The 243,793-nt window shown below is 48.8% G+C and overlaps 3 protein-coding genes and 1 long non-coding RNA gene across 20 annotated transcripts; 2 read left to right on the top strand and 2 right to left on the bottom strand.

Moving 5' to 3' along the window:
• Positions 1 to 98,708: 98,708 nt before the first annotated feature.
• On the bottom strand, positions 98,709 to 172,942 carry Ptpru (protein tyrosine phosphatase, receptor type, U). 11 transcript variants are annotated; one of them, XM_063287071.1, is made up of 33 exons: positions 168,957 to 171,489; positions 158,546 to 158,677; positions 156,029 to 156,082; positions 155,357 to 155,628; positions 154,838 to 154,919; positions 154,617 to 154,732; positions 154,177 to 154,351; positions 153,452 to 153,745; positions 141,462 to 141,770; positions 137,079 to 137,188; positions 136,616 to 136,817; positions 136,204 to 136,306; positions 133,588 to 133,861; positions 132,947 to 132,983; positions 132,034 to 132,172; positions 129,136 to 129,165; positions 127,731 to 127,888; positions 118,040 to 118,230; positions 117,404 to 117,479; positions 116,974 to 117,050; positions 115,479 to 115,496; positions 110,502 to 110,538; positions 109,811 to 109,908; positions 109,606 to 109,722; positions 108,748 to 108,902; positions 106,823 to 106,958; positions 106,260 to 106,409; positions 104,160 to 104,333; positions 102,468 to 102,608; positions 101,410 to 101,535; positions 101,153 to 101,310; positions 100,036 to 100,171; positions 98,713 to 99,845 (listed from the first exon to the last, which is right to left on the bottom strand). In XM_063287071.1, exons 3-33 carry the CDS (start codon positions 156,033 to 156,035, stop codon positions 99,783 to 99,785), a joined length of 4,161 nt encoding a protein of 1,386 aa, XP_063143141.1. In that variant the 5' UTR covers positions 156,036 to 156,082; positions 158,546 to 158,677; positions 168,957 to 171,489; the 3' UTR covers positions 98,713 to 99,782. The 11 variants fall into 11 exon arrangements, with proteins under 11 accessions (NP_001178504.1, NP_001401978.1, XP_063143141.1 ...); XM_017593121.3 differs by lacking the exons at positions 156,029 to 156,082; positions 168,957 to 171,489 and adding an exon at positions 172,723 to 172,942 and having other exon boundaries at positions 109,820 to 109,908; XM_017593120.3 differs by lacking the exons at positions 156,029 to 156,082; positions 168,957 to 171,489 and adding an exon at positions 172,723 to 172,942.
• Positions 172,943 to 174,632: 1,690 nt separating this feature from the next.
• LOC134486998 (uncharacterized) lies at positions 174,633 to 177,847 on the bottom strand. The gene is made up of 3 exons (XR_010066655.1): positions 177,231 to 177,847; positions 175,393 to 175,489; positions 174,633 to 174,865 (listed from the first exon to the last, which is right to left on the bottom strand). It is a non-coding gene; the product is annotated as an uncharacterized LOC134486998 (long non-coding RNA).
• A 2-nt stretch (positions 177,848 to 177,849) lies between these two features.
• Mecr (mitochondrial trans-2-enoyl-CoA reductase) lies at positions 177,850 to 204,049 on the top strand. 7 transcript variants are annotated; one of them, XM_063287260.1, is made up of 11 exons: positions 177,850 to 178,073; positions 188,934 to 189,045; positions 189,710 to 189,800; positions 190,586 to 190,717; positions 193,572 to 193,715; positions 196,271 to 196,373; positions 197,319 to 197,421; positions 198,487 to 198,560; positions 200,928 to 200,988; positions 201,134 to 201,206; positions 203,355 to 204,049. In XM_063287260.1, the coding sequence occupies exons 1-11, from the start codon at positions 177,898 to 177,900 to the stop codon at positions 203,510 to 203,512; spliced, it is 1,227 nt and encodes a 408-aa protein (XP_063143330.1). In that variant the 5' UTR covers positions 177,850 to 177,897; the 3' UTR covers positions 203,513 to 204,049.
• A 5,573-nt stretch (positions 204,050 to 209,622) lies between these two features.
• Srsf4 (serine and arginine rich splicing factor 4) lies at positions 209,623 to 237,394 on the top strand. Its single transcript, NM_001108685.2, has 6 exons — positions 209,623 to 209,840; positions 227,145 to 227,287; positions 228,048 to 228,160; positions 233,426 to 233,640; positions 235,711 to 235,800; positions 235,965 to 237,394. The coding sequence occupies exons 1-6, from the start codon at positions 209,734 to 209,736 to the stop codon at positions 236,761 to 236,763; spliced, it is 1,467 nt and encodes a 488-aa protein (NP_001102155.1). The 5' UTR covers positions 209,623 to 209,733; the 3' UTR covers positions 236,764 to 237,394.
• The last annotated feature ends 6,399 nt before the right edge of the window (positions 237,395 to 243,793 follow it).

Raw genomic sequence — 243,793 nt, forward strand, 5'->3', positions numbered from 1 at the left:
ACAGACAGCACAACCCCTGGTGGGTGCGATGGCCCTGCCAAATCTCTCACACAGCTGCCCAGAAAGGCCTAGAAACTGGGCTGTGAGTTCCTAGCCTCAGCTTTGGGGAAATTTCTTAGTCCTGATCTCAGACAACTGAGATTCGTCTCTGTCCACAGCCTGTGCTCCATTCTCAACAGGTTTGATTCCAGTCACAGGGTGCAAGCTGAGTAGACCCCGGCTAGTCAGGCCAGACCGGGACTCAACTCCCTTTCATTACTACTGCCCCGTCACTGTTGGGAAAGATAGTTCCTGTGTGTGGCTCAGTGAGAGGCAGAAATTTGCTGCTAATTTGCCCCTCCTTTCCATTACCAGAAGATTAGAGTCGGTTGGAAAGTTCCAGAACCTCTAGGTTCTCTGAGTAATGATGATGTTTATTGAAAGCTGACCCTGTGCCATGCAAACAGCCATCGTCTCCCTCACCAGACTTAACCCTCAAAGCAGCCCCGTGGGTATGTTGTTATCCTCACTCATCGATGTGGAAACTGAGGCAGAAGTTCAGCTTTGCCCACAAGGTAAAAGGTGGGGTCTGATCCTCCTACCCCAGGTCTGGTTCTGCCCAGCCCCATAGCCACAGGCCCCTGGCAGCGACCTCTGACAGGGCTAGGCTAAGAGTGAGCCCAGGCTGTGCTATGAGTGAGCCCAGGCTGTGCTAAGAGTGAGCCCGGGAAGGGGAATCTAGTCATGTCCAGCACAAACCTGCCTGCAGTGTGGGCGCCAGTCCGTAGATGCCCAGCTCTGAAGGAGCCAATCACTAATCAGAGCCACTCGTCCTGTGGGAACCCCGCAGTGCGCTCTAAAGATCGTGGAGTGCCCACTCTTTGCTCTGTAAATCATCAAGGGGCCTTTGGCCAAAGCAATAACATTCCGACCCGAAAAGTTAAAAGGACTTTAAAATTATAAGCCCCGAGCCTGGCTCGGGCCCTGTGTGAGGACAAGAGACCACGGTCATCGCTGAGCAAAAAATACAGAGAGGGGAGCCAAGCAATTTCCCTTCCACCACAGCCTCAGGATTCCATTAACCTGCCTGCCCAGAGCCTGACTCTGAGAAGGAGCAGGTGGGAGGGGCTTCACGGACTCCAGGGTCACCGTGCCCTTGCTGAGTTCCTGCTTCTCCCAGCAGTGTCTCCGATAGTGCAGGAGCCCAGGGGTGGCCGACAGCCCTGCTTAAGTTAAAATGATTCTCACTCTTTGGTGTTCAGAGTACACTGGAATTTTGGATGGCACACTCAAAGATATTCGGAGACTCGGCACCTGATCCATGCTGTCAAGACTCAGATCTCAAAGGGCAAACAAAGCCTACATTACCGGGAAACCTTCACGGGAGGAGTCCCCAGCATGGAGAGGAGAGTTGGAGGGTCTTTGCTGACCTGGCAGATTAGAGTTGGCAATGGGAAAGTAGTAAGCCAGGCACAAAGGTCAGGGGAATCTCGCAGCTGACTTGGGAGCAATCAGGCCGCTTCTGTGGCTCTGACTGACTAGCAACCGGGTGCTTATTTCCACAAGTTTCACAGAACAAAGACAGACTATCTAAGTGGTTCAGAATGTGTTTGACTTTTCATTATCCGTCCAGGCTTCCAAGTTCAGTCACAATTAGCAAATACAAACAGAGCAGACTATCCTTACTGTTATTAGTCCTATAACTCCAATTTAAAGAGTCTAAAAGAGCGTCACCTCCACAGCAAACACATTTAATATCTAACAGCCTGCTTTAGGCTGGCAATGGATGTTGTGTTGTTTGAAAGCATTCCAGACAAACAGAAAACGTCTGAGCTAGTCTTTTTATGACTGGTTCATACTAATATTAATACCTAACTTCTTTTCCTATGTTTAATCATCTATGCAATAAAGAAGAAAAAGTTTATTTTAGTCAATCTATCTTACTGAGTTTTACTCTTCCAGGGGTACACCCTATTTGACTCCCTTTCTTCAAACTACAATTTTAGAGGCCTCTAAGTCTGTAGGAAAGCAAAACATTTAATCTGTGACCTATTCCCCTGGCCAGACTTTTTCAATTGTCTCTGTTTACCCTGCACCGATTATACTATTTGAGTTAGCTCAGGAGCAGATACTCCAAGAAGATTCCAGGAGCGATGGCCTCATCTAACTATGGGCTTATCGGTGCTTAACGATCTCCAGGGCATAAGGAAGACTTCCAAGTAGTGCCAGATAATGTTAATTTTAGGGTTTTCCTAAAGAGACTCAGATGTCATTGTTTCTCTGGAGAAGGCATAAGATGAATCATAATGGAGAAAGTTCCCAGGAATGCAACACGCAGAGAACAAAACCCCAAAGTCAGAGACAGAAGGACAGTGGCCATAGCAATCGCCCAGCTTTGCTGGAACCGGGTCAAGCCGCTGTGCTGGCCTCCTGACTCTCGCTGTTTCTAGTGGACTTGGCTGTGCTGCTAGATGCATGTGTCCATCTTGTTCCAGGTAGGCTTGAACAGAACAGAGGGTCATCTGCGCCTGGCCACAGCAGGGAAGGGGAAAGGCAAAACGTGGGAGCCATGGGACTAAGCTGGCAGCCCGGAGCCCAACTTACCCAGCCAGCAGGTTGTGGACTGAGGTGGGAATGAGGAATGGGGTCCTTGCGTGTATCTCCACATCCAGCACCACATGGCAGTGTGCTAGCTGGCTTTCTGTCACCGTGACACAAGCTAAAGTCATCTGAGAGGAAGGAGTCTCAACTAAGAAAATTCCTCCACAAGATTGGTTTGTAGATGGGTCCTGAAGTACCTTAGTGATTGATGGGGGAAGCCCGCCCATTGGGGGTGGGGCATCCCTGGGTTGGTGGCCCTGGGCTCTGTAAGAAAGCAGCCTCTGTGTATATATTACAGCTATCGGCTTAGTGTTTGTACGGGACTCTGACTAGGGGAATGAGCGGGACTCCGACTGTTCTCCCTGCTCTTGGTGCTCTTTCCCTCCTACTGGGTGTCCATGCCCAACTCCAATATGAAAGTTTTTTGCTTCATCTTGTATTTTATTTTGTCAGGTTCGGTTGTTATCTCTCAGAAATCCACTCTTTAAAACGGAGGAGGAAGAGGAGAAAAGAAAGGAAGGAAGGATGGGAGGAAGGAGAGAAGGGAGGAAGGGAGGAAAAAAAGAAAGAGGCTCTGAGCAAGTCATGAGGAACAAGCCAGTAAGCAGTACCCTCCATGGCCTCTACATCAGCTCCTGCCTCCAGGTTCCTGCCCTGTTTGGGTTTCTGTCCTCACTTCCTTCAAAGATGAACAGTGCTGTGGAAGCCAAATACTAAACCCTTTCCTCCCCGATTATCTTTTTTTTTTTTTGTCACGTTCTTTCATCATAGTAAGAGTAGCCCTAGGACAGCCAGGGTCAGAAGTGGAAGAGAAAGGTGTGTGTGGCCTCTGGCTTTGTGGCACAGTGACTTCAGAACACAGTGCCATTGTCAGTCACCCACAGGGACTCCATTGCCCCTCCCCTCCCCCACCATGCCCTGTCAATCTCATACATCAGCAGATCCATCTGCATCCCTCAGCAACTCTAGCCCGGACCACTGCCCTTGACCTTCCCTCTCCAGCTTCCCTAACCTGCCAGCCAGGAAAACAGGCAGGCCAGGCCAGCACAGATGAGGCCCAGAGGCCAACCCCCTAGACGCCCAGCCTGCCGGTAGACAACTGTGTCTCAGTGCTCCCTAGCTGCCACATCCACAGCCTGTCCAGGAGTGAGGCTCAAGCCTTTCTCGCCGCCTGGTCTCAGGTAGCCTCACCTAGCAGCTGGCAGGAGAGATGTGTGACAGCAGATCGAAGGGCTCAGGCCAGCTCTGTGGCCCACAGCAGGGGCTTCAGCAGAGATGTCACTCCAGCAGACATCAGGTCTTTGCCTCCCTAGTCCCCCTAGCTTCTTTAAACCATAACCCTGATGCAGAAAGATCAGCCTTCCCCTCACCGCAGACTAGGGCCAGGCTGTCAAGGCGGCACAGAAACTTAGCCATGATCTGCAATGAAGCCCTTGCTGGGGGCTGGAGAGATGGCTTAGGGCAGTGGTTAGGAGTGTGTACTGCTCTTGCAGAGGACCTAAATTAGGTTCCCAGTACCCATACCTATTGGTTCCCAGTTGCCTGAAATTCAAGTCCTATGGAGAATCCAGGGCCTCTAGTGCGCGCGCACACACAGAAATGCACAGTCACACATACACAGACACACTCTCGCACACACAGATACAGACACAACACAGTCACAAACACACACCGTCTCTCTCATACACACACTTCAATAAAACTAAAACGAGATTAGAAGAAGAAGAAGGAGAAGGAGAAGGAGAAGGAGAAGGAGAAGGAGAAGGAGAAGAAGAAGAAGAAGAAGAAGAAGAAGAAGAAGAAGAAGAAGAAGAAGAAGAAGAAGAAGAAGAAGAAGAAGAAGAAGAAGAAGCAGCACTGGCTGGGGGTGACTAGAGAATAAAACACATGCTCTCTGCCTCTGAAACTGAACCCAAGGGGACAAAGAAGCTCTCTCAGACATCTTCCACCTCAGTGTCTAAGGGCACTGCATTGTTTGAGCCTTGATCAAGCCATCCCTGAAACCATACTCTCTGTTAGTTTGGTGTGGATTTTCTTCCCACCATCTGTATGTAACTAGAAATACTAGCAGGTAGGCATCATGACACAGACATCATGACATTGCTCATGTCCCCTTGGGCCTCAGTTTACCATCTTCACTGATAGGTATTTTCTCTCCCTCGGTGATTCAGATATAGACTCGATTAGATCAGATTAAAAACAGATAAAGGCAAGTTGTATTAGGAGGAAGCTCTCGGGCAGGCTCACCGACCTCACAGGTAGTGGTCAGGGGAGTTGAGCATCCAGGCTCAAGCTAGGAGGTTTTATAGAGCTTAGGTGAGGAGTGATGACATGCCAGCTAGGAGTTGTGATTGTGCCCATATGTGGTCAAAACTGAGCCTCTGGGTGGGCACTATTGGGTGGGTTGCCAGAAATGAGGGAATTCTCTCCATGGAGGCAGGATATAGAGAGAAAAGAGCAGACTGAGCTTCCTGGCTTGTGCAGGGTACAGCAGGGGTTCCGGCCTAACATTCACAGCACAGCGAAAGGATCGAACCAAACCGATGCCCTAAAGTCTCGCTCTCACAGCCAGGGTCAGGCCCCGCAGTCTCTAAAGCAGAATGGAGGTTTTTTGCCCAGAACTGGGAGATGCTGAAGCACGGAACTAGAACTGTGGAAGGAATACGGAGAGAAGCCCATTAATTATCAAAGCTGCTCCTTACCTGAGGGGAATTTAATGGAGAGAGAAGGCGCCAGAGGAGGGGGTGAACATTTCCAGCTTTGCTCAGACTGCTCAAGAAAAGGAGGCTCTCGGCACACAACGACACCGGAATCTTTCTCCTCTCTGCAAAATCTGTCTGTCTACCTGATTCTGGTGGCTACAGGCAGAAAGCGGAGTCAGGAGCCGAGGACAGCTCAGAAAAGGCAAGTGATTCAGTTAAGGTCACACGGTCATTACAGAGCTGAACCCATCTCCAGTTGCTCAGGCCCCCAAGTCCCCACAAGCCGGGTTTCCCCAGTGTAAAAACAAGGTTGGGAAAGATGCTCAGGGCCTTGGTCTTTGATACAAAGTCCAACCCCCCAACTGGGAAGCTTTTGTGCCCTTAAGCCAGAAACCCAACCTCTCCGTTAGGCTGAGAGCAAGAGGATATTAGGGAAGTGTCAGCAAGCCGGGGCTGGGTGATGAAACTGAATCAGCAGAGAAATGTGAGAAAAGCCAGGTGGGATGGGCGGAGTCAAGTGGCAGGAAAGAGCCTGGTGGAATAGGAGGAGCCACTTGAGGGAGGAGAAATCAGATGGGTAGGAGGAGCCAAGCAGGTGGGAGAAGCCAAGTGGTATAGAAGTCCGGGTGAGTAGGAGGAGCCAGGCGGGGGGAGGAGCCTCACTTCCATGGGTAGCAATAACTCAGACCCAAAAGGGCACCTAGAGAAGCTGTATCAGTCCATGTCCCGTCACAGCTAGTCTAGCAGAGATGGAAGTGGGGACCGCTGATGGAGGGCGGGCATGGATGGACCACTTTCATGCTCGGAACTGAAAGGACACACTGTTGTGAATGGAGATTGCCTCTCACGCCTCCTAGCTCAGCTGTGCCCACTGTTCTGAGCTAATCCCTGCTATCCCAGGGGCTTCTGAGGAGGCCATGGCTGCTACAGCAGACACTGTTGAAAACTGAGCATTTCAGGAAGTGCCTGAGCCATGGAACAGGAGTGCAGAGATGCTAATGGCAGAAGCAGACAGAACCATGACCACCTCACCAGAGGGGCGAACCTGAGCACACAACGACAGACGGCTTCTGCTCCCATCCCTATGTGACCTGGAGACTGGAGGTGAGATGCTAGGCAGGGTTTCAGGGAGTCGATCCACTGTCTTCTCAGACTGCAGTGCTCTGAACAAAGTGCAGGTTAAAGATTCAATCCACTGCTGGGCAGTGGTGGTGCACACCTTTAATCCTCAAGGGACAAAGGCAGGTGGATCCCTTGAGTTCAAAGCCAGCTGGTCTTCGGGGCAAATTCCAGGGGAGCCTAGGGCTACACAGAGGAACCCTGTCTCAAGAGAGCAAAACAACAACAACAATAACAACAACAACTTCAATCCTTCATTGACCACTGGCGAATGAATGACAGGGAACCATACACTCCGGTATTCAGCTGTATGAGTCCTGGTTCCCCAGGCAACACTGCAGATCCTAACCTACACCTTAAGCATTGACTATCAGCTGGCAGCACCCAGAATACCTCATCTCAGCCTTTCTCCCTGTGCCTTTTAGTTTCAGAGAATGAGCTCAAGACCACCATGACAGGGAGCCCTGCAACAGGCAGGCCGGCATGGTGCTGGAGCAGTAGCTAAGAGCTCACATCTTGAGACGCCAACCACAAGTCAGAGACAGGGCTTTTGTTTCCAATACTGTTGGCACACCTCTTCCAACAAAGCCACACTTCCCAACCCTTCCCAAACAGTGCCACCACCTGGGACCAAGATTTCAAACACGAGTCTATGCCAGCCGTTCCCATTCAAACCCCACATACTCTTACCTTTCTCTACCTTTTTGTTGTTGTTGTTACATTTTATATACTTAGTTCATGTGTGTATGGACATGTATGTGCATGTGCATATGTGTGTGTTTTCGTGTGTCTGTGTGTGTGTGTGTGTGTGTGTGTGTCAAAATGGCATGACACGTGAGTGGCAATCAGAAGACAAGGTTCAGGTATTGGTTCTCTTCTCCTACCTTGTTTGTCCTGGGCCTCAAATCCAGTTCCTGCCTCTTGGCAGCAAGCACCTTCAGCCGATGAGCCATCTTGCCAGACTTTCCCCTGTGTCCTGTGCAAAGATATCTCCCAACATCCCGTTCTGTCAAACACCAACTTTGATTTTCCTGAACCAGGAACAGCCTGACCAAAATTTTTTGAAAAGAATAAATGTTGACATTATAAAAATGCAAAAGTAAAGTGTAAACTATTCAAACAGCAATAATTACCCCCAAAAGTCACTCTGCACGTGTACAGGAGGAAATAGATTTAAAAAAATGAAATTACACACGCCATTCCTCATTTTAAACTACAAGATATAATTTACTCCACTCGACGTAACAAATGAAAATTGAGGTGAAACAAATATTAACTTCAGATAAACAATATTTCATAGAAGTTTTTTTTCCTAAAAATACCTTCACAATAAGGAAGACAGATAATTAATCTAGCCGTGGGAGCACATGTCTACAATCCCGGGATCCTGGGGGCTCTCATAAGGAATTTCAAGCCAGCCTTGGAATACAGACAGCCTGGGGCCCGCCAGGTATAACTAGCCAAACGCTGTCGCCAAAAAAACTCAAAACAAAGCCAAATGTACTTGTGATATCTACTCTTAGTTGTCAATTTGACGGGATCTGGAATCAACCAAGAGGCAAGCCACCGAGCACACCCATCGGGTTGATTGAAGTGGGAAGACCCCACCCTGAAAGAGAGCATCCACTTCCGGTGGCAGCACAGGTAGGATTTAGTTTAGGAGAAAGCTTTCGCGTTTTCCCTGCTTGCCTTACATCTCTCCTGGGAGTTAATCTACCCTGCTGCTGCTGCTCTTCTCCACTGCATCCAAAACCAGCTTCTTTGACTTTCCGATGTGAACTGAAGACCAGCAGCTCTCCAGGAAGCCTCCAGATCTTCGGCACCAAACTGGGGCAGCTGAGGCATCCAGCCTCGGGGGCAGAGCAAGCTACTGTGTGGGAACCGGGACCAGGAAGGGGAGGATAAATGGAGACGGAGACCATGATGCCCCGGATTCAGACTCCCGAGATCAACATCAGAGTGCAGACCTAAATTTATTGTTTATTACAGAAGCTTATATATCACTTTTTAGCCAATTGGAGTATGTTAATACAGTCAAGGGCAAATCGAGGTGCAACCAGTGTTGTTTAGCAGAATCTGACTTGCCTGTTCCGGAGTATGTATGGGAGGGGACAATTCCCTGTGGAGAAAGCGGAAGCAGCCCTGGCCTCGGGTCTTTTGTGTTGTCTCACCCATAAGCCGCGAGCCAAGTCAGAGCAGACGCTGTGTACAGTGATTCAAGACTCTTCAAGGAGTCGCAGGAGCTTGTGGTGCCTCGCTCTCTCCCAGTTTCTTCCTCCACCAAGTTCATCTCTATATTCCCCCCCACTACTGGTCCTCATGTTCTCCAACGTGAAAATGGCGGTTGTTAGATCACCCACATGGTACCATATAATTCAACCAAATTAGACCATATAAAAAAATATAGGTTTAACAGCTTTTCTGAGAGCAGCCATCCTAAACTGACACACAAAGCCATCTTATCGCGATTTCAGGTCCCTTGAGAGCCGGTGATGCTACCGATCCCTCCATGAGTGTACTGCTATAACTTCTTAAAAAGAAAAACATGTCACTATTCCTCTCACTCTCACTCTTCTTCCTCACTCTCACTCTTCCCTCCGCTCTCCATTTCCTCTCTCTCTCTCTCTCTCTCTCTCTCTCTCTCTCTCTCTCTCTCTCTCTCTCTCTCTTCCTCTCTTCCTCTCTTCCTTTCCTGGCTTGACACGATAACCCGTGCGTGTGTGTGTGTGTGTGTGTGTGTGTGTGTGTGTGTGTGTGTGTGTGTGTGTGTGTGTGTTTCTTTCATCCCGTAGGCTTTCGCCCGATTCTCGGTACCAGGTCGGTGCTGGCGCCGACAAATGGAGGTCCCACCGAGATCGGAGAAGAAAGGGGGTACCACCTACGGGACGTCCCTGGAGCCCGGCCGGCATAGGAGAAGGGACGGATTGGACGTAAGATGGGTCAGGAAAGGCCTGGATGATTTGGGCTAGCCTGAGTAAAACTTGTCATAAAAAAGGGACAAGGTAATGGTAAAGTGTTTTTGCATATGTGTTCTGTTAGAGTTATATTTTAGTCTTTGGACCCTGGCTAGAGATAGTTTACACCCTAGACATGAGAGAGAACGGGTTGGGGAAAAACAGTCCTCCCGGACTCTCCGAGGTTGCTTTGGAGAAAGAAAAACCTTTTCAGAGCTCTCCTAGGAACAGAGGGAAAGCGGGAGACGTCCTGCCTCTCTGCTGGCTCCTATTGGAGAAATGCTTATTTCTGGTTCTGGGTTCCATAGGTAGGATATGTGGGTCCCTTTGGTGGGACACCATCTAGTTTTTCCCTCTATGTCTATTGTCTGTCCTTGGTGCACCAAGCTGTCCATGTCTGTCAGCTTATGTCTGTGGTTTTTGTTTCTCGTTGTTTAAATGTTTTATGTTTCATGTTCAAAAGAAAAAATGGTAAAAACTTTATCTGTCAATCGTTCACATCTTGATTTGGTTTTAACTCGTTTCAAAAAGGAACAAATGAATAAAAAGCAGTTTCAATCGGCCTTTAGAGCCCTGCACCTGTAGCTAGGAGCATAGGTCAGCTGGAGAAGCTGCCCGGGGATGAGCATCTACATGAGCTGATCTTAAAGGCACCAACAGCTCCTCAGCTTCTATGTTAAGGGAGCGGATGGTTGTTTCTTTTAGAAAAATCCCTGACTTATTATTTGACTTAGCAGGTGACAAGGTGCTTCTCTTAATATTACAGCTAGAAAAAGTAAAAATGGTGCTTGGTCTAAATATTAAAGAAAGGTGTAGCTACTTCAATTTTGTTTCTGATTGGTTTTAAATGTATAAATATGCTCTACATGCCTTGGTTATGGACTATTGGCTTTTACGTTATTGGATATGGTTAAAAAGGTATATTATTGGTAACAGAAAGTTGACATAAAGCTGGTAATTTAGATGGAGTCATTCTGGACAACATGTGGCATGAGCCAACCTAGGGAAACAGGTCTAAATTGAGATAATATTTTTATGGAATTCGTACTCTAGAAACCAGGCTTCTAAAAGAATTTAGGGCAATGTCTCTTTGTTGAGGTATTAGAGACCGCACCATTGTGCGTTCATATGTAGGAATTGGCAGTCAAACTTTGTAGCATGAAGGATAGACTCGATGTTTTGGAGACTGGATTTTGGAGACTAGATTGTTAGAGGTTAAGTTTTGCTTTCCAAAGTTGTGGTTTGCCCTGAAGTTATCTGTATTTTAATGCTAATTCCACTGCCCCAAGGACAGCTGCCTAGTCACTACTCAGAACTCAGGTGACCTTGTGGTTGTGCTCTGATGTTACAAGGAGAATTTAAGGATTGTGATTAAGGATTGCCAGTGTTACATTGAGTAACTCAAACTTATTTATAATTGAGAAAAAATCAAACAGGTAGAGATTGTTACAAGATTTACGAAGGATTGATGAGGTTTTAGAACTTGTGAGAGCATTATAGCCTGTTTGCTTACTTCAACCGCCATTTCAAGACAGATTTAGAGGATTGTTTTTATGTTTGTTTACGTCCTGGTGATTGTAAGTTTTCATTTTGTGAGCTTGCTTATAATTTTAGAGAACCCATGAAGTGATATCATTAAAATTTTTTACAAAAGAATGGCTAATAGCCTTATTATGTAATTTTGTTGCTTCTTCAATGTAAGAAGTTAGAACTCTGAATCTTTCAGTGTATATGGAAATTTTTACTACAAATCTTTGCTCTCAAAATGAGCTTTAATATTTGGGGAGTAGCTGTTACACTACTCCAGAAAAGAATATTTGAAACTAATTTTAAGCTTCTAAGGATATGTTAATTGGCTAAGTACCTCACCTTACCAGAGGACTTAAGTCTTTGTTATCCTCATTGGAGATAAAGCTTCAGTTTTGTTAATACAGAATTGTAGGCTAGAGTCATGGAAGTATTTTAAAAAGAAACCTGGTGAAACATACCTTATTCCAAACAACAATCAAATTGGTTATTACAAAATACTGATATTTGGCCTATTACATGCAAAATTGATAATTTTACTCTTTGCCTGCTTTTGTATTTCCTGTAAATTTGTGCATGCAACCCATAGAAAATGTGCTTACTGTATTTATAGGTGGTTCATCTAATGAAAAGGCTACATGTATGATTGGATCACTTGTTTATTCTCTTGAGTTTCCCCTGCTTCAACACAGACTATTAAATTAAAAAAAAGAAAAAAGAAAAAAGAAAAACATATTCGGAGTCCTTGCCGGTTTTAAAATTAAATTGTCTTTTCATTGAGTTCTTATAATTTTCTATATATTCAGTTAAAATATAAAATAGATAGGAGAGAAAACATTTAAAATTGAAGGGGTGTGTGTGTGTCCTTTATAAGATTTGTTTTTATTTTATGTGCCTGAGTGTTTTGCCTGCATGCATGTCTGTACAGCATTTGTCTAATACCAACGGAGACCAAAAGAAGGGGTCAGATCCCCAGGAACCGGAGTTACAGATGGTATGAGCTGCCATTAGGTGCTGGGAATTGAACCTAGGTCCTCTGCAAAAGGAGGACCTCTGTGTTCTTCACCGCCAAGCCACCTCTCCTGTGCCTGGTAAGTCTCCCTTTTAATGTGTAAGCATCTAGCGTTCTGTTTGTCTGGAGAGCCCTGACAGTACAATACCGACTCCCTGGAAATAAAGCTGAGATGTTAGACAAACGCTGCCCCTTCTAGCCTTGTTTTTACGGTGTCCGGGCTGGAGGCATTCCCTAGTGGCCTGGAAACACAAACATAAGGGCAATTCAGAGCAGATGCTGCAGTTACACAGAAATGATCTCAGCCACCCCCTGCCGTCCTCTCAGTCTCCCTCCTCAGTTTCCTTCTGTCTTCTGCTAAGACATGAAGATGTTTGGATGGGTGCACCTAACTTTTTCCATGTGGTGGCTTGTGTGTGTGTGTGTGTGTGATACACAAGTCCATGTGTGTGCAAAGCATATGAAACTAGAGATTAACCATGGGTCATTTTAAGGAGCCATCCACCTTGGGTTTCTGTTTGGGCTTTTTTTTTCCCCCTCTCACCAGTGATTTAACCAACCTCGTGACTGCCACTGTTTTTTTTTTTTTTATTTGTGTGAGCATGTGTATTCATACACACATGAGTACACATGCCATCACACATGTGTGAAGGGCAGGGAACTTGTCGAGGTTGGTTCTACCCATTCTGTAATGAGAGTTCTGTGGATCGAATTCTGGTCCTCAGGCTTGACGGCAAGCACCTCTTACCCTCTGAACTTCTCACTAGCTGCTTGGTGCTTTGCTTTGCTTTGATTTGCTTTGGTTTGCTTTGAGACAGGGTCTCTCCTTGAGCTGGAATTCACCAGAAAGATTAGACTGGCTAGGATCCTTCCGTCTGCAACCCACAAGCTGGGGTTACAAGGACCAACATGGGACAGGCATATCAGATGGGAAGAGCAAATGTCAGAAAGGCAGCAGCACCAAGATCCCCCAAAACTGAGCCACATGGAGACTGCGGTACAGTCCTTCGCTTTGGTATTGATCACCATATGATGCATCCTGGGGGGGGGGGGATTTTAATATTTGTACAACATTGGGATATTGGGATGACGGGAAATTTCTTATGAATCATTTATGCGTGTTCCCAGGACTGCTGCTTCTAAGCTTCCCCAAGAAAGTCCTGAGCATACGACCCCAACTGCTTTTAGGACAATATTATCTGGTCCTCCTTGAAGGTCTCTTTGTGCCCTGGAGGTTGGGACTCATATGAAAATGCCGGCGATCTCCTTATGAGGTTCCTGTTCCAAGATACTCTTGGAGCATCTGCCCCAGTGCTTACTCAGGAATAAGATAATCGGAACAAAGTAAGCTTTAGAAGGTAAACAAGATTCAGTGGGCTATAAGGGGTTGCCAGCAGCTCAGGTCACAAGCCTCTTCCTACTCTAAGCTCAGGCGATTGTATGGAGTATAAGATTGGAGACCACATGTGGTTTGCCCCTCGAGGAAAAGATAGAGCCACAAGGTGAATTGACTGGAGTTATCACTGCCGTACATGGGGGCCTATACTAATGGACAAAGAGTGGTGTGGAGAAATGATAAAGGAACGAGGTGTCAGGGCCTCCCTCAGAAAAGTTAGCTCACACAGGGCCACTGTAGTGTCGTACGACCAAGAATGCCAAGATTAGACATACAGATAAATTGTACAAAGATAGAAAATGTCAACGTTGTTTTATGCCAGAGATTGAGTAATAATTGCGACAGCTTTGGCCTGAAGATTTTTCTTCAGCCTAATGACAATTAGCACTCTGACCATTAAAAGTTGATAATACACTACTCGGGACGTGGCAAACTTCCCAGGCTGGCTTGGAAATTTCCTTCCCGTCTAGTGCCCTTGAAACCTCAAGATTCTTAAAGTTGGGTCATAGGGTTCACAAGGGAAATGAGTATGAAACAATAAAGCTGTCTTGTCATGGTTCATCAATGATGACTTAAACTTATGACCAAGAAGTTAAAACACATGTCCAGAGACAAAAATGATATGATCTATGTTTTGGAACAATGTGAATTCATCCCTGCCTCCTGTGTTCAGTATAAATAAGAAGCACTTTGACAGCCAGTCAGTCAGACTGCAAGATTCTCCTGACCACCATGCCTGACTCACTCCTCCCTCACCAGCTCTTTACCTCCTCTGTGGAACCTAGCCATAACCAAGGCTGACCCCTGTCACCACTGTGCTTGGCTTTTTCCATGTGGCCTTTAGGAATTAAACTCTAGCGGTACTCATAGGGCAAGCATATAACCAATTGAACTCTGTGATACTTTTTTTTTAACCTAGATCATCAGACATATTTTAGTTTAATTATTTCTTTCCTTTTGTAATGCTGAGGATTAAGCCTGCGACCTGTAAATATTAAGGTGACCCCTCTCCCTTAGCCCTATTTTATGTTTCAATTTCTTCCAGCCTTGTCTTAGACTGCCCTACACGCGCGCGCGCGTGTACACACACACACACACACACACACACACACACACACACACAAATTGCATGCATTCTTTTATCCACAGATCCATGTCTTTATTTAAAACTTTTCTTTTAGTATATCTTTTAGTATTTTTACACCTCAGGTTTCCTGGAATGTTTATCTACTATCCATCTCAAGCGTCCTAATTTTGAGACCCATTAACACACTTCCTCAGGTTGTGGTGACCCCCAACCATATAATTATTTTGTTGCTACTTCAGAACTGTAATTTTGCTACTGTTGTAAATTGTAACATACATATCCAATACACAGGCCCCATGGGGTGGGGCATGACCCACAGGTTGAGAATCACTGATTTGTTGTTCAACAACTTTGACAGATCTATTGTATAACATTGTCTGATGTATTGTATAACTCTGGTTGGGTTTTTGTTTTTGTTGTTGTTGTTGTTGTTGTTGTTGTTGTTGTTGTTGTTTGGGGTTTTTTGTTTGTTTTGCCTCTCATTTGTCATCTTTGACCAAATACTTGAAAAGCAACATTCTTTTCTATTTCATATCAGGTAACAGCCTATAGCTCTTCCAGACTTGCCCCTCAATATAGCTGCATCTGTTTTGTTCCCTGTTTTTTGTTTTGTTTTTTGAAGTCTTGAGGATTGAATCTGGGGCCTCAGGCATGCTAGACAAACCCTCTACCTGTGAACTACATCACCAGCCCTTCCTTATTAACTTTGATAACAGCCCTCACTAAGTTCCCCGGACTGGCTCTAAATTTACTCTGTGGTCCAGGCAAACCTTGAATTTTTAATCCACTCACCTCATCGTCTTGAGTAGCTAGGATGGCATGCCTGTGCTACTCAGGCCCAGCTTGGTGGTGGTGTATTTTATGTAGTCTGAATTGTTTCTCTTCCCTCCTCCTCCCCCAGTCTGCTTCAGTTTCACTCCTAAGAACAACCCTTGAACACCCACTGTGTGCTGTGATTTTAGACTCATTTTCCATCCCCATATCTCCTGAACACCCACTATGTGCTGCGGTTTTAGACTCATTTTCTATCCCCATATCTCCTGATTCTATTTATTTATTATTTGTTTTCATTCTGGTTTTGATTTTAGATTACTTGAGACATCTCACTTGTATCTCTAAACCAGCCTCAAACTCGTGAACCCCCTCCCTCAGCCTCCTGTCTGCTGGGATGACAGACACAAACCACAGTGCCTAGTTTCTTGGGCCTTTTTGAGGAGTTGTGTGGACTGACATCAATAGAGCCTGTGAAAACACTACTCCCCTGAGTCCTCAGGAACTTCCTGTGTTTGCCATGTCTCCTTCCTCTGCCAGAGTACCTGCATGCTTCCTTTGGACATCTTTGTTAACCAGGCAACTCCTTGAAGGAGAACTGGGAGGCGGGGAGGGAACACCCTTGGGCAGTGGACAGCTCACATCTGGCTTTTGTTGCCCTGCTAATTAAGTCCAGCATTGTCCAGATAGCCTTCTGAGCTCTGCACAAAATGGCGGACTCCCTTTACCAGCAGGGCTTCTCCATCTCTAACCTTGTCTGGGGAGTGGAAACTCACATACCCTCCACCTGTGGAATGTCCCATTAGCCTTGGTGGGATTAGGTTCAGCTTCTCAGCAAGCACCTGAGATTCTCTGGAGTGCCCTCCCCTATGCTAATGAGGTATCTCAGTTCCTAAGCCCTCAGCCAATGACCTTTGCCCACCCTAGATATCCCTACTCCCATCCCCTAAACCATCTAACCTAACCATCTTGATTCACCCTGAGTAAAGTTGATCTGTCTCCCCAGTAAGAACCCAATGTGTGGTTCTTACTGTTCTTACTCACAGGCTGTCTGAAACCCCGTTGATCAACTAGTGGCCAACCGCAACGGAGAGAAGGGAGACTCACAGCCTTGTGGGTCCTTCTGGGACCTTCTCTCACAGCTCAAAGTGCAAGGTTTGCTGTCCCTATAGCAAGAGGGCCCAGCAGTTCATCTGGGAAGGACAGGTGGGTCCCAGAGCTGTGAGCAGAGGATTATCAGATGAAGTCTTCAGGTCCAGGGTATCTACTTTGGTCTATATTTGTAAAATCTCAGCTTTCCTATATGGAGAACATCTTGGGATGTCTGTCTGCATGGATTTAATTTCCTCTGGTTCTGGTCTACATTCCATCATTTGGGGAGGAAACCTTCAGGGTCTGTGGTTTGGAGCTGTACTCATTTCTGTTTTCAATAAAAATGAAGGGGGAAAAACACAAAACAAAACTCCCTGTTATGTTCTGTTTCTTGTCATTACCACATTTAGTTAATTTCAGAGAACAGAATCCAAGCAGTCAATGCCATCATTCTTAATCAGGACATAAATGCGCTCTCATGGCCTCTCAAACTTTTCCTAAGTGAGCTAGGCTATCATGGGGACAGGACAAGGGTGGGAGCATGGCTGACTAGACACAGCACCTAAGCACAATGTAGGCAACCTTGTTGGCACCCTCCTGTACCTCAGAGACAAATCCTGATATATTGCCAAAAATCCTCTCTGACTTTGAACTTTGGTGTTTTCAAGATGTACCTGCTAAATGCATAGCACACAGCTCACACCACCATGTCTGCAGCACCACCAGTGTCAGACATCACTAATCAATCACAGGATTGCATCTTTCAGTATTATATTGTGAGACAACTTAAGCAATTCAATCCATCATTTCAGTATTAAAGATTCTTTGATTATATCAGATCTTCACAGAGGAGTGAGAAAAGCTTGAGTTGAACTTTAGATCTTTGGTTATAGGCAGGGTAACTTCAGTCAAGACTCCAGAGTCTCAACCCAACCTCTAAAAACAGGGATTGTTGCTAATGCATAAAGTTATTGAAGGGAAAACACACAAGGGACAGGGTGGATTAGCCAGGCCTGCTGTATAATACTCCAAAACACAGCAGCATCAGGCAATAAATAATTACCTATGAGTGCCCTGGTCTAGACAGGCTGCTCTCAGACAAACATGCTCTTCAATCTGTGAGGAGCTGGAGCTGCTGGTCTTAAATAGTGTTCCAGTTTTGTTTCTGTTGCTGCCACGAAATACCTTGACACAGAGCAACTTAGGAGAGAACGGATTTTAGATCATAATTCCATATTACTGTCCATCATTGGAAAGAAGTCACAGGGGCAGGAGCCTGGGACAACTGGTCACAGTCACATGCACATTCAAGAGCCGGGAAGAATAAACTCATGCATGCTCACTCACTTACTTGCTTACTTGCTCAGCTCAATTTTCCTAGGCTTATACAGGTCAGAACCTTCTGCCTAGGGAATGATGCCACCCACAGTGGACCGGTCTTCCAAAGGCAATTGACTTAAGACACTCCACAGTGTCATAGACATGCCTCACAATGCAACCCAATGTAGACTCCTTGAGACTGCCTTCCCAGGTGACTCTAGTCTGTGTCAAGTTAAACTAAACTAAAGCTAACCATCACAGATGGCCTTAGGCAGTGGAAGAGTGGCTACTCGGTTTCATCTGGGGTGAGGGTATCCTCTCGCTCTCTGTATGTTACCTCAGGCTTGTTTCCACAACAACAGGGGGATTCAAAGAGAGTAGATGGGAGAATGCATGGTCTTTGGGGGCTCAGAGCCTGAGTTACCACATTGTCTATCTCATCCTGCTGGCTAAAATGAGTCCCTAGCTGGCTGGTAAGATAGGGGAAGAAACTCAAGGATTGGTGAAAGGGACTCCAAAGGATTGGTCTATGGGGAGACATACAGACCACTCTGTACTAGGTCTAGCATAATATGTGGCACACTAATAGTTATGGTGGGCGCACAGGGGTGCATCTTAGAAAAACAGAAAATGCCAAAGAGCCTCTTTCTGTTCTTGTGGATAAAGTTTAAAGATTTGTTTTTATTTCTCGCCTGTGCAAATGTCTGTGTGTGTATGTATGTCTCTCTCTCTCTCTCTCTCTCTCTCTCTCTCTCTGTCTCTCTCTCTTTCTCTCTCTCTGTCTCTCTTTCTGTGTGCGTGTGTGTGCGCGCGCGTGCCTGCACATGCACCCATGTGCAAGAGTACTCACCTGCGCATACTTGAGTGCACACCATGAAGACCAGAAGAGACAGTTAGACCCTTGCAGCTGTGTTACAAGTAGTTGTGAGCTGCCCGGCATAGGGGCTGGGAACCAAACTTGAGTCCTCTGGGAGAGCGGTACCCACGTGCATCCACTGGGTCATCCATTCAGCCCTGTGGATGGAGTTTGTACAGTCTGGGTAGGGCAGGGTTTCGACTTGTGCATTATCTGGAGTACTGAGCAAAGGTTTGAGGCCTGAGATGCTCCAGTCAGCCCTTCCAGTCACTGCACGGGATGGGAGGGAGTGACTCAGGTGATGTGCATGAGGATTCGCACGCATTGCTGACGGTGAGGTCAGAGCTCCACCCAACTCACCCTGATATTTTTTGTGGTCACACAGGTATCCAGGAAGAAGGCTCTTTTCTTTGACATTTTCTGTCCACCTGACGACCGTTTGGTAGCCCACCCTTTGTCACCAAGTCTGATAGGATCAAGATTAATCGGTGCTCCATGAATGCCACTGGGCATAGCATCCATGTGACCTTGGGCATATGTCTTGCTTCCTGGGGATGGAGTGATGAGGGAGGATTGTGTCTAAGTTTGAAATTAAAGTTAGTCAGTGAACTCTGAGATGTAGAACGGAGTTCTTCAGACAGTTTGCCAAAAAGTCACCACACTGACACCTCCTTACCCTCTCCACTCTTCCCAGTCCCCACAGCCAACCTTCTAGAAGGTCACTGATTCCATGACGCTCACAGGCTGCCTCTGCTGCTCATACGGCTGCCTTATTGTTCAGGGAGTTTCTGTTTCTTTGAGCTTCTGAATGGCACGGTAAACCTTGTTCCCAGTCTCATTTCTAATCCTGCAATTTCCACGGTGCCAACAGTTATGGCACTAGAATAAAACACGGGTATTCTGCAAATTACACGCAGCAGAGCATACTGGGTTTATCTTGTGGGTACTGGGGAGGACAGACTGGCTGCAGCTCCAGGCAGCAGAGCAGGGTGGGAAGGAGAGTCCCCAGGTAGCAAGACTGTACTCTGGGAAGAAGTGCTCCCAAAGGATCAGGGAGAGGCTATGGGGTTCAGGGTGATGCCAGACAGGCACAGGCCTGCTGAGGTGGCTTTCAGGGTGGGACAAGCAAAGACTTTGGGTTCTACTTGAGTTCCTGGGGATTCAGGTGAGTGGGTTAACTTTTGAATGCCTCAGTTTCCCTCGGCTAGGATGATGATCCCCATGTGTGGTCCTGTTTCTCTTCTTTATTTAGAGTGCAGGGAATGCACCCCAATTCCTAGCTTCCCTAGAGGAGTCTCCAGACACTTCTCCCCCACAAAGGTGCCAGTCCCAGGAACAGCAAGGCACACTACCACTGTCCCCTCACGATGGAGCCTAGGTACAGCACAGCTGCCCTCTACCCTACCCTTCTCCTGCAGAGCACATAGCAGCCTCCACTCCTGCTATAGCAAAGCTCTTAGGAGCGCTCCCTGTCCAGTCCTGAGGTGCACAGGGGCCACACTCTCCCAGACATTAGCGTGCCTATCCATCCATCAAGAACCTCGGCTCCACCAGTAAGGAAAGGAGTGTGGCTCTCTGTCCCTGCATCCAAATCCTGCATTTGGGCTTGGGAAGAAAAAACAGGGGTCTGTTAAGCCCCAGGCATCAGTGCTATTGTTTCGGAGTTTGACCAGTATCAGGCCACAGGGGGAAGAAGGAGTCCCAGGCCTGTGGTATAAAATGGGGAGGAGCATGAACAGCCTCCCAGGCTCTTGCTGATGTCCTTGGAGCCAGGTGGCTGTGGGGGACTGAGCTGGCACAAAAGCAGGGTTCAGAGGGAAAGACAGGGGACAAAGGTGAAGGACAGAACAGCTCGGGCACAGAGACAATAGAGGTACAAACTCAGTACCACTCAGCCCAGGTGTCATTCTGGATCCGTCCCTCGAAAGCCACCGGCCTGGAATACACCTCTCAAACTCCACTGTCCATGTCTGGAAATGATACAGAGTTGAGCGTGCCATCTGGTTTTGATGGTATATCTTGACCACAGTGCTCCAAGTGGAGCCACCTTGTTCAAGTGGGCACGTGCTGTTGACCGCTGCTGTGCCTGCAGGTTCCACTTTGACCTCAGTGCCCAGTTAGGTCCTCCTGCCCTGCCTATCCATAGCACTGCCTCCTGCCTCAGTCCAAACGTACTGCCCCATGTCTGCCCACACCTCAGAGGAAGCAGAGATATGTGCTTCTCTCTTCTCTCCCAGGGTCTCTATCACTTGGCCGTAGGATAGGTGCTTGATAAACATTGTACTGTGGAATAACTGAATCGCCAAACCACATGAGAGATGTCATGACGTGAACCACATTCTTCCCCCATTGCACAAGCTCAAGTCCCAGTGTCCAGGAACCCAGAATATTCCCACATCCTGAGATAAGTTCTTAAAAGGTGATTAAGTTAGAAGACAGACTTTACAGGAGAATGAGACGCTTTGTTGTAAGAAGAGGAAAATCAGGAGCTAGGAATGTTGGTAGAGCACTTGCCTAGCATACACAGCACCCTAGGTTCAATTCCAAGCACTACTTATAACTAGATGTGGTGGGACACGACTGTAATCTCGGCCAATGAAAAGTGAAAGCAGGAAGATCAGGAGTTTAAGGCCAACATCAGCTACATTGCAAGTTCAAGGCCAGCCTGGACTACATAAGATGTTGTCACAAACAACCAACAAAAGGGAAAGAAAAAAGGGAAAGAGGACATTCAAACACAGACAGGTGGGGTAGAGGGCAGACAGTAAGGACCGGTAGAGGCCTTGGAGGAAAGCAACCCCATTGGTCCTGAATTTCTAGCCTTCAGACCTGTGAGATTTCACAGCACCCAGTCTGCAGGGTTTTGTTATGACAGCACACTTAGAGGAATTCCTATCGTTGTGACTTGGGGTAGGAGTCCAGGTAGAGTGACAGAGAGAGGAGGAGAAATCAAGTCTGGGAGCACCAGAAGGTGGGGGCTAATCAGAGGCTAACCTGGGGAAAGGTTTCCAATGGCAGGTCGGACAGACTAGCCTGGCAGCTCTTAGTCTGGATCACTCTGTTTAAACTGTCCCCTGTAGTCTTTCTGGAAGCTGGAAGGGAGGAGGCATCATCATCTACATGAAACTGGACCACAGAGAGGTTAAAGCCAAAGTCGAGGGACTGAGGGATGGGAGAAGGATTTGAACCATCAACACCTGGGGACTGTGTTCACAGCCACAGTGCTACCAGGACAGTCAGGCCGGATCCTGAAAGGCTCTTCTAGTAGCCAACCTAGAAGACTGAACTGGGAACACAGCTAAAGCTCCATGACAGGTTTGGAAGCACACAGCCTGGTAGGAAAGGGGACAGCGCCACAGGACCATGGCCAAGGTTTCGGAGCCCCAGTGCAGGCAGAGTGGAAAGACAGTCCTGCAGAGGACGCCACCTTCATGAGCCTACCTCTCCCTGAGCTGACAGATAGCTGGATACCCACCTTTCTCTGACTATGACAGGAAGGGCAAATTGGGACAGACCATAGTTGGGGAGGGGAGGTTGGAGTCCTGAGGCAGCCTCATTAGAGGGAAGGAGCCAGGTGTGAGCCCTGAGGGGGGTGAATGATGGCAGGGATGCCAGGCAAGGAGCCACATTCAGTGTGACAACAGAGAAGCCTTGCCTCTCCTCTCCTGAGGGATGCCATGTCTCGGGGTGACCAGGGTCACCTTCCCAGGGGGATTCAGGTGCCAAGAGACCGAAGGCAGAGTCCTGAGCCAGGGAAGGACCTTGACTGGAGCAGCCCAGCTCCTATTTAACCAGTCTGGTTTCACATTCCAATGTCACCGTGCTTCTCAGAACCTGTGTATGCTGGAACGGGGAAGAAGGTGGCAGTGTCCTGAGTGTGGTGAGAAAGCCCAGCCACAAAGGGGGCCGTGCTTGGTCTGAGGTCACACAGCTGGGGTGTGGAGGGTGGGAATGTTCTCCACAGCTCTCTTCACTCTGCCCATCTCCAGACAGCCAGAGAAGCAAAGACAGGACACTGAAGGCAGTCAGTGATGACTGCTCTCCACCCTCAAGAGACACTGTTCTGCAGTGACACGCAGAGTTTCTCCTGACGCTCTGTTGAGTGGCAAGGGCAGCAGTCACCCCATCCACAGTTTGTCACTCAGACTTGTGTCCACTGGGTTCAGCAGAGGCTCTACCAGTGTGCTGGGCTGTAAGGGAGCCAGGCAATGACACGGCCACACCCTGGAGCAGTTGATGTCACTGCCCTGGATGGACAGAGAACTCGGGGTCTCACAGCAATCAACGTTCCAGCTCAGCAATGGCAAACAGGAAGTCCATCCTACCTTGGCAGAAACAGGAATAGGACCAGCAGCCCTCAGGACTCCCTCCAGGACTTCCACAGGCTAACAGGTCACAAAGCCTGGGGGTTGGGGAGACACAACTGGCAGGGAAGAAAAAGATAACACATTTCATATTGACAGATCCACGGGTTCCTCCATTAGGGTCAGTAATACACGCAGGTATCTGTGTGGCTGTGTGTATATGACACACACACATGAATACAGAACCCACTACACATACACACGGAGCGTGCATAAGCGTGTTGTCTAACTCACGCGTTACAACAAATGTCTGTGGTGGATGCCATTGCCCTGTTTCCAGCACGATTTGCAGAGCATCTTTACCCATCAGGCTGTGCTCCGGACACCAGGGAGGAACCTCATATGGTGACAGGTGGTAACACACACAGAGACGTGTCGGAGCAATGCACACATCACCAAGAGTCAGCACGTAAGGAGATCCACAGGCGGGAGTGTGCCGGGCCCTCGGTGGGGGCCTCTGAGGGCGGAATCTGTGAGGCTGAGGTGCACAGGCCTGTGGTCGGATGAGGGAGAAGTCCTGTGTGGGAAGAGCTGAGGGGGTCACTGTAGTAAGACACAGCAGAAGCACAAAGGCAGAGAGGAGGTCACAGAAAAAAGAAGCTGGCCATGCCAAGGTCTCGCAGCCTTTAGTGAGGCCTTGGGGTTCATCTGGGGGGGAGTGACCTGGGGGGCTGAGTGGGCAGTGGGGTGACCTGGAGGGCTGAGTGGGGAGTGGGGTGACCTGGAGGGCTGAGTGGGGAGTGGGGTGACCTGGAGGGCTGAGTGGGGAGTGGGGTGACCTGGAGGGCTGACTGGGCAGTGGGGTGACCTGGAGGGCTGACTGGGCAGTGGGGTGACCTGGAGGGCTGAGTGGGCAGTGGGGTGACCTGGAGGGCTGAGTGGGCAGTGGGGTGACCTGGAGGGCTGAGTGGGGAGTGGGGTGACCTGGAGGGCTGAGTGGGGAGTGGGGTGACCTGGAGGGCTGAGTGGGCAGTGGGGTGACCTGGAGGGCTGAGTGGGCAGTGGGGTGACCTGGAGGGCTGAGTGGGCAGTGGGGTGACCTGGAGGGCTGAGTGGGCAGTGGGGTGACCTGGAGGGCTGAGTGGGCAGTGGGGTGACCTGGAGGGCTGAGTGGGGAGTGGGGTAACCTGGAGGGCTGAGTGGGGAGTGGGGTGACCTGGAGGGCTGAGTGGGCAGTGGGGTGACCTGGAGCGCTGAGTGGGGAGTGGGGTGACCTGGAGGGCTGAGTGGGGAGTGGGGTGACCTGGAGGGCTGACTGGAGAGTGGGGTGACCTGGAGGGCTGAGTGGGCAGTGGGGTGACCTGGAGGGCTGAGTGGGCAGTGGGGTGACCTGGAGGGCTGAGTGGGCAGTAGGGTGACCTGGAGGGCTGACTGGGCAGTGGGGTGACCTGGAGGGCTGACTGGGGAGTGGGGTGACCTGGAGGGCTGAGTGGGGAGTGGGGTGACCTGGAGGGCTGAGTGGGCAGTGGGGTGACCTGGAGGGCTGAGTGGGCAGTGGGGTAACCTGGAGGGCTGACTGGAGAGTGGGGTGACCTGGAGGGCTGAGTGGGCAGTGGGGTGACCTGGAGGGCTGAGTGGGCAGTGGGGTGACCTGGAGGGCTGAGTGGGCAGTGGGGTGACCTGGAGGGCTGAGTGGGCAGTGGGGTGACCTGGAGGGCTGAGTGGGGAGTGGGGTGACCTGGAGGGATGAGTGGGCAGTGGGGTGACCTGGAGGGCTGAGTGGGCAGTGGGGTGACCTGGAGGGCTGAGTGGGCAGTGGGGTGACCTGGAGGGCTGACTGGAGAGTGGGGTGACCTGGAGGGCTGAGTGGGGAGTGGGGTGACCTGGAGGGCTGAGTGGGCAGTGGGGTGACCTGGAGGGTTGACCTGGGCCTGGGATGACTTCATCTTGCTGCCAGGAAGTTTCTCCTCATATCTAGTTCTGTCCCTCAGCAAGCAGGTACAGTCAAACAGGTGACTTCTACTCTGCGCCTCAGTTCCCTCGCCCTCGGGGAAGCTGCACCTTCCAGCGAAGACAAAGATGCTCAGCCCAGGCCCAGCGCACAGTAGGTTCTCAGGTCAGGACACCACAGGGCAACCTCTCCAGACCCACTGTGTGCTTCCTGGCCTTCTCCTCACACTCCTGTCTGCAGAACGATCCTTATGCTGGCTCCAGGAGGTGCCACACACTGGGAACGTTCAGCCTGGTACAGACCAGGAAGCCTGAGGCCCAGGGCTGCAACACAACAGCCCAGGCAGTGTCAGGTGCACGTGCCTGACCACCCACCCCTACCTTACTGTGCTACTCACAGCCTGTGGTGGCCAGGCGGCTCTGGAGAGCAGCACATGTCTGCTGCAAAATACTAGAGAAAAAAGAGAAGAGCCGGAGTCTGCTGCCGATGCTGTGTGTACGTGGACCCGGGAAGCAAGCGCTGAGTCTGCTCAGAGCAACAGTGCCAGGGAAGGGTCTCCAGGACTTGCTGGGACAGCAGAGCAGGAGAGAAACTACAGTGGGCATTTAATAGTGGTGTGAATTGCACACTGAGCCACACTGCCCCTCTCCCAGCTCCATGCGCCATACAGAATGTAAAAAGGTAACTTCCGAGCCACACCCCTGACCTGTAGTCTCTCTTTGGATTGCTTAGTGTTTGAATCTCACTCTTGCTACTTTGTGTGGGTGTGCTCTTGTGTGTTCAGGTATTCACACGTGGTGTGTGTGTGTGTGTGTGTGTGTGTGTGTGTGTGTGTGTGTGTGTGTGTATGTGTGCGTGCGCGCGCGCGCGCGCGCATACGTGTATGTGAAAGGAAGACAGAGGACCACCTTAAGCATCATTCCTCAGATGTCACCTGCCATTTTCTAAGATGAGCTTCTTACAAGCCTACAGCTTGTGCAGTGAGCTAGCCAGCAAGCCCCAGGGACGCTCCTCTCTCATCCTCTTCAGTACCGGGATTACAAGAGTTTACCACCATGCCCAGAGTGTTTACATGGGCCCTGGGGCTCAAACTCGGGTCTTTAAGCGTGGTAAACACTTACAGACTAAGCCGTCACCGACGCCCTCTAGTGGTCTGCGCGGAAAGCTACAAGAGACGCAAACAGACCAAGGTCCAGATGTGATTGGTACATTCTTAATCACTTGCTGGGTCCATCTAATTTGAGATACCCAAACCGCCAAAATCTCGGCAATTTCTTGGAATTCTCACCGTTCACCTCCCAAGACAGTTCTCTTATCGGGATTAGCAGGGCAAGGCCTGAGCAAGAAACAAGGTACAGAAGGTAACTTTTGTCCCTCTGGCTCCCAGAGAGCAGGCTCTCAGCCACCACTAGGGCTGTCCGGTGGGCTTCGGAGCCCACCACTCCAATCAAACCTAACAAAGTCATCTTCTCCAGAGCAGCGGCAAAGTGTGATTAGCAATCTCCACTGGAGGGAAAATGGTCTTCTTCCCAGCATCCCCCAGGACGCTAGCCTGGAAGTCACTGGAACCTATAAAAGTATGTCGAGGTCTATACATGCTGCGGGACTCACTGCCAATTACAGCCATGCCCCACTCTGTGAGTGACCTTTCAGACTCACCTTTGCTCATGGGTCGAAGGTCAAAGGTCCAGATAAAGAATAGACCATGCCGGGCTTGGGGATTTAGCTCAGTGGTAGAGCGCTTGCCTAGCAAGCGCAAGGCCCTGGGTTCGGTCCTCAGCTCCGAAAAAAAGAAAAAAAAAAAAGAATAGACCATGCCTGGTAACCTGTAGCATGATCTGTCGACTCTTCTTCACAGTGATCTCCTTGAAGGTAGGACATGTGTCAGGGCCAGTAGACAAGAGAAACTGACGATGTTCACGTCAAAACATTAAATAAATAAAAACTAACTAATTGATCTTGGTGGGACACAACTGCAATCCTAGCACTCAGGACCTGGAGGCAGATAGGACCAGAAGTTTAAGGCCATCCTTAGCTATACATTAGTTTCAAGGCTAGCCTGAGTTACATGAGACCCCGATTCAAAAAATAAAAATTATTAGAAACCCTCACTCCCCAGGTATGAGGTGAACTGAGGCAGAGAGCACAGCCCATGTATAGTCTGGCTTTTGGAACAGCTTCTACCAGTCATAGAGTAACCATGTATCCCAGCTCCCCAAGACCAAACAATCAGAGCCTACCATTCTGAGGAAGCCACCAGAAGTGCCTCTCTCTGGTGTCTGCGTGGACAATAATTCCAGGGTCACCTAGGAGTGTGGGATCTGGAAAGGAGAGGTGGAGTTAAATACCAGAAGCTTGCTTTGATTTGCCCTGCGCAGTCACCTACAACCTTCATGGCCTCCCCACTCCGCAGGCAGTGAGATGCTCACAGAGACTTTAGAACAGTGCCCTCAACCTTCCCAATGCTGCACGGCCCCTTAATACAGTTAGTTCCTTGTGTTGTGGTGACCCCTCAACCATAAAATTATTTCATTGCTACTTCATAACTGCAACCTTGTTACTGTTATGAATCATAATGTAAATATCTGATATGCAGGAGATCTGATATGTAACCCTCGGGAAAAGGTCAGTCAACGCAAAAGGTTGAGAACCAGTGCTCCAGGAGAAAGACACCTCATAATGGTCAAGGAAGACGGAATTGGTGCAGGATGACTCTTCAAAGCATTTATCTTAAGTTTGTTCTTCTACTAACCAGGTAGTTTACACCACCTCTGAGCCTTGATGCGCTAACGGGATGCTGGAGGGGTGGGGCGGAGACTCCACACAGAATTTTATAACACTACAGAGGGGAAGAAGCTCAGAATAGATGGCTTCGGCTCAGTCAAGCGAGGCAGATGTTTTGATTATGTAAACACAAGTCCTAAGCTCAGTGTGGGGGTGGCTGGAGCTGAGGAGAACAGCGCAGCCACGAAGAGGTGATGGGTAAAATTGAACAGGAAATCAAAACCACAGGGAGCAGGAGCCCTCCCCACCTCACCCCCAAGCCTGGGAATCTCTGATCTCTAGGCTGGTTGTTCGCTGGGCGTTTGACAGTGTGTGAGAAGAAACTGCAACAGGTTTACAAGGCACTAAAGGAGAAGGCGATGATATAGACCCGAGGGCTCTTGACAGCCCTGCTGAAGCCTCTGAGGGCGGAGTGTTCTGAGATCAGTTCTGAGTTTGCAGCGCGTTCCCACCCCTCACTCCATTGCCTGCTCTACCACGTGACCTTGCAACTGGGTTCTGTGCAGCTGATGATACACTTGGCTACAAAACCTGCCTCAACCAATGCGAGGTGGGGAGAAGCAACACTTAGGCCTGGGGCGGCAGAGGAGACCTTGGGAGCCAGGGAGTGGCAGTAAGAACTGGGCTGAAAAGCCTGTGAGTGAAGACCTGAGTCCACCGTCAAGCTGCGCACAGGAGCAGCCTGACAGAGGACAGGGGCTTGGAGCGCTGAATCACAGCACAGCGTGTCTGGGACACACTTTACGATTCCGCAGTGTTACCACCAAGACCCTGAACACTGAGCAGAAACGAAAGCCTCAGCCTACACTGGCCGGGTCAGAGCTCAAAGCCTAGACATTACAGGTCGGATGCTTGCTGGGGGAGAGGGGGGAGCAAGAGCATTCTTTACAAAATATTAATAGAACCCAACATTTCAAAATGTCCAAAGTAGAATCCAAAATTGTTCAATATGCAAAGAACCAGGAAATGTCAACATGTGACGGAAAAGATAACCAGATACCAGAAGCATTGAGATTGTCAAAAAAAAAAATTAATGTTCCAAGAGATAAAGGCAAATGTTCTTAAAACAAGTAGAAATTTTCAACAAAGCAACACATGTCGTTAGCAAAGAAACAAATGAAAGTGGAGAACTGAGCTAAAAAAAAAAATTCTGAAATTTAAATTTTCACCACATAGACTCAGTCAAGAACCACACAACAGAGGGATGAGTCAGAGAGCTCAGAGATAAATAGAAATTATCCAATCTGAACAAGAGATGAAAAAAAAAATACAGGGGGAGCTCAGGAGACTGTGGACAGCATCGGAAAATCTAGCTTTGGGCCTGGAGAGATGGCTCAGGGTTAAGAATGCTTGCTGGTTTTGCAGAGGACCAGAGTTCAGTTCTCAAGACCCACATGGCAACTCACAGCTGCCTGTAACTCCAGATCCAGGTGAGGTAATGTCCCCTTCTGACCTCCATAGACACACACATGCACATGTGCACACACACACACACACACACATACACACATACACACACACATACACACACATACATACACACACACACACACACACACACACAGTGTCTAACATTGTCCCACTCATGGCGGTACATATCTGCCATCTCCCCAACTCAGAACACCGAGGCAGGAGGTTTTATAGTTTATTTAATGAGTTCAAACCCAGCCTAGGACGCATACCACAACCTTGTCTCAAACAAACAAAAAGAATAAGCCTTCTCTTTGTGCTTCAGGGACTCTGGGAGGATAACAGATAGATGCAAAAGCTTATTTGAAGACTCAGGAGCTAAAAACTCCCCAAATTTGGGGAAAGATGTCATTTTAGGGATTTGAAAGCTAAGCAACTCTGGCCTAAATTCGAAGAAAATCATTGCTGGACATATTATGATCAAAGTGCTTAAGATCAAACGTGGTTTTTTTTATTTTTTAATCTTTAAAACAGCCAAAGAAAAGAACGGCATGTTCCATTCACTGGGGAAAGGATTGTGAAATTCTAACCAGAATCCAGAACCCAGAGAGCCAGAAGACAGCGGAAGATTTTTAAGACATCGAAAGAAAATAACTGTCAGCACAGAATGTCTAGAATAATTTGTTCCTGAAGGGTGAAAAGCATTCTTCGGGAGTGAAGGCAAAATAAACACAGGCTCAGGAGGAGCTCGGAGGGAGCTCGTCACAGAACTCCTTAAAACAAGTGCCAGGGGGAGCTCTTCAGCCTGGAGGGAAACTGTAGCAATGAAACTCAGACCCTGGAGGTTATATGTCTGTTTTTCATCACTCCAACGAACTACTCGAGACAAGGAAACTTTATAAACAAAATGGGTATGTTCAGCTGACAGTTTTAGAAGTTGAAAGTTCATGGAAGATGGTCATACTGAGAACATGTGACAGGCAGAAACAGGAAAGCCAGGGCGGGACTCAAGGGCCAGCTTTAAGCATGGGGGAACTTACTCCAGAAGACAAGTATTCCTTTCCCAACATAATGGGAAGTCCCAGTGACTTAGGGACTCCTTACTAGTAGGCTGTGCCTCTTTAAGATCCCCTCAACAGCTGGTTATTATGGCCATGCCAGTTAACCCGGCATTCGTGAAGCTGAGGCAGGAGGATTGCAAGATCCAATATAACTGAGCTCCAAGATGAGACCCTTTCCCAAAATAAGAACCCCACGGCCTCCTTTATGGCCAATGGGACCAGCACACCCACCTTTGAGGTGATATCCAAAGTGTCTCCAAACCACAGCAGGAAAGAAGAGAGACAGACAAACGGCTGTGTGGAAATCATGAGCACTTTAAACATAGGTAAGAGTTCAAAGTAAAAGTTCGAATCCAGCGGATTGTCAACATACAAATCTATAAATCACTTGACAGCAGTACCACAGAGGAAGGAAGGGAAAGAATCCATCGTAAAGCTTTCAAGTTTAAATTGAGGAATAAAATACTGGTTTTAAATAGACTGGTGATAGTTTATATATGTATCGCCTGGAATAAACTCTTCCTTTTCTCCATGCCTTCTAGAAGATACTTTGTCACACTGGTGAGAAAATTAACTAATCCAATAGTCTTAAATCCAGTTATATCGATTATTAAATTAAGTTCAAAGAGCCTAAACACATCGTTTAAAAGACAGATTTGGACTGGAAAGATGGCTCAGTGGTTAAGAGTACTCGTTGATCTCCCAGAGGATGCTGGTTCAATTCCCAGCACCTACATGGCAGTTCACAATTATCTGTAGCTCCAGGTCCATCTTCTGACTTCATGAACACTTCCATACACATGGTGCATAGCTACAAATGTAGGCAAAAAAACTCATACAGATAAAATAATAAAAGAAAGATAAAAACAGACTAGTTTGTATTTTCTTTAAAAAATAAAAGAGCCCTGGGTTTATAGGTACACACCTTTAATGCCAGCACTTCGGAGGCAAGAGGCTGGAGAATTTTGTGAGTTTGAGGCTAGCTACATCTACATAGTGAGTTGCAGGACAGCCAGGCTATGCAGAAAGACCCTGCCTCGATCAATAAACAAACAAACAAACAAATAAAAACGAGCCAATTATATTTTGCCTACAAGAAATGTATTTTTATAGTGGTATGTTGAGGTTTCTTATTTGGTAAAAAGATACACTGTACACAAAATAATCAAAAGAAAGGCTGGGGATAGGCTTGGTGCCCATGCCTTTGATCCCAGCATTTGGCATGCAGAGACAGGAGGATTTCTGTGAGTTTGAGCCAGCTGAAGTGCCATAGTTGAGAACTTATCTCAAATTTAAAAAGAAAAATGGGAAAGAGAAAAGTAAGTTAGAGGGTGCCGTTCATATCAGCAAAAGAAAATGTCAGAAAAAAACAAGATACCAGAGAGAAAGGAAAGTGCTAAAATACTGAGGAGAGGGCTGGTTTACCAAGAAGACATGACAGCCTTGGATGTGTGGGACCAACACAGGGCTTCAAATAGATGAGACAGATTTCTAGAACTGTAGGGGAAATCAACACCTCAGAACTAGAGACCTCAGCACTCCTCTTTCTCTAATTGACAAAGCAAGCAAAGAAAAAAAATCTTCAAAGATAAACCTCTCCACCCACCAGCAGGACCTATCACTGGGCAGAGTAATACTGTGTCCAATAATGGCTGGAAGTGTCACTTTAAATGCACAAGGAATGTTTGTCAGGAGACACTGTATCACAGTGTATCCTGGATCACAAAGCAAAGGAGCAAAGGTGACATAAGAGAAAGCATACAGAGTAGGTTCTTTGACCATCATAGAACTAAACAATGAATCAGCAATGCAGACATATGTGCACAGGATAGGGAGAGGACTCAGTGGGAGGGAGTGCTTGCTACAGAAGCATGGGGACCTATTTAAATACTCACCATTGGCATATAAAGCCAAGCATGGCTACCTGCAATGACCTCGGTGCTATGGTAGACAGAGGTTCTCTGAGCTTCCGGTTCTGTTTTCAGTGAGATGCCTTGCCCCAAGGGAATAAAGCCTCTCACTTTTGAGGTATACATGCACGCACACACACACAAACGCACGCGCACACACACACACACACACACATCAATAAAACCTAAGAGACTAGAGGGATAACACAGTAGTTAAGAGCCCTGTCAGAGGTCTCAGTTTTGACTCCCAGCATCCACATAACAACTGACAACGGTGTAATTCCAGGTATGGGGACCTGACTTCCTATTCCAACCTTCACAGGCACTGCACACACATGGTGCACATACATACATTTAGATACACACACACACACACACACACACACACACACACACACAAAATGGAATTAATTCTTTAAATAAAAATTCAAATGAGGACCCATGTATCCTGCAGATCCAAAGCTTCAGGATCTCTATGACACAGGACAACAACAGGATATCCAAGAGAAGTCCCAGAGAGGATCCAGTATTGATAATATAGCAGAAGCCAGAGGCCTCAAACCAATGACTCATCACAATGAACATTTGCAAGTAAAGCTGTTTGGACAAGGCAGTATATACTGTGTGACACACTGTGCTATATCACAGCTTCCATGATGAGATGTTTTGTTTTTGGGTTTTTTTTTCCGGAGCTGGGGACCGAACCCAGGGCCTTGTGCTTGCTAGGCAAGCGCTTTACCACCGAGCTAAATCCCCAACCCCTTTGTTTTGTTTTTTTATTCCATCTTTTGTTTTCTTTTGGGGAGGATGTCATAAAGGTACAGGGTAACTATGAAGGGATAAGAAAATGAATGGGACTGGGGTGCCTGATGTGAAAATTCACAAAGAATCAATTAAAAGTTAAAAAAAAGAAAGAAAGAAAGAAAAGGGAGCCCATGAGATGGCTCAGTTAGTGTGGTGGTTTAAATGAGAATGATCCCTATGAGTTTATATGTGTTAATGTTTGGTTCCTAGTTAGTGGAACTGCTCGGGAAGGATTATGAGGTGTGGCCTTGTTGGAGGAGGTATGTTACAGGGGCAGCTTTAAGGTTTAAGAAACCCGTTCTAATCTCTCTCTCTCTCTCTCTCTCTCTCTCTCTCTCTCTCTCCCTCACTCCCTCTCTTCCTCCCTTTCCCTCTCTCCCTCTACTTCTCCTTCTCCCTCTCTCCTTCTCCCTCTTCCTCTCTCTCTCTGAAACCCAAGGATCAAATGTGACATCTCAGCTACTTTTCCAGCCAATACCTGTCTGCTTGCCTGCCACCATGTTCCCCACCATAATGATCATGAACTAACTGTATGAAACTGTAAACAGTGACCCCAATTATATTACCCCATTTCTTCTAAATGTTGCCTTGGCTGTCTTGCTCCTTCACAGCACTAAACAGTAACTGTGACATAAATTAGTACCAGGAGTGGGGTTTTTGCTATAAGAGGCCTGACCATGCTTATTGAAAAAATATGAGAAACTTGGGGGCCTTGGACTAGAAAAGTGATTAAATGCTTGAGCAGGGTTTAGTGGACCAACCTAGTAGAAGCATGAAAGACAGTAATGCTGACAGCAATGTGGACTGGCTCAAGAGGTTTTAGAGAAGGAGAATATTGGAGACTCTTCTTGTGACATTTTAGAAAAGAATGTGGCTGCTTTCTGCCTTTCTCCTAAAAACCTACCTGAGACTAAATTGAAGAGCTTTGAGTTAATGTTGTTAGCTGAGGAGATTTCAGAACAGAATAGTATTGGCTGTCATGTGGTTATCGGCAAACACTCCTATGCAGATGTATAATGGAGATGGGCAAGCAGGGCAAAAAGAAATACAAAGTGTACAATTTGAGGAGAAAAGAGCACTGGGAAAGACATGTTGGAGCCAAGTCTCAAGGAGAGGGGAAGTTTAAAGAAAAGCCTGATGCTAAATGGAATGAAGAGAGTGGTACCCTCCATGTAAAGCCTCACCCAGCCAATCCTGCACTTGTACAAAGGAAAGCTTATGCAGTTAAGGAAACCAACAAGCCAAAGCTGATGTGAACTTCAGTCTTGGAGGGGACCAGTTTCCACCCTCAGCAGATAGCAGAGCTTGGCAACTTTGCCACATGGCTCTGGCTTTAGAGTCAAGAAAGGGGTTGTGAAATGTTCTCCATGGTAAGGGGAGCCACTAAGGTCAGGTATATGGCAAGAGGTCCTTGCATGGAGAGGTCATTGTGTGAAGTTGTGAAAGATGAAGCCTGGATTGTGGTGGAGACCCTAAGATGTTGGAAATGCCGGAGGCTTGGGATACCTAACCAGAGAGAGAAGCACACAAGGAGTGGGAACAGACCGAGGGAGAAGAGTGTTGCAGCCGACAAAGCTGGAGGGAACTGAAGATTAGAAGAGCCATCTAAGAGAGAATTTAGAGTTTGTCCTGCTGGGTTTCAGTCTTCCTTAGCATGCTTTCTTTTCTCACTTTTGAAATGGTAATATATATTCTGTGCCATTGTATGTTGGAAGTATGGGATCTGCTCTTTTATGGTATAGGGAGTTACAGATGAGAGGTTGCCATGAGTCTCAGAAAAGAGTTCGGGCTTTTAAACAAGTTTGACACTCCACATAGCCTACGGGGACTTCTGAAGTTGGACTGAATGCATTCTGCATCATGATGTGGCTACAAGCCTATGATGGGGCCATGGAGTGGAATGTGGTTGTTTGAATGAAAATGAACAGTATACACTCATGTGTTTGAATGCTTGGTCCCCAGTGGAACTGTTTGGGAAGGATTAAAGGGTACGGCCTTATTGGAGGAGGCATGTCATTGGGTGGGGGGGAGTTAAGATTTTAAAAGCCAATACCATACCCAGTCTCTCTCTGCCTATAATAACTTATAGCTCCTTCTCCAGTCCCTGCCTGCCACCACGGGCCACCGAAACACCCCACACTCCCAACCACCATAATGCACTAACCCTCTAAAACTGTAACCAAGCCTCCAGTAAAATGGTCTCTTTTATAAGATATCTTGGTCACGGTATCTCCTCAGAACATAGAACAGTAACTAAGACAGCAGGTAAAGGTGTTTACTGCCAAGCCTGAGGACCTGAGTTCAGTCCCTAGGATTCACATGGTGGAAAGGGAGAGCCGACTCCCACCAACTGTCCTGTGACCGCCATAAGGAAGCCATGACATGGCAGACGCGGAAGCGCACGCGCGCGCACGCGCGCGCACACACACACACACACACACACACACACACAAACGTGCATGCTCACATGCACACGCATAAATAAATGCAATTTTAATTAAAAATATATGATGAGTTTCAAATATTGGGAAGGTTTACCACATAGCTCTTAGCCTACAGATCACTGAGGGCTCCTAGCTGGGCACAGTGGTGCATGCCTCCAATCCTGGCTTTCTGGAAGCAGAGGCAGGAGGAGAATCCATTAGCTCCAGCTTAGTCTCGGCCTTCATAATGAGATGCTGTCTCAAAAAACAATGTATAAAAGACAAGTTTTTAGAACAGTTTTTAATTTAACAAAAGTAAAATTAATACCAGGGATGCTCTCTGTCTCTCTCTGTCTCTGTCTCTCTGTGTCTCTGTCTCTCTCTCTCTCACACACACACACGTACATGCATGCACGCACGTGCACACACACACACACACACACACACACACACGTACATGCACACACACACACCTGTGGTCCTAGCACTCAGGAGATTGAGGCAGGAGGAGGATTGCAAGGTCAAGACCAGCCTAGGCTACATAGCAAGCAAGGCCTTGTCTCAGAAAAACCAAAGTTTTAAGATAAAGTAAAATCAAGCACAGAATGTAATAAGCTGTGTATGTAGAGTATGCTGCGTTATGGGGGGAAAGGTCTCAAACCAAAATTCTAACGTTTTGCACAAGAAAGCTGAAAACAGAAGACAAAATAAGGGCCAGTGAGTTCAGGAGGATGGAGATGGTAAAGATAAGAGATGAAAATGGAAACACAAAAACCACAAGGGAAAAAAAACACCAAACCAAGACCTTGCACATTGAAGGTATCGATAAAATTGATACACCTCAGCCCAGACTAACCAAGAAAAGGAGTCAACAGAGTCAACACCATCATCGATGAAGCCTCGCTTGGCCCCGCAGATACTAAATGAGAACAAATGTGTACTACGAAAAATTCCAAACCCATAAATCTGACAACTTCAATAAAATTGACCGAGTCCTTCAAAGACACAAAGTACCCAAGTTCACTCAAGAAGAAATTGATGACCCGAGTAGCCCTATAGCTATTAAGAAATTAAATTTAGAGCTGAAAAAAAGGCCTCCCCCCAAAAGAAATTTCCAGGAACAGTTTTACTGGCAAATTCTACCAACATTGAAGGAACAGAATAGTACCAATTCCAGAATTTAGAAGGGAGTAAAGACTTCCTGGCATGCTTTATGGGGTCACTGTTACCATGAAGAAAAGAAAAACCAAGAAAAGTATATAAAGCCACACTAGGCATGGAGGTACATGTCTCTAATCCCAGTACCCAGTACTCAGAAAGCTGAGACAGGAGGCTTGTGAATCCAAGGCTAACCTGGGCTACATGGCAATAACATATGATATATATATATATAAACAAAAAGATCCAAATATTAATATTCTCTGTGAACATTTTGTGAACATATATATAAATTCTCAACACTAAATGCAAGATCATATACTCATGGATACAGAAAAGACATTTGACAATATTTTCCAGGGCTGGGCTGTAGACCAGTAGTAGACAGTTTGACTCGTATGCACAAAGCCCAATCTAATACCCAGCTCCAAAACTCTGGAACAATACTATTAATTTATTAAATACTTGCTCATAATTACTTTTAAAATTCTCAACAAACTACGAATGAGCTTGGTGAAAAGCAAGAAACTCAGAGCTGTGGCCTGCAAGGTGACAGGTGAAGGTTCTTGCTGCCGGTCCTAACAACCTGAGTTCCATCAAAATGACTCAGACTGCAGGAGAGAACCAACTGTTTCAGGTTGTACAGACACACACACACACACACACACACACACACACAAACACACACACACACGCGCGCACGCATATGCGTGTATGTGTGCATGCATACATGTATATGTGCATGTATGTGTGTGCATGTTGTGTGTGCGTGTGTATGCATATATGCATGCATGTGTGTGTGTGTGTGTGTGTTTCTTCAGTGTTTTAAAGTTGCTATTACAAAGGTCTTTCGATCTTCAGTTAGATTTATTCCAAGGTATTTCTTAGACTATTATGAATTGGAACATTCCCCTGATTTCTTTTTCCTAGGAAGGCACAAAAAGATGGAAAGATCTCCCGTTCCCCTGAGTAGCAGAATCAATATTGCAAAAACAGCCGTCTTCAGATTTTATTGCAGTTCCAATCAAAATCTCAGGGACAGTCTTCACAGAAATAGAAAAAAAATCTTAAAATTCATATGGAGGCACAAAAGCTCTTGGTGGCAAAACCAATAAAAGTTGCACTGAGTAAATAAACTGCCCTTACAGCCAGGCGCCATAATTATCCATCCAGGAAATGCCAATCCGTCTATGAAAATAGAAGTTCTTGCAGAGTCTAGGCGACAGGCTCATCATACAGAACCCTCTGAGGACTACCACAACCACCTGGAAGTCAGAATTTTCAAAAACAAGACAGATAGATTAGACTATCTCTAAAAGTTAGAAACCCTTAGGCATTGATCTTTTTTCAATGCGTACAGGATCTACAATGCAAGCACCACAACAAAAATAATGAAAGAAATCAAAGACCTGGCCCAGAAGAAAGCCATACCATGTTCATGGATTAGGAGAGCCAATGAGAATAAAGGTAATTTCCCCACATTGGTCTACAGGCTGAACGCAACCCTGGAAGAAGAAATTAACAAGGACCAGGGGTTTTAGCTGCTGTGGTAGTAGAGATGGAAATAAACCCTCCTTAGCTCGTGCCTCCAGAACTTTCTCTTACGCTAATTCTTTCTTCTCCAGAGACTGAATAGAGGGGGCAAAATACCAATGAGTCTGAGGCAAGTGAAAAGCCGCCTGAACGTTAGTGTCTGTCTTTACAATTCATGTGACCTTGTGAGATAAAAGTGCTGGAGATTATAGATTGTTGGGGTCCAAGAATCACTGAAGGAAGGCTCCAGACTCAAATAATATGCAAAGGCAAAGAGTTTATTTGCAGAAATGATCAGCCTGCAGGGGTCAGCCATTCATCAAAATGGCCACCCCAGAGAAAGGCACTCAAGCCTTTTATAGGAAACTAGAGGAATTTTAGCAAAGGTTAGGTAATCTACAACCACAATGGTGGGTGCCTGGGAAGTTACTTGGGTTGGTTTCTGATTGGCCGCTATGATCATTTCACTATATTTGGTGGGGCCGGCCGTGAGAAGATTCCAGGAACCGACTCAGCTCTGAGTTTATCCTCCTTTGGTCAGAACCATTAATGATCACAGCCCAGTGTCCGTTGTTCCTTCTGAGGAGCCCAATCTGCTTCTCTGGGAAACCAAAACTTTTCCATTCCCAAGGTTTTTAGTTCTTAGGCGACCTCTCAAGATAAAGATGATAGAAGAGAAAAAGCTATAGACAATATAGATATAAATTATAGATGATAGAGAAACAGATAAGATATACAGATATATAGTTATAAATAGATCTTGGATCAATAAAATTCTTTATATTTGCCATGGGGAAGGACAACGGTATTATCTACTTGTCACAGTGCAGATCCCAGGGGTAAGCTTTCCCTGGACTGAGAGTCCCCGAATACCTCATACCACCTTTGGGGATGAGGGGAGACATTGCCAGAGGGCAGAGGTGATGCTGATGGCCCTGTTGTTGGAGGTTCTGGAGAATTCAAGTTGAGGAAAGAGACGTTGTCCCGAAGCCAAGCACAATAGGGACCTAGCACAGAATTCAACCTAGAAATTCAAAGAATACAGGCTAGGTCTATGGTGCTTCTATTTATAGATGGGGAAACAGAGGCACAGGGAGGAAAGGTGCTGTGCCCAGTAGGGCTGACAAGTGGGAAGCTGAATCTGGACACAATCTGGCCTCCTTATGCTTAGTCTGAGAATCTCCCTTCCCTGGAATCCGGTGTGCAGAGGTCACCATCCTCTTCCCTCCATCTCCCTGGGAGGCCTTGGTACTCTTGCTGATAAGAAGAGTGACCCGAAGTGGGCAGTTATGAGCTCTGCTCCCCCAAGAACTCACAGGTCAGGAGTAATGGGGAAGAGGTAGAGACAATGGCTGCCCCTCAAGCTCTGCTCAGCCCCTCCCTCCCGTCTGACAAAGGGCAGCACCAGCCTTTCTGAGCCTGGGTCCCATTAGCTCAGAAAGAGACAGCCATGTCTGATGACAGACAATGAGGAGAGCCAGATGTGTGTCACTCCGCATGGGTCACCCACATCTTACATGCGATTTTACGTGGGCCTGCACAAAGCTTTAGAACCCACAAGACCTCATCTGGCTGATGCCCACTTTATGAAGGAGGCTACTTCTTTGGCCTTGACAAGAAAGGCTTTACTCTTCAATGTGGCACAGTGGGCTGGACACAGCCAGCAAAGAGGCCACTGTGTCCCGGGGTTGAGCCAGTCCTTGTCACATGTGGACTATATCTCTGCTACTTACACGAGGAAACTGAAGACAGAGAGGGGAAGTCTCTATTTTATACAACTGAGCATAAGTCGGCTTGCCTCTTGCTTGTGGTTCTCCAGTGAGAAATCCTAAATTTTCTCTATTCTCAGAAACTGCAAGCAGGCAGCATGAGGGAGAGCCTTGCTTCTGTGTGCAATATTTGACACCTAGAGAGCAATAAAACTTAGAAGTTGAATCAAAAAGACTTAGTTTCTATTAGAAAAGCAGAAAATAGAGGCTATGTATGCTAAACGAGCAACAAAGTAACAGTTGCCCGGAATCCAGTTCATCTTCAAAAACAACACGGACTTTGAAACCAGATGCCTGGGTGACCTCAGCCAGTGACATCACCCCACTGGCTCCTAACATCCCACAGGGTTAGCCTGGCACTGAAGGAACTTAGTGTGTATAAGGTGCTTCCATTTCTGCTGATGTGACAAGATGCCTTGACAAAAGCAACTGAAGAGAGAAAGAGGTTTATTTATTTCAACTCACAATCCATCATTGTAGGGAACTTCAACATCTGGCCCCATCACAACTACGCCAAGACCAAGACCAGAGAGAAATCAATACATTCATGCTCTCTCCTGTGCTTGTTTTCTTGTTCTTAGTTACATTTCCCTACTCTTATATAGCTCAAGGATCCCTGTCTAGGGAATGGTACCTCCCACAGTAGGGTGGATCTTCACACATCAATTGACTTAATTAAGGCAATCCCCTCAGACACGCCCAGACCACAATCCAATGTGGACAATTCCTGCAAGTGATTCTTGTTCATGCCAACTTGATAATTAAAGGTATACACGGCTGTGTAACTCAGAGCAAGGATGTCATCATGCTTGCTCTCCCGCTCCTTAAAGTGACCAGCACCCTACAATTGCCCAGGTCCTTCCTCTGTCTTTCACTTCATTGCCTATCCAAATGACCGGCTCATCCCTCCCCAGCCACTACAATAAGTGATTCCCAGGGCCACTTATTAACTTGACCCCAGGCTAAAAAGAGCCAGGGCTCAGATGGGAACAGAAATGTACAAGCCAGAATGTTCTCAGCCTGAGTTCTAAGATAGCTTCTACTTAGATCTATCTGAAACCACACATCTACAAACCAATGCTCTCCCATAACCGCAGTCTATTCACAGGCAGCAGGGAGCGCCCCAGCTTTGATTCCAAAGAAAAGAGAATGGTGTGAGGGGGCAGAGGTCCTAAGAGGACCTACCCATGCCCTGAAACAGCATCAGTGTGGTCCGGAGAATCACTTCCTGCAGCCTTGCAGGCTATCTGGCTATGCCCCGTCCCCTCGGCCACTCTCTCCCCCAGGCCCGTGGAAGAAGCCCCTAGCCTCACCTCCATGCCAGAAAGCTTGTATAAGCAACAGCCAGATTGTGGGAGCCGTCCAGCAGTGCCCACGGATGTTTTCAACCCATATGAACAGTGAGGCTGGGGAACTTGGAAAAAAAAGAGAAAGATTGATCTTCCGATTATCTCCCAATCTATACTTGTCAAGCAAGAAAAAAGACCTAAAGAATCATGAAATTGGGGCAAATGAGTTTCGGGATGCTGATCCCCTGTGGAGCTTCCCTCTCCCACCCCTAGGGAAAGGGTTATGGAGGAGATCTTCACGTTCGATCCCCTACTCCCTGCCCCAGCGTGTGCATGTGCACATCCACCCCTCCCTCCACCAGGGCAGGCAGACCAGACGTCTGTGAACAGTTCCTATTCTGGACAGGATCCCAGGATTCCACTCTTTTCTCAACCCAGGGTCTCTCCTGATCAGGTCAGTCCTGATACAGAAGCAGAGAGGAGCGGAGCCCAGAGGTGGGAGTCTCAGCCTCAGCAAAACAGGTTCCTTGCCCATCCTCACTTTCCTCATTCGCAAAATGGGATGATGGAAGTTACCTGGAGGGGTAGACCAATGAGAGAGAGGAGCAGCATACCCGTGGACCAATGAGAGAGGGGAGCAGCATACCCGTGGACCAATGAGAGAGGGGAGCAGCATACCCGTGGACCAATGAGAGAGGGGAGCAGCATACCCGGTTCATTATGGTTCAGAGCAAAGGGACCCTGGCAGACTTCAGATGCTGACCGAGGTACATAGTGCCAGATGCCGTGATGTGGTGATGTGTGCATGTGTGCACACGTGTGGTCGCGTGTGCATAGGTGATTGCGTGTGTGCATGTGCACGTGTGTGAGTGTGTGTACACGCCCGCGTGTTTACATGTGTGAGTGCGTGTGTGTGTGATGTAAAAACACCTGACCAAAAAGTGAGGAAAGGACCTAGTCGACTGTACTCCCTCTACTCTGCTTTTGCAACCAAATTATACTTTGGATGCCGATTGGCTAAGAACTCACTATACAGCCTGTGCTGGCCTCTTTCCTAGGTCCCCCATGTGCTGGGATAACAAGTGAGAAGCGAAGACACCTGGGTGAAAGATGACATTTTAGAGATGGGAGCCAGCTTCCTTGAAGCTCTTACAGTTGAGCCAAGATCTGGAGTGCACCAGACAAAATGAGTTCTTTTCTCTTGCAACTTCAGGGTCCAGTGCTTAGCTAGAACCCCTGACCATGGTATACTCTGGTCCCTGCAATCCTGCAGGCCCAGACCAAAACCCTAGCTCCATCCTACTTTGGGCATTGTCCTGGCATAATGGCCTCCCCTTTCACATCAGTGTTCATCTGTACATGGGCCTCCCTGCCCGCCCTTCAGAGGCGCCCTTAGTGAATCGATGTGAGCCCAAGCTGAGCACAGCAGTGGTGATGGAGACGCAGAGACCCTCAGATCAAGCAGCCCCCAGGCAGCACATATTCAAGGCAATTTTCCAGAGGAGGAATGTGCGGGCTGCCCAGAAACACAGTTATTTTGCCCTTTCCAGGAAACTCCTCTCTAGAGACCCAAGCTCTTAGTACTGGAGTCAAACTGCCCTGCAAAGGCCCCACCGATTTTTCTTCCCAGCCCCCAGGCAAGTTTGAAAGGCCAGTACCAGCAAGCAGGAGGAGGCCTCCAAGAGGTCTGGCTATACTGGGTGGCCTTTGGGGCACAGAGGAGCCAGGAGCCAGCCAGCGCATAAGTCTGAATCCTTTATAGCTTATATTCATCAAGCATTACTGACATCGGGGGCAATGATGGAGGCAGATTTTCTAAGACTTGGCCCATCTCCTCTGACATCGCTCTCCGGTCTCCACCCCAGGTGGCAGCTACAGCCCCACAGCTAGAAACTTCTGGAACCATGAGGGAAGGACTTAGAGCTTCAGAGGCAGAGTGTAGTGATTATGAACTTGGGCTTGGAAGCTAGCGGGACCTGGCTGGCCACAGCCCTGCCTCTCTCTGATTGAGTGCTCCCAGGAACAGAACATAGCTTGTGTTGAATACTTATTTTCCACTGAGCAATACAGTTGACTCTCGGGGTGTCTGGTTCCAAGTATTTTTGATACATGTATTCATTTGTGATAACCATCAAAGGCTAAAGAACAATTCTATGGCCCCAGCAAAGCCCATTCCTGGCTGTCCCTTGCTGTTCCTGCTGTCCCTTCTACTTATAGCTTCTCCCACACCAAACTTCTAGTGCCTGCTCATCTGCTTCTACCCAATTTTGTTTCATCTTTTCAAAAACGAACTCTAAAATGTATCAGGTGAGTCCAGCCAGGCAGTGCAGCTCTAACCCCCTCACCAAAGAAACCCTTTTTGAAGCAGATGGAGACTATTCCAGAGACCCAGGATTAGACAAAACGCAGAGTAAGTGACTGTGGACCAGCCCGTATATTAACAATGAGGCCACTACACCTAAGGCTCAGGAGCAACCTGGAAGAGGAAGACAGAAAGACTGTGAGAAGCGGAGGGCCAGGATACCTGCTGTTAGATCTCTGTGTCCTCGAGACGTGACAGGGAAAGGTAACAATAGGAGATCTGCATAATGGACACCCCAGGCAACATGTGTATGTCGATGGGTGATACTACACCACCCACCCAAGGACCCATCCAAGATGAAGAGCTATGTGAAATCAGTGGGTGCTGAGAGAGAGAATCAGCTATCTCCAGAGACCAGTCTCATAATAGGCTATGCAGTACCAAGCAGCCAGCCTTAAATTCACGTAAGCAACATTAAATGGACTCTCTCTGTGTCTCTCTCTGTCTCTCTGTCTCTGTCTCTGTGTGTGTGAGTATGTGTGTGTGTTTGTGTGTATATGTGTGTATGTGTGTTTGTGTATGTGTGTGTTTTTGTGTATATGTGTGTGTTTGTGTGTGTGAGTGTGTGTGTTTGTGTATGTGTTTGTGTATGTGTGAGAGTGTTGTGAATGTGAATGTGTATGTGTGTGTGTATATGTGTGTGTGTGACAATAATAGAGAATAAGAGATCATGAATTTGAGGGGTACATGGGAGGAGTTGGGAGGAAGGATGAAAATGATGTTCTCAAAACAATCTTAAAAAAACAAAACTTTTAAGGAATCACATAACAACACTTTGAAACCAGGTCTTGTGTTAAACCTCAAACCTGTAACTCTTGTCTGCCTGTAACTCGGATCAACCTTGCTTCTCGACTGCTTTCTTGTGTGCTTGACCTCATCCCTGTCAGATCCTAGGCATGAGAATTTTAGCGCCCTATGCCCTAAAATGCTTGGCCTCCACATGCACAAGACCTGATTCTTGGCCAAGCATCGGAGCTCAAGCTCCCCTAAAAGACCACCTCGGTGTTTAAGAATCTGTAGTTGTGACTGTCATGTAACCTCTTCCACAGTGGAATGTGTGACTTGGGCCACCAACCCTTGTTCCCAGCCCGTAGACAGTCATATTTACCTCAGAACAAACTGCGTCTTCTTCCTTTTGTGAGAAAAAAAAATGCACAAATAACATGTTTCCTTAGATTACAGAGTAGCATGCCCTTGTATTGTTACTTGTTTCTTAGCACAAGCCTTTGAATTCAAGGCACTTGAGGTGATTTTAACAGCTAAGAATGGAGCTTGAGGTCTGGAGGTCTGTGGTAGACTACACCTTTCCTCCCAGCACTCAGGAGGCAGAAGCAAGTGGGTCTCTGTGAGTATGAGGCCAGCCTGATCTACATAGCAAGTGCTAGACTATCCAGAGCTACACAGTGAGACCTGAGACTCTGCCTCGAAAAGCTAAAAGTAAATAAAAAAAGAGGTGACACTTCAGTAGCATTCAAAGGTGAAGTTGCTGGCTGCTGCAATGAGAGTATGTTTAACACATAAGGAGTGGCCAAAGTGTGCTGCAGAATGACTGTCCCCTCTCCCTCCCCCCTCCACAATGACTGAGAGTGGCCCATACATCCCTGACAGTTGCTCCACGTCCTTGATGGCACATGTTATTGTCAGGAAGTCTTATTTAGCCATTCTGACTGGCACCCATCGCACAGTTGTTCCATGTCCTTGACAGCACATATTATTGTCAGGAGCTCTTATTTAGCCATTCTGACCCGCATCCCTTGCAGTTTTAACACTCCCGTCCCTGTTGCCAGTGGCGAAAGCAGCTTTTTATTTACCATTTACCTGCCACTCTTTTATATTCCTCTGTGTCTCTTTGAGTCCATATTTTCAAGTTACATCTTTTTCCCTACTGTTTTTTTTAAATCTCTTTGCATATTTTAGACAGAAATCCTTTACTGGATATGTAATCTCAGATATTTTATCCCGGTCCTTCACTTATCTCCGTGTTCTCTTAATAATGCTTTCTGTGCAGAAAAAAATCATTTTGAAATATAATTTATCATTGTTTTATTTCATTTGTTTCATGGATCTTGTTTGCTTGGTGCCGCATGTAAAAATCTCTGTCTAAACCCAAGTCAGGAGAGGAGCTCTCTCTCTCCTGCATGTGCTTTTCAAAGTCATCACCATCCCTGTCACATCCAGATCTGTGAGCAGTCTTGTTCGACTTTTGCATAAAGGCTGACATTTAGATTTATATGGAGAGTCAGTCCCTTTTTGCCTGTGGACATTTGACAGTTCTGGCACCACTTTCCAATAAAAAAAAAAAAAAAACACTTGAAGTGTTTCTCTTCTCCGAGCCTCTGTCTCCTCTTCTCGAGGATGGGTTAATAACCACTGCCCTTCCCTCCTGTCTTGGAAAGGAGTAGGAGTTGGATGTCAGTTTTTCGTTTTCTCCCTGTTGGTTGCTTTCCTTATTGCTGTAATCAAACACCTGACAAGAAGCAGGTCCGGGGGGGAAGTGCTCATTTTGCCTGGCAGTTTGAGCAGGGTTCATTGCGGTGAGGAAGGATGGGATGTCCAGTGTGGCAGCAGGAGTGTACATCTGTACAGACCTGGGACAGGAAATGGAGCTCAGCTAACCGTAAGTCCTGCCCTCCAGTGACTCGCTTTCTCCAATGGGGCCTCACCTCCCGAAAGTTCCACAACCTCCCAAACCGTACCACCAGCCAGGAGCCAAGTGTTCAAACAGTGGGGGCCATTCACATGCAAACCAGAATGGCCACTGTCTACCCCACAGCAAGTGCAGATCAGCCTACCTTCCCACTGGTAGAACGGAGAGGATAGAAGCTCCTTCGTGCAGTGTCGGGGACAGGACCTGATGTACAGTGTGTATGTGACCTGTGCCCACGGTCATTTATGATGGCTGCATATGTTCCCAGACACTGGGCCCCAGCCTCCTACCTGGGGAAGCCAGCCTCAGTTCCCACCCATTCTTCGCTCTTAGGTGAGGCAAACGTTGGTGGAATAGCATGAGGGGACTCAGAGCTTAAACTTACCTGAGATGTGACACCTGTTAAACCACACACATGGCAGTGTGAATGTGCGTGTGTGCATGCATATGTGCATGCATATGTGTGTGCATGTGTGCGTGCAAACAGACACTGTTTCCCTGGCAGTACTTGGGCAAATCTCCCTGCTGCCGTGCAGCATTGAATAACCACAGGTCAGCACACCCACCCCATGGGCACCACAATGGGCAAGGGGAACTTTGTGGCCATATCTCTGTCTGTCACCCACCGAATCCAGACACTTGTAGCACGCTCCTCAGGAGTGTCCCCAACAGCCTCTCCCTTGATTCCACCTCCCTGCTTGACGGCTCTGTATTGCTCTTTGATATTTGACCTGTGTTCACTTAGGGGCAGATATGTATGCATGCAAAGTCGTATGTGTGAAACGCAGAGGACAACTTGCAGGAGCCTCTCTTCTCCTTCCCCTGTGTGGATTCTGGTGACAGAATCAACCATCAGCCATAACACAAGCCCTTACCCATTGAGCTATCTCCCTGGCCTGCTGTACATGTCTTAAAGCTGCCCCTGACCCCAACCAGAGAATTGTAAGGACATCCCATGACTTCTAACACCGACCATCCCAGCAGAAGTTTGACATTTAATGAAGATCTTCAAAGGCACTTTTGCCAGTTTAGATGACAGCCAGACAGATGGATGGGCTGATGGACGAACAGACAGATGGTTGGATGGGCTGACTGATGGACAGCAGACAGACAGGAAGAGACAGATAGGACGTGGTTTACAGTAGTGTGCACAGAAGGCACCGTGGCAGGAAGTGGACCACAGTACTTCAGGAATTATCCCTAAGCCTCAGGAATGACAGCCAACGAACCTTTACAGTTTCACCGTTTTCCACAAGAGGCACACATTGCTTTCAGAACGATCTCACTGGGCAAAAGCTGACTGCGTTTGAGACGGTGGCAGCGGACACCTCTAACCCAGCGCTCAGGAGGCTGAGGCAGAAAGATCACAGGGTTGATCTTGGCATGACATTGTACCCCTCTAAACCTCATCACTCCCAGCATTACCAGCTCCATGCTCACGGGAGTCGGGACACCAGCAGCTTTGTGTCACATGAGCAGGAGCAGAGCCCACATCCAGCCTCCAGCCAAAGTGAGCCTAGTCCTTATCTTATAGTCAAAGGACATAGCCTGGGCTACATAGTGAATTTGAGGCCAGCCTGCTCTACACTGAATTCCTTCACCAAGTCATGTGCTCTGCAGCCTGTGGCAGCACTTGAAGTGACAGTTCCTTGTCTCAGCTCCTTGTCCTGTTGCCTTGGGCCGGGAAAAGGAAGACATTAGAGGTCACCTCTGAGAGCCAGTGCTGGCACCAGAATCATCCGTGAGTCTTAGAGGTCCCAATATGTCTCAGAAACTAGGACAGGGCAATATCATAATAATTTAACACTTCTGTGGGGACAGAAGTCCATGGACCACATGGCATGACATTCGTACCCCCTAAACCTCATCATTACCAGCATTAACAATGTCATCTTAACAAGAAAGGAGCCAAGGCCCAGAGGGAGTTGGAACGCTGGCTTTCTTGTGTCACATGAACATTTGTCCTCCAGTCAAGGTGAGTCTAGTGCCCCTCCTAGGGCCAAAGGACACCAGCAACCACTGTCATAGTCATGTTCTTGCAGTCCTGGGAGTTGGGAACCACTCAGGAAAGGAAGGGCACTACCAGGCTTTAGGAGGCCTATGTCTGGTCCTCAAGCTTGCTGGCTTTCTGAATTGGATCCCAGCACCCTTCAAAACAAAACATTTTCCCTAAGCTGGGCTCATGGTTCAGGCTGCAGAGGAATCCCCCGGGAGTGGAAAGAGGCAAGAAGGTATCTGCCAAAAGTTTAAGTTCCCACTCAAGATTCTGACAGTTCTCACTCAGGGGATCTGGGAGGAGCCTGGAGTTTGTTTGGGGGGCCTGGGGATGGAACCCAAGCCCCTGTTCATGCCAGGCAAGCCCTCCACCACTGAGCTGCATCCCCAGCCTTCTTTTTAAAAGACAGTGCATAGCACAGGCTGGGATTGAATTCTTGGTCATCCTGCTTCAAGCTCCAGACTGGTAGGATTATAAGTGTGGACCACCATGCCTAGTCTAAGAACCTGCATTTTAAACAAGTGATTCAGGCAGACTGTATGCCTGGAGGAACACCAATTTGGGGAGGACCAGGCCCACCCAGGCACTACGTGGACATTTTATAGCCTAATGTTTAAGACCAAACTTCTATATCCATCTGTTCTTGTCGGCGCCAGCACCGACACGGTACCGAGAATCGGGCGAAAGCCTGTGGGATGAAAGAAGCACACACACACAGGTTATTCGTGTCAAGCCAGAAGAGGAAGAGAGCGCTTCTGGTTTCTTTATTGACCAAACTATATATCCAAAGAACACCACTTAGCAGGTATCTGTCAAGCACAGTGGGGAACCCTGGCTGAGACTTCGGTAATAAAGGACCGACTAAGTGGCCTGAATAAATTAGGGAAATAACCAGGAAGGCCAGCCTAATTCTGACTCAGGTGAGAAGTACCTGGCCAGACTGTTCCCAGTTGGGGACAAAAGGCTTCCACATGCAAGGGCAGGGCTCAGCAGGGGTCAAACCTTGTTGGAGACCCAGAAGGGTCTTGTTCAGGCTGACAACATTCTGTGAATGTTAACTTCTTGTGCCACACAGTGACAAAGCAACCAGGCCCAAATCCAATACAGCTCCCACATGTTCTAGAGCCAAGGAGCAGCCCTTCCACTCCGTCCCCAAGAAAGGAACCCAACTGTTCTGTGCCCAGGGTCATCATCCCTTAAACAGTAACTCATGGCAGCTCTCAAACCTCGGGCCTTCCCAAGGGCCATCAAACCCAGCACTTTGAGACCTGCGTGATTTGAGGCCTCACGATGGCAGATGCCTAAACAGACCGACAACCTACAGATACCCCTCCACAGAGAAGGATCGTGACACAGAGGTAAAGTGTTCAGGTTTGATCTGTTGTTACTTATTGCTAAATTCTATACCCAGAGGTCTAGGCCTACGAGTGACTTCTCAGGCTTACAAGCTTTTGTTGTACAAACCTTGTTCCTTGATTTAAAACTATTGGTTAAATAAAATTGGCCACAGCCAATTACTGGAGGGATTAGAGGTGTGTGGGTTAGGAGTGACCTGGTTGGAGGAGGAGAGATGAGAAGAGGAAGGAGAGAAGAGGAAGAGGGGGAGAAAGGGGAGGAAGAGGAGAAAGGGGAGGAAGAGGAGGAGGAGGAAGAGAAGGAGGAAGAGGAGGAGGAGGAGGAGGAGGAGGAGGAGGAGGAGGAGGAGGAGGAGGAGGAGGAGGAGGAAGCCGCCATGAATGGAGAGGAACCATGAGCACATGACCAGGAGAAACTGCAAGTATACTGGGGAGGTAGCCAGGCCAGCAGTTAGAAGAGTTGATTAGGGGTGACCCACGGTCATTGTCAAAGCCAAATAAAATAGCAGTAGTCTGAGTCCCATTTATTTGTAATCTAGTCAGACTTAAACTTAAATAGTTCCTACTACAGTAAAGAAAGTGTCTAAGGACGTGCAGCTAGTGAGTCTCCGCCCATGTAGAACTCAGTTCCCCTAACCTCTAGGCTATCCGCACAACATAACTCCCGCCCCTGCCTTCTGCCCCTGCCCCTGCAGGATTGTGCAGACACAGGAGGGAGTCAGGAGAGATCCCCCAGACGCTGGCCATGTTTTAACTACAAGAACATTTTCACTGGTTCTGCCGTCGGGGTTAGCCTGTGGCTCCAAGCGGCGCCCCTTTCTGCCCCGGGACACTTCGAGCATCATTGGCTCCACCGCATCCTAAGGCCAAGGAAGAGGCAGAGAGATTGGGCTTCAATCTGGAAGTAATACACAGGCTTTGCTTCTGTTCTCCACTCAAACCTGGTGGAGTTATGGACGCGCTGTTGGCAAACAGAAGCAGGGGGCGCAAAGGTGCTGTGACGTCATCTCCGGTCCAAAATGCCGCTGCAGCGTGAGAGGCAGCGGATAATCTACCAGTCTACCTACTGGGGACATGTCCACAAATTGCTGGCTCTCAGAGCCCAGAAATGTCGCTGAGGCAGTGGGCTCTTGGGTGAGTGGAAGGATTACCGCCCACCCCTTAGGTAGTTATTTTCTTCTTACCCAATCCAATCCATACAAGGTCTAGACCTCCAACGTCTCCAGTCTGCATGTGTGCTGCTTGTGAGAGATGGTGGGAAGAGACCTGTCACTCGGCCTGAGGGTGAGCGTGCGTGCGTGCGTGCGTGCGTGCGTGCGTGTGTGCGCACACACAGGTAGGTAGGTAGGTAGGTAGGTAGGTAGGTAGGTAGGTAGGTAGGTAGGTATAGGTAGGTAGGTAGGTAGGTAGGTATAGGTAGGTAGGTAGGTAGGTAGGTAGGTAGGTAGGTAGGTAGGTAGGTATAGGTGTCAGGAGAGGACAGAGGACAATGTCAGCTGTGGTTCAGGCAAATCCACCTGAATTTTGGGAGACAGGGTCTCTCACTGACCTGTATCATATTAATCAGGATAACCAGCCAGCAGTCCCAGGAATCCACATTGATGAGTTACAAGCACATGCTTCACGCACCCCAATTATTTTATGCAAGTGCTGGGGATCAAACTCTGTCCCTCATGGTTGTAACTCGAGCACTTTACTGAGCCATCTCCCCAGACCTGCTAGGTGACATTCTGACAGGGCATTATTGACCCTCCCAGACAGAAGCAAACTGCCTCCGATCTATCCCTCTTATAAAACAGCATAAGAGACACTAGCAATTCAGCAGTTGTGTGCAGGATGCCTGGGGCCAACAAGATTGTCCCAAGTATGTCTGCGACAGGAGCCATGGGAGCAAGTGCCTGCTCAAGTTTCCAGCAGTCCTCCGGACCCTTGACCTCTCCGTTGGTCAGATTGGTGAGCGTGCCTTTTCAGAAGCTCCCAGCCGCTTTGAATTTTGAGGTCACCATTCATCGTTACAAACTCCCCTTGCCCTGGGAGCATTACCTAATCTACTATGTTCGTGGGAACAGGAAGAAAGTGTGGGGATACCTACTCAGCCATCCTACCACTGCGCCATCACCCCACAGACCGTCAAGCCCCAGTGAGGCCCCAGTTCTGTGTTTGTCCTGTTTTCAGAAAGTCAGAGCATCACTTCCTTGGCCTTCAGTGTGATGAATGTGAACCGAGACTCCATCTGCCACCTGGCCATTTTATCCCCACACTGACAAGAAGCCACATATTGTGCTGGATCAACCCACAGTCCCACGCAGCCATCTCTGAGAAGCCCAGTGCTCATTTCCTTCTCTCTGGCAGTAACTCCTCTCCAGGAGTTGGCAAGCGATGGCTGCTGAGACAAACCGGGCCCAGGGCTTTTATTTTTGCATGTCCTAAGAGCTATTGAGCGTGGTTTTTATACTTAAAAGAAAAAAAGTCTTTCTAGGCACAGTTGGGCGTGCCTATAATCCCAGCTCTGAGGAGGCTGAGGGTGAGGGGAGGGGGGATGCAAAGGCAACCTGGACAGCGTGGTAAGATCCCGTCTCAACGGTAACAACAGCAGAACCGTCCACACCTCTGCTGAGCTCTCCCTTGGACCAATACCAATGTTGTTGTGTGTGGTTGGCTGGTGGATTGTCTGTTGATACTTTTGTTTATTTATTTATTTATTTCCACGGAGTCTCATGGTGTAGCCAAGGCTGGCCTCAAGCTCCTAATCCCTCTGCCTCAGGTCTCTTGAGTGCTAGGATTACTGGCATGCATACCTGGCCACCACACAAGTTCTGTGTCTATCAGGATATAGTCAGAGGACTGGCTCACACGGCAATTTTATCGAAGCAAGTTTAATATAAAGGGTTATTAACTACTAATGGGATTAATTACTACAGACTAAAGAGAATCCTAAATGAAACTGAAATGGGCAAATATATGGAGTGGAGGCAAAGCACCCAAGGGAAAAACAAATTTAAAAGACTCCCCCTCCCTCCCGCCGCCCCCATGGCAGCCCGTGCTGCGATTCAGGCCTCCCTGCCAAAGTGGTGAATACAGTGGTGAAGCTAGTTGCTGCCTCACAGGCTGGGGTTAGCCTGGAGAAAGCAGCCCCTGCTGTGCAAGCAAGTGTGCCACTTTCTGCTCCTGAGGGAGCCGGACTCCTGCTGAGTGATCCCCCTCCGTGCTTCGAGAAAGCAATAGACTAGGGTACTTTTAAGAGTTAACCAGTTCCAGCGTACAAATGGGGTTTTTCTATTGTGCCGATGTGGAGATCGGACCTGACTGTGGCTACTCGCTTGCTCCTTTTCTTTATCACTATTACCTGCAGGTTCTCATGGGAGGAAACCAAGTTAGAGACACGAGACTAAAACTGAGATCTCAGCCTCTCCTGGGTCCATGCCTCCGTGGGGTGGTACCAAGATGCCCTTTCTACTTGTATGAAGCAAGAAGCCACGTCTTCTGACTCTCCATCGTATACACTGGGAAACTGGACCAGAGACATACCTGGGGTCACACAGCAAGAGGGACAAAAGCTAGTCCAGGTCTCCCGAGCAGCCTTCTCCCGGCAGAAGCCTGGTATGGATGGGAGCCGTAGTCATCATGGTCGTACAAACAAAGGGACTCTTCATGACAACACATCCTGCAGCTCCTCACTCTGTCTCTTTCCTCCCCCTGGTCTGAGGCTGCTGTGACCTGTGCTTTTATGATTAATCATTTCACAGTAAATCTCTACTTACTCTCCCACTGGTTCACCCAAGCTGGCTCCTTATTGTTAAGTAAATAATGCAGGTACCTTGTGCCACTCTGTGGCCAGCTCTGAGGACCCGGGCAGTGGGAGGAGCAGCTGGAGGAACCCAGGGAGCCACAGACTCTGTATACAGAAAATAATCGCAAGCCGACAGGTGTGTGGGCACGGCTCCTTGAGAGCGGGACGACTAATGAAATCAGCTTTTCTTCCAAAGCTCTACGTGAGATTTTAAATGAACAGGATAAACTTGGGGGCTGTGCCTGGGCTCAGGGACAAGAACTTAACTTAATCTTCCCACTACTGCTTGACAATGAGACCACAGTCCACAGCCCACCAGGCGCTCCTTAATGTTGACCCAGGCTAATCTAGCCATCTGGTTGATGAGGTCTGGAAGTGCTGTGCAGAGATGCCTGGGTGATGGCCCCAGAGAAGCTTGGGAAGATTTCACCTGCCTCCAGCTTCCTTCTCCTCTGGCTGTCTAGAAGGGAATGAGTAGTGCGCAAGAAACTAGGAGATGGGATGTTCAGCCCAGTGTCGACAGGGTTTTCTGTATGACCTTGCAAGGTCCTCCCCTTCCAAGATCTTGTCTTTAAACACGGGGATGTCGAATGCCAATACTTGGTTCCTTTGTTCCTAGAACTCTGTTCCCTCCCATCTATGGTATGACTGGAAAGTGTGGAGTTCGGAAGGACGTCTCTGGTCAGATGTCCCACTTCCTCCTCCCCCAGCCTGTACCCTCAGTCTCTCGCCGCCCAGACCCTTCCAGGCATCTCTGCAAGACACAGACACCTGAGTCACCACCTCCAGATGGCGGTGCCCTCTCCTGCGTCAAACCTTAAGCATGCCAAAGACAGGAAGGCCAAAGCTCCAACCACTCCCCCAACCCATGTCATCCTGCAATTTGGGGTTTGAAAAGGCATGCCAGATAGTGACAGTGGCCACCATATGCTTGGTTTCTGAATTGTCCTCATCTATATCCCAGACACCAATCCCCATCTAAGTGCCAGGACAAAGTCCACAGGGATCACACCACGTACTGCTCACAGGGAGCCAAAGAGATAGAAACTACGAGGGATCCTTGACTTACAGTGGGATAACTTCCTGATCTGTCTATCGTGTATGGAGAACACTGCAAGGCTAAGCATCGTAACCTGGAAACGAACTGTATCATCCTCCTTTCACAATGGGGAAACCAAGGCACGAATGAGGTCAGGTGTCTAAGAGCCACCGCGCTCGAGGACTAGACTGAGTCCTTAGAGTGGCCTCCATTCTGAGCTTCCTATACCTCTTATGGGCTTCGTCCAGGGAAGCTGTGGTGACCAGATCCTGCTTGCAAGGAGAGAAAGATTTGCTTCCATTGACCCTTTCTCGAAGTCCCTAGAGGGTCCCCAGAGTTGTCCCCGCAGACTAAACCAATCGAGTGAGGAGCACAGGGCCAGAGCGCTGCCACACAAGGGAGAGAGGGCCTGTGAACAGCCAATACATATGAGGAGGGACCTGGAGCCACTTGAAGACTTCAGGACCTGAGAAAGAAAGCCACCAAGATTAATGGTTTGTCACAGAGGGAACAGCCAAGGCTTTCCAGGTCAGAGAAAGTTCTGGAGTTTGGACTCCCTCCTGGAGGGAGGTCAGATGCCAATTCCTTATCTTATTTCCCATGAGTTTTGTCCAGCTCAGTGCAGGCCAGCAGGTTCCTTCCTGGCATTCAGATTGTCACTGCCTGACAGATGAAGCACACAGTTGATTTTAGAGTCCCTCAGACCAAAAGCCCCCAAAGAGGCTGGGTCCCCAGGTCAGGACTCCTCGGAAACTTTTGGCCACAGACAATTCCCTTGCAGCCTCTGAGACTTTCTTGGTTGCCAGTGGCAACAGTGACCAAGTTCACAGGTATTTGAAGCACGTCCCCTCTGCCCGTCACTCTCTTTGCTCTCAGTGCGGTGAACACTGGTGACCTGGATGGGAGGGGATACCAGCCAGTGAGAAGGAAGAGGGAACGTTTCAAAGTCAAACATTCAGCAGGCCTTGGCTTGAAACCACCTCGGGTTCAGGTCCAGGTCAGGCAGCTCCTGCTGAGCCTAGGCTCTCCAAGCCCCCTCTCCTCCCTTGCAGCCCCACCTTAGCTCCTGAACCTGGGCCAGGGCACAGCAGAAACCTGGAACCTGGCCAGGGTGCTCGGTAGGGAGTGGGGGTGGGGCATCCAGACAGTAGGAAGCTCTCTGTGTGTGTGTGTGTGTGTGTGTGTGTGTGTGTGTGTGTGTGTGTACACATGCATGTGTGCATTCTGGGGCCATGCAGACAGATAAACACACAATGTTGACCTAGCCTGTCGTCTCTTCAGACCCACCGTCTCCTATTTCCACATAAGGCCTTGGCCACACCCTAAACCTCCAGTTTCCTCCCCTGGAATAGACTCGTGCCCCTGTCCTGGGGAGTGCTGAAGATTTGAGAGAAGAGGCCTGGGAAGGGACTTTTGACTGCCTGACTTAAGCCAGCCTCCTTCTTCCCTACCCCAACCAACATGGAGTCGCTCGACACAAGCCGACTCTGTCTTAGGAGCAAGCTGACCCCTGCCCTTCCCCCTGCCACCCCAGAGTCACCGTTCTGGATCCAGATGGCCAGGATGTGGGGCTGCCAGTCCGTTCACTTATCTTTGTGTCTTGTCTCCACGAACGGTCAGGAGGACAGGAAGGCACTCTTCCCCAGACCGTTCGAAGTCATCTCAGGACCAGTGGCAAGCCCACCTGACACAAGACTTTAAATTCTAGGCCTGTATGTTACAATTCTTAACAGCAGTGAGATTGTAGTTAGGAGGTAGCAACAAAATAATTGTATGGTCAGGGAGTCACCACAACAAGAGGAACTGGTTTAAAGGGTCCCAACATCAGGAAGGTGGAGAACCGCTGCTCTAGACCAAAATCTGCTCAAGGTACTGACATCACGGTCTATTGAACTCCTGACTGCCTCCAGCCACAGGGGGGCAGTGTGGGTCTTGGTTCATCCCCCTATTTACTGTGACCCAAACTGGTCACAGTAAATGGCTTCGTTTCATCCTTAAAACAGCCTCCCTCACTAGTGAGGAAACAGGTTCAGAGAGGTTAAGCAACTTGGCCAAGGTCACACAGGAAGCAGAAGCAGGATTTGTGCTCTGCTGACCTACTGCTGCCTCCAGCGTTTTTCCCCGTTTGAGTCTGGACAAGGTGACTCAGCCCCCGCCCCCCTTTGAGTCTGCAGCATGCTCCTTCCTGAGATCCAACTGGGAGCCGCCTGCTGCCCCCAAACTGGCATATGCTTCTTTGGAACCAGAGGCCCCAGTCTGAGTTGCCAGATGTCCATGTTGGTGCCAGCAGCAAAGACGAGGAAGGGGAACAGCAAGTGAGAGAAAGATTGATTAATTCACTGAGAAATGGAGACAGAGCCATGGGGATGGGTTTGTGCACACCCTAAGTCGGAGGCGCGTCACTCACATGCTCGGGCAAACACACATGCACATGCGTGCACATGTGTGCACATGCGTGTGCACACGCACGCATGCAAACACACATGCTCTCACATGGAAGGAAAGAATACACAAATGGTGAAAGATTTGGGGTGGTTTGGAAATGAGCTACCTAGTAAAGAGGAAGACAGGAGAGAGGAGGGAAAAGAAAAAGAGACAGACAAGGAAAACAAGGGATACCTGAAGAGAGACGAAAATAGAAAATATGAACACAGATTGAAAGAGAGGGGGAGAGATGAGAGAGAGCTTATAGGAGATAAAATTAGAGAGAGGAACAGTCTGCGGAAAGAGAGACTAACAGCCCATCACCCCATCCCCACAGAGATGGAGACAAACACGGGGAGACACAGGCACACTATGGCATGCAGAAGGATAGAGGAGCAGGACAGGGATATGAGAGAGGCTACTGGGGAACAGAGATAGAGGTGGGAGTGCTCCCGAGATAAAGAGAAACAGGGATGGGGGCAGGAGAAAGCAGAGGTGGAGGCAGAAGGGAGGCGACCCCCACAGTGCTCCAGGCTGCTCCTCCTCCTTAGCTCACTATACTCCCAAGAAGCTAACTCCACCAGCCAGCAACCAGACATGCTCTGTGTCCCATCCGAGTCCCCACAAGAACAAAGGTGGGAATCTACCTGTGGGCAGCCCAGGGCTCTTCTCAGTCCTGGCTGTGAACCAGGCACATTCAGAGACAGCGCTTCTCCAGGCTGCCAATCCTGGAGCCACAAGGTCCCACCTGCAGGTTCCTAGCTAAAGACTTCTGGGGAGCAGAACATCCAAGCCCTGTCAGCTCAGCAAATGCCTACCAGGATGAGGTCCAGCCTCTGTCCACAGAGTCCCAACATGGGGGACATCAGGTCTGGGTTCATATGTGGCTGCAACAGGCCTGGCATCAGTCACTTGGCCTGCTGCACACCTCGGTGACAAGAATACTCACATCCTCCCTCCTCCTCAGGCTGGTGAGGGAACCAAATGCATATGTCAGTATTGCACAAAATCTGTCTCACCAGGAAAACCTGGAAAACTCAGTGATAAAGGTAGAAGATGACAGGCAGCCTAGAGGAGTGTCCCAGAGTGTGCGGTCCTGGGAAGGGAGAGGCCGTTGTTGCCATTCTGACAATGTTCGAAGAAGGCTTCAGAATGTAGAGAGCTTGCATAACTGCTGTGGCCACCGGTGGGAATAGGCGCAGGGTGGGAGCAATGGTGTAGAACAAGACCATCTTCAGAGCAGAGTCCATCGGAGTTGGGATACACTCATTGACGAGTGTCACAGATGGGGAAACTGAGGCCGAGAAATGAATCAGCCTGTCCAAACTCACTCAGTTGGCAAGAGTTCAACTTGGCGTTTGAATCCAGGTCTGAGAGCCCCGGGCACCCCCTCTGTGCCCAGCTGTAGGTCAGTGCCTTAAAGGTAAATGCAGAGTTTCAGGTGGGCAAGAGAACCTTGGATCATCAAAGTTTGTTTTTCTGACAGCTGACATCCCGGAACAAAGCCCCAGCAGGAGAGTAAGGAGCTGTAGTCTCCTAACTGGCCTTGGAGTTCAAAGGCAGGGGTCTGGTCCCAAATGTGAAGTCCTTTACTGATGAGATACAAAAGGATCTCCCTTGAGCCTTCAGGACTTTTCTGGCCTCAGGTTGGAAGGAGGATCACTGATCTGTGTTTTATGAATAAAGGGTGACACTTGGTGTCTTAGTTAGGGTTACTATTGCTATGATGAAATACCATGACCACAAGCAACTGGAGAGGAAAAGGGTTTATTTCATCCACAGTTCCATGTAACAGGTCATCGTCAAAGGCAGTGAGGGCAGGAACCCAACCAGGACAGAAACCCGGAGGCAGGAGCTGACTCAGAGGCCATAGAGGGGTGCTGCTTACTGGCTTGCTCTTCATAGCTTGCTCAGTCGGATTCCTTATAGAACCCAGGACTGTCACCTAGGGATGGCCACAGCCACAATGGGCCGGGCCCTCCCCCACCTATCATTAATTAAGAAAATGTCCTCTAGCTGAGCATTGGTGGCACACACCTTTAATCCCAGCACTCGGGCGACAGGGGCAGGTGGATCGATGTAAGTTCAAGTCCAGCCTGGTCTAGAGAGAGATTTTTCAGGACAGCCAGGGCTACACAGAGAAACCCTGTCTTGAAAAACTGAAAAGAAAGAACAAAAAGACAGATAGGAAGAAAGGAGAGAATGAGAGAATGAGAGAATGAGAGAGAGAGAGAGAGAGAGAGAGAGAGAGAGAGAGAGAGAGACCTACAGGCTTGCCTATAGTCTTGCCTTATTGAGCATCTTCTCAACTGAGGCTCCCTCCTCTCCAGTGACTCTACTTAGTGCCAAGTTGATGTAGAACTAGCCAGTATACTCAGGGAGACCAAACATGAAATTTGGCGTCAGGGGGAGGGGTAAATGCTACAGGCACATGCGCACATGAGCGATGCCTACTGATCATTGCAATTCAATTCCCACACACCTCTGAGGAGGGAGGACTTCCCACCGAGGCTATTCACTCTTTTGGGCATCTGACTGTGTTTAGATATACTAGTGTAGGAGTAAAGAACTGGCACTTCCAAAGGCCACCAGCAAAGGGACAGAGGGAAAGGCAATGTGACCAAGGGGACTGCCACACTATCACCAATCAGTCACAGAGTGTGGAAGGAGTCGTGCTAAAATGTACATGATTCCTAGATCTGAGAAATGAGAGATGCAGACAACACAGAGACAGATGGACAGACAGACAGCAACAAGGATAGTAGCCCAGTGGTTCTATGCATTTTCCTGGAGAGAAGATCTGTGGTTTCCACCAGATTATCAAGAAGGTCTATTTTAGTTTCACTGGGCTAGCATCCTACTGTGCTTACAAACAGCCCCAAATCTCACTGGCTGTGACTTCCTGTCGCTGTGCCCCACAAGCTGCAATATGAATCAGGCAACTCTGTTGCTGCAGTCCTCTGTGTGAGACCTTGGGATCCAGACCACTCTGATCTTGAGCCACAGTTGTCTCAGCTTGCTACCTTCAAAATCAACAAGGAGCTTTAGAGATAGCTCAGTAGGTAAAATGCTTGCCACACAAGCATGGGGATCTAAACTGAGATACCCAGAACTCATGCAAAGCTAAGCTTGGCACTGTGCATCTATAATCCTGGTGACCCTGCAGCAAGTGCACACACTGCATGCACACACACATGCAAGATAATTAGATGAAAGACGGATGGATGGATGGTGAGATGAACGATAGACGATAATAGGGAAAAGACAGATAGACAGATGGGTGGATGGACGGATGACAGATAGACAGACAGACAGATAGATAGATAGATGATGGTAGCTAGATGATATTGATAGATAGATGAGATAGATAGACTGACAGATGATAATAGATAGATAGATAGATAGATAGATAGATAGATAGATAGATAGATAGACAGACAGATAGACAGACGATCTCAAACAAATTAGAAGAAGCTAGACAACCCAGAAGAGATAGTATTTCTGCCCAACAACTCTCCATTGGTCCACATAACTGCAAGGGAAAGTGGGAAAGATAGACTTTCATGCAACCAGGAAAGAGAACAGTCTATTGTCAAGCACTCCTCACGTCTGCAACATTTCTCCAAAAAGGAGGCAGGACATTAGAGCTGCAGGGTGAATTCCAACTCTGCTTTGCAGACTGACTTTGCCAGACTGCCCCAGAGTCTCTGGGGAAAGTCAGATGCCTCAATCACCCACCTGCAGAGTTGTCATCTGTAGTCCAGGAAGTCTGCAATTTTGTGTCTCAAAATGTCCTGAGCAACTTGCTAGAGGAAGGAGCCCTCTGGTCATAGAACTTCCTCTGCAATCACCCTGGCCTCTCCTGCCTCTGTTGACATACTGTCAAATGTAATCACAACGCTTCCACCAAGGTTAGATGGTGTCACCACCCATCTTACTGATAGAACAACTGAGGCACAGAAGGCCACACTGGATCTGGGATGAATTGTCACCCACCCCAGACAGTGTGCAACATACACCCAGCTGTGACACCCCAAAAGACACCCCCCCAAGGAGACCTGGATTTCTGGTGTTCTCCAGATCTGTGGATCTTTACAGCACAAGACATTAAAAAGTCCCTCAAACACATGTGGGCAGCTCTCTCTTCTACCGTTGTTCAGCTCCTGCTGGGAAGCAAGGCTGGAAAGACAATGCTAATTTAATTTGCCAGAATGAGTAAGCATAAGACTGTAATGGAGGGTGATGAAGTGCCGTGAACCCTTAATTCACATCCCGACATCCCGGCTTTTCCATCAGAAACTCCTTCCCCACCTCAGGCTGATTAAGCCGGAACGATGACAGTTAATTATCATCCTCTGTCACGGAGGAAGGCTGGCTTCCTCAGCCAGGCGGCGGCCCCGGGGTGGGGGTGGGGGGTGTCGTATAAGGGGCAGATGAAACAGTGGAGGGAAGAGGCTGCCAGCCCTCAGGGGCACATGGAGGGCATGTGTGTGAGTGGGGAGGTGGTCAGTCTGCCATCAACAAAGCACACATCTGAGATGGATCCACTTACAGAACGGGAACATTTGCTTTGGCTCCTGGAGATGGAGATCTTGGCTCTCAGTTAACCATATCCAGTGCTTTGGGCTGGTAGACCTTGAGGTGGGAATGCAGAAAGAAGCGAAACCTCTCACCTCAGCAGGAAATAGATGAGGGAGAAAGGAAGGAGCTGGGAGGCCTTTTCTACTCCCTACAGGGACACATCCCTGATGTCTGGAAGTCCTCCCACCAGGACCCACCACTTGAAGGCGTTGCCCGCTCCCGGCACTGTCTCTCTCTCGGGAGCACACCTGTAACACGGTGCCTCTGGGGTACATCCCAGGTCCAAGCTGTACTCACAAAGGCTCCACAGCCAGCAATATCGTCTGTGGAAGGGGTCCTGGAAGATGCCTATGGTTATTTCCGAGTGTAAGGTCTAACATTGATGAGCCCACACAGGGGTTCTAGCCAGGACAACACAGAGAAGCATCTGGAGCATGGACAGATTCAGTGTTGCCAGCACTCACAGGACAACCTTGTGCACAGAAGGCCACTGCTTATCAGCGAAGTAAGGGTTTCCCTGGAACATGATGAAACCTCACTGCTATGAGGGCCCTGGTTCGGCACACACATGGTATCCGGCAGTTAGAAATACCCAAAGTCCAATGCCCTGGGGATCCATCACTGCCCCAGTGACGACTAGTGCATGAGGCTTCCCTATGGGATTGCAGTGGACACCTTCATCAGCTCCACGGAAAACTAAGACCCAGAGTGAAGAATTGTTCCACTACTCTGCCTGGACCCAAGGAAGAGCTAAGTGCCAGTGAGCTTTGTTCAGTTTATGGCAATGATCACGTGGCCTCCCTGGCTGACTCACACAGAGCGGTGCAGATGCATCTGCAGTCACAGGGAGGGGCCTTCCTGTCATACTCAAGGTGCCACCCCATCTTCCTTTGAGGCTCAGACAATGGACCTTAGCACCTGGCTCCCGGGGAGAGAAAACCGAGACAAGGCAAGGCCTGGAAAGGCCTGAGGATCTGACTTTATTCAGAGCCCCAGAACTACTTCACTGAAACTGAAAGCAATTTGCAGCCTCACAAAAGGATGCATTAGGGAGAGAGCTCAGCGGAGGGCAACTGGAGGCTGAGGAGAGACAAGGAGAGACAAGAGGAACTGGCCTGGGGAAGAACAATTTGAAGACAGCCAAAGCAGGGCCTGGGTTCCCTTTGGATAGCAGGACCCAGGAGGTGGGCAGCTGGCCCTGCTGATGAAGAAGGACAGGCTCATCCCTGCAGGTGCTGGCTAGGTGGACTGGCTTTTCTGTTTGTTTGGTGACATCTGGAATGAGCCACGTGTGGTACTTGGGCCTGGGATGGAGGAGGCGGGCTCTGGACAGATATAATCTGGATTTTCTCTAGAGGTGGGGAAGCCAGAATCCCAACAACAAAGAAGATTGAGACTATAGTGGTTGTGCCAATCAGTTTGGGAGTGGACTTGTCTATAAGTGACAGTCTGGGGGACGGAAAGGACTGAAGCTTGGGGGGAAGCTGTTGGTGTTTAAATCTTAGCCCACGAGGGACAGAACACACCAAGTCAACATGGTTCCATGTGGAAAGGTTTAATGAGAGAAGAAGAGTAGAGGACGGAAATGCAGGCCGGCCATGGGCTTGTGGAGGGAAGGGGGATAAAAAGAAGGGACAGGGGAGGGGGCAAGAACAGAGAAGAACAAAGAGCAAAAGGGAGAGGAGGGGGCAAGCAGCCCCCTTTATCATCAGGCACAGTTGGCTGTTGCCAGGCAACTGTGGGGTGGAGCATACCTGGCTGTTCCCAGGTAGCTGTGGGGGTGGAGCTTAGACAGAACACCAACAGAAGCCCCAAGGGGAAGGCTCTGAACTGGAGCAAGAGACAGACACAGGCCTGTGAAGGCATAAGAGCTTGAATCTTAATGCCCAACCCAGACCCAACTCCTGGTGGAGTTCCTGGGTCTCCAGGCCCCAGGGCAGACTTGGAACGACCCTAGTCATGGGGTGGGGAAACAGAATTGGGGTGGGAAGTACTTGGATGTAACTCAGTCCCATAACCATGCCCAAATAATCCCAAGATGAGCTGCCCAAAGGGCCCAGACCATGTGACCTCTTTTTCCAAAGACTCTTCCTACCACTGCCCTCAAAGCTTTTCCTTTGGACTCCACCTTTGGCCAGGTGATGCACGTGGGACAAGAGTCCATGGATACACACAAGGGCTGCTCATTCTAGGTTATGTCCTCAAGCAGCAGGCAGCACAGCCCTCTGGGCTATACAGCTCTTGGTGCTGACACCATTGTAGCTGGGGAAATCACATCATTTGGAGTGTGTGCTGCACAGAGGGTGAGACTATATCAGACAGAATGGCCCTGACCAACCACAGACCTGCTGGCGAGGAAGAGGAATGCAAGAAACTGCATGCTTAGTGGCTTGTGGTGGCATTTGTCACAGCACTGGGAGGACCAGACAATGGCTGCAGACATAGCTGCACAGCTGGTCCAGGACTGTAGTAGTTTGGATGTGACTTGTCTGTCCCCCGAAAGTTAAAAAAGTGTATGAGGCGGGGTTCTCTAGAGGATAGGGCTGACAGAATGGGAATATATAAAAGGAAGGTTTGTTACACAGTAATGAAGTGGTTAATCAGAGTGTCCCAACAATGGCTGCTGTCTCATACCAAGAACGTCAAGAACCCAGTACTTGCTCGGTCCGCAAAGCTGATGGGACTGAAGACCCAAAGGATTCCTGAAGAACCTCTGGCCTTCACCATCTTGGAAGAGGCTGGTTCTAGTGTCAATGAAGGAAGCAACAGCAGCAGCAACACCTCAATTAGTTCTTCAAAATATCCTTATAAAAGAGTAAACCTGGGGTTGGGGATTTGGCTCAGTGGTAGAGCACTTGCCTAGGAAGAACAAGGTCCTGGGTTCAATCCCCAGCCCCGAAAAAAAAAAAAAAGAGTAAACCTGACCTGTGTTCTGCCTTCCTGTCTTGTCCTGGGATCTCTTCATCCAAAACACACCCCTGCTACTCCTCACAGGGCAAGGCTGGTGCTGGTGCCATGCCCTCCAGCCTCCGAAACTGGGAGCTAAATAGATACCTTTTTCCTTCATAAACTACACAGCCTTAGGTATTTTGTTATAGTAGCAGAAAGTGAACTAAGCTAGATTCAATTCCAGGCAAGCCACAGAGAACAAAACAACAAGAAGAAAACAAACAAACAAACAAACAAAACCCAACTCTTTCCCTGTGGGACCATAATGGCCCAGCATTTAGGAGGAAGGGTTGAGGGCATTTCAACCTCAGATACCTCAGATGAGGACTTTAAGGAGTTGGCTGCCCCCTCTCTCCCAACCTAGCACCAAAAAGTCAACTCTCCCACCGTCAACCCTAATAACACTGTATTACCCTGACAGTTATTAGGACTCACTCCTTGTTTGACCTTGTAAGGTTTCCCTCACCCAACTCTACAGCCCTAGAGCTTGCAGATGAAACATCTTCACCCCTGCCCTGAATAATGGTTCACAGCCACACAAACCTTCCCCCAGAGACCCTGGCCACCACCACCCCCGGGACATAAATATCCTCCTTCCCCCTCAGTAAATTGAACCAATTCTCTGGAGCTGTTATCAGCTTTGTTCTTTGTCTGAGCACTCATTGCCAACCAACAGACTGCATTGCACCTACCTGTGCCTGGCTAAGCTTCCCTCCCTCCAGTGCTCTCCTGAGGGGGGAGAAGAGAACACAGGCAAATTTCCCTAGCACCAAATCTACCCACCAGCACTCACACAAAGGCAGCACTGTCTACGGACATTACAACAGACGCACAATTCCTAAGAATCTCTGTTTAGACATTCTAGGAGAGTGTAGTGTCCCAGGAAAACCCTAGTTGAGGCTCACGCTGCAGGGAAGGGATTTTTCTGGCCCCAGCTCCATCTCAAGCTAGTCAGAAACCCTGTGGTGGGAGGTGACAGGCGAGACCAGCAGGGGCTAGGAAGTACCACGGAGCCCAGGAGGAAGTTGAGGATGAGGGACAGGTACATGGTAGGCACTGCAACGTGAGGACCACTCCTGTAACAATGGGCTCTGGAGACGTATAGTGAGCAGAGCTCATTGAACCTGCTTCACACACAGGCCCGTCACCTCAGTGCTCTGAGCCCGGGAACAGGCTCAGTACCCCCTGTCCTTCGCTGCAGTGGGGAAGTACCATAAACTGATAGACAGGGCCTCTCCCCGACTCTCACTGGCCAGAATACCCCAGGGACCATGGGTATGAGTCCCACAGTCACACATCGAAGACTTGTTTTTGCTGTATGTCCCTGGAATGGGGAGGGAACTATACTCCTCCACACACCTCAGTTTCTTCATCTGTAAAGTGGGGGAGTAGTAGGAGCTCTTCCCCTCTTGAGTTTTATCTAGGACCCTGAGCACTGAGCCTGGCACAGAGGGCCATCCTCCACCTTAGACAGCAGGTCTGCACCCAGGGTTCACAGTGATGCTGGCCGTTTTCACAGCTCTCAATTGTACCCTGAGTCCATTCTAGAATACTGTATGGGGTCCACAGGCATCCCCTCCCCCCTCCAATACCTTCTCCCTCCTAACTTTGACAGGGCTGGGTTGGTTCTGGGTGAAAATGGATTTTCTGTCCCCATAAAAATCTCATAGAAAATGATCATATCTTCTATCGGATGAATGATGAAAGCAAAAAATCCATCCGCAGTGTATGGTGAGGCTCTTCTGAGCAAGCAGGCTGCCTGCATACCTGAGAGGCTCATTAAGAGCTGTTTGGGAAATGTGCTCTCCCCACCATTAAGCCACATTGTGTTAAAAGCAGTTTCCACTCCACTGCCTGCTAAGTTTTCTCCTTTTCCCTCCTTTCAAACCGGAGGAGCAGCCCTGCTCGTTGCTACAGCCCTCCAAATTGATACATTACAGCGGCAGCTGTAATTCCCCAGGTAATGGTATTAGCTACTTTTCTTGTTGCTTTTGACAGAGTAGCTAACAAAAGCAACTTCAGGAGGCCAAGGTCTATTTGGGCTTATGGTTTAAGAAGGGATACAGCCCATCCCGGCTGAGGAGGGTGGGGCAGCGGAAGGAAAGTCTGGAAGCAGAGAGAAAGGAATGCTAATGCTCAACTCCACTTTCTCTTTGGTCCCCACCTTGTGGGATGATGCCACCTGCATCTAGGGTCTTTCCTCATCAGTTAAAGCTCTCTAGGAACAACTTCACAGGCATGCCCTGGGGTTGTCTTCTGTCTGATTCCAATCCAATCAAGCTGACAGTGAAGGTTGGCTATTTGTGCTACTCACGTTTGAAATGGGGGTGGGGCTAATTGGTTGTATATCAGGTCATGAAGATGAGGCCCCATTGCAGGATCAAAGTTCAAGCCCTCCAAATTATGAGAAAAAAAATAACATGTGGTCATTTAAGCCAATGTCAGGCAATGGCCTTTCGTTAGGCTGCGGCATTTATTCTTGGGAAAGACATGTTCGGGGAGAAGGACCCAAAACCTCCTGGAAAGGTGTGATTGGCTTTAAAAATGCTACATGGCTTCAAATGAGGCTGAGTGTGAGTGTGAGAGCATGTCCAGCAGGCCACTAGGGAGAGAAATGAGCGGGGATTTTTTTTTATTTGGGTTGGTGCGTGTGTGCGTGCAATCGCATATGTGAGTGTGTGCATGCGTGCACATGTGTTCGAATGTATAGAGAAGCCAAAAGCCAAGATCTGGTGTCTTACTCTGTAACTTCCAACCTTATTTTTAAAAATGGGATCTTACTGAACTCGGGGCTCCTACTGGATTGGCTAGCCAGCAAGCTCCAGGAATCCCCCTGTCTCAATTTCCCCACAGCGAAGCTGACACTCATGATCCAGCAGGGCTGGCTTTTTACCAAGGATTCCAGGGATCAAGCCCAGGTTCTCACATCTGTGTGGCAGTCACTTTGTGAACTGAGCCACCTCCTAACTAGTTCCACGGTGACTGCTTTCCTCACAACATTCAGAGAAATGGTGGAGATCTGGTTATTTCTCTCTGCTCTGCTCCAGTCCTGCAAAGCAGCTACCTAGCTTCCCTCTCACCTGCATGGCTTTCTAGAGCCCAGACTCCCTCTCTATCGAGCTCCACCTTGGGCCTCCACATCCTTAAGCTCAGTGCAACCTCAGGATCTTCGTTTTGGCCTTAGTGCTGGGTCCATGGAGTCTCGATCTCCCCAAGAACTTAGTCCTCTTGCATCCAGGGACCGTCCTGAGGCATAACTGAGCATGCATGCTGGAAAGTGGAGTAGGGCTGCATTTGGCCCTTTGTTACTAGAGACGGGCTCTTTTGGCGCAGCAATGGGAGAAAGGATACGGAGATAAAACTGTACACATGCAGGCCAAGACTTCACTGAGACGTCAGCTCAGCACCAAAAGAGAGACACTGGCTGAGAGAGAGCAGTCGGGTTCCAGAGCAAAAGGGCAAGCTTGTTGGGGAAGGGAAAGGCCTGGTAGTGTCCATTGCCAAGAGGATGTTTTCAAACGATGTTTTCCTTTTTATGTCTGTGTAGCCTGTGGCTAACAGGGCCTCAACTTGTCTCAGGAATGGCTGAGTTACTCTCAAAGTAAACAGTGTTATCCTGTGCAAACTCTCTGGCCTTGAGGCTCAGGCTGGGACTGGTGGGGACACTGAAGGGCAGTAGGGGTTTGGGGTATGAATGCTCCAGAAATGCCCCAGAGGCTAGGAGGTGGCCAGAATGTTCATCTCAGCATTCAGGAGGAAAAGCTGGCTGATCTCTCGAAGTTCAAAGCCAGCTTACAAGTTTGAAATAACTTACATAGTAAGTTCCAGGCCAGCTAAGGCTACACAATGAAACCCTATCTCAATAAAATAAAGTAAAATAAAATAAAAACTAATAAAGGCACTAAGCACACAGAAGAGAATGTCTACATCTACAGGCAGAGCTGGGCAGATCTAACTCAAAGGTTAGGGCAGCCAAGGGATAAATAATATGAAGATGAAGGACAAACTGTGTGTCACTTTCTGGTCGCCCAGCAGACATAAGTAGGTGAAGGGGCAACGAGAATCCGTCTTACTGCAGTCAGAATGGCAGTCACTAAGAAAATCGAGCAAACCCAGTGATGGTGGTGGCTGCAGTGAGTGCCTTCAATCTCAGCATGTCGGAGGCAGAGGCAGGCAGATCTTTGAGTTCTGGGCTAACCTGGTCTACAGGGTTGGTTTCAGGAGAGCCAGGGTTATACAGAAAAACTGTCTAAAAAAGAAAGAAAAGAAAAAGAAAGAGGAAAAGGAAAGGAACAAAGAAAGAAAAAAAGAAAGAGAGAGAGAGAGAGAGAGAGAGAGAGAGAGAGAGAGAGAACAAAGGTTGGTGTGGAAGTAGCCAAAGAAGAATGTTACAAGGATGTGAACTGACAGTTCCATAGTCCAGACACTGTGGAAGTCAGTGTGGAGTTTCTCAAAAAACTTAAAACAAATCTTTCAGGGCTGCAGAGAAGAGACAGCTCAAAATGTAAAAGCACTTGCTGCCTGACTTGAGGACTGACGTTTGAATTTCCAGCAATGGTGTACAAAAACAGGCATGGCCACATAGATACCTGTGACTCCAGCACTGTGTCAGGTGACACAAGGACATCCACAGCCTCCTGGCTGCCAGCCTAGCTCCAGGCTCAGTGAGAGACTCTGTCTCAAGAGAATAGAGTGAGAGAGGACACCTGACATGCTCCTCTGACCTTTGTATGCATGCATTTGCAGGCTCACCCTCACACACGGGCATGCACACACACACTTGCACATACATGTGCATACACAACACACTTGCACTTGCACACACACATGTGCATATACCACACACACATGTGCATACACAACACACTTGCACTTGCACACACACATGTGCATATACCACACACACACACACACACACACACACACACGCATGCTCTAGCACATGCACATGTGCATACATGGACACACATACACTAGATTGTCCATGGCCAGGTTAGATTACTGGTGAGTATTCACCCAGGGGACTCCAAGTCAACACACCAAAGAGATACTCGCACATCAGTGTGTGCTATGATGTGGAAGCAACCCTAGTGTCTAATAACACAGGAACGCACAAGGGAAATGTGGTATATATGCACAGTGGTATTTTGTTTGTTTGTTTATTTGTTTTTGTTGTTGTTGTTGTTGTTGTTGTTGTTGTTGTTCAAGAAAGACATGGTCTCGCTATGTAGCCCTGGCTGTTCTGGAACTCATTCTGTAGGCCAGGACTGTAGTAGACCAGGATGGCCTTGAACTCACAAGATCCACCTGCCTCTGCCTCCTGAGTGCTGGGATTAAAGGTGTGGAGCACTACACATGGCCACAGTAGAATTCCCTTGCTTGCTCCCTTGCTTGCTTTGGCTTTTCGAAACAGGGTTTCTCTGTATAACACAGCCCCAGCTGTCCTGGACTCTCTTTGTAGACCATGTTTGCCTTGAACTCACAGAAATCTACCCACCCCTGCTTCCTGAGTGCTGCGATCAAAGGCATGCAACACCACACCAGGCTTATGGTGGAATTTTTATTTTTTTTTTTTTATTCTTTTTTTCGGAGCTGGGGACCGAACCCAGGGCCTTGCGCTTGCTAGGCAAGCACTCTACCACTGAGCTAAATCCCCAACCCCACGGTGGAATTTTTAAAAAAAATTTTATTTTTTTATTTTTTACGTATATGGGTGTTTTGCTTGCTTGTGTGTTCCTGGTACTCAGAGAGACCGGAAGAAGGCACCAGAGCCTCTGGAACCGGAGTCACAAATGATTGTGAGCTACCACGTGGATGCTGGGAACCAGACCTGGGTCCCCTGCAATATCAGTATCTTAATAGCCGAGCCATCTCTCTAGCTGGCACAGTGGAATTTTTAAAAATCTTAAGTGAACTAAGCCAGGCCCTAGAGTGCATGCAGACACATAAAATCATCTGTGTACACACGACCCATGTAGACGTGAAAGTCTCGTGTGATAGCGGGGACTCAGGGGATCAAGAGGGAGAAAAGGGAGGAAACAGAAACAATAGTAACTACTTTTTCTTTTTTCTTTTTTCTTTTTTTCGGAGCTGGGGACCGAACCCAGGGCCTTGTGCTCGCTAGGCAAGCACTCTTCTGCTGAGCTAAATCCCCAACCCCATAACTACTTTTTAAATGTCTGGTGCTGTCAGTCACAGCAGCCCTCAGATCACTATAGTGTAACCTAGGTAACCTGTTACCACAGCCCAGACATCTGCTGCATAGCTGGCTGGAACCTATTGCTGGGTTACCTGGCCGTGTGGTCCTGAAAACTAGTGACTATTTTGTCCACTAAAACCAAGTGAAGGCGGAAGATTTATTTCATCTTTCCTGCAGTGACACTCAGGTTTAGGTCTAAGACTTAAAGGATCCTACAAGGCTGCTCCTCCAGCCACGCCCAACTGTCACAACAAGAAGCTGTGGGTATGAACCAGTCTGAAACCAACTTTCAAATTGCTTTTTATTCTATGTGCATGAATACTGTGTGTGTGTGTGTGTGTGTGTGTGTGTGTGTGTGTGTGTGTGTGTTGCACCATAGGTATGCACAGTACCCACAGATGTCAGAAGAAGCATCAGACTCCCTAGAACTGGAGTTACAGATGGTTGTGAGCTACCATGTGGTTGCTAGGAATTGAACTCAGGACCCATGGAAGAGCAGTCAGTGCTCTTAACCTCTGAGCCATCTCTCCAGCCCCAGTTCTCACATTTCAACAGTGGTTTAGATACCTGAGACCCTAAAATCCCCTGCCAAGAACCTGGGACCCTAAAATCCCCTGCTGAGAAACCCAGAACCCTACTGTGTAAACCTGAGTGAGCTCTTCACCAGGTGCAGCCCCCAAGCGTGGAGCGAATATGAGTGAGCACAGGTCTAGGGGGCAGAGGTGCCCCAAAAGCAGCCGCTTAGAGGTTGGAACTCTGCTCTGTGGTGACAGTGTGGCCGGGAGGCTGTCAATGAGGCAAAGATTGGTGTCGTGACAATTTCGGTTTCTTTAAAAACCCGGTTATGTTATGTGATTATGTCTCTGTTTTACTCCCAGGTGTGGGATCAGCGGCCGCTTCACAGCAGGTGAGTATGATTTGTCTCGTGTTCTGGGAGGGGCGCGATTTTTGCCCAGCTGCAGATAATTTACACTTGGAATTCTGGGAACTTTTCAGAGGGTATAGATGCTGGTGCTCCGAGGCAGCTGCTGTTGGCTGCTGTTGTTACGGTTTGTTATATGGTCATGAGCAAAAGAGTCAAAAAGAAGAATTCAGGTCTCCTGATGAAGATTGTCCCCCAAGGAACTCAACATCTCTAATCAGCAGGAAGCAGTCTAAAGAGGTCTATGCTCCTTTCCCCTCTAACCTTCTTTCTCTCCTACCTAGCGTTGGGGGTTGGAAGGGTGTAGATATAAGAACCCAATACATTAGTAACCAAAATAGTAGCGCCCACAGACAGGGAGACCAGGGGTTCCATCGGGGGCTGACTAAGGTTGGTTGTGTGCCTAGGGTGGGGCACCAGGAGACCTGAGAACATTAAAATAAAAGCTGGTCTCCTAGAGTGTGGCAAAGTTGTTGAAGAAGAAAAGTTTAAAGTAAAAAGTAATGTGTGTGTCCGTGTATGTGTGTGTACCTATGTGTGTAATGTACATATCTATGTGTGTGTATGTCGTATATATGTGTATCTATATGTATGTATCAATATGTGTGTCTGTGTGTATCTATATGTGTGTCTATGTGTGTGCATTGTGTGTATCTACAGGTGTGTGTCTGTGTGTATCTATGTGTGTGTGTGTGTGTGTGTTGATTTTAAATATTTTGTAATATGGGTGTCCACTGTACTTTACATACGTGAAGGACATGCTGGCCCAGATCCGCTGAGAGGAAACCTTCAGCCGTCATCCCACAGGTATTCCTTGTCTCCCTCCCCACATTACTAGGAATGGGGATGTCAGAAGAACCTATCTGGTATGGCTTGGTCAGGGACATTTGAAGCTATCACCTGCAGGACCAACCATTGCCCACCTTGTCCCTGGTGAATCAGTGTCCCCAGGGTGCGCTCTGAACATGGTCAGTGATGAGTCTAAGGAGAACGGGACTTTAAGGACCTGTTCTGGGGAAATGGTGGAGACCTGTGGCTACGGCTCTGGGGTTCTGTCCTCTGCCTCTGGTCTCTTCTGCTCCTCACGCTGTGTCTGTCCCACTTGTAGGTAAGAGCAGCTGCCCCAGGCCAAGCAATCAGTTCTGCACCTCCACTCTCTCACGGTCACACCAGACCTTGTTGGGAAGTCGTCAGAGCACACAGAGTGTATACCAAGGGCAAGCTCCACCTCTGGGGCTTCTGGGAACCTTGGGGTCAGCTGAGAGGACTTCACACCCATTCCCATGCCCTGGAACTTTAACATCCAGCATAGGATGCAGCACAAAGCAAACATTCCCTAAGGCTGTGGTGCATGCTGGGATAACAAAGTGACGGGAGCAGAATGGGGGTACTTCCCCAGCACCCCTCAGCCTGACCCAGCCTGCCTCCCCAGCTTATCCAGGTACAACTTCCATACACTGTTCCCTCTGCCTTCTAGCCTTTAGGGTCTTCTCTCCCAGAATGCACCAGCTCCCACCTACCACAGGACATTTATTCACGTCCCCTCTGTGCCTAGATCAACCCCTGGTAGGTATGGTGCCTCCTCACATCCTTGGAACAGGTCTAGTCTCCATATGACTACTGGGTGCTATCTTGTCAAAGTGACAGAACTGCTGCCTGCACAGCCTTGCCTCAGTTGTGATAAAGTCTGTGTGCCCAGCAATGTGCTCTTCTGGTGGGAACCCCTCAAAGGAATCTGTGGGGCGGGCTTGGTCACTCTCCTTCGGTCCTATTCGAGCCACTGCAAACAAGATGGCATGGCACACTGAGTGACTGAAGGGTTAGAATCTTGATGAAACCCAATCTCCTTACATTTTTCTCCACTATGACAAGAGACAGCACCGGCAAACTTAGGACTGCTCTCCAGTGGTCAGATGACTATAGCCTTGGTTGAATCTGAGAGGTAATGGTAGAATAATGGCTTTTAGCGCAAGTCCATCCCCTTGAGGTCTGACATCTTAAAATTCATAGATTCGCAGCATCTCGGGGCTGCAGGGATTTTCCTAGGCACTTACTGATAGCCTGCCTGCCGGGAATGGATTTACGACCGTGCGTGTGCTTGCAACCACGCACGCACACACTCATTCACTCATTCCTATAGGAGACTTTATCTTTCTCCTCTCGGCTTCTCCCCTTCCCTGTCCTCTAAATGAGAATGTTATCTTTGCAATATGATCTTGGGTTTCTGGCGTGTGCATGCACACTCTCGATGCTGAACCAGGAGATTCAGCCATAAAAGAAAATCAGAGAAGAGACCAGAAAGAAAGGAGCTGATCTTTCCATGAAGTGAAGGTGGGGAGGGAGTCAAGAGAAAGAGAGAATGACTCTACAAACTTTGTCTGGGAGATAGTTCAGGGCAGGCGCAGCAGTTCTGGGAGGAGGAGGAGGAGGAGGAGGAGGAGGAGGAGGAGGAGGAGGAGGAGGAGGAGGAGGAGAAACACAGCACTCATGCATTATGGGGTACAAGTCACACCCCTATGGCTATACCAAAGAGAAGTGGGACTCACAGACCCCACTGTGACCCCAACACGAGTACGCCAAAGTCGAATTAGGGTTGTATTCCAAGTTCCCACGCCCAGTAGCCTTGCAGAGGGGACTCCTGGTTAATAAACCGCCCAACCTGTGAAAACCATCCATCAACCCAAGGTCCAGATTGCATCTCAAAAAGGGGAAGAGGTAGTTTATTCTGAAGCTAAATACAGTGACTGTAGCCCAGGGACACAGATTTGGGTTAGCGTAAACACCACAAAGCATTGTTGGTAACAGTTTCAGGGTTTGTTTTGGGTTTTTTTTGTTTTTTTTGTTTGTTTTCTTTTTGTTTGTTTGTTTTTATTGTAACAGAACAAAGAGAGCCATAAATTAAGGTACCGTTCAAATACACTGGTGGGAACATCAGGTCATTGGGTCACGTCAGAGTGGGGAAGTCTCCACTACAGCCCTCAGACGTTATCTGTGACTCTCTTGGCCTTTGGGATGGTGGAGGGTAGAGATCTATTTGTGCATCCCCAAGAGGATTTTACAAGAATGTTAGGTCAGGCAGAGGCGAGAAATAAATAACTACTAAGGGGCTAAAGATAGTGCCAGATAATTTGGCTTCGGACCTGTGCCATTCCAGGCCTTCCCAGTCACAAGTGTTCTGATCAGTCCTTAGGCCATGCAGGATCATTAACAAAGGTATGGGCTCTCCTCTTTTCTGGAAGATCAAGTTCATGGTACAGAGCAGAGTCCTTACCTCTGGGACCTCACTTCACAGTGAGTCATGAGTAACAAGACTGTCCTCAAAGAGGGACAGTCAGATCCAGTGAGCCCTTACTGAAAGCTGGGCCCCCGCAGCCTGACATAGATGGTCATAGATGTGGAAATGGACTCAGAGAGGGCCCAGGACGAGCCTAATTTGCACAGCCAGGCAAATCCCTCTGCTGGCTTTCCTTTCATGCTCTCTGTGTTCTTTCCACTCCCTGGAGCAAAGGAGGGAGAAGCAACAAACAACTCTTGGGACCTGGATAGGAGTCAGGGATAAGTAGGCCTTGAGCTGGACTTTCGATGCTACATACATAATATTTCAACAGATACAGGTGACGGGCCCAGGGCCGAGGGAAGGGAGTGTGCTCCAGGGCATCTTTCTGTCACTGGAACAAAATACCTGAGACAATTAATCTTTGAAGGTGTGCCTACCTCTTGATCCCACACCTTTTCAGGCCTGTGGCAAGGCACTGTGCTTGAGGAAGCTGCCACCTCATAGCAGCCAGGGAATGAAATGGAGAAAAGAGAAGAGTTTCCAATAATCCTCTTTGAGGGTCCCCCACCCACCCAGTGACTTAAAACTTCCCAGTAGGCCCCGCCTCTTAAAGGTTCTATTACCTCCCAACAGTGCCTCACTGAGGATCAAGCTTTAAATATGTGAGCTTTGGGGAACATTCCAGGCCCACAGGACAAGTGACAGAGGTAACTGCTTCCTCTGGAAGCAGCAAAAAGCACAGAAGCCTGGGCATCATTCACAGTGGAGGTAGAATTTGGAGGTGTAAAAGTACCTTCAAGGGCAGTGTGGGGCTTGACCGGGAAACAAGGTCCTGGCTTCTGTTTTCCAAACCAGGAGTCAAGTGCATAGACTTGGTGTGGCAGTGAATTCCTCAACCTCTCACTCAGTCCCTCAGTCTCCCGGTTGCTTCCCCTGCTCTACCAGAAGCCAGCCCCCAGATGACTTGAGGCCCATATAACTCCTGTGGGTCCTGGATCTGCACAGCAGGTTCTAGAGGCTCCTCAGACTCCACCTGCTGGACCTGAGCCCACCCCTTTTCCTGTATCTTCAGGCTATTTTGTGTTAGAGTAAGCCCACAGAGGGAGCCTGTCCTGGGGATCATTTAGTCCAGGGGAGGAGGGGCCACAAATAAGCAGACTGTGATTCACAACCAGGATGGTTATCGTGAAAGAGGGAGAGAGAAAAAAAACTCAGTCCTGGAAATGTGGGGAGGGTTTTCTGATACAAACCCAGACCTTGGTGCAGAGGAGCCAGTCAGGCAAGATGGGAAGGAAAGGTATTTCCTATAAAGAGAACAACCTGAGCCAAGTTCCCCGAGGCAGGAGGGCACTAAGACAAACTCGAAACGGAGGCCCAAACCCTGTGGGCTATGGCAAGGATGAGGGGTGAGTTCAATGAGCAGCTGAGACTAGTACGTTCAGGGCTTTCTCTCTTCAGTGTGGAGAGCGGCCTGGGGTCAGGGGAGAGGCAGAGAGAGAAGCCAGGGTCTGGCCAAAAGTCAGAGATTGCCCAGGTCCTTCCACGAACAGGTGACCAGAGCAGCAAGCAAAAGGGTGGATGTTAGACGGCTAAGGGGAGACCCCAGAAAAACCAGACCTGCCAGCCCCTTGATTTTAGACTCCCAGCCAGCCCCCAAGAAAATCAGTTTCTGCTGTTTAAGAACCTTGGTCTGTGACAGCCAGTGGGAACCAAGGCACCTCCCAGTTCATACCTTATGTTATATCAGCTCAGCTCCTGACATCAGTTCTGTATTAATTTGCAGTTCATCACTTCTGCCACATGCATTAGACTCTGGACTTCAGAAAAACAGTCACCCCACCTGTTCCCTGGGGCAGCCCCAGACCCCAGGTTAGCACTCCACCTGCAGAAAGTCCTCCATGAATGAAGAAGTCTGAGACAAACACTCGTGGCACCAAGTTCTGCTCCATCCGCCCTCCCTCCGCTGTGATCCTGGAGCTCCTTCCCCTTCTCTAAACCCAGCGGATGTCATCTGTAAGCAAGCCTGACCACCATGCCAACTCCTGAGGGCTTATGAATCAATAAACCAAACTGCCCAGCTCCAAAATCAACAAACACCATGGTGCTGCTGTCCTCGGGATAGCGGTGAAGTCTATTCACGCTGGCCATTCCCTCCATCAGCTCATGCTGGCTCCTCTGCTGATGCCGGCTGCTGGAAACACTGAAAAAATATCACTGTCCCTTCTCACCTACATCCCCACCGGCTCACAGATCACTGAGGGAAACAGACCAGGAGACAGATCAGCAGCTTGCGCTGTGTGCACACAGACGTAGGATCAACAAATGGAGCTTCACAGACAAGATATGGAAAAAGAGTTCGCCAGACCAGCAGGAAAGGAGCAACATTTCAGGCAGAGAGACCGGTGGAGGCAAAACCAGGGGCAGACGCTGGCTGATGCCCATGCCTCCGCGTGACTAGCGTCTACCTGGATGATAGTAACTGTGTGTGCTGTGACCTCAAGGTAACGGGCACTGAGAAGCTGTTTCCAGTTGGGAGGAAGGACCTAGAGACAGTGTGCTCCTAATAATTACTCTGGAGCAGAATGGAGGGGGAAATTTGAAGGCAGCCCAGCAGTGTGTGGACCTGGAGCAGGAAAGACACCCAGCCAAGGACCATGTAGGCCACAGAGGGTCAGGACAGGCCACAGGTCAGGGAAAGAAGTGACCAGGTCAGTGGCTCATTATGGGAACATCTGTGATGCAGAACATGTCTCCCTCGAATGCCTTACTAACGTCTGGGTCTCCCTGCCAGGCAGAGCCAGGCTAGTGAGTGGGGTGCAGGGGCTGTGGGGTCAGGGTTGTCAGCCAGGACATGGCCATCATAACTCACACTCACACACACCAAAAAAAAAAAAAAAGTGAGAAGGAACATTCTGTGAACCGGAACCAGGCCAGGAAACTTGATCAGCCCGGTTTCCTCCCACCTCACAACCAAACGAAAACACATTTGTCTCCATGACACGATTGTGTTTGCAGGAGACAGCGAAATTGTTTTTTTTCCCCCCACCGAGGAGGCAAGAATAGAAAACTCCACCTGCCAAGACAGCCTTCCTCCCCCAGGCACAAAGGACAGAGGAAGCTCCTGTCCCCAGCTTACTGGTGCTTGAAATGCCAAGGTTTTTTCTGAGGCTCCAGGCTCTGTCATTTGTCAAAATGTGAACGACTTCTGGGAAGTCGAGTCTTTAAAACAAACTTGTTTCCTTTAATTTTATAAATATTTACTGAGTCGTTTCTTTAAGGAGCCTGTATCTAGAATCTGGGAATAGAGCGATTGAGTAAGACTTGCTCAAAACAAACCGCTCAAGGGAGCAGCAGGCCATGGGTGGGTGACAGGTCACCAGGTGCGGTAAGGAAGTCAGTCTACAATTGTACTGAAGTATTGGCGCAGGGTCAGAGGATGGGAAACCATAGCAGGGACCCATTCGTTTCGTAGCTGTGACAGGTCAGGCTTGCGCTGTCATCTAAGGATGGGCTGAGAATCTCAGATAGGGGGCGGGGCACAGCAAGGCAAACACATGCAGGCGCGAAACCCAGGAGGGTGAGGTACTTAGCAGAGGCGGGAGATGGGACAAGGAAGAGGAGACTGGGCAGCAAGGAGCACTCATTGGTGGAGGCCACATGACCTAAGGTGACAGTGTCTCTCAGTTCCGTATCCCCCTGCCCTTCACTTCACCTTTCCAGAACTCCCCTGTCTATAATCGTATAGACTGGACAGCCCACCCTCAGCTCCAAATGTGCATTCTGTTTGGGTGAGCAGCCTGTCTATCTTATTCTGCTGGATACAGTGATTGGTTCAGGAAAAACTACATAACCGTTTAGACCAAAAAATGGTGAAGAGATGTCGGGGTGTGGGTCCTTGAAAAAAAGAACTACTTCTCTCTTTGAAGAAAGTTTCTAGAAGTCACTTGCTGTTCCCTCCCCTTAGACGGCCAGGGATCAAGACCGCAGGTGACTGAGCATAAGGAGGAGCCACGGGAGACAGGTGGGCTGGTGGCACATGCTTGAAGTCCTGAAGATGGTAGGATCATCCGAACCTTGGACTTCAGGCAAGTCTGGACCACATAGCAAGACACAAAGAGACCAAGAGAGATGGGGTAGGGAAGATAATGGTGTTGAATGTATTGATTATATTTTGGTCAACTTGACTGAAACTCGAGTCATCTGGGAGGAGAGAACCTCAATTAAGAAAATGTCTCGGGGTTGGGGATTTAGCTCAGTGGTAGAGCGCTTGCCTAGCGAGCGCAAGGCCCTGGGTTCGGTCCCCAGCTCCGAAAAAAAAAATGTCTCCATCAGATTGGCCTTTGTATCCAAATGCGGGGCATTTTCTTCATTGGTGATTATTGGGGGAGGGCCCAGTTCACTGTGGATGGTGCCATTCCTGGGAAGTAGACCTGGGTATTATTAGAAAGCAGACTGAGCAAGCCACTAAGCAGCATTCCTCCATGGTCCCTGCTTCAGTCCCTGACTCCAGCTTCTTCCCCTGACTTCCCTACATGATACACCATGATGGGAATGTGCAAGCCAAATAAACCCTTTCCTTGCTTTGGGTCATGGTGTTTTATCAAAGTCATAGAAAACCAAAACAAGGATGATGATTGGGATGATGGTGGTGGAGGTGGTAGTGGTGATGGTGGTGGTGATGGTTATGGTGATGATGGTTGTGCTGGTGGTGATGGTGGTGGTAGTGGTGGTGATGGTGGTAGTGGTGGTGATGATGGTTGTGATGGTGGTGATGGTGGTGGTGGTAATGATGGTGGTGATGGTGGTGGTAATGATGGTGATGGTGGTGATGGTGGTGGTAATGATGGTGATGGTGGTGATGGTGATGGTGGTAGTGATGATAGTAGTAGTGGTTATGGTGGTGATAGTAGTGGTGGTGATGATGGTGGTTATGGTGGTGGTGGTGGTGATGGTGGTAGTGATAGTAGTAGTAGTGGTTAGGGTGGTGATGATGGTGGTGGTGATGGTGGTGATGTTGGTGATGGTTATGGTGATGGTGGTGGTGGTGGTAGTGATGATGATGACAATAATGATGATGATGACAGCAATGATGATGATGGTGACTGCTGCCCAGGTCTGCCTTTCCCCTCCACATATTCAGGCACCGTTGTGCACCCAGCTGAACTGGGAGGAGTAGAGCTTGACTGTCTGGGTGGGTGAGTTAGACAGGATTTCAGACAGCATAGGTGTGGGAGAAAAAGCCTTCTCCAGAGAGTTTCCAGTGAAACAGCTCTCTTTATCGGAGGTAAGCAAGGCCTGTGAACTTTGGGGAGTAGGGAAGGGTTTTCAGGGTGAGTGCACACACTATTGGCCAGTGCCAAGGTTACTTCTCAAGGCAGAGGAGGGGATTATAAGGTTCCATGTGGGGGCTTGGGGATTTAGCTCAGTGGTAGAGCACTTGCCTAGGAAGTGCAAGGCTCTGGGTTCGGTCCCCAGCTTCGAAAAAAAAAAAAAAAAAAAAGAACCAAAAACAAAAGGTTCCATGTGCTGGGACAGATAGGCTCAGAGCAGGGAGGAAGCAATCCTACTCCTGTCAGTCTCCAGATGAGATTTTCAGGGTTTGGACACATCTTGTCTTACTCTTGCTCCCAACCAGCTCCCCTGGTCACTCGGCTTTCTGACCTCACAGATGCCGATGGTGAGATTACAGATGTAAACTATTCTATCCAGCTGTTAAAAATACTTCATCCATTCTTTAAGAATTTTATACATGGGTACAATGTATTTTTATCATACCAACTGCATCAAAATTTTTATGTAGGTCCAGGTTGTCCACTAGGCCATCTCACTACCCATTTGGGGGTTACTGAAAGAGAAAACCAGTGACTGTGAGATGACCCAGTGATACTGGCACTAGCCACCAAGCCTGAGGACCTGAGTTTGATCCCTGGACCCACATGGATGGCAGAAGGAAGAAAATGACTCCTGCTAATTGTCCTCGGACCCATGTGCACATGCCCTCCCCCACCACTCCAAACAGGTAAATATGATTTTTAATGTAAAGGAAAACAGTCCCAAGGACCTCCTGTTTGGGTACATGCCGTACATGCATGTTCACCTGTGTTCCTGTTCCTTCTGTGCATGGATGGCCGACTGCATGCGATCAGCTTTGTGGGATGATAATGTATTTGGTATTAAAAAGACCTGGCATCTCAGAACCCACACTAAGATTTGCAGATCTGAGACAAATATTTAGTTTGTGTTTTATCCCACTTGGAAAACGCAGACATCCTGCGTTGTTTCACCTCCACCCACAGCCCCGTGGTCGCAGCCACCCAGGTAGCATCTGCTGAGAACAGAAAGCACGAGGTGGGGCTGCTGCCAAGCTCGGAGAAAGCTTCGAGGGTTTTAAGCTTCCAGGGAGATGTGGAGCCCACAGACCCTCGGCTAGCCTTCCATGGATGTGATCTTTGGTTGTCGTTCCTGCCTGGCCCATTGGGACCAACAGAAAGCTCCCGTTACCCCCAATATTTATACTCACTAGCCCTGGTTTGCTCTGCCTGTCACCAAGCTCACTGGGTCTGGAAGCCACCTAGGTCCAGACACAGACAAGGGATGAGTCAACTGTGAGACTTGATCAAAGGCTCAGCCACAGGTGGAGCTGAGCTAGAATACATAGTTGTTTGTTTAGTTTTCATTTTGTGGTGTGTGTGTGTGTAATGTGTGTATGATGTATATGTAATGTGTTGTTTAATGTGTGTATGTAGTATGTGTGCATGTGATATGTGTGTGATCTGTTATGTGTAATGTGTGTATAATGTTTGTGGTAAGTGTAATGTGTGTGTAATATGTGTGTAATGTGTGTGTTGTAATGTGTGTGTAGTATAGTGTATGCATACACAGAGGTAGGATGGGTGTAATATAATGTATTGCATGGTGTGTGGGTGTGTGGGTATGTGTGTGTGTAATATGTGTGTGTATAATGTGTGTATGATATGTGTGTAATGTATGTGTAATGTGTATATATGATGCATGTGTGGTGTATGTGTAATATGTTGTGTTATGTATGTGTATAATGTATGTGATATGTGTGTGATGTGTTATGTGTAATGTGTGTGTAATGTGTGTATAATGTGTGTGTTGTGATGTACATGTGTGTGTGTGTGTAGTATAGTGTATGCATACAGAGAGGTAGGATGGGTGTAATATATTGCATGGTATGTGGATATGTGTGTGATGTGTTATGTGTAATGTGTGTGGTGTGTGTGATGTGTGTGATGTGTGTGTGTGTGTGATGTGTGTGTGTGTGATGTGTGTATATGTTGTGATGTGTGTGTAGTATATGCATACATGGATGTAGGATGGGTGTAATATAATGTATTACATGGTGTGTGGGTGTATGGGTATGTGTGCATATGCTGCATGTAGTATCTGCATGTGTCTGCACATGGTGTGTATGTGTGTGTGCGCATGTGCGCATACCCACATGTCTATGTAGCAAATGTACTGGTTCGTGCACATATAGAGAGCAAAGGTCAGTCTCAAGCATCTTCTCTTTTGTTCTCTACCTGTGTGTGTGTCGGGAGGGGGGGCTCGTTATATAGCCTTGGCTTATGTGGCACTCACTATGTAGACCAGGCTAGCCTTGGACATACAGAGATTCCCCTGCCCATCTCCTGAGTGCTGACACTAAAGGTTTGAACAACCACTCCGGGCTCTATCTTTTGGGGTTTTTGGAGGGGTAGGGATCTCATATTGAACCTGCTCACCACCTGGATAGACTGTCTGGGGTTCAGGTGCACACTGCTACACACAGCTTTTTAGGTGGGTGCTGAAGATTCGAACTCACATCCTCATGCTTGTGCAGCAAGCACCTCCCCTCCACTAAGTCCTCTTCACAGCCTGGGTTCAGGCTCTCCATCTCCTGCTATGGGGCTAGTGTGGCTGCTCCACCTGATATTCTTAGTAAGATCTTCAATACAGATCCTAGTGAGTGACAGCCCGGGGCAGCTGCCCTACAATGGGTACCTGTCACTATGATCTTCAGCTTCTTAAGTATTGATGGGCTCAGCCCCTGCTCACACATGCTGTCCTCCACAGCAGAGTTGATGCCCACTAAAAAAGAACCCCGTCCACCATCAGCATCATGAGGGTATGAACCTGCCTCCTTCCCCAGAGTGTGTGACCTGGGTTTCTGTGGCCCTTCAGGCTTTCTCGGCATGGACAGACTCATCTCCTTCCCCTCACCAGTGGCTCTCTTATCTGCCTATATCCAGTGGCAAGGATTTCACAGCTCTTCCCTGAAGACCAAGCCAACTTGAAGAGGGACAGCTTCTGGTTCTTCTGCTGCTGCTTCTGCAACTCCATACTGGAGTCCTGCCCCAGGACAGACATGGTGATGAGGTCTTTACAAGGTGATTCCTAAGGAAGAAGTACCCCCGGTTTGCAGATGAGAAAAGGTCTCCATGGCAGCAGCATCCGCCCACAGTAAGTGGGGCCACGCCATTCATCTCAGGCCCTTCAGGTACTACAGCTCCCAGTTCCTGGTGCGTTTGCCACTGCAGACGTTCCTTGCCCTTCCTTCCTCTCTCTCCTTTCCTATTCCCTCATAAACCTTTCCTTTCTTTCCCACCACAGTTCTTTGCCCACAGCCCAGCACTGACAAGATCATGTAGGCAGGTACCCTACGATCTGGCGTGCCCTGTCACTTTCTAGGGCAGTGAAGGAAATTTGGCTTCAGAGCATCTGTCTTACTTTGGGTTGGTATTGCTGTGAGGAGACAAAAATACCATGGCAAAAGGGAAACATTTCACTGGGGCTGGTTTACAGTTTCAGAAGGTAGTCCGTTATCGTCATAACAGAAAACATGGTGGTATGCAGACAGACAAGGAGCTGGAAAAGGAGCTGAGAGTTCTACATCTGGATCCACCGGCAGCCTCAAAAGAACTGTAAGCCACTAGGCATGGTTGGAGCTTCTGAGACCTCAAAGCCCACCCCTCCCCTAATGACGCACTTCCTCCAAAAGCCACACCCACTCCAACAAGGCCACACCTCCTAGCAGCGCCACTCCCTATAGGTCAAGTATTCAAACCCATGTGAGCCATTCTTTTCAAACCACCACAGCATCCCACATTATAGGGACAAAGCCCAGGGCTCCCCAACTTGCTGCCCACCAGAGGTGTCTCCCTCGGCTCCCGCTGCTTGGCTGTGAGGTGACACCATGGTTTCTCCCTCCCTCTTTCTGGCAGCTCTGATGTGGAATTGCCCCTGTCCCCAGTGTCTCATCACGACAGAAGTGGAACTCTGCTTCCTGTAGGCAGCATATTGCTGCCACGGAATCTTAGGACAGAGAGCTTTGTGGGAACCATGAATGGGGAAACGGAGGTTGCAAAGCGCGGAAGGGACAGAGCTCGCCTCAGATCCCCAGAGCCTCGATTTCCAGTCAGGAAATGGGTACAGCCCGGGACTGGATCTGCTGTTTATTGTTGTTTGCTTCTTTTGATCTGGATTTGGGTTTGGTTTGGTTTGGTTTGGTTTTACAAAGAGATTTCCCATTAACTAAGACTGACCTAGAACTCCCAATAGACCCCAGGCTGGCTGCCCACTCCTGATCCTACAGCTTCCCCCTCCCCAAATGCTGGGATTGCATGGCTGCACCGCCACCCTTGGCTTAGATTTTTGTGTTTGTCTCCTTTTATTTCCACATGCGATTCATCCTTCCGGCACTTCAGAGCACTAAGGAAGAGGCAGAACTCATGGATTCAGGGCTCCAAACCCAGGGCTGCCTCTGACCCAGCATGTGTGAACCTGGAAGGTCACGTGTTTCCCACCCATGGCGTCCATTCCCTCATCTATAAGGGCACTCTCAAAAGCCCAGATGCTCAGCTTGAAGCTAAAATGTGCCCAGGATGTTCCCTGCCCCAAGGCTTTCAAAGCAGGAGGTGGCACACAAGCCATACAGCTGCTTGACCCGTCGGCCACTGTTCCACATCTCAGAAAAACCTAATTCCTCTTGCTGGCCGCTGGGCCCAGGTGCCGGGCTAAATGAATGGATTTGCCGGAATCCTAGTTCCCTGTGGCTGCTCTCACATCCAGAGCAGCATGTGTCAGTCCTGAGCACTTCAGGACAAGTCCCCAACAAGTCCACTGGGGACAAACCTGTTCCCCAAAGCAGGATCTGCTAGAAGGCAGTGTTGCATTACATTGCTTGATGGTACATTTTATTCCATCCCATAACCTTTATTGAGCAGAAGTTGGAATCTCCTGCAGAGGCCATTTCCCTTTTTGGGAATGTTTCCTGGCAGGAGACATCCTGGGCAGGCAGCATCCCAAAGGACAGAGAGACAGTTTCAGGACCCCGGGACAGGCAGAGCAGTAGTGATGTCAAAGGTAAGGCAGAGCTGAGGGGACCACATCGTGGACTGCTTGCTAGGCAAGGCCCATCTACCCAGCATGGGTGCAAGATGAGCTGAAACATCTTTTGGTCCTGAGACAAGAGCTCTGGAGCCAGCTGTGCACCTGAGAGGAGACACAGGACCACGGTGAGAAAGCAGGAGGGCCAGCCAGCATCTACATAGCTACAAGGAGCATTGATGTCTGGTCTTCTGGGGCCCTCTCAGTCACCACGTTAGGGTGCATTTAGCAACCAACTTGAGGCATTAACTCTTCCTGGACTGTCCATACAAACAGGTCCCTTATGCTGGAGAAAGAGGGTAAGAAATGTGGGCATTTGTGGGGGTCAGGGAGAGGCATCCTGACACTGGGCACTGCTCTCAGCCATAGCACTCAGAGAGAGGAGGAGACGCGGGGACACTGGCAGCACCTTCGTGGTTTCTGCAAAGGCTGCTGTTTGAGCTAGTGGGCGGTGTGAGGAGTCTTGCTGGCTGTGCAAACACAGTGCTAATCCAGCATGGCGGGACAAAAGAACTGAAAGCTCTCCACAGGCCTAAGGGTTTCGAGAAAATAATTTCAATTAAAATTAAGTAGAGGGGAGACTTGGGCCACCTGTATGCAGAAAGCATAAAGTATGGGGAACTGAGAAGTTGGGGAGAGGGAGAGGAAGGAGGGAAAAGGGAGTGGGAGAGAGGAAAAGTACACACAGCAGGGACGAACCCCTGAAGAGGCAGCAAGGGAGTTATCCAGAGGATGGAAACGTCTGGGTCTCAGCCAGGGGAGCAGAACCGTTCTCTGGCAGCCGTGGTGGCTAAGCTGTTCCCGGGCTAGCTACAGGTGCTAGGAAGGAGGGGCTCTAGAAAAAGTCAAGTTACCCAGTCGCAGTAGGGAGGTGGTTGCAGGCGGGGCAGGGGAGGCAGGGATTGGGGGGTGGTGAATTGCCCTTGATGGCGATAGTGAGGAGAGCCAGCAGCCTGCAGGAAGGTTGGTTGGAGGAAGGACGGTGCTAGAGCAAGCTGGCCTTAGCTCCTGCCCCTCGGCGATATCACCAGTACACGCGCGCGCGCGCACTCGAGCGCTGGGTGCAGTTCTCTCCGTGGCTTCTCTGCAACTCAGAACAGAAGTTTAGCGACAGATGGCTGCAGTGGGAAATGGCTGGGACTTAATGAGCGCTGTGGTTTGGATATGGTATGAATGTGTCCCCCCAAGGCTTCATGCTCTGAAATTTAATCTCCATTGGAAGAGGTGAAGAGGCTGGACGCAATCCAACTCTATAGAGTTTAGCCATGGGCCTTTGTGGAGGTTGTGACAGAGATTAAACTTTGCCATCAGGGTAAAGCCACAGGACTGGGTCCTGGCTGCTGTATGGGGAGGTGGGGGCCGGGAGCGGGTTGGCCAGGCCTTTAATGCCAGCATTCCAGACGCGGAAACCTGAGGATCCTCAGCTAAATAGATGGTTCAAAGCCAACCTGGACTACATGTGACTCTGATTCAAAAAGGGAAAAGAAGAAAAAGGTGGAGGAGGAGGAAGAAAAGAGGAAGAGACATGTGGACACCTAAATTCTTTATCATTTGCTATGGGAGGCCTTGTTGTATTGGTTAATCTATGTCGTTACCTAGGAGACAAGCCTCTGGGCATACCTGTGAGGGATTATCTGGATCAGCTGTTCTCAACCTGTGGGCATCCATCCCTTTAGAAGTCGAATGAGCCTTTCACAGGTGCCACCTAAGACCATCAGAAGACACACATACTTACACAACGATGCATGACAGTAGCAAAATTACAGTCATGAAATATTGACGAACATAAATATATGGTTGAGGTGACCATAGCATGAGGAACTGTATTAAAGGGTCAAAGCATCAGGAAGATTGAGAGACACGGATCTAGATTAAGGTTAGACATGCTGGTGAGGGTGTTAGCTTGACTGAGTTAATTAAAGTGGGAAGGCCTGTCCACTATGGGCGGCACCATTCCCTTGGCTGGAATACTGGACTGTATAAAAAGGAGGAAGTGAGCTGAGCACATGTATTCACAGCTCCAAAGTTCTTGGCTATGACTGCAGTGGCCACCTGCCTCAGGCTCCTACAGTTGTGACTTTCTCACTACAAAAGACTAATGTCCTAAACTGTGACTTTGAACTATGGGACCTCAAACTATGATAAATCCAAAATAAATCCTTTCTTCTTTAATCCCCTCTTTTTTTTTTTTTTGAGTCATGATCTCACTGTATATAGTCCTAGGTGACCATTAGATATTTTATGGTTGCTGAACCACAACACAAGGAACTGTACTAAAGGGTTGTAGCATTAGGAAGGGTGAGAACCACTGATCTATAGGGAAGCCATCATCCATGCTGTGTGAAAGCTTTGCTTTTCAGTGTTGCTACTTTAGGGTCACCCGGGCTCATGTCAGTAACCCTTCACCCATGCTCTGTACGTAAGCCTAATAAACTCAGTGGATCCCCAGGGTAAACTGTGGTGGAACCGTACTTTGGTTTGTCATTGGGACCTTAGGAAGAGGGAAGACATTGCTTGCCTCTCCCTAGGGGAGGGACTCTTGAAACACTCCTGTAAATAATGCTTCTGTCTTCTAGTTGGAACGAACTGTGTAAGAAATAAATTGTTCTGGTCTGTTTTCAGTGTGCATCACGCTTAGAATTCATCAGAATTATGGGTGAGTGGGAGGATCCAGGCCTTCCCCCAGCTGACAGCTGGAACTTACTGGTCTCAGAACTCTGGGAGTAGGAAAGCACAAGTTGTCATCTTTGTGACTGAGCCCACCATCAGAAAAGAAGGTGATCTTAAGCCCTGTGATGGTTTGAATAGATATGCCCACTCCCCTACACACACACCTTCACCTCTGCCCCATAGACTAATGTGTTTGAATGTTTGGCTCATGAGGAGTGGTACTATTAGGAGGTGTGGCCTTGTTGGAGTAGGTGTGGCCTTGGAGTAGGTGTGGCCTTGTTGGAGTGAGTGTGGCCTTGTTGGAGTGGGTGTGGCCTTGTTGGATAGGTGTGGTGTGTTGGGATAGGTGTGGCCTTGTTGGAGTAGGTATGGCCTTGTTGGGGTAGGTATGGCCTTGTTGGAGTGAGTGTGGCCTTGTTGCAGTGGATGTGGTCTTACTGGAGGAAGTGTGTCACTGCGAGAACAGGCTTTGAGATCTCTTTTGCTCAAGCTCTGTCCAGTGTAAAACATAGTCCTCTTCTACTATCAATCAAGATACAGAAATCATGGCTTCTTCAGCACCATGTCTGCTTGCATGCTGCCATGTTTCCCACCATGACAATAACGTACCTCTGAAACTGTAAGCCGGCTGCAATTAAACGTTGTCCTTTGTAAGAGCTGCCATGGTCAGGGTATCTCTTCACAGCAATGGAACCTTAACTAAGACAAGCCCCAAATTAGATAATGCTTTATGTTCTCAACCAAAAGGATGGAGAACTTAACAAGGGAACAAATCCTGGCCAGTGGGAATACAGGAAGAAAGTTCCCACTATCCAGAGACCTCAAAGCCACTGTCAAGCATCCAATCAGCACGCAGCCATTTTTTGCCTTTTCTTATGCTGGCATAGATTAAAAACTGCTTCGCTCTCGATGGTGTCTTGAATTTACTATTACCTTCGAATGGGCATGGGATCGCTCCCAGTTCCTCTCCTTCATTAGTGGACCCTGCAACCTCAGAGGAAGGGAAACAACCATTTACAGCAGTGTCTGCTTCAAAGCTCATCTCCCGACTGGCGCCACACCTGAGCCCTCAGTAAGCCCTTCCACCCTCTAATTAGGTCATCTACTTGCAGGTGATGAGCTGTGCGGTAAGACTGGTTAATTCTGCGGATAAGCCCACTATTCAATTTTCCCCCGTTGTGAAGTCCGTTCTTCGGGAAAGAGCGATTTCGCATAGATCGCGGCCGTGCTGAGAGAGGATTCCAGATCCGTGGATAGTGGTGGGGACATAACTATCACCGCCAGGAACAGCAAATCCATATTCAGAAAAGTATTTTATCCCAGTAAGAAAGAACCTTTGTCCCAGATGAAACAAGTACAGTGAAGTCAACCTGAGACCAGGACGCTGGCTGGTCCAATCCCAGGGACCAGCCGAACTCTGGGCTCCCATTGTCTTTTCTATTGGGGGGTTGAGCACGTAGCAGTGGCTGCATCTAGAACAGCCCTTCATAAAGGATGGCTTGTGGTTAGGAGAGCATGTATATCATACACCCCATCCACAAGAGTCCCTTCATTCGTTGGATACCCATTCCCCCGGCCCCCATCCCTCGCCCATCAAAAACAGGGACAACTGGGTAAAGAAGTTAGCTGACAAATATGGAGCCTATAGTCGTTCCAATAGATGCCCTTAGGTGAACATTTGCTTGGGACTCGAGCCTACACTTTTAAGTCTGTCCTGAGGAGTCCATCTGTGAGTGTCTTCTCCAGAGTTCCCTATCAGCAGCCTTCCACTCCTGCAGCTTCAAAGTCCCTAACCTTCCTGCCAGGCCACGCCATTAGCTGCTCTTGAAATCAGTGGAGATATCTGTGTTTCTTGGTCATCTCTCCTCCCAAGCACTCCATCTCAAGTTCCACAACCAAAAGCCTGTAACTCAAGCTCCACAGGATCCCACACCCTCCTCTGGCCTCTGCAGACACCTGCACATGTGCGTACATACCCCAGCACAGACACACACATCATTTTTTTTTAAATCTTTAAAAGAAAGATAGAGAAACCTAAATGGATTCACAGGCTGTATAGCTACCTAGTTTCCATGTTTTGACAGCTAGCTTCTACTGCATCAAGACCCAGAAGAAAATGTGTTCTATGTAAAGGAGGAAGCTCCCTTTGAAAACCTAGAGGCTGGTCCTGGGATTCACCTTTGGGGACTTGCCAGGGACTCCGGAACATCCCTATGCTCTGAGGACACTTGAATCACAAGTGGCTCCCCTCAGTCATTGAAACCAAGAGATGAGGACTCGACTAGAGACTTTTGCTATGATCTCCCCTCAAAACCCAAAGCCTAAAGGACGTTTCACCAATCACTCAAGCAGCAAATACTGGGCTGGGGGGTGTGGTTCCGCAGTGGAGCCCTTAGTCTGCAGTACCACGCACAAAGTTAAAACGCACCCATGTGTCACGGTTTGCATTTGAGAAAAAGCCCATCAAGTGCTGTGTCTTTCTTCATGATGGACAGGGTCCTTTATGACGGACAACTCTATGTCTTCTACACCACCGAACCCTCGGACTCCCCCAAGACAGCAAAGCCTCTGAGAGTCTGTGGAACTTGATTCTCGACCTCTTGTTTACATGTCTTACCTGTTAATTACTGGGCCTGAGCAGCCTGCTGTTGGTCTAGCGTGCTGGCATGAGGCTGTTAGACTCTCAGGATGAGAATATTAGTTAGAGTCTATTTAATGGGAGGAGAATGGCCAGAGATTGGGGGGTAGCGCAGAGCATGACTGGCACTGTAGATTGTTGGCCCTTCCCGGTAAAAGGCAATGTTTTTTTTTTTTTCACAGCACGTGGGAATTGGTACAGAGAAAACTGCTGTAGAAAGATCAATGGCTGCAAAGCTTGGGTCCATTGTGTGGGCCCTGTAAAGGCATTGTAAGCATTACCAACCCAGATCTGAAGAGGTCGTGGGCCCACGCAGTGAATGCATCTCTAATGGTTAATTAAACTGACAGAGCGGCAAACTGCATTCTAAATGACTGTGGATCAGGGGAGATGGCTCAACAGTTAAGACCACTTGCTGATCTTGCAGAAGACCTGGGCCCTGGGTGGTAGCTCACAACTATCTGATACCTGCTTCTGAGCTCAGTGGGCACCAGGTGTGCATATGATGCACACACGCACATACACACACACACACACACATATATACATACACATGTATATAATATATATGTACATATATATACACAAGCAAAACACACATACACATTAAATAATCAAATAAAGAACTTTAAACAGCCATGGCTATACCAATAGATGTAAGCAGCCCCATCCATAGCCAGAATAAAACAAGAACTCTACCTACAATGGACAATAGTGAATACAGAGGTCTTGGCTGCTCGAGATGTAAACTACTTGTCCAAAGAGACATCCCAGCAGTTAAGATCACTTGTTGCTCCTGTAGAGGACACAGGTTCAGTTCCCAGCATTAACATAGCAGCTGACAACCGTCTATAACTGCACTTCCAGGAGTTCTAATGCCCTCTTCTGACCCACAGAGGACTAGGTAGGCACTCGGAGCACACACATACATGTGTAGGCAAAACGTATACATGTAAAATAAAAATAAATAAATCTTTCTTTTGAAGATGTAGAAAGTAAGTGACAGATATGAGTTTAACTCTAATCTAGTCTCCCACACCACCTCCTCTCTAAGGCTCGGGGAACATCGCAAACAAAGAGGACAGGAATCACGTGATTGCTGGAAGCTAGGGTGAAGGGCCGAGACACCCCATTCTTTAGACGGAACACAAGGACTGTAGACATTCACTCACAACAGCTGCCAACACGGGACTCACACAAGGCCAGCCCTGTCAGCAACCAGTCAGGGAGGAGGAGGGGGCTCCCGGAGCCTCGCCCTTCATCTCTGAACTATTGGCTATCAATAGATTCTGGACAGCCATCGTCTTTAGCTATGAACCCTCTGTTGAGCCCACTAGATCTCAGTGGAGAGCTTCGAAACCCGTGTGGCCCTGGGAAATCTTGGTAGATCCAAGACAAAGTGTCCAGACATGAATGTGAGGGAGTCTTGTGGAGAGCGGAGAAAGGATCAGGACCGGTGAGGTGGGAGATGAAGGTGTGAAGTCAGTTTGCCAAGCATACGAGCGTGAGATTGTGTTCTAAAAAATTAAAATTTTTTAAAGATTTTTTTGTTTGTTTTGGGATCTGTTTTGGTTTCTTTTGGGTTTTGGGGGGAGGATGATTTATTTTGGGTTTTGGTTTGGAGGGAGGTTCTTTTTATTTATTCATCTCTCATGTATTACATCCTAATCACAGTTTCCCCTCCCCCATCTCCTCCCAATCCCTCCCCACCTCCTCCCCTCTCCCAGAGCTCCTCCTCCTTTTGATCGGAGCAGGCGCTGCTGGAGTCACCACTTGAATGTACAATAAATAATCCACTCATTCTCCAAATTTCCCACACACCCTGCACAGGCCAAATAGGCAGGTTCCATGGGAGTGGGTCAGAGTTCACCATGTCCGCATGTCAGGCCTTCGTTAATCTCTGGGCGTCTCTGAGGGAGACAGAGAGATCCAGCTCACACACAAGAGAAAGATCCAAGAAGTTCTGTTTAGGTTCTTCCTCCATTTTGAGCATTACGTCATGAGTCAGAGGCCCTAAGTAGGGTTTCTCCTACTGACCACTACCATGACCATGTCAATTGTCCAATCGGAAAAAGGAAATGACTAACTGCTCACTGAAGCCAAGCATCGATCACTGAACTACCTCAGTTGCCACCTTGATGGGGGTGGCTACAGTAATACTGTAGAAATTGTCACACGTGCACCAGAATAAGTACATGGTAACCTCTAAGCGTAGCCATCTTTCTCCAAGGGTAGTCTTTCTTTCTTTTTTTTTTTTTTTTTTTTTATCCTTTTTTTCGGAGCTGGGGACCGAACCCAGGGCCTTGTGCTTGCTAGGCTCTACCACTGAGCTAAATCCCCAACCCCAAGGGTAGTCTTTCTTTTTTTTTTTTTTTTTTTTTTTTTTTGGTTCTTTTTTTCGGAGCTGGGGACCGAACCCAGGGCCTTGCGCTTCCTAGGTAAGCGCTCTACCACTGAGCTAAATCCCCAGCCCCAAGGGTAGTCTTTCTAACAAAGGACTACAGAGCCCTGTGAGGGAGTTTTTGAGCAAGACTCATGGAGCATATGTATGGCACCAACACAGGACGCTTCCGCAGGCATTCTCTCCAACCAAGAGACTCTAGTCGGTAAACTGGTTTATGTCTGGGAACTGGGAGACAGGCCACTCCTCACAGGTATGTGATCCAAGTCAGGTATTGGCCAATGTACTACTAGTACATTGGTTAATTTTTCTGTATATAAAGTGGGCAGACCATCTATTTCTTCCCTGGGACGTGACAACCAGTTGTTACCATAGATCCCAGTGAGCCAACACTTTCAAGTTCTGGGATATCTATGCTGCTTTCCAGAGGAATGCTTCCATTTGCCTTGGGCTATTAAGAGAGAGCATTCAACTTCCTCTAATACAAGACCCTGTCATTCCCATGAAGTCAGGAAGCCTGAACAGAGCATGCTAGGGACACACTGAACTGCAAAGTGAACGTCTGCAGCATCTCAGTAAGATACAAACTCTCCTCCTCCTTCAGAAATTCGCCAAAGCCTTAGTTATGAGTCTATCTTCTTGGAATTTTTTTTTCTGCACCATAGTTTGGGGAGGGAGGTTGTGCATGTCAACCCTGTTAAATGCCCCTCCAATACCTGTCTCCTTAAGATCTGGGGGCCCTTCCTCCACATTATGTCATTGGGCCTTACAACACCTCAACTGAATAAAACCCAAGCCATCTCCATGGCTAAGTTTCAGCCAAGCAACCAAGAAGGACGTCGGAACCAACTCCGGCTGTAGAATTAGCAGGTTCCATTCCTACTGTGCTCCCACACATTCAGAATGACAGTGTAGTCTCTTCCACCCTTAGGATGACCTCCCACACACGTGCCATGCCCAAGGATTACATCAAGTCTAGCCATTAACGAATGTCTGCACCCCTCTTGCCGTGTAAACTGCCTGCTCCCCTGTCTCAGTGTACACCTGACCCCTTGAAGCACAACAGGATTTGGCCTTATTTCTGGTTGTAATAATTGTAACCAAGTGTCTCTGTAACCTGTCTTTAAAAGGTCTGTCATCTCCTTTCAGGGAATTTGCCCCATGTAATAAGGTCATCAAAGAGTTTCCTAAACAAAGGAATATATCAGTCTCCTCAAACACACAAAAAAAGTCATTTTTGTTGGCAGGGGAGGCTCCTTTGGGTGACTCAGGGATCCTATAGTCTCCATTCCTCTGAATCCAATCAAATGTCCCTATTCCAAGTGTGAGGGCTGAAGCCTTTCTTGAATCATCCCCAAGTTTTCCCATAAGACACTTGCCGGCGTTGTAAATTTTAACGATGCAACCCACACAGTCAAATTTTATGATTCATTTTTCAGCAATATCATCCCCGTGGCTACACAAAATCAAAGATGCCTTTGCGGGTGACTTGGAAACACCACAGTTCTCCAGCTAGCCTCTAAGCTGAGCATTAAATGACCCAGCTTTGTCACGTGCTTTCTAGGGGGCATGTCCCAGTGCATTCGAGGACTCATCCAGCCACATACATGCCCCAGGGTCACCAGGACTGAGGTAATGGCCAGCACAGAAGTTACCAGGGCACCCAAGACATGTGCTTCAGCTGGCATTGAATCAAAGTCTATCCCAGGTGATGGCATAATTACAGTGCCACCATGCTGTAGATTATGAGTCTCCGGTTTCCTTTTGGCAAGGAGCTCAACACTTTGCCCAAGGCCAAGGGTACAACGAAATCAATCAAAGTCCCATCTGTTCCAGACTGTCTCCTGGGACCACCTGTGCCCCAGTCAGTATCAATTAGGACCCAGTCAGGAGCAGAGCCCATATCCATAATAATTTGAGCATGATATTAAAAACTTGAGGGTTTTTAATATCAAGAATAATATCCCAGTAAAGGACGGTTAATCACTAAAGGACCCGAAGAGAGCCCTAAAGACCCGGGGGCAGCAGAGAGGAAACATAGTGAAGTCTCCTCAGGGGCAAAGTAAATAAGAAACAGATGGAGGGGCTGGTGAGAGGGCTCAGCAGATAAAGGTGATTGCTGCCAAACCTGACGATCTTGGATCGATCCCTGAGATCCATATGGCGGAAAGAGAGAACTGACTATCACAAATTATCCTCTGACTTCCATGCACATGCCATGGCAAAACACAGACAGACAGACAGATGTTTAAATGTTGACAAGGATGGCTTCAGGAGATTATCCTCCATCATTCAGCTAATTCAGACTTCTATTACAAGGGAGACATAACCACCGGCTCCACTGGAACACGTAGCCTACAGTGGCTAAGAAATGACCCAGGTAGTGTGGGCTTCCCTAGCCCTCAGAGTGGGAGCATGTATGTTTGATCTGTAAAAGAGACTTCCAAGTGGAAATAGGGACGACTGGAGGGACATCAGGAGCTGTCCCACATGGGTCACAGAGGAAAGGGGAACTGGGTCTTTGTCTTTGTGGTAGGGGAACACAAAAGAGGGAAGGAGAACCTGGCCCTGGAAGGGAGAAGCCTTTCCGACTGCAGTCACCCTTGTATCGGTCTAGCACCCTCTACTGAATGAGTCTAGCATTGCTCCCTCTGACAACATAGTCCAGAGACCAGCTCCAAAATCTCAAAGTAGAACAAAGAAAGGTGTGTTCAGAGCTCAAGAGTGATAGACGAGAAAATGCTACAGGGACAGGAGCAAACGGGGTAGGGTATGTGGGGGAGGGGAGGGGTGGAGGTACAGAGACTGGGAGGTGGACAGACAGTTATCAAGGAATGAACCAGAGAAATGAGCTCTATGCCTTTTGGAAGAGAGGTTTGTTTGGGCCGGGGCCATAAGGAGTCAACACTGTCTCCATTTCGCTTAAAAAAGAAAATGCAGACAAGTACCAAACACAGCTCAAGAAAGCCACATTGTTTCACTTCCAAGTGAACAGAAAATAAAATTCCTGGACGGATTCCTTCTTCCCACCCCTGGGGATAAGTGGGAAGTGAGTTGAGATGCATTTTATTTTCTTGAAAAGACTCTCCCAGCTCCTCTGCTCCTGCTGAGTCAGGCTGCCCCTGCAGATCGGAGGCTTTCAATCATTCATTCAGCAACATTTTCTACGGGTCTACAAGGAGCCAAACGCTGAACCCAGGAGGATATTTGGTTGTGAGCCTGAGTCAAACCTGCTCGCTGCATGTGTGGCTAAGCAGCTTCCATGATACTAAGAGTGAGCAAAGTGTCCAGCAAACAATGTGGGTTGGGTCTAAGTCCGTGGGAATTTCTGGACCAATTACAAGAGCCATGGCTTTGAAGTCATATGACGTAGGTTCTAATCCTATTAATTCTTTCCCGTGATCTGAAGCATTCATGTATATGTCCATGTGTGTGAATACACGCTGTTTTTATTCACCAGGGGTCTCGGTTCCAGAGCCTCTTGGCCTCTACTATGTTAGACCCCACCATAAATTGAAACTCTCCTAAATCAAAAGAGCTTTAATACACTGTGGTTTGTGTATGCTTGCCCCAGGGAGTGGCACCATCAGAAGGTGTGGTCCTGTTGGAGTAGGTGTGTCACTGTGGGTGTGGGCTTAAGGCCCATACCTTAGCTGCCTGGAAGTCAGTCTTCCACTAGCAGCCTTCAGATGAAGATGTAGAACTCTCAGCTCCTCCTGCACCATGCCTGCCTGGATGCTGCCATGTTCCCACCTGATGATACTGGACTGAACCTCTGAACCTGCAAGCCAGGCCCTGTTAAATGGTTGTCCTTTGTGAGACTTGCCTTGGTCATGGTATCTGCTCACAGCAGTAAAACCCTAAGACACCCACCCAACCTACCTAGTGTCACAGTATCCAGAGAGGTTGAGTGGCTTGCCCTCTGGTCACATGACTACCACCCAGCACTACTACAGAGTGCACACTAATATATTAAAGGCTAGTGAGGTAGCCCAGCAGAAAGGGACCCTTACTTCCCAGCCTGAGGTAGCCTGAGCTCCACCCCCAGGATCCACGTGGTGGAGAGAACTGACTCCTGCAAATTGTCCTCTGACCTCCACAACAATTCTGGCGCACATGCACACCCACACGCATACACATATAACAAAAGGGCATTAAGTTGAACTATTGTAAGCCAGGGATGGCCTATATTGTGAGGTAAAACGTCCTTTATCAAAGGACAATTGTGTCAGCGGAGAGTGAAGTGTACTCAGTGGTTTTGAATAGTTTGCCTTATGGCCAATTCTGAAAAAAAAAAAAAACACCATTATATTCATTGTGCACTGTTTAGGGGACCATGCATGGTCACTTCCGGGTGTCCGACTGTAAGACCGAGACGAACAGCCTTGGCTTTGTGAGTGCAGGTGAGCAGACCCACACTTTGCCCCTTCCTTCCCTCCAAATGCCAAGAATTCTGAAACACTAGCTTCAAGACAAGCAAGCCCTTTGTTAGTCGATAAAGTTAGTGAGGTAAACACAGACACCTTCCGTGTCCTCGAGGAACTCAACGCTGTGTAGAGCAAAGAAAAAAAAGCAATGCCTACACCATTCATAACACACATGCATCAGTTAGCTTTTGTAACAAAGAATCCCCGTGCGTCCTGAAAGAAAGAAAGAAGTGCTTGTAATCACTCTGGGTTCTAGCAGTTAGTCAGGCAGCCCCTTCTAATTAACCATATTTACCCTGAAAGGTTGCCAATGGCCTCCTCGTTCACAGCGACTACCAACTGTTAGGTGATGTGCTATGTCCCCTCTAGATCCTCTCAACCGCCCAGTGGGCCTCACAGGATTCCCTTACAGGGCATTGTTCCAGGACAATGCAAAACTGAGCACTGGGTCTGGGACCTGAACTCTACACTCTGCCATTCCCACCACATTCTATTGGTCCAAGCAAGTTCGTAGCTTGACCCGTCTTTCTAACACACGTTTGAGTCCATCAGGTAAAGTTTGCAGGTCGGCTCTGAATGAGGAGGCAGAACTCCTACTGTGGCAACAACAGAGTTCATCTTGATCCTAACACCCCCAGGGGTGGGGGGGTGGCAGGCAGCTTGAAACCTCAAGATGAAACCCACTGTCTGAAAAATGGCTTCTGAAGCTTAATCTTGTCAAGCTTCTAAACACACCTAGGTTGGGTTAATTGAGAAGGGAAGACCTACCTTACCTGTGGGAAGTACCATGCCAAGGCTGGAGTCTTTAACCAAACAAAAAGAAAGAGAAATGAGACTGAAATCCATCATTGTCTGCTCCTTTATTTTAGGGAGTAACACACGTTGCTGACCACACTGCCCCCTCGAGACTGGGTCGTCCACTGACCTGAAGCTCACCGTTTTGGCTAGGCTGCCCAAGTAAACTCTCAGGACTCATTTGTCTTCACTGTCCAATGCTAGGGTTATAGACATGTGTGGCCACACCCAACTTTTATGTGGGTGCTGAGGACTTGAACTCAGGTACTCAAACGCTTGCATAGCAAGGCACTCTTGCCCATTAAGGGATTTCCTCAGCCTGCTGCCACTTGATTGCAAATGCAATGTGCGGAACTGCTTGAGACCCTATCCCCCCTCCTACAACCTTCCCCCCCACCTCCCGTGCCTCCCCCATCGTGATGCCTAATCCTGATTGTCAACTTGATACACCTGGGAAAACAGAACTTCAACTGACGACTCCCCTCCATCACCACTGGCCTGGGCTCCTGTCTTTGAGGAACTGGTTTTGTGTAATGGTTGGTGGGGGAGGGTCCGGCCCACGGTGGGCAGAACCATAGTTCTGGCTAGTGGGCCTGAACTATAGCGGAACACGAGTCTGGAAGTGAGCCAATCAGCAGTGTTCCTCGGTTTATGCCTCGGAGTCCTGCTCTGAGTTCCTGCCTTTGACTTCACTCAGGATGAACCGCAAAACGTCAGGTGAAATAAATGCTTTTCTCTCCACGTCGCTGTTGGTCACGGTGTTTATCATCGCAACAGAAACCAAACTAGAACACTCACTCCAATGGACTGTGCCCTTGAGCTGTAACCCAGAATAACCTTTTCCTTTCTTAAGACACTCTTGTTAAGTACTGTGCTGCAGGAACGACCTCTGTGGGAGAACTCTGAGTGAAACCCTGGTCCATATATCTGCTGTTTGGTGAACAGAAAAGTCAAAACACTCCTAGAGTCTAGTGCTCTGACACACACTGCCCCGGAAGGCCGGACAGGCACCCATCACACACGCAGAGCCACTGGGTGGCATTCAGAGAGCACATTTATTTACAAAGCGCTTTACAAACATTACCTTACACCTCCCCACAGCCCCCTGTGAGGTAGGTCAGTAGTCATATCTACAGTTTACAGATGGGGAAATTGAGGCACGAAATGGGGGTGTGGCCTACCCCATTATAAAGAGAACTTCCTACCCTCCCATCAAAAAACAAAATAACAACAACAAAGAAAGAAAGCACTGGTCCCCATCCCAAAGCACCCCTTCTTTCTCTGAACTCTGGGAGCTGGCCCCAGCCTTGCTCTACTCCACCCTGATCCAGTGACCACCTCACCAAGAGCCACAGGGACCTCCACCCCAGGGGGCTGTGAGTCAGCCTTGTGGATTGTCACAGGCCCAAGCTGAGCAGGACCGAGCCATGGCGACCTGAAGGCTAGGGAAGAAGGAGCTGAAGTGTATCATTCTGCATATACTGGGCCAGGCAGGGATGGAGCCCAGGAGGGAGGCTCCTGTTGCAGGAAAAGCTCAGAAGCAGGAGGAAAGCATTGTCAAGCAAAGCACCCCTGGGTCTGCAAGGGCAGTGGGATGGAGAAAGGAGCTGCAGGATGCTCAGTGTGTCCCACTGCCAAGACAAGGAGGAGTCCCGGCTTCAGGACTCTCGGGGGCTCAGCCAGCTGGGACTCAGCCCCAGCCAAGCCCCAGTGAGCTTCCGCCACGTGCCAAAGGGACCACACTGGGTGCAAACCTTGGACACTCTCTGCAGATCCTCATTCGTTTCTTGCCAAGGACTGTAATGGAGTGGAAGGTCTAGCCTGGGGTCCCCAGCACTAGCTATTTTGGCCAGTGCCACTGTCCCAGGCCAGCTTCTCGGCACAGTTCTACAGGGCCCTCTGGAGGTGGGGCTGAAACAGTCTTGCAAAGCTCCTCCTTGGTCTGCAGCCTTCCCGTGGGGGTCACCGAGACGGTGCAGCATCCGCTCCTGTGTTCTCCCTGTAGGATTATGGCTGAGCAAAGTTGGGGCCACAGGCCCTCCTCACCAGTCTGGAATGATGGGCCATGCCCTGGGTGTTCACTGGGTGCCCCAGTCCAGGCGCCTGCTATCTCAACTCCAGAGCCTCCAGGTACTCCAGGGCCACATCGTAGCAGAAATGGTATTGATCCTGGGGAAAGAGAGCACCTTGAGCCCTGGCCACCCTCCAGATAAAAGGGAATGAAGAAGACATTCTAACAACCCAGGACTAGAGTGGAAGCTCAAAGTTGGGGACCAGACAAGAGTATGTAGGTTCTGAGAAGCCCTGCGGGGGTCATCTGGGGATCTGAAGTGGCTGAGTCTGGGACATGGCTCCTCACCATGGTCTCCACCATATTGGGCTTGTAGTTCCGAAGCGTTTTGGCAGCAAAGAAAACATCCACCAGGCTGTGACAGCGGATCATTTCCAAGACCGTTGCACAGGCGCAGAAGGTGCCACTGCGGCCACCGCCATTGCTAAAGGAAACACAGAAGAGGTTGGGGGTAGGACCTGGGAGCCCAAAGGGCCAACAGTGCAGATACACAAGCCAAACACAGGCGCTGAACACAGCCCGTGGCCACCGGGCACCCCAGCCTCCTCTTCCCCACTTTCCTCTGTTCCTGTGACCCAACAAAAACCTCCTGGGAAATGGGAGAGTAACTAGCCTCCTGCCTCGGGAGTCTCTCACTAAAGCCGAAGGTGAGCCCTCGGAGGACAACCCGAGCTGGTGCTGGGAGGTTCGCAAAGTGCAAGAAGCATGAAAAAGAGGTTGAGTGTGACCAGATGTGAGTGAAGACCTGCACTTCTGAATGGAGGTGCACACGTTGCGTGTGTTCATGCATATCCCATTGGCGTAACAGGTATGCTAGATGGGGCCAACAGGATGGCTAAACGGCTGGGAGTGCTTGCCGCTAAGACTGACAGCCTGAGTTCAACCCCCAGGACCTTCATGATGAAATCAAAGAACTGACTCCTGCAGCTCCTGTTGTCCTCTGACCTCCATACATACATGCTGTCATGCAAAAGCACACACGTGGGCACACACGTGTATGTGCACACACACATGCATTAAAGAAGTATAATTTTTAAAAGCTTTTAAAGTATGTGTACAGAGCCAGCAAGATGCCTCAGTGGGTAAAGACACTTGTCACGCAAACCTGGTGACCTGGGTTTGAGCCCCAGAGCCTGGGTAAAGGGAGAAACAGAAATCCAACTCTATGAAGTTGTCCTCTGACCTCTAGACATGGGCTGTGCCACGTGCGTGCCTGCATATCATACACGTGCACACATACAAATGAAGGACAAATGTAAGTATGTTATAATTTTATGGGGTGTGGGATTCTGACAGCTCCTGGAGCCTGGACTCCCTCGTGTTAGCCCTGAGAGCTTTGACAGTCTCTGGTTCCTCACACCCTCACCCTCCCAGGGAGCACTCACAGACCCCAGGGAGCACTCACAGACAATGCACCACGGTGCGCCCATCTCCACTCTCCGCCTGCCACTTGTCCACCTCAGCCAACAGGTGCAGGAAGGCCTTCCTGGAGTCAGGCGTGTCCCGATAAGCAGACCAACGCAGGAACTGAAAGTGACGAACCAGCAGGTGGCCCTCCTGCAGCTGGGGACACAGAAACCAGGCAGAGAAATGTGAGCATGAAGGTCATAGGAGCCCCCGATGACCTTGAAAGGGTCAGTAGGGGCAGCCCTGGCCGCTCACCCTTGAAGAGTTCTGCACCCGGAACACTCGGGACACCAGATCCTCGTTTGCTGTGCCAGACACAAACTCCACCTCCATGAGGCCATACTGCTGTCTGCCTGGTTCTGGCCAGTACTGCAGGCAGGGCTGGGGCACAGAGAGAAAGTTGAGTACAACAGAGCCAGTCCCCATTCCAATGCCAGCTCTGGGGGTTCCAGCCTGGCTCAGTGCCTGGCTCCAGACTCCCCTGCAGCACCCCTATCCCTCTACCACTCACCCATCAGAACACAAGGACAGCTGCCCAGAGCACTGGCACGGTCGGACTGGTTACAGCAAACTCTTCACCGACAGCGTCATGATCCCCATGGCTAGGTGGCTAGAAACCTCCCCTCTAACATGCTAGCTGCATCCCACACACGTATGTGCGTGGACGCCTACATCATGCTACCATCCTCCAGGAAGGGGCAGGCATGGACCCCTCCTATCCCAAACCAACAATGCCTCCTCCTTGCTGTCTGAGCCCGGCTCCAGCTCAGAGACGTGATGGTCCTGACGCTCGAACATGGCTTCATTCCCCACAGTGCCCCTGTAGACCACACTAGAGATCGGAGAGGGGCAGAGGAGGCCCCTCCAATATGTGCATATGCACACGTGTGCTTTGCCATAGAGAGGCAACATGGCCTCCCCTAAGTCAAAGAGAAAACAGGAGCCTTGAGTTTGTTTTACCTCCAAAGCCTCAGGGTAAGTAGGAACCACTTCGAAAGCAGAAATTCTCAATGGGATTCCAGGGTTGGGGAGCACAGCACTGCCCACTCCCACTACGTAACCTTGGACAAAGAACCTCCCCTCTGCTGGCCTTAATTCCTTTCTCCCCCGGAAGCCCCTATCCAGAAGCCGCTGTCAACTATAAACAGGATCAAGTGGGCACAACAGTCCCAGGTGCTCACTAAAAGAGGAGCTGAGCGAATTGGTTCCTTGTTTATAGATTAGGGAACCCGGGCCCTGGGAGGGAGTGTGAGAGCAGAGCTGGTGACTTTGCGGACAGCGCCAGGGAACGCACTGAGGCCCTGCAGCCTCACCCAGGCGGAGTTGGACTGGTTAAGCTGGTTGAGCATCACAATGGAGGTGCACCCATAGTCGTAGACCAGCCGCCAGAAGTCGGGTGTGGTACTCTGCAGTGGGTGCAGGGTCACGATGAAGGCGGCGCTCCGTGTGTAGCTCTGCAGAGGAGACGGCACTCAGCAGGACCCTCCGATGGCTCGGAGCAGTGCACCCAGAAGCCAGGACTTGCACATGGGTGACCAGAGACTTTCCTACCGACTGGACCACCCCAAACGGACCCCAGCTGGCCTCTTCACACTGGTGCGTAAGAATCACTCCTCTGGAATGCCAGGTCCACTACACGTGGCTGGAACCAGGTATTCGAGGCTTGAGGGACCCAGGGGAGACCAGCTAGCAGCCCATCCCCACCCATGACTTTTGCTAGCTGGACACTTGGCGTCATCTCTCCAGCCCTCAGGATATAGACAGCACACTGAGGTGAAAGTCGTGGATAGAAAGGAGGTCAGTAAACCCTAGGCTTCCGTGCCAAACTATGATACTCCCTAGAACCCTTCAGCGGGCCCAGACACCCAACTAAGCGGTCCGGTGGGCACACGTACATGCACACGCATGGCACCGGGCTGAGGAATGGTGGCTGTGAATCTCCCCCATGTGCCTCACTTCAGACACAGAGTTTCAGCTCACACCAAGAAGCTCACAGGCAACACCAGGTATCCCTCTCACCTCGTGCCTTGTGCTATCCTGCTGAGGGGCTTAGGGCCGGGAACTGGGCCACAAAAAGCCTGCCTCCTTCAGACTAACTCCGGGGCGGGGCCCTCTCCTCCCTATGTGGGGGTCTTCCAGTTTTGTTGAGTCTGGCCTGGCTCTCTTACTTCTCCCTGACTACTCACTGCCCTTGGCTAAGAACCAAGTCCTCTCAGCAATGTGAGTTCTCAGTGCCTTGCTCCTTGACCCCAGGATGGCCTGTCCCTGGTATGTGTAGGAGGCCAAGTCAGCCTGGCACAGGGCCCAAGACACACACAGCCTACATGGCTACAAGGTAAAGCCATGTTCTCTCCCGTTTTCTGTAACATTTGGTTCTCTGCCTGTCTGGCTCCGGTGCCTCTCTCTCATCTGACTTTGAGAGGGAGTGGAACAGGAGTGAAACTCACAGTCCTTCCTCCTTAGAGGGTGTCATCCCCAGTCCCCAGGCCCCATCACCTATGTCCTGCTCTGCTTGCCCAGTCAAAAAGGTCCCATGAGCCAGGGACAGGGGAGAGGTCCGCTCACAGGTTCGTGGGCCCCAGACCACAATTAGATAAGAACCAGGGGTCAAGTCACAACTGTAGACCAGGTCCTGGAGCCGAGTACAGCCCCATCTCCTCAAAACGGGCTCCTCTAGCTCTGAATATCAGGTGTCAAGTCCTGACCTCAAATCCTCAGGGATCCCCAGCCAAAGTCCTCCTCTCACTCCAGGCTCTGCTGGGACCGGTCCTGCCTGAACTCCATCATCCAGACCCTCACTAAAGCTAACTGTAATAGCAGAAATGGAACATTGAGTGTCCAGAACAGAAAACAGAAAGGGGTAAGAAGGTCTCCTATAGGCCCATCCCACTGAATGGGCATCATGAGGGGATGTCCCTCCACTAGAGGCCTTGGCTATGCCCCATCGACTTCAGGGCCCTCCCAGGAGGGGGAGTTCCAGAATGACTGCAGCCTCCGGCTCTCACATCAGTTAGGGCTGCATTGATGTAGTTGTTGGGGTCCCCATCACTGGAGATGAGGAAGGGCAGGCAGCGGTCTGGCGGCAGCACGTCCATGCTACGGTTCTTGTCTCGATTCCGGGGCAGCAGGGCAATGCTACACTCCTCCACGTCCAGCGGCGGTGTGACCGAGTTCAGTGTCTGCAGAGAGAAAGATGGGACTGAGCAGGCCCTTTCAGGGTCTCTTCAAAGGACCTTAACTCTGGTGTACAGGTGGAGAAACTAAGGCCCAGAGAAAACGAAGTTAGGGAGCCAAGCTGCCATCCCCAGGCCACACAGGGCCTAGACTGAGCTTTGGGATGACCGCCTGTCTCCCTGAACCAGTGTGGGCCTGGATAAGTGGCTTACTTTTCTCACTTGTGCCTTTTCCACAGGGCTTCCTGGAAAGCCAAGTCTAGCTCTGTCTAGACAGAATGTGACCCTGGGCACCTGGCAGAAGTTCAGCCAGGGCTATGACATCTCTCTACACGGAACCTTCGGTTTTGGGATACTGGAGTGTTAGTTTCTCTCTTATTCTTAGGGATGCCTCCCAGGATCCCAAGTCTGTCACGATCCTCAAAGCTGATACCCCTCTCCGGGAATCACCAGCCACATTTCCCAGGTAACCCTATGCTGGCTCCAGAATGTGCCATATGGCTGAGGAACTCTGAGTGGAGGGAACTCCCCTCTCCAATCCCTTTGGAGAGCAGCCTGCAGAATGAGAAGCCTAGCCCCACCCAAAACAGACTGCCAGGATCTGGGTCTATCATGAGCTCCTCCTCTAACCCCAGTGCCTGACTTTAAAATAGCTGTGTGAGCCGAGCGGTGGTGGCGCATGCCTTTAATCCCAGCTGTCAGGAGGTAGAGGCAGAGAGGCAGGAGGATTTCTGTGAGTTCCAGGTCAGCCTGGTCTGCAGAGTGAGCTCTAGGACAAGTAAGGCTAGCTCTGTGGGATCTAGGCTAGTGTTTTTCTGGGGCCATTAGGGCAGTGAGGGTGACAGCAGCCTGGCACAGCTGCGGGTCAGGTGTGGGTTCAAGTGTGTGGCCGGAGCCAAGACAGAAGCCAGGCATCATGGTATGGGCCTATAATCCCAGCACTAGGCTGGGGCAGGAGGATTACCCTGAGACTGAGGATCAGCCAGGGCTATATATAAAGATGCTAACTCATAAAAGGGGGTGGGAGGGACAAATTGGGTTGACGGTTCAGTTGCTAAAGTATTTGCCTTGCAAGCATGAGGATCGGAGTTCAACCCCCAGAGCCCACGTTTAATAAATAAAAATAAAAAGCTGGTGCCCCTCCTTGGCCACACAAACCTCTCACCTCAGTAATGGGAGAGAAAGAAATGCAGACCCTCCCCCAGATCCTCAGGACTCACAGGCTGACACACCTACACACACACACACACACACTCATGCCTACACATACACTCACACACCTACACACACCTACTACACTTGATCTTAGCCAAAAGGCCGAGAAGCGATACACACACCTACATACACACTCATACACCTACACACACACACACTCATGCCTACACACACACACTCACACCTACACACACACTCATACACCTACACACACACACTCATGCCTACACATACACTCACACACCTACACACACTCATACAACCTACACACACACTCATGCCTACACACACACACTCACACCTACACATACACTCATACACCTACACACACACACTCATGCCTACACACACACTCATACAACCTACACACACACACTCATGCCTACACATACACTCACACCTACACACACTCATACAACCTACACACACACACTCATGCCTACACACACACTCACACACCTAACACATATTCACAAACTTACACACACACACACACAAACTCCACTCCTATACACATACACAACCAACCTTATATATACTCACATAGCCCACTCATATACATATATGTATATATATGTGTATATATATATATATATATCCACTCCATACACACACACACAGAGCCATGCCCCTGTATACACATACCCAACTTTACACATATACTCCATGTCTCACACCTATGCAGACACTCACACACCCTACCTCTCATCCCCCTACCTGGAACTCTTCCCGAAGCTGGGAGGAGTTACTCTGAGGGTCAATGCGGATCATCTCCCTATAGGTGGCCTTGAACTCATTGACAGGGATGGTGGTCTCCCCACACAGGCAGGCCTCCAGAATCGCATCGTGGATGAAGATGTATTGTTCCTGGAACAGGAGACAGGAATGTAAGAATGAGGCGGCGACTGGAAGCTGAGCTCTGCAGAAGATGAAGGACAAAGAAGGCCAAGGCTGAGTTCAGCCACCACCTCAGCTCATCTCTACTGCACCCCAGGAGCATTCCCGGCAGACCAGCTGAGTGGTGAGGGAGAGTCCAAGCTCCCTGGTACATGTGAATTCCCTCCCTCACTCCCCCGTCCTACCACCCGACTCACCTGCACAACACTGTGAAGTTTGGAGAGACCTAAGAGCCACCCCCATGCACCCCCCCCAACCCCTACCACATTTGAGATGATCAGGGAAGGAAAGACCTAAGATGCCTTGAAGATGAGTTACTCCAGCTCTGGGCTCCATGAGAGAGACCTAAATGGAGGGGAGAGGTCGGGGTACATGGTCCGAACCTCGGTCTGGATCATGTTGACCCGCCGGGAACAGAGGGTCTTCACGCAGTTGTAAATGTCCACGACCCCCTCACACTCAGCCATGTCCAGCATCACATCCAAGACGATGTAGCAGCCTGTGCGGCCAGTGCCTGCACTGAGGGGAAGGAAAGGCCAGGGCCACATCAGAGCCTCGGGGCAGGGGCTCGAGACCAGGCAGAAGAAAAGGAGAGGGGACCAGGGTGTCTGCCATATCTGTACAACTTAGGGTTAGGGACACTGACAAGGAGGGGCTGCAGAGCAAAGGCTAGAGCTCTCTGCGATGAGGCAGGGGACACAGTTGGGAGTGGAGAACAAGGTCTGGGGAGGGAAAAGGCAGGAAAGGAATGAGGGACATGGGAGTGAGCATCAAAGACTCAAGGAGATGAGAGTGAGGCTCAGAGTTCAGTCCAAAAGCACACTCTCCCCTGGATACCTCAGACTCCTGCATATCCTTCAAAACCCCACAGACTCATACCCCTGTGGAGCTTCCAACACTTCCAGGCCCCCTTCCAAACCCTCAGAGCAATATGGAGAGCTTCTACTAAAACACTTGCCACGGGGTCCCTGTTGACGAGGCTATCTCTGTAACTCCCCCGGGAGCCTAGGGAGAGCAAAGCTGTGTTGGACTCATCTTTGAGGTGTGTGCTTAGCATGGGGAGCAGTATTGATGGCGAGGAGGGTTGGGAAGGATGCCACCAAGGTTCCAGCTTTAATATGGCGCCATGGAAACATTAAGGCATCACTGGAGACGACCCGGCTCAATCACAGGAGCACTTTGGAAGACCTGGGCGGCATCCGCTGGGGCTTAACGTTCACAAACAGCCATTCTGTCCATACACAATGTCCACAGCAACGTGAGTGCACTTCCTATCAAGAAGCCACACCTCAGAGCATCCTTAGCTGCCATTTTCTTCTAGCACCATCATTTCTGGTGCCTAGCAACAGTAGGTGGACAGATGCATCCTGGGATGTGATGCTGTGTGGACGGACCTCATACTCTAAGATGAGGGAAGAAAGTCACACCGCAGAGAGCTCACGCTGGGGGACCTAATTCACACCAAGTTCTGGGAACCAGGAGCAGTCCAGAACCTGTGCGTGCAGTACTCTGTGTGTGCGTGCGTGCGTGCGTGCGTGTTGTGTACAAATATGTCGGAAGTTGGAGATCAACATCAAGTGTCATTTCTTGGGAACACACTGTTCCTTCTGAGACAGGGTCTCCCCTGGGTCCTGAGGCGTCGGATTAGGCCAGGTCTGCTGGCCAGTGAGGGGCAGGGATTTCCAATCTTTGTCTCCCCAAGGCCGAGACTACAAGCACATGCCCCCACACCCAGCTTTTTATACAGGTGCTGGGGATCAAACCTAGGCAAACAGTTCAGTCAGCCATCTCCCAACCCCGTGCCGTGTCTCGAAATCTGAGATTAAGCTAGTGGCTCAGTTAATGAACACTCGTCGTTTGGGATATAAATTACACTCTGCGTTACGGACTGCCTGTATTGATTAGAATTCATCCTTAAAAGATGCTGTCTTGGGGCTGGAGAGATGGCTCAGTGGTTAAGAGCATTGATTGCTCTTCCAGAGGTCCTGAGTTCAAATCCCAGCAACCACATGGTGGCTCACAGCCATCTGTAATGGGATCTGATGCCCTCTTCTGGGATGCAGGCCTACACACAGAGCACTCATATACATAAATAAATCTTCTTAAAAATCCAATCGGGATTGGGCTTGAAGTCTCCAGGATTCCTCAGCTCTGGTAAAGGGGTTCTGTGGGTACCAATCTTCGGGGAAACATTCTCTCCTATCATCTGTCCCCAAGCCCAGAACTCCTTAGGGACCGTGAACCCACACCACTCCAGCCCAGCTCCGGGCAACCCGGCCCCTCCCCTTGGGATCTCCAGTGTCCTCACCTGCAGTGAATGACAACAGGCCCAGCATCAGGTGGAGTGGAAGCCTTCACGCGCCGGATGAAGGCCAGCAGCCCCGTGGCATGGTAGGGAACACCATGCTCTGGCCACGCTGTGAAGTGGAACTGGCGGACCTCATGCCGGGCTGAGTAACCTCTCTGTGGAAAGCACAGCAGTGACAGTCAGCAGCCACTAGACACCTGCTGTATGCCAGGGTTTGGCAAGGCGGATAGCAACGTCCATTGTACAGGTGGGGAAATGAAGGCCCAATGAAGACCATCCCCTCTGCCAACGCTGAACAAGTGCACACACTCTGCATTTGGGCTGAGTCCACCAGATGCTTAAAGCTATGCTATCCAACACCCACCTTGGGTTGTGCGAACAGAAGAGAGCATTGTGAACCAAAGTTGTCATGTTTGCAAAGCCAGTACGACTACCTACCCACTGAGACATCTCGCCAGCCATCCTCTGAGGATTTTACAGAATAATTAAGTGGGACTGTAAATCCTGATCTAAGAGGAAACCCTCTGATCCTCATTTTTCTCATCTGCACAATGGTTCTGACAGCAAACCTGTGTCCAGAGCTTCCTAGAGCTAAGACAATGTGTGTAGGGGGCTCACAGCACAGTGTCCCACACAGCAAGGAACAACACAGGACAGTCATCAGACCTTCTTCGTTGTATTGGAGGCCCACGGGAGACCAGCAGGAGACCATCCCTCAACCATACTCCCAGCAAGAAGGGCTTGCTTGCCACACACACACACACACACACACACACACACACACACACACACACCCCTTATGCTTTCCAGACTGGGGCAATGGAGGCTCTACCTGGAAGAGGTGTGAAGGAGACTCACCCGCTCCAGGGCAAAGGTGCGCACCACGTACTCAGCCAGTGTCTCTGTCTTTACCAGCGTGATCTTGATGTCCCCATACATGTCTGAGTCCTCGGGCCAGTATCGAGAGCACTTTACCTGGGGCCCCCAGAGCACAGGGTTCACTAGGCTCTTAGTCAACCATGAGGCCCACCCTGCCCCCAGAGTGACCCCCAACCCCGCTTACCCTGCCCACCTCTACCAGCTTGCTGATCATGACGACGCTCACACACTGCTCCTGCCACACCATGCGCCAGAAGTCGTAGATCATCTCAGGCTTTGGCCCTGGGGGCGCAGAGGGTGCCTGTCCTTGAGCAAGGTCTCCCACAGCCAGCATACCGGGATGCCCAGTGGTATCCCCCCCTTGCTGGGAGGCTCCCAGGACCCGAGCTCAATGGGGGGCTTCTCACTCACACCAATATACCCCACCAAACACAGCTTCATGCCTGCAGGGCCCGAGAGCGGGCAATAGCAGGGCAGAACCAGGCTAGAGAGCTGGGTGTGCTGAGCAAGCCCCCAAGAGAGGTGGAGAGAGGCAGTAACAGAAAAGAGACAAGACTAGAAGGGACCCAGGTGGCCAGTCGGACCAAGAGGCACGCTTCGTAAGGGTGAGGATGGGCCTGACCAGCCCTTGCACATGCACCAGAGATACACACGGCCAGGTTGCTGGGATGGATTGGTCATACTGGGAGACACAGACAGAGGATAAAAGCTACAGTTAGATGCAAGAGACCCAGGCAGGCAGTGTGGCTGGAAAGACAGACAGATGGGGAGGCAGACAGGGAGCAGAGCAGGTCAGCAGGGAAGACAGGCAAGCAGGCCGGCAGGCAGTAGATATTCCAGATCACGAGAGAGTGTCAAGGTTGAGGGGCAGGTACCTTGAGTGGCTATGAAGTGGTTTGACCTGTGGTAGCCCTGGAACAGGAGAATGGGATGCAGTGAATGCGGAGGGAGCAGACGTCTGTTCCCTCAGACAGCCCCCCATCACCCTCCTTCCAGGAGCGGCATCCTGCAGAAACTCCCGCCCTCATGCCTCTGGACGAGGGTGTGACCTTGTCCTTCCAGTCCCAAAGCAGAGACAATTGAAGCTCACACACCAGGGTCTCCCTATGGAACCTCGGGGAGGATGGTCCTCTGTGAGCTCTCAAAGCAGAGCAGAGCGGTTATCTGCTAACAACATGACTGTGGCTTGGAGACATACGAAGCCCAGGATGACGCTGCCCGGCTCCCAAAGTCCCAGAAACATAATCTACCCCAAGCTCCGGATATGGGAAGAGCCAGTGGTTGGCAGAATCCCCAGTTTCTGTCAGGGTATGGGGAATGGACGGTGCGCTTCCCAAGGACCTCAGCTACCCAGAGCATCTGTGGCTGGCATGGGGGAGCGAGAGGGGCCTGTGCGTAAAGAGGGTTTGAAGTTGGGCCCTTGGATGAAATTACTGATAATGAAGACTATCCCTGAGACCGGGTGATGGCCCCTTGTTTTCTAAATGTTACTGTCTATTTCCCATGAAAGAGAAGCCAAGAGCTATCCCATCCTCCATCCCAGAACCCTCAGCGCAACCATCAGTGAGCTGAAGTAGCAGCAGGACGGACGGAGTCATAGTGATGGCCCCATACTGTTCTAAGCACTACCTTCTATCTTATGTGAAAGAGAAGACAAAAGGTACATCATTCTCTATCCCCAGAGCTCTCGGGTCATGAAGCATCAAAGCTACAATGACCCTAAGGTCCCTCCCAAGGCTTCATCTTTCTGGGACAAGAGCCAGCCAGGAAGCCAGTCGCAGAGGCTGTGTCAAGTTTACAAAGCACAACGGAGGCAGGTGTAAGAGAAAACCAAGAGGTTGGGGATTTAGCTCAGTGGTAGAGCACAAGGCCCTGGGTTCGGTCCTCAGCTCCGGGGGGGGGGGGAGATACACGACAAAGCTCCGTCCCTGGGCCTCAACGAAGCTCCCTGTAATTCCTCTGGACCCCTGGGCTCCAGAACCCAAAGGGCCCTGGAGCCTTACTGCCAGGGTCAATCCCAGCCACCCTCAAGCAAATGCCCTCTCCTCTTGGCCTCCATCTCCTCTTGTACTCGGTAGATCATGACAAGATTTCCCTCCCGGGGACGTGAGGGCCCAAACAGTAATGGAGTTAAGTGCTGTCACTGGGCCAAGCATAAAGCAGGACCACGAGTAGTTGTTATTTTTAACCATGTTTCAAAGGTCTCTAAAGTGGCACACAAGCCTTTAATCCCAGCACTCGGGAGGCAAAAGCGAAGTGGGGTGGGGAAATAGCTGGGCCTCTATGTGACCCCCCGAGTGTTGGTTTCTAATGGACCTGGGTCCCTGTTGGCAGGTTCCGACAAGTCTCAGCACTTATTAGTCAGTATAAATGGAGCAATGGAACGCAATTAAAACTGATCAAATGCGCTGAGAATGAGATTCAGGGGTAGCACGCTTAGCACGTGGGAAACCCTGGAAACAAAAACATAGATCCCAATGATTAGATGTTATAAAATTAGACCCAGCACAAACAGGACAGCAGTTTGGCATCATGGGTACACAGAGACTCCTGGGATAATGTCGAAGACCCACTTGGGCTCAGAGGATGTGGGTGGACCTGGATCGTGCATTTCTGGCCAGTTCCTTGGCAGAGCCTCAGACAGAGGAGTAGCCAGCAAGGCTGGACCTTTCTAAGCTTCTGTTGCCTCCTGTGACTGGAAGATGACGGCTAGGCAGCCTCATGGTTGCCTGGGTTAAAGCCAAAACCCCTTCAAAGTGACTAACTATGAAAACCTATGAAAAACCTACGGGGGCGGGGGGAACCCTGCAAATACCTCCAGAGTTGCTCTGCCCTGAGTACAGCAGCTTATCCAAGAGCCAAGCAGCTTTCTCCACAGCAGGTCAGAAGTCAGAAGGATAGGCTCACTGCCTAGCAAGTAGCTGAGCTTGAAACAGGTTACCCCGAACTGCCTGGGCCCCTGTTCCCAATTTGCCTAAGTTCTGCCTCAACCCAGGTTCGTCATTGGATTCAGAGCCCTGCACCTTCACTCTCACCCAACCTGGGCCCCTTCCAGGATCCTAGTCTTTCTTCATTTGAAAAATCATGTTTTGGAGAAAGTCTGGCCCAGGGTCATCCAATCTGCCTTGTCACACAGGCTTATTTGTTTTCTTTTAACATTTATAACATATGTGCATGTGTGTATGCCTGTGTGAGTTCATGTTCACCATGTGCATGCAGGAACAGCAGCAGCCAGAAGAGGGTGTCAGATGCCCTAGAGCTGGAAACACAGATGGTTGTGAGCCGCCCGTGGGTTAAACTCAGACCCCACCCCCACCCCCAGCCAGAGCAGCCAGTGCTCTAACCACTGAACACCTTTCCACTCCCACGAGCAAACATGAGCACAGAACTTGCAATTTCTACATGCTCACTTTAAAAAAAAACATTATTATGTTTTTTACTGGGAGGGGCACGTATGTGGACAAGTGTCACCACATGTGTGTGTTGTCAGATGACAGCCTCCAGGACTCAGTTCCTCCCTTCTTAAAAGATACCTCATGACAGACGCATAGAAGTTTTGCTATGCATGTGTGTATACTATGTGTGTTCATGTGTATGTGTATACCTGTGGGCAGGTGTGTGTGGGGTGCACCTGAAGGGAGGGTACATGTGTGCACATGTTTAAAACCAGGCAACAACCTCAAGTAGCATGCTCGCTCGGGAGAGCTGTCCATCTCCTTGGAGACCGGATCTCTCTTTGGCATGACTCTTCATGATTAAGCTAAGCTGGGCTAGTCAGCCGGAAGATCCACCTGGCTCTACCTCTCCAGTGCTGGGGTTATAAGAATGAACTCCCCACATGGGTTCTGGGAATTGAACTTGGGTCTTCACACTTGCAAAGGAAGCATTTACCAACTCGGTCATCCCCAAACCCCTACAAATATAAGTTTTAAGTGATCACATCTTGAAGTAAAGATTGCCTTGTACACATCCACTTTAGGGAGTAGCACCCAGGACGCCAGGACCTCACAACCCAAGAAGCATCACCGGGTGTGAGGACCACACCGCTAAGCCCTTGCTGGAGTCTGCGCAGGTGGTGCTGGGGAGAGTAGAATGATAATACTGGTTTGTGGCCTTCCACGTGTCATTTACCTTTCTCAGACTAATGTCATCTGCGAACGGTCCTTTGCACAATTAAACAATGCACTCTAGGTGCCTGGCACTTGGCAGGTGCCGACGGGCGGTTACAGGATTGCTCCCTGCATCTGGGTTAGCATTTAGCCCAGTGAGGCCTTCTAAGGGTATTTCTTAGGGGTCTGGCAGAAGGGAACCAAATGGGTGAGATTCAAAGGCAAGTGGGTTACCACAGAGAATTAGTGATTCTAAAGCCAATAAGGGCCTGTATTCATCACAGCCCACAGGGGGCGCTAGGACTCAGCACATCCGCTGTCTTGTGTGAACCTAATAGGCCTTTTACATTTGAGAATTTTACAAACCAACTGTGTGACTGTACTCAGAATAAGAGGCGCGTCTGGGATAATTGGCTGTCCCTGCCAAATGAGACTGGGCGGGGGTGGGGGGACCCTTCACTTCTTGTGTTAGTCTCTCCATGTCGTCTGGAAGTCTGATAACGAACAGAATTCTAGCAATGATTAAAAAAAAAGAAAGAAATATCTCTTTTTAAGGAGATAAAATGGAAAATGTACCCACAAAATAGCAGAGAATACCAGTCATTAAACAGTTTGAAATATAATCCTAGCATTCGGGAGGCTGAGGCAAAAGATTGCTGTGAATTTGAGTCCAGCTTCAGATACATAGTTCCAAGCCAGCCTAGCTACAGAGAGAGACTCCATCTCGAAAAATCAAAATTAATGATGATGATTATGAATAAGATGGCTAAATTAATTAGGGTTTCCCTTTCTTCCTTCCTTCCTTTCTTTCTTTTTTCTTTCATTTTTTGTTTTGTTTCCTTACTTTTTGAGACAAGTCTCTCTACATAGCCCTTGGCTGTCCTGGAACTTGATCTGTAGACCAGGCTGGCCTCCTACTCAGAGATCCACCTGCCCCTGCCTCCTAAGGCTAGGATTAAAGGGGTGGCCACTGTACCCAGTTTTTATATGATGCTGGGTCTCATTCACACTTGGCCAGCACTCCACTAACTGAGTTGTCCTCAGCCCTTTTTAATTCCCCCAAAGGGCAGGAGATATTACAATTTTTAAACTGATATTCAAATTAATTTGGGGGGGTGCGGAAGCACATCCAAACTGGGGCTAAATGGAGGGCAAAATGATTGGGATTGAGCTTTAAGCAAACTGACCGCAAAAGGATTTGAACACTAGGGAGATGAATTTAAAGAGGACTGACCCAGGCCTGTCAGAAGATCTCAGCCTCTCAGTAGTGGAGACAAGGCCACAGAGGGCAGCTTCCCCACTACACATACCAAGAGCTTTGCAGAAGGCACAGAGGTGGGGAAGCTCACAGGAGGCCGAAGGTGACAGCAGTGACCAGCACCCCAATATAGCTGCTTTTGTGGAGAGAGCTAAGGGTGGCAGGGAATGTCTCCCAGCAGGGAGACAGAGTCTTTAGCTGTGGCAGCCCCTGGCAGACGCTGGAATGGGTGGCTGGTGTTTGGTGCCAGGAGAAGGGAAGGAGGGAAAGAGAAAGAGACAGACAGACAGACAGAGCCTGTGAGAGAACCCAGGACACAGCCAGTCTACCAGACAGGAGGAGGAAGAGGAGGAAGAAGAGGAGGAAGAGGAGGAGAAGGAAGAAGAGGAAGAGGAGGAGGAAGAGGAGGAGGAGGAAGAGGAAGAGGAGGAAGAAGAAGAGGAGGAAGAGGAGGAGGAGGAGGAGGAGGAGGGAGAGATACTTACTTGTCGGTTTATCCGAATCTTAATGATTCCAGTGAGGGAACAGAACAAAGCAAAAGAGACAGATGTTAGGCCAGAGGTGAGTGGAAGTGGGTGGGGCACAGGAGAGGCCAGAAAGGGTGGTGTGAGCTGGCAGGCAGAACAGAGGAGACCAGAGAGAGGGATAGGCATGTCCCTGCCAGGGCCCGAGAGAAACCAACCAGATGGAACCCCAATGAGAAAGGTCCACTGTCCCCATGCTGCCCAAGCCTGTGAGGCCAGGCCTGGCTCTTACCCCAGGCAAGGAACAGGATGGGGGCAGGGAGAAGGCAAAGGATCTGGGAAGCGGGGGTGGTGCACTCAACTCCAGGAGAAAGATGGGAGAGACTTCTCCAGAGATCCTGACGACCTCAGCCCTGGTAAACTGTGGCTTCCTCCTGGGCCTTCGACTTCCCTGTTGGTACCTGAGTGTCCCTCCCCTTCCTCTGCGACTACAGCCTAACAAGCCACTAACTGGCTATGTGACACCTTTCTGCTTGCCTATGTGTTCCCAGCTAATCTGAAATGAATTTCTTGCATATTTCCTTGGGTGTTAACCTGTTTCCCCTACTAGAATCTATGTATCACTTAAAAAAAAAAAAGTAATGGTCACGGGTCTGTGTTCTCAGCTCTAGCCTGGTGCCTGGGTGCGGTGAACGCATTTCCTGCACAATTAAAAGATGCTCCTTCAATCTCAGCTTGCTGCACGAAATGCAGTCGAGGCCCTGGGCCTTGCCCAGTTCCCATCAACACCCCCATCCACCCCTGGGGAACCTGCCTTCTCTTTGTCCCTCCCCTCAGTCCAGCCAGATCCAATATCAGGACAGTCAAATGGTCAGCAGCAGAGACTGAGGGGACAGCCAAGCTGGGGCTTGCGTCTTTTCTTTACTGGTCTAACTGTGTGACCCAGAACTGGTAGCTTCGCCTCTCTGACCTCCAGCTTCCTCTCCTGTAAGGTGAGGTCACGTAATACAGGGTGAGTTATATGAAATGTGAGATTGCATAGAAAGTCTTTGATCGCTGTGCTGGCACACAGTATGTGCTCAGTAAACACACCTCGCTATATCTGAAGGATCGCATGTCAAATCAAAGCCAAATCCTGATGGCCCTGGGAGCTGGCCCAAGCCCTTAGCCTGACACCCAAGGCCTTTACCATTTAGTCCTGCATAACCTCTTCAGTTTCACTACAGAAACCATGAGAATCCCTCCTCCAATCTCTCGGCCCCTTGCTGAGGCAGCTCCCACCCCTCAGTCACCCTGTCTGCTCCCAGACCTTGTTCTACCTCCACATTGGGTGAGCACAGCCCTCGGGGTGTTTCCCTGAAGGTCAACACCTACCCTCAGCTCCCCATTCTGAGTTCCCTGGCACCAAATGCAACTCAGCAACTCAGATCCTCCTTTATTCTCTGGTAGGTTTCTGTCCTGCCAATCCTGGTGGGACAGGGACAGATGAGGAGAAAGGGCGGGGCTGGGCACTCACGTCTATGTAGTTGGCAGAGATGTAGTCGGCATCAGGGTCTCCCAGCATCGGGTGCAGCTTCACTCGGTGTCGGTCATCTGTGGACAGAGCAGCAGAGAGCGCTGTGCCACACACAGCCTGGAGGAGATCTCCTGGAGACTAGGGGAAGGGTCAACAGGAATGCCAGGTGACCTTTACAAGGGCTCAGAGCTGACCAATGAACTCCGAACACCATGAGGATGGGCCGAGGGTTAGAGTCTAGGTGTGGAGCTGAGGAAGAGGAGCAGCGATTCTCTGTGTGACCTTCAGCTGAGGTCTCGTCCTCCCAAACTTGTTCCCTCATCTCTAAGATCCTGTCAATCACAGCAGCCAGGGTGCTATGGCTGGTCATGCTTCCCCTTCCTCACTTCCTCCTGTCGCTGTGAGTTCCGGCCCCTTCCCCGGAACTCACAGGCAGACACTGGCTCCTGCCGGCCGCTCTTCAGCTTGTCTTTCTTCTTGGTGGCATCCCAGCCTTCAAAGAAACTCTGCCAAAGGGAGAGTGGTAGTCAGTGGGGGAGAGAGACCCCAAGACTCCCGGGACCCCTCCCCACAAGGGGAAGGACGAAGGCAGGGTGGGAGTAGGGCACCATAATCGTCAGGTGTGTGTAGAGGGAAGGGAAAGATGAGCCAAAGGGAGGTCAGAGTTCACAGAGGTGAGGATACAGAACCCTGAGTTTGAACTGGGAAGAGAGGAAAGATTAAATGATCAAGATCAAGGTTGAGATTAAGTTTAAGTGGAGGTAGCGCTGGTGTCCAGACAAGAGTGACTGGAATCCAATCAGATGAAGGTCGGGAGTTAATAATGTCAGACCGGGATTAGGTCAAGGTCAGCATTGATGGGACTCCAACCCGAGGCAGGGTAAGACTTGTTCGTGATCAGGGTGGAGATGAGATGGAACAGTGAACAGTCAGACAGTCTAAGCTTGAAGTACAGGTCAGAGTCAAGGTCAAAGTGTTAGGTCGCCTTGGGGACTGTCAGCGTACGGGTCCAGCCAGGGCTGGCCTGAGAGTTTCCTCCACAGTGAGGGGAGCGGGCCGGGCGCACCTCGTACTCTTGCTTGAAGCCGTAGCCCTCGGCTGTCTTCATCTGGTTGATGTGCTGCAGCAGGTCAGCCACTCGTACTGCAGGGTGAAGCTGCCCTGTGTGATACGGGGAGCCCTTCCGGCCACAGGGGCGCCGAGGAGAGCCCCCCAGGAGGCTACTGGCCTCAGTGACCCCACTGCTTCTCTGGTCTCCTGCAGGAAGGGAAAGGGGCCCTCACATATTTGCATACTCCACAGCCCCTAGAGCCAGGGAGCACAGCCAACATGGAGGGCCAATGGATCATTCCTTGGCATCAAGCTTAGCATGCCGCCCCGATGAGCCCCGCCAGTGTTTCCCTTCTGCATCTTAGGTTTCCCATTCACAAAATAAACCGGTCAGCTGAGGTGACCCAAGGGCCCTCGTGGCTCCATCGCCCTGTGATGCCACGGCAACTTCACACCACCCTGCCAGGTTTTGCTGTTCGACCTGCACAGGCAGCATTCGCAGAGCCCTGGACATGACCACCGCATCCCCCCTTCTAGAGAACAATCTGGAACATTGGCAACTCCCAGCAATCACCCCATTCAAAGTCGAGCAATGTAAAATTAGCTTGCGCAGACACCCCCTCCACCAACAATGCCAGGCACCTCATAGAGTGTTTCTCCTGAGCCAACATTTCTATTGTCAGCAGAGGCAGTGGCCCAGACAAGGGGACTCCACAGACCCCAGACCTTGCCAGACAGACACACTGCCTCCCTAGCATTCAGAATCAGCATCCCCGAGGTGATCCCACCCCGGTTCCAGAGTTAGGATCTAAGACTGAGGAAAGTAGCCACTGTTTCTCCTACCTGGAGCTTCCCTCACTGTGTGTCTCCTACCTCCTCTCAGCAAAGGCTACATGGCTGACTGGAGACCTGTCCTTTACATTTCTCACCGGCCTGGCCTGGAAGGGATCTCTAGCCGGTGCCTGTTCTTCCCTCCTTGGGCCCGATGCTGCATGCTGATCCCTCAATACCCTTCTCTCCTGGCCTTTACACTACGAGAACTCATATGTATCCTCCATGACTCAGCCAGAATGCCCCCCCCCCCCGAGGCCTTCTCCAGTGTGGACCTATGCTCCTCTAGGAACTCCCCAGAATCCAGTCAAATCAGGGAGACCGCCCCTCAGAGCCCTATGCCAACGTCTGCAGACTGTTTCCGGGCAGGACCTCAAGGCCATGGCAGCGACTTCCTATTTTGCCATTCCTTCTCTCAGCAGCTTTAGTCCTAACATGTGTCCAGCTTAACAGAGAACAAGCGTCTCCTGTGTTTGATCCTGAGTTCTGGTGGCTGACAGCCGGAGAACTGGTCAGTTACCAGTTCACCACGTAGTCAGAGGCTCCACACCCTTAATCTTACAGACGGGGAAGCTGAGATCCAAAGAGGAAAGACAGGACTCATGTCATACTGGTAAGTATGGTAAATATGCATGATGCATGTGCACACAAACACATACACATACGCACACACATACTTCATGTGCATGAGCATTTACACACATACATGTACATGGACACATGGATACTTCCACACACATGTATACACATGTGGAGTGCTCACACACATGTATACAGGCACATGTGAACACTTACACATACACACACATTTGTAGGCTTACATGAACATACAACTGCACATATGAACACCTATATACACACAAACACGTTAAGCAAACACGTAAGTTAGATAGAGGAGGAGATCTGTGTTTAAAGGAGTCTGTCCAGTTCTGACGTAAACAAAAATAAGTATGTGTCTTCCCTATGAGACCTCTCAGGGCTTCCAGCATGTCTGCGTGCATTTGAAATATTCAAGAGATGAATGGAAGGAAGGCCGCTTCCCATCTCTCGCCAAGCACGGCTCTTTGTGTTTTATGAAAAGTCCTCAGGGGGCTGACAGAGGCTCTGGAGTTAGGCAGATCTCAGATCAAATCCCAGTTCTGCATATGACCTTGAGGAGGCTACTCAGTCTGTCTGAACGTCCACTTCCACATGTCAAATGAAGTAAAAACTGATTCCGCTCAACATGGTGATGTGTTTGTTAAATAAGACGCCATCTTCGAGGCATTTAGAGCCTGGCACCAGGCAGTGCCACCCATGGCAATTGCTGGCATTGTTAGCCGTTTCCAGGAAAGGGAGTCTCTGAGTCCCCAAAAGCCAGGGCAGCTGGCTAACTGAACACCTGGTCCTTCTCCATCATGAGACACTGGCCCAGCCTGCAAAACTGGTTCCAAGAAGCAGCCACAACTACACAAGTGGACAACGCAGGAGACTTCAAGAAGGGCTCCCGGGGCTGGGGAGATGGCTCAGCCAGCAAAGCACTTGCTACACAAACCATGTGGACCCGAGTTCAATCCACAGCAATTGAGTTAAAAATCCAGGCATGGGGGTTGGGGATTTAGCTCAGTGGTAGAGCGCTTGCCTAGGAAGCGCAAGGCCCTGGGTTCAGTCCCCAGCTCCGAAAAAAAGAACCAAAAAAAAAAAAAAAAATTCCAGGCATGAAGGCATGCACTGTGAGGCAGAGACAGTGGGATCCCTGGTGACTCAGCGGCCAAACAGTATAGCCTAATAGTGATCTACAGACAGGGTCAGCGATAGACCTCTCAGGAAGTGAGTAACTGAAGAAGACACCTGATGTCAACCTCTGGCCTCCAAATGCAGATATACACACACATTACACATGCAAACACACATATACACAAATATACACACACATATAGACACATACACACAAATTCACATGCACATGTATATGCACAAATACACACACACATGTAGACAGACAGACACACATGCACGCACGTGCACACACACATACACACACACACACACACACACACACACAGGCATACACAAAAAAATTTCTCCTGGCTCAAAGAACTCAGACCATCAAGGAGACTGGGAGCTCAGGGGTTGCTGCAGACACAGAGCCAATGGCTCACTAAGTGATCACCAGGTAGGAAGAGACTCAAGCAAGAGTGACAGGAGATTGACAGCTCATCCACAGAGCCTAATCAGCCCACATGATGAGCAGGCACATAGGTGTAGTCCATTTCTGATGACCAAGGACCAGGCTGAAACCCAGATGCGAAGCCAAAGCCGAATCCAGGCACCTACCTTACAGCTGAGCCCTAGAACAACGCAGAATATTCTACAAATGGCCCCAGGGAGAGGATGGGATCCTGTGCCAGGTCCCCATGATGTGGGATTAGAGAAGCACTTCCCACCCCATCCCAAGCTCCGCCCCAAGGATCAACCCACTCACCCACCAGCCAGTTGGTTGTTACTCAGGGACTGGGAAGAGGGCTCCATGGGTAAAGCCGGCCTTGGAGGCATGATTCCCACATAAAAGTCGGGTATGGAAGCCTATACCTATAAATCCAGTGCAGGGAGTGGGGTGGGTGGAGATGGGCTGCAGTCCTGGTGAGGAGGAAGAGGGAGCAAGTCGGCATGGGCAGGCAACACCTCTATTCCTGGTGGCCTGGTGTGTGTGGTTCTCCACTGCACCCTTCGCACACAGAGGGACTAAATCTAGTGCAACGCCCAAAATAAACTATTCCTACTGAAGTTACTTTAATAAGAGCACTGAGAAGATCTAATAGATACAATGTGGTTTTCTGTTGTAAACCAAAATTGGGTCTCTGATATCTGGAAAATATGAGAAAGGGGAGGCTATCCAACAGGCAGTAGATGAAGCACAAGGAGGTTTTCCAGAGGTCGTAACCTGGAGTCACTGGAAGGGAAGAGTCACCCTGGCTTATACAAGGACTTTGAGGCCAGCCGGGACCACCTGAGACCTACCTCAGCAATGAATAAATGAGCAAACAAACACCAAAAAATGAAGAAAAAGAGGGCTCAGAGAGGGGAAATCACTTGCCCGGGTCAAATAGTGAAAGGTAGCAGAGCCATGATTTGGGCACACATCTTTGTGTGTGCTGCATGGGGCTGGGGGTGGGACTAAGCCTCCTTGTATGACCAAGGGTTGACTCCTCCCTTCCCCCCATCCAAATGCTAGAGGGGCTACAGGAGGAATCAGCACCCCCTGTATATGCAATGCTCTCTGCAGAAGCTTCCGTCACATCAGGTGGGCCCTTCAGCCACCCACTGGGGCCACAACCACAGCCCTACCTTTCCCTCTTTTTACATGAAGGTTGATAATCACTAAGCGATGTTCACAGAGTTCACAGAGGCAGAGGACGAACAGAAAACAGGTATACATTGGCCTTGAAAACTCACATGAGGGGCTGGGGATTTAGCTCAGTGGTAGAGCGCTTGCCTAGGAAGCGCAAGGCCCTGGGTTCGGTCCCCAGCTCCGGAAAAAAAGAACCGAAAGAAAGAAAGAAAGAAAGAAAGAAAGAAAGAAAGAAAGAAAGAAAGAAAGAAAGAAAGAAAGAAAGAAAGAAAGAAAGCTCACATGAAACAGACGAAGCCCCTGATAAAGGGACACCCCGCGCGTCATTGTCAGACATACATGCGGTGTTTTATAGACATATGGAAAAATAAAAAGTGACTTAAAAGCAGCGAGTCTGAAGGCCTGACTCCTGTGAAGAAGCTGACCATGAGTTTTAAATCTTGGGCTGGCGGGATGGCTCCGGGAGCCGAGGTGCCCATCACCAAGTCTGCCGACCTGAGTTCAAATCCTGAAAACCCACATAGTAAAAGGAGAAAACCAACTCTTAGGAGTTGTCTGCTGACCCCACACATGTATACAGTGGCGTTCATGTGCCCACATGCGTATACACAGAAAAATGTGTACATAAAAATGTAATAGAGTCACAACTTGTCAAAACTCTTGATAGCACTGCTGGTCTCCAGGACCCACATGGTAGCTGCCCTGACCCCCGTTTCCCAGGGTCACCCTGGACTCCCCAATTAGTCCTTGAGTTCCCTAAGAGAGGAGCTCCATTTCGCCCTCCTATCCTCTCCCTCCACCCGCACATCCACATTTCCCAATGACACTCATCAGCAAAGCCTGTGCCCACCTCGACACTCACTCTTTTTTTAAAGAGTCTTAACGGTCTTTATGTCGACTGATATGAGACAGGCCTGGCTGTCCTGGAACTCACTCTGTAGACCAGGCTGGACCCAAATTCACAAAGATCTGCCTGCCTCTGCCTCCAAAGTGCCAGAATTAAAGGCGTGGGTCACCGCACCCTGCCAAATGTGATCTACTTTTAAAATAAGAAATTTTAAATCTTTCCGTGAAGAAAACAACAGCCAAATTCTGCAGAAGTGAATTATTCAAACCTTCCGTGATAAAGGGAAAAGAGCAGAAACCCAGTGCATTTAAAATAAAATCTGGGTACCAAAACCAGAGAGGAGTAGTACAAAGCAGAACCATTAGCCAGAAGACCCCACCCAGAAAGACCGCTTGAAGAGCTTGGACAATAAGTACAGTATATTAGAAAATGTAAAAACGCCGCTCTCTTCCTTAACAAACAAAAGGGAAGCCACAGCCACTGCAGTAAATAGAGCAGGGGCCTGGTGCCTGGTAAGTCTAATGAGTGTTTAGTCTAAAGCCCACTTAGCAGCTGAAAACTGAAGGGAACTGTGAGCCTAACATTTCGACCCCCAAACTGTCAGCAAACTGTTCTCTATGTTTCAATGTTGGAAGCATCTTTTTGAGGCCAAGAAAACAAGACAAGGATTCCTGCTATTAAAACCCCCACTCAGTCTAATACTACAAGTGCCCACTGGAGATGTCCAGAAAGTCACGGAAAGACCAGTGGTTCTCAATCCCTGGGGTCTCGACCCCCTTGGGGTGGCATATCAGGTATCCTGCTTATCAGATATTTACAGTATGACTCACAAGAGTAGCAAAATTACAGTTATGAAGTAACAATGAAATAATTTTATGGTTGGGGGTCACCACGACACGAGGCACTGGATTAAAGGGTCACAGCATTAGGAAGGCTGAGAACCACTGCCAAGAAGAAGCAGAAGTTCTGGTATCTCCAAACAGTCAGACTCCACTGGGAAACCAGAGAGATTCTACAGATATATTAGAACTAAATAGAGTATCCATGGAAGAGTATGAATTTAAGGTCAAGCCACATATCAAAATATCAACCCCAACCTGGGGAAGTGTTAGCGCACACCATTAATCCTGGCAGTCTGGAGGCAGAGGCAGGAGGCTGTCTGTGAGTTGAAGGCTAAGCTGATCTACAATGTGAGTTCCAGGACAGCCAGGAATACATCCTATTTCCAAAAGAGAAAGAGAAAAAAAAAAATAAATAGTGGAGAGGGGAAGGGAAGGGGATATTTTAAAGAGCACTGTGTGCAATAGCAGTCAAAAAACAAAAACCCATAAAGTGGCTTTGGAGGTAAAGGGCGCTTGCCACTAAGTCTGATGACCTGTGTTCAATTCCACGGACCCACAAAATAGAAGGAAAGAACTGACTGCCAAAAGTTGTCCTTTGACTTACACACACACACACACACACACACACACACACACACACACACACACACACAAATAAATAAGCAACCAAACTATCAAGTAAGTCATGTAATTGTAAATTCTTAAGTCAGAGGCCTGGGGATGGCACAGGTTAGTGGTAAAACGCCGTGCTCAGCATGTACTGAGCCCTGGGTTCAATCCTCAGTAGCAAAAAAGTAAGGGCCTTGAAGATGTAGGTCACTGAAGATGTACAAGAGCTTACGGGGAAATATACTTTCAGCCACAGGAGATGTAAATAAGTAGGTGATACAGGTCATGTCCGTATACATCGTTCGGGAACGGAAAGATTGCCATCTTAAAACTGACCCATAGATTTGGTATGAAGCCACTCGAAACTATGATTCTGAAATTTGTAACAAAGAGATTGAAGACAAAAGCCATAAAGAGCAAAGTCACCAAGACAGCTGTGAGCATCCTGTGATCTCAGCCCAGGAAACAGAAAACCGGTCTAATAGAAAAGTGCCAGAAACCAATCCACACATTACGGAACTGTGAAAGACTGACAGGGACCACTCTATAAATCAATAAAGACTTAGGGTCCCAAGAGCTAGCTCAGCAGGTAAAGGCACTTGCCACCCCGACCTGGTGACCCGAGCTGGATCCCCCAAACCCACCTAAATGCAGACTCGGCAAAGTTGTCTTCCGGTTGCCTCATGGTCTCAGTGGCTCAAGCTCCCCCGTCCCCTCCCCCACCTCACACTGTACGCACAGAAAATAAATCAAAACAAAATTCTTACGAAAGAAAACGATACAGAAGCTGCTCGTTATCCCTGTGGATAAAAGAAAACCCTTAATTCACACCACACATAAAAATAGATTCCAGAGAAAAATTTAAATATGAATTGGAAGATGGGAAGTTTGAAGGAACAAAGGGTTTTTTAAAAAATGGTTAAAGATGCATGCCGCGTGTGAGGGGTGGGGGAGGGCGTGCACACTCTCTTGTGGGCGGGGCTAGGGTAGGGCTGAGGGCGGGCTGTGGGTGGGGCTGTGGGCGGGGCTTGGATGGGACTGAGGGCGAGCTGTGGACGGGGTTGTGGGCGGGTACACATGTATGAGAAGGCTCCAGTGAACATACTTATGGAAGACAGAGGCCAACGTTGGGTGTCTTCCTTTATAACTTTCCACCTTGTCTTTCAAGACAATCTCTCTCGGGACCTAGAGCCCACCACTTGAGCGCCACTAGGTGGCCTGGGAACACCACGGACCCTACAGCTGAACCATCTCTCCAACCCTTGCCTGGCCTTTTAAAGGTAAGTTCTGGGGCTTGAACTTGGGTCCTCATGCTTGGGCGGCAACCACTTTACGGACAGAGTCATCTCCCCAGCCCCTGGGAAAAATTCTAAGGAAACACAGACAGCAGAAGTCGCGGAAGAAAGGATTGACAAATGTGAGGGTATTAAAATAAAGACTTTCCTATTCCTCTGAAGATGCTATAAATAACCTAGAAAGATGGGCGACAAACTGGGAACCGATATTTGCAATTCATAAGTGAGGAGTGATTATTATCCTGAGTATATAAAGAACTCCTAAAAACCACTAAGAAAGCAACCAAAAAAAAAAAAAAAAAGTGGTGAAAGACGTGCAGGCATTTCACAGAAGAAGAAGCCTGAATGCCAATCATGACTGGAAAATCTATTCAGCCTCATTAGCACTGGGAGAAACGCAAAACGGGAACTATAGAAAATCACCCTTCCATACAAACCAGCCCCACAACGGGAAGGAGGCTGGCGAATTTTAATCCTGATGTGCAGGATTTCACACCAGAAGGAGCAAAGCAAACTGCTTTGGGAAACATCCTAGCCCTGTCTGACAAGGCTGGAGGAACACACATTTCATCATCCAGGGAGTCCACCTCTAGGCTCTCACATGCGGAAGTGTCTGAAGACCTGAGTGATAGAGCTCTCATTGTGGGAACAGGAAACCAGAAGCCCGACAAATGAATGTCACAAAGAACACAACCGTGACATAGTCACACAGCGGAGAACTATACATCTGACAACAGTTCATGAGCCACGGCCAATGTCTACATGGGCAAATATGAGAACGTGATATAGGCTTGGGAGAATAGAGTTTGGGTTCCTTCTTATAAAGCTAGAAAGTGAGTACGTATGTGTGGTACATCTGGACTTTAAAGGCCAGACAGAAGGATAGCTAGACTGGAGAGATGGCTCAGATGTCACGAGCTCAGTGCTCTTTTGGTGGTGGTGTTTTGTTTTGGTGGGCAGTGCTGAGGTTCGAACCCATGGCCTCCTGTGAGCTAGGTAAGCACTCTGCCACTGTACTACCTCCCAGCCCCAGGACAGGCTGCTTTCCCAGAGGACCCAGAATCCGTTCCCAGCACCCACACCAGCTCCAGGGGTTCCATCGCCCCCTACTGTCCTTTTCTGGTACTGCAATCACAGGATACACATACACACATATAGGCAGACACATAAAATAAGAATAAATAAATCTTTTAAGAAAAAAGGCCAGATAACTGTGGATACAAATTTCAGGGGAGTCTTTATACGAGAGGGTGGCAGGGGTGTAGCTGGATCAGCACCCTGCTACAGTGCTGAGTCGGAAGCCCATGGTTCACTGGTACTCGTACAGTTACGATGTCAGGCATAGGGAGGGTTTCAGTGGCTTTCCTTATTAGCTTTTGTGTAAATGAACACTATATAAAGAGATGGAAAGCAGAAGGAGTCAAGGGCTGACTCACTTTGCTCTGGCAATTGGGACAAGCTGTTTACAAACGCTATCTCATCTGGACGTCATAGCAGCCCTGTGGGGAATGGGTCCTCGACCAGCAAAGATGGCCTTCCTCCCATTTCATACGTGGAGAAACAGTCGTCTAGAGAGCCTAATGAAGCAACCTGCCCTAGGTCGGACAGCCTTATGAAGAAGAGATTCTGTGGCCAGCCTGGGTCTGCGTGACTGGCTGTCTCCACACATTGCCCCCAGGTACTCGATCCCAATCAGGCAAACAGTAGAGGCGAAGGCATGCCCATCCCCTTCACTGCTGCTCTGGCAGAGTTCCTCTCAGCCCCTCCAAGCCCAGTGTCAGCACAGCCCATGTATTCTCTGGATTTCAGGGCCAACGCTGATACACAGGAGGTATAATGTCCAGGACAGGACTCGCTGATACACAGGAGGTATAATGTCCAGGACAGGACTCTGTCCTGTGACCTGTGACCTGTGACCTGTGAGCCTGGGGGTGGGGAAGGCCAGTTCTTACCCCGAGGGCTGTAGCCAGGAGCATCCATGAAGGACAGGCCCAGCCGCTCATCCTCCTGCAGAGTGCTCTGATCTGTGAAGCTACGGTCCACAGCAGTCATCATGTGGGTCTTCTCCTGGCGATAGTTGACCGTGGCTTTTGCCATGTTCACTGGCTTCCTGCAGAAGGGGACAAGACCCTGCAGTGGGGGTGGGGCCCACAGCACCCAGAGGTGTGAGGGAAGGCCCAGCTCTGAGAGCCTTGGAGTCAGGGGTCTGCAGCACTGCAAATGCACCTTTAGATGTGGAAGGGTCACAGCCACCATGAGCTGGGACCTTGTTCTCTATCCCTCCTGCCACCAAAATGTCAGGAGGCAGTCATTCACTTGGCCTAATTAGGTGCCACTGCAGAGCCACCATACACAAACCAGAAGAAGATTAGGCCATACAGCCTCAACCACCCGCCTCCCACAAGATCCCTGCCTGGGAGCTCCCTCTAACCTTCAGGAGAACCAGGCCTTCTGAGGGCAGGCCAAGGTCTGCTCTGCCAGCTCAGGGGTCTTTCAGGGAACGCCCACCGTGGAACCCTGTCACCTGCCTGGCCAGCAAATGAGTGCAGAGGGGGGCAGGGGAAGAGAGCAGCCCTGCCTGGGACCCTTTATAGGTTGAAACCTTAGGTTGTGACTCCCAGGCACCTGGGAGAGAGAAGAGGCAGAGAGCACAGCTGTGCCTCTCGATGGCTGAAAGGGCAAGAAGCCCACATGGAAATGACCTAGGACCCATGTGGAGACTGAGAAGACCCTGCCAAGCTGACTGAAAAATGAGACCCAAGAGAGCCCTTCAGCGAGCGGATACCAGCCTAGAAGGCGGTCTCCAGTGGTGCACCGCAAGGCTCTAGTCCAAGCCAGGGGCTGTCAGCCTCCTTGGAAAAATTACAAAATCAAACCCATCCGGCCCACAGGAGACAGAGCATGAGGGTTGAGGAGGGGACACCTGACTCCACTGGCCTCCGGCTGATCTCAGTGTGAGAGGAGGCAGATGGAATTTAATGCACACACTCAAAAGTTCTGAATTTAGGTTCAAAAATTATCTGCACAAAAATCACAGGAGGGGAAGCAGCCGTGTCAGCAATTCCTCAGAGTGAAGGGAAGAAAAACTGGGGGCTGGTGCTGAGAACCAGCAGGGTGGGAGACAGGTTCAGGAAGCTGGGGGTGGGGTGAACCTCAGTGGAGAGAGGTCATGGAAACCCAGATGTTAGCTGCAGGGTAACTGGGGAGGAATAGAGTGCCAGGTCGCTCTAGAGACAGTGTTGTGGCAGAGGAATAATACCAACAGGGAGAGTGGTCATGGAAAGGAGCCAACGTTGAGGAGGAGGGAGTGGTGGGAAGGGCGGACCCCGGGGACCTTGGGTGGTCAGAACTACTCACGGGTAGTAAGAGTAGGCATAGCGGTCCCTCCTGGCAGCGTGCAAAAAGAAACAGCAATGTTACCAAGAGGAAGGGACCACACAGGTCAAGGGGCCATCCTCAATCTAAAGGCTGACCAGATGTAGTGTCTGTAAGCTCAGGCTAGACGCCCTTCTAGAATCTTCTCGAAGTGTGCTGCAGAAGTAGGTGGAGAGCCTGAGGGATGCACGGCTTTTGCAGCCTCACATGCACGTTCAGAGACAAACGCCTACGTGCACACACACACTCACACATACATGCACACTCACACATAAACAGATACGCTCAAATTCACATACACTCACACCCAGAATCACACTGGCATACACAGACACATATATTCAAACACTCAATGGCACTTTTCCCTCATCCTCGCTTGCTCTGGCCTTCGCAGATGTCCCCTACCCTCAGACTCTTCCCTGCAGCCTCTGCCACCCCAGAGCAGGCAGCCCCAAGCACACACCTCAGCCAAGGGAGGGGACTAGCTAAGGACAAGGAGAGACAGGGTGAATCCCCAGCAGGAAACTGAGGCCCCGGCAGGACACCTAGGCAAGCCTAGGGCTCACTCTTCCCACTGTGACTGACCCTGCCAATGGGGCTCATGAAGGAACTAGGCCACCCTCTCACTGGACACCCAATGCGTGTATGAGAAGCATTGAATTAAGGCTGCTGCTGATTGGTTAAAAAAAAAAAAACAAAAAACAAAAAAAAAAAACACTTGCCTAGTGTGCTCCAAGGCTCAGAGCTTACGCTCCAACACTGAAAAAAAATCCCATTTCACAGATGAGGACATCAAGTCACAGGTTGTCATGGCAAATGCCAGAGTCCCCCATCTCATAATACTTATCTCAGGACCCTGGCCCAGGAACTCCCTCCCAAGGCCCCATCAAGCCCAGGGATTGGCACCAAACCCCCTACTCTGTCCATTTGATGTTTGAAACACAGGCTGTTCTGGAACCTATTCAGATCCTGCTCTGTTCCAACCCACACCAAAATGCAAACTGGGGGAGCCCTGAGGAGAGTGCTGGCTCCCCAAGGACAGGACCAGAGGACACAGTTATGGGACAGCATGATGGGAAAGCACAAAGCGTGGTGCTAGGGACGGAAACAGTCTTAGGGGCTTCAGAGATAGCCTGGACAGGGGCTGATATATGATTTAGTGACTGTCTAATGGAGGCTGCCTCCCAGTGACACCCTGACTACATCTGTGACCCACCTTGTCCTCACCAGAGGCCCTGTTTGCAAGGAGGAAGGATGATATACCACATAGCCCATTCTCTCCCTGCAGGAGAGATTCCTAGGGACTCAAACACATTCCGGCAGTCCCACTTACAGCCTCTACACCTGCACCCTACTTGGAGGGCCCTCTTGGGACCTCTGCTGAGCACAAGTGCAGAGATCTGCCATCGGCAGGGAGCCTCCAACGAGGCTTTCCCATTCACAGTGAGGCCTGAGTTCAGAGCACACCCTCCCACTTTACCTAATGACACGGGCAACTCACTTTAATTACAGCTTCTTGTCAGTTAAAAGGGAGTCGGACGGCTGCTTGCCGGGATCCAAGAAGGAAATGTTCTAGGATAGATCCCAAGTGCCAGAACCTTGTCTGGCACATTCTGGTACTCAATAGCTAACGTTCCTGGCACGCAGTCCTTCCTCATTAAGTGATCATTAAAAATACTGTGTCTCACGACACTCTTCTGGGAGGAACTTCAGAAGAAAAAGAATATCTGAACCTGAGCCCAGGATAGGCCATCCCACACATGCAATCGCCATTCCACAGATACACCCTATCTCCATTGCTGATGGCGTTAGCCAGCTTTTTGTCCCCTCTCCCTGGATCCTACTTATCTGCTCCCGGCAGCCCAGAGAGCCTCTGCCAACCAGCCAGTGTGTGCCCAGCCTGGCAGCAGCAAGGATACAGAAGCCAGAGTCCAGATGGAGAAGGATGAGGCTGGCTCTGCCTCTGGCTCCTAGGGTGACCTTGGGCAGGTCCACTGACACCTCTAGGGCTCAGTTAAGGTGCGCGAGCCACCACGGTCTGCTCATGCCTGAGGAGAATGAGGTTGTTAGACCGCGGCTGCAGGCAGAGGGGTCTCGGGAGTTCCCACCCTGCCTCCAACTCTGCGTATGCCCTGTGCTCCGGAGGTTGCAGGGGTGTTTATGTTTTGGTGCTTTGAGCTTCTGTTTTGCTTTTGAAACAGGCTCTCTCGTAGCCCGGACAATGCAGTAGACAGCAGAAATGACAAAGGCGGCCTTGAACTTTTGATCCTCCTGCATCCACCTCTGGAATGTCCCATGTGTGACCTCATTGCTGGTTTATGTTAGGCTGGGGGCTGAACTTGGGGCTTCATGTGTGCTAGGTAAGTGCTCTCTGCACAGTGAGGGAGATCATCAGCTTTGCCATACTTCGTTGCTTTAAAACCATTCTAAAGGCCACACCAGATGTCCTTCAACTCCCTGGCAGCCTTCTCTCTCACTCGGGGGCTCTGGGCCTGCGCAATCAGTCAGGGCAGATACCCTGGCTAGAGGGCCAAGTCAGAGTCTCTACCACTTCCTGTTGGAACAGCTCCTGTGGGCAGAGGACGGCAGTGCCTGCTTCCAGCACAGCTCCCTGGCAGCCTGCAGAATATTCATTCCTGGATAGTGGTACCTGGCACCAGCCAGACCTGTGCTCCAGCTACAACAGTGCCCTTTGCTGAGTCTCTGACTCCCACTGTCCAGTGTGTGTTAATCCACAGGCCCAATGCCCCAGCTGGCAAACCTCCACATACTTCACCACCAGAGGAGCTGCTCTGCCAACCCCAGCCATGGATCCTCAGTGCACAGCAGGCTTTCCAGGAGTAGGGGCCCCCAGTGGGTCAGGGCACTGGCCCCACTCACCCTTTACGGATGATGATAATGATGGCGCCCAGGAGGAGAATGAGGACGGCAAGGCCACCTGCACAGATACCCAGGATGAGCCCCATCTCCTCCGACCTCTGGGACACTTCGAGGGGTCGCTTGCTCTCCTTGCACGCAGCTGGGGAGAACAAAGAGGAGAGAGAATCAAAGGGGCAAAGGCCACCAAGGCCAGGAACTGAGTAACCAGGCACCAAACAGGCTGCACAAACACGCATGCGGCGAGACCCAGCTCTGCATCCAACCACTGCTCCCCTGTTCAGTTGGGGATGGATCTCCTAACCCCACCTCTCAGCCAACAGCCCCGTCTTCATACTCCAGCTCAGTCTCCCTCAGCCAACTCTTTTCCTCTCATGCTCCCCAGGGCCTCCCGCAGGATCTTCAGAGAACTGGGGACACCCGGGGCCTTCCAAACTACCCTCTCGCCCGCCTGTCAGGTGATGGAGTAGGTGAAGTATCTATGTCACAGATGATACATCCCAGGGTGTAACCAACCACTTCCCATGTCTAGAAAAGGGTCTCACATCAAAGTCTCCCTGTCTGTCCCCATCTGCCTCTCCGAGAACCAGGGACCAGTCACCATCACCCTCAAGATACAAGACACAGCTCAATGGCTTTCTCTCCACAGGCTGGTCCCTGTCTCTGTCAGAGTTCCTTCTATCACTGTGGGAAGAGTAAAGGGTAGGAGAGGCAGCCTGCTGTCCAGCCTGAGAGAAGAAGCCAGTGAAGTGGGCACAGGCAGCCAGGATGGGGAGCCCTTCCTGATCACAGCCGATTGCAGCTTTATGCTCCTATAGTCCTGTCTGCTCCCTTAGCCCTGGAGCTAAGGGTCCCCTGGACCTGCATGGATGAGAGGCGGGGCCTGGGCAGGGCTAAAGATATCTAATGGACTCACCTTTCCTGGCAATTCGGATGCAGTTCAGTCGGGTTTCCTGGAAATACAGAAACAGGGGCTCAGAGACACAGAAGCCAAACGCACATTCCACAAATCAGAAACACTCCTACTGAGTCGGTCAGGGCTCACAGTTCAGCTGTAAAGTGTTGAGCTGTGCCTTAAGACCAGTGAGATCAGAGAACACAAAAACAGCATGGGAAAGGGATGGGACCTCGGACATGAGGGCAGGAACTAGATCCAGGGGACTGCTAAAAGGTGGGAAAAGCCAGGGCTGGAGCACTGAGGATCCAGAAGCCAAAAGAAGAGGGCAGAGCCCAAGAAGAAGGAAGTTTGGGGTGGAGGTGGGACCTGGACCTCCGGAGGTGGGGCCTAGGGTGGAGGTGGGGCTTGGGCCTCTGGAGGTGGGCATCTTGGGAAAACGCATCTGAGAGAAGGCAAGCAAAGGGTCTGGACAGAGGAGTATTGGGGCATCTATGGAAAGAAGTCTCGGACTAGGAGGGTAAGGCTCAAGGAAAGGGAGTTAGCCTGCGGAGAAGTCTAGGAGAAGTCTAGGACCAGGTCTCAGGCCTCCGCGGTAGGTCTCGCCAAAGGCTCTCCACCCTACCACCCACTACACCGCCAGGACCCAGCCGACCCCTCACCCCTTTCAGGTGGCTCGCTGCCTGGAAATAGATGAGGTAGGCCTTCCTGGGCTCAAGCGGTGGGTTCCAGAAGCCACGATAGGTCTGGTTGTCACCCACAGTGAAGGGCATGGCCTCAAGCAGGCTGCTGGCAGCCAGTTCAGCCCCAAAGTAGTGCACCAGGCCGCGAGCCAGGGCCGTCTCAAAGGTCAGAGGTACCGAGAAGCAGTCCTGACCTCCAGGCTCGCGCCGCAAGCGCCGTGGCCGCTCTTCCTCCACAACCACCTGGTAGACGCTGGACAGGGAAGAGATAGTGTGAGTGACCACAGAGACTCTTCAGGTGGCAAAGGTCCGGGGCTTTAACTGCCTCTTTATAAATCACCAAGTCACAGATGCTCCCGAGCCTTAGTTTTCAATGCAAGATGGGAGTGACCCAGGGTGTAGACAGAAATGTCACTTAGCTAATGAGTACCCATTGTTATTGCTGACACCAATTGTAGCTTTGCACTGTAGGAATAAGCCCTGTGGCCCACTGGATCTCTTGTGTGTGATACAGAACCTAGAACATGGAAATAATGATTCTTCCTGGGTTAAGGATGACTAAGGTGTGGCCATATTTACTGTACTCAGGTGAGAGGCCCTGTGCTGGTACTGAGGAATCTGGGCCTCCCAGAACTATCTATCCACGGCAGAAAGGAGACTATCACTAAGCAAACAAGCATATCCTGGTGCTGTCTAGAGCCCTCAAAACCCTAAGGCAGCCCTGTCTACAAGCTGGAGCCCACTGCGCCCCATAGGACCCTCCAGCCCTGACTTGAATCTCTACTCCTGACTGCCATGGTTCAGTGAGCTTTGGCTGTGGGCTCCTCCAGTCTACCATGGAACTAGGCCAGAGTGAACTGTGTGGGGTCTGGTGTGTTTAAATATTTCCCTTACAGCTCAGTCTGTGACGCCCACCTGTGACACCCACCTGTGACACCCACCTGTGATGCCCACCTGTGACACCCACCTGTGATGCCCACCTGTGACACCCACCTGTGACACCCACTTGTGACATCCTGCCTGCTGACCTGAGAAGCAGGAAAGCCCTTGCCTTCCCTCCAGTTCCAGGTGCACAGAGTCAGTTTACTACCTGTCACTAAACTGCTACAAACATCAGCCCAAGTCCCTCTCAGTCTGCTCAGCTAGGGTCATGCCTCCTCCAGCCTCAAATGTTCCCAGGAGATGACAAAGATAACTCACATTAGCCTCAGGCTGGAATGATATCTAAGAAAAATGGAACCTTAGCACAAAGGCAACCATGAGATAACCCCCCAAACACACACTTTCTGTCTGCATTATAGTGCGCGCGCGCGCGCGCACACACACACACACACACACACACACACACACACACACACACACACACCAGCAGAGACTTTGCCAGATAAGATAGCTAATATGGCCAGCAACTTGACTGGATTGAGAAATACCTAGAAGACTAGCAAAGCGCGCCTCTAGGCATGTGTGCAAAGGCATGTCCAGAGAGGACCACCTTAGAGAGGAGACCTGTTGTAAGTGTCAGGACCATCCCTTGGGCTGAGGGTCCAGAGAGGACCACCTTAGAGAGGAAGACCTGTTGTAAGTGTTGGGACCATACCATGGGCTGAGGGTACAGATGGAATAATGTCGGGGAAGGAGAAAGCTAGCCAGCTTGAACCTAGGTATTCTCTCTCTGCTTTCCAGTTACCCTGAGGTAAGTCACCACCCCAGCCCCAGCATGTCCTCGAGACCCTGATGCTCTGCCTACATACACAGGGTGGAACATCCATGGACTGAAACCTCTAAAACCGTAAACCAAAATTTGACTCCACTCCTTCTCTCTTCAGTTGTTTTGCTAGCATGTCTAATCGAGTGCTCTGAATGGGGTCCCATGAGGGTAAAGCAACTGTGCCCAGGAAGTCCAAGCGCACTGTCAGGCTGACCATGAGCCACACCTGTGTGATCACCCACGCTTTCTCAAACTCATGCAGATTCGTATTGATTCCCCCATGGGCCCTTCACCACTGCCACATCTCCATGCCAAACATACCACAGAGGCAACCCTGAGATGCCTCCTCCCACACCCCATACGTACCCCAACACACACAGGCACACGCGCGCGCGCGCACGCACACACACACACACACACACACACACCGACACGCACATGCATGCTCACACACGCACACACACCCAGCAGAGACAGCCATTGTGACACCAGAGTCCTCCAGAGAGTGAGAAACAGAAAAGCTGTGTGCTCCACAGGGATGGCCTTATCTATCTGGTTGCCTACCCTTCTAGGATTCTACCTCTGTACCTCCAGAAACAGAACTAGCTAGAAAACACAAGGCCCCTTCTCCTGAATGTCTGATTAACCACCCCGGCAAGGCCTAAACCTTTCCTTCCCCAAACCTGACACTGTCCAGGAAACCCATGACTGTCACCAGCAGAGGCCTGTGGTCTTGGCTGGGAAGAAGTGGTTCCAACCTTTCCTCTGCCCAGAATCATGGAGGACCTTCCTCAACTCTGAGCCCAGGCGGGAAACAGGGTAACCAGACAGCTGGCCAAATCAGAGGTGAGGCCTGCTGCCTACCCTCTCCTCACAGGCTTTCCCACCTGATGGGTGCTCCTCGGCCCTGGGCCGGCCTCAACAGCACAGTGATGGTGTTCTCAGACTCGCCCAGGGGTGACGGCATGTCGGCATAATCAAAGCTGGGTGCTGAGAAGAGACAGAGACACAAGCATGGAGCCTGGCCGCTGGACCAGGAAGACCAGACCTCTGGCACCCCAGACTTAACATCGTGTTCCCTTGATCTAAGCTTCCCTGGCCACTGATCTTAGGCACTGACCTCTGACCTCAGACCTCTGACCTCAACTGATTCACCCACTATAATCTCCTGACTCCTTACTGCAGCCTTTAAGTGGTTTTCATTTACCTTACTAAGGTCCTCTGTACTCACATGGGCTGCTCTACCCCTCTGTATTCTAGGAGCCCTGAGATCCCGGGCCCCGTCCCAGGGAAGCTCACCTGAGATGTTGGTGGTTATCTCGGTGAGAGCCGCCTGGCCAAAGCCCTTGCTTGTACGAGCACGCACAGAGAACAGGTATGTGGTGCCGGGTTGCAGGTTGGAGAAGACATGGTAAGTCTCATTTCGGAGTTTGGAGATGGTGCGTCTCGGGCCGGGCACGTTCACCGCTGGGTCTGAGGACTCAATGCTTTGGTAGCTGATCTGGGGGTAGGAGGAGCAGGTAGGTGGCACAGGACAGGGATGGGTCTCCAGGAACCCCACCCACCCACTATATTCCACAGAAACTAGAGGAGCACTGGGCCTGCCCTGCTCAGAGTTCACGGGGCACTAGCCCTGGCCATCGTGGAAGCAGCTTTGAGGCCGCCTCTGTCTTCCCACACGCCTCTCTCCATATCACAGCCCAGCAGGAACTTTGACCCTTTGACCTCCCACTTCCCACCTCCCACCAGGGCCCCTGCTCACCTCATACTGAGTGATGAGGCCATTGGGTTCCTGGGGCTCCTCCCACTTGAGAAAGATCATGTCCTCTAGTGGGGTGAAGGTGAGAGACTCAGCGGCGATCCCACCAGGCACTGGAAGGGAAGGGTGGAGGCAGAGAGAAAGAGGCTCTGATTCGTGCTTCAACCTTGCCCCCTCCTAACAGTTCCGCTTGGGCTGTTTAGCCTCCCTGAACCTCAGCCTTGGCATCTATGAAATGGACACGACACAGCATCTCTCTCACCAGAACTAGACAATGTGAGGCGTGCAAAAGTTCAAACCCCACATGGCCCATCCACAGGGATAACGGTTTCCTTCCTCTCAGGGGTGAGCAGGTTCCATTCCGGCTCCTGCTCAGGCTGGTAGCTTTCAGGAAATGCAGATATTTACCAGAGAAAGGGAAACAATTGCAACAGGGGGTCGGGATCATGGGTGGAGATGTTTTCCCTTCTAAAATGAACTTAATTACATAAACAATCTCAGTGAGACTGAAGAAACTTAACAGCACTGACAATTACATTATACACGTGCTATGAAAATTTCCACGCCGGCACTGCGAGGCATGGGTCAGTTTGGCTGGGACTGCAGTATACACTCTTAATGCCAAACACAGCGGAGGGGAGGAGGGAGGCAGCTTCTGGCCAGGAACACCCTTTGAGAAACCTTTCTGAGGGACTGAGGTGGGGGGTGAGGGGTAATCCAGCAGGAACAATGGATAAAAATCAGTGAAAGCTGGGCTGCAGAGTTGGCCCAGTGGGTAAAGCATGAGGACCTGGGTTTGGATCCCCAGCACCCATGCAAAAGCCAGGCGCTTGGTGCACATCTGTAACCCGGCACTGGGGGTGAGAGGGCAGAGACGGGGATTTCTCGGAACTGGATGGCCAGCCAGCCAAACAGAAACAAGGAGATCCAGGCTCAGTGTAACCTTGCCTCAAAAAATAAGGCAGAAAGCAATGGAGGAAGACACCCAACATCAGCATTTCTGGCCTACACACACACACACACACACACACACACACACACACACACACACACAGAGTTGGGAATGAGCACACACTCATACTCACATATACACAGAGGGGGTGAGCACACACACTCACACACACTCCTATCCATACTCTCTCTCTCTCTCTCTCTCTCACACACACACACACACTCACATACTCAGAGAGGGAGTGAGCACACACTCATACTCACATATACACAGAGGGGGTGAGCACACACACTCACACACACTCCTATCCATACTCTCTCTCTCTCTCTCTCTCACACACACACACACACACACACACACACACTCACATACTCAGAGAGGGAGTGAGCACACACTCATACTCACATATACACAGAGGGGGTGAGCACACACACTCACACACACTCCTATCCATACTCTCTCTCTCTCTCTCTCACACACACACACACACACACACACACTCACATACTCAGAGAGGGAGTGAGCACACACTCACACACACTCACACACATTCTCTCTCTCACACACACACACTCACATACACACACACTCTCTCACACACATACACACATGCACACATGCATGCATATGCACATACACACACGCACACATGCATGCACACGCACACACACACAGAGTTGGGGATGAGCACACACTCATACTCACATATACACAGAGGGGGTGAGCACACACACTCACACACATACACACACTCATATCCATACTCTCTCTTTCTCTCTCTCTATCTCTCTCTCTCTCTCTCTCTCTCTCACACACACACACACACACACACACACACACACACGGGGGGGGGAGGAAGAAGGGCAAGCACAGAGAGAGAGAGAGAGAGAGAGAGAGAGAGAGAGAGTTTGAGTTGAGCACGCACACAAATATACAGTGAGAGCTGAGCATTCAGTTAAAGCAAGAATTTCCCAAGATCATTCTCCACCTACCCAAACGGTTTAAAAAAAAGTCAGTTCTCAGGTCAGCAAAGTCACAGACCCACAAAGGTTTCATCCACCACCAGTGGAGTATAAATTGGCACGATTGGAAGGCCGTCTAGCTAAAACCTACTAAAGATGAACACACGCCCTTGCAATCTAGCCATTCTCTCCTACACACACCCACACGACGAATGAATATCTACCAAAAATAATCTGCCCAGACTTTCTTCAAAGCATTGCTCAAAGCAACCCCAAATCGGAATCCACCTGGATACTTCCCAAAAGTTAGCAGAAAGTAGATGCGGAGGGCTGGTTTGTAGAACGAACCACGTAGTCCTGAGGACGGATTTGCTAGCACCATGCATGCCACAGTCAGATCTCCCAAGAGCATAAAGTTCACAGAAACAAGCGGGCACAAAGCAAATGTCTACTGCATGGTTCTGCTTCACAAAGCCCAGAACAACAACAACGAATCCACACATAACGTTATCTGTCAGGACAGTGGTTACCCTTGGGAGGTGGTGAGTGCAGGGAGTGTTAGTGGCCCCCTGGAGGGTGGGGATGTGATTTCTTCATTTGGATGTGAGTTTTCTGAAGTGTCCGGGCTATGAGAATTCGTTGGACTGACTTAGGTGAAGCACCCTAGATGATGGAATGGACTGCCCATAGCCCTGGGGACAAACGGACATGCAGAGATGGTGAGAATAGATTAGTCTGGTGTTTAACTATGGGTTGTGCAAAGCTGTGGGGCCATGCTTGCTCCTCCCCTGGAAAGTCCTCAGTGCTTATGCAGATACTGGAGGTGAGTGGTGTCCAGGGAAAGCCAATGAGGTGGGCTGAATTCTATATGGGCTACTGCTATAAATAGAACCTATAAAACATATATATGCATGTATTCATGTATGTACATATATATGCATACATGTATGAATGTATGTATATTACATATGCAATAGAAAACTGCACACATGGGCAACTGGAAAACCTCTGAGTCAATCCTCCTTTAGTTTTCTGGAAATCTGCAGGGATGTAGAGAAGGCTTTGGGCATGCGCTGGCCTTAGAGCGCAGTTTCTAAGAGTGGCAGGCAGGTCTGCTGGATGTGGTGGTGCAGAGCTGTAAGCCCAGCAGTTAGGATAGAGAAGTGAAAGGACCAAAAAGACCAACCTAAATTCAAGGACAACCTGTATGACAAGTCACACACACACACACACACACACACACACACACACACACCTAAGTGCTTAGATATTAAGCAAAGTGGACAGTCGGTGGTAGTGCACAACTTTAATCCCAGCACTCGGGAGGCAGAGGCAGGTGGATGGACTCTATGAGTTTGAGGCCAGCCTGGACTACTGAGTGAGTTCCAGAACAGCCAAGGCTAAACAGAGAAACCCTGTCTTTAAAAGAAAAAGTCCACCCACCTCCTTTCCCAAGAAAAAATGAGAGAGAGAAAAAGAAATTAATTCTAATTTCTTTTAGTAATTGTCAAAGTAATCTAAATGACTTTTGAGTCAAAGAGGAAATTATGACAGCAATTAGAGAAGGTTTTAAGCTGAATGGTAATGAAAACAGAGTGTATGGGTGGGCTGAGGACAGAGCTCGGTGCCACAGAACGCATGCTCACTATATACAAGTCTGGGGTGCCACAGAACGCATGCTCACTATATACAAGTCTGGGGTAGAGCCCTGAATACGGACAGTGACAAATACCATAGGCTGCCGCTTAAGCAGGGCATAAAGAAAACACACAGCTTTCAATGCACGCATTAGAATTAGGCTCAAGCCAAGCACGGTGGCTCAAGCCAACAATTCCAGCACCAGACCAACAATTCCAGTGCAGAGGAATCGGAAGCAAGAGGATTAGAAGTTGAGGCCAGGCTCTGCTTCATAGCAAGACCATGTGAGAAAAGGGGACGGGGTAGGGTGTGGGGGCAGCATAAAGTTTCAGAAAGCTTAAAGTGGGGTTGGAGAGATGGCTCGGTTGGTAAAGTGCTTGCTAGGCAAACAGGAGGACCCACCCAGATTTGGATCTCCCAGCACCCACATAAAAGCCAGGCAGAGTAGTGCACGTGAGAAACCCCAGTCCTCAGGGGAGTGAGGCAGATCCCTGGGGCTTGCTAACCAGCCTGGCTGGCCTGCTGCTGAGGTCCTGGTTCAGTAAGAGGCTGGCTCAAAAAACACAAGGCAGAAAGTGACTGAATACATCCAAATCTATCTCACAGGTGAAAATGGTTATTAAAACCCTTGCCGTGGGGTAAATTCCTGGTCCAAATTAGCTGCTGACGTCTTCCAGACTCTTAAAGAAGAAATTACCCTAACCAAAGAACCATAGTCTCTCCAGGAATGAGTAATGGTCACCACTGCCTTGCTAGAGTCCCCTACATGAATCCGAGCATTGGCCCTGGGTCTGGGGACGCTCGGGACTCCGGGAATCTGGCCTGCACTCTTACCATCTTCATCTGTCTGGAAGGTGACCTCCTTGCCCTCCTTGCGCCCCTCAGGGTTTGTGAGAATCAGACGCACGTGGACGTTCCTGAACGGCAGCAGATTCTTGATGGTGTAGCGGCTGGCGCCCCGCTCCATCTTCACACACTCCCGGATGGTCTGGTTGTGGCTGCCGCCCAGGGTGTAGTGATAACAAAGGGACACAGCATAGGTATGACAACGCGTGACATTGTAGCCCAGGGGCTCCCACTGCAGGGTCAGCTGACGAGCCTGGATCTCAGCAAAAGCCAGGCCCTTGGGGGCCCTCGTGGGCTCTGGAGACATAGAAAGCAGGGCAAAGGTTGAGGAAATGGGAAAGAAAAAAGGAGAGGAAGGAACATCAATCAGCTGCCGGAAATCATTCCTCCTCCCCCGCTCCCCCACCTCCGCCCCCTGCCACCTTCAGAACTGAAGAGACTAATACTGGAGTACTCTCTGGAGTAAAGTGACAGGCGTCTGAATCCTGGCCCTACCATCTGCAGCTGGCAATCACAGGCCTGAGAGATTCCACCACTCTCAACCTTAGTTTCCTGAACCGCAGACCTAGATTTGGGTCCCCAGCACCCTCAGAGAAGCAAGGCCCCCTGGGAAGACGGCTAGACTACACTGTGATTGTCATGGTAATACAAGTGAACCAGGGATAGGAAATGTTAACACAGCCCATAACCCCTCGGAAGTAATGATTATTAGGCCACTGAGATGGCTCAGTGGTAAGGACTTGGCCAAGCCTAATGACCTGAGTTCAATTCCTGAGACCCACAAGGTAGAAGAAAAGAACTATCTCTATGGGGTTGTCCTTTGACCTCAATATTCACAGGGTAGCCCCCCACCAACATACACACATGAGATAGATAGATAGATAGATAGATAGATAGATAGATAGATAGATAGATAATAGAAGATAGATAGATAATAGAAGATAGATAGATAGATAGATAGATAGATAGATAGATAGATGATAGAAGATAGATGATAGATAGATAGATGATAGACAAATGATAGATGATAGATAGATGATAGAAGATAGATAGATAGATAGAGATAGAGAGATAGACAGACAGATAGATGATAGGTAGATGATAGAGAGATAAGATAGATATATCAATGTAAAACAAAACCTTTAGCTACTATGAGCATAGTGGCACAGACCTATAATCCCAGCACTCAGGAGGACAGCCTGGGCTACCTAGTGAGACCCTGTCTCAAAATAAAAAGGTGTGCTATAATTAGTATAATTTACCCCATAGTTTGAGAACATTCTGAACAACACCGGGCCAATCAAAATCAATCCATGGCTATTTTCTTCATTTACTAATTCTAAACTTATGGTAAAAACCATCTATAGTGATTATACAGAGAGGGACTACAGTAATATATACAAGCCAGGATGATGGGAGCTAGGACAGCAAATGGCACATGACAGAGGGTGTGTGGAAAGCAGAAATGGGAACCCCTGTCATTGTGTCCAAGGTGGGGCTCTCTCTATGGGTAAGGTGAGTTCCCCAAGGGCCAAAGCCACAGGGAAACTGCAGTCTGCCAGCAACAATAACGCTGGCGGTTAATACATAGAGCATTTGGAAGTGGCCAGCATCTTTCTGGAGGCTTCGAAATGATTTGTCTTTGTTGAACCATGAGAAGGGGCTGCCACTGATCTGCCATACAAGGAGAAGACAGAGGCATGGAGCTCAGGTGATGAGGCCATACTCACAAAATCAAAGGTGAAGCTAGGATTGAAACCCAGTCAGGCTGGCACCAGAACTCACACTCTTATCTGCCTCTGCCCTGGTCCTCAGGAGGAATTCATCTAATAGTCACAGCCATGCCACAGAGAGACACAGCTGTTCCAACAGGAGGGACAGGCAGGCCGAGCTACACAGTCTCTTAATGGCTCCATAGGCTAAAATATGTCCCCATTTTGTAAATAGAGAAACTGGGGGCCTGGAGAGATAATTCAGGAGGTAAAAATGTTTGCTTTTCGAGGGCAAAGACAGAGTTCGATTGCCAGAGTCCACATAAAAATGGAATGGGTGGTACCTGCTTGTAATCCCAGGAGGCGAGGCACACAGATCGCTGGGACTCAGTGGTAAGACAATTTAGCTTATCTGGTGAGCTCTGGGGAACCGAGAGACCATCTCCCAGCACAAGGATTGGAATATGGTTCCCAAGACACACGTGGCAGAAGAAAAGTACCGCCTCCTGCAAATTGCCCTCTGACCTCCACGCAAGTATATGATACTCACAGACAAACACACACACCTCACAGACACATACACAGAAACATACACACACAACCATACACACCACACAGAGAGACCCAGACATACATAACACATACTCAACACATGTACACAATCACACACACGCGCGCGCGCGCACGCACACACAGACACACACACACACACAAATACACAGACAAAGACAGAGGCGCACATGTACATGAGACATGCACACACAACACATACACATATCACATACACCCCATACACATACTACATAAGCAGATCCCACACGTACATACCGTATCACACACACACACAAAAACACATCACACACACACATGCAACATATACACATCACACACACACAGAGAAAGACAGAGACACACACATACATGACACATGCACACATACCACATACACACCACACACCCACACAACACATGCACACATCACACACACCCCACACATACCATACAGACTCCACACATACATACCATATCACACACACACACAAACCACACACACACACACACACACACACACGCATGCACACATGCACACACACACATATACACCCTGCTTCCAAAGTGAAACCAGGAGAGACCCCGGGCTCAGCCCATACCCCTCTGTCTGCCTTGAGCACCTGTGATCTTAAACCTCTGAAAAGGAAAATGCCAAGATGCTTCCAAGAATCCTTTATCCTTCACTACCTGATTCGGGGACACTTGAATCCATGCCTCAGAAGTTCTGTGAATGCCTACCTTCCTTTAAAGTGTCCCATCAGGGTTCTTAGGACCCCTCCATGAGCAGCTGAGAAGACCCTGTGACTTAGCCCCTTTTGGAGGTTGAGGAGGACCCTAGGGTTACCGTCCACGACAGTTTATTCAGCAGCCACCTTATAGAAGACACATCTGGAGACATCAGTTCACATTCCCAACACAGGAGTGCACGGGTGACAATTGTCAACCTAGAAGCTGAGCACAGCAAGTTCCTGATCCCACCCAGCTTTCATTTCTTTCCTAAGCCAGTCAGGAGGCAAGTCTTCATTGCCTTGCAGTGAACAGCAAGGCAGCCATCAGAGAGAGACTGCAAATTTCAGAAGCTGCTAACAAGGCCTACATCTTGACTGGCTCCCTTCTCCCCAAAAGCCAAACACACTCATGTCCCATCCCACACAGACAGTTTGGTGTGGTCCCTGCTCTGCAGCTCTGGGATGGCCTGTGTGCATCGTACCAGGGCTTTGACAGGAGCCAATTTACCACCCGTCTTTTCTCTTGTGAGAGTGGGGCTCAGACCAGCTCTGCCCACAATACCCTGTGCCCGGAATGCCCACCCACCTTCCTTCCTGTCCTCCTACAGGATTTGGATAAGGACAGGTCAAGTTCAAGGTACACTGGCTAGACAGAAGCTTAAGACTTCAGTGAGCAAGACTGCAAGGGGTTACACTACCACCACCAGCAGCAGCCACTGTCACCTTAGCCTGACTCCTGGGGATCAGTCTTTCTAAGGAAAATGCTACCTTCAGAACATCCAGAGCATCCCAGTTTTCAAAAGAGTTAGAGATTCAGACTTTTTATACTGCAATACCCAGATTTCTGAGCCCTAACAACCCACCCAGGCTACTTAAAAGCACTGCTTATGACTCAAAACAGCAGCCTCTGCCACGGAGGATAAACACTAGCTTAGGTGGGTATCTTTCTTTCTAGCAGCTGAGGAACCCTGGTCTGCCCAAGAAAGGAAGGCTTACCTTGCCTCTTCTCTTCAATCCTAAGCAGATCCAGGGTCTCGAACACCATGTTGACCAAGACTGGTATGCTGACTGAAGGGTGTGAATCCAAGAGTCTCTCTACTTCCAAATGCCACCAGCCACAAGACACTCCCTAACACACTGGCAAGGAGGAGTTCAGAGACCAAGAATCCCTATGCAGGTGAATCCCACAGGCCACTCAGATACCAGAGGGTAGGGGACTTGGGAAAGGAAGACACACATAACTTCTATTAAATTAACCCAGCATGGGTTGACTGTAATAACGTCATTGAGCATTATAACGCCAACAACTGCCTCTGCCCGTGGAAAGAGCTTTAAACAGGGTCAAGTGCATCCAGGTTCACATCCCACATCCACTCCTCACTAGCTCTGCCACTCCAGGGAAGTTACCTAACTCTTCTGAATCACGGATGCCAACAGAGAAAATAACACTTACTTCAAAACGGTGACATATCCCAGCACTGGGTGAGAAGGGGTCAGAGGACCAGAAGTTCTAGGTCATTCTCAACTGCCAAGCAAGTTCAAGGCCAGCCTGAGGCACATAAGGCCCTGGCCCCCAAAACAATCAACAAAACCAGTTCCTTTAAAGACCAAATATAAGCCAGGCATAGGCCTGTAACCCCAGGCCTTAGGAGGTAGAAGCTTCTTAATGAGGCAATCCTTTAATAAGGTTCATCTCCTTGTAATACTTCATAACTGTAATTTAGCCACAGTTAGGAATTGTTATGTAAATATCTGTGTTTTCCAATGATCTTAGGTGACCCCTATAAAAGGACTGTCCGACCCCCAGGTGGTTCCAAAGACTGCTGGGCTAGAGGATCAAGACGTCAAGGTTATCCTCAGCTACATAGCAGCTAGGGGTTAGCTTGGGCTAAATGAGATCATGCCTCAAAACAAACATAAGAAAAAAGGAAAATATAAGCATCACGTGGGACCTGGTAAACCAGAGCACCCAGCCAATAGTAATCAATAAAGAACCGTGTGCACCAAAGCGAGACTTCTGTAGCAACATGAATTAGCAGAAGCATGGCGCAAAGCAGTAACATGTCCGAGCCCTTCTTCTAATCACTCCTGACTGTTTACCCTAAAGAATATGATTCAGGAGAATAAAAGGAACAGCAAGCATTTAATTTTTTCGATGTCGTATTACAATAATAAGGATATAGAGACAAACAACCCAGCAATCTGGGGACACAGTGAATGTCTGCTGGCAGTAACATAATTACAAACGGTGTCGCACACGGACCGGCAACCAAGCAAACGAAGCAGAATCCTGAGCACACCCGCTCCATCCCAATGGCAAGCAGTAGAAATGTGCAGTGGAGACATATGGATGGAGAACGGAACAAGACAGAAAATTTAAGGCAGCTGTTGAGCTAGGATGGTGATTCAGAGGACTTTTTTTTTAAGCCTTTTACTGGTGCAATATTATTGTTTTTACAGTAAATAATAGAGTGAAGGGAATTGTGGGCCTGCAGAGCCCAACAACACAGCTGTCCAAGAGCAAAACAATCCCGGGCCTGTAATGACGCCAAAGAGGAGCCTGTCATTAGGAGGGGATCTACCCACCTGGCCCTGCCCCAGTCCCATCCTTGGCTAGCCTGAGGAAAGTGGGTATCTGTACCTGACACCGGAAGTCAAGAGGTGACAGCTGCATGGCTAAGGCTGATTCTCAGTCTGAAGGATCTAACACCACCTTCGATGAGGGTGGCACTGTACCATGACCTGGATCCCAGACAGAATAGAAAGGAGCCGGGAACCGAGCACCAGTACCCAGTATTCTGTTCTCCCTGCCTTCGAGCTCCAGCTGCCCTGACAGCCCCGTCAGGATGGACTGTACCCTCCAACTGTGAGCCGGGATCAACAGTTCTGCAAGCTGTTTATCACAGCAGCAGGGAAGAAGCTAAGACACCAGCTCTGCCCCTGGCTCTGCTGTGAACCACTGTGCAGATTTGGTTAAGTGACTGAATCTCTGGATCTTATTCATCTGTAAAATGGGAACTATCAAAAGTTACGGCTGTTTGGTAATAGCCTCGGATCATGGGGACTTGAGTCAAGCTGTAGGGGATGGGGGGGGGAGCTCCGAGAAAAATAACCCACACTCTGCTCCCAGACAAACCACAAAAAATAGCTGCACATCCTGGAGCTGTGAGTGTGTGTGTGTGTATGTATGTACCTGTGTGTATATATGTGTATGTGTGAGTACCTGTGTGTATATGTGTATGTGTGTGTGTACCTGTGTGTATATATGTGTATGTCTGTGTGTACCTGTGTGTATATATGTGTATGTGTATGTACCTGTGTGTATATATGTGTATGTCTGTGTGTACCTGTGTGTATATATGTGTATGTGTATGTACCTGTGTGTATATATGTGTATGTCTGTGTGTACCTGTGTGTATATATGTGTATATGTGTGTGTACCTGTGTATATATATGTGTATATGTGTGTACCTGTGTGTATATATGTGTATATGTGTGTGAGTGTACCTGTGTGTATATATGTGTATATGTGTGTGTACCTGTGTGTATATGTGTATATATGTGTGTGTATATATTATATATGTATATTTATGTATGTATGCATCTATCTATCTATCTATCTATCCATCCTTCAGCCTCTCTAACTGTATTCAACCTTCATCCCTCAGAAAGCTTGAGGCCCCTCACTGATCCAATAAAGCAGTCTTAGCCTGTTGAAACTGAGGCTGTCTGCCTCTCTGCCTCATTTTCATACATGGATGATGTGCCCCGTGTGTGTGTGTGTGTGTGTGTGTGTGTGTGTGTGTGTGTGTGTGTATGCTGGAGTCCTCTGCCTCCACACAGTGATTACAGGCACACACTACCGCACTCATCTCATTTCTGTTGCTGACAGCAAGCATTTCCCCAGCCCCACAACCTGGGTCCTTGACCCCACTGTCTGATTGCTAGCAAGTCCCGTCCCCATCTGCACACTCAGGGGGCACACTCAGGGGAGTGCAACAGAGATTTTTCCATGGGCTTCAAGCTCTGATTTCTTTTATTCTAAGTGGCAAATCAAAACCGCCTTCGAAACCATATTGCTGACGGCTGTCACTTCCTGGAGAGCCTGTGGTGTGCCAGGCACACTACTTCACACATACGTAATACGCCCCCCTACAATTGCCCAGATTAACCCAAAACACAGCAGGACCCCCGTGGACTCATCTTCACAAGCCCATCTCCACATTTACACTCCCCAAAAATCTCTACAGGAGGGTTCCAATCTCAACATTATCGAAGCTTCGGATCAGTTAAGTGTCACTGGACAGCTGTCCCTGGCCTCTACCTCTTCACACTGGTAGTACCCATCACCAGTGGCCAGTATGGCTGACAGCATGTCTCCGGACACCACCAAACGTCGCCTAGGAGAGAGAATCACCCCTGTTGAGAACACTGACAACAGAGATGTGATCCCACAACATGGCTTTAAATGCCATCAACACCCTCTCTGTACTGACAACTTTCAGATTCGTACCAGCAGCCCGCACCCTTCCCTCAGCCCCTCCATCATCCGTTCAGCTGCCTGGTAGCGATCGCCACTGGCACATTTAATGGCATCTCAAAGTCATTGTGTCCAAGGCACGGCTCCTGATCTATGACGCTCCCCAGGTCAGCCCCTCCAACTCTGCTGCTGTGGGCTTCTTTGTGACAGCTCCATCCGTCCAGTTACTCAAGTAAAACACCTTGGAGCACCCCGGGCTCCCTCTATTTCTTTCTCCTTCATCCCTTAGCAGATCCATCAGCAGATGCCGCTGACTTCTGAACCAACCAAGCTGAGCAGCTTGTCGTGTCACTGTCATCTTGGTCACTTCCACTCGGCTCCCAGCTCCTGTCTCTGACTGCAATAACTGCAGGCGCTTCCTGTGTGTCTCTTTCAGGAACCTTTGCCCTCTGTCTCAGTTTGGCTCTCTGCTGCTATGATAAACATGATGACCAGAAGCAGCCTCGGGAAGAAGATGTTTATTTGGCTTACACTTCCACACCATGGAGATATATGTGTGTGTGTGTGTGTGTGTGTGTGTGTGTGTGTGTGTGTGTGTGTGATGTGTCTGTCTCTCTGTCTCTGTCTGTCTCTGTCTCTGTCCTCTCTCTCTCTCTCTCTCTCTCTCTCTCTCTCTCTCTCTCTCTCCTCAGCCTGCTTTCTTATAAGACCTAAGACAACCTGCCTAAAGGCCACCCACATCATTCATTCATCAAGAAGATGCCCCACCGATAAGCTCACAGGACAACCTGATACACACATTTCCTTCATTGAGGATCCCTCTTCCTAGGTGCTTTGTCTGTTGTCCAGTAAGCAAGAACCTAACCAATACACCCCCCTATAGTCAATCCTCCAAGAACTCTCCAGAGCAGACCAGACCACCAGTTGCACGTGCTCAATCCTGTCCTCCTACCCCTGCGGTCGCTACCCAGCTCGATCGCTCCCTGGTGATTCTGACATCCCAATCCCTGTTCATACATCTTCTCTCACAGGTCCCCCCCACGCCTCCAGGCCTCGGCACTCAAAGGTCTGACTGTCTGGACTGTTCCCTCCCTGCCTGTGCTCCTAGAGCACACCTGGCTCAGCCCCTCACCTCCTGCATGACTCTGCTCAAATGCCACCATCTCAGTAAGATAGTCCTTCAGCTTCTTATAAATAACAATCCTCCGCCCCCTCCCCATCTCTGTCCCCGCCCTGATTTATTCCTCCTCACGCACTTACCACCATCTGACAGACTATATATTCCACTTGTTTATTTATTTATTGTCTGCCTCCTTCTGCCAGGACACAAGCTCCCTGCAGAGACTTAAGAGGACTCAAACGCCGGTGGCCTCTGTCTAGGGTGCAGCCATGTAACCCTACCAACTGTAACATTATCTGGTACATAATAGACACTCAGTAAACACCCATTGCCCGAATCTTGATGTTATCCCATATGGCAGAGATTAACATTGTTTCCACTTACAAAACAAGAAGAATGAAGCTCTCGATGGGTACATCACCCCACCCAGACCCCTCAGCTAGAAGGCTATCACTACAGCAACACTGACCCACCAACCAAGTACCTCTCTCTCCCAAAGTCTGGCATTAAATTAGATTTTAGTTGGCCCACAAATCAGCTTTTAATAACACTTAAGAATATGAATTGCAGGCTGTCAAGATGGCTCAGTAGGTAAAAAATGCTTGCTGTCAAACCCGACAACTTGAGTTCGATCTGCAGAACCCACATGGTAGACGGAGAGAACAGACTCTAATAAGCTGTCCTCCAGCCTCCACATGAGCACTGTGGCAAGCACATGCCCACACATAGACAATAAGTAAATAAATTCGCTAAAACGTAATATCAACTGTAAAAACCGTTTGACTCTTAACCTTAATGTCATACATTATTCAAAATAGACTATGGATATAAAGGTGAAACTGTTACACTCTTAGAGAAAAATAAAGTAAAAGAAGAAATAGAAAAAGATTTTTGAGAACTAAGGCTGGGCAAGGAACTCTTAGATTTAGATCCAAAAGCACTGGGCAATTTGAGAAACAGAAATTCATCAAAATTTAAAATGTTTGCTCTGAGGGGTTGGGGATTTAGCTCAGTGGTAGAGCGCTTGCCTAGCAAGCGCAAGGCCCTGGGTTCGGTCCTTAGTTCCGGAAAAAAAAAAGACAAAAAAAAAAAAAAAGATAAAATGTTTGCTCTGGATCCATGTAAAGACAACGAGGAGACAAGATCCATACCGGGAGAAATACCTACAGATTATGCATTCATTAAACCATTAATGCATTAATAATATGTTCTACATACATCTAGAATTGTCTTAGGGTTTTAATGCTGTGAACAGACACCATGACCAAGACAAGTCTTACAAGGACAACATTTAATTGGGGCCGGCTTACAGGGTCAGAGGTTCAGTCCATTATCATCAAGGTGGGAGCAGGGCAGCATCCAGGCAGGCATGGTCCTGGGAGGAGCTGAGAGTTCTACATCTTCATCTGAAGGCTGCTAGTGGAAGACTGACTTCCAGGCAGCTAGGGTGAGGGTCTTAAGCCCACAGCCACAGTGACACACCTACTCCAACAGGAGTAGTGCCACTCCCTGGGCTGAGCATATACAAACCATCACAAGTATCTAGAATGCATAAAGAACTCTCAAAACTCTACAGAAAAAAAAGCAATTCTATTAAGAAATGAGCAATGATATGAACAGGCGATCCACTGAGGAGCACAGGCGGCGGCAGTCATGTGTGGAAAGATGTTGAGCAACACTAGACTTACAGAAATGCAAATTAGGACCATGAAAGGGAGGGAGGACTCTGCTATGTAAAGCGATTGCTGCTTTCGTAGAGATCCTGGGGTTCAGTCCCCAGCAACCGCATCAGGGGATTCACATCTGCCTGTGTGACTCCAGCTCCAGGGGGGTCCCAGGGCTCTCTTCTGTCCTCCTCAGGTACCTGAGCTCATAAGTGCACATACTACAAGCACACACTCGTATACACACACACTCTAGACTATCATACATGGTTCTATTGTATAAAACACCTACAAAAACTAAATCAAGAGAGATGGAAAGTAGATTCGTGTTTGACTGGGGCTTCAGGATTAGGATGAACTAGGCGGCCCTTAAATGGCATAGGGTTCCCCCTTAATAGTGAAGACATGTTCCAAAACCAATGATTAATAGTTGCACAACACCAGAGATACTTAATGCCTCTAAACTATAAACTTTAATGACTGACATGGACGAATACAGATCATATTGTAATAAATCTGTTACCAAAAAAAAATTTCAAAAACGTTATATACTGCATGATGTCATTTATGGAACATTCTAGAGAAAACTCTAGAAATGAAGGACTGATCTGTGGTTACCAAAGGGTGGGAGGAGGAAGAGAAGTGGGTGTGGTCTAAAACAGCAATGGGAATCGTATATAGGGACACTGACTGCTCGGGCTTCCCACGGTATACACAAACCCACAAAGGTGATAGATTACATAAAACTAATTACACAAACACAGGAAACTGGGGGAGTCTGTTACAGTATCTATGGAGTCTATGGATGTCAATTTGTTGTTACATTTTTGTTACGTTGTATACATTGTTTTTCAGCTGCACATCTGGCTTGGGGGTGAGGGCACAAGCATACCACAGCACACATCTGGAAGTCAGAGGTCATCTTATAAGAATGGGTTCTCGCCTTCCATCCTGTGAGTCTCTATGCCATCAGGGTTGGCTGCAAGCACCTTCTACCTGCTGAGCCATCTTGCCAGCCTCAGATGTCAATCTTTATTGTAAAATTAAACTATAGTCATCCAAAATAGAACTATTGTGGAAAACATGACAGGGTAAGGAGGCTGTGTTCTTAACAACAGCACATGAATCTACATGGAGAATCTTCACCTCTCACTAAGAAAATTCCAGAAACAACAGCACACTGACATCACAGAGAACCCTGCTGTCTGTTTCTCTTCTTCTTAGTCTTCTGGGTGCAGGTGAATCAGGGGTCCTTAGCAATTGCTACTTTATCCTCCTACACAAAGGAGAGCTGACTTCTGACTCAGCACCAGGTCCAGGCAAGCCAGACAAAACCCATCACACAGGATTTTTAATTGATAGTGTTTAAGAATCTGCACCTAGCCAATTAAGAGTTCTAGACCCATCTCTGCCACTTACTGGCTGTGTGTTCTTTGTCCAGTTGCCTAACATCTCTGTCTCAGTCACATCGTCTGTGAAGTAGCTATGACAACAACCTACCACCGGGCTCTGGTAAGTTTCCAGGTTTGTTTTCTTGGTCTGCCTTTTTGTTTTGGTTTGGTTGGGAGGGCAGGGTCATAGTGTGTTTTTCTTTGTCTCGTTTGTTTATCTCATTTTATTTTTTTGAGATAAGCTATAGAGAAATAGCCCAGGCTATTTTGTATATGTATGTGTGTCAGGAGGCCTTGCTACCACTGTGGAAAAGGGCCTCCCCCAACCTACCTGCGCACTTGGTCCGGCTGAGCAGTGGTGGCCCTGGGCGGCCTGTGCCTCCATCTCCCGGGCGGGTAAGCAGCACGCTGATCTCATACTCAGTGTCCGGGTCTAGATGCCACAGCTTGTAGGTCTGCAGGTTGACAGCGTGAACCTCGGCCCACGGGCCCCGTGCCATTCGGTACTCGATCTCCTTGCGCACGATCGGCCCGTCGCCAATGATGGAGTTGGTGTTGAGCTGGATGATGAGGTAGGTGGGGCCTGCACGCAGCAGCTGTGGGGGCGCGATGGGGGTGGGAGGCTCTGCGAGGATATGCAGAAGAGGAGGAGCCTACTAAAGCCACCATGTGGCCCTAGAACTCCATAACTCAGCCACGCCCACTCCAAACTCACAAGCCTGGGGAATCTCAGCACACTGGTTGGGTTATATCACCTGAAAGATGCATGGAGATACAGCCCCACTCCCTGTGTCCTCTTCTTATGTGGCCAGTCCATCCCTCAGCTGGGAGACACTGTTCAAGTCACAGCTAGAAACTAACTCGACAACCTACTCCGTCCCCATCACGAGACCCTCTCGTTCTCCCAGGTCCCTCAAGCTGCTACCAAGCGTTGGGCTAAACCTGCCCTGGGACCCGCACCAAGTCTTCTAAGGAGCTAGCTCCGTGCACAACCCTACAGACTCCGCCCTATCCTAGCCCCTCCCCTCGGGTCTTCCTCAAGGTCAATCCGCTGACCTTTGACGATGAGCTCTGCGAAGTTGGAGACTCCAGCACCGCGCGGGGCCTGGGACACGCAACGGTACAGATCCTGCTCCGAGCGGCCTACAGAGGCCAGTGGAAAAGTGGCCAGGAAGCGACGGTGACTGATGTGCCGCACCCCAGCCGCAGGCACTAGCACCCCACTCTGCCGCTAAAGAGAAAAGGGGATGGGAGAATCAGGAAGCATTCCAGCCTGGCAGTGTATACAAGTCCCTATTGAGGATCCTGGAACAGGCCTCCACCCTGGGGTTAAGGGGATCCCAGCTGGCAGAGCACAGCCTAGGGAAGGCAAGACACAATGTAGACAGATACTGGCGTATGAAAAGAGGACCCAAAACCCCAAAGGGGAACCAAGCTGAGGAGGCAAAAGGTCCTCGGCTACCTTCCTGAGCCAAGTCTATGTGGGGCGCCCTCACCTGCAGGAAGAAACGCTCTGCCTCTGCAGCTCTGCCTGCTGCCATGCATTGGAAGGATGCATTCTGGCCCGCATTGACCTCCACGTCTCCAAGGCGGGAGAAGTGAGGGGCCTTCGCTGTGGGGAAAACAGGCAGAGCCCCAGCATGAGCTGGGCCTGCATGCCCTGCAGGCAGGAGCCAAGGTTACCCTCCTCCTTCTGTCGGGGTGGACTGGGACTCACCGCAGGGATGGCTGAATAGCAAGATGTCATCTAAGCCTATGTAGCCCTTATGGTCTGGGGAGATGAGAGCCTCAAACAGCACCTGAGGGGATGGGAGGCCAATTGTCAAAGTGACATCCCTCTAGCCCAGCTTGGGCCCCAACCAGAACTCTCTCCCACATCCAGTGCCAGCCCTGCTTGCTCACACAGACCCTCACTACCAAGCCAGCTGGTTCAGGGCTGTGGGCAGAGAAAGTAAAGTCACAGTTAAGGCTGGTAGTTTCATCCCAACTCTGACAACTCCCTCAAAGCAGCAGAATTCTCCTAGTCAGACAGAATTTCCAGTTGAGCCCTGTTCCAACTCACCCTGGCCTCTGACTCTGTACCCACACTGACCCCAGACTACTCCAAACTCCACCCCAGATTGACTCCTGATGCTGAACAGATATAAATCCCAGCCTAGTCTGACATCAGGGTGGCCTGCCCCCTCCCCTTATCTCCGAACCCAAGCAAGCAGACCATTGACTAAACCCAGCCCACCTGATACTCATTGGGCCAGAAGGTGCTGACAGCCAGTTCAGCCTGATGCCACTGACGGCCGTGGGATCCAGTCATATTCCACACGGCACTGCCCAGAGGGCCCCCGTTCACACGCACATAGACGCCCAGGGTGCCTGGGCTGTGCCCATCCCGGCTAAACAGGAAGTAGCTGAACTGCACACAGTGGGTGTCGTTCTCGCTCAGGGTCTGGAAGATGATATGGGCCCTCTGGCCTGGAGCATGCTGGGAAGCATTAACCATCAAGTAGGCACCTGGAGAGAGAGAAAGGAGACAAGGAGAACTTAGAGGAAGCCAAGGTCACGCTCAGAAGAAGCAGCCACCAGGAATCAAGGATTTGGGGTCTTAAGTTCTCACATGGGGCCGATCCCTCCCCTCCACCATGGTCTGTTTCCCAGAGGAGAGGGCCAGGACAGGAAAAAACACAAACTCAGCCTTGTCAAAACCCACGTGGCCCTTCACCACCCATAAGTCATCACTTTCTCTCTGTGCCATCCTGGGGATTAGGACATACATCACAGGGCCAGTCCCCTGATGTCACTGATTCCAAAGCCTCACATGCTTCCCCATGCCCACCCCAACCCCCACCCCCACACCGTGTGCTTGCCTCTGGCTCGGATCATTCATAAAGCCTGTGACAGTCTTGCTACCAACCTGTCATGCCTCAGGCCTTTGCTGTGTCCTCACACGCAGGCTCCTGAGCCCAAGCTTGATGAATATGTAGGACAGACTGAATGAAAGGATTAACTTCCCTTCCCACCCACACCGGATTCCGAAACAAACACCCCAGGTTCCAACCAGAAGATCCTCCATGTGTTATGGAGATGGTGGGGAATGGCTCAGAACCTGGCTGGGGATTATGGCTTCCCTTAGGGTGAGAGGGATGCAGATGCCAAGGAGAGGCCCAAAGCCACCCTTGCACAGCAGCCACTGGGTGCTGCCTCCTCCCCGACTTGGCTGACAGCACATTCAGAGCCTGCTCAGGAGGGCTCCCCAGAGACTCAGTAAAGGAATCTCTTTCATCTCCGTGAGCCTGGAGCTCTGGGAAGGTGGCTGCTGCCTGTGTCCTGCAGGGATAGCAAAGGGACCTCCAGAGCCCTATCCTCACTGGGACCCTAAAAGGGACACACTCTACCAGACACTTGTTAGCCAACTCCTGTGGACTCTTCTCTCCCCTAAGGTAGCTCCCTCTTCCAGTGTGACACCTTCTTGCCTCCTCCTCTGTCCCCTGCAGCCCTCCCTGCTCTGACATGCACCCCTCCACCCCCATCCCCGGGGCTCTCTTTTCTCCCCCTGGCTCTCCTCTGAGTGCAGGTCTCCTTGCTTCATCCCTGTCCACCTGGACTTCCCCCTAGACTGACTATCCACCAAGCTCACCCCTCCCCCTAGACCTAGCTCTTCCCGGAGTCACCAAGGAAGAAGAGGTGAAGACCACAGGTCTGGAAAACATGAATTTATGACAGATTCTTATACCTGAGCACCTACTAAGACCTGGAATGAATGGCTGGGTCTGAGGGTGCACAGAGGTCACACAGAGACCGTGCAGGGTGGGTACCTTTATGCATCCCCCTCAGACAAGCCAAACAGCGATGCCTCTAAAACATATACAAGGATGAAGGACCTTGAAGAAACACACCCAGAGTGACACAGAGGGACAGTGACCAGAGAGGTGAGGAAGGCCACAGTGGAAGTCAAGTCTGCTTCCAGAGTCCAGCCAGAGCCAGTCAGCGCCAGACAGCGCCAACCAGCCCCAAGGGATCCCTCACCTAAAGCTACTAGTCCTCCCACCACTAAGAACCGCCACTTCCCTGGCCTACGCTTGCCAGCAGATGCCATGTTGGCTATGCTGGGAGTTGAACAGCCAAGGCTCTGGGTCACCTCTATAGCAGGACACAGGAGGGAGACTCTGGCTCTCTGTTCTGATGTTGCCTCAGTCTATCCTACAATACTTCAACAGTAATAAACCTGCTCATTTGGCCTCCATCTCTCTTATCCTTTTTCCTTTTAAAAATACATATATGATCGTTTGTATATGCTCGGCTCAAGGAGTGGCACTATTAGGAGGTGTGGCCTTGTTGGAATAGGTGTGTTACTGTGAGCGTGGGCTTTAAGACCATCATCCTAGCTGCCTGGAAGTCAATATTCTGCTAGCCGCCTTCAGATGAAGATGTAGAACTCTCAGCTCTGCCTGCACCATGCCTGCCTGGATGCTGCCATGTTCCCGCCTTGATGATAATGGACTGAACCTCTGAACCTGTAAGCCAGCCCCAATTAAATGTTGTTCTTATAAGAGTTGCTTTAGTCATGGTGTCTGTTCACAGCAGTAAAACCCTAACTAAGACAACATATGTTTTTAAATTTTATATATTTGGATGTTTTGCCTACATGTTTGTGTACCAAATATGTGCAATTCCTTAAGAAGCTGGGAGAAGGCACTGGATTCCCTGGAACTGGAGCTGGTTGTGAGCTGCCATGAGGTACTGGGACTTGAACCCAGGTCCTCTGAAAAAGCAGCTAGTGCTTATAACCACTGAGCCATCTCTTCAGCCTTCTTTTCCTTTTTCTTCCAGTTTAATTTTGGGGGCAGTATCTCACCAAGTAGCCCAGGCTAGCCTAAGACATGTGATCCTTCTGCTTCACATCTATTCTGGTAATTTTTAGTTGATTCTGTACCCAGTAAGGAGGGCCACTAGTGGCCAGGCACTCTCAAAGTGTCCTCAACAATGGCGTCTATACAACTGACACCCTGTGTGCCACCTCTGTACCCTGTCCTATGGGCCACTGTTCTGCCATTTCACAATCAAAACAACAAAGGTTCAGAGAAGTTGAGCAGCTTATTGGAGGTCACTGAGCAGGTAAGATGGTGGGCCAGGATTTGAACCCACGTCTTCATGATTCTGGAATGAGTGCTCTCAAGGCCATCATTTGAGTAGGAGACCAGTACTAGAATCTACACTTAGCCTCCAGACTCCCAGTCTAGTGCTGAAGCGTACACCATTAAGTCGAAGGTGGGAAGGGTTCAGAGTTCCCAAGAAGAGGGCAGAGGTATGTCCAGAGACCCCATGTCATCTCTCCTAGGTATCTTCAAACCCCAGAAAGAGCAGGAGACCCTGGGAAAGAGCTAGAGAAGAACTGGAAGGAGAGAATAATACTGATGGACAGTAGGCTCACCATGGGGCAGGTCTGCAGGGGTCCGGGTGCCAGGGTGGATCCGTACTTGCTCCCACTGGAAGTCATCATACTGAGCCTGGCTGAACTCGCAGGGCACAACCGGGTCACTCGCCTCCTCGAAGGTGCAGCCAGCTGTGAGGATAGGGCCTGGTTGGTTACGCTCAGGCAAGGCCACTGACCATGAGGATCCCAACGCAAGGCTTCAGGTCCCCCCGCTGTCCCCTCCTTCTGTTCAGGCTACACTCTTCCCTCCAACTAACAAAGTTCTCCTACCTGCACCCCAACACCCTCCCCTCATTGTCCCTTAACAACACCAAGACTTCGCATTGGCTTGTCCCCATCACTTCCCAGGATCCCCCATCACTTCCCAGGATCCCCCATCACTTCCCAGGATCCCTATTACATCCCAGGATATCCCGTCACATCCCAGGATACTCCATCACTTCCCAGGATACCTCATCACATCCCAGGATATCCCGTCACATCCCAGGATACCCCATCACATCCCAGGATACCCCATCACATCCCAGGATACCTCATCATATCCCAGGATACCCCATCACATCCCAGGATATCCCGTCACATCCCAGGATCCCCCATCATATCCCAGGATCCCCCATCACATCCCAGGATACCCCATCACATCCCAGGATACCCCATCACATCTTAGGATACCCCATCACTTCCCAGGATTCCCAACAGCTCAACTATCCATTAGGGTTCTCCTTAATAAAAACAACCATCATTCGTGTTGCATCATACAGCCTCGAGCCAGCCTCCAAGGTCAGCACTAGATTCGTCCCATTTTACTGGCCTGTAAAACGGAGGTCCAGCATAGCCTGATGCTAAGCACCAAATGCAGAATGTCACTTTCTGTGTCCAGTAATAATGAGAGAGACACCAAAGGAATTCACTCAGCCATAGCCCAAGGTCAATTAACTTAGATCTCTGTCCCCAGGGATGTGACGCAGGGAGGTCCTTTGTGGATTGAGCCCATGTTTGACGGGAGGATGTTAATTCTGGTGGTTGAAGATCATGAATAGTAATCTGAATTTGGTAGAGGAAGTGACTGAGGATCTGAGAAACGAAGGGCTTTGCCCGCAGCACAATACAATAGTAGCTCAGTGGTGGACACTGGGTGAAGACGTGGGACAGACATGGGACAGACTTTGGGATTCAGTCTTGGCTTTGCTGTTTGCCATCCCTAACAAAGAGGCATGATACAGGTTCCCCCTAGATGAGGAAAAGAAACCAGATTTGAACCCATGCCCTACCAAAGCTCACACTCCCTAGAAATATGAGAAGGACAGACAGAATGAGCTGCTCCTGGGTCTTAAGAAGAAGAGGGCAGGACAGTTGTAAGCCAGCAGGTGAGTGGCAGTCAGGACAGACAAGTGCCTTCCCTTTGAGGACTGACTGTGTGCGTTTCACCTGTTTGCATGTTTCCACCGGCCCAGTAAGACGACACATGAAAGCACACAGGCAGAATTAGGCATGACCGAGCTCCTCACCGTTGGGGCCTCTCAACTCTTTAAACCCCTCCAGAGAATCGGAAACAATCAGATGTGTGTGTCAGCCCACACCAGGCAGACAGGGTAGTGAGGGAATTGGTGCAGGGAACCCCACAGTGCTTTGTATCTCTTTGTCTGAAAAGCTCCAGTCAGCGCTGTGCCCTGAGGCATGAGGTAAGTGAGTTTTAATGTCATCTTTGTTGGAAGGGCCCCAGCTCACCCTTTGCAAAAAGCCCATTGGGTGGCACAGAAAGAAAGGGTGGCCAGAGTGTGGTCTTACAGGTGAGGGAAGTGCTTACTTCCTGTCCATGGAGGTCCCAGCCAATCACAGGGACAGACTATAGACAAAAGTAAGATTTAGATCCCAGGCTGGAGTCAGTCCCCTCTAGTTCCCACACAAAGGCAAAGTAGTTGCCCCAGGCATCTCCTCCAGGCCCCTGTCAGGCCTGAGGTAACCAGCCCTGTGGTTTCTTCCCAACAATCCTGAGCTAGGCACAAGACCAGACAGGCCTCCCATCCTATCCAGAGCTTACTAAGCTCAGACTAACAGCCAAACTGGGGTCTCTACTAGAACACAACCTAACCTCCTGACCATAATTACATGATTCCCCCAGGTGACTGACCTTAGCCAGAGTGGCTCCCCGTTGTCTGTGCCTAGCCAGAGTGATTCCAGTCTTATCCATATTCCCTAAATGTCAGGCAAATGTCAGTGGCCTCCAGACTCACTGACTCCTGCCCTCCACCAGATGCCCTCTCTATATGACCAGTCAGGATGACCCTTGGGCATAGACTCGAATCATCCAGGGTGACCTCTCAGCCAGAGTGATCATTCTCACTAATCCGTAGTCAGCCCCGGGGCCAGGCCCAGTTCAACTTCATCTCTTAGAGAACATCTCCCAAAGGGAGCCCCATCTCACTCTCACCCCCACCCACACCCCCACCCCAGCTCTCCCAGAGATAGGAACAGCCAGTTCCTCCTGCCAGGGCTTCAGCACCACCACAAGGGGGCGCAAATCACCACCCCCACCTGCCCTGACTACCTACCTTGCCCAACCAGCGTTTACATAGTGACATTGTTATTCCTGTCAAAATAATGGATTCTGTGCGATGCTCAGAAATGACCAGGGGCCATACAGCTGGTGTGAGCAGAGGACACCTGTCTATCCAATGAGAGTAGACACAAAATAAGACTCCGATTTAGTTTCACACTCAAGGCTGATCTCCCCAGACAATGTGATGCACAGTGATGGGTGATGGGCACCCTGAGAGGCACAAGAATGATTAAGGGCTGGGAGGCAGAGTGGGGTGGAGTTCAGTCATAGGGGAACTTTGCCCAGCATGCGTGAGGCCCTAGGTTTGATTCCCCGACTTGGGGAAGGGGTTCAGGGAGAAAAAGAAAGATCTTGCTTTGGGCAGCTTCCTAACCTGAGCCAAGGTGGGAAAATGGAAGCTGAGAAGGATGAAGGTTAAAGGTAGGAAACGGGTTGTCAGCACAGGGAGGTGGAGTCTAATCTGAAGGAAGTGAAGGGAGGAAGAAGGGAAACCCGGTTTGTCCCCAGCAAAGGGATTGACTGACATGATGGGAAACAGGAGACTGAGGCCAGTTCCTAAAGACCTTGGATGCCAGGGTGAGGAGTTGAACTGGGGCGCCACAGGAGGTGCTGAAGCAAAGAATGCAAGGTCAGGTGGGAACTGGGCACCAAGCTAGCAAATGCTGTGGTTCCTGGTGGAGCGTGGGGTCAGAAACTGGTGAAAAGTAAAGGGGTAGGGCGGGGGGGGGGGGGGGGGCTGAGCCAGCATCCTGGATACAAACAGTATGCACGTGAGTCATGTGTGTGCCCATGTGGGTGTGCACACACACACTTTCCCCAGACCAACTCTAGTTCTGAGGCACTAAGTTAGGCAGGAGACAAGGAGAAAAGACAAGGCCCCTCTTTGGGTACCTCATCTCTGCAGCGCGCTCTCAGGGAGGGTGGGTTGAATCAATACGGGGACCCCAATGCTCCTCCGGCTCCAGCTCCAACTTGCCCAGCAACATTCCTCTGCTAATCTCCCCAATCTGGCCAGGCGGTTGCCTGAGCAACCGTCAACCACAATTTGGGAAGAAGGGGGACGGCTTATCCACATCCGGCCAGGCTTAAGGCTGGATGATGTCAGGGACCAGCAACCTCTAGAGAAGCCTGAGAGGAGTCCTCAGGGAGGTCTTACCTCCCCCACCCCGTGTGGTTGGTGTGTGTGTGTGTGTGTGTGTGTGTGTGTGTGTGTGTGTGACCATGACAGGACAACTGGAAGATCAGAGAATCTATATCTTAGTTCTGCTGTGCTCCTGGGTCCCTTCATGACTTATCATGGGACCTGCCTTTTCTGACCACAGTCGGGATGATCTCTCATGACCTATTAGACAGCGTGACCCCTTCTCACTGATCTCTGGTCACCCTCAGCCCTGGGTCTTTAGACCAGGCCCCATTCAGCTCCTCAGTGAAGTAGGAACAGGGGCTATGCCTCTGATTTCCGTTGCGTGTGGTAGGCTCCTCTGATCCCAGGCTCAGAGAAGGAGGGAGGCATGAGGATCTGGTTGGGGGTCTTCCTCGGCACCATAAAGGAGTTGCAGGTGAGGCTGGGCTCCATGAAACCCTATCTCCAATAAACCAACAGTAATAGTACAAGTAATAGCATCAAATGGAGTATCCTGGGGGAAAGCGAGCATTCTATGGTGGGCACGAGCCTGGGGGAGGTGGGTATTTGTATAGGGCAGGAAGAGTTGATGTGTGTGTGGGGTGTGTGTGTGCACGAGGGTGTATGTGCATGTGTGTGTGTGTGAGAGAGAGAGAGTGTGTGTGTGTGTGTGTGTGTGTGTGTGTGTGTTGTATCAGCCTGTCTGTCCTCTTCTAACCAGGGCAGACAAAAGATATGGTCTGGGCCTACCGTACCTGCAGCCATATGTTTTCTGAAGACCTTGAGTAAACAGAGCTTGTTTGCGATGAGATTTTTATTCTCTCTGTTTTGTCAACAAAATGTCCAGTTCCCAGGGGTAGCCCCAGAAGAAACAAAACTTCTCCAGGCAGATTGTAAATAGAAAAGCGGACCTCACACAGCCAGGCACAACTCAACCCTAGCCTAGGGACCCCGTATACAAACCCAACAACGCCAGTCTATTTCACGATTCCTCGCTCTTCTAGGTCACTGAATTCGACCCTGGGCATGCTTGCCCAACTCAGCCCTGTCCCAGATGGTCCGCCTAACTCTGGCTGCATAGCAGGCCTCCTTAGCTCTTACCTCCCTTCCTAAAGTCAGGGACTACTCTTAGAGGCCTTTGAAGCCCATCCCTAAGTGCTGTATATAACAGTTGGCCAACTCTGCCCAGACTTAGTAACACCAAGATCCTAGCTGGCCAAGCATCCACCAGCTGCACTAAGTTCAAGGATGTGACTATAGCCTAGAATTCCATAGCATATAGTATAAACTCTATACTATATACTACATACTACAGACTACATATAGTATACAGTATAGAAGAGTATAGTATGATATAGTATAGTATAGTATAGTATAGTATAGTATAGTATAGTATAGTATATATAGTATAGTGCAGACGTCTAAATGGAGGTCTGGCATTCGGAGCCGACTACCAGAACCCTGAGTAACTGGCAGGAAGCACAGTATGGCTGGCAGCAAAACACCTATAAAACCACACAGAGTTCCGCAAGCAACAAGACCACCAAGGGCTGGCCACAGGCAAAGCTGAAACCACCTAAGAAGCCAACACAGAGCCTGGAAGAGCCAACCTCCTGTTATCTTCATTGAGTACGGAAGGAAGCCATCTGCAACTGAGGAACTCGCAGCAGACCCTTTCCCATCTCTAGGGCCACCACAGACCATGAATTTCAGAGTTGATGAGAGTGCTGCCAAATTGTCGGTCCAGGGCTGGACCCCGGAGATAAGGGGAGGGTCTCACTGTGCAGAAGTACAGTGGGAAGAACACACAGATCCCCTGCCCTACACCACAGCCAGATAAAGACACTGTGGGCTAAAGCAGTTCAGGTGTGTGACAGGCTCCATGCAGAGGGAGGGCCATGTGCCGCCATGTGGTGTGGGCTAGAGATACAGAGTGCAACAGACAGAATCCTGTAACTCTGCGCAAGGCTGCAGAGCACAGCACGCACACACACGCAGACACACACACACACACACAGCACTTACATCTGCTAGGCATAGTAGAGCTGGTCAGGGCTGTGCAGTGTGAATGGAACCACATTCATCTTGAGTATATATCGCCATGTGGGGTTGTGGCAGAATGGAGGGTGTGGTAGGCTCAAGCCTTTCTTCTGCTCCTGTCACCAGCATAGGACCTGGTACAGAACAGGAGCCTCCTCATAGAAAGGGTCAGTCCACCATAGGCATGCAGCCGGTGCAGGGATACAGGAAGGAAAGGATGGAGCCGCATGGAAAGTGCATGGCAGGACAGCTGTGGGACAGGACGGAGGTTCTGATCCTCAGGCTGCAGAGCCAAGCACGGAATGGCAATCTAGTCCCGAACGGAAACTGAACATAGCCTTTGGGAGGCGGGTGTGTGCAGACTCCAGGGATGGCTGAGCGGTGGCACAAAACCAAAGCGCTGTGATGACAGTGATGACGCCCCGTGGCACAGTGGATTCAGTTCAAGGGCTCTGGGTCTTGAAACTCAGTGGAGTTCTCACAACCTGGCTGGAAGCCATTTCCTCTCAATGGAACCATCCCCTTTTGGAGGGAGTGGGGAGAGGAGACAGTCACACAACTTAGCGGGCTTTGAAGAGCTTGGGAAGTTCCAGGATTCAAGAGACCTTCTCCAAGGTTATGTAAGCAGTAACAGCTCCTGGAGAGAGAAGGCTCTCTCCGCAAGCTGCCAGGGGTGAGGCTCTCAAGAGTCATTCCCCATGCAGGGGTGGGCTTTTCCTAAATGCGGTTGCTTTTGAACTATCAGTGTTTCTGCAAGGAACCAACGCCATTAAACTCCACACAGCAACCTAGACTTGGAAGGAATCCTGTCTTTGGTCTGTGAACAGTGTTAATTCACGTCTCCCCAGGAAAAGTCACACAATGCAACCCTACAGAGAACAGGTGCAGGTTGACTCTCTGGGTGCCGGGTCCTGTGCTGGTCAGAGGCAATGCAAACCTCAAGCTGTCCCCAAGACCAGCAAAGAGTCCCCAGGTATGTGCAATATGAAGCAGAAATGTGCTGCCTGGAGGACACACAGAATTGTGGCCCTCCTGGTGCTAGCCACAGAAAACTGTCCACAGCCAGCACCTAGACACCTCCATTGTGATATACTCAGTGGAGAAGCTGAGCTAACACAGGGACAGCTGTGGTGCGGGGTGGCAGCTGAGCCATTAGATGCAATCCAGTGGGGTAGAGTGAAGGGGAGAGACAATGAGGCGATGTATACTGTGTTCCTGAAACGAGATGGGCAGCATGTAGAGGAGCTGTGCCTAGAAATGAGAGGATCTAAATGGCCAGGGCCGTGCGGATGCCCAGTGCAAACAATGGGCACACCAGGTGCCAACATACAGTATAACGGCAGTAGGCCATGTGTTGGGAGTGAGCTGCCCCGTGAGGTACTGTGCCCAAAGCCCAGGTGAGTCTACATGCCTGATGAGACAGACTGCTCTTAAGGTAAACGTGCAGAGAGAGTAGTTCTAGAAAGCCATGCTCTCAGGCCTGGTGCCATGGGAGGCATCTCTACCCAGACACGCAGAAGGGGCTTCGATCCTGATGTAACCCTGGTATCCAGCAGAGTGGGTTTCATACCGTGGGTGAGAGCCACAAGGGAAGTGCATGGCAAGCAGCTGCAGGACGGAGGTTCTGATCAGCAGGATGCTGCACAAGTGGAAGAATGCGGAAACTCCAGAGAAACCCCAAATCACTGTGGCCCAGCATCCCTAAGTCACAGAGCATTGCAACAGCAGTCGCCACAGCATAGGCTGAGTCACAGAGAAGTACAAGGGAGACCAGGTCCAGAAACCCCCAGACAGCACATGCCCGGAGCAACCAGGCCAGAGATACAGTGCCTCTGGCTGCTGTGCGACAGACATAGGTACGTTTCGAAGGTGCCGTGGGAGGCACAGTAGAAGTCTCTGGGGGTCATACTGGCAGGGAGTCCGTGGCTGAGTCTGCCACGCTGAACTGCCTGTGAGACAGGGGCCAATCCGGCTTTCACTATCCTGTGGGCCTCTGTCCACCATCACTCTCCCCATCCTCCAACATATTCCAGAGATTCAAGGGCGCAGGACGAAGGCACTGCTGCTCACCTGATCACAGGACAAGGCAGTACCGAACTCAGCACACTCCCCAGGCCTTCCTCTCTGACAAGGCCTTTGTACTGGCGGACAGACAATGGGCTTGGATTCTACTGAAAATCGTTTGGACAATTACAGTGCATCACCTGGCCCCCAGCCCAGTGTAGGGCAGTATGAGGCAGGACAGGAGAGACAGAGGGAGGGCCTATTAGATTAGAACCTGGTACAACATGTGGGGTGAACAGAAGGCAGATGGCGGGGGGAGGATCGACCCCAACAAGCCTGGATCCTCACTCCTCCCTCAAAACTACCATCACCTTTCGCCAGGCTTGGACTTCATCAGGAGCCAAGAGCGATCTTTTCCAAGCCCACAGGAGGCCTGCAAACACTCACGCACACATTATTTAAGAATAATCCACACTCCCGTGGCACTCGCTATGCACCAGGATATGTTCTAGATTAAATATGTCCGAATATAAAACACATCCCATCATCCTGGGCACTGTGGGACATCTCCATCCTCATCTCCCAAGTAGGATCACTCCAAGACCCAGAGAGGTCATTATCCACCCAGATGTCACACAGCTAGAAACACTGGAACCGGAATGAGAACTCAGATGTTGTGGTCTTGGAGCCTGTGTTCCAACCCCGCATAAACACTCTAGGCCAAAACACGCATTTACTTACACACATGTCCTCAACAAGAAGGATCCACAGGCATGAGTGAACACACACGCCCATTCTGAACAACATGCATCCCATTCTTTCAGGTTTCTGTCCCCTCTCAGTTGTCATCAGTCTCCCTGGCTGTCTTTCATCTGCCTACTGGGTATCCCATCATGGCTACCCCCAGACCCCCGTCGCACCCTCAGCTCCAGACCTGCCCCTCTAGCCTGATTGAGGTCCTCCCTACAGGTATCCCCAAGTCCACTTCCCACTATTCCGTTCCAATCCTTTTTCTAGCTTCTCCTTCAAACCTCAACAATGACCCACACCCACCCCAAGTGCCTTTCTCTTCTCCCCTTTGGGTCCAGGTCTAAGTCCTGAGCTCTATGTGGTAGAAATCTATTCAAGATCCCCCCAGGGGTCAACATGGGCACAGCATTTTCAGAGGTGGGCCCCACCACTTAGAAAGGCAGCTTATGGTCATCATGCCAGCCTTAGGAGAACTGTCCACCCACTGCCACATTCAGTGGGTGGGAGCAGGGTAGCTTTACTGTGCCGGTGACAGCAGGAGTGGAGCGTCTCAGCAAACAGCACTGAATGGGAACAGGTAGAGAGCAAGAGGGCAAGGCAGGCTCTGGATTATAAAGCAGATGGGTAGGGGTGGAGTTAAGGGACAAATGATACATTGGAAGCTGATTCCTAGAGAATGGGCTAATGGGCTACCTGGGCTGCCATGTGACAGCCTTACAAAGGGCACTTGGGTCCCAAGGCAGAGGCTACTGGAACAGGTAAGATGTAATGAAGAGTGTTAGGGGCCGGGGAGCATGGGGCTGCTGCACATGTCTGCCCACACCAGCTCCACTCTCTGCAGAGCCCAGGCCGCACTAAAGCTCTGTAGGCTTTGTCTCTTTAGACCAGTGCTTCTCAACCTTCCGAACGCTGCGATGACCCTTTCCTACAGTTCCTCGTGTCATGTCCCCAACCCTAAAATTATATCCACTGCCACTTCAGAACCGTAATTTCCCTACCGTTGTGAATCACAATATAAATATCTAATATGCAGGATATCTGATATTCAACCCCCAAAGGGGGTCGAGACCCACAGATTGAGAACTGCTCCTTTAGACGGTCCCCAGAACATTCTACAAGTGTGGGAATGTCTTCTACTGAGGGACAACCACTAGCAATGTGTAACAGTTGATGTCTCAAAACTTGGCGACTGCAACCGATGGACTAAATTAGTATTTTAATTAATCGTACCTAATTTAAATGGAATTTACATGTGAGTAACAGCTCCCCCCCCCAAAGAAAGAGCATTGCCATCACTGGGGAAGGCTCTGTTGCTTAGGGTGGTCTGGACTGATGGCTATGGACCCACAGAACCTGGAGGCACCAGCCTGTAGATCCACTGGACTATCCTCTGCACCCCAAGATTCTCATACCCTAGGATAGGTGCACCCGCTCTGAGGCACAGAGAAGCTAGCCACCCAGACAACTCTACCATTCCAGGAATGAAGTGCTGGGGGCTCCCCATACGTCATAGTAACTGTTTCTCCCCAACTCCAAGCTCAGATCTAGTCACACCAAGCTCACCAGGCAACTCGACACCCTGACAGGCCATGCATACACAGACTCGGTGCCCCTGCCCTGCATTTTCCCTGCCCTGCATTTTACACACATGTCTAAACACACACGCATGTCCCGCCTGCTCTGGCTGCCTAGGCCACGGGAAAACACCTGTATACCTCTCTGTCTGTCTCTCCAGCTCAGGGACAGACCCTCGGGATCCAGGAGGGAGACTGTGGTCTCCTCTACCTAGCCCAAGATCTGCAACTGAGGATTGAAGGAATGTCCACCTAACATGGGCCCTCCTCCCTTCTCCCTGCTTCCTCTTTCCTCCTCCCTCCTCCCTTCTCCCTTCTCCCGACGTTCAGACTAACGGTTGAGACTCCAAGCCTCACCAACGGTTGTCCTGATCACAGTAGGCTGAAACTCTCTGGATTGGACAAGCTGAGCCAGCTGCTAGGGGTGGGGCCAGGGGAGGGAGCGGAGCAGCAGCAGTCTGTGGGGGAGGGGCCCTCCGGCAAGAGCCCTCTCCCTTCAGTCTCTGCCAGAGACTCAACCTCTTTAACTCGCAGCTCCCAGATGACACTTTCTGGACTCGGCCTTTTCACAACATAACACCATCCACCGGCAGAATCTTCCAGATTCTTACCGAGGGAAAAACAAAAAAAAAAAAAACAAAAAAAAACTCTTCCTTCCCTTCTGCCTTCAATGGAGTCATTGCGCCCCCATCTGGCATCTCCAGCCCTGAATTTGACCTGCTTGACTCCATTCATTCATTCATTTTTTTTTTTTCAATACGAAAAGTTGTCCTGACTAGCATGGAATTCACCGTGCAACTCAGGATGACCTCAAACTTGCAATCAATTCCCTTGCCTCAGCGTCTCCCCTCTCCCAGTGCTTGGATTACAGCACTGAACTGTATCACCCAGTTTCACTCATTCTAGTACTCCACAGCCATTTACTTGGACTAGAAGGCTCAGTCAGACCTTGTGCCTGGTGCATTTGAAGGTACATGGTGACTTTCCTCACAGAGCTCCTGATCTTGTAAAGGTGGCAGGACCAAGAGACTGTAATTATAACCTAATATAAAAAACCTAATCAACTTCTCCCTTCCCTCTCCTGGGCCCAAACAGAGAAAAACCAAGAAAGGCTTCAATGAAGAAGTGATATCTAAGCTGAGAAACAAACTAGGGGCTCACAATGGAAACTGTGGAATCACAGAGAGAAAGCAATTTGTACATGGTGCCGAGAAGAGATAGTGGGTAGTGGGTACTTAGGGACTACTGGTAGATAAGGCTAGCCAGATCATAGGATCCCAAGATGAGGTGGACCAGGCAGAGACTAGAACACTGATGGGGCTGAGAAGGAAAGACTTTAACTGTGAAAGTAACAGGGAGCTTTGATGAGAATTGGAAGAGGGGTTTAATGCATGCATTTTAGGAAGAACCCTGTCACTGTGGAAGGAAGATGCTACTGCCTTTCTGTAAGTGGACGACGGCTGAGGAGGGAGAAAAAGGAAAGATGGAGGAGACATAGGTTACTTCAAGACACAAAGGGAAGGCACAAAGCTCCTGTCACTCTGGCTGACCTAGCTGGTACCACAAGCCCAGTTAGGGCCAGCCTGGAGGATAGCAGCATGCCCCCAGCTAACAGGGTACAGTCCTGGATCTCTGATGCCACTGGACAGAAGCAGGAGGCAGCCTGGAAGTGTGGCATAGGATCCAGGCCACCCTCCTGGCTTCCTGCCTAGCCTCCCTTTTCAGCCCCAGAGAGAAGGCTGCCCTGACAAGCCCTCTTTGCCTAACCTGAAACCACAGGGCACCTCTCCCTCATTCCTGATGCCCACAATTCCAGCGACCAAAAAGATAGATTGAGCCAGAGCACTCAGTGGGATAATTACTGCCAGGTGTGCTCTGCACAGAGACACCCTACACAGACCCCCACTGCGTGACTAAGGAGGTAGGCAGGGAACTGGATCCACTCCCTAGACTGAAGACAGAGGGCTGCCACCTCCCTTCTGCCCAGAGCTTCTGAATCGATCTCTAATTGTAAGAGCTTCAAAGGTGCCAGGAGCTTGAGAGGTAAAGAGACTTACCCAAGGTCACACACAGCAAGTAGCAGAGACAGAATTTGAGTCCATGTTGCCCCTGGCTTCAAGTTAGCCCCTAGGGCTTTACCACACCCCCTCCAACCCATCTTCTCTGATTCCCAGATAGGGGACTTAACCTTCTACCAAGTAATACGCGATCATTAGTAAGATCATGAAGCCAACGGAGAAACTGAGGCTCAGGAATGAGAATAACCTGCAGTAGGTCTCACTCTCAAACATTGATCCTGACAGTCCACTACTGTGGTGATTGAGGCTCTCACGTTTATTCTCCAATCAAGGTGATGGGGTGGGGAGTGCAAAGGGTTCGATCTCAAAGTGGGGGAAGGTGGGAGGGGTTGAGAAAGGTCTAAGAGGCAGATACCAGGAGGTCAAAACTGAAGCTGAGCAGGGCAAGGCCAGGACAGCTCACGAGACGCCCCAGCGGGGGCGGGGCCGTGAACTAGATCCCGGAGGCTCGCAGTCTGGGGCAGGCGGCCTGGAGTCTCTCTCCCGGCCCAAGGCAGCAGCGCGTGTCTCGGCTCTGCTTCCACCCCGGGCGGCTCCCAGCTACCCCACGCCGGGTGGCGGGAGCCAGGGGAGGAGGAAACCCTGGAAAAGAGCGGGCGCACGCCCGCTGGAGGGGATGAGGCCTGAGGTCCAGGCCTCAGGAAAGGATGGTGGACCACGCACACACACAAGCACACCGACACTCCGTCAACAGAGCACACGATGCGATGCACTCGCGGACGCACAGACACAGGCACTGGACACACATTCAGACATACGAATGCACACACACCCTTCATAGGACACCAGGCTCCAAAGCACACTCAGGCACACGATCACACCGCAGGCCGAGGGGGAGCCCCACGCACACATTTACACGCGCACACACACGTCCGCACGCGCGCGCCCCGCTGGCCGGGAGGCCGCACAAAGTTGCAAAGCAGACGCAGGCAGCGTCCCCAGGAACCGCGGCGTCCCCAACGCCTCTGGCGGGCTACGATGGGGACGCTGTCCCGCGGCCTCCAGCCAGGCCTTGCGGGGGCCCCGACGCCGCAGCCCCGCCCGCAACCGGGTGCGCCCCACTGCTCTCCCCACCCGGGCGCCCCGCGGCCCTGGCGCCGCCTGGGATCAGCCGCCAGCCAGCGCCGCTTGGAACTTGCGAAACAACAAACCGCCCGAAATGTCGGAGTCGGCGGCTACAGCCGCGTCTCTCCCCCTTCCTTCCCTCGCCAGCCGCAGGGCCGCCCCAGCCTCCGAGGGATGCCACCGCGACAACTTGTTCCGGCCCGGTGCGCCACGCACACGCGCGCGCTATCACACACACACACACACACGCACACGCACACACACGCACACACACACACCCTCGGTTCCCTGCCACACTCGACCACGGCCCAGGAGCACCCCAAGCTCGCAGCGTCCCTAGCCACGTAACCACAGCTCACCGACACACTCACATCCACTCTAAACACGCTCCCCCACACGCATTCCCCGCATCTCTGACATTCACTCGGACCCATACAGCACCGTACACCCCAAACACTCCCACAGGGTCACTCGTGGGCACAGCGCACAGATACACAGGCTCCAACCAGGTTCCCACGACTGCACACGCACACACACTATACACACGTTCCGGGGCCCACACTGGGGCAGGATCCACAGAGCCCTCACAGCACACGCATAAACAAACACGCGGGTTTTCAAATGCACCAGCACCAGCACTCCCGCCTGGGGAATACAAAACAGCCTACAAATGCAATACAGTATCAAACGCAACTCTAGTCAAGCCACAGAAACTCAGACCCACAACCCACTTGGCAGCGTGGACAAACATGAGCCAGCGCACACCCGGTGCCCCACGCAGGCGACACACCAGCACACTCGCATCCGCGGTACACACTCAACCTCAGCTTGCACACAAACTACAGACACAGAGGCCACAGACACTCATGCGACCACAGAGAGCATGCGACCGAACGTCCCGCACTCCAACACCGGCGACCAGCCATCTCCGGCCCCTCGGGCACTCGCGGGATAAGCTTGGAGGGACCGCGCGCGCTTACCTGCGGGAGTCTCGGTCTCGGGCGCGCAGAACTGGAAGGTGAGCGCCAGGACCAGAGCCTGAGCTCGGGCCATGGCTGGGGCGCCGCCGCCTGGGTCCTGGAGACCGGTAGCTGGGGAGGCGACGCCTCCGGAGCCGAAGCCGGAGCCCAAGGCGAGCGGGAGCGGTAGCGGAGCAGCGCCGCGCGGAGCGGGACTGGCGCCCAGTCCAGAGCGGGAGCCCGAACGAGCGGGGCGCTGACGTCAGGCCCCCGGGTGCGAGTTCTGCGGTCTCGAGGCGTCCCCTGCTGGCGGTGTCGCGCGCTGCGGCCGGGGTCCCTGGGCCCGCCGGCCCCGGCGCGCCCATCCCCCACTCTCGCACCGCTGGTGCCCGTAGTTAGATCCACGTTCTCAGCGCATTCGTTGCCCACGGCTGAGACTGTAGCCCAGGGACACTTGGCTCCTCTGTTCCCTCGGTTGCTTAAGTTCTTCCTACCATGACTGCTCTGAATACACATTCACAGCTCCCTCCAAAGACACAACACTCACACTTCATCTACCAAAACGTTGGGCCTTTGGACTGTTGCCCTTTACTTTCAGTAATATGAAATGCACCTCTCTCACTAACGCTGGTGCCTCGTACGGTAGCCTCCGGCTACTCAGAACAAGTAAATCTGAACTCCAAGGTTTTGCACAACCACCAAAAATAGTTGTCAGTGACTATGTAAGACCAGGGGCCATGTGTGCCTCTCTCTCTGGGACTCTGTTCATCTTAATTATTGTCCTACGGGCAACACACCACGCTAGTTCCATTACACAATTGAAAAAGTTGAGGTTGTAGAGCATGGCTTTTTCAAGATTATGTATCAGTAATCTTGAAATCAACACCAAGATCTGAATCAAGGTTACTGGCTTGAACTGTGTAAAAAAGACAAAACAAAACCAAAAAAGACTCACATCTGGAAACCCATTTGCTTCTCAAGTACTGACTAGATACGGGCTCCTTGGTTCAATGATGACTGTAGGCCACCGAGGACATTAAAAGAACAAAGACCTAATCTCCCGGAGCTGGAGAGACAGCTCAGTGGTTGGGCTTCCATACTGCTCTTGCAAAGGATTCAGGATGGATCCCCAGCATCCTTGTTCAATGGTTCAGCCACCTTTAACTGCAGCTACAGGGTATCAGCACTTCCGGCCTTGTGGGGCACAGCACTTGCATGCACATAGACACAAATATAACTTAAAATTTTAAATTTTTTTTAAAAAAAATCTCCACCCTCATAAAGCTTACATTCAGGAAGAAGTGTGTGTGTGGGGGGGTGGGGGGGTGGAATTCACAGTAGGGGAAGTGGACTGCTGCACTTCTAAACAGACTGCCTGCTATGTGATTGATTTGGTATTTATCCCCATATTTAGAATTCGAGCTCCCCTAGAGAAGCTTTGTCGTGTCCCCCCTCCTCCCCCGGCCTGGTATCCCGCATACTTGATGGGTAATGACTTAGTGGGTAACTAATAAAGGAACGCTTACAGAGATGCTTCTTCCTTTACTAACGACTTCATTGCAACAAATATACATATGCAACTCCAGTCTGAGACATGAGTCCTCCAGGAAATGATGTTCCTGCAACAAGGAACACTTAGGGACAGGGTCCAAGAGGCCTTTGCCAAGAGAATGTGGCCCTATGCCACATGGTCTGAGACCTGAGGAGCCAGCCTCAAGCAGACCAATTGGAAGGAACGCTACATCCAGAAGAGCTAGCCTGGGCAAAGATAGGCTGGTGGGTCTAAGAAGATTAGGGAGGTTGGAATGGAACAGTGAAGAGGAACGGCAGGTGTAGCTGGAGCAGTTGCCGGGGCCTGCAGACCATACAGAGAGCCGAGTAAGGGAGATATTTTGAGTTAATAAACACGAAGAAAAGGATAAGTCACTGAACAGTCTTGAGTTCTGATTTATTACTTTCATTCCCCCAAAAAACTAATGCACAGAGACATGGGATGAACGCAAATACAGGTCCCGGCGTATGGAAGCCCTCCCAGCTTCCTCCCGCTTCCCTCCGTTGGCTCACACTGAGGCTGGCACACTGAGAAGCTACCCTGAGGCTAGCCAGGGAAGAACTGGGTGTTCCTGGGCTCCTTGGCTCTTCTCTTGTCACTGCTGCTCAATTCCTGGGAAGGGAGCAAAGACACAAAGCTATCAAGGACCAGAGCATTAAACTGAGAACCACAGGGAGACACAGGTAGAGCAAAGAAAAGCGATAAGCAAGATAGAAAGACATCCTGAAACAGAAAGAGATCGGGCAACCAGGAGCTGGGTGTGTGTTGGGGGTCGGGGGCTTGGAGAAGTTTTGAGGTATGGACACTGAGAATCAGAAAGCGTAATGTATTTGCCCAAGGTCACACATTCGGTCCATGAAGATGTCAGGATTTGAACCCAAATCTGATCGATTCCACATTCTTTTGCTCCTTTGGCAGGGGGCGGCCTCAGAGACTACAGTAAATAAGGCATGCCAGTGTTAGCAACAGGTAGGCAGAGGAAGAGAGCATTATTCCCCTCTACTTTAAAAAGGGCCACAAACTTCAACAATCCTTGCAAGACGAGGAAAGGCAGGTCCTGGCTTGGAGTGACTGCCCCAGATCTAGGGAGAAGGATAGGGTACCACGGTCAGTGCCAGGTCAGGGAGAAATTCAATTACCTGCAACTCGTGGAATATTTATGATGCCTATCCTATGTCAGGCCCCATATTGAGTGCTGGCATCCTGGAGATGAACTAAAGAAGGCCCCGCTTTTGCCTGGAGGGGGAAGCAGACATATAAATAACTATGAGATGGTATCCTAAAAGTCATAGCATTGGCCCAGAGGAAATACAAAGGCATTGGGGTTTGCTCAATAAAATGATATCTGAACCTGGAATTCCCCAGGAAGGTTAGACAGGAAAATTCATGGCAGGCAGTAGCAACCTGAATAAAAGCGTAAGACAAGGAAGAGCTGGCAATGGCGGAGTTGGGTGTTGTTGGGTTTCTGGCTGTGTACAATGTAAAAGATAAAGCCAGACAGACAGGGCAGGCATGGATATGGTCTCAAATGCAAAGCTAACACCCTTAGGCTTGAACCCGTTCACCGGTGGTTCTCAAACTGTGCGCCTGTGTGAACTCAAATGGCCTAGACCAAGTGAAAGGTTAAAGGGGTGTGGAGGGAGAGGAAATCCAGCCTTAAGGAGGGAAGCTCCCTTCTGACTTTCCAGGCTTTCCTAGTTGGCTGCCCAGGGAGTAGGAGCCGCCAGTAGGGGCAGGGAGAGAAAAAGAGGAGCATCTCAGTGTCACCCACAGGATCCTACAGCAGAAGGACCTTATGAACTTCCTGGCACAAGTGTACCTCCCTGTCACTGCAAAAATAGGTGTTCACATGCGTGCACACGTACACACCTGTGAGACCAGATTTTTCTCCTACTGCTGGGCATCAGCTTTGTCTAATAAATGCAGTTATTGGGCACAAACTTGAGCCAAGCCTTAGTGTTTTATATGTGATATTCCTTATTTCATCTGCACAACAATTTCCTGGAATAGTTTTAGAACGTTTCATGTACCAAGCAGTGCGCTTCAAGCGGCACTATCTCCCTCAGTCTTTAAGGCAACCTTGGGACTATTAGTCTCTCAATTTGTTATTAAGCTTTTTTTTTCCTTTGCCTTGTTAGAGATCAAACCCAGGACCTCACACATGCAAAGCATGTGCTCTGCCACTGAGTTACCTCCCTCGTTCAGCTCCCTTCATTTTAACCATGAGGGAAACAGAAGCACAGAGAGGTCGAGTGACTAATCGAAAATCGAACAGCCAGGAAATGGCAGAACCAGGACTCAAATCTAGATTTGCCTGAGTCCGGTTCCCATATCCTCAATCTCCATGCTTTGCTGGGCTCTTTTACTCAGAGAAAAGTTTGTCTCCCATGGCAAGCTTTGGGTCAGTCATCTTTGTCTTTCAGAAGCTCTCTAATACTTGTTTTCTGGGCTACCACATCACCAGACTCTGGGGAGCATCTAAGAATGTATACCTTTGGACCATGTACCCTTCCACGATTCTAAATCAGGAGACCTAAAATGGAACTTCATCTGATTTCCGTGCACCCAGTTTTGGAATCGAATGGCTGACTCCAATAGCACTTCCTTCAAAAGTCTCAGATGGCCTTCACTGCAGAGTACTCCTTCATCCTGTAAAGGTGCACACTCGAGTACACACGAATACTCCACCGACCGGTTATCTGTGCTTATCTTTCTCTTCCACCAAAACCAAGACCCTGCATCTTTACAGGTCTATACCTTTTACAAAGAATTTTCACTTTCCCACCCAATCTCTTTGTATGCTGAAAGCAATTTAAAAGACACTATCCTCCTCATATCTGAACAACTTGATGTTTTTACAATGTATTATCCTGCCCACCACAACATTCTTCTAACTTTCATCCAATCCTTGCAACCGTCTGAAGTGAGGTATATCATTTTCATGGCACCGATGTGACAGGGTCCGAATTGCACTCACTTGCTCAAGCTAGGAAAGAGCCCCTAGGATTGGAGCCTGGTATTCCTGGTATGTTAACTCCGGCCATAGAAGTAACTTTTTAAGTCCTCAAATCTTGGTGGCACATGCCTTTAATCACAGCACTTGGGAAGCAGAAGCAAGAGGATCTCTGAATTTGAGGCCAGCTTGATTTACAGAGCAAGCTCCAGGACAGCCAGGAAAAAGAAACCCTGTCTGGAAAAACTGATGATGATGACCACGACGACGACGACGACGATGGTGATAATAAAGTCTCTATGTTGTTCTGGAGAATTGGAGATGAAATGATACTTTTAAAAGCTTGGTGCAGTGGTATCTCTATAAAGGGTAGGAAGGGGAAACGAAGGCCGGAAACACCACACGGCAAGCAGCAGTCGCAGCTTTAAGCCAGTCCCGGACTTTTCGTTGGGAATGCTGCTTTGGCTGGCTCTGCAACTTCTCCAGTTCCCTAAATACCCAACGCCATATCACTCTCAACCCCTTCACCAGGCCCGTAACGGTTTCTTCCTTCACCACGAGCTGGGCGGAGAGAGAGGGGCGCCGTTTTTAAAAGGAGAGGGCGTGGCCACGAGTGGGGCGGGGCGCAGGCTTGAAGTCGCGGACCAATGACGTATCCGGAGCGCCGGGTTCTGTCAGTGCTGGAAGCGGCATGTTGGTCAGCCGGCGACTGACAGGGGCGCGAGCCCGGGCACCTCTGCTTGCGAGTCTCCTCGAGGCTTGGTGCCGCCAGGGCAGGACCACCTCCTCCTACTCCGCTTTCTCGGAGCCGTCGCATGTGCGGGCGCTGGTCTATGGCAACCACGGGGATCCAGCCAAGGTCATCCAGTAAGAGTCGGCGCTGGCCCCGGGGAGGGAACTGGGGTTCCTGGAGGGTTGAAAGGCGGGCGGCAGCCTGCGAGGAGAAGACAGGGTCCGAAGAAGCGGACTCTGCTGTTCTACAGATGACGAAACCCAGGGAGTGCTTGTTAACCTGACAGTGGTGCTTTCCAGCAGCGGAGGACCCGCGAGGTACAGGTGCAAGAGAGATGGCCAGTGTTTACTGACCCAGATTGGTTTGAGGATTGTGGCAGTCACTCCTTTGTCTAAGTGGATGCTTTCAACTATTTGTCACGGCAACATTCTGGGGATAGTTAGTGGATGCTTTCCCCCCATTTTGCAGATGAGAAAACCGAGGCATAAGAAAGTTAAAATTAACATTTGCCCAAAGTCACCCAGTCAGTGAGAATGGGAATTTGAACACATGATCTGACAGCCTCCTGTTTTTAAATAAGTAATAGTTTATTGTTTCACTGAGGTCGAGGGACTTGTCTAAAGTGACATGACTGATTAGTGATTAGAATAGGTGCTGGAATTCACTTTTAGCTCTTTCTCAAGTGAGTTTCCTTCCAACAAGCCATGTATGCATCACGGCCTAGTTATAACGAGTTGTTTAAACCCAGCTTGATGACGTGTGCCTTTAATCCCAGCACTAGTGAGGCAGAGGCCAGAGGATCTCTGTGAGTTCCAGGCCAGTCTAGTCTGTACATAGTCAGTTCCAAAATCACCAGGGCAATATAGGGAGACCCTGTCTCAAAACAAACAAGAAAAAAAGAGTTGTTTCATAACCCCAGCATGCTGAGTTAAAAGGATTATGAGTTTGAGACCAACATGGGTTTCATGAGCCTTTGTCTCAAAATATATATACACAGTAAAATACATAAACATTTTAAAAAAACACCCTCAAATACAATTTAGCACTTGCTAAGGCAGAAAAGGTTGTGAATGTAGAAGTGGCATGTGCCTTTAATGCCTCAAAAACAAACAAAAAGAGAACAATTTGGGTTTACTGACAGACATCTTAATATTATTTCTCTTCCCTTCCTAAGGTCTCCTTGTATAGTCCTGGCTAACCTGGAACTTGTCAAGTAGACTTGGCTGACCTGGAGTTTGTAGTGATCCTTCTACCTCTGCCACCCTCAAAGGTGCCCGCTTCTAATTCTTTTGGGGGGGGAGGTGTCTCCTTTTGTTGTATGTCTGTTTGAGATCGGGTCTTACTTTGTAGCCCTAGATGGCCTGCCTCTGCCTCCTAAATGCTGGGATTAAAGGCAAATCTACCCTACCACCCTACCTCCTTTTTTAAACATGGGCTGGGCTCTAATATCCGAGTGCTGGGATTCCTCGTGCGTTCCCCACTGTTCCTGCTCCCCCTCCTTCCTCTCCCCTTAGACAAGGTGTGTCACTGTGTTGCCCAGGCTGGCCTGGAACTTGTGGCCCCTCTTGCCTCAGCTTCTCAAAGAATTTGAATTACTCCTTGATATTCTTCTAACTTGCTCGAGAGGTGGCTGTGGCCAGATGGTCCATGCCCTTGATTTTATCTGGAGCTCCTCTCTGCCTGTCAAAGCACCTAGCCTGTACCGAAACCATTACAATAATTCTGTTTGCTGTGAAGTTAAAAAGGCACCACTCGGGAAGCTGTGGGTTGTTTTTTGGGGGGGGGGTTGTTTTTGGGTTTTTTTGTGGGTTTTTTGGTTTTTTTTGTTTTTTTGTTTTTTTGGTGGAGGACATTAGCTCAATCATAGCCCTGTGTGCTGTGTTTGTGAAGTGGCCCAGAGGATTAAGTGACCTTGCCAAACCCTCAGCTAAGCCAAGTCAGGGCAAAGAGCGACTCCAAGTTCCCAGATTCCCAGATTGGCACTTTTTCACCTTAGCCCTACTCCAGGCAACCTTCACATTAATTAGTTGGTAGTTCACAGAAGAAATAATGAACTAAGATTCAACAGAATTACAGAAGAGGATATTATAGGCATAGAGGCTTAGAATTGACTAACTAGTCTAAGCTCAAGCATCTTATTTTGATTTTAGGAGTGTGTGTGTGTGTGTGTGTGTGTGTGTGTGTGTGTGTGTGTGTGTGTGTGTGTGTGTACAGCTCTCTAGAGTCAGTTCTCTCCTGCCATCTTTAGGGAACAGGCGATGGGCCTCAAGCTATCAGGTTTGTTCATCAGTACCTCCACCTGCTGAGCTGACACACCAGCCCCAAGTTGTATTTTGCTCATAGGCAATCAGTCATGTCAGGATAGACACTTCCCTGAAGATTTTGCCACAGTGAGCTGATAAAGTCCTTATGAGCAGGCTTCTGTCTTCAGAAATGGACTCAAAATGAGAGCAGTGTGGTGATGCTCCCAAAGGCTCGTCAGTTGTCTCTCGTCAGCCTGCTACAGAACACCTGCTCCTGTCATGTTAGCTGAACCCAAAGCTCATCTCATTAAGAAGTGCACCATTCATTGAGTTCTCCCAAGGTGAGGAGGAAGGCCTGGGTGGTTAAGCAGCTGTGTGCAGCGGCCTTCTCATTGGTTTCCTGTTGGTGAGCCAGGGAAGCTGGAACAGACCAGTCTGTCTGCAGATGCCCCCAGGAAAAAAGACATCTGCTTTTGCCTTCTGTGTAGACCCCTAGGCATCTTCCCAAGCTTAGAGCATTCCCTTCAGTCTCCACTCACTGCTCAGTCTGTCACCTGTGCTACATTTGGAAACTCTTTCTGGGCTCTGCCTCTGAAGTGCTCAGTAGGTCTGGGGTGGCCTAGGTTGGCCATTTATTTAAGCTTCTCAGGCCTCCAGATGACTGATGCCCAGCCATTGTTGAGAAGCCGTGCCTGCGGATAGATGGCCAGGCAGTAGGGATCATCCCTGGTCTGGCCTGACCCTCCCTTCTTACTCAGATTCAGACAACTTTGCATGTGGGCTGAGGCCAGTGGTGAGATTCCCCTTTTAGTCCTGTGTGAGGTTTACAATACCCATAGCCACCAAAGAATCAAGTGTTCTTTTCCCCATCCTAGTGACTGGGCATCTCAGGGTCTGGTGATCAGTAAAGTCATGAAACCATCCAAATCCCAACAGCAGTTCCTGCACAGGTGTGTGTTGTACTGTGGGCCAGTGCTCTGGGAGTGGGGGAGAGAATAGGGAAAAGTATGAAATCAGGCTGCAGAATCTTACAGTATTCTGGAAACTTCAGAGGTGGCCATAGCCACTGTTCTCTGCGCAGACTTCTAGATTCTGTACCACAGAGGTCTAGTAACCCAGATGTCCTTTTCTTGCCTCCTCCCTACATCCTCCTGCTCCTCCCCTATCCTACAGAGCATTCCCTCAGAACATTGCTGTTCTCTTAAATGCTAGTGTGGAAATAATTCTCATTTGTTGTATACCCACCAAGTAGCAATTGTTGAGCTAAGTTCTACATAGACTGTGTTATTCAGGTGGAGCTGGGGTTGAGCTCAGTACAGCGTCCTTGCCTAGTGTGCACAGGGCCCTGAGTTCAATCCTAGGCATCACAAGTCAACACCACCCAGGTGAGTTCACTGGAGTTTAACTTAGGAAACTGAGCCTCAAAAAGACTCAAAGTCTCTTGCCCAAAGGACAGCTAGAATGCTCTTTCTTAAAGTACTTCATGGTTGGTGGAGGAGTCCCTAGCACAGGAAAGGGCTGAAAGAAGCAGTTACAGTCATCCGAAAGTTCCCCACCCCGGAGGGAGAGATGGAGTTTAAAATTCGGATGATAGCTTAGAAGAGAAAGTAAAATTACAGGTCATTCAGTGGCCCTGAGTTTTCTGTTCCTTGTGAGAAGGGCAGTCCTGCTCTGGGACAAGGGAGATAGATACCAGTCTCTGCCTTCTTCCTGGTTCCTGCATCCAGCTGGCATGGCTGCTCACATCTGTAATCTGAAGTGGAGGCAGGAGCATCGGGAGTTTGAAGCTGGTCTTGGCTATGTAATGAGTTTGAAGCTAGCCTGGGCAGGCTCAAAACACCAAAAGAAACCAAGTCCCTGCTTCCTAACTCTTGACTTCTTACCTGCCATCTGCAAGATGAACCCACAGTGGGAAACCTTTGAGTACAATACCCTTTCTGACTTAAGACAGATGGAATTTAGGGGGCCCAGGTTATGTTGGCAACGCATTCTCATTATAGGATGCTATTCAGTCTTAAGAGTTCTTCCTATGCTTGATGTCAGTGTTTAAAACGGAAATTCTGCAGGAAACTTGGATCTTAAATCATAGTATTTTTTTAATTGGCATTTAGGTTTGGTGCCCTGTTGGACTTTTGCATAGTCAAAGATGAAGTGGATATGGTGTTCAGTGATACAGGAAACTAGCCAGCACTGGTTCTTTGAAGGGAAGTAGGTGCTCGGCCCTGAAGATTCAGAGGCAAGAAATTTATACCTTTGCCCCTAGGAAAGCCCCAGTCTAGTCCAGGAGTTGGGCCACTGTAGCCAGTGGGATAGATATTATGATGTGTTCAGAATGTAATGAGTATCCCCTTCTGACCTTGGGGAGTCAGACTAACCAGAAGTCTAAGCCCCACGGGAGAATGAATAATGTCATGTGAGAGGAATGTCCTAAGCAACAGAGGCTATGAGTGTAGAAGCCCTGAGGGCCTTAGGTCATGTAGTAACTGACCCAAGGTCATGGGATTCACACTCACTGTGGACTTCACATCATGCCCCACTGCCCTAGTTTCTTCCTAGTTGCTTCAGAGGTGAAATGTGGCAAGCATACTGAATCCCAGGTAGGTTAGAGGTTTTCCCTACATCCTGAGCCTCTGGGAGGGAGATGTCACTCAGTGTCGCTCCAAGTCACATTTCTAACTGTCCTATCACATGTTTCATGGCCTTTCCCACCAGGAAAACCAGAAGGCCCCTCGTTTTAGAAGCAAATGACATAATCATACTAGCTTGAGAGGTTTTGCTGAGGACTATGTGCAAGAGCAATAGTCCATGTTCCAATCCTTCCTCTACCGCTGAGCATTTAAGTGAAGAAGTCACTGGCAGTCCCTCCTCTTTGAACATCACCTGATAAAGCAACTGTGTTGAGAAGAACGGCAGTGGCAAACATGCATGCTGTCCCCCAGGCTCTGTGCCAGTAACAGAAAGGATGCCTTTAAAGTCTGTGGTGGTTTGAATAGATATGGCCCCCCTAGGCTCATGTGTTTGGGTGCTTGCCCATAGGGAGTGGTACTATTAGAAAGTGTGTCTTTGTTGGAGTAGGTGTGTCACTGTGGAGGTGGGCTTTAAGGTCTTATATATGCTCAAGCTATGCCTAGTGTGACCCAATCTCCTGCTGACTTCAGATAAAGATGTGGAACTCTCAGCTCCTTCTCCAGCAGCATGTCTGTCTGCATGCCACCATGCTTCCCATCAAGACGATAATGGACTAAACCTCTGAAACTGTAAGCCAGCCCCAATTAAATGTTTCCCTTTATACGAGTTGCTGGGGTCATGGTGTCTCTTCACAGCAATGGAAACCCCAAGACATAGCCCATTCTTCCCAAACAGCACTCTTTCTTTCCAAGATAAGGCCTGTGTTAAGTACCTTTCTGTCACAACACATGTATGAGATGATGGTCAGACTCCATTTTGGAGGTTTTAGTCAATGAGTAGTGCCAGTGCTTCCAGGTAGGGACATGCACCAACACTGTGCATCCCAGCATGAGTCACAGAGGAAGCAACTAGGTATCACAGTGACCTGAAGACCTACCCCTAGGTTCCACCTCTTACCCACAATACCCTGGCCACCAAACCTCTAACACAGGGACATGTATGCTCTGAACTATAATGGATTCCTCTCAGCACAATACTGCACACATGGAAATGGAGATACAACTCCATTTTTCAAGCCGTCCTTTGACAGTTCTATGAAAGTCAAACATCACTGGACTACGTGTTCCAGCTTCTTAGGGTGCTGAAGCAGAAGACTTGCTTGAGTCCAAGAGTTAAAGGTTAGGCTGGGCAACATACCCTCAAAAAAGGCGGCCAAGGGTTAGCAGAAATTGTGTTTGATGGACCAAAAGATGAGTCCCAAGTCGAAGGTGGGCAGAATCACCTCGAGGCAGGAAAGCCAGAAGAGGCCCAGCAAGGCTGGTGAGTGACAAAGAGCTCTGGTCCCTAAGAGTCCAGGACTCCTTCATCTCTCCACCAGCTAAAGTCACTAATAGTCCCTGCTATGGGTCACAGGCCAGGAGCTGAGGAACCATCTTTCTCCCATTTGTGACTTGTGTGTTGTTTGTTAATTAGTAAAGTCCCAGCATCCTAAGCACTTCACTAAATCACAGAAAGCAACCTACTAATCATGAGGACTATATACAGACACAGGAGGTGTCAGTCACCTTTGCCCAGTACTACAGGAGGACACATTCCTGCCTCATGTGCTGAGCAGATGGGGAGGTCTCTAGTCAGTGATGTGCTCTCTCAGTCAGGCCTGACTAAAATTATTTGCAGTGACGGAGTGAAAGATGAAAGATAAGAACAAATGATCGCTGATTAAACATGGGGGCAGGACAGAGGGCTCACAGAGCAGGCCGGTGTCTACCTTACCCAGCAGACAGAACTGAGGCAGTCCCCAGGGGACTAGGCTCTTTCTTTCCCCTCTCAAAAGACCCTTTCTTCTGCCTGCTTTTGTTTCTCTTGTACTTCATATGGCATCACAGGTGTACAGCCTGAGCTCAAAGGAGCCATTGTGACCTTATCCAGCCTGGGATCTGTCGATTGAGACAGTGGCAGCTCTCGAAGTTGCCTGGCGCCGTCATCAGACTCACAGGAGAAAGATATGAACAGTACTTGGCGGTGACTTGCAATATAGTCAGGTTGTATTTGGGTGCCTTATTTGAGCTCTGCACCACAGCCATCATTCCCTTTGGTGAACTTAAACAATACAAATGGAACAGGATTCTATCGTTGCACCAAAGGGCCAGCTCCTGGAATTCGGGCCCAGCCCTGTATTCCTTCTTGTCTCAGCAGCGGTATCCTTGACGACGCTGTTAGAGCTGTCTGCAGGAACAGTGTCTGTGGTATTGATGGCATTCCATGAGGGCAGGCTGGGGCTGGTCTTCCTGATGAGATGCAGCTGGACCAACAGAGCTCACCCCAGGCGGGAAGCAAGTGTGGGACCTGCCCCCCACCACCACCCACTGGTGGACGCAGCTTCCACTTCCCAGAGTCTAACTTCTGCCCTGCTGTCTCTGCCCACCTTCTGCACTCCTCTGTGAATCTCTGCCAGGCTTTTCAGGAGCCAAATGAGACCAGGGATATTTTGTAGTCCAATGTCCTACCTACTCTTGGGAGGTAAGCAGGTCTGTGAAAATCATGTTCCAGTCAGAGTAGCTGGACCAAGCCTCCTGGGTTCCTCTACTGCAGGACTTCTCAGGGCCTTCATGGTGTCCGTGTGTTGACTCTTAGGAAGGGGATTGGCAGGCAGTGTTCCTCAGATGTACTGAATCCTAGGGAAAGCTGATGTCTGCTAGGAGAATCCCCAAGTCTGGTTTAAGAACTTGCTAAGTTTTTTAAGCCAGCTAACTTAATTTCTCTGAGCCTCAGCTTTCTCCCTTTTTAAAACTAACATGATGTGATGCCCAAAGTATAAGCTTTGGGAAGACTAAGAAACCTGTGGATGCAGATTGGCAAGCTTGGGAAGACTGTCAGCTGTCCTTTTGTTGTCCAGTCTGGTGGCCAGAGTTACTAAGTTTTAACACACGGCGGGCTGGCAGCTCTGTATGTCTAGTCAGAGCATCGTCTGTTGCCCACCCCCCAAGTCACAGCCATCAGACTTCAAATGCAGCACCTTTGTGCTCACTGCCAGTCCTTCATCTTTCCTCTGTTTGCTCAGCCAGGGATCCAAACTAAGCCTGGGAGCCATCACTCTTATGCCACGTTCCCTCACTGGAGAGGAGCTGGGACCCAGTAAATCACAGGGAGAAATTAAGGACCTCCCAACCCATCCCAGTACACACGCACACACTCACACCAGATAACTAAAAAGGGTTCTAGGTTCCCAAGTCTGAAGGATCCAGACCCAAACTCCTTTGCATAGTTCCAGGAAGTCTGAAAACTGATGGTTGGAAGGGAAGCAGATTGCTGCTGTCTATTCATCTGGTGTGAATACCCATGCCTCTTGATGTAGGAGTACCTGACCACAGGACTGCCTAGCCCTCCGGGGAATAGATAACTCTGAAGGACATCAGATCCCAACAACTCCAGAAAAGAGATCTTGAACCTATGTCTTGATCAATTAAGAAACATACATGGAACCAGGTGTGCTGGTGCACATCTCTAATCCCAGAACTTGGGAGGCAGAAGTAGATGGATCTCTGTGAGTTTGAGGCCAGCCTGGTCTACAGAGCAAGTTCCTGGACAGACAGGAAAACACTGTCTGAAAAACAAACAAAACAAAAAACACCCACGGAGAGACACAATGCACTAAACTCCCATGTGATGATCTTAAGTGCTACAGTCACTCCTTCTGCCTACCATTTCCAGCGGACAGCAGCAGAGGAAGAGCGTGAAGACATCTTAGGGGAAGTAAAGTTTGAGCTGGGTCTTGAAGGCTGAGATGAATTTTTCATTTCTCAGAGAAACTGTGGAAATGAAATCCTTGCTAAGGGAGGAACGTGTAGAAAAATGTGTAGGAAAAAAAGAAAAGCTGTGTCTAAGGAGCTTGAGCTCCTGGGCTTTGTCAGCTTACAAGAAAAGTCTGATTATCTGTCAGGATGCAGGCAGAGCAATGGGGATAACTCAAAGAGGCAGCTAGTCTGCAAACCTGCTTGCTCGGGGCTGGACTTTTCTTTGGGATATAGTCTTAATACCTAGCCTCTCAGAGAAGTATCACTGATGGCCTCCCAGGGAGGTCCACTGGGGAGGCCCTGGCAATGCCAGCCACTCTCCCCTCTCCCCTCAGGCCAGTGTAGCAAGGCAGTCTCCAGGCCAGGTCAGGCTAAGGCTTGGTTTGGAACGCTTACCAGGTGGCTTCTTTTAACATCTGAAGGCCAGGTTCAGATAAGATCAACCACCTACCACTGTTAGCAGCCTGAGTGAGTTATTTACCTCTTCTGTGCTTTTGTTCTCAGCTATAAAAGCAGAACAATAGTCTGCAAGCTATTGAAATGGGATGGAAGCTGGCCGGCCTATAAAGCACTTGGCAGGGAGCCTGGCTGGTGAACACTCACTGGTAAGCAGCTGTTATTGTAGGGAGGACCCTCCCTCCTCCAGCTGCACACACACACACCTTAGCATTACGTTTCTTTTGCAAAGCCTTTTCAGCTGTACTTGTCCCTGGTTTCCCACTCATTTCTGTGGAGAGTTATTTAGTTGGTTTTGGTTTTTTTTGTTTTGTTTTGTTTTGTTTTTAACTGATTGTTAATCACAGTGAGACCTGGCTTTTCTTTGAGTCCAGTGTTCCTAACTTATGTGCTTTTTTTTTTAATGTTCCCCAGATTCTCTGAAGTTCTGGTAAGGCTGTCAGAATTTCCAAACTCATCTCTAGATGTTGATGTAGAGCCATGTAAATCAGTGTCAGCTTTGACTCGCCAATGTACACTTCAGAATCTCCAGAAACTGTGCTCCCTGGTCGACATGGACTATTAACACGTCCCTCACAGAAGTGTTACGTGTAAAGCTCTCAGCACAGAGCCTGGTGGAGAGAAGAGCTCGGTAGAATATGCCTCTATTGTCACTATTAGTATAAAACATTACTTGAAAAAAAATCACACTTTTAGCCTAAGATCATGCCGTAGGTCTAATTAAAAAGGTGAGATTCTGGGGAAGGCAGGTGAATTACCTCAGCTCAGTGTGAGGATACTGTGACACCATGCTAGGAGCCTCTGGATGGCAATTATATATGATTCTGCTAAGTAAATGCGAGGAAAATTATTACTTTGTAGATACATTTTGGCAGAAAAGCATTGCATTACCTTTCAGGAAAGGAAGGAATTTGCAGTCATTGAAGTCACGGGGCCTCGCTGCAGTGATGGGAGCTGTCTAGTCAGCAGGTGTTCTGCCTCATTACACATCACGTTGACACAGGCTATAGGCAGCTGAGAGGTGATAGCCTCACTTGCCTCCATAAGCTTCAGCTAGAGGCAGGCAGGCTTTTAGGACCTTTCCCATTGTGATTGAGGGGTGGGCTCAGCCCATTCTGTGCAGGGCCACCAGGGAAAGAGGTCCCTGGGTGCTATAAGAAAGCAAGCTGAGCAAGCCAGTAAGCAGCCCTCCATGCCTCTGCAGAAATGATGGCTACTCCAACTCCAGGGGATCTTACCCCTCTGCCCTTCACAGACACCTGTACTGAGATACACAGATAAACACACAATTTAAAAAGTAAAACAATAAAGAACATTTACCTTGAACACTGGCTGCTCTTGTAGAGAATCCACATGGTGGCTCACAAGATTTAACTCTAGTTTGAGAGGAACCAGCACCCTCTCCTGGCTTCATACACAGGCATACATGTGGTACACACACACATAAGTAAAACACTCATACACATTGAAAACTTTAGAATATAAAGCACTTCAGTTTTTTGAGATAAGGTCTTGGTACAAAGCCCAGGCTAGCCTCAAACTCACCATTCTCTTGCGAATCAGCCTCCCACGTATTGGAATAGGGGTTTATCACTACACCCATCCCAACAAAAGTTTTGTTTTTTTAATAACAAAAGTTCCCTCCAAGTCCCCTGGCAGATCTTTCACATGTGTGGGGTTTCCATGTATGTGCTTGCACATGTGTGTGGATGAGCTAGCCCATACAGGCAGGTATAGAAACTGGTGGTTGACATCGGGACGTCTTCCTCAGTTGTTTCTTCATCTTTGAGACAAGGCTTATCACTGAACTTGGTGATTACATTTTCACTAAACTGACTGACCATGGCTCTGGCTGGCTCTGCTTTACCTCCAGCTCTGGAGTTCCAGGGACTGGTCTATATGAGTGCTGTTACATGAGTGCTGAGGACTGGAAATCTGGTCCTTGTGCTTCACAGAAAACCCTCATCGCTGCTAGAAGGGACATAGTTCAAACCTTTGTCACAAGTAGCCTAGCTCAAAGAAGAAATGTACTCAGGGTGCCCAGCCACCTTGTGGCAGAGCTTGACATCAAAGTCTCCACCCGCACGTCCTTTCTAACAGACCAAAACCCCAGCCCAGAAAGGCCATCTCCCTGGGGTGTGAGTCATAGTCTGAGGAGACACTTCACAGACACAGAGGTTCTCTTTCTATCACTTCACCTTTGCAGTAAGGGAAATATCACCTTTGCCCTTGTGTGTTGGGGCCGACAGAACAACACATGGACAGGGCTGACCCAGTTTCCCAGGCATGCCTGTTTGGAAGAACCACTTGGGGGTACCTTCACCTGGTGGTGCTGGTTCACACATCAGCAGCGGCTGTATTAATGGTGAGTGCACTGCAATCTTAGAACCAAGCAAGTTGTGGCCAGGCCAGCAGAAGCTCACTAATGCTTCTGTCCCCGACATTAAGAGGATACCAAGATTGATCCACTGCAGTTGGTAGGAGCCTGTGTTCTGTACTGGTCCTCAGAGAACCTCTTTCCTATCAGAACCAGATTCCTAGGCACACATGGCAATGGAGGCATGTTGCTGACCTACTTTAGGAAGACAGTTTGAGCAGAAGACACTTAGTCTTAACTACTGACAATGTCTTTCTGTGCTTAGACTGAAGAACCTGGAGCTCACTGCTGTGGAAGGATCTGACGTCCATGTGAAGATGCTGGCAGCCCCTATCAATCCATCTGACATAAATATGATCCAAGGTAACCTTGGTCTCTGGAGCTTATGGTAATTGGCTCAGCAGCTGCCGCCTTTCTGCTGCTCCTCGGGTAGAATAGGAAATGCTCAGGATTAGCGGTAGCTGTCTCTTAGCAGCAGTGTGCACTTTTGGCTGCTCTCTGGCCAACCTCTAAGCATGAGGTGTGAGAGGAGAATTATAAAGGTGGTAGCCCACCCTTCTGAAGAGCCTGTGACATGCTAGACTCCTTTCTTACTTGAGCTTGTTCTTGTGGTAGTCCTGTGCTCAAAGAGTTTTAGTTCCTGCAAAGTCAAGAAAGCAGAAGGCCAGCGCTTTGTTAAGTGGACAGCTTGTGAGGAGGACAGGACCCTGATGAGCTGAAATGTGACTGACTGCAAAGTCTATGCCCTCCAGAGTCTCAGCCGAACCTGGTGGCATGATGGCATTACTTTCTGTTACCATGTTAAATACCATAACCAAAACAACTTATAGAAGCAAGTTTTGTTTCAACACATGGTTCCAGAGGGTTAGTCTGTAATGGCAGGGCACAGGCGGCAAGCACAGTGGCATAAGCAGGGAGCTGAAAACTCACATCTTGAACCCAAAACATAGAGCAAGCACTAGAAATGGCACAGTGCTTTGAAGACTGAATTCTACCCTCATCGATACACTTTCTCAGCAAGACTGAGACCTCTTTCTCGACCTCCCCAGAAAGTGTCACCAGCTGGGGATCAGGTGTTCAGATACATGAGTCTGTGGATGACACTTTATCCAAGCCACCACATTCACACTCTGACTTCTCTCTCCCAGGGAACTATGGCCTCCTTCCCAAGCTGCCTGCTGTTGGAGGGAATGAAGGTGTTGGACAGGTGATAGCAGTGGGCAGCAGTGTGTCTGGATTGAAGCCAGGAGATTGGGTGATCCCAGCAAATGCTGGTTTGGGTGAGTGTCCCCAAGGGGTGAGCAGCCATTTCTTCCTTCAGATGCTGGCTCGTCTACTCTGCAGATGCACACCCACTAGCTCAGTGCAGCTAAGCAGTGCGGGGTTCATTGTTAAGGTAATAGGCCACCCCAGCCTGTGGTGTTGAATCCTGTTTGTTGTGCTCTGGAGGGACATACCTATGTGTACATCTATCTCCTTGGCTCCTGGTTGATTCGAGCTTTGAGTATCTGATTCCCTCCAGAAGGCTCAAATCTAACTAAAGTGTCAGGAAGGCAGACACCTTTTTTTAAAAAAAGAAGAAAAGAAAAGAGTACCCTGAGGCCAAAGGAAGCAGAAGTAATTGTGTCTGTTCTGACTGAGATGTTTGTGAGGAAACTCCAAGTGAGACTGTGGAAGAGAATCATTAGAACAGGTCCAGGGTGGGAGAAGTTGTTAGGCAGAGATGAGCCAAAAGGCATTTCCTGTGAAAGAAGTAAAATGAGCAAACATCAGGGTAAAGTTGGCAAATGGAAAATCCAGTGGGGCCTCAGCCAAGGATTTGCCTATGGGAGCAGTTACATAAGAAGGTTCCAGAGGTGGAGTCGGGCCACATGGGGTATGGCCCTGAAGGGCCAAGCTGAGGATAGCATTTTGTGTATATATAGAAAGGAGTCGTTAGAGTGTTCTGCTTCTCAGTTCTTATGTTTTCAAGGCACGTCCATTATCCAGATGGATCTTCACGGGAGCCACAAGAGGATAGTGTTCCCAGATGAATGAGGTGGCCTAAGGTTGGAGACACTTCCCCAGAGAATGAAGTCGAGACCAAAGGAAAGGATAAGAGAGCTTTAATAAAGTAGAGATAGGAAGATAGCGAGCGGGAACACCACACCAGAAAAAACAGAATTGGCGCCTCTCAGCTTTGTCTGTTTCCGCCTTTATTAAGGTGGGTGTGAGAACTGCTTTCTACCCAGGATACACTGAGCCTGGGACATGAAAGCAGCCTCATCGTCTCAGCAAGCTGAAGAAATAATTAACCCACATTTTGTTTCTGTTGGCGTCCCCACCCCGACCCCCACCCCACCCACACAGGGTCCACTAGGCTGGACTCAAATTGAATGCACCTGCCTCTGGCTCCCGAGGGATGGGATTAAAAGTGCATGTGCCACTATGCCCTGAGTATTTGCCAGCATACACATTTGTGTACTGTCAGGCTGTCTGCCCTGCCACTGGGATGCTAGGGCATGCCACCCAAGGAAGGCAGAACAGTCTGTGACAGGGCTTCCAGCCTGTGTTCTTCCAGAAAGAAACAGAGATCGATGTTGTGGTTCTCAATTTCCTGTGTATCCAGACACCGCTAGGAACCTGGAGTAGTCCAAGGATCTGCCCTTCCCCTACTCACCAGGCAGGAAAGGGGTGGCTGAGTGTGAGGCTCTTTACAACAAAGCCCTCCACCCTCCACGCCCACGGCCTTTGATGAGGGAGACAGTCCTTGCTTGTCCGAACTGCTTCACTCTTATGGCAGATGGGAATGCATGCACCTTACTCGGGGTGAACCAGGGATTAAATACCTTTTGCAGGAGGGGATGCCCAGGAAGGGAAGCTCATTGGCTACACACATGGGCCTATCTAGACACCCCCATTAGCATGGAGAACTCTGGGTCTTATGTTTAGTGGGGTGTCATGGATACGTAGATTTCCTGGGGTTTTGAACCTGCTTCAACCCTACCACTTCTTCTGTCTACCCCACAAGCATGCAGTGCCCTTGGAAGCCCAAAGAGGGTGTCTGATCCCCTGGAACTGGAGTTATAAAGTTGTAAGCCAGCATGTGAGTGCTAGGAAGTGAACTCAGATCATTTTGAAGAACAACCAGTGCTCTTAACCACAGAGACATTTTTTTCCAGCTCCTTTCTTTTAGTTTTTAACTTTAGGGTGGTAAAGGCTGTTCTGTGTGACCTCAAACAGTATGTGTTTGAGATAGCAGATAGCTGTCTGAATTGACTCTCAGATTTACCATTAGCCTTTTTCTACTTTTGGCCATGAAGACACACTATACTACACTGGCCGTCATTAGTTTACTCTCCAGTCTGAGACCCCCTCTGCTTTGTTCATTTTCACAAAGTAATGGTATGCGGTGAAGATCGACTATGGAAACTTGAGTGTTTGGATCTTGAGTTTACCTCCCTAATTCCCTAACACCTGGCCCAGTAGGATGGCAGACAGTATCTACCCAGACCAGCATATGAGCATCTGAATCTTGGAAAGCAAAATTTACTCAAACATAAAGGGCGAGAGAGCCCAGTGGAGTCTTGTCTCCTGTATAGTTTCCCACTATACTCTGCCAGGACTCTTAGTTGCTTTATTATTTTACATCCCCATGCATGTAACTGTCCACAAAGACTTAAAGACCATGTGTTGGTATCAGGAATTACCCCTAGCAGTGATACCTTTTGGTCACTGTTGCCATGGCAACGGCCATACATTCCCAGAAGACCTTTTGGCTCAGTTTGCACCTCCACCTGGGAACCTTTACTTCACATTCCAAATAAAAGGCAGATTCCCTGCCCACTAGGACTCTTTTTCTCTTCTTTCTCTCGTCCCTTCCCTGTCTCCTTACCCCATTAAAATCTCACCACATGGAACCTTGTTGGTGTTGGTTTGGTGTGCTCTTTCCCCACAGGTGCAGCCGATATTCTGATATTATTAATAACTGGTATCTGATATTAATATCTGAGATTTAAATAACAATACAATGAGGTTTGCTCTTTCCTCCAAGGCTTCCTCCCAAGTCTGCTATCCTTGATGCCCTTGTACCACGGAGTGGGGACTGCGTGTACAGGGGCTCTTCTCTCACTACCCTGCCTCATCCTGACTCAGGAACCTGGCGGACTGAGGCGGTGTTCAGTGAGGAAGCGCTGATTGGAGTCCCTAAGGACATCCCTCTCCAGAGTGCTGCCACCCTAGGTGTCAACCCCTGCACAGCCTACAGGATGTTGGTGGACTTTGAACAGCTACAACCAGGTAGGAAATTGCAAGCTGTAGGAGCAATCTCGGGGAGCAACCCAGGGTCTTCCAAAATCCTGGCTCAAAAGACTTGAGAACTCACTGGTACACATGGCAGGGAGAGGGTCCCTGGGGCAGTGACAGGCTCTAACCTGAGTAGGTCTTACTGCTCTTAAGTAAAAAGATGTTCAATGGCTTCCTAGAAAACACTCAGAGGTGACACACTGTAAGAAGTGCTGGTCACATTCCCCAGAGCTGGGGCTGGAATGCTGTCACCCAGGAAAAATGTGCTGAGCTATGCTAAGCTTTAGGGACACAAAGCCAGGGGAGACAGACATAGTCACTGTTTTCAATGAAATGCTGAACTCTGTGGTAATAGTTCCACTCAGCACTTCACTCACATGAGCGCCTTTGCAGGCATCCTCCCTGCAAGGACCACATCTTCAGAGTGGTTCAGAAAGGGCTCCTGGTAGGGATTAAGAACCCAAGCCCCAGGTCTTCAAGGTCTGACCCAGGCTTCACCTCCCCCACACAACCTAACTGCTCACCCATATGGAGAGTAGGGGTGCCAGAGACTCACTACAGTAGTCTTCATCAGGGAAGGAACAGAGACCCAGAGAAGTGAGCGGTTAACACACAATCACTCAGCAAGTAAGCAGCCAAGCAGCCCGAGCTCCTCTGAAAGCAGAGGCCAAGCTGGCGCCAGGACAGGCATTTTGTTTGGGAAGTGGTGCCTAGAAACAGGAGTGAGGGGATGGGATAGCAAGACAGGACAGAAGCAGAGCCCGTTAAGGCCACTTATTGCTGTCAGCAGCCTGGCCTCAATCTTGTTAGGGATCCCCTCATATTCTTCATATAACACACTGTAGAATTAATCCCAGAAGACAGAAGACTGGCCAGTTTGTTTTTGTTGCTTCTGGAGGCTTTGTCTTGTTTACAGTTCTGGGAATAGAATTGTGGCCTGAGACATACTGAGAAGTCAGTCTACCTAACTCACCTTTGCCCCAGCCCAGCCTTCCCACTGTGTGAGGATCTCTATATACTGCTTGTCTAAGCCACACAGGGCTGGGGAAATCACCTACTGCTCTTCTCTCATGCCATTGAGGAAACTGAGGCAAGAGCTGTTGGACTATAATAAAATTAGATAGCCACTGACCAAGATGCTCGCCATGATGGGCCTAGGCGCCTTTGGTAGAGAAAGGCAGGCATGATGAGAGACCTCTGCTGGAGTCCTGGTATAGCCAGCACTGGACACTTCATCTCATGTCCTGGTCCTGAGGTCACTCCTGATTAGGGCAACCCTGTGCTTAACAGAGCCAGCCTGATTCTACCCTCTGTAAGTATCAGCAGCTCACCTCTCCACTTTGCTGCCTCAGGGCTGATGAGGCTAGACAAATTCACGACCTGACCCAGAGCAAGAATAAATGTCACTAGAACATAAGCATAGATGAACACAGATAATGGAAACCAATTTTGGCAGCCCAATACTTGCCTTCACTGTCTTAGTTATTATCCTTAATTCCTGTACTCCTCCACTCTGAGTGAAACAGATCAATGCTGCTGTCTACCTACACAGTTGGTTGAGAATGCACTAGAGTGATAGGTTGGAGCCAAAGCAAATGAGCATCCTTGACCTAGGAACCTGCCTCTAGCTATAGCCCATTCTGCACTGACTCCTGCTGCCTTTCAAAGCCAGACACTGTTTCCCAGTCAACAGGGCGTCTTTCTGCTCATTCGGCTTCATTCAGAGATGCTCTGATAGATGCTCTCAGGCCTCCTTTTAAAATAGTTGTTAAAACTGTTTTAAGAGGACATGATGTGGCTCGTCTTGTTTAGTTACAATCACTGGTAAATCAGGATGCAACCAGGCTCCACTGTGTACCAGAGCCCACACCTCTCTAGTGTGACACACTACCTGTCCCACTGTAGGGATATGGATATAGCTCAGTGATTTTATATATTTACACACACACACTCTCTCTCTCTCTCTCTCTCTCTCTCTCTCTCTCTCTCTCTCTCTCTCTCAGTGATAGAGTACTTGCCCGGTATGCTCAATCCCTAGGTTCCATCCCTAGCACCATAGAGCAAAAGCAAACCCTCTGTAGGGCCCTGGATCCTCCCATTTCTTTCATATGGCTCTCATCCATTTCAAGTGCACCGTCATTAAATAATACACAAGGGAATAAGGGATGGCCCTCCCTCAGGACTGAAGGATAATGATAGATATGGACTGTGTACAGCTCAGTGTAGAACTCAGCCACATCCTGAAATACCAGAGTCTTCCCTCTGGGAGCACACAAGAAGGAACCTGGGAGGGCTTTATAACGGAAGCCACAGTTCAACTGAACTTAAAAAGGAAGAGAACCAGAAAACCATTTCAAACCAGAGACATGGCCTCAGCATGGGCCAGTGAGATGACTCAGCATGCAAAGGTGCTTGCCACTGAGACTGACACTTGAGTTCAGTCCCTGAACCTACATGGTAGAGAGAATGCACTCCTGTAAGCTGTCCTCTACTTGCATATAGACATGCACATACCAAGTTTGCAGGGCTTGACATGGTCTCTTCCACAGGGGACTCTGTCATCCAGAATGCGTCCAACAGTGGAGTAGGGCAAGCAGTCATTCAGATCGCCTCAGCCCTTGGCCTAAAGACCATCAACGTGATCCGAGACAGGTACTGGGAGGCCTAATCCTCATGTCCCTGTGCACACCTACATCTCCACTAGATGGTGCACATGTGTAAGCATGAGTGGCTGACTGCTGACTGCAAGCATTCCGCAGGGCAAAAGAAGTCCCTGTGAAAGTCTGACATAGATGACAGAATGAGGCAGAAATGGTCCTTACTGAAGAGTCAGTCAGGAGTGTTGGAGACTTGATGTAGGGTAACCACAGTTCCACGTAGGAAAGCCTTGGTTTGTACTGGTGTATGAACTCTCCAGCCCTGTCCGCTTGCGTGTGTACACTAAGCACAGTTGTGAAGGAGGTGGGGCAGGCTTGTGGTCTCTCTTTTACAGATGAGAAAGCTCAAGTTTCCAAGAGAGGAAGCAGCTTGCTCAGGAAGACACGGCAAGTCAGTAACAGACTTACCTTCTTTCCATTGTCCCCTCCAGTCCCTTTAAACCTCAGTGTGCTCCAGTGTGGCCAAGTCACTTGAGTCTGTTCTCATGAGGGTTGGTACTTATTTCTACCCCTGCCTGTGCAGCAATGATGAAAAAGTGGTTCTGTGTGCCTGGACCAAAGAGTCCAGAGCCACTCTGCACTAGAGTGTGTTTGCATGATACCCTCAAACCCTGGAGAGCAAGAGGAAAGAAAGTGGTGTCTGAATAGAACAAGGAAGTAGGATAGCTCTTCCCTAGGCAGAGATGGCTCTAGGGTATGTGTCCTCGTAGGGTTGTCAGACTGTCTCCCAACCTGGCTCTGACCAGGGAGAAAATGAAGCAAGAGCTGGTAGAGCATGATTAAGTTAGGTGGACAGCTCCTGCTTGAGGTCTGGCTTAACCTCTCTATCCCTGTTCTCAAAACAGAAACATGTTCTTGGGGCTGTGGAAAGGGGTTTTGGGAGCTGGAGGGAGGGAAGTTAGCCAGTGTGACCAAAGCCCTGATTGTGTTTGGTTTCCAGACCTGACATCAAGAAGCTAACTGACAGACTGAAGGATCTAGGAGCTGATTATGTCCTCACAGAGGAGGAGCTAAGGATGCCCGAGACCAAAAACATCTTCAAGGTACCTAGCCTGGGTCTAGAGAGGTGTGTGAGCAGTTAAGAGCACTGTTGTTCTTGTAGTCCCAGCACCCAGATGGTGGCTCACAACCATCCGTAACTCCTGTTCCAAGGGATCCAACGCCCTCTTCTGATCTCTACGGGGACCAGGCACACACATGTATAGAGACAAACATGCAGGCAAAACATTCACATTCACATACACAAAATAAAGTCTTCAAATTTTTAAAAGTAAAAGCCAAGATACCCAGATAAGAACACTCCCCCCTGCATCACAAGCCATCTCCCTGTAATTACAAACTCTGGGTCCCTGCTCTGCTCTGCAAACCATCTTCTCTTCTGGAAGGGACAAAGTTCACCCAACTGTACTCTGGGGACAGCATGTGGTAAGTGCCCAGACATGGAAGAAGGCCGAAGCAGACAGACTTTAGGAAAGCCAGTTTCAAACGTGTGTGGTGTGCTCCATCAACCCACGTAGCAGGGATGAGTCAGAGCTGGGTGAGGGTCTGAGGAAACGAGGGCATGGAGAGAGAAAGGAGAGAAGCTCCTAAGCCTCTGCCTCACAGTTGCTTGACATCCCTCAGAAAAGCTCTACAAAGTAGCTGACATAGATGTTGCATAGATGAGGAGCTGCCAGCCTCAGAAGCACATCACCACAGAGTGGTGAGGCTGGTCCCCATGGCTCTGAACTCAAAACCCATACCACTTCTGAGCATCCACCCCAGCAGACCTAGTCTGAGGCCTTTTGCACTAAAGCTTATGGAAGGACTATATACCCATTGTTGAGCCCTGGACAGCATTGCTGAAGTCGAGGTCACCCCATTGTATGTAAACTTCTCTGTTCCTTGACACTGGACAGAGATGCTGCTTGTCTGTGCTTCCCAAAGTCCTGGGATGGACAAGAGGACGAAGCTGCTAAAGTCCTTCCCAGACAGATAATTGAGCCCAAAAGTCATGCACACACCATTTCCTTGTCTTGACTCAGCGCTTAGGCCTCATAGTGCTGCTGTAGCAGCTTCAAAGCCCACATCAGCCGGTAGTGCCTTCACCATAGCTTCCTTACTTTCAGGACCTGCCGCTGCCCCGACTGGCTCTCAACTGTGTCGGTGGGAAGAGTTCCACAGAGCTGCTCCGGCACCTAGCGTAAGTCCCTCAGCCTGCAGGTCTCCTTCAGGAGAGCTGTCTAGGGACATGTATGAGTGAAGGCCAGACTAGTAGATGCTGACAGCAGCGCACAAGGACATCTTGCTTTCTGGCCTGCACTGTCCAGCCTCGTCTCTATCAGCCTTTTCTACCTCACCCCTACCCCCAGGAACCCAGGAGTCACCTACTGGTGTCTTTAAAAGTCACTCAGTCTAAACTAAGTGGCTTTGAAATTGTTTTACTGTCTTTTTTTTTTTTTTTTTTTTTCTTTTTCTTTTTTCTTTTTTTTCGGAGCTGGGGACCGAACCCAGGGCCTTGTACTTGCTAGGCAAGTGCTCTACCACTGAGCTAAATCCCCAACCCCTTACTGTCTTTTAAAACTAGAATTGATATGGAGGAAACATTACATCTGTTAGATATTTTGAAACATGAAAGTGCTGAGGTGGGTCTGGAGAGATGGCTCAGCGGTTAAGAGCACTGACTGCTCTTCCAGAGGTCCTGAGTTCAATTCCCAGCAACCATGTGGTGGCTCGCAACCATCTGTAATGGGATCTGATACCCTCTTCTGGTGTGTCTGAAGACAGCTACAATAGCTGCAGTGTACTCGCATACATTAAATAAATAAATAAATAAATATTTTTTTAAAAGTAGTGGGAGATCAGAAGAGACGGGCATCCTATCGACCCCCACCCACTGTGGAGAAACTCCACTCACTGTGTGCTGTTCTGACCAGAGGACACTAAGAAATACTTCCAGCTAGAACATGACCCCTCCACAGTGACTCACCCAACACCACAAGCTCTGAGCTGAAGAAGTGGCTAAATAGCTGAGGTGGAGCATAGCCTGGAACAGATGAGCTACACAGCTGTGCTAGGGTCAGCCTCCGGCACGCTAAAGCACATGTTCCATCACTGAGCTATGTTCCCCCACCCCCACAACCCCATCTTCATTTGATACTTTAACAGATGAAGCCCAGAGAGGGTAATCACTTCATTCAAGGAGCAGTTGACAAGGCATGTTATAACTACAGATCATCCATATTCAGGCAGCGAGCAGCCTGAGAGACTGAGTGCAGCCTCCATGCAATTGTCAAAAGAAGAAGTGGTCAGTGTGGGCACTGACATTAGGAGGACTGGGTTCTAACCCCAGCTCTGCTACTTTTTAGCTGTAGGCCTGTGAAAAGTTAGGCAAAACATGAAGACCCAAGCTTTAGTCTCCTCAGCTCTGAAATGGGTGTAAGAGATATGGTTCTGCCTCTGCTGGGTAGTGTAAGGGACAGTGAGGTGATGCAGACATGATGGGCTTCAGCTCTGTCCTGTAGGGCAGACATCAGTCTCCCCTGATGTTACTCTGATAATTCATGGAGATAGTATAGGTAAGATGCTTAGAGCTGTGTCTGGTCTAAGGAGAGAGGGCTTGCTTCCTTAGTACTTATTACTTGATTGAGAATCATCTGAGGGGATTAAGACCAAATTAAGCCATGCTTGTGAGGTAACCCTGAGATGTTGGCACTCGGGAGGCTAAGGAAAGGGAGTAGCATGAGTTCAAGGCCACACTGAGATAGATGCCAAGTCTGAGGCAGCCATACAATGCACAGATATAGTCAGAGAAAGGCACAGAGAAAACATTTGGAGCCTGGAGATACAGCATAGAGCATGTGTTCAACATGTGAAGACATAGGTTTCTCCCCAGCACTGTGATTAAAAGGTAGGTAGTAATACAGCAGTTGACTCTATTATGTCCTTTCCAGTTTTCCTCAGTTTCTCTAAAAATGTGCCTCAGGTCATCCTTTGTCAACAAAACTCCTAAGAGTCAAGGAGCAGGGACAGCAAGGAAGGTTAAGTCTAGCTCATGATAGCCTCACCAGTTCATTGTAAGAAATTACATTGGAGCTGGGCAGATTGGCACTTGCCTGGAGTCTCAGCTGAGCAGGCAGGTTACACCTTAAGATTCCAGCCTGTGCTACATGACAAAGACCCCGCCTCAAAAAAAGAAACAGAAAATTACAGCTGTGCCATGCCTGCTTGACTGTTGAGAAGGTATCTGTCAGACTGCAGGTACCAACCAACAGAGCCCCTTCTGGAAAGGACACTCCTCACTGACCACATCACTCCTTAGCTGAAGAGCTATTCATGGTGCTGATCTTTAGAGTGAGCATTTACAGAGAAGAGAGAGGCTTGAACTATTTTTATTACATCACGTAAGATCACACTTGCGTAGCAAGTGAAGCCCAGACTGAACCTGGCCTTGAGCTCTTCTGTCCAGAAAATTCAGCAGCAGCAGCAGCAGCACATAGCCAGAGCCTACCTGGGTGGGGTAAAGAAGTGTCTTTACCTGAACCCACTCTTCATTCTCTGGACTCTACAGGCCCGGAGGAACCATGGTGACCTATGGAGGAATGGCCAAGCAGCCTGTAACAGCCTCTGTGGTAAGCTGGGGACACCTGCATACCAGGCTTAGCTGCCTCTTTCCTTGCACTGACTGCAGTTGTCTAAATTCAGGGGAATCTATACCTGAAACAATGCTTTAAGTTCTAGTACTCAGAGCCTCAGTGCATCTTTTTGTGTCCACAGAGTATGCTCATTTTTAAGGACCTCAAACTTCGTGGCTTTTGGTTGTCCCAGTGGAAGAAGAACCATAGTCCAGGTGAGTGGCTGATGGCCTTAATACCAAGAGTCATAGGAGCGTAGAGCCTAGTATGGCTGCAGAGTGACCAGCTACTCTAAAACCTGCAAAGTGACCAAGTCCTCAACCTCAACAGGATTAAGGACCTTACATAGTTTACCATAGTCATGTCAGCAAATTACTTCAAGATGGAGCCAGCTAGTCCTTGGCACAGAATCTGGTGAGATGGATCAGCCAAGGTATACACATGTAATCCCAGTCCTCAAGAGGCTTAGATGAGAGAGTTATGAGTTCGGGGCCATCCTTAGTTATATAACTAGATGCTGTGTCAAAAAAAGAAGGAAAGGGTTGGGGATTTAGCTCAGTGGTAGAGCGCTTGCCTAGAAAGCTCAAGGCCCTGGGTTCGGTCCCCAGCTCCGAAAAATAGAAAAAAATAGAAAAAAAAAAAAGAAGGAAAAACAAAACAACCAAAAAATAAAACCCAAAACACCCAATTCACATGGTGCTTTCAGCATCACCAGATAGATCTTGGTGGGCCTGGCCTAGCTGGGAACTGTGGTAAGTCAGGGGATCTCTGCCCTGGTGTGTAAGCACTGTTGGTGTTAACACTGTTGAGCCATCTGACGGGTTCAGAGCCACTAAGTCAGTTATCCACCACTCTCCCATCTATGGAGGAGCTGCTAGAGTCAGCACAGGCCTCTGATTGCTACGGTCCAGCTCCTGATGAGGAGCCAGGGCAAAGAATAAAGACTGACATGGGATTGGCTAAAGGGAAGTGGTGGCATACACCAGTGTTCTGAGTAGGAAAAGCGCATCAGGAGAGTGAGGGGAAGAGCTGGGGGTTACTTGGTAAAATGCTTGCCAAGCAAGCTTAGAACCTGAGTTCAGATCCCCAGTATCCATATACAAAGCCTGTGCCCCAGGACTACAGAGAGAGGAGAGGGGAAAAGGTAGAGTAGCCCAGCCTATAGCCAAATCAAAGAGTGTCAGGTGCAGTGAGAGACCGTCTCAAAAAGTAAAGGGGTCCTGAGAATGGCGGCACACACCTTTAAACCCCAGTACTTGAGAGGCAGATGCAGGCAGATTTCCATGATCTACACAGAGTTCCAGGCAACTCAGGACTACATAGTAAGATCTTGTCTATAAATAAAAAACGTGACTGAGGGAAGACACCTCAATCAATATGTGGTCTCACCCACACACATATACACTTAGAAGTACATATACTACACCCAGAGTAAACATTTAAAGAGAGCGGGACCCACTTCCACACAGGGCAGGTTCTGACACCTACCTGGAGGATCAAGTCTGGTCTTGGACTGAGAGAGCAGGTTCTGACTGGATTACAAACACCTAGCAAGCCTCTTTTCTTTTCTTTCTTTCTTTTTTTTTTTTTTAAAGTCCATACTCTTGCCTTGAAGATAACTGGGGAGCCAGCATGGCAGTGTTTTTTGTTTGTTTTATGAGAGAGTGTGTGTGTGTGTGTGTGTGTGTGTGTGTGTGTGTGTGTGTGTGTGTGTGTGTGTTTTTCAAGACAGGGTCGGGCTGGAGAGATGGCTCATCAGTTAAGAGCACTGGCTGCTTTTCCAGAGGTCCTGAGTTCAATTCCCAGCAACCACATGGTGGCTCACATCCATCTGTAATGGGATCGGATGCCCTCTTCTTGTGTGTCTGAAGACAGTGACAGTGTAGTGCACTCACATACATAAAATAAGTAAATAAAATAAATCTTAAAAAAAGAAAAACACTTCACAGCCGAGGCCTTCACCTCAATTCCTACACTATGTTTGGCCCTCAGCAAGAGGCAGACCCAGGAAGGGATTGATAGTGACTGCCTCAGTTGAGGAGTCTAGTGGAAGCCCAAGGCTGCCAAAGAGAGCTTTTCCTCAACTGGTCTGTTGCCATCAAGCAATGTGCCATGTACTCTGCCTTCCAGACCTCCTCCGGCTTCCTCAGTTCAGTAGTGCTGTCCTGTCTGCCATTTAGGGCCAGACCAGCTCTTCAGTCCTGTCCTGTGGATGAGTTACCATAACTGTCACTGAGAAGGGCAGTAGTCACTGTCCACCCACAGTTCATAGGAGCACTCTTCATGAGTCTGTCTTGTGTTGGCACTTGGCCATCTCACCAGACCTTACCTGTTGTTCCTTGTCTGACTTGCCCCTCCTACAGATGAGTTCAAGGAGCTGATTCTCTTTCTCTGCAACCTCATCCGCCAAGGCCAGCTCACAGCCCCTGCCTGGTCCGGGATTCCACTGCAGGACTACCAGCAGGCTTTGGAAGCCTCCATGAAGCCTTTTGTGTCTTCGAAGCAGATTCTCACTATGTGATTACTCCAGAGGACCAGGAGGAAAGCAGGAGAGGCAGGCCAGCAAGATTGGCTGGCTGCTGGCCCTCCATGAGGACTCCAGACTGCCTCACCCTCACTGCCTCTTCCTACCAGGAGGGTGGGAGGCCAACCCCAGGGTCCCTAATAAACCCTGGACTTCCCAAGTAGAGGATGAAGAGTACAGTCATGCCTGTGGAGGAATGATGTGCACCTGCTCTGCCTCTCTACCTAGTGCCCAGTCACTGCCTGACCACCCTGAAAGTAGAGGCTATGAGACTGCTGCTAAGTGCAGAAGTCACTCTCTGCCCTTAGCATCGCTGAGTCTGGCAGAAAGGGAAAGGTGGCTAACCTCTCCTGGAGTGTGGGGCTCTGTCCAGGGCAAGGGGATCTGCTGCCTGGGTGAGTACAGGCTGAGATCATTAACACTTCAGAGAACACAGGATAGCAGGTGTCTAGGCCACCTTCTGGGAATGACACTTGTAACTAAGAGAATAAACATCACACCTGTGGTTCTCAGCCAGGGCACGGGCATTTCTAACCCCAGAGGGACACTTTTTGCTATCACAGCTTGGGGAAGGAATTATTTGCCTCAACTGGGCAGAGATCAATACTGTTAAATATTTTACAGCCAGTTATAACACACACCTGCAATTCCAGCAATTGGGAGGCTTAAGTTAGGTGGATTGCCGTAAGTCGGAAGCAAGACCGTGTCTCAAACAATTTTCTTACAAAGGCTACTGGTGAGATAAGAATGCTTATCTAGCATGCATTAGGCCTCGGATTCCATTCCAATAACTGCTAAAAGGACAAATACATTGCACAGGACCAACTCCCACAAAGAATCATCCTGCCCAGATGTTCCTAGTGCTGCTGTTGAGAACACCTGCATTAAACCCCAGGTGGAGCCGTCATGACTGGCGCTAAGCAGAAGGCACGCAGAGCTGTAAACACCTGAGTTCTGGGCAAGGCTTGTTTGAGGTACGAGTTGACTGAAAAATAAGTTGGTTTCATCTGAGCAAGAAGTCCAACTCTCAGATGTTTGCTTCATTTGCCCAAAGCACAACTTGAGGTTGTCACCTTTGTCAGCTGACCCTCTGTACCTTCAACTGAGATCCTTATTCAGGGAGCATTTAGAGTGCCCAAAGCTAGCAATGAAGGATATGCTAACTCCAGGGTGGGTTAGCCTCGTAAGACCATTACAGCGGTAAGGGCAAAGCTGTGAGGGACAGAGGCTCTGTCGAGGAAGGACTCGTGGATTCAGCACTCTTTGAGGCAGTGTTGCTTTCAGAATCCTCAAGTCCAAGTAGAAAAACATTGGCCAAGCAAAGCCAGCAGCTAGTGTGAATTTGGATGTGAGAAAGGCTTCGGAAAACTGCTACCAGACGAGTGAAGCTATTGCCTACAGCTGCAGCTTGCAGAGGTAAGAACAGGTAGCAGGGGTCAGAGCTCAGAGATGCTGTAGGATAGAACCTGCTTGAGAGCACAGAACACGAGATTTCAAGGCAAGGGTGATAATCACAGGCTAGGGGCCTGGGGCGCAGACAGGGGAGTATGGTTGCATACCAGTGTGTACACAGGAGCCAGCTTACTTAGCCTGCCTCTGGGAGCATTTGTGCTCTCTAGAGGAAAGGACTGCTTGATCCCCAGGTTGGGGCAGGTCAACAAGTGCCTGCTGGGCAAAATGTGCTACCTCATGCACCTGGGCTCAGGATCATCTTCACCCTCTCCCTGCGCCCTGGTCTGTCCTCTAGGTTGCCAGTGTTGTGAACCAAAGGTCCATGGGGACAAGTAAGAGAGCCTAAGAGGACAGAGGGACAGGCCAGAGTAACAGGAATAAAAGGTAGGATTTGGGGGAGTCACAAAGTCGGGGGTTAGAGCAAGCAACCATAGTAAGGGGAGCCCTGATTCAATATGGCAGGTGCAGAGGAGGCAAACTCTCCAGGAAGAACAGTGAAAGGAACTGCACTGTGTCTTGGGTATGAGGCTTGGTCTTTGTATCTACTCAGGAAGGGAAGGCAATCAGCAGGGCTCAGACCTCATAAACAGTTAGAGCGCAGACACTTAGGCAGAGCCTTCGTTTCCCCAAACACCCGTTCTGTTAAAACCTGAAGCCTTTAGGTTCACATAGTGGGCTATGACCAATGTCCTCCTTGTTGCCCTTGCAACAAGGTTGATCAGTGTGTTATGACAGGTGTTGGGTGCCAGTATCTTAGAACCTTGTTCAAATGTGGCTGCTATCTGGTCTTTTTCTCCCCATCCTACCTTCCCACTGGTTTTCAAACATGACTCCTGGGAGTGTGCACAGCCGTATTTAACCTTGGCAAGAATGGTACAAGGTCAGAAGAGCAAAGGACATGCACACACACACAGAGACCCCAGTGCCTAAGTCAGAATCTCACTCAGTCCCTTGCGTGTTTAACTGAGCCTGATCATAAGTGATGGCACCCAGTGATTTACCTGGAACTGAGCCAAGCTGCAGCAAAGGGTGGTGTAACAAGTCAGGATTCTCAGTCAAGAGATTTGAGGGACAACAGACAATTGAGCAGAGGCACAGGCTTTGGAAAGCTCCTCTGGCAGCACTGAGGGACAACTGCAAGGACAGAAGCAAAAGATGAATAAAGGAGAAATTCCCAGGCTTCTGAATTTCAGAAGGTAAATCCTCCACCACGCCCTTCCCTACACAGCCAAATTCTGAAGACCAGTTAATGGGTACCAACACTTCAGAGGGTAGAGAGAAAACAGATAAAGAGAACTGACTTCCTGTGCCTCATCCACTGTATAAAAACAGGACTCAGCTGTGGAACTTGGGCGTCGCTACCCTTCAGGCCCACTGAGTAAAACACACCATTTGAAAATGGAGCCCTAGGTTCCCAAGATAAAAGACAAATAGCCACGACCTTCTAAAAACAAAGCCGGAGCACACCTGCTGCCTACTTTAGCTCTATCTCATGTCCTCTTCTGGGAGCATCCACCCCACAACTCCATGGCCTCTGCCACAATATTGATGAGTACCTGTGTCCTCATGGGAAGACGGGCCCAGGAGAAAAGTGCCTGCACAAACTTGTGTGTTCCAGTCATCACTATCCTTTTTACTTGAAGGGATTAGCAATGGCCACAATGCTTCCTGGCAGGCCCCATTCCCTGCACAGGGCACAGCACCTGCTGGAACAACTGCAAATGGTTCTGAACATGGGAAGCAGGTGCTCTAGCACTTCCCAAATGATAAGCTGCCACCGTATACAGCTAACCTTTAGAGAGAGAGACAGAGATCTGGCTCAGCACTTAAGAGCATACATTACTGCTCTTGCAGAAGAATTGTGTTCCCAGCACCCAAATCAAGTGGCTCATAACCACTGTAACTCCAGCTTCAAGAAGACCTCCTCAGGTACCTGTACTCACAAAACTAAATTAAAAAAAAAAACAAAAACCCTTAAAACCTCAAACCAAGTATGTTGGCTCAGACCTGTACTTCCAGGATTTGGAAGGCGCAGTCTCAGCTACATAGCAAGTTCCAGGCCAGCCTGTACTATGTATGACCTTACTTCCAAATAACACAAAAAGAAACATAAGACCTCAGAGTGAGAAAGCCTTTGAATTATAACATAAAATTGGGGGTGGAGGTAATCCTATTTATTTATGGGCAAAACACTAATGTGTCATAAATGTCTGAGGACCTGAGTTAAATCCCTGGATCACACTGTGAAAGATAGAAGCATTTCCTTAAAGTTATCCCGACCTCGGCCAATGCATTCACACACATGCACACACAAGGAACACAGCAGTGCCGAAAGTCAACACACTGGTGAAATACCTGCCACTCATTTGGCAAGACTGCTGATTTTCCTAGTCTATAGTGAGCTATAAATCAAGTAAAATGGGCAAAGAATAAAACACACAAAGGGAAGCATGTGTCAAGGTGTTCGTGCCATGTGTGTACAGGTGCCCTGAAGCTAGAAGGAATGAAGGACATGAAGAGCTCGCTCCCTCAAAATATGATAATTGCAAGTCAAATGGCCTGGAGGATATCTGCACTGGGTTGACAAACATTTTTTGGACACAGGGTTTCTCTGTTTAACCTTGGGTTGACAAACTTTTTTTTGGAGACAGGATTTCTGTTTAGCCTTGGCTATACTAGAACTTGCTCTGTAGATCAAGCTGGCCTACAACTCAGAGATCTGCCTGCCTCTGCCTCCTGAGTGTTGGTATTAAAGACATGGACCACCATCATCTGGCTAGATCAAAATATTTGATAACGTCGAATATTTGAGACCCAACAGCTACCAAGGTACACATACCAAAGTAGGCACTGTGATGATTGCCTGCAATCCTCAGCACTCAGGAAGCTGAGGTAAGAGCGCCACTGCAAATTCAAGGCCCATCCCCCTTAACCTAATATTCCTACTTCCAAATTCTGTGTGTCTAGGTGATATGAAGGATCAAGGCTAGGTTAGACAAGTGTTCTGCTAGAGATGTCCTTAATGATATTCCCATTTCCAAGACAGATACTTGAATATACATGAACACTGATTTGTGGCAATTCTAAAAAGCTAAAACTTGGACCCTATCTTAATCCTTCACTAGAATAGTGACTATGTAAGTTACTGTGTATAAAAAAATGTATTATGAAACAAAATGGTCCTGAGTACCTTTCGTATGCTTCTGAAATGACTTTTTAAAATGTGTGATGCACACCTGCAACTGCAGTTCTTAGAGGGCTTTTACAAGTTAGTTCAAGGCGATTGGACATAGAAAGTTCTTGTCATAAAGAAGAAAAGCCAAGTTCTGTATAGTAAATTAACTTCTAAAGGAATACTTAAGAAACTGCCTCTAGAAGGAAAGCAGATGATGCAGAAGAGAAAACCTTACAATGCACATCAGTTAAATTGGAAATTCAGTAAAGAAACTAAACCGGACTCTTGGGTAAAGCTGAAAAGGAACCAATCACTACTGAGTTCCCACATGCCCCAGAACAATCCACTACATTTGATTATTCTGGCAATACACTGCACATCTATAGATTATAATCTTGCAAGTTGGAAGTACTTAGCAGAGATGGGGTACACCTTTAACCCCAGCGCTTAGGAAGCCAGCCTGATCCACAAAGGGAGTTCCAGGACAGCCAGGGCTAACTATACAGAAAAATCCTTTCTCAGAACAAAATAAAGGAAAAAGAAGATAATAAAATTTTCTGTCGTGCTTAATCTAACTGCAAGGTACTAAACTGAATGGACATAGTGGCACATGCTTTTAATCCCAGCACTCTGTAGGCAGAGGCAGGCAGAGTTCGAGGCCAGCCTGGTCTACATAGCTATTTCTGGGTTGGTCAGAGCTTTTTTTTTTTTTTTTTTTTTTAATGTATTTACTTATTATATATGAGTACACTGTAGCTGTCTTCAGACACACCAGAAGAGGGCATCAGATCCCATTACAGATGGTTGTGAACCACCATGTGGTTGCTGGGAATTGAACTCAGGACCTCCGGAAGAGCAGTCAGTGCTCTTAACCACTGAGCTATTTCTCCAGCCCTGGTCAGAGCTTTTAAGAGACCTTGTATTAAAAAAAAAAAATTTAAATCTGAGATGTAACTCAGAGGTAGAGCACTTGTTAACATCTGTGTGGCCCTGGTTCGGTCCACAACACCGCAAAATAATAGCGAGCCGTTTATTTGAACACTTTTACATACCTAGTATCGACATTGTCAAGACTACCCTGAAAGTACAGGAGAGATAAAAGAGGCTCAAAGACCCGAGAGAAGAAAATGGGCCCAAGGTCATGGACCCACTAACTTCCCACAGGGACGTTTACCGCAAACCACTCCAAAACAGACTCCTAGAGCAAAGGACAAAGGCGGGAACACCCGCTCCGCGCGCACCCGCGCGAGCACTTCCGGGGGAAGTGCCGACACCACGGCGAGCTCGCGAGATGTGCCGCAGCTGTCGCTCACTGGGCCAAGTCCCGCCCCGCGCCGGCGCGCCTCCGGGAAAGCCCCGCCCCTGGCCCTGGCTAGGCGGGAAGCGGGCGCGCGCTCCCTCCCGTTCCCCTCCGCCCGGGAGGGGGGAGAGGGCGCGGGCCGCGGGGACGCGCGTTCTCGAGCTACGTGCTCGCGTACGTCGCCGGGCTTCGGCTGCGTCCGTCCCGCCGCCCGCCCGTTACCGCCGCCGCCGCCGCGCTTTCCCTTCGCCGGCCGCCGCCTGAGGGGGGCCGGGGCCAGCCGCCGCCGGAATGCCGCGCGTGTACATCGGCCGCCTGAGCTACCAGGCCCGGGAGCGCGATGTGGAGCGCTTCTTTAAGGGCTACGGGAAGATCCTGGAGGTGGATCTGAAGAACGGGTGAGGAGGGCGGCGGAGGGGCCGGCCGGGGGGCTGACTGGGCCGCGGCAGTAGCTGGGAGGCCGCGGGGACGCGAGCACGGCGCTCGCTGGGCACTAAGTCGCCGCCGGCCTCCTCCGTTCCGCCATGGCGGCGGCGCCTCCGGGGCGCGGGTAGGCCCAGCGCTCCCACTGCGCCTGCGCGGGCGGGGGTGGTGGCGGGATAATGGGAACGGAGGCCCGGGTTAGGCCGGGGCTCCGGGCGCCGGATAGGCCTGGGTTTCCGTCGCTGGACAGCGAGTCCGCGGCCTGTTTCGACTCCGAAGTGAGACGGGCCTCCCGCTCTGGGGCTGCCGGGAGCAGATGAGGGTTCCGGCTCTCTTGTCCCTGGTTCCCAGCCTGACCCGCCTGAGTCCCTCCCGGCGCGTGTTTCTGGGGACAGGAGCTCTGGCTTTTCCATGTGCCACACTTTTTTGGGCGGGAGACTCCAGTTTTAGTAGTGCAGCGACAGTTTCGAAAGTACTGTCTTGCCGCGCTGAAAGCCTTGCCCGCTCCCTTTACTAGAGTAAATTAAAGTCCTAGCTCGTTATCTTGAGTGAGTCCTTACAGGGTTTCTACTTTGTGGTTTTGGCTCTCCAACTCGCCAGAAAATAATGCTGTCGTAGGATTTGTTGAGTGGATAGGGTCCCTCCTGGCTAGGTCTGCGTCGACTGCTGGTGCAGGTAGAGACACATTTTTAAATTGCCTACTTAACAGCTTTCCCTGTACGGTCTAGGCTTGTATTCATTCCTAATCTGCTTTGGCGAAACAGGGCTAGCAGAGGCTACCAGGTTTCGGGGGAAACGGGTGAGTTGTCAGGCCTGGAGGATGTTCGAGCATCTTTTGCTTGGGAGCTGAGAAATAGTAGGTAGGACTTGAAAGGTATTAAGCACCGAAACGGCATCGGAAGCACTAAACCTTGAATGTTAGAGGAACCCTTGGTTTTTTGCTGTGTTTGTTTTTGTTTTTTAGACTTTGCGTTTGGTCCAATGCGATCAGCAGTAACTGACATTTGAAAAGAAATATACCTTAGTAAGAGTTATATATGAGCCAACACGTTCTCAAAACTGGGTTTCGAATTGACACTTAGAAGAATCTCCTTGCTGAGAACAAAACTTAAATAAAATGTTTACAAATGCTGGATTCGATTCACATAGACAATTTCTCATTTTGTTTGGTGACCTTAATAGTTTTTACAGAACGTACCAGCGACATGAGAGAGGATTGTTTTTGTGATACTTACCCTACATGTGAGAGATTAAACTCCACTTTCCCCTCCCTGCTGCTCATTTAAGTTGACAGAATAACTTTTGTGGGGGAAAACGTGGGTTTTGGAAGCCAGATAAGTCTGAGTCAAACCTGGCTCCTCAATTTGTTTCTTTGACAGGTGGCTTGGTTTCTCTGAACCTGTTTTCTCATTCATAAAAAGGAAGGGAAGGTAGAAAACGTATAAAGCTTTTGCCATCTGCTATAATAGAGTCTTTGGGAAACATCTTAGCTGGTTAGTGTTTGTAACGGTACGGTGTATTTGCTGAGGTCTTTTTCTCAAGGAGTAGGTGAGAGTTGAAAAAGGTAGCAGGGCAAAACTGACCGCTTGACCAGGTTACTAATGCACCAGCAGGATACCCAGGACTGTACTACATGTATTGAGGAAGAAGACAACTGTTCCTGACTAACCTGTTATGATTGACATGCATTTTGATTCAAGGAATGCTTGTTCTCATTTAAAACTCAGGCAACTAAAATGTAGAATAATTTACTAAAATTGATTTTCCTTTATTATTTTTATTTTTACTTGCATTGATATTTTGCTTGCATGTATGTCTGTGTGAGGGTGTCAGATCCCCTGGAACTGGAGTTACAGTTGAGAACTGCCGTGGGGGTGCTGGGAATTGAACCCAGGTCCTCTGGAAGAGCGGCCAGTGCTGTTAACTAACCACTGAGCCATCTCTCCTGCCCAAAATAAATGTTTCTTAAAATGAGCTTTGAAGTATGGATTTACTAAGGCTCGAAATGAAAAAAGAAATGTCCAGAAATACATTATGTTGGAATTGAAGTGGTCCACTAAGGACCAATCGTAATCGTAACATAATCTAGCTGGGATCAAACCTCACGAAGGACCCAGAAATTTAACACCAAACCAGAAACAACTATTAAAAGTTTTACACTAGGGAACTGGAGAGATGGCTCCATCCTTAGAGGCACTGGCTGTTTACCCAGAGGACCCTGGTTCAATTCTCAGCATCCACATGGGAGCTCACAAGTGTCACTCCATCCAGTCCAGGAGAATTTGACACCTGTCCTCCAGCACTAGGCGTGCATGTGGTAAACAGTTACATAGGTTGGCAGAACATCCATACACATAAAAATAAAGTTAGAGAATAAGATTTTTTTTCTTTTCTTTTTTTCGGAGCTGGCGACCGAACCCAGGGCCTTGGCGCTTGCTACGCAAGCGCTTTACCACTGAGCTAAATCCCCAACCCCTACACTAAATTTTAAATCATGAATAGAATTCAAAGACTTGGAGGGAAGCCTGGAGCACTTCAGGGAAGTCTGAGAGGACAGACACTCTCAGAACTTTTACTGTCTAAGTCTTTTAGGAACTTTGAGTCTTATATTGCCAAATAATGGTGTGCATGAAATCCATCCTAGATCAAGGTTGAAATAAGGAATGGAAGTTACTTCTGGGTTTAAAGACAGCTGTTACAGACACTAATTCCATGTAATACAACCTAGTGTCTTTCTGAAATCATTGCAAAGAAAATGACTTCCAGGAAGAAGACAGATAATGGAGGTGCTGGGAAGAAGAAAGGAAGCAGTAGAACAAAAGGAAAATGTAGCTGTGGGGGGCGGGAGGTGCATAGTCTTAAGCCTGGGACCATATCTCCTTACAGGAAAGTGACTTTGAACTTTTCTGGATTGAAACTTTAAAACAGATTTTAGATTAATGCGGCTTTAAAGAATTGCTAAAGTGTTCACATTTGTTAAAATGAGGTATCTTAGGTGTGGGCCGATGGGTTGTAGGTAAAGTTGAGAATTAATTAGGTAACATACTTTATACTTGCAGAATGAAGATTCACTGTCCAGGAAAGGATTTTGTTGCCTCTCTTTTGGTGGGGGTGGAGGGAGGACACACGTACAAGCAGTTCAACATTTCTTGCCTGCTACTTTATTGTGCCAGGCAACCTGCTTCTGTTTTAGAGAACTTGGAAACAGATGGTTCTTCAGGGAACTACAAGTGTGATGCAGAATCTCCCTGGGGCCACATTGACCATACATGATTGGATTAGAGTCTCCTATATTCCTACCTGCCTGATAAACCACCTGGTACCACTTTGGACAAGAGTAGACCAGAGGGAATTCTGGGAGTTTCAAGGAGACAAAAGTATTAGTACCTTTCAGCTCTATGTTAGCTTTGTGGGCTTTGATTACATGTGGATTGTATCAATTTTCTTTTTTATTAATAAATCACTTTGTTGTGATATGTGGAAGGTTGCTGTTTTTATGTACAACAGTTTCTTGCCACAAATAACTTGTAGTTTTAGTCACAGATCTTTTCATTTTTTGAGTAAAATTTACTCCATCCTTAAGTGATTTACCTGCCTAATAGCTAAAGTTCAAATTATTGACGTTTTCTTTCTTTAACTGGCTTAATCATTAATTAAAGCATTCCAGAGAAAGTGAGTCTGTATTTGACATGACAGTGAAGTGGTATACAGTTGGAGTTTCAGTAGGAAGTTTTAAATTGGTGGGGGTTTTTTAATTTCTGGTATTACTGGATAGTTTTTGTCTTTACCTTTGTTTAAAATTAAAGTGGTATAGAACTGGGGGAGGAGGAGTGTTTTAAAAACTCACAGTGAGTTAGTTTCCCCATCCCTGTCACTGGGCCTTATTTGCTGAGAGGAATCACTGCCACCACAGAACTTACCCCAGGTATTTTCTCCATGGACTAATGCCTTGTTCTGTAGAGAGAGAGTAAAGGCAGTCTAGTTGAGCTAATACTCTAGATTATGGGTTTCTGGTGAGCTGAAATCTCGCTGCCAAAAAAGGGCGCGATTTCCCTTAATGAAGCCCCACTTACCATTACCTTACTGCATTCATGGGCTATCTGCCAGCCTTAAAAGTAGTGTCCCACTTGAATTTGAGTCTGTAGGAATTTGGTTCTGTGTTGATTTAGTTCTTACCTAACGAGAGTCACTTTATTAGAGTTCTCCAACCACCTTATATATAAATTTTAAAAAGTTTCCTTATAGGCTGGGCCGTGGTGACTGACAATCCTAGCACTCAGGAGGCAGAGGTAGGAGGATCTATGGCCAGCCTGGTCTACAGAGGAGTTCCAAGACAGCCAGGGCTGCACAGAGAAACCCTGTCCTGATAAGCAAAACAAAAAGAGTCTTTATTCATATTTTACTTTTTCTTCAAAGTACAGTCTATTTCCCATTGTGACAGTTTTCTGTGTTTAACTGTTTTCTGACATGGAGAAAGGAAAATGAAAAGGTCATCTGAGATGACCCTGTCTGCGATTGGGGCGCCTGGCCTGCCCTTGTCACCTCTACAGCTTCTGTACATTTCTTCCTTTCATTTTGTTTTTTGTTTTGTTTACTTTGTTTTTGAGATGGGGTCTTACTGTGTAGACCAAGTTGGTCTTGAACTCACAGATCCACCTGTCTCTGCTTTCTGAGGTATGTGCTACCAAGTCTGTCTTTGTGAATATTCTCTGTCTCCAGCAACCTGCCTTGTATGATGAATTGTATTGTGCAAGGCTTTATGCATGGCAGGCAAGTCACTCTACCATTGGGCCACGCCTTTTACCTCTACAGTATGATTTTATTATGATTATATAAAAATGCTACATATAAATTCTATTTAGTATATGCAATTAAAGCTAGGTTAGAAGACATTTAGATCATTTTTTGATTTTCACTATTTTATGCATATGTAGCACTGGAAAATATTCTTTATGTAAAACTAATTGCATATTTTTAGGATTTGGGCATAAAAATAAATATGTATTCTTACATTTTCTGGTAGCCCTTAATTTTCAAACCAATAGTTTGTATGTTTTATCTAATTTTATGTATGTATACGGGCTTTTTTTCCTGGTTTTTACATTGTCTAAATTACCTACAAGCTATACATATTGTCTAAGTCAAAAGTTACTTTGTGAAGTTCTCAATTCTCCTAGGCTAAATGAAAAAAAGACCCAAGTGCTTAAAAACAGTAAATCAAGGTTAGTAGAAAATTCAGAAATCAAGAGTTCTTAAACAAGGGAAGAAATGGACTGGAGAAATGGCTCAGTGGTTACTAACACTGGCTGCTTCTCGGGACTACCTAGGTTCAGTCTCCAGCAACCACATGGTGACTCACAACTGTAGCCAAGGATGACCTTTATCTTCTGATATTCCTACCTCTCCCACGTGCTGGGATTATTATAGGATGTGGTCCACCTTTTCCCAGCAGTGCTGGGATCAACCCAGAGCTTCATGCATGCTAAGCAGCGGAGGTGCATCTCCATGCTTGTGTGCCCCCTTTTCTACTTTGGCTTGTGTGATTCTTTCATAGTTATATTGAAATCTATGCTGTTGGTTGCCTAAAATTCCTTGTCTAGCTGAGTTGTACTTTGCCTAGCCATTCCCCCTAGGTTGTCCCCTAATATTAGCTGTTATAAATAGCCCTGTATTGGATGTCATATGCATGAAAACCTTTTTGGTACTGTGCCTTACGACACATTTTCATGGAACAAAGTTCATTAGTCCCACAGGAAATGAATGCACAAAGTTCTTAATGCCTGATGGTATATACCTTTAATCCCAACCGACAGAACCAAACAGATCTCTGTGGGATCCAGGCCAGCTAGGACCACATAGTGAGACCCCAGCTCAAAAACAAAAATAACCTTACCAGTTCAAGAAAAGCAGCAGTGGCTAAGAATGTCTGCATCATGGCTACCCCACTGGCAGTGAGCCATGGTACTGTTTACCGTCTTTGCCACTTGAAGTAATACTGTGGAGATCTTTTGAGCCAGGAGCACAAAACCAATCACAGCAATATGATGAATGGGTCCCTGTCTCAGAAAGAAAAGGAAAGAAAAAAGTAAATCCTATCTCAAAAAATCAACAAAGCTAGCCAGGTGTGGTGGTGTTCGCATGTAGTCCCAGCACTTGGGAGATGGAAGCAACAGAATCAGTAATATAACAAAATTATCTTTGGCTACTCAACAGGATTGAGTGAGACCTTGTCTTTTAAAAAAAAAAAAAAAGAAAAGAAAAAGAAAGGGAGCTGGGGAGATGGCTCAGCAGTTAAGAGCACTGACTGCTCTTCCAGAGGTCCTGAGTTCAAATCTCAGCAACCACATGGTGGCTCACAACCATCTGTAATGGGATCTGATGCCCTCTTCTGGTGTGTCTGAAGACAGCTACAGTGTATTCGTATACATAAAATAAATATAAAAAAAAGGAAAGGAAAAGACAGGGCCCTTGATACAGTAGTGTTCTGTCATTGTTGTAATAGTTCTATAACCATTACAAATGCAGTCCTTTTTATTATGTTACTTCTTCCCCAAAACATGGAAGATTTAAACTTTTCTGAGAAATCAATACCAAGAAACAAGACTATACTTTAAATTATATCTAAATATTTCTAACAGAAATTACCCTGGCCCTAGTTCTTTCCTCAGTTTGTGTTATGAATAAACGTTACATGTAATTATTTGGTCAAGACATTTTAAAAGTCTGTTTTGTTTAGTGTCTTGTTCTTTTCTCTTTGAGATAACCACACAAATGAGAACTACATGAGGTACCTTTCTTAATGCCCAGAGTTTTGACTGGATAATATATGTGGTTTGGGTTTGAGGTGCTCTAGGTAACTTTGCACAGACAATTATATTTTGCATTCTCAAAAGGAAAGTGCTTCACATATCTGAGAAAATGTCAGGAGTGGTACTTATGTGTGAGCTAACACTGAACTCTAAAAACAAGAAAATATTAACAGCTTCATTGTATGTATGGTTTTTTAATCCATTTATGGGGGTGGTGGCATGTTATGGCACGTCTGTGGAAATCACAGGAAAATTGGCTGGAGTCAGTTCTCCTTGTACCTTGTGGTTTCCCAGGATTCCACTCAGGTTGCCAGGCGTGACCTTTAGCCATTGTCCTGTCTCACCAGCTGTACAGTTTCTATTTCAACTAACTATATCAGAGTACTTTATATAAACAGGTGGTAGCCCTGGTTTGTGCTAACGTGAAAACTGAGGCCTGTGGTTGACAGGACAAGATTACAGGATGAGATTTGAAAGCGTGGAAACTGCGGATTATTTCCATTCACACGCTAGCCATAGCATTGCAGTGACAGTCAGACTTTTCTCCTGTTGCTCCTTTCCTGCCTACAGGGGTAATCTGGGTTCCTTGGCCTGTTCACCCTGTAGTCTTTTCTAGAGGCTTCTAATAAACTGATGAGCCTCAAGTGAGACAGTTCTACTTTTTATAATGCTGGCCTTGGTAGAGAATGAATAGGGAGTGGTTAACCCTCAGGCTGTCATGGCTACCTGCAATAGGATGTGTGTCAGTGTGCAGACATTTCAGTGTCTTGTCATCCCTGCACCTCTGATCATAGAGTATCCTTCAAGTGAAGAGCTGGAGTGTGTCCTGGATTTATGTAGCTATATTCTAAGGCAAGGCCTTCTGGGCTGAGGGGAAAGCCCCAGGCTAGAGATGATAGCCAAAGACTTACAGCTGGTGCCAGAAGAGGAGGGGGACTGAGGGAGCATTGAAAGCAGCCTGGCAAGGTGGGCAGGACTCGGGCATGTATTATCTGGTACAGCGATGCAGGAGAGCTAAAAGAACTTAACATTTTTGTAAAAATAATGAAATGGCCTGTTGGGGGAAATCTGTCTCCAAGAAAAAGCATGGCTTTGGCATCTTTAACAGAATTGATGTGGAAAAGAATAGAATAGACCGCTACCCAGTAAGAGCAACATGTAAACAGCCAAGCCTTCCCAGAGGTATGAGCCTTACCAAGCTTATTAGCACCTGACAGACAGCCTGCTCCCTGCATTGTTTAGAGCCCACTCTGTGTGGCTTTAGTGTGGATTTGGGTAGCACTGTTTGTTGAGTATGTGCTTGTTTTGGTGAGTGGGCATAATGGACATGGTGATGCATGTTATTCTGTGTTCCGAGATGTGTTCTGAATTAGTAATGATAAGTGCTGTACACTTGTTTTTAGTTTGTGTTTGAGCTTCATGAACTTCAGTGTAGACTTTTGAGAGACAGAAAATTGAGACATAGGTCTAATTGTAGACCCCAACTGCCTCAAGCTTCTTTAAATAAGGAAAGCACCTTTTTTTTTTTTTGCTTTAAAATAACCATTTAGTCATGACAGGGAGATTATAATGAGTATAGTTTGCTCCTCAAACTAAATAGTGTTTGTAGGCATCCCATTCCTAGGATAAGAATATGGGAAGAGCTCAGGAAAGGAGGTTAGCAGACTTAGCTCTCTAATAGTGTTGTTTCAAGGCCTTGTGTGGACTTGCCTTTAATCCTGGTACTCAGGAGGCAAAGGCAGGTGGTTCTCTACATTCAGGGACAGCCTGGTGGTCTGCAGAATTCCCAGGACTGCCAGGGCTACACAGTCCTAGGACTTTGCAACACTGAACCACACCACCACCAGCCTGCTGAGTTTGTAAAGCCTTTAGGGTGATAAAAGCGACTTGATAGGTTGTCCGAACAATTACAAAGTAACACTTTAAAAATCTACTTCTTCTGGAGTAAGTTTTATTTCTTATAATGATTGTTTCCTGTGAATATTCCTTTAGAGATTCTCTGTTATCTGCAGTGTGGTTGGACCCTGGGCTAGGGCTGGGGATTTAACTCTGGTGGAATATTTTTCTAGCAAGCCTAAGGCCCTGGCTTCAGTTTCCATTGAGTCTTGAATTTAGCTGTGTGTCAGTAGATTTTTTTTCAATCAAATGATATATCTCATGTTAGTCATTTTTCATTGTTGGGACTGAATTCCTGAGCACATAAACTTATAGACTTGTTTTGGCCATTTTCTAGATCTGGGTCCACTCAGCTGGTTCCTTGGCTATGGGCTTTAAAGGTTAAGGAGAATGTCTTGTCAGCTAGAACCTGTGTGGTGGAGACTGCCTGCCCACCTTGTGATGATCAAAAGACAGAGAAACAAGAAAGGGCCTATGAGTCCCCCAAATACACACTCATGACCTATGTCCTCCAACTAGGCCACACTTGCAGAAGTTTCCGGTACCTCCTGATAATTCCATCACATTGTGTGTTCATTAGTACATTAATCCATTGATGAGCTCAGAGCCCTTGAACTGTTGAAATTTTTATTGTTATTTTTGTTTCTACTGGGAGCTTAGTAGAAAATATTGCAACTTATTAGTATTCACACTCTCCAGTTACAGGATGGGTGTCACTGCCTTTACTGTGCTCCTGGAGCCCCTGCTTTTCCAGCCTCTCGTGTTAAGGACTACTTTTCACTGGGTCTGGGAGGGGGCAGAGCCTGATGGGGTGCAGGTTGTAGGTTAGGATTGGAGTTTAGAGACTCAGAATCTTGAGTAGCCTTGACCAGAGACCCAGCAACAGCTCCAAGTCTTAATTCTCTGTCTAGGAGTGGCAACAGCCCTCAGAGTTGGGAAGGTTGAGTAAAGCAATGTGTGTTTCCTATGATGTTTGACAAATAGCAAGACAGAAAAATAGGAATTGGTTATTACTAAGAGGAATTTGAAGAAAGAAAGAGTCCTAGTGGGGTGGAATAGCTTGGAATTAGTCAAAAATAAATCAGGTCTTAGATATGTATCATCCATTACTACTGAAGTCTTTGCATTTGGAAGTCTGTAAACCTAGTATTTGACTTCTGACCCTCCCCCCCTCTTAATATTCACTCATAAATATAAAATATTTTGGTCCCAGTCACCATTCCTTTGCACAACTAATGAACTGTGTCCTTGAGTGTTCTCTTTGACGACCACTCATATCGGCACAGCCAGCCCCAAGGACCCACCCTATCCTGATCTAATTGTTGCTGAGCTCAGAAGCAAAGACAGACTTCAGGGGTTGATGTGGGACCTCTAGAATGGAGATTGCACAGAATAATCTTATTTTTCCTCTATTCTTCTAGTCTGTTATGTTCTGAACCCACACATGTTTTCGGAAGGACCAGATGGCTGACACTGGCTAATGGGAACCAAAAGACAAGAGTGAAAGTAACCCGGTTGTCTCATGCCCCAGCTTAGAGTGCTTCACCCTACCCCGAGACCAGTGTCCTTTTTCTCTGGAGACTTCACCTTGCTGTATCAAAAAACTGCTACCACCTGGCTTATCTGAGGTTAGATTATGGTTAAGTCAAGCAGCAGTGCTTACTAAATAGAAAAGATTCTATTTGGGACTGTGGGAGAACAGGAGAAGCCATCTGCCTTTCAAAGGCTTTGGGACCTGTGGTTTAAAGTAAAACTGGAATTCAAGAGTCCTGAGCCTGGGTTCATTTTCAGCTCTACCACATAGGAGCTCCCTGCTGGGAACAAGCTGCCTGGCCTCTCCAAGCTTAGTTATCTCTTCATGAGTGAGAAGAATAATTCACTCTTCGAATTTATCATGAGTAACAAATGGAATATTACAGATAATAAAAACATTTCTTTACTGTAAGCCAAGTGCTGTGCTAATGGCCAACAGGTACTAGCCTTTGTTATGTGAAAGCCCTCATAATGAAGTGACAAGATTAGTACAACCGAAAGAAACAAGGCTTAAAGAGCATTTCCTTCCTTGTAAGATGAAAAGGTGATGGAAGTGCTAGCGAAGTGGCTGGGTGAGCATCAGGCATGCAAGGTGCTGAGGCCTCCTGAAGGAGGTGCTTCTCAGCCATAAGCAGGAAGGGCAGAAGGATTGAGCTTGTGTAGTCAAGGTGTTTAGAAGGCTGTAAAGCTATCAGGAGACATAGACTTCTAAGCAACAGAGTAATTTAGCTGCTGCCTTTTCCCACACTAGTGTAGAAACAAGTTGCCTGAATGAAAATAGCTGTAGTCTGGAATACAGTCCCAAGGCCCAGCACAATGGGAAAATGATTGAACTTGACAATAGACACAGTGGATAACCAGAGGAGAGTAGTCAGAAATGATTGCAAGGTTGTTGGGAGTGAATCAGGGATCAAGGTTTCTGGAAGAGAGAAATCATGAGGTAGGTTTTCTTCTTTGAAGGTGGGGAAAGATCAAGTGCAGACTGAGCTGTGGCCAACCGTGTGCAGACCAGGAATCCACACCAGCTCTAATCAGAGAGCTCTTGGTGTGCGGGAACTGCCAGTTTGCCGACGTGAAAGAGCCCCAGGCTGGGTAATGGTGAGCCCTGAAGTCGCACCCCAGCTCTGCCACTGAGTGAGCACGGGTAAGTCTTCCACCTTCTCCGGGTGGCCTTGATGGCCTTCCCTCCTCTGAGACTAAAGAAAAAGGGAGGGCAGAAAGCCAAGAACAGCCTCCTTCCTGTCTCAGAATAGGAAAGGGTCTCAGGAACCTGCTCCTGGAGCAGCAGCTCGCCACTGTGGGTTGTAAAGTCCCTCAGTCACTGCGGAAGCCAGCTCACATCCATGACCATTGATGCTAAGCAGTAAATGTGACACTGGTTTATGTGCTGTGAGGGCCTGGCTGCTGATGCCCTGGAATGCTGCAGACCTATGGGGTCAGGGCACTTACACTGTTCTCATTCACAAGCTTCTCCAGGTTGGCCTCACCTGAGCACGAGAGTTGGCTGTAGAGCTGTCTTAGTTCTACAGGGTTCTGTGCACTGGATGCAGCTCTCAAGATTACTCTCTGCTCTCCTGTCATTGTGCCCTTTTCACCTCTTAAGACCCAAGTTGGTTGAAGCCTAGGATCTACTGAGTGCTTTGAAAGCTGTTTTGATTCCTGTTCACTGAATACCATTTCTTTCAGGGCAGATTTAAGGGCTCTGCCCTCAAAATACAGTGCTACTGGCTCTAGATTGAGGGTTCAAGCCACCCTGTGGGTTTACTTCAACAGATGAAAATTTTTCCTTGGCTACAGCAACATCCCTAATCCTGACCAGCCATGGAGAGGTTCGGTTCTTACAAGGAAAATGAGTGAATGTGGGAATGGCTCACCACATTGGGAAAGCAAAACTCACATCCTGCTGATGCTTGGCTGAGGACTCTCATGTCCACATACAAAGAAAAGCATGTGGCACAGTTTTAGGACAAAGGTGAGCAGAGATCCACTGTGGAAAGGGGCACATTTTCCTTATTGAGAGACCATCCGAGGCATGCTCCTCGGTAAGCAGTGTTGGTGGGTGTCCGCAGTTACGCATGGAGGCTTGCTTTTCCTGCTCCTTGTATCCACTCCCCAGCAGCACCTTCTAGTCGCACCTGCTCAGTCAGCTAGTTGAGTAGCTCAACCCCAGGCCAGCCGTGCTTATCATTCTCCCCTAGGCCTTTTCTCAGTCTCCTTGACGAATGAGAGGGTTTGGAAGACAGACAGCCCTAAACCAATGTGAAGAGGGTGAGATAAGTGTCGTCCTCTTCAGTAGGACATAAAGAAAAAGGCAAACCTGGTGGTGGTCAGGACCTTTGGTATTTACAAGTACTGGGGTCAGAGAAAGCCTCTTTGGCAGCGCTGTGAGCCTAGGTGGTAACTCTTGCAAGAAATGTGATGAACATTTCTAAAGTGGACATCTTAAGAGACCTTGGATTGAAAACACATCATTCCAGTCGTGCTTTTTCAGTTTGACCTGAGGACTACATCAGCTGTGGATGAAGAAGACTAGAACATTGCACAGGGATGTGAATGGACCAAAGATCTGAGCAGCTACAGAAGCAACATGGCTTTGCTTCATGCTGTCCTGGTACCCTGCTAGACTTGTTTCAGAATCATAAAGCTCACTTTTTTAAAGGAGAAAGTGATACCAATTCTCCCTTCTCCCCTCATTCTTATGACAGGATATGCCAGGATCAGAGGAAAACACTTTGGGAAGACACAATAGAAGTAACATTAAGAAAAGATTTTTTTGTTTTCTTTAGTTGAAGTGTTGTGTGTGTGGTAGTGCTTTCACACAGCGTAAGGGAAGGCATAAAATGCTGCCACCCTGAGTAAGATGAGGTATGGTTTCTGCTAGATAGGACCTGCACTGAAGTCCTCTCTCCCCAGTTCCCTCACACTCATCCTTCCCATGCTGGAGTCTCCTGACAGTCCTCCTAATGCAGCAGCCGTGGGTTTATAGCCGTGGGATAGAGAGATCTATCCATCCAAGTTGTGTGTGTTGAGGCTTACAGATCCCACCAGGTGCTGTGTCGTGTGATAAAGTCACACGCGTGCCTCGGATCCTTCCTTACCTAGACAGAAAATTCCAGAGAGCTTTGTTGCTTTGTTTTTGGTTTTTGAGAATAGGTCAGTTTCATGTTATTTGCTGTAAAGTACAAAGGGAATAGTGTTTTATTAGCCATACAAAGGTAGTACACGCCTTTAATCCCAGCACTCAGGAGGCAGGGGCAAACCAGCTTTGAGTTCAAGGCCAGCCTGGTTTACAGAGTGGCAGCCAGGATTACACAGAAATCGGGGCTGAGGGTGGGGGGCAACAAAAAATCATTTATTAGGAGGAGTGCAGGTTGGTTTTTGAAGAATCACTGATAACCATCAGAAAGATTTGCTTTTTGAAGATGTGAAAATTCAGCTGAAGAACTGCTAAGGTGTTTAAAACAAACTCGGGTTCCATGGTTTTAAAAGACAGTAAGTAAAAGGTTAAGTTTATCCCTGTCTTTGGGTGCTATTTTTGACCTAGACCTTGCTCAGAGGAGTGCAGATTTTAATGTTTCTCATACTCATGTGTTGGGACAAACCTTTAGTTGTATGTAGTATACACGCTCACTTGACAGTTAAGCACCAAGAAAATAAGTACGCTGTTGAGTCCATTCCAACAGAGCTGGGCCTACAGCCAGACCAGAGGCCAGGGCTTGCTGACCATCTTACAGATGGGAGTCAAAGCTCTCTGCTCACCACCCTGCTGAGTGTTCACTTGTGCCTCAGTTTCTCATTTGTGACACAGGTTACTGGTACCTGCCTCTTGCATGCTATGAATATTAAATAAAGTCACATTGTTGAGAATAGAAAATGTTTAGTGAATGGTATGCGGTGATATTTTATCACTGTTACCCAGGCTGCTGCCTTTCAGAGCCCATTCACTGGACTTGCTTGGAGAATGCAAAGCCAAGTGGAGAGTGCTTTGGTAGAAATACCTGACCCAGTGTCTCTTCATCCTCAGAAGAGGCATTCCCCACCATTCTGCTTTTTCTCTATGGTATTATTGTGGTTTCAGCTCCATCCAGGCTGCCAGTTTCAGAAGTGACAGTCTGATGCCTGATTCGGTCTTTAGTCTGAACTTTGCCATTAAAATGCCCTTGATAGATTTTTAAAGCATTTCACAGAGAAGCCACCAAAGTTTTCTGTTAAATAAATTGGACCTTAAGTCAACTATTTGGCTTAGTCAACTAATAGCTAAGTGATCCCCTGGGGAGTTTTTAGGAGTAAATATTAGGAAAGATTACACGGGTCATTTTCCTCTGGCATCACAAATTGTCCTGCATCTTGCTTCAGCCTCAGCTGGTCGAGACTGGTCTGTCTGAGCACTGATCTATGTTTAAATGACTGTGCCTCCCTGATAGGCTGTCACAGGTTTCCCTGAAAGGAAGGTCACATGAGCTCTGCTGAGTGCTGCATCCCCTGGAGTCTAAGCTGTAGCCTCCCTGAGCCCACGGCAGCTGGGCTTCCTGCCTCGGTTGCCCTGCAGTTTAGGGCCTTGGATTTTGTGATTCTGTGGTTTATAGTTAAAAACGTTAGCTGTTTGGAGGAAATTAATTTTTTAATTTTTTTGTAATTTATTTGTTTAGGAATCAGTACTGTTGGGACCTTATACTAAGTCATTTCTGATCATTGGTACTAAGCAAAAGGGTACCGCTTAGAGAGGGAGAGAGAGCGAGTGAGCCATGTCATTGGGCTCGTGGCAGGTGTTCTTGCTTATCCTTCTACTTGCTGTCTGCCTCTCACCTGGTGCCAAGGGCAGGATGCTGTGAGCAGAGGAAAGCAGAATAGATGCAGGACTGGTCAGCAGTTACAGAAGGACATACTTCACTCTTTGTGGTGCTTTATGATCTATATAAATAGATCTAATCAGAGCCAAAGTAACGTAGTGTTGGGTTCATTGTTTTGCTTTGTTTTTTTTAATCTGCTTTTTGATAAACTTCACCTTGCCAGATGTGGTAGGGCATGCCTTTAATGCCAGCACTGGAAGCGGTCAGGAGGATCTCTGTATAATAGAGTTCAAGGCCAGCCAGGGTTATAGTAAGACCTTTTCTTAAAAAACAAATTGTCTCTTTTAAATGATCACTTCCCTGATGACTCATTTTACCTAGGAAGGGGAAAGGCAGCTACAGTGTCATGTCCATTGAGGGGTTTTAGTGACAGAGGCAGTTTTGAGAACAGTGAGTGAGTGGAAAGGCTTTATTTTATTTTTCTTGACAAATGGCAGCAGTGTGCTTGCTCAAGACCGTTCTCCTAAGCTGTAGAGTCTGTTTCAAAGATCCCACAGAGCTACGTGGGCAGGTGTTCTGAAAACATGTCCTGTTAGGGAACTAAGTGTGTCTGCTTTATTTTGTTTGTTTTTTTGTTTTTTGTTTTGTTTATTTTGTTTTTTAATGGAGAATCAGTGCCTCTTAAGTTTGAATACCACTCAGACATTTCAGCATAAAAACACCTCTAAAATAAACGGGGACCAAGATATAGCCCAGTGGGTAAAAGCACTTTATACCAAGGCTGACCACATGAATCCAGTCTTTGGGATGGGCGCACTCGGTGAAAGAAGGGAGCCAACTCCTGCAGTGACCTCCGAGTTACACACTCAACCCCTCCCCCGTCCCCAAAAGTGATTAAAGAAATTATCTCTCCAGGGGCCGGAGAGATGGCTCACAGGGTAAGAGCTGCTCTTCCAAAGGCCCTGAGGTACTCCCCAGCAACCAGATGGCAGATCAGAACCATCTACGAGACATGGTGCTCTTTTCTGATGTGTGGCAGAACACTGTGTACATAATTTAACTCTCCAAAGCTTGGCCTGCACATTGAAGGATTTGTTTGGAAAGAACTCTTTACTTAAGGTGAATTTGGGCAATTCTGAATTTTCACTTGACATGTTAACTTAGTATATCACAAACTCAAGAAACTAAACTAGGTAGGCATATTACATGCATACCTGTAATCCCCACACTCGGGAAGTTAAGATGGGAAGTTCAAAGCCAGCCAGGATTCCACTGTGAACCCTGCCTAACCACCCAACCCTGCCCCAAAGATTTCCTGAGATTGTTGTTGTTGTTGTCGTCATTGTCGTTGTCATCCCTGGCAAGTCTCGGGGCCTGTGTCCAATGTCAGTATGTTTGAGCACAGAGCAGCATCATTTGCCTGTGTGCACAAACTTGTCAGAGTCTGAAAAATTGGTTTGTAACTCCTTTGTGATTGGCTGGATCCAAAGGATGATTTTGGTTGTAAAATACAGACAGTACACACAAAGCAGGTCCTTTCATAGACCAAACTAAAATTAATTCAAGAGAGTTTAACCCTGCTTGTAAGTATTTTACAGATTCTGTACTTTGCTTAACTAGTCTGTAGCAGGCATGAAAAGGATTTAGGGGGTGGAGAGGGCTTCCCCCACATGTATTAAATCACCCTATTTCTGCTGGAAAGTACCTAGTGATATGACATGGTACAGTTGTATGTAGATCACTCCAGCCTTTCCAAACATGAAAACAAACTTGGAGCCACACAGGGAAGTAAATAGCTAGTAATTTCTAAAAGAGTTTTTTCATTTGTGACTAATTTGTTTAGGTAGGAAAACAGGAACCTTGAAAAAAACTTTGACAAAAGAGACGTAAGACACTGACTTTCACCTGCCTTGACCATGACTCAGCGGTTAATGCAGCATGGGGAGTCCCGCTGCACCTAGGACACACACCACTGTCAGAGTGCAAGAGGGGAGTTCTCGTGTGCTGTTCGAGGCACACACGGATTCCTTAAACCAAGTAGCCTTCCTGCTAGACTTAACACAGCCTTCTGACTCCTGCAGTTAGTGCCTGTTGGCACAAAGACAAGGTGGTTTTGGCTACAGAAAAGAGAAAATTGGCCCTTAGTTTGCAACCCCCAGCCTGTGCTAAGCATGAACCTCGTTGATTTCTGACAACATTAGTGAAGCTGGATGCCGCTGATGCCAACCAGTTTTTATTTGCTCTCTCGTAGGTATGGTTTTGTGGAGTTTGATGATCTGCGTGATGCAGATGATGCTGTTTATGAACTGAATGGCAAAGACCTCTGTGGTGAACGAGTCATTGTTGAGCATGCCCGAGGCCCACGTCGGGACGGCAGTTACGGTTCTGGACGCAGTAAGCATTTGAAGGATATATTTATAGATGTATCATAACATACTTTTATTATAAATGCTAATTTTTAAAGCAGTTTTATGATTTAAAGGTAGATATTTAAGCTGTTTCTATAAGAGTATATCTTTTAAAATACAGAATTGTAAATAAAAAATTTTAATATTTGATGTCATTAATTTGTTTTACTATTTAAAATATTTCCCGTAATGCAATTTGACATATATTTAACAAGGACCTCAGTTTTAATTAAAAGAATCCTTTGAGGCTAAGATGACCAGCTGTTCTGTTTGCTGACCTGGGTTACTTTTTCATGGGTCACCCTTGGCTAACCAAAAAATAGGAAGCCATGCAATGACCACAGTCATACTCCTTAGACATGGGAGGTATGGCGCCCTCAGACACAGAGGAGATTAACTGAGATAGGTGCCTACAACCTTTTCTTTCCATAAAAAATAACCATGAAAATTTTAATCACCATGGGTAATAATAGTAACTGATTTAATAATTTGCTTTTCCTAAATTGTTCTTAATTAATACATGCTAATTTAAAATATAAACTGGTGAATGTATATGCCTATAACTTACTGATTTGTGTGTGTGTGTGTGTGTGTGTGTGTGTGTGTGTGTTTAAGCTCAAATTAAAGGTGAGGCTTTAGTTAATATACACATGCCGTTGTTAGAAGGGGGTGAGTCACATGTTTTAAGAGTGCTCTGTGTTATCTCCTCTTACACTGTATGATGTGTCTGTTTGAACCGTCTGAAGGTGGATATGGTTATCGAAGAAGTGGCCGAGATAAATATGGTCCTCCTACTCGCACAGAGTACAGACTTATTGTGGAGAATCTGTCAAGTCGATGCAGCTGGCAAGATCTAAAGGTTTGGGCCTAGTTAACTCTTCAAGGCTGGGCATGGGTAAGGGTAGGAAACAAGTATATTTATGTGGGCGTAGGAGTGCAAAAGATATTAAAACCACTCATACTCTACTTATGTGGACGCCAATGGCTCCAAGGAATCATTTGTATTACATAGAATTGTCCACTGCAGAGAGTGTTCTAGAGAGATGACAGGGAGGAGCTGCATAGAAAAGGCTAACAACCTGCGTTTCTGTAAACCAGAGCTAGAGGAACATTACTTTCAGTTTCTGTGTGGGTCACACAACGAGACTATCCAGCCAGTGTCATTCTGTGTTCTTAGTCAGGCATGGTTGTCTGCATAGGTAAGTGGTCAAGGTGGGAGGTAGGCCACCTTGGGCTACATAGTGAGGTCCAGAAATGGCAGCTTATCTCAAAGTGGGTGGGGTCAACCTGTCTTGAGAAATAGTTACTATGGGCTGAGCAAGGTGGCACACACTTTATCCCAGCACTTGGGAGGCAGAGGCCAGCAGAGCTTCATAAATGGGAGGCCAGCCTGACCTACACAGTGAGCTCCAGGCCAGTCAGGACTACATAGTGAGACTTGCCTAAAAAATAAAATAATTTTAAAAAGGAAAGAAATTTTTATTCAAAAATTCCAAGATCTAGGGGTTTGGGGAGGGGCAGGGACAGGGGGTTCAATTCCCAGCATCCATGTGGCACCTCACAGCTGTCTGTAACTCCATGATCTGACATCTGCGCACCGGCAAAACAACAATGCCCATGAAATAATAATAATAATAATAATAATAATAATAATAATAATAATAATAATAATAAGCCCAAAGTTGGCTTTAACTTGGCGCTGAGCACTTAAACCTGACTGGTGTGCATAAGGCTCTGGGTTGAAGCTCAGCACCACACAAATGAAAAAGTTAAGTTCTGCTGCTGTGCCCATCCAGGACGCTGGAGTTCACTTCTTGAGAACAGTGTTACTTTCTAATGGTGGTAGGGAAGGGGACTTGTTGAGAAATGTCTTAACCCTGTGGTCTCAAGACAACGAAAGACAAGTTGTCTCTTTTTAAGCTAAGAAAAGAGTGGTTAGGAATTCCTTACATTCATGCTATGCTTTGTTTGGGTTTTTGTTTTTGTTTTGTTTTGGGGTGTTTTGAGTAGGGGGCTCAGAGACAGGGTTACTTCGTGTATCCTTGACTATGTTGGAACTTGCTCTTATAGACTAGGTTGGCCTCTAAATCCAAGATCTGCCTGTCTCTGCCCCTGAGTGCTGGAATTAAAGGCACCACCTAGCCATTCATTTTATCTTAAAGGATCTTTTTCAGATTTGCTACAGACAACTTTTAGGTTAACCAAGATGAAATGCCGAGACGCCTAAGGTGTGACTCTGCACCACCTTCAGTGCACCGCTTGGGAGGCAGAGGCTGAGGCAGGCAGGCTCCCATGAGTTGAGAATAGTCTGGCATAAAAGGCTAGCCCTTGAGGGTGGAAAGATAACCTAGCAATTATGGACCTACACTGGAGGCAGTCAAAAATACCTGCTGCTCTTACAGAAATCCCAAATTCAGTTCCCAGCCCTACAGTCTGGAGGCTTACAACCACCTGTAACTTTCACTTTAGGAAATGTGGTGACTTCTGGCTTCCACGGGCACCTGTAGTCACATGCACATTACCACCCACAGATGCATACATATGCACATAATTTAAAGGTAAAACTCTAGGGGCTGGGAAGCTGGCTCAGCAGTTAACACTGGATGCTCTCTTAAAGAACAAGTGCAGTTCCCAGCACCCACATGGCTGTTCACAGCCATCTCCACCTCCAGTTCCACCGTCTCCAGTTCCCTCTCTGTCTGCTGGTACCACATGCATATGGTACACAGACACTCATACACATAAAAGGAAAAATTAAGAAAAAGACTTCTTCCTGGTCTTCCTTGCTCTTGCTGGCATGTGTCTACATGGATTATTTGAAGATGATGATATTTTCTTTGGTCCACTTAGCAAAGTCATTAGATTAGTTGGCTTTGCTTCTGTACCTGAGCAGTTTCTCTCCCAGGAAAATGAAAATACTAGATAATGAAGAAGACTGGGTCTTCTTCCTACCTCTGCATCCTACCAGTTGTATGATCTTACAAGTCCCTTATCTTGGTTCCTCAACTACAAAATGCCGTTTTACTGTAACTATTTAACATAAACTGTTGTACTAGAGGTTGACCCTCGCACACGCTGAGCAAGTGCCATACCACTGAACTGTATCTACCCAGCCTTCTTCCCCTTTTGTGCAAGGAAAGGACGGTGTTGAGGCAGGTCTCACTGGATAGGCCAAGCCTGTCCTTGAACTCCATAGAGAACCTTGCTTCTCCCTCCTGAGTGTGGAGTTTAAAGGCCTGCATCACCATGTTCAGATGCTCTTTGCTTTTTCTTGAAGTTAACTCTAATTTGCCTTGAACTCACTCTTTATGCAGACCTTGTCCTTAACCCCTTTGAGTAGCTAAAAATCAGAGTCTTCCATCACCAGGCTCGGTTTTAGAGTTATTAACATACTTTTGTTTTAAAAGTCAAAGGAGTCCTAGGTGTAGAAAATATTAGCTATAGCCAGATAGTGGCACACACGTTTAATCCTAGTACTTGAGATAGAAGCAGGTAGATCTGAGTTCAAGGCCAGCCTGCTGCACAGAGTGAGTCCCAGGACAGCCAGGGAAACCCTGTCTAGAAAAAGCAAAAAGAAAAAATATTAGCCATTGATAAGGAAATTGAAAACACTAAGAACATTAAAGGGATCTTCCCCTTTAAAATCCATAATTTGAAGCTGGAGCAATAGCTTTCAGTTAGGAGTAGCTGCAGTGCTTCCTGAGGACCTGAGTTTAATTCCCACACCACATGGCGGCTCACAACTGTGTAACTAGCCCAGGGGCTCCAGGGCCTAATTTTGGCCTCCTTGGACACTAGGCATTCACATGGTGTACAAACATCATCTACATAAGGTAAAAATGAATGAATCTTTTCTTAAGGTCATAGATTTATATCACATTGTATAAATTGGGTTAGAAATGTTTATCTTACTGTTATGGAGAATTGGAAGTTTTACTTTTTTTAAAGACTTATTTATTTATTTATTTATTTATTTATTATATATGAGTGCACTGTCGCTGTCTTCAGACACAGCAGAAGAGGGCATCTGATCCCATTACAGATGGTTGTGAGCCACCATGTGGTTGCTGGGAATTGAACTCAGGACCTCTAGAAGAGCAGTCAGTGCTCTTAACCGCTGAGCCATCTCTCCAGCCCCTGGAAGTTTTATTTACATAGTAGAACAAGATTAAGAATTTGGTCCCTGGTGTTGGGGATTTAGCTCAGTGGTAGAGCACTTGCCTAGGAAGCGCAAGACCCTGGGTTCGGTCCCCAGCTCCGAAAAAAAAGAACCCAAAAAAAAAAAAAAAAAAAAAAAAAAGAATTTGGTCCCAGAGGACTGGAGAGATGCTCAGTGGTTAAGAACATTGGCTGCCCTTCTAGAGAACCTGGGATTGCAAGGTGGCTCACAACTGTCTAACTCCATTCACAGGATGTCTGATACCCTACTCTGGCTTCCAGGGACTCTGTGTGCATGTGGTACACAGGCATAACACCTATACATACAAAATAATAAAACATTTAAAAAAGAGAGAGAAAGAATTTGCCAGGCAGTAGAGGCAGGTAGATGGTCTCTTGTGAATTCAAGGCCAATCAGGGCTATATAGAGAAACCCTGTCTCAGGAGGAAAAATTGATTCCATTATTTATTTATTTATTTATTTATTTATTTATTTATTTTTTTAATGATAAGGGGCTTCCCTCTGTAGACCTGGTTGTGCTGGAACTCACTGTAGACCAAGCTGACCTCCAGTTCAGAGTTCTATCTCTGACTCCTCCTAAGTGCTGGGATCAAAAGTGTCTACTCCCGTGCCCAGCTAAGAGGCAACTCTTGAAGAATTTACCCACAGCCATGATCTGAAGCATGTCTTTCTGGGTTTATATTAACCTCTCCCCATTTGCTTCATGAAAAAATAATTCCATACTGGATTTTTCCTGCCCCTGTGCCCCAGATGAAGACCTCACTGACTTTGAACAATTAACAGCTGTTGTAATTTACTGTCCATGTCTGTAAGGTGGGTGTGTCTGTGTGGTTATGATACAGAGTGAGCACCTGGAGTGCGACACCCACTGTGACAGCTGCTGGTGCCGTCACTACTCTGTAAGTGTGGCGTAGCTGAAATGAAGCAGGGACCCCAAGGGCTCAGAGAAGAAGCAGCTCAGAGGAGCTACATTTGCAGCCACGTGACTGACAGTTCACAACTCTAAGGTCACAGGTAGATCTCTGAGTTTGAGCAAAGCCTCTAACTTTAGTTCCAGGGACCCAGTACTGTCTCTGGCCTCTGAGAGCTGCAGGCGTGCATAAGGCACACATACATACATGCAAGACACACACAAAATGTAAAGATAGTAACGCTGGCCCAGCTCTCCACCACTCATCTTTTCCCCAGTTTTTCGTGGCAGTCCCATCTTGAGCTAACCATGACTGCATCTGTGTTCACTTGTGCATGTCCTAGTTCGAATGGCTACTAGCCTTTTTCTCAGACCCATACTTCTGCAAATAAATTTTTGTACAGAGGTGTTGTGTTCTTGATTGGATTGTGGATAGTGATCACAATCTATGGACTGCACTGAGAAACCCTCAGAAACATGGAGGGGTGGGATGGTGACTAGAAGATTATGTATGGGCTGGAGAGATGGCTCAGCAGTTAAGAGCACTGACTGCTCTTCCAGAGGTCCTGAGTTCAATTCCCAGCAACTACATGGTTGCTCACAACCATCTGTTACAGGATGTGTCTGAAGACAGTGACAGTGACTCACATACATACAATAAATAAATAAATCTTTAAAAAAAAGATTATGTATCATGCTGACAGACATGCTTGTGATGTAGCAGATAAGTCAAATGACACAAACTGTATGCTCAGTGTTTACAAATACAGAACAGAACTTAACAAAGCGAACACAGACCACAGATGTCACTGGGACGTTAGGCCACATCTTTACCCAGATCCATCCCTACCACTAAACTGCACTCACTTTCCTTTGTTCACACGTCTGCTCCGGCTCTGCACGCACTGGGCCACACTGACTGCTGAGGACACAGGCCTGCTCCATGGAGGGACAGAAGGACAGGGGCTGCTTTTGCCCCCTACCCCACAGCTTCACTCGCCTTCTGCATTGTAACTTGGATTTTTTTCCTTTAGGATTATATGCGTCAGGCAGGAGAAGTGACGTATGCAGATGCTCACAAGGGACGCAAAAACGAAGGAGTGATTGAATTTGTGTCTTACTCTGATATGAAAAGAGCTTTGGAAAAGTTGGATGGAACTGAAGTCAACGGCAGAAAAATCAGATTAGTTGAAGACAAGCCAGGTTCTAGACGGCGCCGGTCTTACTCCAGAAGCCGGAGTCACTCAAGGTATGTTGACATATCGTGAGTTGATTATCATGGACAGCCCACTCATGCTCTCCTGTTGGCTTTCCTGGCATGACTCCATGTGCTTCAGTGGCTCAGGACTTTGAACTGAACAGTTTGTGAGACTCGGGAACCTCTTACATCACAAACACAAACAGAAGCAAAGTCCTTTCTGAGACAGGACTGCGTGGCCTCTCACCTTTCTCTGGGGAGCTGAGTCATAAACTTGGCTAGAAGCACATAGTAAGGCCAGGGCACCTGTTCCTATATGCAACTGGAGAAGAAGCTGGCAGTGGTGGTGCACTGAGGAGGCAGAGGCAGATGGATCCCTGGGTTCAAGGCCAACCTGCTCTACAGAGTGAGTTCCAGGAGAGCCAGGGCTACACAGAGAAACCCTGTCTTTAAAAAAAAAAACAGGGTGGGGGGACCCTCCAGATTAAGCAGGCATTTGTGAACCACCATGTTGGTGCTGGGTATCAAACCTGGATCCTCTGCAAGGTGAGCAAGGGACCTTAACTGCTGGGCCATGTCTCCATGTCATCTGCTGAGCTCAGATCTGATCCCTGTCCTCTCTGGAAAAAACAGGCAGTGAGCGAGTGATGGCCATTGTGACCCAGCACAGCTGATCTGGGGTCAGTAAGGACCCTCATGGAGACAGCTCAGAACACTGGGGTTGACGGGTAGGCAGGGCTGTGTCTTTCTAGGAGAGAGGTGTTTCATAAAGGCCTGAAGTGTGGGGTGAGTTTCCCAGAGTAGAGAAGATGTGACGTGTATGCACTGTTAAAGTTTTCCCACAGCTGGGTTCATAGAGCACAGTGTGCTGCCTGCTGATTTCAAGGCTGGGGCTCGAGGTTTTAGAGAGAGGTTGTGGCAAGTAGTGCTCTGTACCTAACTCCTGTCACCTCTGTGAGTTAACTGTGCTGAGCAATGTCTAGAAACAGCAAAGCGATCTTACTGTGTCTCTGGGACCATGATCTTAGTCCTCGAGTGGTTCTGACGGCTGTCGTCAGCTTGGGCCTTGCTTATTTGCTTTTCATCTAGTGCACCTGACTGCTTCCTTCCCCACACCTCTCCCATGGTCTCTTTCAGACCTCAAAGTTGAAAGACCAGTGTGGGAATGTGTTTGCAAAATTCTCTCTCTTTTCTTTCCATCCTTTGTGTGTATTGAATTCTATATTTATGTTCATCTGAAAGACATTGTAAGTTATAGCGCTAATTTAAAAGTGCCCAAGAACACAATACATAACTATCCTCACCAATATATTTATCTGGTTGTTCCATGGGTGTCTTTGCGTTGTAGTATTTCCTGGCTGGGATCCAGCTTAGTCATGTAACAGAAGGTTAAGTCTCTCTGACCTGGAACATTCTACCTTGTGTCTGGGATTACAAGTGCACCACTGCTCAACCGTGGAGCAGGCATGTTTTCATTGAAGGAAGGGAATGAATGTTTTGGTTGACTCTAGACAGTCTTTTCTATTATAACTAGACAGTCTTTTATATAATTAAATGGGGTGGGGGTTACCTGCATGTGTGTCTGCATTATGTGTGTACACACTACCTGCCAAGGCTAGATGAGGTTATCAGTTCCCCTGGGACTGGAGTTACATTTGTGAACCACCATGTTGGTGCTGGGAATCAAACCTGGGTCTTCTGCAAGATCAGCAAGGGACCTTAACTGCTGGGCCATGTCTCTGTGTCATCTGCTGAGCTCAAGGGAGAATGTTGGATCCCTGAAACTGGAGTTATAGATGGTTGTGAGCTACCATGTGGATGCTGGGATTGAACTCAGGTCCTCTCCAAGAACAAGTGCTCCTAACCACTGAGCAAATCTCCAGCCCCTTACTGGCTTTTTTTTTTTTTTTTTTTTTTTTTTTTTTTTTTTTTGGTTCTTTTTTTCGGAGCTGGGGACCGAACCCAGGGCCTTGCGCTTCCTAGGCAAGCGCTCTACCACTGAGCTAAATCCCCAACCCCCCTTACTGGCAATTTTAAATTTTCTTTTTCTAACCCGTGTATGTGAGTTCAGGCCAGCCAAGGTTAATGAGACCCTGTCTTAAAAACCTTTCTCCACCACAGGTCTCGCTCTCGAAGCAGACATTCTCGGAAGAGCAGAAGCCGAAGTGGTAGCAGTAAAAGCAGCCATTCAAAGAGCCGCTCTCGATCCAGGTGGGCCTGCAGCTTCCCCGTGTTCCAACCTTCCCTCCCTGGAAATGGGGGTCCAGAAGCCATCCTTCCCCTGCTTCTGTGCCCTACCAGCCCTGCGCGCTCTCCATTTCCTGACTTAGAAAGCGTCTAGTCACTCGTTACTCACCCAGTACTGTGTCTTCCAGGTCGGGTTCCCACTCCCGCAGCAAGAGCCGCAGCCGCAGCCAGAGCCGCAGTCGCAGTAAGAAGGAGAAAAGCCGGAGCCCCAGCAAAGACAACAAGAGCCGCAGTCGCAGCCGCAGCCCCGACAAGAGCCGAAGCAAAAGTAAAGACCATGCAGAGGACAAGCTCCAGAACAACGACAGCGCTGGCAAAGCCAAGAGCCACAGCCCCAGCCGCCATGACAGTAAAAGTCGGAGCAGGAGCCAGGAGAGGAGAGCAGAGGAGGAGAGGAGAAGCAGCACGAGCAGGGGTCACAGCCAGGAGAAGAGCCTGCTTAAGAGCCGCAGCCGCAGCCGCAGCAAAGTGGGCAGCCGCAGCCGCAGCCGCAGCAAAAGCAAGGACAAGCGGAAGGGCCGGAAGAGAAGCAGGGAAGAAAGTCGAAGCCGGAGCCGCAGCAAGAGCGAGCGCAGCCGGAAGCATAGCAGCAAGCGGGACAGCAAAGTCAGCAGCAGCAGCAGCAAGAAGAAGAAGGGAGACACCGACCACTCCCGGTCACCGTCCCGCTCAGTGTCAAAGGAGCGGGAACATGCCACGGCAGAGCCTGGCCAGAGGGAAAGCCGGGCTGAGGGTGAGAGCGAGGGTCCCAATCCAGAGCCCCGGGCCAGGTCAAGATCCACTTCCAAATCCAAACCTAGTCTCCCGGCAGAGTCCCGCTCCAGGTCAAAGTCAGCTTCAAAAACGCGCTCTCGGTCCAAGTCTCCATCCAGGTCTGCTTCCAGGTCGCCCTCCCGGTCTAGATCCAGGTCCCACTCAAGGTCCTAACTGGCCATGCTGCGCTGGAACTGCCGAGAAGTTTTTGTACATTTGGTAGCCGTAGCACAGGAGTGAAGTAGAACACCCGTCACTGCTGTACATTAACTCCCCAAAGGTGTGTCTCAGTTGTTCAATCTCAGTGCTTCCTCGGTACCGCCTCCCGGCGCCAGGCCTTCCCGCTCCACTGAAAAGCAGCTCCTCAAACTCCCTGTACTCACAGTAGGACACCCAACGCCTTGGCTTTCAGGCCTGGCCACGGCTACAGGGAGCTCGGCACCTGGACGGCTTCTCAGGCTGGAGTGATGGCGTAGGTAGGTGTGGTGAGCTCAGCCGTTTGCCCTTGAATTGATGCCCTTTGATGTGTGCCACGTAGTGAAAGTGCAAGTCTTCAGTCTCCCACCACTTCGGTTTCCTGTTTCTGGACTTAACAACCTTGTGAATAGCACAGTCAAGAGAAATGGATACCTGCATAGCCCATAGGAAGTAACACTGTAGAGCTCCATATTCTGGTATTGTGATTATATTGTTTTATATTAAAAAAGGAAAGAATTTTTTTTAATTTTATTTTTCCCCGTCTTGCAAAGTATAGTGGCCCCTGTTTCCATTAAATTTGAATAAAGACTATTTTTGCTTGACAAAATTTCACCGTGCTTGAATCTAAATGGCATTTCCTGATGTGTCATCTGTCCTGCTGTTTTCCCTGTGGTGAGAAGCAATATTTCCCAAAGGACTTTCTCACCCAGCAGAGTGAAGGCAAGTCCCCAAGAGTGTGTGATTCTGGGGCTCTCTCGAGAAGCTTGTGGTCAAGCTGAGGAGAAATGAGGCCATTTGGAAGCCGCATCACCAGTGAGTTCTTCACGAGCAGAGGTTGTCCTTGTGCTTGTCCGTCTTGTCATGAGTCTACCCCACCATCCTCATCATGGGAAAATCTGAACTGAAACCAGGGGCGTGCTGACGGATTACCATATCCCAGTCATTCTCGCACTAAGTGTCACACAGCTCAGATGGCCTGAGACAGTGGCTCACGACTGGTGTTGAGGGCCACACAGCAAGGCGGACCCTGGGCTCCTTGGTCCGGCAGTCTGGGAGCAGAGCTGTGCAGGATGTGTTGGGATCTGTCCCCAGAGCTCAAGCTGCCTGTCCGTACACCAGACCTACAGGGCCCTGGTGGTACAAAACCAGAGTCTGACCGGTCTGTAGATGATCCACACCAAGGGCAGTGTGCATTCTGGGAAGGCAGCCTCGCTCGGAGGCCGAGGTTTGGAGACGGGTTCAGGAAGCACACTGGTAAAAGTCATGCTGAGCAAAAGCCTGGTGGTGAGAAGCTGAGGCCACGTGGGTTTGAACAAGTGGGAGTCAAGCCCCACAGTGATGATGCCTAGCGGAAGTGTGGGAGGAGCTTGAGTGCAGGGGCGGGATGTTACGGTGTGGTTGGAGAGGGTATATACCAGTGAGGTGTGGCGGAGAGATTTGGTTGGCTGTGGTGCTGAAGCCATTAACTGAGCTTTTAAGAGGCAATTGAGTTGGCTCAGATTGGATCGGGAAAGCCCATCGAGGCAGCCAAACTAAAGACCTCCCAGGCTCCCTTGAACTTAACTTCCCTTTACCTGGGCTCATTGTGCCATCATGACAAGGTAAGGAATCCACTTCAGAATATCGTACAGGTGTCTCGGTTTACCCTGTAAGAATGGGGACTGGGAACGTGGAAATTTAAATTTCCATTTTGTTTTTTTGTATGAGTGTTTGACGTGTGTGTGTGTGTGTGTGTGTGTGTGTGTGTGTGTGTGCGCGCGCACGTGCACCATATGTGTGCCTAGTGCCTGCAGAGGCCAGAACTCCGTGGAACTGGAGTTACAGGTGATGCTGGGTGCTGAATCCAGGTCCTCAGGAAGAGCATCCGGTCTTTTTAGCCACTGAGCTATCTCTTGCCCCTAAATTTGTAAAAAAAAAAAAAAAAATTATCTATATTTAACTCAGAACTTTTCCACCTTACAAGCTTTTGTTCCTGTTCGGCTTTTAAACAATTCTGTTTCTACAGTAAGCTCTGGTGGGCATGGGGAAGTTCTCACTTAAACATGGATTCTAACCACTGATCTTTAGGTGCAACCATATAAAAATTCTGTATGTGCCCAGGGCCCTGGTGGTGGGTTTTGCTGACAGTCTCATAACATGAAGCTCTGAATAAAGAGACCCAAGGAAGGTGTGAGGTGTCTCTTCTGTCTGCAGTGGAAGACAGACGCCTGGGCATCATTAGCCTTGCTGTCTGGTGTCTCAGGACCTGTGTTCAGCTGAGGAAGCTGCATGCAGCATGCTGTGCCGCCTCTCTGGTATTGGGGTCACATTGGGGGTTAGGAAAGACTGGTCCTCTTGTCCGAGATCCCAAGGCTGCTGTTCGGCCATTGTGGAGACTGGACACCCTCTTTGGCCATCACTGACTGTCAGGTAAAAACCGCCTCCCCTTCCTGGAGTGTCCTACACAGGTTGACCAAGATCAGATAAGGGAAGGCTGAGGTGCAGTAGGGCCTGCACTGCCCGCCCGCCCTGCCCACTCTCTCCAGTGCCTGAAAGAGGAAGGCCTGATCTCCAGCCCTGGTACTGCGTGGTGGGCGTGCATGTGGCTATCATTAGCTAAAGATGAAAGCCTAGAGGTGGGGTGCTTCAGCCAGCGAGACGCACACAGCAAGTGAAGGCTGTGGAGCTCCTCTGGTTCTCTTGTCAAACCCTCATCTGATAGTTACATGAAGATGTGCCTCACACCAGTGAGTAACAGTTGGAAGTCAGTCCCAGTGGGAGTCAGGCAGGGCTGCCTTAGGGCTGAATGTGCTTTTGAAAGACCTGGGGCTAGCAAGATGCAGTGTGCGTCTTCGTTCAATCCGCAGGTTGCCACAAGGTGGCAGGCAAGAGCCTGCTCCCAAGAGCTGTCCTCTGGTCCCCTGCACCAAACTGCATGCACACTCCTGCACTCTGCTTTTTTCCTGAGTTATTAATCACTGGGTAAGATGGCTCACACCTGTAATCCCCCCCACTTTAGAGGAAAAGGCAGGCAGGTCTGAGACCGTGTCTTTTTTTTTTTCTTTTTCTTTTCCTTTTTTTTCTTTTTCTTTTTTTCTTTTTTCTTGTTTGTCTTTTTTCTTTTTTTTTCTTTTCTTTTTTTCTTTTTCTCTTCTTTTTTCTTTTTTTCGGAGCTGGGGACTGAACCCAGGGCCTTGCGCTCGCTAGGCAAGTGCTCTACCACTGAGCTAAATCCCCAACCCCGAGACCGAGTCTTAAAAAAGGGAGAGTACAACAGGACTCACCCTGCTGTGCATATTCGAATACATTTACAATTTAGAATTGTGTATGCCCTGGTATCTGTTCTCAGGAAGTCCCTTCTCCATGTTGAGGCGCACGGACTGAACCTAGGTCTTACCGCTGGTAGCAGGTGCCTTAGCCCACGACTGAGCCACCTCTCAGCCCCTGCTGTGGAGATTTTAATTGCTTTAATTCAAAAGATCCTGCCCAGAGGTCCAACCTGGCCAAGCCCAGGTCACCCCACAATGGCAACAAAGGCTTGTTTTCATCTCAGTGGTGAAAGTCACATTCATGCCTCCCCCACCCCCAAATGTGCAACAGAGGATTTCCAAGAAGCAGAATCTCCGCAGTCTGCGCTGTTGGTGCTGGGCTCACACGTGCGCTTTCATGCCTGGCCTCTGCTCCCCCTACCCCATGAGGGTGGGAGGAGGTGGGTGAACGGAAGACAAAATAGAAACAGACCATGGCCAACAAACAGCACTGGCTGACACTGTTCCAACACTGGGCCCCATGGCGTGAGGTGGTCAGGGTGGGTTCAAAAGGCAAAACTCAAATCCTTGGCTCAGTGGACCGCAGAAGCCAGGGTGTGCTTGGCGGTGGAGGATCTGCCTAGCATTCATCTGTGGGCCCTGGGCTTGTCCACTTGACTGTGATATGGACATAATTAAAACACGGAATGTGGGGATAGGGGGAGGTACACCATGGGAGTGTGAGTTGGCAAGCTGGGGGCGGACATCATGATGCAGCCCTTTAATCCTCGCACTGGGACTGGGAGACAAGCAGATCTGAATAAAGTTTAATTCCAGGAGCGCCAACCCCTCTTCCGGCCTCTGCACACTTTCACATTAGCAGCTCTCAACCTGTGGGTCTCGAACCCTTTAGGAGTGGCTAAGGACCATCAGAAAACAAATTCACATTACGGTACATAACTAGCAATACTTAAGTCGTGAAGTAGAAAAAAAATTATGGTCGGGGATCACCTCAGCCTGAGGAACTGTTAAAGGGTGGCAGGATTAAGGTTGAGAACCACTGGCATTCATACGTGTGTCCCAGAAAAACACCCTCACACAAAAATAATTTTTTTTAAGATTTATTTATTTTGTGTATATGAGTACATTGTCACTGTCTTCAGACACACCAGAAGAGGGCATCAGATCCCATTACAGATGGTTGTGAGCCACCATGTGGTTGCTGGGATTTGAACTCAGGACCTCTGGAAGAGCAGTCAGTGTTCTTAACCGCTGAGCCATCTCTCCAGCTCCAAAAATAAAATTTTAAAAAAGAATTCTCCCAACTTAATGGGATATTTATAAACATGGACTATAAAATAGACCTTAAAACATTAGTAGAAGTCATGAAAGGTTGCTGGAGAGTCTGACCGCTCAGCAGTTAAGAACATGAGTTGCGGGGTTGGGGATTTAGCTCAGTGGTAGAGCGCTTGCCTAGGAAGCGCAAGGCCCTGGGTTCGGTCCCCAGCTCCGAAAAAAAAGAACCAAAAAAAAAAAAAAAGAACATGAGTTGCTCTGGTAGAGGACCGGGTTCAATTCGCAGCACCCACATGGTGGCTCACGACCATTGTAACTCTGGTTCCAGGAGATCTGATGCCCAATTTTGACCTTCACGGGCACCAGACACACAAGTGATGCGGAGACATACATGAAGGCAAATCCTTGAAGAGGCCAGCCAGTGAGTAAAAGCCAGACAGTCCTGAGCTCAATCCTTGGATCTCAATCACGTGGTGAAGAGAGAGAACAGATTACTGCACACTGTCCTTTGACCTCCAGGATGTGTGCCCCCGCCCCCCAGGGCAGCTCAAATTCTAGAAATGAGCAACCAGGTCCAGAGGGACCTTGAGTGAAGGGGCTGGGAGTGTAGCTCAGGGGGTGGTGCATTTCCACTTGCTTGCACGAAGTCCTGACTCGGACCCCAGCACTGCATAGAACACTGGGCATTGTAGAGCCTGCTGTGATCCCAACAGAGACTGTTCCCACAAGTTCTTCAGGCAAATGAAACTACAACTTACTGGAATAGGTGACACCTAGCTGAAGTAGTCCCTAGGCGAACTTTTATAGTATTGAATCAGTGTAAGACAAGAACAGGGCAGTGGTGGAGCCCACCTTTAATCCCAGCACTCAAGAGGTAGAAGCAGGTGGGTCCCTGAGTTCAAGGCCAGGCTGGTTTACAGAGTAAGTTCTAGGACAACCAGTGCTACACAGAGAAACCCTGTCTTGAAACTCCTCCCAAAATGAAAAAAGAAAAAAAAATAGGGTGAGCACCTCTGCTTTAGAAAACTTGGAATGGGGATTGAACCCAAAGCAAGCACCAAAAATATAATAAAAATACAAGGCTATAAATGAAGCTGAAAACCAAAAGATGGGTTTGGTTTGTTTTTTTCAAGACAGGATTTCTCAGTGTATGTAATCCTAGCTGTCCCGGTACTGTGTAGACTAAGCTGGCCTCAAACTCCTGGAGATGGTCTTGTCTCTTAAATGCTAGGATTAAAAAAAAAAATTCCTCCTCTCCTCCTCTCACTCTCTCTTTCGCTCTTCCTCTCTCCTTCTTCCTCTCTCTCTCTCTCTCTCTCTCTCTCTCTCTCTCTCTCTCTTCCTCTCTTCCTCTCCTGGCTTGACACGATTAAAAAAAAAAACAAAAAACGTGCAGGGCCACCACCCCATGACTTTTGTTTCTTTTCTCTCTCTCTCTCTCTCTCTCTCTCTCTCTCTCTCTCTCTCTCGCTCTCTCTCTCTCTCTAGATCAATAAATTTGATAAACTAACCAGGATAATGAGAGCAAGTACGTACACCATAATGTCAGAATTGACAGCTGAAAGGACAGTCGGGACTTGGGAGTGGGGAAGTAGTTCAAACCTGATTCCTGGATAAACTGGACCAAAACACAACTTTTCCTGAATAACTAAGTTGTTCCAGTAGGTACCCACTATTCAACAACTTGAGTCAAGTACCTTCCTGAAATGTGACACCCAATTGTGTGGACAGCTGAACAAAAGCCCTATCCAGTCAGATGCTTAAACTCAGGGTGGGGGTGTGGCCTTAAGAGTGCACAAAACCCTGGGTTCAGTCCCCAGCACTTCAAAAGCCTAGCATGATAGCACATCCCTGTAGTCCCAGTCCTGGGATGGGGGAAACATCAGATTTCAGGCTTATCCCTAGTCACACAGAAAGCTTGATGTTAACCTGGGATACATGAGACTCAAGATATTTTTTCTAAAAAATCGTTTTTGAGATTTTTATGTTTATTAGTGATTGCACATATGTCTGTGTGTGCAGTGCCCACAGAGGCCAGAAGAGGGCATGAGATCCCCGGACTGAAGTTACAGATGGTTGTGACCACCATGTGGTTGCTGGGAATTGAACCCAGGCTTCTCTTAACTGCTGGGCCATGGCCCCAGCCCTAAGTTGGTTTTCTTTTTCTCTTTTTTAAAGATTTATTTATTTAAAGTACACTGTAGCTGTCTTCAGACACACCAGAAGAGGGCATCAGATCTCATTACAGATAGTTGTGAGCTACCATTTGGTTGCTGGGATTTGAACTCAGGACCCCTGAAAGAGCAGTCAGTGCTCTTAACCACTGAGCCATCTCTCCAGCCCAAGTTGTTTTTCTTAAAAGGGAATAATCCTAGATCCGTCAGAGATCGTAGGAGCAGAGGCTTTTCTTCCAGTCTAAATCTGAGGGGCATTATCTGAGTGCAAGAGCCCATGTTCTCTTAACTGCTAAGGGTCTCTTCACG

The sequence above is a fragment of the Rattus norvegicus genome, chromosome 5, assembly GCF_036323735.1.
Source record: "Rattus norvegicus strain BN/NHsdMcwi chromosome 5, GRCr8, whole genome shotgun sequence".
NCBI lineage: Eukaryota > Metazoa > Chordata > Mammalia > Rodentia > Muridae > Rattus > Rattus norvegicus.

Coding starts and splice junctions, on each gene's coding strand:
- Ptpru (XM_017593120.3), bottom strand. CDS start 172,795: ATGGCCCGAGCTCAGGCTCTGGTCCTGGCGCTCACCTTCCAGTTCTGC. Junction 136,818..137,078: donor GCCTCATCACTCAGTATGAG/GTGAGCAGGGGC, acceptor TCCTACCCCCAG/ATCAGCTACCAAAGCATTGA. Junction 129,166..132,033: donor ATTATCATCATCCGTAAAGG/GTGAGTGGGGCC, acceptor GCACGCTGCCAG/GAGGGACCGCTATGCCTACT.
- Srsf4 (NM_001108685.2), top strand. CDS start 209,734: ATGCCGCGCGTGTACATCGGCCGCCTGAGCTACCAGGCCCGGGAGCGC. Junction 228,161..233,425: donor GCAGCTGGCAAGATCTAAAG/GTTTGGGCCTAG, acceptor TTTTTCCTTTAG/GATTATATGCGTCAGGCAGG. Junction 235,801..235,964: donor AAGAGCCGCTCTCGATCCAG/GTGGGCCTGCAG, acceptor TGTGTCTTCCAG/GTCGGGTTCCCACTCCCGCA.
- Mecr (XM_063287260.1), top strand. CDS start 177,898: ATGTTGGTCAGCCGGCGACTGACAGGGGCGCGAGCCCGGGCACCTCTG. Junction 193,716..196,270: donor CTTTGAACAGCTACAACCAG/GTAGGAAATTGC, acceptor TCTCTTCCACAG/GGGACTCTGTCATCCAGAAT. Junction 197,422..198,486: donor AGACCAAAAACATCTTCAAG/GTACCTAGCCTG, acceptor CCTTACTTTCAG/GACCTGCCGCTGCCCCGACT.